The sequence below is a fragment of the Toxotes jaculatrix genome, chromosome 2 (genome assembly GCF_017976425.1).
Source record: "Toxotes jaculatrix isolate fToxJac2 chromosome 2, fToxJac2.pri, whole genome shotgun sequence".
Taxonomy (NCBI): Eukaryota; Metazoa; Chordata; class Actinopteri; family Toxotidae; genus Toxotes; species Toxotes jaculatrix.
The window spans coordinates 17,434,806-17,682,833 of record NC_054395.1 but is presented as its reverse complement, the minus strand read 5'-3'; the positions used below and the strand labels follow the sequence as shown (position 1 = coordinate 17,682,833).

The following is a 248,028-nucleotide window of genomic DNA, read 5'->3' as shown; positions in this document are numbered from 1 at the left end:
ATCCACATTGGATGAAGTATATGGGAGATACAGGTACAAATTGATCCATTTCCTGTGTGTTGGCGAAGAGTCAATTTTGTGGCGGCGCCACGGCCAGACTGTGTAACCCAGACCAGAGCTTTTTACAACTTTTAGTCATAAAGGCCTTAAGAGCAAACGGAGCAATTTTCAGTATGAACGGACTATTCTCCTAGGACAAGTTTGTTAAAGTACAAGCTGTGCGAAATGCAGAATGGCGGCATTTATCCAAAATAACGGACTTCCTGTACATTGTAGAACTTTACTCAAATAGACTTTTTTTCCTGTATGGGCATGATACATCTGTGTACCAAATTTCAAGTCCGTGGGTCTTACTTGGAATATTGGAATATATTTTCACACTCTGGGGGGGCGCTACAGAACAGTTTGGCCACGCTCGGTCGCACGGAAAATGTCAAACAAGAACTTTCGTCAAGCGAAAGTTTTGGGAAAGTTTGGTGAGTTTTTGAGCACGTTCAGTGGGTCAAATTAGCCGACAAAGCGGTGGGAGAAAAATAAAAGATGAGGAGAGTAATAATAATCCCATCAGTTACAAAAGGGCTTCGCGCGAATTTCATGCTGGGGCCCTCAAAATGTCATAAAACACGTCATAGTATACTGTCAAACTATGCCAAAAAAGTCATATTTTTGTGAGACCTCAAAATGTCATAAAAAATGTCGTACGGCCGTAAGGCGTCAAAAAATGCCAAAAAAAGTCATATTTTTGTGAGACCTGAAAATGTCATAAAAAATGTTGTACGGCTGTAAGGCGTCAAAAAATGCCAAAAAATGTCAAATTTTTCTAAGACCTCAAAATGTCATAAAAAATGTCATACGGCCGTAAGGCGTCAAAAAATGGCAAAAAAAGTCCCATTTTTGTAAGACCTCAAAATGTCATACAAAACGTCATACTATAGTAAGGCGTCACAAAATGCCAAAAAAAAGTCATATTTTTGAAAAACCTCAAAATGTCATAAAAAACATCATACTATAGTAAAGCGTGAAAAAAAGTCATATTTTTGTAAGACCTCAAAATGTCATAAAAAATGTTATACAGCCGTAAGGCATCAGAAAACGCCAAAAAAAAAGTCATATTTTTGTAAGACCTCAAAATGTCATAAAAAAATGTCATACGGCCGTAAGGCGTCAAAAAATGCCAAAAAAAGTCAAATTTTTGTAAGACCTCAAAATGTCATAAAAAATGTCATACGGCCGTAAGGCGTCAAAAAATGCCAAAAAAAGTCAAATTTTTCTAAGACCTCAAAATGTTATAAAAAATGTCGTACGGCCTTAATCCGTCAAAAAAAAATGCAAAAAAAAAGTCAACATTTTTATAAGACCTCAAAATGTCATACAAAACGTCATACTATAGTAAGGCGTCACAAAATGCCAAAAAAAGTCATATTTTTGAAAGACCTCAAAATGTCATAAAAAACGTCATACTATAGTAAGGCGTCAAAAAAAGTCAAATTTTTCTAAGACCTCAAAATGTCATAAAAAACGTCATACGGCCTTAATCCATCAAAAAAAATGCAAAAAAAAAGTCAACATTTTTGTAAGACCTCAAAATGTCATAAAAAATGTCATACGGCCGTAAGGCGTCAAAAAATGCCAAAAAAAGTCATATTTTTGTAAGACCTCAAAATGTAATAAAATATGTCACACTATAGTAAGGCGTCAAAAAATTCCAAAAAAGTCAAATTTTTCTAAGATCTCAAAATGTCATAAAAAACATCATATGGCCGTAAGGCGTCAAAAAATGCCAAAAAAAGTCATGTTTTTTTTTACCTCAAAATGTCATGAAAAACGTCATAGTATAGTATGGCGTCAAAATCGGACAAAAAAGCCAAATTTTTTTTTTACCTCAAAATGTCATGAAAAACGTCATAGTATAGTATGGCGTCAAAATCGGACAAAAAAGTCAAAATTTTTTTTGACCTCAAAATGTCATGAAAAACGTCATAGTATAGTATGGCGTCAAAATCGGCCAAAAAAAGTCAAAATTTTTTTTGACCTCAAAATGTCATGAAAAACGTAATAGTATAGTATGGCGTCAAAATCGGACAAAAAAAGTCCAAATTTTTTTTGACCTCAAAATGTCATGAAAAACGTCATAGTATAGTATGGCGTCAAAATCGGACAAAAAAAGTCAAAAAAATTTTTGACCTCAAAATTTCCTTAAAAACATCATAGTATAGTATGGCGTCAAAATCGGACAAAAAATGTCAAAAATTTTTTGACCTCAAAATGTCATAAAATACATCATATGGCCGTAAGGCATCAAAAAATGCCAAAAAAAAGTCAAAATTTTTTTTGACCTCAAAATGTCATGAAAAACGTCATAGTATAGTATGGCGTCAAAATCGGACCAAAAAAGTCAAATTTTTTTTTGACCTCAAAATGTCATGAAAAGCGTCATAGTATAGTATGGCGTCAAAATCGGACAAAAAAAGTCAAAATTTTTTTTGACCTCAAAATGTCATGAAAAACGTCATAGTATAGTATGGCGTCAAAATCGGACAAAAAAAGTCAAAAATTTTTTTGACCTCAAAATGTCATGAAAAACGTCATAGTATAGTATGGCGTCAAAATCGGACAAAAAAAGTCAAAATTTTTTTTGACCTCAAAATGTCATGAAAAACGTCATAGTATAGTATGGCGACAAAATCGGACAAAAAAAGTCAAAAATTTTTTTGACCTCAAAATGTCATGAAAAACGTCATAGTATAGTATGGCGTCAAAATCGGACAAAAAAAGTCAAAAAATTTTTTGACCTCAAAATGTCAGAAAAAACGTCATAGTATAGTATGGCGTCAAAATCGGACAAAAAAAGTCAAAAAATTTTTTGACCTCAAAATGTCATGAAAAACGTCATAGTATAGTATGGCGTCAAAATCGGACAAAAAAAGTCCAAATTTTTTTTGACCTCAAAATGTCATGAAAAACGTCATAGTATAGTATGGCGTCAAAATCGGACCAAAAAAGTCAAAAATTTTTTTGACCTCAAAATGTCATGAAAAACGTCATAGTATAGTATGGCGTCAAAATCGGACCAAAAAAGTCAAATTTTTTTTTGACCTCAAAATTTCCTAAAAAACGTCATAGTATAGTATGGCCTCAAAATCGGACAAAAAAAGTCAAAATTTTTTTTGACCTCAAAATGTCATGAAAAACGTCATAGTATAGTATGGCGTCAAAATCGGACCAAAAAAGTCAAAAAATTTTTTGACCTCAAAATGTCAGAAAAAACGTCATAGTATAGTATGGCGTCAAAATCGGACAAAAAAAGTCAAATTTTTTTTTGACCTCAAAATGTCATGAAAAACGTCATAGTATAGTATGGCGTCAAAATCGGACCAAAAAAGTCAAAAAATTTTTTTGACCTCAAAATGTCATGAAAAACGTCATAGTATAGTATGGCGTCAAAATCGGACAAAAAAAGTCAAATTTTTTTTTGACCTCAAAATTTCCTAAAAAACGTCATAGTATAGTATGGCGTCAAAATCGGACCAAAAAAGTCCAAATTTTTTTTGACCTCAAAATGTCATGAAAAACGTCATAGTATAGTATGGCGTCAAAATCGGACCAAAAAAGTCGAAAATTTTTTTTGACCTCAAAATGTCATGAAAAACGTCATAGTATAGTATGGCGTCAAAATCGGACCAAAAAAGTCAAAATTTTTTTTGACCTCAAAATGTCATGAAAAACGTCATAGTATAGTATGGCGTCAAAATCGGACAAAAAAAGTCCAAATTTTTTTTGACCTCAAAATGTCATGAAAAACGTCATAGTATAATGTGGCGTCAAAATCGGACAAAAAAAGTCAAAAAATTTTTTGACCTCAAAATTTCCTAAAAAACGTCATAGTATAGTATGGCGTCAAAATCGGACCAAAAAAGTCCAAATTTTTTTTGACCTCAAAATGTCATGAAAAACATCATAGTATAGTATGGCGTCAAAATCGGACCAAAAAAGTCCAAATTTTTTTTTACCTCAAAATGTCATGAAAAACGTCATAGTATAGTATGGCGTCAAAATCGGACAAAAAAAGTCAAAATTTTTTTTGACCTCAAAATGTCATGAAAAACGTCATAGTATAGTATGGCGTCAAAATCGGACAAAAAAAGTCAAAAATTTTTTTGACCTCAAAATGTCATGAAAAACGTCATAGTATAGTATGGCGTCAAAATCGGACCAAAAAAGTCAAAAATTTTTTTGACCTCAAAATGTCAGAAAAAACGTCATAGTATAGTATGGCGTCAAAATCGGACCAAAAAAGTCAAAAAATTTTTTGACCTCAAAATGTCATGAAAAACGTCATAGTATAGTATGGCGTCAAAATCGGACCAAAAAAGTCCAATTTTTTTTTGACCTCAAAATGTCATGAAAAACGTCATAGTATAGTATGGCGTCAAAATCGGACAAAAAAAGTCAAATTTTTTTTTGACCTCAAAATTTCCTAAAAAACGTCATAGTATAGTATGGCGTCAAAATCGGACCAAAAAAGTCCAAATTTTTTTTGACCTCAAAATGTCATGAAAAACGTCATAGTATAGTATGGCGTCAAAATCGGACCAAAAAAGTCGAAAATTTTTTTTGACCTCAAAATGTCATGAAAAACGTCATAGTATAGTATGGCGTCAAAATCGGACCAAAAAAGTCAAAATTTTTTTTGACCTCAAAATGTCATGAAAAACGTCATAGTATAGTATGGCGTCAAAATCGGACAAAAAAAGTCCAAATTTTTTTTGACCTCAAAATGTCATGAAAAACGTCATAGTATAATGTGGCGTCAAAATCGGACAAAAAAAGTCAAAAAATTTTTTGACCTCAAAATTTCCTAAAAAACGTCATAGTATAGTATGGCGTCAAAATCGGACCAAAAAAGTCCAAATTTTTTTTGACCTCAAAATGTCATGAAAAACATCATAGTATAGTATGGCGTCAAAATCGGACCAAAAAAGTCCAAATTTTTTTTGACCTCAAAATGTCATGAAAAACGTCATAGTATAGTATGGCGTCAAAATCGGACAAAAAAAGTCAAAATTTTTTTTGACCTCAAAATGTCATGAAAAACGTCATAGTATAGTATGGCGTCAAAATCGGACAAAAAAAGTCAAAAATTTTTTTGACCTCAAAATGTCATGAAAAACGTCATAGTATAGTATGGCGTCAAAATCGGACCAAAAAAGTCAAAAATTTTTTTGACCTCAAAATGTCAGAAAAAACGTCATAGTATAGTATGGCGTCAAAATCGGACCAAAAAAGTCAAAAAATTTTTTGACCTCAAAATGTCATGAAAAACGTCATAGTATAGTATGGCGTCAAAATCGGACCAAAAAAGTCCAATTTTTTTTTTACCTCAAAATGTCATGAAAAACGTCATAGTATAGTATGGCGTCAAAATCGGACATAAAATGTCAAATTTTTTTTTGACCTCAAAATGTCATGAAAAGCGTCATAGTATAGTATGGCCTCAAAATCGGACAAAAAAAGTCCAAATTTTTTTTTACCTCAAAATGTCATGAAAAACGTCATAGTATAGTATGGCGTCAAAATCGGACCAAAAAAGTCAAAAATTTTTTTGACCTCAAAATGTCATTAAAAACGTCATAGTATAGTATGGCGTCAAAATCGGACCAAAAAAGTCCAAATTTTTTTTTACCTCAAAATGTCATGAAAAACGTCATAGTATAGTATGGCGTCAAAATCGGACAAAAAAAGTCCAAATTTTTTTTTACCTCAAAATGTCATGAAAAACGTCATAGTATAGTATGGCGTCAAAATCGGACCAAAAAAGTCAAAAATTTTTTTGACCTCAAAATGTCATTAAAAACGTCATAGTATAGTATGGCGTCAAAATCGGACCAAAAAAGTCCAAATTTTTTTTTACCTCAAAATGTCATTAAAAACGTCATAGTATAGTATGGCGTCAAAATCGGACCAAAAAAGTCCAAATTTTTTTTTACCTCAAAATGTCATGAAAAACGTCATAGTATAGTATGGCGTCAAAATCGGACAAAAAAAGTCCAAATTTTTTTTTACCTCAAAATGTCATGAAAAACGTCATAGTATAGTATGGCGTCAAAATCGGACCAAAAAAGTCAAAAATTTTTTTGACCTCAAAATGTCATTAAAAACGTCATAGTATAGTATGGCGTCAAAATCGGACCAAAAAAGTCCAAATTTTTTTTTACCTCAAAATGTCATGAAAAACGTCATAGTATAGTATGGCGTCAAAATCGGACCAAAAAAGTCAAAAATTTTTTTGACCTCAAAATGTCATGAAAAACATCATAGTATAGTATGGCGTCAAAATCGGACAAACGAAGTCAAATTTTTTTTTGACCTCAAAATGTCATGAAAAACGTCATAGTATAGTATGGCGTCAAAATCGGACCAAAAAAGTCCAAATTTTTTTTGACCTCAAAATGTCCTAAAAAACGTCATAGTATAGTATGGCGTCAAAATCGGACAAAAAAAGTCAAAATTTTTTTTTTCCTCAAAATTTCCTAAAAAACGTCATAGTATAGTATGGCGTCAAAATCGGACAAAAAAAGTCCAAATTTTTTTTGACCTCAAAATGTCATGAAAAACCTCATAGTATAGTATGGCGTCAAAATCGGACCAAAAAAGTCCAAATTTTTTTTGACCTCAAAATGTCATGAAAAACGTCATAGTATAGTATGGCGTCAAAATCAGACAAAAAAAGTCCAAATTTTTTTTGACCTCAAAATGTCATGAAAAACGTCATAGTATAGTATGGCGTCAAAATCGGACAAAAAAAGTCAAAAATTTTTTTGACCTCAAAATGTCATGAAAAACGTCATAGTATAGTATGGCGTCAAAATCGGACCAAAAAAGTCAAAAAATTTTTTGACCTCAAAATGTCATGAAAAACGTTATAGTATAGTATGGCGTCAAAATCGGACAAAAAAATTCCAAATTTTTTTTGACCTCAAAATGTCATGAAAAACGTCATAGTATAATGTGGCGTCAAAATCGGACAAAAAAAGTCAAAAAATTTTTTGACCTCAAAATTTCCTAAAAAACGTCATAGTATAGTATGGCGTCAAAATCGGACCAAAAAAGTCAAAATTTTTTTTGACCTCAAAATGTCATGAAAAACGTCATAGTATAGTATGGCGTCAAAATCGGACAAAAAAAGTCCAAATTTTTTTTGACCTCAAAATGTCATGAAAAACGTCATAGTATAATGTGGCGTCAAAATCGGACAAAAAAAGTCAAAAAATTTTTTGACCTCAAAATTTCCTAAAAAACGTCATAGTATAGTATGGCGTCAAAATCGGACAAAAAAAGTCCAAATTTTTTTTGACCTCAAAATGTCATGAAAAACATCATAGTATAGTATGGCGTCAAAATCGGACCAAAAAAGTCCAAATTTTTTTTGACCTCAAAATGTCATGAAAAACGTCATAGTATAGTATGGCGTCAAAATCGGACAAAAAAAGTCAAAATTTTTTTTGACCTCAAAATGTCATGAAAAACGTCATAGTATAGTATGGCGTCAAAATCGGACAAAAAAAGTCAAAAATTTTTTTGACCTCAAAATGTCATGAAAAACGTCATAGTATAGTATGGCGTCAAAATCGGACCAAAAAAGTCAAAAATTTTTTTGACCTCAAAATGTCATGAAAAACGTCATAGTATAGTATGGCGTCAAAATCGGACCAAAAAAGTCAAAAAATTTTTTGACCTCAAAATGTCATGAAAAACGTCATAGTATAGTATGGCGTCAAAATCGGACCAAAAAAGTCCAATTTTTTTTTGACCTCAAAATGTCATGAAAAACGTCATAGTATAGTATGGCGTCAAAATCGGACAAAAAATGTCAAATTTTTTTTTGACCTCAAAATGTCATGAAAAACATCATAGTATAGTATGGCGTCAAAATCGGACCAAAAAAGTCAAAATTTTTTTTGACCTCAAAATGTCATGAAAAACGTCATAGTATAGTATGGCGTCAAAATCGGACAAAAAAAGTCAAAAATTTTTTTGACCTCAAAATGTCATGAAAAACGTCATAGTATAGTATGGCGTCAAAATCGGACAAAAAAAGTCAAAATTTTTTTTGACCTCAAAATGTCATGAAAAACGTCATAGTATAGTATGGCGTCAAAATCGGACAAACGAAGTCAATTTTTTTTTTGACCTCAAAATGTCATGAAAAACGTCATAGTATAGTATGGCGTCAAAATCGGACCAAAAAAGTCCAAATTTTTTTTGACCTCAAAATGTCCTAAAAAAACGTCATAGTATAGTATGGCGTCAAAATCGGACCAAAAAAGTCAAATTTTTTTTTGACCTCAAAATTTCCTGAAAAACGTCATAGTATAGTATGGCGTCAAAATCGGACAAAAAAAGTCAAAATTTTTTTTGACCTCAAAATGTCATGAAAAACATCATAGTATAGTATGGCGTCAAAATCGGACCAAAAAAGTCCAAATTTTTTTTGACCTCAAAATGTCATGAAAAACGTCATAGTATAATGTGGTGTCAAAATCGGACAAAAAAAGTCAAAAAATTTTTTGACCTCAAAATTTCCTAAAAAACGTCATAGTATAGTATGGCGTCAAAATCGGACCAAAAAAGTCAAAATTTTTTTTGACCTCAAAATGTCATGAAAAACGTCATAGTATAGTATGGCGTCAAAATCGGACAAAAAAAGTCCAAATTTTTTTTGACCTCAAAATGTCATGAAAAACGTCATAGTATAATGTGGCGTCAAAATCGGACAAAAAAAGTCAAAAAATTTTTTGACCTCAAAATTTCCTAAAAAACGTCATAGTATAGTATGGCGTCAAAATCGGACAAAAAAAGTCCAAATTTTTTTTGACCTCAAAATGTCATGAAAAACATCATAGTATAGTATGGCGTCAAAATCGGACCAAAAAAGTCCAAATTTTTTTTGACCTCAAAATGTCATGAAAAACGTCATAGTATAGTATGGCGTCAAAATCGGACAAAAAAAGTCAAAATTTTTTTTGACCTCAAAATGTCATGAAAAACGTCATAGTATAGTATGGCGTCAAAATCGGACAAAAAAAGTCAAAAATTTTTTTGACCTCAAAATGTCATGAAAAACGTCATAGTATAGTATGGCGTCAAAATCGGACCAAAAAAGTCAAAAATTTTTTTGACCTCAAAATGTCATGAAAAACGTCATAGTATAGTATGGCGTCAAAATCGGACCAAAAAAGTCAAAAAATTTTTTGACCTCAAAATGTCATGAAAAACGTCATAGTATAGTATGGCGTCAAAATCGGACCAAAAAAGTCCAATTTTTTTTTGACCTCAAAATGTCATGAAAAACGTCATAGTATAGTATGGCGTCAAAATCGGACAAAAAATGTCAAATTTTTTTTTGACCTCAAAATGTCATGAAAAACATCATAGTATAGTATGGCGTCAAAATCGGACCAAAAAAGTCAAAATTTTTTTTGACCTCAAAATGTCATGAAAAACGTCATAGTATAGTATGGCGTCAAAATCGGACAAAAAAAGTCAAAAATTTTTTTGACCTCAAAATGTCATGAAAAACGTCATAGTATAGTATGGCGTCAAAATCGGACAAAAAAAGTCAAAATTTTTTTTGACCTCAAAATGTCATGAAAAACGTCATAGTATAGTATGGCGTCAAAATCGGACAAACGAAGTCAATTTTTTTTTTGACCTCAAAATGTCATGAAAAACGTCATAGTATAGTATGGCGTCAAAATCGGACCAAAAAAGTCCAAATTTTTTTTGACCTCAAAATGTCCTAAAAAAACGTCATAGTATAGTATGGCGTCAAAATCGGACCAAAAAAGTCAAATTTTTTTTTGACCTCAAAATTTCCTGAAAAACGTCATAGTATAGTATGGCGTCAAAATCGGACAAAAAAAGTCAAAATTTTTTTTGACCTCAAAATGTCATGAAAAACATCATAGTATAGTATGGCGTCAAAATCGGACCAAAAAAGTCCAAATTTTTTTTGACCTCAAAATGTCATGAAAAACGTCATAGTATAATGTGGTGTCAAAATCGGACCAAAAAAGTCAAAAAATTTTTTGACCTCAAACTGTCATGAAAAACGTCATAGTATAGTATGGCGTCAAAATCGGACAAAAAAAGTCAAAAAATTTTTTGACCTCAAAATGTCATGAAAAACGTCATAGTATAATGTGGCGTCAAAATCGGACAAAAAAAGTCAAAAAATTTTTTGACCTCAAAATTTCCTGAAAAACGTCATAGTATAGTATGGCGTCAAAATCGGACAAAAAAAGTCCAAATTTTTTTTGACCTCAAAATGTCATGAAAAACATCATAGTATAGTATGGCGTCAAAATCGGACCAAAAAAGTCCAAATTTTTTTTGACCTCAAAATGTCATGAAAAACGTCATAGTATAGTATGGCGTCAAAATCGGACCAAAAAAGTCCAAATTTTTTTTGACCTCAAAATGTCATGAAAAACGTCATAGTATAGTATGGCGTCAAAATCGGACCAAAAAAGTCAAAATTTTTTTTGACCTCAAAATTTCCTAAAAAACGTCATAGTATAGTATGGCCTCAAAATCGGACAAACGAAGTCAAATTTTTTTTTGACCTCAAAATGTCATGAAAAACGTCATAGTATAGTATGGCGTCAAAATCGGACCAAATAAGTCCAAATTTTTTTTGACCTCAAAATGTCCTAAAAAACGTCATAGTATAGTATGGCGTCAAAATCGGACAAAAAAAGTCAAAATTTTTTTTGACCTCAAAATGTCATAAAAAACGTCATAGTATAGTATGGCGTCAAAATCGGACAAAAAAAGTCAAAAATTTTTTTGACCTCAAAATGTCATGAAAAACGTCATAGTATAATGTGGCGTCAAAATCGGACAAAAAAAGTCAAAAAATTTTTTGACCTCAAAATGTCCTAAAAAACGTCATAGTATAGTATGGCGTCAAAATCGGACCAAAAAAGTCAAAAATTTTTTTTGACCTCAAAATGTCATGAAAAACATCATAGTATAGTATGGCGTCAAAATCGGACCAAAAAAGTCCAAATTTTTTTTGACCTCAAAATGTCATGAAAAACGTCATCGTATAATGTGGCGTCAAAATCGGACAAAAAAAGTCAAAAAATTTTTTGACCTCAAAATTTCATGAAAAACGTCATAGTATAGTGTGGCGTCAAAATCGGACAAAAAAAGTCAAAATTTTTTTTGACCTCAAAATGTCCTAAAAAACGTCATAGTATAGTATGGCGTCAAAATCGGACCAAAAAAGTCCAAATTTTTTTTGACCTCAAAATGTCATGAAAAACGTCATAGTATAATGTGGCGTCAAAATCGGACAAAAAAAGTCAAAAAATTTTTTGACCTCAAAATGTCCTAAAAAACGTCATAGTATAGTATGGCGTCAAAATCGGACCAAAAAAGTCCAAATTTTTTTTTACCTCAAAATGTCATGAAAAACATCATAGTATAGTATGGCGTCAAAATCGGACCAAAAAAGTCCAAATTTTTTTTGACCTCAAAATGTCATGAAAAACGTCATCGTATAATGTGGCGTCAAAATCGGACAAAAAAAGTCAAAAAATTTTTTGACCTCAAAATTTCCTAAAAAACGTCATAGTATAGTATGGCGTCAAAATCGGACAAAAAAAGTCAAAATTTTTTTTGACCTCAAAATGTCATGAAAAACATCATAGTATAGTATGGCGTCAAAATCGGACAAAAAAAGTCAAAAATTTTTTTGACCTCAAAATGTCATGAAAAACGTCATAGTATAGTATGGCGTCAAAATCGGACCAAAAAAGTCAAAAAATTTTTTGACCTCAAAATGTCATGAAAAACGTCATAGTATAGTATGGCGTCAAAATCGGACAAAAAAAGTCAAAATTTTTTTTGACCTCAAAATGTCATGAAAAACGTCATAGTATAGTATGGCGTCAAAATCGGACCAAAAAAGTCAAAAATTTTTTTGACCTCAAAATGTCATGAAAAACGTCATAGTATAGTATGGCGTCAAAATCGGACAAAAAAAGTCAAATTTTTTTTTGACCTCAAAATTTCCTGAAAAACGTCATAGTATAGTATGGCGTCAAAATCGGACCAAAAAAGTCCAAATTTTTTTTGACCTCAAAATGTCATGAAAAACGTCATAGTATAGTATGGCGTCAAAATCGGACCAAAAAAGTCGAAAATTTTTTTGACCTCAAAATGTCATGAAAAACGTCATAGTATAGTATGGCGTCAAAATCGGACCAAAAAAGTCGAAATTTTTTTTTGACCTCAAAATGTCATGAAAAACGTCATAGTATAGTATGGCGTCAAAATCGGACAAAAAAAGTCCAAATTTTTTTTGACCTCAAAATGTCATGAAAAACGTCATAGTATAGTATGGCGTCAAAATCGGACAAAAAAAGTCCAAATTTTTTTTGACCTCAAAATGTCATGAAAAACGTCATAGTATAATGTGGCGTCAAAATCGGACAAAAAAAGTCAAAAAATTTTTTGACCTCAAAATTTCCTAAAAAACGTCATAGTATAGTATGGCGTCAAAATCGGACCAAAAAAGTCAAAAATTTTTTTGACCTCAAAATGTCATGAAAAACGTCATAGTATAATGTGGCGTCAAAATCGGACAAAAAAAGTCAAAATTTTTTTTGACCTCAAAATGTCATAAAAAACGTCATAGTATAGTATGGCGTCAAAATCGGACAAAAAAAGTCAAAAATTTTTTTGACCTCAAAATGTCATGAAAAACGTCATAGTATAATGTGGCGTCAAAATCGGACAAAAAAAGTCAAAAAATTTTTTGACCTCAAAATGTCCTAAAAAACGTCATAGTATAGTATGGCGTCAAAATCGGACCAAAAAAGTCAAAAATTTTTTTTGACCTCAAAATGTCATGAAAAACATCATAGTATAGTATGGCGTCAAAATCGGACCAAAAAAGTCCAAATTTTTTTTGACCTCAAAATGTCATGAAAAACGTCATCGTATAATGTGGCGTCAAAATCGGACAAAAAAAGTCAAAAAATTTTTTGACCTCAAAATTTCATGAAAAACGTCATAGTATAGTGTGGCGTCAAAATCGGACAAAAAAAGTCAAAATTTTTTTTGACCTCAAAATGTCCTAAAAAACGTCATAGTATAGTATGGCGTCAAAATCGGACCAAAAAAGTCCAAATTTTTTTTGACCTCAAAATGTCATGAAAAACGTCATAGTATAATGTGGCGTCAAAATCGGACAAAAAAAGTCAAAAAATTTTTTGACCTCAAAATGTCCTAAAAAACGTCATAGTATAGTATGGCGTCAAAATCGGACCAAAAAAGTCCAAATTTTTTTTTACCTCAAAATGTCATGAAAAACGTCATAGTATAGTATGGCGTCAAAATCGGACCAAAAAAGTCAAAAATTTTTTTGACCTCAAAATGTCATGAAAAACGTCATAGTATAGTATGGCGTCAAAATCGGACCAAAAAAGTCAAAAAATTTTTTGACCTCAAAATGTCATGAAAAACGTCATAGTATAGTATGGCGTCAAAATCGGACAAAAAAAGTCAAAATTTTTTTTGACCTCAAAATGTCATGAAAAACGTCATAGTATAGTATGGCGTCAAAATTGGACCAAAAAAGTCAAAAATTTTTTTGACCTCAAAATGTCATGAAAAACGTCATAGTATAGTATGGCGTCAAAATCGGACAAAAAAAGTCAAATTTTTTTTTGACCTCAAAATTTCCTGAAAAACGTCATAGTATAGTATGGCGTCAAAATCGGACCAAAAAAGTCCAAATTTTTTTTGACCTCAAAATGTCATGAAAAACGTCATAGTATAGTATGGCGTCAAAATCGGACCAAAAAAGTCGAAAATTTTTTTGACCTCAAAATGTCATGAAAAACGTCATAGTATAGTATGGCGTCAAAATCGGACCAAAAAAGTCGAAATTTTTTTTTGACCTCAAAATGTCATGAAAAACGTCATAGTATAGTATGGCGTCAAAATCGGACAAAAAAAGTCCAAATTTTTTTTGACCTCAAAATGTCATGAAAAACGTCATAGTATAGTATGGCGTCAAAATCGGACAAAAAAAGTCAAAATTTTTTTTGACCTCAAAATGTCATGAAAAACGTCATAGTATAATGTGGCGTCAAAATCGGACAAAAAAAGTCAAAAAATTTTTTGACCTCAAAATTTCCTAAAAAACGTCATAGTATAGTATGGCGTCAAAATCGGACAAAAAAAGTCCAAATTTTTTTTGACCTCAAAATGTCATGAAAAACATCATAGTATAGTATGGCGTCAAAATCGGACCAAAAAAGTCCAAATTTTTTTTGACCTCAAAATGTCATGAAAAACGTCATAGTATAGTATGGCGTCAAAATCGGACCAAAAAAGTCCAAATTTTTTTTGACCTCAAAATGTCATGAAAAACGTCATAGTATAGTATGGCGTCAAAATCGGACCAAAAAAGTCAAAATTTTTTTTGACCTCAAAATTTCCTAAAAAACGTCATAGTATAGTATGGCCTCAAAATCGGACAAACGAAGTCAAATTTTTTTTTGACCTCAAAATGTCATGAAAAACGTCATAGTATAGTATGGCGTCAAAATCGGACCAAAAAAGTCCAAATTTTTTTTTGACCTCAAAATGTCATGAAAAACGTCATAGTATAATGTGGCGTCAAAATCGGACAAAAAAAGTCAAAAAATTTTTTGACCTCAAAATGTCATGAAAAACGTCATAGTATAGTATGGCGTCAAAATCGGACAAAAAAAGTCAAAATTTTTTTTGACCTCAAAATGTCATGAAAAACGTCATAGTATAGTATGGCGTCAAAATCGGACCAAAAAAGTCAAAAAATTTTTTGACCTCAAAATGTCATGAAAAACGTCATAGTATAGTATGGCGTCAAAATCGGACAAAAAAAGTCAAAAATTTTTTTGACCTCAAAATTTCCTAAAAAACGTCATAGTATAGTATGGCGTCAAAATCGGACCAAAAAAGTCCAAATTTTTTTTGACCTCAAAATGTCATGAAAAACGTCATAGTATAGTATGGCGTCAAAATCGGACCAAAAAAGTCGAAAATTTTTTTGACCTCAAAATGTCATGAAAAACGTCATAGTATAGTATGGCGTCAAAATCGGACCAAAAAAGTCGAAATTTTTTTTTGACCTCAAAATGTCATGAAAAACGTCATAGTATAGTATGGCGTCAAAATCGGACAAAAAAAGTCCAAATTTTTTTTGACCTCAAAATGTCATGAAAAACGTCATAGTATAGTATGGCGTCAAAATCGGACAAAAAAAGTCCAAATTTTTTTTGACCTCAAAATGTCATGAAAAACGTCATAGTATAATGTGGCGTCAAAATCGGACAAAAAAAGTCAAAAAATTTTTTGACCTCAAAATTTCCTAAAAAACGTCATAGTATAGTATGGCGTCAAAATCGGACAAAAAAAGTCCAAATTTTTTTTGACCTCAAAATGTCATGAAAAACATCATAGTATAGTATGGCGTCAAAATCGGACCAAAAAAGTCCAAATTTTTTTTGACCTCAAAATGTCATGAAAAACGTCATAGTATAGTATGGCGTCAAAATCGGACCAAAAAAGTCCAAATTTTTTTTGACCTCAAAATGTCATGAAAAACGTCATAGTATAGTATGGCGTCAAAATCGGACCAAAAAAGTCAAAATTTTTTTTGACCTCAAAATTTCCTAAAAAACGTCATAGTATAGTATGGCCTCAAAATCGGACAAACGAAGTCAAATTTTTTTTTGACCTCAAAATGTCATGAAAAACGTCATAGTATAGTATGGCGTCAAAATCGGACCAAATAAGTCCAAATTTTTTTTGACCTCAAAATGTCCTAAAAAACGTCATAGTATAGTATGGCGTCAAAATCGGACAAAAAAAGTCCAAATTTTTTTTGACCTCAAAATGTCATAAAAAACGTCATAGTATAGTATGGCGTCAAAATCGGACAAAAAAAGTCAAAAATTTTTTTGACCTCAAAATGTCATGAAAAACGTCATAGTATAATGTGGCGTCAAAATCGGACAAAAAAAGTCAAAAAATTTTTTGACCTCAAAATGTCCTAAAAAACGTCATAGTATAGTATGGCGTCAAAATCGGACCAAAAAAGTCAAAAATTTTTTTTGACCTCAAAATGTCATGAAAAACATCATAGTATAGTATGGCGTCAAAATCGGACCAAAAAAGTCCAAATTTTTTTTGACCTCAAAATGTCATGAAAAACGTCATCGTATAGTATGGCGTCAAAATCGGACCAAAAAAGTCAAAAAATTTTTTGACCTCAAAATGTCATGAAAAACGTCATAGTATAGTATGGCGTCAAAATCGGACAAAAAAAGTCAAAATTTTTTTTGACCTCAAAATGTCATGAAAAACGTCATAGTATAGTATGGCGTCAAAATCGGACCAAAAAAGTCAAAAATTTTTTTGACCTCAAAATGTCATGAAAAACGTCATAGTATAGTATGGCGTCAAAATCGGACCAAAAAAGTCCAAATTTTTTTTGACCTCAAAATGTCATGAAAAACGTCATAGTATAGTATGGCGTCAAAATCGGACCAAAAAAGTCGAAAATTTTTTTGACCTCAAAATGTCATGAAAAACGTCATAGTATAGTATGGCGTCAAAATCGGACCAAAAAAGTCGAAATTTTTTTTTGACCTCAAAATGTCATGAAAAACGTCATAGTATAGTATGGCGTCAAAATCGGACAAAAAAAGTCAAAAAATTTTTTGACCTCAAAATTTCCTAAAAAACGTCATAGTATAGTATGGCGTCAAAATCGGACCAAAAAAGTCCAAATTTTTTTTGACCTCAAAATGTCATGAAAAACGTCATCGTATAATGTGGCGTCAAAATCGGACAAAAAAAGTCAAAAAATTTTTTGACCTCAAAATTTCCTAAAAAACGTCATAGTATAGTGTGGCGTCAAAATCGGACAAAAAAAGTCAAAATTTTTTTTGACCTCAAAATGTCCTAAAAAACGTCATAGTATAGTATGGCGTCAAAATCGGACCAAAAAAGTCCAAATTTTTTTTGACCTCAAAATGTCATGAAAAACATCATAGTATAGTATGGCGTCAAAATCGGACCAAAAAAGTCCAAATTTTTTTTGACCTCAAAATGTCATGAAAAACGTCATAGTATAATGTGGCGTCAAAATCGGACAAAAAAAGTCAAAAAATTTTTTGACCTCAAAATTTCCTAAAAAACGTCATAGTATAGTATGGCGTCAAAATCGGACAAAAAAAGTCAAAATTTTTTTTGACCTCAAAATGTCATGAAAAACATCATAGTATAGTATGGCGTCAAAATCGGACAAAAAAAGTCAAAAATTTTTTTGACCTCAAAATGTCATGAAAAACGTCATAGTATAGTATGGCGTCAAAATCGGACCAAAAAAGTCAAAAAATTTTTTGACCTCAAAATGTCATGAAAAACGTCATAGTATAGTATGGCGTCAAAATCGGACAAAAAAAGTCAAAATTTTTTTTGACCTCAAAATGTCATGAAAAACGTCATAGTATAGTATGGCGTCAAAATCGGACCAAAAAAGTCAAAAATTTTTTTGACCTCAAAATGTCATGAAAAACGTCATAGTATAGTATGGCGTCAAAATCGGACAAAAAAAGTCAAATTTTTTTTTGACCTCAAAATTTCCTGAAAAACGTCATAGTATAGTATGGCGTCAAAATCGGACCAAAAAAGTCCAAATTTTTTTTGACCTCAAAATGTCATGAAAAACGTCATAGTATAGTATGGCGTCAAAATCGGACCAAAAAAGTCGAAAATTTTTTTGACCTCAAAATGTCATGAAAAACGTCATAGTATAGTATGGCGTCAAAATCGGACCAAAAAAGTCGAAATTTTTTTTTGACCTCAAAATGTCATGAAAAACGTCATAGTATAGTATGGCGTCAAAATCGGACAAAAAAAGTCCAAATTTTTTTTGACCTCAAAATGTCATGAAAAACGTCATAGTATAGTATGGCGTCAAAATCGGACAAAAAAAGTCCAAATTTTTTTTGACCTCAAAATGTCATGAAAAACGTCATAGTATAATGTGGCGTCAAAATCGGACAAAAAAAGTCAAAAAATTTTTTGACCTCAAAATTTCCTAAAAAACGTCATAGTATAGTATGGCGTCAAAATCGGACAAAAAAAGTCAAAATTTTTTTTGACCTCAAAATGTCATGAAAAACATCATAGTATAGTATGGCGTCAAAATCGGACCAAAAAAGTCCAAATTTTTTTTGACCTCAAAATGTCATGAAAAACGTCATAGTATAGTATGGCGTCAAAATCGGACCAAAAAAGTCCAAATTTTTTTTGACCTCAAAATGTCATGAAAAACGTCATAGTATAGTATGGCGTCAAAATCGGACCAAAAAAGTCAAAATTTTTTTTGACCTCAAAATTTCCTAAAAAACGTCATAGTATAGTATGGCCTCAAAATCGGACAAACGAAGTCAAATTTTTTTTTGACCTCAAAATGTCATGAAAAACGTCATAGTATAGTATGGCGTCAAAATCGGACCAAAAAAGTCCAAATTTTTTTTTGACCTCAAAATGTCATGAAAAACGTCATAGTATAATGTGGCGTCAAAATCGGACAAAAAAAGTCAAAAAATTTTTTGACCTCAAAATGTCATGAAAAACGTCATAGTATAGTATGGCGTCAAAATCGGACAAAAAAAGTCAAAATTTTTTTTGACCTCAAAATGTCATGAAAAACGTCATAGTATAGTATGGCGTCAAAATCGGACCAAAAAAGTCAAAAATTTTTTTGACCTCAAAATGTCATGAAAAACGTCATAGTATAGTATGGCGTCAAAATCGGACAAAAAAAGTCAAAAATTTTTTTGACCTCAAAATTTCCTAAAAAACGTCATAGTATAGTATGGCGTCAAAATCGGACCAAAAAAGTCCAAATTTTTTTTGACCTCAAAATGTCATGAAAAACGTCATAGTATAGTATGGCGTCAAAATCGGACCAAAAAAGTCGAAAATTTTTTTGACCTCAAAATGTCATGAAAAACGTCATAGTATAGTATGGCGTCAAAATCGGACCAAAAAAGTCGAAATTTTTTTTTGACCTCAAAATGTCATGAAAAACGTCATAGTATAGTATGGCGTCAAAATCGGACAAAAAAAGTCCAAATTTTTTTTGACCTCAAAATGTCATGAAAAACGTCATAGTATAGTATGGCGTCAAAATCGGACAAAAAAAGTCCAAATTTTTTTTGACCTCAAAATGTCATGAAAAACGTCATAGTATAATGTGGCGTCAAAATCGGACAAAAAAAGTCAAAAAATTTTTTGACCTCAAAATTTCCTAAAAAACGTCATAGTATAGTATGGCGTCAAAATCGGACAAAAAAAGTCCAAATTTTTTTTGACCTCAAAATGTCATGAAAAACATCATAGTATAGTATGGCGTCAAAATCGGACCAAAAAAGTCCAAATTTTTTTTGACCTCAAAATGTCATGAAAAACGTCATAGTATAGTATGGCGTCAAAATCGGACCAAAAAAGTCCAAATTTTTTTTGACCTCAAAATGTCATGAAAAACGTCATAGTATAGTATGGCGTCAAAATCGGACCAAAAAAGTCAAAATTTTTTTTGACCTCAAAATTTCCTAAAAAACGTCATAGTATAGTATGGCCTCAAAATCGGACAAACGAAGTCAAATTTTTTTTTGACCTCAAAATGTCATGAAAAACGTCATAGTATAGTATGGCGTCAAAATCGGACCAAAAAAGTCCAAATTTTTTTTTGACCTCAAAATGTCATGAAAAACGTCATAGTATAATGTGGCGTCAAAATCGGACAAAAAAAGTCCAAATTTTTTTTGACCTCAAAATGTCATGAAAAACGTCATAGTATAGTATGGCGTCAAAATCGGACAAAAAAAGTCAAAAATTTTTTTGACCTCAAAATGTCATGAAAAACGTCATAGTATAGTATGGCGTCAAAATCGGACCAAAAAAGTCAAAAATTTTTTTGACCTCAAAATGTCATGAAAAACGTCATAGTATAGTATGGCGTCAAAATCGGACCAAAAAAGTCAAAAAATTTTTTGACCTCAAAATTTCCTAAAAAACGTCATAGTATAGTATGGCCTCAAAATCGGACAAACGAAGTCAAAAATTTTTTTTGACCTCAAAATGTCATGAAAAACGTCATAGTATAGTATGGCGTCAAAATCGGACCAAAAAAGTCGAAAAATTTTTTGACCTCAAAATGTCATGAAAAACGTCATAGTATAGTATGGCGTCAAAATCGGACCAAAAAAGTCGAAATTTTTTTTTGACCTCAAAATGTCATGAAAAACGTCATAGTATAGTATGGCGTCAAAATCGGACAAAAAAAGTCAAAATTTTTTTTGACCTCAAAATGTCATGAAAAACGTCATAGTATAGTATGGCGTCAAAATCGGACAAAAAAAGTCAAAATTTTTTTTTACCTCAAAATGTCATGAAAAACGTCATAGTATAATGTGGCGTCAAAATCGGACAAAAAAAGTCAAAAAAATTTTTTTGACCTCAAAATTTCCTAAAAAACGTCATAGTATAGTATGGCGTCAAAATCGGACAAAAAAAGTCAAAATTTTTTTTGACCTCAAAATGTCATGAAAAACATCATAGTATAGTATGGCGTCAAAATCGGACCAAAAAAGTCCAAATTTTTTTTGACCTCAAAATGTCATGAAAAACGTCATAGTATAGTATGGCGTCAAAATCGGACCAAAAAAGTCAAAAAATTTTTTGACCTCAAAATGTCATGAAAAACGTCATAGTATAGTATGGCGTCAAAATCGGACCAAAAAAGTCAAATTTTTTTTTGACCTCAAAATGTCATGAAAAACGTCATAGTATAGTATGGCGTCAAAATCGGACAAAAAATGTCAAATTTTTTTTTGACCTCAAAATGTCATGAAAAACATCATAGTATAGTATGGCGTCAAAATCGGACCAAAAAAGTCAAAAAATTTTTTTGACCTCAAAATGTCATGAAAAACATCATAGTATAGTATGGCGTCAAAATCGGACCAAAAAAGTCCAAATTTTTTTTGACCTCAAAATGTCATGAAAAACGTCATCGTATAATGTGGCGTCAAAATCGGACAAAAAAAGTCAAAAAATTTTTTGACCTCAAAATTTCATGAAAAACGTCATAGTATAGTGTGGCGTCAAAATCGGACAAAAAAAGTCAAAATTTTTTTTGACCTCAAAATGTCCTAAAAAACGTCATAGTATAGTATGGCGTCAAAATCGGACCAAAAAAGTCCAAATTTTTTTTGACCTCAAAATGTCATGAAAAACGTCATAGTATAATGTGGCGTCAAAATCGGACAAAAAAAGTCAAAAAATTTTTTGACCTCAAAATGTCCTAAAAAACGTTATAGTATAGTATGGCGTCAAAATCGGACCAAAAAAGTCCAAATTTTTTTTTACCTCAAAATGTCATGAAAAACATCATAGTATAGTATGGCGTCAAAATCGGACCAAAAAAGTCCAAATTTTTTTTGACCTCAAAATGTCATGAAAAACGTCATCGTATAATGTGGCGTCAAAATCGGACAAAAAAAGTCAAAAAATTTTTTGACCTCAAAATTTCCTAAAAAACGTCATAGTATAGTATGGCGTCAAAATCGGACAAAAAAAGTCAAAATTTTTTTTGACCTCAAAATGTCATGAAAAACATCATAGTATAGTATGGCGTCAAAATCGGACAAAAAAAGTCAAAAATTTTTTTGACCTCAAAATGTCATGAAAAACGTCATAGTATAGTATGGCGTCAAAATCGGACCAAAAAAGTCAAAAAATTTTTTGACCTCAAAATGTCATGAAAAACGTCATAGTATAGTATGGCGTCAAAATCGGACAAAAAAAGTCAAAATTTTTTTTGACCTCAAAATGTCATGAAAAACGTCATAGTATAGTATGGCGTCAAAATCGGACCAAAAAAGTCAAAAATTTTTTTGACCTCAAAATGTCATGAAAAACGTCATAGTATAGTATGGCGTCAAAATCGGACAAAAAAAGTCAAATTTTTTTTTGACCTCAAAATTTCCTGAAAAACGTCATAGTATAGTATGGCGTCAAAATCGGACCAAAAAAGTCCAAATTTTTTTTGACCTCAAAATGTCATGAAAAACGTCATAGTATAGTATGGCGTCAAAATCGGACCAAAAAAGTCGAAATTTTTTTTTGACCTCAAAATGTCATGAAAAACGTCATAGTATAGTATGGCGTCAAAATCGGACAAAAAAAGTCCAAATTTTTTTTGACCTCAAAATGTCATGAAAAACGTCATAGTATAGTATGGCGTCAAAATCGGACAAAAAAAGTCCAAATTTTTTTTGACCTCAAAATGTCATGAAAAACGTCATAGTATAATGTGGCGTCAAAATCGGACAAAAAAAGTCAAAAAATTTTTTGACCTCAAAATTTCCTAAAAAACGTCATAGTATAGTATGGCGTCAAAATCGGACCAAAAAAGTCCAAATTTTTTTTGACCTCAAAATGTCATGAAAAACGTCATCGTATAATGTGGCGTCAAAATCGGACAAAAAAAGTCAAAAAATTTTTTGACCTCAAAATTTCCTAAAAAACGTCATAGTATAGTGTGGCGTCAAAATCGGACAAAAAAAGTCAAAATTTTTTTTGACCTCAAAATGTCCTAAAAAACGTCATAGTATAGTATGGCGTCAAAATCGGACCAAAAAAGTCCAAATTTTTTTTGACCTCAAAATGTCATGAAAAACATCATAGTATAGTATGGCGTCAAAATCGGACCAAAAAAGTCCAAATTTTTTTTGACCTCAAAATGTCATGAAAAACGTCATAGTATAATGTGGCGTCAAAATCGGACAAAAAAAGTCAAAAAATTTTTTGACCTCAAAATTTCCTAAAAAACGTCATAGTATAGTATGGCGTCAAAATCGGACAAAAAAAGTCAAAATTTTTTTTGACCTCAAAATGTCATGAAAAACATCATAGTATAGTATGGCGTCAAAATCGGACCAAAAAAGTCCAAATTTTTTTTGACCTCAAAATGTCATGAAAAACGTCATAGTATAGTATGGCGTCAAAATCGGACCAAAAAAGTCAAAAAATTTTTTGACCTCAAAATGTCATGAAAAACGTCATAGTATAGTATGGCGTCAAAATCGGACCAAAAAAGTCAAATTTTTTTTTGACCTCAAAATGTCATGAAAAACGTCATAGTATAGTATGGCGTCAAAATCGGACAAAAAATGTCAAATTTTTTTTTGACCTCAAAATGTCATGAAAAACATCATAGTATAGTATGGCGTCAAAATCGGACCAAAAAAGTCAAAATTTTTTTTGACCTCAAAATGTCATGAAAAACGTCATAGTATAGTATGGCGTCAAAATCGGACAAAAAAAGTCAAAAATTTTTTTGACCTCAAAATGTCATGAAAAACGTCATAGTATAGTATGGCGTCAAAATCGGACAAAAAAAGTCAAAATTTTTTTTGACCTCAAAATGTCATGAAAAACGTCATAGTATAGTATGGCGACAAAATCGGACAAAAAAAGTCCAAATTTTTTTTGACCTCAAAATGTCATGAAAAACGTCATAGTATAGTATGGCGTCAAAATCGGACAAAAAAAGTCAAAAATTTTTTTGACCTCAAAATGTCATGAAAAACGTCATAGTATAGTATGGCGTCAAAAAACTCCAAAAAAGTCCAAAAAAATTTTTTTGACCTCAAACTGTCATGAAAAACGTCATAGTATAGTATGGCGTCAAAATCGGACAAAAAAAGTCAAAATTTTTTTGACCTCAAAATGTCATGAAAAACGTCATAGTATAGTATGGCGTCAAAATCGGACCAAAAAAGTCAAAAATTTTTTTGACCTCAAAATTTCCTAAAAAACGTCATAGTATAGTATGGCCTCAAAATCGGACAAACGAAGTCAAAAATTTTTTTTGACCTCAAAATGTCATGAAAAACGTCATAGTATAGTATGGCGTCAAAATCGGACCAAAAAAGTCGAAAAATTTTTTGACCTCAAAATGTCATGAAAAACGTCATAGTATAGTATGGCGTCAAAATCGGACCAAAAAAGTCGAAATTTTTTTTTGACCTCAAAATGTCATGAAAAACGTCATAGTATAGTATGGCGTCAAAATCGGACAAAAAAAGTCAAAATTTTTTTTGACCTCAAAATGTCATGAAAAACGTCATAGTATAGTATGGCGTCAAAATCGGACAAAAAAAGTCCAAATTTTTTTTGACCTCAAAATGTCATGAAAAACGTCATAGTATAATGTGGCGTCAAAATCGGACAAAAAAAGTCAAAAATTTTTTTGACCTCAAAATGTCATGAAAAACGTCATAGTATAGTATGGCGTCAAAATCGGACCAAAAAAGTCAAAAAATTTTTTGACCTCAAAATGTCATGAAAAACGTCATAGTATAGTATGGCGTCAAAATCGGACCAAAAAAGTCAAAATTTTTTTTGACCTCAAAATGTCATGAAAAACGTCATAGTATAGTATGGCGTCAAAATCGGACCAAAAAAGTCAAAAATTTTTTTGACCTCAAAATGTCATGAAAAACGTCATAGTATAGTATGGCGTCAAAATCGGACCAAAAAAGTCAAAAATTTTTTTGACCTCAAAATGTCATGAAAAACGTCATAGTATAGTATGGCGTCAAAATCGGACCAAAAAAGTCGAAAAATTTTTTGACCTCAAAATGTCATGAAAAACGTCATAGTATAGTATGGCGTCAAAATCGGACCAAAAAAGTCCAAATTTTTTTTGACCTCAAAATGTCATGAAAAACGTCATAGTATAATGTGGCGTCAAAATCGGACAAAAAAAGTCAAAAAATTTTTTGACCTCAAAATTTCCTAAAAAACGTCATAGTATAGTATGGCGTCAAAATCGGACAAAAAAAGTCAAAAATTTTTTTGACCTCAAAATGTCATGAAAAACATCATAGTATAGTATGGCGTCAAAATCGGACCAAAAAAGTCCAAATTTTTTTTGACCTCAAAATGTCATGAAAAACGTCATAGTATAGTATGGCGTCAAAATCGGACAAAAAAAGTCCAAATTTTTTTTGACCTCAAAATGTCATGAAAAACGTCATAGTATAGTATGGCGTCAAAATCGGACAAAAAAAGTCAAAAATTTTTTTGACCTCAAAATGTCATGAAAAACGTCATAGTATAGTATGGCGTCAAAATCGGACAAAAAATGTCAAATTTTTTTTTGACCTCAAAATGTCATGAAAAACGTCATAGTATAGTATGGCGTCAAAATCGGACCAAAAAAGTCAAAATTTTTTTTGACCTCAAAATGTCATGAAAAACGTCATAGTATAGTATGGCGTCAAAATCGGACCAAAAAAGTCCAAATTTTTTTTGACCTCAAAATGTCATGAAAAACGTCATAGTATAGTATGGCGTCAAAATCGGACAAAAAAAGTCCAAATTTTTTTTGACCTCAAAATGTCATGAAAAACGTCATAGTATAGTATGGCGTCAAAATCGGACCAAAAAAGTCAAAAATTTTTTTGACCTCAAAATGTCATGAAAAACGTCATAGTATAGTATGGCGTCAAAATCGGACCAAAAAAGTCAAAAATTTTTTTGACCTCAAAATGTCATGAAAAACGTCATAGTATAGTATGGCGTCAAAATCGGACCAAAAAAGTCAAAAAATTTTTTGACCTCAAAATGTCATGAAAAACGTCATAGTATAGTATGGCGTCAAAATCGGACCAAAAAAGTCAAATTTTTTTTTGACCTCAAAATGTCATGAAAAACGTCATAGTATAGTATGGCGTCAAAATCGGACAAAAAATGTCAAATTTTTTTTTGACCTCAAAATGTCATGAAAAACATCATAGTATAGTATGGCGTCAAAATCGGACCAAAAAAGTCAAATTTTTTTTTGACCTCAAAATGTCATGAAAAGCGTCATAGTATAGTATGGCGTCAAAATCGGACAAAAAAAGTCAAAAAATTTTTTGACCTCAAAATGTCATGAAAAACGTCATAGTATAGTATGGCGTCAAAAAACTCCAAAAAAGTCCAAAAAAATTTTTGACCTCAAACTGTCATGAAAAACGTCATAGTATAGTATGGCGTCAAAATCGGACAAAAAAAGTCAAAATTTTTTTGACCTCAAAATGTCATGAGAAACATCATAGTATAGTATGGCGTCAAAATCGGACCAAAAAAGTCAAATTTTTTTTTGACCTCAAAATGTCATGAAAAACGTCATAGTATAGTATGGCGTCAAAATCGGACAAAAAAAGTCAAAAATTTTTTTGACCTCAAAATGTCATGAAAAACGTCATAGTATAGTATGGCGTCAAAATCGGACAAAAAAAGTCAAAATTTTTTTTGACCTCAAAATTTCCTAAAAAACGTCATAGTATAGTATGGCCTCAAAATCGGACAAAAAAAGTCAAAATTTTTTTTGACCTCAAAATGTCATGAAAAACGTCATAGTATAGTATGGCGTCAAAATCGGACAAAAAAAGTCAAATTTTTTTTTGACCTCAAAATGTCATGAAAAACGTCATAGTATAGTATGGCGTCAAAATCGGACCAAAAAAGTCAAAAAAATTTTTTGACCTCAAAATGTCATGAAAAACGTCATAGTATAGTATGGCGTCAAAATCGGACAAAAAAAGTCAAAATTTTTTTTGACCTCAAAATGTCATGAAAAACGTCATAGTATAGTATGGCGTCAAAATCGGACCAAAAAAGTCAAAAATTTTTTTGACCTCAAAATGTCATGAAAAACGTCATAGTATAGTATGGCGTCAAAATCGGACAAAAAAAGTCAAATTTTTTTTTGACCTCAAAATTTCCTAAAAAACGTCATAGTATAGTATGGCGTCAAAATCGGACCAAAAAAGTCAAAATTTTTTTTGACCTCAAAATGTCATGAAAAACGTCATAGTATAGTATGGCGTCAAAATCGGACAAAAAAAGTCAAAAATTTTTTTGACCTCAAAATGTCATGAAAAACGTCATAGTATAGTATGGCGTCAAAATCGGACAAAAAAAGTCAAATTTTTTTTTGACCTCAAAATGTCATGAAAAACGTCATAGTATAGTATGGCGACAAAATCGGACAAAAAAAGTCCAAATTTTTTTTGACCTCAAAATGTCATGAAAAACGTCATAGTATAGTATGGCGTCAAAATCGGACCAAAAATGTCAAATTTTTTTTTGACCTCAAAATGTCATGAAAAACATCATAGTATAGTATGGCGTCAAAATCGGACCAAAAAAGTCAAATTTTTTTTTGACCTCAAAATGTCATGAAAAGCGTCATAGTATAGTATGGCGTCAAAATCGGACAAAAAAAGTCAAAAATTTTTTTGACCTCAAAATGTCATGAAAAACGTCATAGTATAGTATGGCGTCAAAAAACTCCAAAAAAGTCCAAAAAAATTTTTGACCTCAAACTGTCATGAAAAACGTCATAGTATAGTATGGCGTCAAAATCGGACAAAAAAAGTCAAAATTTTTTTGACCTCAAAATGTCATGAAAAACGTCATAGTATAGTATGGCGTCAAAATCGGACAAAAAAAGTCAAATTTTTTTTTGACCTCAAAATTTCCTAAAAAACGTCATAGTATAGTATGGCCTCAAAATCGGACAAACGAAGTCAAAAATTTTTTTTGACCTCAAAATGTCATGAAAAACGTCATAGTATAGTATGGCGTCAAAATCGGACCAAAAAAGTCGAAAAATTTTTTGACCTCAAAATGTCATGAAAAACGTCATAGTATAGTATGGCGTCAAAATCGGACAAAAAAAGTCAAAAATTTTTTTGACCTCAAAATGTCATGAAAAACGTCATAGTATAGTATGGCGTCAAAATCGGACAAAAAAAGTCCAAATTTTTTTTGACCTCAAAATGTCATGAAAAACGTCATAGTATAGTATGGCGTCAAAATCGGACCAAAAAAGTCAAAATTTTTTTTGACCTCAAAATGTCATGAAAAACGTCATAGTATAGTATGGCGACAAAATCGGACAAAAAAAGTCCAAATTTTTTTTGACCTCAAAATGTCATGAAAAACGTCATAGTATAGTATGGCGTCAAAATCGGACAAAAAAAGTCAAAAATTTTTTTGACCTCAAAATGTCATGAAAAACGTCATAGTATAGTATGGCGTCAAAAAACTCCAAAAAAGTCCAAAAAAATTTTTTTGACCTCAAACTGTCATGAAAAACGTCATAGTATAGTATGGCGTCAAAATCGGACAAAAAAAGTCAAAATTTTTTTGACCTCAAAATGTCATGAAAAACGTCATAGTATAGTATGGCGTCAAAATCGGACCAAAAAAGTCAAAAATTTTTTTGACCTCAAAATTTCCTAAAAAACGTCATAGTATAGTATGGCCTCAAAATCGGACAAACGAAGTCAAAAATTTTTTTTGACCTCAAAATGTCATGAAAAACGTCATAGTATAGTATGGCGTCAAAATCGGACCAAAAAAGTCGAAAAATTTTTTGACCTCAAAATGTCATGAAAAACGTCATAGTATAGTATGGCGTCAAAATCGGACCAAAAAAGTCGAAATTTTTTTTTGACCTCAAAATGTCATGAAAAACGTCATAGTATAGTATGGCGTCAAAATCGGACAAAAAAAGTCAAAATTTTTTTTGACCTCAAAATGTCATGAAAAACGTCATAGTATAGTATGGCGTCAAAATCGGACAAAAAAAGTCCAAATTTTTTTTGACCTCAAAATGTCATGAAAAACGTCATAGTATAATGTGGCGTCAAAATCGGACAAAAAAAGTCAAAAATTTTTTTGACCTCAAAATGTCATGAAAAACGTCATAGTATAGTATGGCGTCAAAATCGGACCAAAAAAGTCAAAAAATTTTTTGACCTCAAAATGTCATGAAAAACGTCATAGTATAGTATGGCGTCAAAATCGGACCAAAAAAGTCAAAAATTTTTTTGACCTCAAAATGTCATGAAAAACGTCATAGTATAGTATGGCGTCAAAATCGGACCAAAAAAGTCAAAAATTTTTTTGACCTCAAAATGTCATGAAAAACGTCATAGTATAGTATGGCGTCAAAATCGGACCAAAAAAGTCGAAAAATTTTTTGACCTCAAAATGTCATGAAAAACGTCATAGTATAGTATGGCGTCAAAATCGGACCAAAAAAGTCCAAATTTTTTTTGACCTCAAAATGTCATGAAAAACGTCATAGTATAATGTGGCGTCAAAATCGGACAAAAAAAGTCAAAAAATTTTTTGACCTCAAAATTTCCTAAAAAACGTCATAGTATAGTATGGCGTCAAAATCGGACCAAAAAAGTCAAAAATTTTTTTGACCTCAAAATGTCATGAAAAACGTCATAGTATAGTATGGCGTCAAAATCGGACCAAAAAAGTCAAAAATTTTTTTGACCTCAAAATGTCATGAAAAACGTCATAGTATAGTATGGCGTCAAAATCGGACCAAAAAAGTCAAAAAATTTTTTGACCTCAAAATGTCATGAAAAACGTCATAGTATAGTATGGCGTCAAAATCGGACCAAAAAAGTCAAATTTTTTTTTGACCTCAAAATGTCATGAAAAACGTCATAGTATAGTATGGCGTCAAAATCGGACAAAAAATGTCAAATTTTTTTTTGACCTCAAAATGTCATGAAAAACATCATAGTATAGTATGGCGTCAAAATCGGACCAAAAAAGTCAAATTTTTTTTTGACCTCAAAATGTCATGAAAAGCGTCATAGTATAGTATGGCGTCAAAATCGGACAAAAAAAGTCAAAAAATTTTTTGACCTCAAAATGTCATGAAAAACGTCATAGTATAGTATGGCGTCAAAAAACTCCAAAAAAGTCCAAAAAAATTTTTGACCTCAAACTGTCATGAAAAACGTCATAGTATAGTATGGCGTCAAAATCGGACAAAAAAAGTCAAAATTTTTTTGACCTCAAAATGTCATGAGAAACATCATAGTATAGTATGGCGTCAAAATCGGACCAAAAAAGTCAAATTTTTTTTTGACCTCAAAATGTCATGAAAAACGTCATAGTATAGTATGGCGTCAAAATCGGACAAAAAAAGTCAAAAATTTTTTTGACCTCAAAATGTCATGAAAAACGTCATAGTATAGTATGGCGTCAAAATCGGACAAAAAAAGTCAAAATTTTTTTTGACCTCAAAATTTCCTAAAAAACGTCATAGTATAGTATGGCCTCAAAATCGGACAAAAAAAGTCAAAATTTTTTTTGACCTCAAAATGTCATGAAAAACGTCATAGTATAGTATGGCGTCAAAATCGGACAAAAAAAGTCAAATTTTTTTTTGACCTCAAAATGTCATGAAAAACGTCATAGTATAGTATGGCGTCAAAATCGGACCAAAAAAGTCAAAAAAATTTTTTGACCTCAAAATGTCATGAAAAACGTCATAGTATAGTATGGCGTCAAAATCGGACAAAAAAAGTCAAAATTTTTTTTGACCTCAAAATGTCATGAAAAACGTCATAGTATAGTATGGCGTCAAAATCGGACCAAAAAAGTCAAAAATTTTTTTGACCTCAAAATGTCATGAAAAACGTCATAGTATAGTATGGCGTCAAAATCGGACAAAAAAAGTCAAATTTTTTTTTGACCTCAAAATTTCCTAAAAAACGTCATAGTATAGTATGGCGTCAAAATCGGACCAAAAAAGTCAAAATTTTTTTTGACCTCAAAATGTCATGAAAAACGTCATAGTATAGTATGGCGTCAAAATCGGACAAAAAAAGTCAAAAATTTTTTTGACCTCAAAATGTCATGAAAAACGTCATAGTATAGTATGGCGTCAAAATCGGACAAAAAAAGTCAAATTTTTTTTTGACCTCAAAATGTCATGAAAAACGTCATAGTATAGTATGGCGACAAAATCGGACAAAAAAAGTCCAAATTTTTTTTGACCTCAAAATGTCATGAAAAACGTCATAGTATAGTATGGCGTCAAAATCGGACCAAAAATGTCAAATTTTTTTTTGACCTCAAAATGTCATGAAAAACATCATAGTATAGTATGGCGTCAAAATCGGACCAAAAAAGTCAAATTTTTTTTTGACCTCAAAATGTCATGAAAAGCGTCATAGTATAGTATGGCGTCAAAATCGGACAAAAAAAGTCAAAAATTTTTTTGACCTCAAAATGTCATGAAAAACGTCATAGTATAGTATGGCGTCAAAAAACTCCAAAAAAGTCCAAAAAAATTTTTGACCTCAAACTGTCATGAAAAACGTCATAGTATAGTATGGCGTCAAAATCGGACAAAAAAAGTCAAAATTTTTTTGACCTCAAAATGTCATGAAAAACGTCATAGTATAGTATGGCGTCAAAATCGGACAAAAAAAGTCAAATTTTTTTTTGACCTCAAAATTTCCTAAAAAACGTCATAGTATAGTATGGCCTCAAAATCGGACAAACGAAGTCAAAAATTTTTTTTGACCTCAAAATGTCATGAAAAACGTCATAGTATAGTATGGCGTCAAAATCGGACCAAAAAAGTCGAAAAATTTTTTGACCTCAAAATGTCATGAAAAACGTCATAGTATAGTATGGCGTCAAAATCGGACAAAAAAAGTCAAAAATTTTTTTGACCTCAAAATGTCATGAAAAACGTCATAGTATAGTATGGCGTCAAAATCGGACAAAAAATGTCAAATTTTTTTTTGACCTCAAAATGTCATGAAAAACATCATAGTATAGTATGGCGTCAAAATCGGACCAAAAAAGTCAAAATTTTTTTTGACCTCAAAATGTCATGAAAAACATCATAGTATAGTATGGCGTCAAAATCGGACCAAAAAAGTCCAAATTTTTTTTGACCTCAAAATGTCATGAAAAACGTCATAGTATAGTATGGCGTCAAAATCGGACAAAAAAAGTCCAAATTTTTTTTGACCTCAAAATGTCATGAAAAACGTCATAGTATAGTATGGCGTCAAAATCGGACCAAAAAAGTCAAAATTTTTTTTGACCTCAAAATGTCATGAAAAACGTCATAGTATAGTATGGCGACAAAATCGGACAAAAAAAGTCCAAATTTTTTTTGACCTCAAAATGTCATGAAAAACGTCATAGTATAGTATGGCGTCAAAATCGGACAAAAAAAGTCAAAAATTTTTTTGACCTCAAAATGTCATGAAAAACGTCATAGTATAGTATGGCGTCAAAAAACTCCAAAAAAGTCCAAAAAAATTTTTTTGACCTCAAACTGTCATGAAAAACGTCATAGTATAGTATGGCGTCAAAATCGGACAAAAAAAGTCAAAATTTTTTTGACCTCAAAATGTCATGAAAAACGTCATAGTATAGTATGGCGTCAAAATCGGACCAAAAAAGTCAAAAATTTTTTTGACCTCAAAATTTCCTAAAAAACGTCATAGTATAGTATGGCCTCAAAATCGGACAAACGAAGTCAAAAATTTTTTTTGACCTCAAAATGTCATGAAAAACGTCATAGTATAGTATGGCGTCAAAATCGGACCAAAAAAGTCGAAAAATTTTTTGACCTCAAAATGTCATGAAAAACGTCATAGTATAGTATGGCGTCAAAATCGGACCAAAAAAGTCGAAATTTTTTTTTGACCTCAAAATGTCATGAAAAACGTCATAGTATAGTATGGCGTCAAAATCGGACAAAAAAAGTCAAAATTTTTTTTGACCTCAAAATGTCATGAAAAACGTCATAGTATAGTATGGCGTCAAAATCGGACAAAAAAAGTCCAAATTTTTTTTGACCTCAAAATGTCATGAAAAACGTCATAGTATAATGTGGCGTCAAAATCGGACAAAAAAAGTCAAAAATTTTTTTGACCTCAAAATGTCATGAAAAACGTCATAGTATAGTATGGCGTCAAAATCGGACCAAAAAAGTCAAAAAATTTTTTGACCTCAAAATGTCATGAAAAACGTCATAGTATAGTATGGCGTCAAAATCGGACCAAAAAAGTCAAAAATTTTTTTGACCTCAAAATGTCATGAAAAACGTCATAGTATAGTATGGCGTCAAAATCGGACCAAAAAAGTCAAAAATTTTTTTGACCTCAAAATGTCATGAAAAACGTCATAGTATAGTATGGCGTCAAAATCGGACCAAAAAAGTCGAAAAATTTTTTGACCTCAAAATGTCATGAAAAACGTCATAGTATAGTATGGCGTCAAAATCGGACCAAAAAAGTCCAAATTTTTTTTGACCTCAAAATGTCATGAAAAACGTCATAGTATAATGTGGCGTCAAAATCGGACAAAAAAAGTCAAAAAATTTTTTGACCTCAAAATTTCCTAAAAAACGTCATAGTATAGTATGGCGTCAAAATCGGACAAAAAAAGTCAAAATTTTTTTTGACCTCAAAATGTCATGAAAAACATCATAGTATAGTATGGCGTCAAAATCGGACCAAAAAAGTCCAAATTTTTTTTGACCTCAAAATGTCATGAAAAACGTCATAGTATAGTATGGCGTCAAAATCGGACAAAAAAAGTCCAAATTTTTTTTGACCTCAAAATGTCATGAAAAACGTCATAGTATAGTATGGCGTCAAAATCGGACAAAAAAAGTCAAAAATTTTTTTGACCTCAAAATGTCATGAAAAACGTCATAGTATAGTATGGCGTCAAAATCGGACCAAAAAAGTCAAAAAATTTTTTGACCTCAAAATGTCATGAAAAACGTCATAGTATAGTATGGCGTCAAAATCGGACCAAAAAAGTCAAAAAATTTTTTGACCTCAAAATGTCATGAAAAACGTCATAGTATAGTATGGCGTCAAAATCGGACCAAAAAAGTCAAATTTTTTTTTGACCTCAAAATGTCATGAAAAACGTCATAGTATAGTATGGCGTCAAAATCGGACAAAAAATGTCAAATTTTTTTTTGACCTCAAAATGTCATGAAAAACGTCATAGTATAGTATGGCGTCAAAATCGGACCAAAAAAGTCAAAATTTTTTTTGACCTCAAAATGTCATGAAAAACGTCATAGTATAGTATGGCGTCAAAATCGGACAAAAAAAGTCAAAAATTTTTTTGACCTCAAAATGTCATGAAAAACGTCATAGTATAGTATGGCGTCAAAATCGGACAAAAAAAGTCAAAATTTTTTTGACCTCAAAATGTCATGAAAAACGTCATAGTATAGTATGGCGTCAAAATCGGACCAAAAAAGTCAAAATTTTTTTTGACCTCAAAATTTCCTAAAAAACGTCATAGTATAGTATGGCCTCAAAATCGGACAAACGAAGTCAAAAATTTTTTTTGACCTCAAAATGTCATGAAAAACGTCATAGTATAGTATGGCGTCAAAATCGGACCAAAAAAGTCGAAAAATTTTTTGACCTCAAAATGTCATGAAAAACGTCATAGTATAGTATGGCGTCAAAATCGGACCAAAAAAGTCGAAATTTTTTTTTGACCTCAAAATGTCATGAAAAACGTCATAGTATAGTATGGCGTCAAAATCGGACAAAAAAAGTCAAAATTTTTTTTGACCTCAAAATGTCATGAAAAACGTCATAGTATAGTATGGCGTCAAAATCGGACAAAAAAAGTCCAAATTTTTTTTTACCTCAAAATGTCATGAAAAACGTCATAGTATAATGTGGCGTCAAAATCGGACAAAAAAAGTCAAAAAATTTTTTTTGACCTCAAAATTTCCTAAAAAACGTCATAGTATAGTATGGCGTCAAAATCGGACAAAAAAAGTCAAAATTTTTTTTGACCTCAAAATGTCATGAAAAACGTCATAGTATAGTATGGCGTCAAAATCGGACAAAAAAAGTCCAAATTTTTTTTGACCTCAAAATGTCATGAAAAACGTCATAGTATAGTATGGCGTCAAAATCGGACAAAAAAAGTCAAAAATTTTTTTGACCTCAAAATGTCATGAAAAACGTCATAGTATAGTATGGCGTCAAAATCGGACCAAAAAAGTCGAAAAATTTTTTGACCTCAAAATGTCATGAAAAACGTCATAGTATAGTATGGCGTCAAAATCGGACAAAAAAAGTCAAAAATTTTTTTGACCTCAAAATGTCATGAAAAACGTCATAGTATAGTATGGCGTCAAAATCGGACAAAAAATGTCAAATTTTTTTTTGACCTCAAAATGTCATGAAAAACGTCATAGTATAGTATGGCGTCAAAATCGGACCAAAAAAGTCAAAATTTTTTTTGACCTCAAAATGTCATGAAAAACGTCATAGTATAGTATGGCGTCAAAATCGGACCAAAAAAGTCCAAATTTTTTTTGACCTCAAAATGTCATGAAAAACGTCATAGTATAGTATGGCGTCAAAATCGGACAAAAAAAGTCCAAATTTTTTTTGACCTCAAAATGTCATGAAAAACGTCATAGTATAGTATGGCGTCAAAATCGGACCAAAAAAGTCAAAAATTTTTTTGACCTCAAAATGTCATGAAAAACGTCATAGTATAGTATGGCGTCAAAATCGGACCAAAAAAGTCAAAAATTTTTTTGACCTCAAAATGTCATGAAAAACGTCATAGTATAGTATGGCGTCAAAATCGGACCAAAAAAGTCAAAAAATTTTTTGACCTCAAAATGTCATGAAAAACGTCATAGTATAGTATGGCGTCAAAATCGGACCAAAAAAGTCAAATTTTTTTTTGACCTCAAAATGTCATGAAAAACGTCATAGTATAGTATGGCGTCAAAATCGGACAAAAAATGTCAAATTTTTTTTTGACCTCAAAATGTCATGAAAAACATCATAGTATAGTATGGCGTCAAAATCGGACCAAAAAAGTCAAATTTTTTTTTGACCTCAAAATGTCATGAAAAGCGTCATAGTATAGTATGGCGTCAAAATCGGACAAAAAAAGTCAAAAAATTTTTTGACCTCAAAATGTCATGAAAAACGTCATAGTATAGTATGGCGTCAAAAAACTCCAAAAAAGTCCAAAAAAATTTTTGACCTCAAACTGTCATGAAAAACGTCATAGTATAGTATGGCGTCAAAATCGGACAAAAAAAGTCAAAATTTTTTTGACCTCAAAATGTCATGAGAAACATCATAGTATAGTATGGCGTCAAAATCGGACCAAAAAAGTCAAATTTTTTTTTGACCTCAAAATGTCATGAAAAACGTCATAGTATAGTATGGCGTCAAAATCGGACAAAAAAAGTCAAAAATTTTTTTGACCTCAAAATGTCATGAAAAACGTCATAGTATAGTATGGCGTCAAAATCGGACAAAAAAAGTCAAAATTTTTTTTGACCTCAAAATTTCCTAAAAAACGTCATAGTATAGTATGGCCTCAAAATCGGACAAAAAAAGTCAAAATTTTTTTTGACCTCAAAATGTCATGAAAAACGTCATAGTATAGTATGGCGTCAAAATCGGACAAAAAAAGTCAAATTTTTTTTTGACCTCAAAATGTCATGAAAAACGTCATAGTATAGTATGGCGTCAAAATCGGACCAAAAAAGTCAAAAAAATTTTTTGACCTCAAAATGTCATGAAAAACGTCATAGTATAGTATGGCGTCAAAATCGGACAAAAAAAGTCAAAATTTTTTTTGACCTCAAAATGTCATGAAAAACGTCATAGTATAGTATGGCGTCAAAATCGGACCAAAAAAGTCAAAAATTTTTTTGACCTCAAAATGTCATGAAAAACGTCATAGTATAGTATGGCGTCAAAATCGGACAAAAAAAGTCAAATTTTTTTTTGACCTCAAAATTTCCTAAAAAACGTCATAGTATAGTATGGCGTCAAAATCGGACCAAAAAAGTCAAAATTTTTTTTGACCTCAAAATGTCATGAAAAACGTCATAGTATAGTATGGCGTCAAAATCGGACAAAAAAAGTCAAAAATTTTTTTGACCTCAAAATGTCATGAAAAACGTCATAGTATAGTATGGCGTCAAAATCGGACAAAAAAAGTCAAATTTTTTTTTGACCTCAAAATGTCATGAAAAACGTCATAGTATAGTATGGCGACAAAATCGGACAAAAAAAGTCCAAATTTTTTTTGACCTCAAAATGTCATGAAAAACGTCATAGTATAGTATGGCGTCAAAATCGGACAAAAAATGTCAAATTTTTTTTTGACCTCAAAATGTCATGAAAAACATCATAGTATAGTATGGCGTCAAAATCGGACCAAAAAAGTCAAATTTTTTTTTGACCTCAAAATGTCATGAAAAGCGTCATAGTATAGTATGGCGTCAAAATCGGACAAAAAAAGTCAAAAATTTTTTTGACCTCAAAATGTCATGAAAAACGTCATAGTATAGTATGGCGTCAAAAAACTCCAAAAAAGTCCAAAAAAATTTTTGACCTCAAACTGTCATGAAAAACGTCATAGTATAGTATGGCGTCAAAATCGGACAAAAAAAGTCAAAATTTTTTTGACCTCAAAATGTCATGAAAAACGTCATAGTATAGTATGGCGTCAAAATCGGACAAAAAAAGTCAAATTTTTTTTTGACCTCAAAATTTCCTAAAAAACGTCATAGTATAGTATGGCCTCAAAATCGGACAAACGAAGTCAAAAATTTTTTTTGACCTCAAAATGTCATGAAAAACGTCATAGTATAGTATGGCGTCAAAATCGGACCAAAAAAGTCGAAAAATTTTTTGACCTCAAAATGTCATGAAAAACGTCATAGTATAGTATGGCGTCAAAATCGGACAAAAAAAGTCAAAAATTTTTTTGACCTCAAAATGTCATGAAAAACGTCATAGTATAGTATGGCGTCAAAAAACTCCAAAAAAGTCCAAAAAAATTTTTGACCTCAAACTGTCATGAAAAACGTCATAGTATAGTATGGCGTCAAAATCGGACAAAAAAAGTCCAAATTTTTTTGACCTCAAAATGTCATGAAAAACGTCATAGTATAGTATGGCGTCAAAATCGGACAAAAAAAGTCAAATTTTTTTTTGACCTCAAAATTTCCTAAAAAACGTCATAGTATAGTATGGCCTCAAAATCGGACAAACGAAGTCAAAAATTTTTTTTGACCTCAAAATGTCATGAAAAACGTCATAGTATAGTATGGCGTCAAAATCGGACCAAAAAAGTCGAAAAATTTTTTGACCTCAAAATGTCATGAAAAACGTCATAGTATAGTATGGCGTCAAAATCGGACAAAAAAAGTCAAAAATTTTTTTGACCTCAAAATGTCATGAAAAACGTCATAGTATAGTATGGCGTCAAAATCGGACAAAAAATGTCAAATTTTTTTTTGACCTCAAAATGTCATGAAAAACATCATAGTATAGTATGGCGTCAAAATCGGACCAAAAAAGTCAAAATTTTTTTTGACCTCAAAATGTCATGAAAAACATCATAGTATAGTATGGCGTCAAAATCGGACCAAAAAAGTCCAAATTTTTTTTGACCTCAAAATGTCATGAAAAACGTCATAGTATAGTATGGCGTCAAAATCGGACAAAAAAAGTCCAAATTTTTTTTGACCTCAAAATGTCATGAAAAACGTCATAGTATAGTATGGCGTCAAAATCGGACCAAAAAAGTCAAATTTTTTTTTGACCTCAAAATGTCATGAAAAACGTCATAGTATAGTATGGCGTCAAAATCGGACAAAAAAAGTCAAAAATTTTTTTGACCTCAAAATGTCATGAAAAACGTCATAGTATAGTATGGCGTCAAAATCGGACAAAAAAAGTCAAAATTTTTTTTGACCTCAAAATTTCCTAAAAAACGTCATAGTATAGTATGGCCTCAAAATCGGACAAAAAAAGTCAAAATTTTTTTTGACCTCAAAATGTCATGAAAAACGTCATAGTATAGTATGGCGTCAAAATCGGACAAAAAAAGTCAAATTTTTTTTTGACCTCAAAATGTCATGAAAAACGTCATAGTATAGTATGGCGTCAAAATCGGACAAAAAAAGTCAAAAATTTTTTTGACCTCAAAATGTCATGAAAAACGTCATAGTATAGTATGGCGTCAAAATCGGACAAAAAAAGTCAAAATTTTTTTTGACCTCAAAATTTCCTAAAAAACGTCATAGTATAGTATGGCGTCAAAATCGGACAAAAAAAGTCCAAATTTTTTTTGACCTCAAAATGTCATGAAAAACGTCATAGTATAGTATGGCGTCAAAATCGGACAAAAAAAGTCAAAAATTTTTTTGACCTCAAAATGTCATGAAAAACGTCATAGTATAGTATGGCGACAAAATCGGACAAAAAAAGTCCAAATTTTTTTTGACCTCAAAATGTCATGAAAAACGTCATAGTATAGTATGGCGTCAAAATCGGACAAAAAATGTCAAATTTTTTTTTGACCTCAAAATGTCATGAAAAGCGTCATAGTATAGTATGGCGTCAAAATCGGACAAAAAAAGTCAAAAATTTTTTTGACCTCAAAATGTCATGAAAAACGTCATAGTATAGTATGGCGTCAAAAAACTCCAAAAAAGTCCAAAAAAAATTTTGACCTCAAACTGTCATGAAAAACGTCATAGTATAGTATGGCGTCAAAATCGGACAAAAAAAGTCAAAATTTTTTTGACCTCAAAATGTCATGAAAAACGTCATAGTATAGTATGGCGTCAAAATCGGACCAAAAAAGTCAAAATTTTTTTTGACCTCAAAATTTCCTAAAAAACGTCATAGTATAGTATGGCCTCAAAATCGGACAAACGAAGTCAAAAATTTTTTTTGACCTCAAAATGTCATGAAAAACGTCATAGTATAGTATGGCGTCAAAATCGGACCAAAAAAGTCGAAAAATTTTTTGACCTCAAAATGTCATGAAAAACGTCATAGTATAGTATGGCGTCAAAATCGGACAAAAAAAGTCAAAAATTTTTTTGACCTCAAAATGTCATGAAAAACGTCATAGTATAGTATGGCGTCAAAATCGGACAAAAAATGTCAAATTTTTTTTTGACCTCAAAATGTCATGAAAAACATCATAGTATAGTATGGCGTCAAAATCGGACCAAAAAAGTCAAATTTTTTTTTGACCTCAAAATGTCATGAAAAACGTCATAGTATAGTATGGCGTCAAAATCGGACAAAAAAAGTCAAAAATTTTTTTGACCTCAAAATGTCATGAAAAACGTCATAGTATAGTATGGCGTCAAAATCGGACAAAAAAAGTCAAAATTTTTTTTGACCTCAAAATTTCCTAAAAAACGTCATAGTATAGTATGGCCTCAAAATCGGACAAAAAAAGTCAAAATTTTTTTTGACCTCAAAATGTCATGAAAAACGTCATAGTATAGTATGGCGTCAAAATCGGACAAAAAAAGTCAAATTTTTTTTTGACCTCAAAATGTCATGAAAAACGTCATAGTATAGTATGGCGTCAAAATCGGACAAAAAAAGTCAAAAATTTTTTTGACCTCAAAATGTCATGAAAAACGTCATAGTATAGTATGGCGTCAAAATCGGACAAAAAAAGTCAAAATTTTTTTTGACCTCAAAATTTCCTAAAAAACGTCATAGTATAGTATGGCCTCAAAATCGGACAAAAAAAGTCAAAATTTTTTTTGACCTCAAAATGTCATGAAAAACGTCATAGTATAGTATGGCGTCAAAATCGGACAAAAAAAGTCAAAATTTTTTTTTGACCTCAAAATGTCATGAAAAACGTCATAGTATAGTATGGCGTCAAAATCGGACCAAAAAAGTCAAAAAATTTTTTTGACCTCAAAATGTCATGAAAAACGTCATAGTATAGTATGGCGTCAAAATCGGACAAAAAAAGTCCAAATTTTTTTTGACCTCAAAATGTCATGAAAAACGTCATAGTATAGTATGGCGTCAAAATCGGACAAAAAAAGTCAAAAATTTTTTTGACCTCAAAATGTCATGAAAAACGTCATAGTATAGTATGGCGACAAAATCGGACAAAAAAAGTCCAAATTTTTTTTGACCTCAAAATGTCATGAAAAACGTCATAGTATAGTATGGCGTCAAAATCGGACAAAAAATGTCAAATTTTTTTTTGACCTCAAAATGTCATGAAAAACATCATAGTATAGTATGGCGTCAAAATCGGACCAAAAAAGTCAAATTTTTTTTTTACCTCAAAATGTCATGAAAAGCGTCATAGTATAGTATGGCGTCAAAATCGGACAAAAAAAGTCAAAAATTTTTTTGACCTCAAAATGTCATGAAAAACGTCATAGTATAGTATGGCGTCAAAAAACTCCAAAAAAGTCCAAAAAAATTTTTGACCTCAAACTGTCATGAAAAACGTCATAGTATAGTATGGCGTCAAAATCGGACAAAAAAAGTCAAAATTTTTTTGACCTCAAAATGTCATGAAAAACGTCATAGTATAGTATGGCGTCAAAATCGGACCAAAAAAGTCAAAATTTTTTTTGACCTCAAAATTTCCTAAAAAACGTCATAGTATAGTATGGCCTCAAAATCGGACAAACGAAGTCAAAAATTTTTTTTGACCTCAAAATGTCATGAAAAACGTCATAGTATAGTATGGCGTCAAAATCGGACCAAAAAAGTCGAAAAATTTTTTGACCTCAAAATGTCATGAAAAGCGTCATAGTATAGTATGGCGTCAAAATCGGACAAAAAAAGTCAAAAATTTTTTTGACCTCAAAATGTCATGAAAAACGTCATAGTATAGTATGGCGTCAAAAAACTCCAAAAAAGTCCAAAAAAATTTTTGACCTCAAACTGTCATGAAAAACGTCATAGTATAGTATGGCGTCAAAATCGGACAAAAAAAGTCCAAATTTTTTTGACCTCAAAATGTCATGAAAAACGTCATAGTATAGTATGGCGTCAAAATCGGACAAAAAAAGTCAAATTTTTTTTTGACCTCAAAATTTCCTAAAAAACGTCATAGTATAGTATGGCCTCAAAATCGGACAAACGAAGTCAAAAATTTTTTTTGACCTCAAAATGTCATGAAAAACGTCATAGTATAGTATGGCGTCAAAATCGGACCAAAAAAGTCGAAAAATTTTTTGACCTCAAAATGTCATGAAAAACGTCATAGTATAGTATGGCGTCAAAATCGGACAAAAAAAGTCAAAAATTTTTTTGACCTCAAAATGTCATGAAAAACGTCATAGTATAGTATGGCGTCAAAATCGGACAAAAAATGTCAAATTTTTTTTTGACCTCAAAATGTCATGAAAAACATCATAGTATAGTATGGCGTCAAAATCGGACCAAAAAAGTCAAAATTTTTTTTGACCTCAAAATGTCATGAAAAACATCATAGTATAGTATGGCGTCAAAATCGGACCAAAAAAGTCCAAATTTTTTTTGACCTCAAAATGTCATGAAAAACGTCATAGTATAGTATGGCGTCAAAATCGGACAAAAAAAGTCCAAATTTTTTTTGACCTCAAAATGTCATGAAAAACGTCATAGTATAGTATGGCGTCAAAATCGGACCAAAAAAGTCAAATTTTTTTTTGACCTCAAAATGTCATGAAAAACGTCATAGTATAGTATGGCGTCAAAATCGGACAAAAAAAGTCAAAAATTTTTTTGACCTCAAAATGTCATGAAAAACGTCATAGTATAGTATGGCGTCAAAATCGGACAAAAAAAGTCAAAATTTTTTTTGACCTCAAAATTTCCTAAAAAACGTCATAGTATAGTATGGCCTCAAAATCGGACAAAAAAAGTCAAAATTTTTTTTGACCTCAAAATGTCATGAAAAACGTCATAGTATAGTATGGCGTCAAAATCGGACAAAAAAAGTCAAATTTTTTTTTGACCTCAAAATGTCATGAAAAACGTCATAGTATAGTATGGCGTCAAAATCGGACAAAAAAAGTCAAAAATTTTTTTGACCTCAAAATGTCATGAAAAACGTCATAGTATAGTATGGCGTCAAAATCGGACAAAAAAAGTCAAAATTTTTTTTGACCTCAAAATTTCCTAAAAAACGTCATAGTATAGTATGGCGTCAAAATCGGACAAAAAAAGTCCAAATTTTTTTTGACCTCAAAATGTCATGAAAAACGTCATAGTATAGTATGGCGTCAAAATCGGACAAAAAAAGTCAAAAATTTTTTTGACCTCAAAATGTCATGAAAAACGTCATAGTATAGTATGGCGACAAAATCGGACAAAAAAAGTCCAAATTTTTTTTGACCTCAAAATGTCATGAAAAACGTCATAGTATAGTATGGCGTCAAAATCGGACAAAAAATGTCAAATTTTTTTTTGACCTCAAAATGTCATGAAAAGCGTCATAGTATAGTATGGCGTCAAAATCGGACAAAAAAAGTCAAAAATTTTTTTGACCTCAAAATGTCATGAAAAACGTCATAGTATAGTATGGCGTCAAAAAACTCCAAAAAAGTCCAAAAAAAATTTTGACCTCAAACTGTCATGAAAAACGTCATAGTATAGTATGGCGTCAAAATCGGACAAAAAAAGTCAAAATTTTTTTGACCTCAAAATGTCATGAAAAACGTCATAGTATAGTATGGCGTCAAAATCGGACCAAAAAAGTCAAAATTTTTTTTGACCTCAAAATTTCCTAAAAAACGTCATAGTATAGTATGGCCTCAAAATCGGACAAACGAAGTCAAAAATTTTTTTTGACCTCAAAATGTCATGAAAAACGTCATAGTATAGTATGGCGTCAAAATCGGACCAAAAAAGTCGAAAAATTTTTTGACCTCAAAATGTCATGAAAAACGTCATAGTATAGTATGGCGTCAAAATCGGACAAAAAAAGTCAAAAATTTTTTTGACCTCAAAATGTCATGAAAAACGTCATAGTATAGTATGGCGTCAAAATCGGACAAAAAATGTCAAATTTTTTTTTGACCTCAAAATGTCATGAAAAACATCATAGTATAGTATGGCGTCAAAATCGGACCAAAAAAGTCAAATTTTTTTTTGACCTCAAAATGTCATGAAAAACGTCATAGTATAGTATGGCGTCAAAATCGGACAAAAAAAGTCAAAAATTTTTTTGACCTCAAAATGTCATGAAAAACGTCATAGTATAGTATGGCGTCAAAATCGGACAAAAAAAGTCAAAATTTTTTTTGACCTCAAAATTTCCTAAAAAACGTCATAGTATAGTATGGCCTCAAAATCGGACAAAAAAAGTCAAAATTTTTTTTGACCTCAAAATGTCATGAAAAACGTCATAGTATAGTATGGCGTCAAAATCGGACAAAAAAAGTCAAATTTTTTTTTGACCTCAAAATGTCATGAAAAACGTCATAGTATAGTATGGCGTCAAAATCGGACAAAAAAAGTCAAAAATTTTTTTGACCTCAAAATGTCATGAAAAACGTCATAGTATAGTATGGCGTCAAAATCGGACAAAAAAAGTCAAAATTTTTTTTGACCTCAAAATTTCCTAAAAAACGTCATAGTATAGTATGGCCTCAAAATCGGACAAAAAAAGTCAAAATTTTTTTTGACCTCAAAATGTCATGAAAAACGTCATAGTATAGTATGGCGTCAAAATCGGACAAAAAAAGTCAAAATTTTTTTTTGACCTCAAAATGTCATGAAAAACGTCATAGTATAGTATGGCGTCAAAATCGGACCAAAAAAGTCAAAAAATTTTTTTGACCTCAAAATGTCATGAAAAACGTCATAGTATAGTATGGCGTCAAAATCGGACAAAAAAAGTCCAAATTTTTTTTGACCTCAAAATGTCATGAAAAACGTCATAGTATAGTATGGCGTCAAAATCGGACAAAAAAAGTCAAAAATTTTTTTGACCTCAAAATGTCATGAAAAACGTCATAGTATAGTATGGCGACAAAATCGGACAAAAAAAGTCCAAATTTTTTTTGACCTCAAAATGTCATGAAAAACGTCATAGTATAGTATGGCGTCAAAATCGGACAAAAAATGTCAAATTTTTTTTTGACCTCAAAATGTCATGAAAAACATCATAGTATAGTATGGCGTCAAAATCGGACCAAAAAAGTCAAATTTTTTTTTTACCTCAAAATGTCATGAAAAGCGTCATAGTATAGTATGGCGTCAAAATCGGACAAAAAAAGTCAAAAATTTTTTTGACCTCAAAATGTCATGAAAAACGTCATAGTATAGTATGGCGTCAAAAAACTCCAAAAAAGTCCAAAAAAATTTTTGACCTCAAACTGTCATGAAAAACGTCATAGTATAGTATGGCGTCAAAATCGGACAAAAAAAGTCAAAATTTTTTTGACCTCAAAATGTCATGAGAAACATCATAGTATAGTATGGCGTCAAAATCGGACCAAAAAAGTCAAATTTTTTTTTGACCTCAAAATGTCATGAAAAACGTCATAGTATAGTATGGCGTCAAAATCGGACAAAAAAAGTCAAAAATTTTTTTGACCTCAAAATGTCATGAAAAACGTCATAGTATAGTATGGCGTCAAAATCGGACAAAAAAAGTCAAAATTTTTTTTGACCTCAAAATTTCCTAAAAAACGTCATAGTATAGTATGGCCTCAAAATCGGACAAAAAAAGTCAAAATTTTTTTTGACCTCAAAATGTCATGAAAAACGTCATAGTATAGTATGGCGTCAAAATCGGACAAAAAAAGTCAAATTTTTTTTTGACCTCAAAATGTCATGAAAAACGTCATAGTATAGTATGGCGTCAAAATCGGACCAAAAAAGTCAAAAAAATTTTTTGACCTCAAAATGTCATGAAAAACGTCATAGTATAGTATGGCGTCAAAATCGGACAAAAAAAGTCAAAATTTTTTTTGACCTCAAAATGTCATGAAAAACGTCATAGTATAGTATGGCGTCAAAATCGGACCAAAAAAGTCAAAAATTTTTTTGACCTCAAAATGTCATGAAAAACGTCATAGTATAGTATGGCGTCAAAATCGGACAAAAAAAGTCAAATTTTTTTTTGACCTCAAAATTTCCTAAAAAACGTCATAGTATAGTATGGCGTCAAAATCGGACCAAAAAAGTCAAAATTTTTTTTGACCTCAAAATGTCATGAAAAACGTCATAGTATAGTATGGCGTCAAAATCGGACAAAAAAAGTCAAAAATTTTTTTGACCTCAAAATGTCATGAAAAACGTCATAGTATAGTATGGCGTCAAAATCGGACAAAAAAAGTCAAATTTTTTTTTGACCTCAAAATGTCATGAAAAACGTCATAGTATAGTATGGCGACAAAATCGGACAAAAAAAGTCCAAATTTTTTTTGACCTCAAAATGTCATGAAAAACGTCATAGTATAGTATGGCGTCAAAATCGGACCAAAAATGTCAAATTTTTTTTTGACCTCAAAATGTCATGAAAAACATCATAGTATAGTATGGCGTCAAAATCGGACCAAAAAAGTCAAATTTTTTTTTGACCTCAAAATGTCATGAAAAGCGTCATAGTATAGTATGGCGTCAAAATCGGACAAAAAAAGTCAAAAATTTTTTTGACCTCAAAATGTCATGAAAAACGTCATAGTATAGTATGGCGTCAAAAAACTCCAAAAAAGTCCAAAAAAATTTTTGACCTCAAACTGTCATGAAAAACGTCATAGTATAGTATGGCGTCAAAATCGGACAAAAAAAGTCAAAATTTTTTTGACCTCAAAATGTCATGAAAAACGTCATAGTATAGTATGGCGTCAAAATCGGACAAAAAAAGTCAAATTTTTTTTTGACCTCAAAATTTCCTAAAAAACGTCATAGTATAGTATGGCCTCAAAATCGGACAAACGAAGTCAAAAATTTTTTTTGACCTCAAAATGTCATGAAAAACGTCATAGTATAGTATGGCGTCAAAATCGGACCAAAAAAGTCGAAAAATTTTTTGACCTCAAAATGTCATGAAAAACGTCATAGTATAGTATGGCGTCAAAATCGGACAAAAAAAGTCAAAAATTTTTTTGACCTCAAAATGTCATGAAAAACGTCATAGTATAGTATGGCGTCAAAATCGGACAAAAAATGTCAAATTTTTTTTTGACCTCAAAATGTCATGAAAAACATCATAGTATAGTATGGCGTCAAAATCGGACCAAAAAAGTCAAAATTTTTTTTGACCTCAAAATGTCATGAAAAACATCATAGTATAGTATGGCGTCAAAATCGGACCAAAAAAGTCCAAATTTTTTTTGACCTCAAAATGTCATGAAAAACGTCATAGTATAGTATGGCGTCAAAATCGGACAAAAAAAGTCCAAATTTTTTTTGACCTCAAAATGTCATGAAAAACGTCATAGTATAGTATGGCGTCAAAATCGGACCAAAAAAGTCAAAATTTTTTTTGACCTCAAAATGTCATGAAAAACGTCATAGTATAGTATGGCGACAAAATCGGACAAAAAAAGTCCAAATTTTTTTTGACCTCAAAATGTCATGAAAAACGTCATAGTATAGTATGGCGTCAAAATCGGACAAAAAAAGTCAAAAATTTTTTTGACCTCAAAATGTCATGAAAAACGTCATAGTATAGTATGGCGTCAAAAAACTCCAAAAAAGTCCAAAAAAATTTTTTTGACCTCAAACTGTCATGAAAAACGTCATAGTATAGTATGGCGTCAAAATCGGACAAAAAAAGTCAAAATTTTTTTGACCTCAAAATGTCATGAAAAACGTCATAGTATAGTATGGCGTCAAAATCGGACCAAAAAAGTCAAAAATTTTTTTGACCTCAAAATTTCCTAAAAAACGTCATAGTATAGTATGGCCTCAAAATCGGACAAACGAAGTCAAAAATTTTTTTTGACCTCAAAATGTCATGAAAAACGTCATAGTATAGTATGGCGTCAAAATCGGACCAAAAAAGTCGAAAAATTTTTTGACCTCAAAATGTCATGAAAAACGTCATAGTATAGTATGGCGTCAAAATCGGACCAAAAAAGTCGAAATTTTTTTTTGACCTCAAAATGTCATGAAAAACGTCATAGTATAGTATGGCGTCAAAATCGGACAAAAAAAGTCAAAATTTTTTTTGACCTCAAAATGTCATGAAAAACGTCATAGTATAGTATGGCGTCAAAATCGGACAAAAAAAGTCCAAATTTTTTTTGACCTCAAAATGTCATGAAAAACGTCATAGTATAATGTGGCGTCAAAATCGGACAAAAAAAGTCAAAAATTTTTTTGACCTCAAAATGTCATGAAAAACGTCATAGTATAGTATGGCGTCAAAATCGGACCAAAAAAGTCAAAAAATTTTTTGACCTCAAAATGTCATGAAAAACGTCATAGTATAGTATGGCGTCAAAATCGGACCAAAAAAGTCAAAAATTTTTTTGACCTCAAAATGTCATGAAAAACGTCATAGTATAGTATGGCGTCAAAATCGGACCAAAAAAGTCAAAAATTTTTTTTGACCTCAAAATGTCATGAAAAACGTCATAGTATAGTATGGCGTCAAAATCGGACCAAAAAAGTCGAAAAATTTTTTGACCTCAAAATGTCATGAAAAACGTCATAGTATAGTATGGCGTCAAAATCGGACCAAAAAAGTCCAAATTTTTTTTGACCTCAAAATGTCATGAAAAACGTCATAGTATAATGTGGCGTCAAAATCGGACAAAAAAAGTCAAAAAATTTTTTGACCTCAAAATTTCCTAAAAAACGTCATAGTATAGTATGGCGTCAAAATCGGACAAAAAAAGTCAAAATTTTTTTTGACCTCAAAATGTCATGAAAAACATCATAGTATAGTATGGCGTCAAAATCGGACCAAAAAAGTCCAAATTTTTTTTGACCTCAAAATGTCATGAAAAACGTCATAGTATAGTATGGCGTCAAAATCGGACAAAAAAAGTCCAAATTTTTTTTGACCTCAAAATGTCATGAAAAACGTCATAGTATAGTATGGCGTCAAAATCGGACAAAAAAAGTCAAAAATTTTTTTGACCTCAAAATGTCATGAAAAACGTCATAGTATAGTATGGCGTCAAAATCGGACCAAAAAAGTCAAAAAATTTTTTGACCTCAAAATGTCATGAAAAACGTCATAGTATAGTATGGCGTCAAAATCGGACCAAAAAAGTCAAAAAATTTTTTGACCTCAAAATGTCATGAAAAACGTCATAGTATAGTATGGCGTCAAAATCGGACCAAAAAAGTCAAATTTTTTTTTGACCTCAAAATGTCATGAAAAACGTCATAGTATAGTATGGCGTCAAAATCGGACAAAAAATGTCAAATTTTTTTTTGACCTCAAAATGTCATGAAAAACGTCATAGTATAGTATGGCGTCAAAATCGGACCAAAAAAGTCAAAATTTTTTTTGACCTCAAAATGTCATGAAAAACGTCATAGTATAGTATGGCGTCAAAATCGGACAAAAAAAGTCAAAAATTTTTTTGACCTCAAAATGTCATGAAAAACGTCATAGTATAGTATGGCGTCAAAATCGGACAAAAAAAGTCAAAATTTTTTTGACCTCAAAATGTCATGAAAAACGTCATAGTATAGTATGGCGTCAAAATCGGACCAAAAAAGTCAAAATTTTTTTTGACCTCAAAATTTCCTAAAAAACGTCATAGTATAGTATGGCCTCAAAATCGGACAAACGAAGTCAAAAATTTTTTTTGACCTCAAAATGTCATGAAAAACGTCATAGTATAGTATGGCGTCAAAATCGGACCAAAAAAGTCGAAAAATTTTTTGACCTCAAAATGTCATGAAAAACGTCATAGTATAGTATGGCGTCAAAATCGGACCAAAAAAGTCGAAATTTTTTTTTGACCTCAAAATGTCATGAAAAACGTCATAGTATAGTATGGCGTCAAAATCGGACAAAAAAAGTCAAAATTTTTTTTGACCTCAAAATGTCATGAAAAACGTCATAGTATAGTATGGCGTCAAAATCGGACAAAAAAAGTCCAAATTTTTTTTTACCTCAAAATGTCATGAAAAACGTCATAGTATAATGTGGCGTCAAAATCGGACAAAAAAAGTCAAAAAATTTTTTTTGACCTCAAAATTTCCTAAAAAACGTCATAGTATAGTATGGCGTCAAAATCGGACAAAAAAAGTCAAAATTTTTTTTGACCTCAAAATGTCATGAAAAACGTCATAGTATAGTATGGCGTCAAAATCGGACAAAAAAAGTCCAAATTTTTTTTGACCTCAAAATGTCATGAAAAACGTCATAGTATAGTATGGCGTCAAAATCGGACAAAAAAAGTCAAAAATTTTTTTGACCTCAAAATGTCATGAAAAACGTCATAGTATAGTATGGCGTCAAAATCGGACCAAAAAAGTCGAAAAATTTTTTGACCTCAAAATGTCATGAAAAACGTCATAGTATAGTATGGCGTCAAAATCGGACAAAAAAAGTCAAAAATTTTTTTGACCTCAAAATGTCATGAAAAACGTCATAGTATAGTATGGCGTCAAAATCGGACAAAAAATGTCAAATTTTTTTTTGACCTCAAAATGTCATGAAAAACGTCATAGTATAGTATGGCGTCAAAATCGGACCAAAAAAGTCAAAATTTTTTTTGACCTCAAAATGTCATGAAAAACGTCATAGTATAGTATGGCGTCAAAATCGGACCAAAAAAGTCCAAATTTTTTTTGACCTCAAAATGTCATGAAAAACGTCATAGTATAGTATGGCGTCAAAATCGGACAAAAAAAGTCCAAATTTTTTTTGACCTCAAAATGTCATGAAAAACGTCATAGTATAGTATGGCGTCAAAATCGGACCAAAAAAGTCAAAAATTTTTTTGACCTCAAAATGTCATGAAAAACGTCATAGTATAGTATGGCGTCAAAATCGGACCAAAAAAGTCAAAAATTTTTTTGACCTCAAAATGTCATGAAAAACGTCATAGTATAGTATGGCGTCAAAATCGGACCAAAAAAGTCAAAAAATTTTTTGACCTCAAAATGTCATGAAAAACGTCATAGTATAGTATGGCGTCAAAATCGGACCAAAAAAGTCAAATTTTTTTTTGACCTCAAAATGTCATGAAAAACGTCATAGTATAGTATGGCGTCAAAATCGGACAAAAAATGTCAAATTTTTTTTTGACCTCAAAATGTCATGAAAAACATCATAGTATAGTATGGCGTCAAAATCGGACCAAAAAAGTCAAATTTTTTTTTGACCTCAAAATGTCATGAAAAGCGTCATAGTATAGTATGGCGTCAAAATCGGACAAAAAAAGTCAAAAAATTTTTTGACCTCAAAATGTCATGAAAAACGTCATAGTATAGTATGGCGTCAAAAAACTCCAAAAAAGTCCAAAAAAATTTTTGACCTCAAACTGTCATGAAAAACGTCATAGTATAGTATGGCGTCAAAATCGGACAAAAAAAGTCAAAATTTTTTTGACCTCAAAATGTCATGAGAAACATCATAGTATAGTATGGCGTCAAAATCGGACCAAAAAAGTCAAATTTTTTTTTGACCTCAAAATGTCATGAAAAACGTCATAGTATAGTATGGCGTCAAAATCGGACAAAAAAAGTCAAAAATTTTTTTGACCTCAAAATGTCATGAAAAACGTCATAGTATAGTATGGCGTCAAAATCGGACAAAAAAAGTCAAAATTTTTTTTGACCTCAAAATTTCCTAAAAAACGTCATAGTATAGTATGGCCTCAAAATCGGACAAAAAAAGTCAAAATTTTTTTTGACCTCAAAATGTCATGAAAAACGTCATAGTATAGTATGGCGTCAAAATCGGACAAAAAAAGTCAAATTTTTTTTTGACCTCAAAATGTCATGAAAAACGTCATAGTATAGTATGGCGTCAAAATCGGACCAAAAAAGTCAAAAAAATTTTTTGACCTCAAAATGTCATGAAAAACGTCATAGTATAGTATGGCGTCAAAATCGGACAAAAAAAGTCAAAATTTTTTTTGACCTCAAAATGTCATGAAAAACGTCATAGTATAGTATGGCGTCAAAATCGGACCAAAAAAGTCAAAAATTTTTTTGACCTCAAAATGTCATGAAAAACGTCATAGTATAGTATGGCGTCAAAATCGGACAAAAAAAGTCAAATTTTTTTTTGACCTCAAAATTTCCTAAAAAACGTCATAGTATAGTATGGCGTCAAAATCGGACCAAAAAAGTCAAAATTTTTTTTGACCTCAAAATGTCATGAAAAACGTCATAGTATAGTATGGCGTCAAAATCGGACAAAAAAAGTCAAAAATTTTTTTGACCTCAAAATGTCATGAAAAACGTCATAGTATAGTATGGCGTCAAAATCGGACAAAAAAAGTCAAATTTTTTTTTGACCTCAAAATGTCATGAAAAACGTCATAGTATAGTATGGCGACAAAATCGGACAAAAAAAGTCCAAATTTTTTTTGACCTCAAAATGTCATGAAAAACGTCATAGTATAGTATGGCGTCAAAATCGGACAAAAAATGTCAAATTTTTTTTTGACCTCAAAATGTCATGAAAAACATCATAGTATAGTATGGCGTCAAAATCGGACCAAAAAAGTCAAATTTTTTTTTGACCTCAAAATGTCATGAAAAGCGTCATAGTATAGTATGGCGTCAAAATCGGACAAAAAAAGTCAAAAATTTTTTTGACCTCAAAATGTCATGAAAAACGTCATAGTATAGTATGGCGTCAAAAAACTCCAAAAAAGTCCAAAAAAATTTTTGACCTCAAACTGTCATGAAAAACGTCATAGTATAGTATGGCGTCAAAATCGGACAAAAAAAGTCAAAATTTTTTTGACCTCAAAATGTCATGAAAAACGTCATAGTATAGTATGGCGTCAAAATCGGACAAAAAAAGTCAAATTTTTTTTTGACCTCAAAATTTCCTAAAAAACGTCATAGTATAGTATGGCCTCAAAATCGGACAAACGAAGTCAAAAATTTTTTTTGACCTCAAAATGTCATGAAAAACGTCATAGTATAGTATGGCGTCAAAATCGGACCAAAAAAGTCGAAAAATTTTTTGACCTCAAAATGTCATGAAAAACGTCATAGTATAGTATGGCGTCAAAATCGGACAAAAAAAGTCAAAAATTTTTTTGACCTCAAAATGTCATGAAAAACGTCATAGTATAGTATGGCGTCAAAAAACTCCAAAAAAGTCCAAAAAAATTTTTGACCTCAAACTGTCATGAAAAACGTCATAGTATAGTATGGCGTCAAAATCGGACAAAAAAAGTCCAAATTTTTTTGACCTCAAAATGTCATGAAAAACGTCATAGTATAGTATGGCGTCAAAATCGGACAAAAAAAGTCAAATTTTTTTTTGACCTCAAAATTTCCTAAAAAACGTCATAGTATAGTATGGCCTCAAAATCGGACAAACGAAGTCAAAAATTTTTTTTGACCTCAAAATGTCATGAAAAACGTCATAGTATAGTATGGCGTCAAAATCGGACCAAAAAAGTCGAAAAATTTTTTGACCTCAAAATGTCATGAAAAACGTCATAGTATAGTATGGCGTCAAAATCGGACAAAAAAAGTCAAAAATTTTTTTGACCTCAAAATGTCATGAAAAACGTCATAGTATAGTATGGCGTCAAAATCGGACAAAAAATGTCAAATTTTTTTTTGACCTCAAAATGTCATGAAAAACATCATAGTATAGTATGGCGTCAAAATCGGACCAAAAAAGTCAAAATTTTTTTTGACCTCAAAATGTCATGAAAAACATCATAGTATAGTATGGCGTCAAAATCGGACCAAAAAAGTCCAAATTTTTTTTGACCTCAAAATGTCATGAAAAACGTCATAGTATAGTATGGCGTCAAAATCGGACAAAAAAAGTCCAAATTTTTTTTGACCTCAAAATGTCATGAAAAACGTCATAGTATAGTATGGCGTCAAAATCGGACCAAAAAAGTCAAATTTTTTTTTGACCTCAAAATGTCATGAAAAACGTCATAGTATAGTATGGCGTCAAAATCGGACAAAAAAAGTCAAAAATTTTTTTGACCTCAAAATGTCATGAAAAACGTCATAGTATAGTATGGCGTCAAAATCGGACAAAAAAAGTCAAAATTTTTTTTGACCTCAAAATTTCCTAAAAAACGTCATAGTATAGTATGGCCTCAAAATCGGACAAAAAAAGTCAAAATTTTTTTTGACCTCAAAATGTCATGAAAAACGTCATAGTATAGTATGGCGTCAAAATCGGACAAAAAAAGTCAAATTTTTTTTTGACCTCAAAATGTCATGAAAAACGTCATAGTATAGTATGGCGTCAAAATCGGACAAAAAAAGTCAAAAATTTTTTTGACCTCAAAATGTCATGAAAAACGTCATAGTATAGTATGGCGTCAAAATCGGACAAAAAAAGTCAAAATTTTTTTTGACCTCAAAATTTCCTAAAAAACGTCATAGTATAGTATGGCGTCAAAATCGGACAAAAAAAGTCCAAATTTTTTTTGACCTCAAAATGTCATGAAAAACGTCATAGTATAGTATGGCGTCAAAATCGGACAAAAAAAGTCAAAAATTTTTTTGACCTCAAAATGTCATGAAAAACGTCATAGTATAGTATGGCGACAAAATCGGACAAAAAAAGTCCAAATTTTTTTTGACCTCAAAATGTCATGAAAAACGTCATAGTATAGTATGGCGTCAAAATCGGACAAAAAATGTCAAATTTTTTTTTGACCTCAAAATGTCATGAAAAGCGTCATAGTATAGTATGGCGTCAAAATCGGACAAAAAAAGTCAAAAATTTTTTTGACCTCAAAATGTCATGAAAAACGTCATAGTATAGTATGGCGTCAAAAAACTCCAAAAAAGTCCAAAAAAAATTTTGACCTCAAACTGTCATGAAAAACGTCATAGTATAGTATGGCGTCAAAATCGGACAAAAAAAGTCAAAATTTTTTTGACCTCAAAATGTCATGAAAAACGTCATAGTATAGTATGGCGTCAAAATCGGACCAAAAAAGTCAAAATTTTTTTTGACCTCAAAATTTCCTAAAAAACGTCATAGTATAGTATGGCCTCAAAATCGGACAAACGAAGTCAAAAATTTTTTTTGACCTCAAAATGTCATGAAAAACGTCATAGTATAGTATGGCGTCAAAATCGGACCAAAAAAGTCGAAAAATTTTTTGACCTCAAAATGTCATGAAAAACGTCATAGTATAGTATGGCGTCAAAATCGGACAAAAAAAGTCAAAAATTTTTTTGACCTCAAAATGTCATGAAAAACGTCATAGTATAGTATGGCGTCAAAATCGGACAAAAAATGTCAAATTTTTTTTTGACCTCAAAATGTCATGAAAAACATCATAGTATAGTATGGCGTCAAAATCGGACCAAAAAAGTCAAATTTTTTTTTGACCTCAAAATGTCATGAAAAACGTCATAGTATAGTATGGCGTCAAAATCGGACAAAAAAAGTCAAAAATTTTTTTGACCTCAAAATGTCATGAAAAACGTCATAGTATAGTATGGCGTCAAAATCGGACAAAAAAAGTCAAAATTTTTTTTGACCTCAAAATTTCCTAAAAAACGTCATAGTATAGTATGGCCTCAAAATCGGACAAAAAAAGTCAAAATTTTTTTTGACCTCAAAATGTCATGAAAAACGTCATAGTATAGTATGGCGTCAAAATCGGACAAAAAAAGTCAAATTTTTTTTTGACCTCAAAATGTCATGAAAAACGTCATAGTATAGTATGGCGTCAAAATCGGACAAAAAAAGTCAAAAATTTTTTTGACCTCAAAATGTCATGAAAAACGTCATAGTATAGTATGGCGTCAAAATCGGACAAAAAAAGTCAAAATTTTTTTTGACCTCAAAATTTCCTAAAAAACGTCATAGTATAGTATGGCCTCAAAATCGGACAAAAAAAGTCAAAATTTTTTTTGACCTCAAAATGTCATGAAAAACGTCATAGTATAGTATGGCGTCAAAATCGGACAAAAAAAGTCAAAATTTTTTTTTGACCTCAAAATGTCATGAAAAACGTCATAGTATAGTATGGCGTCAAAATCGGACCAAAAAAGTCAAAAAATTTTTTTGACCTCAAAATGTCATGAAAAACGTCATAGTATAGTATGGCGTCAAAATCGGACAAAAAAAGTCCAAATTTTTTTTGACCTCAAAATGTCATGAAAAACGTCATAGTATAGTATGGCGTCAAAATCGGACAAAAAAAGTCAAAAATTTTTTTGACCTCAAAATGTCATGAAAAACGTCATAGTATAGTATGGCGACAAAATCGGACAAAAAAAGTCCAAATTTTTTTTGACCTCAAAATGTCATGAAAAACGTCATAGTATAGTATGGCGTCAAAATCGGACAAAAAATGTCAAATTTTTTTTTGACCTCAAAATGTCATGAAAAACATCATAGTATAGTATGGCGTCAAAATCGGACCAAAAAAGTCAAATTTTTTTTTTACCTCAAAATGTCATGAAAAGCGTCATAGTATAGTATGGCGTCAAAATCGGACAAAAAAAGTCAAAAATTTTTTTGACCTCAAAATGTCATGAAAAACGTCATAGTATAGTATGGCGTCAAAAAACTCCAAAAAAGTCCAAAAAAATTTTTGACCTCAAACTGTCATGAAAAACGTCATAGTATAGTATGGCGTCAAAATCGGACAAAAAAAGTCAAAATTTTTTTGACCTCAAAATGTCATGAAAAACGTCATAGTATAGTATGGCGTCAAAATCGGACCAAAAAAGTCAAAATTTTTTTTGACCTCAAAATTTCCTAAAAAACGTCATAGTATAGTATGGCCTCAAAATCGGACAAACGAAGTCAAAAATTTTTTTTGACCTCAAAATGTCATGAAAAACGTCATAGTATAGTATGGCGTCAAAATCGGACCAAAAAAGTCGAAAAATTTTTTGACCTCAAAATGTCATGAAAAGCGTCATAGTATAGTATGGCGTCAAAATCGGACAAAAAAAGTCAAAAATTTTTTTGACCTCAAAATGTCATGAAAAACGTCATAGTATAGTATGGCGTCAAAAAACTCCAAAAAAGTCCAAAAAAATTTTTGACCTCAAACTGTCATGAAAAACGTCATAGTATAGTATGGCGTCAAAATCGGACAAAAAAAGTCCAAATTTTTTTGACCTCAAAATGTCATGAAAAACGTCATAGTATAGTATGGCGTCAAAATCGGACAAAAAAAGTCAAATTTTTTTTTGACCTCAAAATTTCCTAAAAAACGTCATAGTATAGTATGGCCTCAAAATCGGACAAACGAAGTCAAAAATTTTTTTTGACCTCAAAATGTCATGAAAAACGTCATAGTATAGTATGGCGTCAAAATCGGACCAAAAAAGTCGAAAAATTTTTTGACCTCAAAATGTCATGAAAAACGTCATAGTATAGTATGGCGTCAAAATCGGACAAAAAAAGTCAAAAATTTTTTTGACCTCAAAATGTCATGAAAAACGTCATAGTATAGTATGGCGTCAAAATCGGACAAAAAATGTCAAATTTTTTTTTGACCTCAAAATGTCATGAAAAACATCATAGTATAGTATGGCGTCAAAATCGGACCAAAAAAGTCAAAATTTTTTTTGACCTCAAAATGTCATGAAAAACATCATAGTATAGTATGGCGTCAAAATCGGACCAAAAAAGTCCAAATTTTTTTTGACCTCAAAATGTCATGAAAAACGTCATAGTATAGTATGGCGTCAAAATCGGACAAAAAAAGTCCAAATTTTTTTTGACCTCAAAATGTCATGAAAAACGTCATAGTATAGTATGGCGTCAAAATCGGACCAAAAAAGTCAAATTTTTTTTTGACCTCAAAATGTCATGAAAAACGTCATAGTATAGTATGGCGTCAAAATCGGACAAAAAAAGTCAAAAATTTTTTTGACCTCAAAATGTCATGAAAAACGTCATAGTATAGTATGGCGTCAAAATCGGACAAAAAAAGTCAAAATTTTTTTTGACCTCAAAATTTCCTAAAAAACGTCATAGTATAGTATGGCCTCAAAATCGGACAAAAAAAGTCAAAATTTTTTTTGACCTCAAAATGTCATGAAAAACGTCATAGTATAGTATGGCGTCAAAATCGGACAAAAAAAGTCAAATTTTTTTTTGACCTCAAAATGTCATGAAAAACGTCATAGTATAGTATGGCGTCAAAATCGGACAAAAAAAGTCAAAAATTTTTTTGACCTCAAAATGTCATGAAAAACGTCATAGTATAGTATGGCGTCAAAATCGGACAAAAAAAGTCAAAATTTTTTTTGACCTCAAAATTTCCTAAAAAACGTCATAGTATAGTATGGCGTCAAAATCGGACAAAAAAAGTCCAAATTTTTTTTGACCTCAAAATGTCATGAAAAACGTCATAGTATAGTATGGCGTCAAAATCGGACAAAAAAAGTCAAAAATTTTTTTGACCTCAAAATGTCATGAAAAACGTCATAGTATAGTATGGCGACAAAATCGGACAAAAAAAGTCCAAATTTTTTTTGACCTCAAAATGTCATGAAAAACGTCATAGTATAGTATGGCGTCAAAATCGGACAAAAAATGTCAAATTTTTTTTTGACCTCAAAATGTCATGAAAAGCGTCATAGTATAGTATGGCGTCAAAATCGGACAAAAAAAGTCAAAAATTTTTTTGACCTCAAAATGTCATGAAAAACGTCATAGTATAGTATGGCGTCAAAAAACTCCAAAAAAGTCCAAAAAAAATTTTGACCTCAAACTGTCATGAAAAACGTCATAGTATAGTATGGCGTCAAAATCGGACAAAAAAAGTCAAAATTTTTTTGACCTCAAAATGTCATGAAAAACGTCATAGTATAGTATGGCGTCAAAATCGGACCAAAAAAGTCAAAATTTTTTTTGACCTCAAAATTTCCTAAAAAACGTCATAGTATAGTATGGCCTCAAAATCGGACAAACGAAGTCAAAAATTTTTTTTGACCTCAAAATGTCATGAAAAACGTCATAGTATAGTATGGCGTCAAAATCGGACCAAAAAAGTCGAAAAATTTTTTGACCTCAAAATGTCATGAAAAACGTCATAGTATAGTATGGCGTCAAAATCGGACAAAAAAAGTCAAAAATTTTTTTGACCTCAAAATGTCATGAAAAACGTCATAGTATAGTATGGCGTCAAAATCGGACAAAAAATGTCAAATTTTTTTTTGACCTCAAAATGTCATGAAAAACATCATAGTATAGTATGGCGTCAAAATCGGACCAAAAAAGTCAAATTTTTTTTTGACCTCAAAATGTCATGAAAAACGTCATAGTATAGTATGGCGTCAAAATCGGACAAAAAAAGTCAAAAATTTTTTTGACCTCAAAATGTCATGAAAAACGTCATAGTATAGTATGGCGTCAAAATCGGACAAAAAAAGTCAAAATTTTTTTTGACCTCAAAATTTCCTAAAAAACGTCATAGTATAGTATGGCCTCAAAATCGGACAAAAAAAGTCAAAATTTTTTTTGACCTCAAAATGTCATGAAAAACGTCATAGTATAGTATGGCGTCAAAATCGGACAAAAAAAGTCAAATTTTTTTTTGACCTCAAAATGTCATGAAAAACGTCATAGTATAGTATGGCGTCAAAATCGGACAAAAAAAGTCAAAAATTTTTTTGACCTCAAAATGTCATGAAAAACGTCATAGTATAGTATGGCGTCAAAATCGGACAAAAAAAGTCAAAATTTTTTTTGACCTCAAAATTTCCTAAAAAACGTCATAGTATAGTATGGCCTCAAAATCGGACAAAAAAAGTCAAAATTTTTTTTGACCTCAAAATGTCATGAAAAACGTCATAGTATAGTATGGCGTCAAAATCGGACAAAAAAAGTCAAAATTTTTTTTTGACCTCAAAATGTCATGAAAAACGTCATAGTATAGTATGGCGTCAAAATCGGACCAAAAAAGTCAAAAAATTTTTTTGACCTCAAAATGTCATGAAAAACGTCATAGTATAGTATGGCGTCAAAATCGGACAAAAAAAGTCCAAATTTTTTTTGACCTCAAAATGTCATGAAAAACGTCATAGTATAGTATGGCGTCAAAATCGGACAAAAAAAGTCAAAAATTTTTTTGACCTCAAAATGTCATGAAAAACGTCATAGTATAGTATGGCGACAAAATCGGACAAAAAAAGTCCAAATTTTTTTTGACCTCAAAATGTCATGAAAAACGTCATAGTATAGTATGGCGTCAAAATCGGACCAAAAAATGTCAAATTTTTTTTTGACCTCAAAATGTCATGAAAAGCGTCATAGTATAGTATGGCGTCAAAATCGGACAAAAAAAGTCAAAAATTTTTTTGACCTCAAAATGTCATGAAAAACGTCATAGTATAGTATGGCGTCAAAAAACTCCAAAAAAGTCCAAAAAAATTTTTGACCTCAAACTGTCATGAAAAACGTCATAGTATAGTATGGCGTCAAAATCGGACAAAAAAAGTCAAAATTTTTTTGACCTCAAAATGTCATGAGAAACATCATAGTATAGTATGGCGTCAAAATCGGACCAAAAAAGTCAAATTTTTTTTTGACCTCAAAATGTCATGAAAAACGTCATAGTATAGTATGGCGTCAAAATCGGACAAAAAAAGTCAAAAATTTTTTTGACCTCAAAATGTCATGAAAAACGTCATAGTATAGTATGGCGTCAAAATCGGACAAAAAAAGTCAAAATTTTTTTTGACCTCAAAATTTCCTAAAAAACGTCATAGTATAGTATGGCCTCAAAATCGGACAAAAAAAGTCAAAATTTTTTTTGACCTCAAAATGTCATGAAAAACGTCATAGTATAGTATGGCGTCAAAATCGGACAAAAAAAGTCAAATTTTTTTTTGACCTCAAAATGTCATGAAAAACGTCATAGTATAGTATGGCGTCAAAATCGGACCAAAAAAGTCAAAAAAATTTTTTGACCTCAAAATGTCATGAAAAACGTCATAGTATAGTATGGCGTCAAAATCGGACAAAAAAAGTCAAAATTTTTTTTGACCTCAAAATGTCATGAAAAACGTCATAGTATAGTATGGCGTCAAAATCGGACCAAAAAAGTCAAAAATTTTTTTGACCTCAAAATGTCATGAAAAACGTCATAGTATAGTATGGCGTCAAAATCGGACAAAAAAAGTCAAATTTTTTTTTGACCTCAAAATTTCCTAAAAAACGTCATAGTATAGTATGGCGTCAAAATCGGACCAAAAAAGTCAAAATTTTTTTTGACCTCAAAATGTCATGAAAAACGTCATAGTATAGTATGGCGTCAAAATCGGACAAAAAAAGTCAAAAATTTTTTGACCTCAAAATGTCATGAAAAACGTCATAGTATAGTATGGCGTCAAAATCGGACAAAAAAAGTCAAATTTTTTTTTGACCTCAAAATGTCATGAAAAACGTCATAGTATAGTATGGCGACAAAATCGGACAAAAAAAGTCCAAATTTTTTTTGACCTCAAAATGTCATGAAAAACGTCATAGTATAGTATGGCGTCAAAATCGGACAAAAAATGTCAAATTTTTTTTTGACCTCAAAATGTCATGAAAAACATCATAGTATAGTATGGCGTCAAAATCGGACCAAAAAAGTCAAATTTTTTTTTGACCTCAAAATGTCATGAAAAGCGTCATAGTATAGTATGGCGTCAAAATCGGACAAAAAAAGTCAAAAATTTTTTTGACCTCAAAATGTCATGAAAAACGTCATAGTATAGTATGGCGTCAAAAAACTCCAAAAAAGTCCAAAAAAATTTTTGACCTCAAACTGTCATGAAAAACGTCATAGTATAGTATGGCGTCAAAATCGGACAAAAAAAGTCAAAATTTTTTTGACCTCAAAATGTCATGAAAAACGTCATAGTATAGTATGGCGTCAAAATCGGACAAAAAAAGTCAAATTTTTTTTTGACCTCAAAATTTCCTAAAAAACGTCATAGTATAGTATGGCCTCAAAATCGGACAAACGAAGTCAAAAATTTTTTTTGACCTCAAAATGTCATGAAAAACGTCATAGTATAGTATGGCGTCAAAATCGGACCAAAAAAGTCGAAAAATTTTTTGACCTCAAAATGTCATGAAAAACGTCATAGTATAGTATGGCGTCAAAATCGGACAAAAAAAGTCAAAAATTTTTTTGACCTCAAAATGTCATGAAAAACGTCATAGTATAGTATGGCGTCAAAATCGGACAAAAAATGTCAAATTTTTTTTTGACCTCAAAATGTCATGAAAAACATCATAGTATAGTATGGCGTCAAAATCGGACCAAAAAAGTCAAAATTTTTTTTGACCTCAAAATGTCATGAAAAACATCATAGTATAGTATGGCGTCAAAATCGGACCAAAAAAGTCCAAATTTTTTTTGACCTCAAAATGTCATGAAAAACGTCATAGTATAGTATGGCGTCAAAATCGGACAAAAAAAGTCCAAATTTTTTTTGACCTCAAAATGTCATGAAAAACGTCATAGTATAGTATGGCGTCAAAATCGGACCAAAAAAGTCAAAAATTTTTTTGACCTCAAAATGTCATGAAAAACGTCATAGTATAGTATGGCGTCAAAATCGGACCAAAAAAGTCAAAAAATTTTTTGACCTCAAAATGTCATGAAAAACGTCATAGTATAGTATGGCGTCAAAATCGGACCAAAAAAGTCAAATTTTTTTTTGACCTCAAAATGTCATGAAAAACGTCATAGTATAGTATGGCGTCAAAATCGGACAAAAAATGTCAAATTTTTTTTTGACCTCAAAATGTCATGAAAAACATCATAGTATAGTATGGCGTCAAAATCGGACCAAAAAAGTCAAATTTTTTTTTGACCTCAAAATGTCATGAAAAGCGTCATAGTATAGTATGGCGTCAAAATCGGACAAAAAAAGTCAAAAATTTTTTTGACCTCAAAATGTCATGAAAAACGTCATAGTATAGTATGGCGTCAAAAAACTCCAAAAAAGTCCAAAAAAATTTTTGACCTCAAACTGTCATGAAAAACGTCATAGTATAGTATGGCGTCAAAATCGGACAAAAAAAGTCAAAATTTTTTTGACCTCAAAATGTCATGAAAAACATCATAGTATAGTATGGCGTCAAAATCGGACCAAAAAAGTCAAATTTTTTTTTGACCTCAAAATGTCATGAAAAACGTCATAGTATAGTATGGCGTCAAAATCGGACAAAAAAAGTCAAAAATTTTTTTGACCTCAAAATGTCATGAAAAACGTCATAGTATAGTATGGCGTCAAAATCGGACAAAAAAAGTCAAAATTTTTTTTGACCTCAAAATTTCCTAAAAAACGTCATAGTATAGTATGGCCTCAAAATCGGACAAAAAAAGTCAAAATTTTTTTTGACCTCAAAATGTCATGAAAAACGTCATAGTATAGTATGGCGTCAAAATCGGACAAAAAAAGTCAAAATTTTTTTTGACCTCAAAATGTCATGAAAAACGTCATAGTATAGTATGGCGTCAAAATCGGACCAAAAAAGTCAAAAAATTTTTTTGACCTCAAAATGTCATGAAAAACGTCATAGTATAGTATGGCGTCAAAATCGGACAAAAAAAGTCAAATTTTTTTTTGACCTCAAAATTTCCTAAAAAACGTCATAGTATAGTATGGCGTCAAAATCGGACCAAAAAAGTCCAAATTTTTTTTGACCTCAAAATGTCATGAAAAACGTCATAGTATAGTATGGCGTCAAAATCGGACCAAAAAAGTCGAAAATTTTTTTGACCTCAAAATGTCATGAAAAACGTCATAGTATAGTATGGCGTCAAAATCGGACCAAAAAAGTCAAAAAATTTTTTGACCTCAAAATGTCAGAAAAAACGTCATAGTATAGTATGGCGTCAAAATCGGACAAAAAAAGTCAAATTTTTTTTTGACCTCAAAATGTCATGAAAAACGTCATAGTATAGTATGGTGTCAAAATCGGACCAAAAAAGTCAAAAATTTTTTTGACCTCAAAATGTCATGAAAAACGTCATAGTATAGTATGGCGTCAAAATCGGACAAAAAAAGTCAAAAAATTTTTTGACCTCAAACTGTCATGAAAAACGTCATAGTATAGTATGGCGTCAAAATCGGACAAAAAAAGTCAAAAAACTTTTTGACCTCAAAATGTCATGAAAAACGTCATAGTATAGTATGGCGTCAAAAACGGGCCAAAAAAGTCAAAAAAATTTTTGACCTCAAAATGTCAGAAAAAACGTCATAGTATAGTATGGCGTCAAAATCGGACCAAAAAAGTCAAAAAATTTTTTGACCTCAAAATGTCCTAAAAAACGTCATAGTATAGTATGGCGTCAAAATCGGACAAAAAAAGTCCAAATTTTTTTTGACCTCAAAATGTCATGAAAAACGTCATAGTATAGTATGGTGTCAAAATCGGACAAAAAAAGTCAAAAATTTTTTTGACCTCAAAATGTCATGAAAAACGTCATAGTATAGTATGGCGTCAAAATCGGACCAAAAAAGTCAAAATTTTTTTTGACCTCAAAATGTCATGAAAAACATCATAGTATAGTATGGCGTCAAAATCGGACCAAAAAAGTCGAACATTTTTTTGACCTCAAAATGTCCTAAAAAACGTCATAGTATAGTATGGCGTCAAAATCGGACAAAAAATGTCAAATTTTTTTTTGACCTCAAAATGTCATGAAAAACATCATAGTATAGTATGGCGTCAAAATCGGACCAAAAAAGTCAAATTTTTTTTTGACCTCAAAATGTCATGAAAAACGTCATAGTATAGTATGGCGTCAAAATCGGACAAAAAAAGTCAAATTTATTTTTTGACCTCAAAATGTCATGAAAAACGTCATAGTATAGTATGGCGTCAAAATCGGACAAAAAAAGTCAAAAAAATTTTTGACCTCAAAATGTCATGAAAAACGTCATAGTATAGTATGGCGTCAAAATCGGACAAAAAAAGTCAAAAAATTTTTTGACCTCAAAATGTCAGAAAAAACGTCATAGTATAGTATGGCGTCAAAATCGGACCAAAAAAGTCAAAAATTTTTTTGACCTCAAAATGTCCTAAAAAACGTCATAGTATAGTATGGCGTCAAAATCGGACAAAAAAAGTCAAAATTTTTTTTGACCTCAAAATGTCCTAAAAAACGTCATAGTATAGTATGGCGTCAAAATCGGACAAAAAAAGTCCAAATTTTTTTTGACCTCAAAATGTCATTAAAAACGTCATAGTATAGTATGGCGTCAAAATCGGACAAAAAAAGTCCAAATTTTTTTTGACCTCAAAATGTCATGAAAAACGTCATAGTATAGTATGGCGTCAAAATCGGACAAAAAAAGTCAAAATTTATTTTGACCTCAAAATGTCATGAAAAACGTCATAGTATAGTATGGCCTCAAAATCGGACCAAAAAAGTCAAAATTTTTTTTGACCTCAAAATGTCATGAAAAACGTCATAGTATAGTATGGCGTCAAAATCGGACAAAAAAAGTCAAAAAATCTTTTGACCTCAAAATGTCATAGTATAGTATGGCGTCAAAATCGGACAAAAAAAGTCAAAAATTTATTTTGACCTCAGAATGTCATGAAAAATGTCATAGTATAGTATGGCGTCAAAAAATGCCAAAAAAAGTCATATTTTTGTAAGACATCAAAATTTCATAAAAAACATCATACGGCCGTAAGACGTCAAAGCATGCCAAAAAAAGTCACATTTTTGTAAGACCTCAAAATGTCATAAAAAACGTCATACGGCCGTAAGGCGTCAAAAAATGCCAAATAAAGTCATATTTTTGTAAGACCTGAATATGTCATAAAAAAGGTCATACGGTCGTAAGGCGTCAAATTCCAATATGCCAATATTCGGCATTTTGACGCATATCGGCATCTGCGTTTTTTTAAAATCCCATGGCTGATGAGAACTACAAGTAACGTTACTGTGAGTCCAATAACTTTATTTAAACATAGCCGCAGCTATGCTCGCTCGCAGTCCCTACAGACGTGTCTTTTAATCACTGCAAACAAGGTTGCGGATAATATTGATATGGAAATAGTCCATGATAGTAAAAGTGTGTGTGTGAGCGAGTGAGAGAGTGAAAACCTAATGAACTCAATTCAGTCCAGTTCTATTGCAGGGAAGTATGTTGAGGTGAAGGCTGATTAGCTTTTAGCGTAACGTTAGCCCACCGGTCCGCTTTCTCCGCCTCTGGCTCTAGACACTCAGCAGACTGTAGTAATAGGGAGAATGTGTGTTATGGTAGAGAATAGAGTGTGTTTGTGTGGAAACTACATGAGAAACTACAACTTTCGACTACTAATGTTACTGTGAGGCTCAATACGTTAGCAGCAGCTGTCTGTTCCTATGATAAACATTGATAATTAAAGTGGAGATGCTGTAGGTTATTTAGTGTTTTTAACGGTTTAATCACTTGAAACAAGGTTGTTGATAACATTGATAGGGAAATAGTGATAATAGTAAGAACTGTGTGTGTGAGAGACGGAGTCAAATTCAGTTAGTTTTATTGCAGGGAAGCAAGTTGAGGGGATGGCTAGAGAGAGTGTGTGTGTGTGTGTGTGTAGGCCACATGAGAAGAAGCTGCTGAAACTGACAGCAAAGCATCTGTCTGAGAGAAAACTGTAGGGCAATAATGGCTGTTTAACTACCAAGTTATATTACTTTACCTTTTTCTGTGTTAATTGAGATCCCAGGCAGCAGAACATGACATATTGTTAGATAAAGTGTGTCCTGAAGCTGTCTTTGATAGTTTCTTTGATAGTTTCTTGTAGAGAGGAGCAGGATGTTGCTGTTCAAGACTTAAGACATCATGTAACTGCATCATAAAGCCTACATGAACTGCATGGTGGTCAGGGATGAACAGTTAACTATTGCAATAGTACTATTTTTTCACCTATAGTAACATTAATCGTTAGTAATGTAGCAGCCTAGTTTTGAATGACAGGGTCCCTGCTATCACCTGTCGTTAAAATATAACATTTACATAATAAAATCAACCACAGGCTTCACACATGCTGTAATAAATTAAGCACGAATCTCGTGCTCGGGCCCTAATAAAATATGAGCATGTAGTAAGCTCTTGTTTGAATGTTACTTCATCAAAGAAAGACCAGCCTTTGTTTAAATACTCCTGCATTGTAAGAAACAGTCTTAAATCTTGTAGTTACATAATTCATCTTATTTATTAAAAAGGAAGTGTCATCTTTCAGTCAATAGACAATATCATGGATCATTTCTTCTAAAAAGTAAATTTCTTGATTTCAATGTACATTAACGTAAATGTCCACTTAAAGAATAGTGTCTCATACAATCTAAGCCAAATTAAGTAGTGTAAAGACATATTGCTCCCTTTGTGCCAATGTCATATTAGAAAACAGTCTGTAAGTCTCAACAGCTGTTAGGAGGAAACCCATCTCTTTCAAGATGGAAGATAAAAAAAAGTTTCAAACATAAGACCTCATAAGAATGGAAACATCCTTCATCCATCACCTCATCTATAGCAGGTTAACATCATCTCAGCCCTTCTACAGCAGTCCATGTGGAATCTTCTTCATACATTTGTCACTTCCTAAATGTCACTTCAAATGTGACAGAAAGTGTTGTCAGGGCGTATAACATTCATGTTTTTTAACAATTACTTGGACAAGGCACAAAGACATAATGATTCATGTCAAATGTGATAAGCTTTAAGACACTTATGTACTAGAGAGGTAAGGAAAGGGTAATCTTAAAATCATTATTCCCCTTACCTTCTAGTTGTGTGCCTTTTCAAACTGGAAATTTCAACTTTTGCATATTGTTGTTATCATAAGATTAATGTCAAAGTACAAGGCAATAAAAAATACAATCTTTAACAAATGAAAGATGTAAAATAAACTTAAGTATGGCTGACTCATGAGAAATAACACTGTTTACACAAAAAAGGCACTTCTTAAGCAAAACATGAGACATTCAAGAAAGTTTGGTTTGGCTAGCTTGTCCAAAAGATCCGGTACTGTTGAATAGATGTTTTTTTCCTCGGAGATACATGCGATTTTAATCTAATAGACCACTGTCAGTATTGAGTCTTGATTGAATGTGTTGACTTGGCTTAATGTCAAGCAACAGTCTCCAAATGTCTAATGTTGAAGCTTCTTTGTTATTCGGAGGAAGGTTTTGCGAGTGTCTTTGAGGCAAACATCTCAGCAGCAGTGTTGGCATCTTCCCTTGGCTGCCTCCCAGTCTAAGTCCTGCTACGACTGCATAATCTGAGGAAATTAACGATCTTGGGAATAAGATCCACATGTTGGCAGGCACTTTTTCATGAAAGCACCATTCCTCCTGCTTTGTGGTCCACCAGTCCTCAACTCACCTCACCTGTATGTGTGTCGCCGTCCTCCGACCGGTCTAGCTCTCAGTGCCAACAGAGCAGGGTAAGTCTTTTGTTTACAGTGAGAAAGGAGTAACCCATTGTGGTTCTGTAATGATGCCTGCTCACTTAAAAGTGGCTGTTAAGGGCCTCCATAAATAAATAAATTACCCAGCTAAAACAAGGGCTCTGTCTTGTCCTCCCTTTTCAGTCTTTGTGTTCTGCAGCCTCAGGGTTGAGATGGACCATCGGGACACAGGGAGGAAAGTTATAAAGGGGAGGGGAGTATAAGTGATGAATAAGTGGTTTAGGGTCTCTTCCAACCGCTCCGGATCAACGCGTCAGCTCGCAGGAAAGGCTGGTTTCGGAGATCTGTGAGTTGGCATGGAGAAAGGGGTGAGAGACAAGGGGGTGGGGGGGGGGGGACACACATGTTAGAGGACCCAGAGGTCAAACCGCAAATTTGCTTCTACTTACTTTAACTTCTTTTTTCTTTTGCAGTTCTAAGAGTGTTTTTAAGCCATGAATATACTAGACATACACTCAGCTGCCAGTTCATTAGGTACACCTAGTCAGCTGGCATGTTTCTATTATTTTGTCCACCCCATTTATATCATTGAGGGTAAGCTAAAAAAACAGAAACACTTCTCTGCGGTTCAGCAGCACCACAAACTAAATCCTCCAAAATGATTGTAAAGCTGATTCAACATCACTCCAAAACTATTTCATTAAAAACTAAACATTAAAACCTTCATGAAAGGAGGATTTATTGCTGGACTGCATTGTATTAGATTGCATTTGTTTTAGCTAGGTGTACCTAATAAACTGCCAACTGAGTGTATACTGTAGTAAAATTCAGTCAATTATAAAAAATCTGCTGTAACTTCTGCAGTTTAGCTTTGTTAACTGTGTATTAGAAATTTAAAATGAGCAAATTAATAGCATAAACAATGCAGACTAAACACTCAATAACACATTCCCATAACCTTGCACTTCAACTGGTAGTAATGATATACAAAACAGTGACGTTCAAGGCTTTGGGAATGTAGTTATGGCAACTTTGTGACACTAATAATGCAGCAGTACAAAAAAACACCATAGCCATCATTATTACAGTTACAATACAATGGTCAACAAGCTCTTCAGTTTGTGGAGCAACAATCAAGATGCCTGTGCCACTAATGTAAAAGAAAACCTTTAACTCTAAAACAGGTTTGGATACAGGCTGTTTGTATATATCTGACTGAACGTGTCTTCTTCTTTTTTTTTTTTTTTTTTTTTTTTTTTTTTTTGTTCTAGAGCCTGTTGACCAAAAAGCTGTTGAGCACACAGCAGATGACAGTTAGCAAAGACAACACATGGCGGATGTTTTTAACAGGTGAGAGGTAAATGAACACTGGACAACATGCAACATGTAATAGGAGGGGGTGAGGATAATGATGATGATATTTAAGGTTACCGTTACACATCAAAACTGAACATTAATGTACTAAAAATATTGATTGTGATAGATGATTCGTGACTGAGACAATAACTTAGTGGAAAATTAAATCACTGATTTCCTGTTGGGGCAAGTTATACTGAATTTTTATAAAACCATAAACATATTGTAACTCGCTTCTTAATTTAAAAAAAAAAAACTTAATTCATCTTCATTATTATTATTTTCTGACTACTGTGTGGTAAAGCATATCTCAGTGCTGTAAAGCATCTTTTCTGTTTGCATCCGAAGCACTAGCTGAAGCAGCTGACATCACTGTAGCAGCACACAGGAGCCGGAAGGCCAAGCGGGCCGGGCTTTCAGCCGGGCTACCTTCCTTACCCTCTCTTAGGAGTGTGAAATACTGTCATTAATCTTCTTTTCAGCTGGAAGGGGTAGAATAGACAGTGGTGGTTGAGGAAAGAATAGTCACATGTTAGCCGGAAAACCAACACCAAACAAGTTAGTCTCATGGAACAAGGCATCGTTGATAAAACCAGTAAATTAGCCAAACCTCTTCATGGTTGAATTCAGCTTCATGAAAAGAATGCCTTAAAAGAAATATGCCATAGTAATGCACAGCCTTTAACAAATGACATGCATGATGCTCTTACTTGATAATTTAATCACAGTTATGTCTCATTGTACTGTGAGTGTATCAACATATTTTTCAAGCACTGAAATATGCTGACACTCTGTACAACTTTTCTTTTTTTTTCCATGTAGCTCTGCGCCAGGCAAAGAGGTTTGGCTGACTCCTATCACCAGATGCCTGATAGGAGTCTTCTAGTAGTAGAACACAAACAACCAATGATGGCCCAAGTTAGTTCATAGTAACTGAAGTGGTAGGGGTTGGAGAGGCGGGGGATCATGCTGCATGCACAGTGGTCAGGAGGCATACGAGAGACACCTGGACAACCTTGGCATTAGGGGGGGGGAGGGCTAGCAGTTGGCGTCGTCACAGAGGTTGGCTTCACAGAAGAACCGTGAGCCGCGTTTAGCAGTGCGGGCTGTGAAGGGCACGCTCTTCAGTACTGGGGGAGGAGGGGGAGGGAGAGAAAACATGTCACACCTGAGACACTGCCTTTCTGGTGGGGGAAAGCACTGGACCACCTTCTTATTTCATTCAGAAGACTATAATGAATCTGAGAAGAGTGGAGCTGTGCTGATTGTGCACAGATCTATGGAAGCAAATCTTGTAAAAGCCTCAGGAGATTTTTAATGAAATTAGGACTCACTGCATAATAAGCTGTTACAGCTCTGATAGTAGTGGTATAGAAGCATTATTAACATTTCTAAAAAAAAATGACATGAATGCAACATTTATATTATTTACAATTTAAGCACTGATCCCTGATCATTTCCAGAGGCTGTAGATACTGCTTGTTTTCTTTTCTCCTATAAAGCCCCAATAAGTAGAACATGTCTGCCTTTGGCAGCTCCTGGTGGTAGATTTAAGAAGGACAATTCCAATTCCTGGGACTTATCTTATTTTTCTTCAAACAAAAATGTCACCAGAATACTTTGAAAAACACTATAATCACATAAAAAAAATCTACACATGGTGGCTTTAAAGAAGGGTCCTCTAAATTCTACTGAATTTCATGTACACTTGGAATGAAACTGCCTGTCTGATTATCAACATGCTGAGGATCAACAGCTTTAGTGTTCTTCATTTCAGAACTAACGAGACAGCACGTCATGGAATAACTAGCGACTGCTGAGCTGCTATGTGCTGTGCTCCAGATGTGCTTGTGTCTGGACCACATAGCACAAGGTGCACTTCAAAGGAGCTGAGCAGTGAATGACCACAGTCATCCTCGGCCTGGGGCGACCGGGGCTGCTGACACCCACATGGGCTCTTGTTAGGGTGTTGTCTGGCCCACCTGTAATGATGTCCTCAATAGTGCCGTCCTTGCCCTCATACACGGGCCGGTGGTCCTTGGCTTGCCGCCTGCGCAGCTCTGCAATCAGCTCCTGCTGCTGCTGCTTCTTCTTTTGGGCCTGGACCTGAACCAGCGGAGAAAGAATATTTGTACCGTTCACTGTGCTTTTTGGCATACCACAAAGCTTTATTTAGAACTGAGTAAACATCTGATAGCTTTCGTTCAGCTTAGTCACTTGCACTTGGACCGTACCTTAGGGTCATGCTGTTTTGCCTCTTGAGCCAATAACTTTTCTCTCATTGCTTCCTCCTGCTTCTTCCTCTGTTCGTTTTCTTCCACTGCATCCTGTTGAGGAAAGAAAAAGGTAACCAGTCTGTGACAAGAAACTGTAGCTCAAATAAATCCAAGTCAACACACCCCTGTGTGGCCCTGTAAGAATAGAGAAAACAGGTCAAAAGTTGAACATAAACAGGGAACACACACTTTGATCAACATTGCCAATCTTTGCACACGTGTTCTTTCTCCCTCTGCCTCCTCCCTTTTCAACCTTCTGAACACACACACAACTACTCTATTCACACTCTAAATGTGTTTTAAAGCAACTGTTTGACATTTTGCAAAATACACTTATTTACTTTCTGGCTGAGTTAGACAAGAAGATTGATAACACTTGCATGTCTGTATGCTAAATATAAATCTTCAGCCAGCAGCCAATTAGCTTCGCTTGGCATAACGACCGGAAACAGGGTGAAACAGTTAGCCTGGTTCTGTTTTGTTGTTAACAAAACCAGCATCTCTGAAGTTCGTTTCATTACCTTTGCACAGAGTCAGGTTACCCCCCCCCTCTTTTTCAATCTTTATGCTAACCTAAACACATCATCTGCTGATTGTAGCTTCATATTAATTGCACAGCCACATTAGTATTGATCTTAGTGAATTAGTGTATTTGCTGAATGTTCTATCTGTTAATTTAAGAGACATATAACACTCAGACAGACACCCACATACACAGAAATCCTTGTGCTGCACATTTCCTTGAGCAGATCCCATAAATCCAAGCTGGGAACAATCTCAGGAAGTGTGCTGTGTGGTGGGGCAGGGTGAGGCTGTCCAGGGGTAAAAAGGGAGGAGGAGGGAAGGAGGGGAGGAGGGGGAAGAACCAGTCTAAACACCACAGCTGCAGCTCTAGAGTCAGACCCAGCTGGCCTTTCCTGTTATTTGGACTCGGACTACACGCCACGTCCTGTGGCACAGGGGCAGCCAAAGATCTGCCCTGCTCTGCCCTAAGTGAGACAAACCGGGGAACTTCCCAACTGACCAGCAGAGAAAGCTGCACCCTGTCAGAACAGACGTGAGGAGAGATACACAGATGCTGCCTCCGCTTGGTGCCCTCACCTTGTAGGCCTTGATAAAGCGCACAAACACAGGGAAGAACACCGAGGGTGGAGTCGTCTTGGCACTCTCTCCGAAGTAGTTCACCACATTGTTGAAGGCTTCCTAGAATTGGAAAGGAGGACAGTGCCAGAGAGGGAGCAATGTTTGTAAACACTGTTGAGTTAGGAGTCATGTTTTTTGTGTGTGTGTTAGAAGTGAGTGAGCTTCAAGTGGGATGTTTTGCTTCATGACTATTTTCAGTTTTTCTGGTGGCTACTTTGAGGTTTTTAGGAGGTGAAGACAGTGTTGGATACCTCTGCTGCCTTCGCGTCCTTCTGCAGCTTGTCCAGTTGTGCATCGCTGGCCTGGATGAAGCCTTTCAGGACTGAATGGTCGTGGAGGCTGCACTCTCTCCGGATCAGGTCCATGCCTTTCCCCAGCTCTCGAACATCCAGCAGCACATTTTCCAGAGATACTTCACACACAGTCAATAGAGTATATGTCTTATTTACAAAAGACATTTTATACAGAAATGCTCTCAAGTCAGGTACCTGACATTTCTTTAACATACTGTATCTTTGTATGGTAACTGACAAAACAACGGTTTCATGTTTAGTGCAAACTCACCTGCTGCAGCTTTATCCACAAAGTGCAATTCACTGTAGAAGTTGGCCAGTTCAGGGTATTTCTCTTTCACAATGAGAGCAATGTAGTGGAGCAATGTCATTTTCCTGTCTGTAGACTTAGTGTCCAACAGCTGTGTGACAAAAAAAATGAATAGCATTGGAAATATCAGCAAAAGCACTGCAATGTGCAACTGTTTGGAATATTTTTGCATTGATTATTATGGCGATTAACTGCGATTAAAGTGCTTGAACAATGTCTTCGAATTTTCTTAAGTATTACTCACCAGATCAAGACTTTGTAATTTGAAGCCATAAACACAGCCTCGCTTGCTGCTATTCATGTAGTTTCCCAAGGCTAGGATGATCTACAAGCAGACAAAAAGAATGAGTGAATGTGCAACACCAATGCTGTTCATATATAAACAGCAGAAATAAATAACGCTTCTCACCTCGAGCATTCTCTTCATCTTTGGTGAGGATTTGACTGAGCCTGAAGCAGCAATGATCGCATTGAGCTGTGGTGTGAGCATGTTGACATTGTCAGCAAAGTTCCCAACAAAAGTGATGATGTTCATCCTCTGTGTGAGTCTCTCAATCTTGCTGAATAATAACATGAAGCGATCTTCCTCCGCCAGCTGGTCCAGTGGACGGCGCTCACGCTCGTACTGACGCAGCACCTTCACCTCCGCCTCCGTGGGCAGGAAACGCATCAGGCACTCCACAAAGTCGACAGGTAAGGCCTTAAGGTCAAACCTGAGCAAACACAACTTGTATTAGTAACTTGTTCTGTCTTGTCTATGATTCAATAAAGTATTTCAAGTTCATAACAAGCACATACTTCTCTATTGCTTTGCAGATCTCCTCTGTGGTCTTGTTAGCCTTTCGCAGAGTGATGGCTAAGTTCTTGGAGCGATTGGCGTCCAGGAGGGTAACTTTGTTTACCGCCTTCTGGGCTACTTTGCTCTTTGTGCATGCAAGATCCACAATTGGACCCTGGGCTCTGGTCTTGAAGAGCTCCTCAAACCTCTCCAGATCAAGCTCCTGCAGATGGGTGACAGTTTACTTTCTTGTTCTGAATATTTTAAAGGACCTGAAAAATATCTTTTCAGCTTCTTACAAGCAGCAACCCATTGATGAAAGTTTACCTGAACTTTTGAGTGTTAAACTCTTAATTAATAACACAGGAATGTTTTTTTTGTCTTCAAAACTTTAACTTTGATTGTTGCCAATTTAGTCATGGAATAGAGATTTAAAAAAAAAAAGTTTTAATGGACTTAAAGGATATCAGAGCTAACTGTGGAAGTTTCATCTGCTTGATTTACCTCTAGCACACGTTCATCATCAATCTCGTTGAAGACTGTGCCATTGATCTGATTGGGCTTCAAGGCCGTCCAGTTAAACACAGGCAGGCGGAACTTCGTCTTGATGGGCTTCTTGATTCTGATAGCTGTAAAATATATGAATGTATTAACGTATGCTCCACTACCGGCAGTGGAACAGAGGGTAGAGATGCTCAAGCTCAAAAGGGTGTGACTATGAGAACATGTCATTTAGTGTCAGCTCTCACCTGAGAGACCCACACTAAGGATAACTGACGGAGAAGCTTCTGGCAGAGGTGGAGCGAGAGGAGGTGGTGGTGGTGGGACTGGTGCACTCAGGCCTGTAATTAATAGAAGAAATTAGTCAAACTTTTTCTTACTAGAACACCAGAACAAAAGTGTTTTAACATTTCATTTCTTTACCAGTCTTACATTATTTTGATCTTATGTGTTTTGGCATCCTGCCTATTTCATTATAAGATTTTTAATCTTTGAAGCCCTTTCCTGGTTGAATAAAGTTATTATAAAGAGCTGAAAGCTGCTGTAAGAGACAAAGATAATCTGCCTGCACACACACACACAGGAAACAAGTCTTGTTTCCCTTTCCTGTCTGGGGTAAAAGAACATCGCTGTGGCTCATCACCTGGCTTGGCACGAATGAACAAAAAAGGGGAACTGAAAATAGAACTCCGCTGAGAGTCTATAATCAAATTAAGCAAACTTTCACATGTATATAACAGCAGACATTAACCCTGAGTCATGGTCTATCACCTGAGGCAGAAGGCAGGGGAGGTGGAGGTGGTGGTGGTGGGGGAGGCGGTGGGGGAGCTTCACTGGCTGGTGGTAAACTAGCATCTGGTCCTCCTGGTTCTGTTAACCCTGCTGTTGAACCCAGAGACAGCTGCCCAATGTCACCCAGAGGGATCCCAATACCACCCACACCAAGCGGCTCGATTGAAATGTCTCCATCAGGTTTCTTGTGCAAACGGATGGTGCCCTGCTGTTCGAGCTCCAGCAGCCGCCTCTCGATGTTGAAGTGCCTCTGGAAGGCGGCATCCTTCTCCTTGATCATCCTCCTTAGGGTGTTGACCTGGGTGTTGGTCGACTCGTACGTCTCCTGAGCGGTCACCAGGGGGGGATAAAGAGCACAACACAATGACTCTACAAGCCAAAGAAACATCCTGTTTCCTGCTGACCTAATTTGCTATCACAGCAATTTAGCGGCAAGCATCTGAATCTGATCTTTGCTAGAACACACAGATTAACTGAAGACGTCTGATACAAGGCTTGCGAGCAATAATACATCATTAGGACTGCCAGCTTACCCGTATTGCTTGCAGATCCTTATCTTTCTGAAGGAGCAGCTTCTCCAGATCAGCTACTTTCATCATTGTTTCATTCTCAACCTCCAGCAGCTTCTCCGTCACCTGGGAAAGAAGATGGACAGAGCAGCAGAGAGATGAGAGGAGGTGAATTCAGAAACTGATCCACAGACTGGGCATCTCTCCCAGATGCCCTCCCTCCCACTCTCTCCCCATATTACACCGTGCATCATCAATAAGACATTAGATATATCCAGCGGCATGACGCAGCAAGAGCATGACATAGCTTTCAGTTTTTATTTTGAACAGATTTCACGTGTAGTACAAGAATTCACAGGGAATCTTCACCCTCATCCTCCCCCATCATTCATGACCCCTGAGAACACAGTTTGTTATGAAATTCCTCGAGTGATGTCAGGGCTGCCTACGACCTTTCCATGTGAAGAAGGTCTTTGCGAAGCAGTGTGGGATACAAAGGCTACTGCCCAGAAAGAATGAGCCAACACAAGAACAATATTAAGATTGTTTCATACACAGTATTTTCCAGTGTTCTCCACCCCATCATTATCCTGAACCACTTGTGAAATGCAAACACTGAGTAGATTTCTAATTACCATGTAGAAACAGCCAAGTTAAGTACATAGTTGGTGAACCACAACAATCTCTTAAATGGGCCCAGAGAGCAGTGTTGGTGGTCCAGATTGGGCGGTGCACTTACATGGGACAGGTGCTCCTCCAGTTCCTCCACCTTCTCCAGTGCTGCATTCTTGGTCTCTGCATCTTCCAGCAGACCACCCACGTCAAACACGTTATCCAGGTAGGCCTGGATCTGCACCGACAGCTTGTCACTCTCCGTGTGTTTACATTTCTGAGAGGAGGAGAGAATGAATGAGTTTTGTCGTACACACACTATTTTTTTTTTAAATAATCTCTGTGAGAGGATATTTTGCCCATGTTTACCACAATGTTGTCTCCTTACCTCCAGGTAGTCATCCAGTCCCAGCTTGGTGAATTCATACTGCAGATGGACCCTAAAGTTCATGTCCTCAACTGAGTGGACCACGATGTTGATGAACTGCATGCAAGCAACCTGGATCACAGATAGATTTAGATCCAAAAGTATTTAATTGCATGGATAAAGGGACACACATTCACATCAAAAAGAATACATCTACATCTAACAAAAAACTCGACATACCATGAAATCGATGTTTCCCTCCTCGCTGCGGAAGTAATCCATCAGTCTCTCAAAGCGATGCTTCTCCTTACACACCTAAAACGCAAAAGATGCAGCGATACATCCATGGTAGTCAATTACAAGTATAAAAGAATAATTAAAAGACGAAATGTGGGAAGAAACATTCAAAAACCACATAGAGACAGCAAGACGCTCACCCTGGAGAGGAACAGGTTGGAATGTCAAAATGAGATATTTTAAACTTCTCATCTCTTGTCAAAATATATTAATGTATCCTATGTTGAAGTGGTGGTGGTATGGTAGGAGACTTTACCCATATATTTTAAAATACTGTTAAAAAAAGAGATTACATGGATTTTGGGCAATTTGACATACCACCACTTTGTGCCTATGGACTATGCCATACTATCCAGTTATGAATAGTCACATGAAATAACAGGAAGACACTAAATAGTTATGGCACAGTAGACACTTAATAACTTAATATAGCATGTTATGAGTAAACGCATTCCAGGATCAAACATAATCCATTAAAAGATCTTAGCTGAACATAGGGCAGCTTACTCTATTTGCAACGACAAGCTCTTCTAATTATCATAACTCATGGGAAAGGAAGCCATGAAAAGATTAAGACATTAGACAGATTTTTGAGCCAAATTCCTACACAGAAATACACTGGAAGAAGAGAGGCAAACAAACAGTGCTCACTTAATTCTTCTCATTTTTTAGTACTGCAAAAAAAAACAAAAAAAATCACAAATATTTCTGATAATTCTAACTAGACACAGTAGTGGTTGTGTACTTGATCTTTGACTACTGGTCCAGATGCACCTGACTACCACAGATGGATTTCTTGTAAAATTTCAAAGATCTGTCACCTTGTATTAATGTATAATCTTAAAAAAATACCACCATAGTAATACCATCTTGATTTGACTAGAGGGTTGATTAGCTCTTGTGTCTCTCTGGGGATTTTCACTGTGAGGTAATTGTCTTGTTCCGGTGTTTAGATGACTGTGCAGACGGAAACCAAGAGGCTAAGCAAACCTTTGTGGTCCACTGGCTCCCATCAGGGAGTTGATCTTTATCATTGTTCAAGGTTGGCTCACATCTGGTGTCGTAATGAGACTAATAACCTCAGACAGGCCCACTGTAGGGCTTTGCTTACACCCTCAGTAGACATGAAAACTCCCAGAGCTCCTCCGCTTTCATCCTTCTACACTGGCCCTTTATGCCTTTATGCACACCAGTGATGTGGGAAATTATGGCAATTTAATTAATGCAAGTTAGATTTTCTTAGTATATTAAATCCTCACAGGGTTAATACAGCATTACCACTGAATTGTAAACAGCGTAACTTTAGATGATAATGGTTCACATTTCATTTAAAAGTTGCTTTGGGCACCTCTTTGAAGTTGTCAAATGCTGAAAGGATGATCTCATGACCTCCTCGGACTAGACAGACGGCAGCCAGCAGCTCAAGGACTAAAGCTTTTGTCCTAGAAGTACAGGAGACACTCATCAGGACAACATACCTGGATAAACTTCAACTGCAAAAACTAAAACTAACAGTTTCTGTACTATTTACACGACCAGATTCTTTTGTCTATGCCTGCAGTTCTCAAAACTAGAACAAATACATCAAAATACAGGGGCTAAAATATATAATCCATACTCAAGTCTGATGCAAGGGCAGATCTTTCTAGCTTTTTAAGTGTTTACCCTCCTAGACTTCATTATTAAGTGATCAGCCCAAGCGGTTTACCACTAATCTCCCTTTAGTAAACATTCCTTTAGCAGCCTGCATGTATGCCTCTGAGCCCCAACTTCAGAGAGCAGCCGGGCCCCATGGTGAAAGGAAGGAATATCATATGAACTGGCTGCAGGGTTTCCCCTATTGTGTGACCCAGCCCTGTGGAGATGAGGGGGGGGACTCAGTTCTTACCGTGAGTTCTTATTGTTCAAGCTGAGAGCAATTTCGTTGACTGCGTGTGCATGAGACATGACCATATTGAAGCCATACTGCATGAAGAAGACACAGAGAGAGTGAGAGAAAGAGAGCACAGGATGTGGTCAGAAAAACGTGCGTGTATGTAGATATATATATTTACAGCTCTTAAGTGCACAGGAAATGCATAATTCTCACATTTGTAAGAATCAAAGAAACATTAGCTATGTCAGCTTTTGCGTGTGTGTGCCTTGTGTGTTCCCTTCAAGTGCAGTGTGTTGGTATTTGTTACCTGGTAGTTCATGATTGCTCTCAAGCACATGATGCACACATGCACATCATCTTTTTGGCTCACGAGGCGGGAGTTTTTGATGGTTTTGCTGTTCGAGACTGAGCCATAGCTGCAACAGATGGCAGAAGTTAATATCTGGTAGAGATTCAGTGATCAAATTCAGTTTCTCACTTTTGATTTGTTATTAATAGCTAGTTTCATTTATTTCTGATGTTTATCTGCTTTTCATATGGCTTTTGTTTTAAGTGTGTCACATAGAGAGAAACAGAGAGAGAAAATTACAGAGAAGGAAGCCTAACAGAAAAAACTTAGATGGCTTTTGAGGTTACAGATGCATTATGGGAGCCTGGTTTCCTTGCTGCAGACAGAGGCCTATGCACACAGGCTGCTATTATGTAATTGTGCTGCACAGTCATCATCTGCTTATAATATCGCTTCTTGTGCTGTTCATAAATGGCTTTAACAACGTCTCATGATCCAGCATTTTTCAATCATATACAACAGTTTCTAAAGGAACAATACATGATACATAGAGTTTTTCTAATACAGATTCAGTGTTGGTCTACTTCTATATGTTGGCCACAAGCTATTCTTATGGACTATTTCCTTCTGAAGTCCCTGACAATACTTAATTTCATCTAATCTCTCTGTCTCCTGTCTGTGTGTAGCTCAGTGATGAAGAAGAGAATCACAACTGTCCAACATGTGCTGCTGCTCACAGCTGGCTCTCATCTGAAGACAGTGCAGACGCACATCTGGACAGATGAGGGAGAATGATGAACAAAATGGGACACATAGCGCAAAAGGTCAGAGACTTCCAGTTTTTATCGCTGATACAGATCATCATCCGATTGAGTTTGTGCAGAGCTTCGAGGTCAAGAGAGAGGTCAGCAGACCAGTAACTTATGAACAATTCAGGCATTTTACAAAAACAAAACATCACCAAGACAACTGGTTTGCATGTTAATACATGTTTACAGCATTCAGGCTTAGCAGAGCAAGGGAACAGGGATAGGTAATAGCAGGGAAGCTAGCTTAGCAATACGTACCGGAAGACAGACTGGCGAGCAGAGCGCACCAGTGTGTTGCAGAAGGGTTGGCTGCTTGTATGGTGCAGATCCTCTATAGACCTGCTCCAAGATTTAGCCTTGTCCAAGAAGCCATCCTCCCCATTCTCCAGGCCCTCAAAATCCAACCTGGGCCACATACAGACAGACAGACAAGCCAACACAGAGGCACGGGGGTATAGATGAGAGGCATGGGGGGGGGGGGGGGGGGGGGGGGGGGTGTTAGGTTAGCGAGGAAGCCTGGTAGAGAGCCAGGGGTTATCACAGGAACTGTCATCAAGCTGCATGATAAAGCTCAGCACACAGATTCTGACCAATTCAAGCAAGGTATAGCTCAAGACTACACCACATAGCACTTGTCCAGAAAAACATTCAGTTTGCCAACTGTGCAACAAGGCATACAAACAAATCAGAAGAATGCAATGTGCCAAGAGCACATTTTAGATGCACAAGCAGTTTATTACAGGCTCTACAGGACACAAAGTGTTAACTCAGCAGCTGGATTCACTGCCCAACCCAGTTCCTTAGGAAAGGTTTTGCCTATAGTCAGGAGGTGTGTGTGTGTGTATGTGTATGTGTGTGTGTTTGTGTATAAAGTGTACTTGTGCAAAAGTACTCACATGACAGCACACTGGGCAAAGGAGAGGTACTCCACCAGAACGTCAAGACCTCTGTTCTCATCATTGAGGAACTCCCTGACCCACCTGTGACGCATGAGAACGGAGAGGGGTTAGCAGGGCACCAAACCAGGAACACACCCTTATCCTTTAGGACTGGATTTTACCCATTAATGGAGAAAAGTACAGCAATAAAGAGAGCAAAGCATAGAGAAAATGGAGACTGCTGTGATTCATGGAGTAAATCCTTCATAAGGGACTTTTTGTTTGATAGTTCCAGGTTCCCAGATGTGAGAATTAGCTGTTTTTCTTTGCCTTACATGATAGTAATTTGAATATCTTTGGGTTATGGACTCATGGTCAGACAAAACTGATCATGAAAATAACAGTTGCACTCCTTCTTCACTGTATTAAGCACAAATCTCTAAAAGGGGGTCTCCCCTCCCATGACTGAATGAAAATGGCAAGAATGCAGTGGAAAGAAAACTAGAGCAAGGCTTCAGATTTCCTCTCCATTGAGCTCCAGTTTTCTGGACAGAGAAACAAATCCAAACAAAGGAATTCCCATTGCGATGAGAGAAGGAATGTGAAGGGCATAAGGCTGAAGGAGCTGGGCTCAGGTCGAATCTCTGACAGCCAACAGTATTTAGTCTGCCTCCCCCAGTTCTTCAGGGAACTCCAGGGGGGGACAGGATTGGGGTAAAAGGTTCTTAAAATAGTCTTGAAGTGCTGGTTATGATGACAAACTGCTAGACAGCCAATGGCAGGAAAGCAATCAAGAGTCTCAAAGTAGTGGAGGGAGGGAGGGGAAAAGGGAAGAGAGGTGAGCAGAGGAACAGAGGAAAGCGAACAAAGCAGTAAGATTGGGTGCAGGAGGGAAGAGGAGGAGGGGGGTAGACAAGGAGGCGGGCTTGATCATCAGCTTCCTGTCTAACACCCCCCCCCAACCCCTCCCCCCCTCTCTCCCTCCTTGCCTCTGACCCCTCACTCCTTCCTCTCTTGCTCCTTCTCCCTCCCTCTCCTTCTCTCCAACCAGTTGCTATTTCAGATTTTCTTGGCAATCTCAGGAATAACACATCAGAAAGGGCCCAGGATTCAGACACACACAATAAACCAGCATCTGTTTCACTTAATCCCACCCACAAAAGTCTTCTGAAAATAGCTCCCCTTTTTTCTTTGCCTGTGAGTCTTTCTGGGAAATGCATTGAAACAGACCTTTATTGGTGAGGCCTAATAGAATATGAGTTATTCTTGGAGCTCAGTGAATGCTATGGAAAATCAAAGTCTTTTTACAGGCTCCGTTTTGGTTTGGTAATTCAGCGGCAAGTCACTGCAGCACATTTTTATGAAAAAGTATCAGTGTGACATGAGATTATAAAGACAGAATTCATGTCTGCAATGCTGAAGACAAAGGCTAAAAAGGCCTAACATAACATCCACGTACACAGTGGGTGTATAGTGAACTAGTATTGAATCCTATAGCAAATTATGGAAGAGTAAAATAAAAAGTTATTTGCTTTAATATGTGAGAAATGTGTAAACATAAAAGTATCCCATCCTGTGTGTTTTTGTGCTTTTCACTGGGTTCAGCATTGGTCAGCCAGGCTTCCTGTCCCTCTGGCATACACAACAAAGCTTCCTGCTCAACACTATGGGGGAGTGGACGAGGCAGCACAATGGCTACCATCTGGGCATTATGAGGACCAGCTCTATGAAGTTGAGCTGCAGAGCTTGGCAAGTTAGAACAATAGGGGATATCAGGGCACCAGAGAGAGGTCTGGGTCCCTGCAGCAGCAAGAAGACAGAAAGGACTATTCTTTACAAGGGAAAACAATAGTGTGGTTTCCTTAAGCTTTGCGTGCCGATAAATAGATCTGTATAATTTGTTACAAAAATGGGAGATAGGAATTGATTACCCGATGTGGTTTGTCCTCAGCGATATCTCCAGCTCCCTCAAGACTTTTGTAGATTCCTGCACCCGCCTGCGAAACTTCTGTCAGATGTAATGAAAGTAGAGGGTTATCACTGTCCAAGTGTTACCTCATAAGCAGCGAGAGGTTCTTAAACAGGTTCACTTAAACAGACTTCTAAGTGTAAAATGTTGGACCTAAATGAAGGTCATTCGTACTGTCCCACCTTGCGTGTGACTCCAGGGTCTAAGTATCCTCTTAGCTTCTGGATGTAAGTGTGAGGTGGATTCTTGACTTGAAACCTCTCCTGAAGACAAACAACAAAATAAGCATTGTAATGTGTGCATGATAAAGTCATTGTTCTAGAGCAGAATGAGTTATAAGGACAGGTGTGTGTACATTCTCAGTGCAGGTTTGGCAATTGTTGAACTAAAGTTTATGAATGCACCTGGTCGCAGATCAGGTCCCATTTCTTCTCATTGTCGTACTGTCTGAGGAGCCGGGCTTTGTCTGGAGGCAGGTTCATAGAATTCTGAAAAAATATAAAACATAGGCATCAGTTTCATTCCTATCCACATACTTCCTTTTTCTGTTTATTTGATTATTTATAGTAGCTGCACATTTACAATAGTGTGTGTCACTGGGGCTTTATAGACCTCTGGCGCCAATAGCAGAGCACAGGACAAAATTTTGGGGACCTAAACCATGACCTCACTTCCTGTGTTGACTTTCAGCATCCGGCAGCAGGGGGTGATCTGCATCTCCTCTGAACTCACGAGTCTCAGTATCGTTCAGGAAATACTGTGCTTTTAAGCACAACAAGCCAGTATCAGAGCACAGGCCTGTTACCAGACCTGTCATCTAATCCAGCCATAAAAACACTTGAACGCTGCATGAGACGTCCTAAGGCAGCCAGTTTACTGTGGCTCAAATTGAATCCTAAATGCTCTAATTTGTGTTTGGAGACCAACCCACTTGAGCATTTTATGTCCTTGTGACCACTGTAATAAAAAAAAAGAAAACACACACAAACTATATGACACCAGCTTTTGACTAATTACTTCCTTGACCAAGCCAAGACCTTGTAAACAGGGGTTCACATGGAAATCTTAAAAATGAGGAAGTTCAACAATATGAGGGAGGGAGCTTGCCAGCCCCTGAAACTAATCGCCTCAGCGCTTCTCTTTGAAGAGACATGAGGAATTGTTTGCACTGGGAACCTTCATTTACACCCGTATCAACAGTACCCCATAAGCCCGGCCACAAACGGCCTGTCAGCTTGACTTTTAACCTGTAGCTGTAACTCAGCCTGCCGTCTACAACGCAACACCCTGCCCTGTTAACCCATCCCACGCCAGACATGATGTTCCCACTTGTATTTTGCCACTGGTGGAGTGTTTGACAGATGGAAAATAACACATACTTGTTCCTATGACAACCACTCTGTGACTGGTAGTGGTGGAATATCACATGCAAGTATTTTAAAATTAGTTTTCCACATCAGGACCACATTGCTCATTCCATCAGCACGAATCATGAATCATGTCATGATGGCGTTAGAGGCATGGTGCGTCTGAATTTTTTCCTACACATATATTTTATGGAGCTGACAAATATGTTCACATTAAATAGCATTTTATGATCACACATTACAAAATGCACTAAAAATAAATAAAGCGACATTAAACTGCCAATGGATGGCACCGAAAAGCTCTTTTAAAAAAACCTCAAAAATAAAATGCCTGACAAATCTTTAACAGGCAATAACTGTAGTGGAAAACAGTGTAAAGATGTTACCGTACATATGGGGCCTTTGATTTAACCTGCTTTATAAATCCCATGCAGGAGAGAAGCAAGAGACGCAACATGCATACCAGATGTCCAGAATTACAGGAGGAGTGTGTCTTGTTTATAGTAGTAGTTTGTAGTAGTAAATTTTCTCTCTTGTCTGACCCCCAAGCTGCTCTTTCCTCCTCTCTCTGTCCCAGGAGAAATTTTACCTATAACACAGACTCTAGGAAGGTCGTAATAGGAAGTGAAGAGAAACATTTCCCATCTGTATCTGTCTCTAATAAATTATCTGCCTTTAAGTATTTTTAACAACGGCTGGACACAACCAACAATTTTCACGTAAAACAAACTTTAAAAAAAACAACAAAAAAAAACAAAACTATTAGTGATCATCATAAGAAAACAGAAATGTTTTATTCAAAGAGCTTTCACTTATTGATTGCGGCGTATCAATTTCTTAGTAATTAATGCAATCTATGAATAATAATCATTAGAATTTACTGTAGAGCGGAAAAAAATATTTGAATAATTTATTAGTCAATTGCCAGAAAATCAAACGGCAACGTTTCAGTCATTTTTTCAGTGTAAAAACATTTGGTGGTTTCAGCTTTTGTGGATGTAATGATTTTGACCTTGGGCTCTTGAAAACCATCACGGGACTCTTATCATTACTTCTGGACGTTTTATAGATGAAACAGCTAATTGATTACTCAATGAAATAATCAGAAGATTGATGAAAATTATTTAGTTTGTTGCCAGCCCTAATTTACTGTTTGTGAGACTGAAAGGTTTGGACCTGAGCCCACTTCAGTTTAAATGAATTGATTCTTGGTCAAATTCATATTGAAATAGTGAACAAACAGCATTGTTTGCAGTAAGAGGATACTTTTAATAAACTCCAGATTATGTTCAATAGAATTGGTTTCAACACAAAACATCCAAAATGGTGAATGAAAAAATAAGTCCTAATCCGGTCCAACATCTGTCCAAGCCCAAAGCTTAGTTCCCTTTGTTTTCTTGGTCAGTCATGCATACTAAAGTGGATGTGGAGCAAACAGGCAAAGAGCAAGATCCCCCTTTAGTAGTAATTTGATTCTGAATTACTGAAAAACATGCAGACTAGACACACACACACACAGATGTTCATCCATTTAGTAGAGACAAAAGAGTAAAATAAAGTTCATGGTTACTGGATTTGAAAATGATTTCAGTTAAAGAAATATTCATTAGAATCAAAGAACTGTATAGAATTTCAATTAACCCTGTTCCTGCCCCACAGAAGACATAATCATATTCTTTATAAGAAATTAACACACACTGGTCTTTGATGTTTTAATGTTCTCCTCCTTGTCAGTTAGAGCCTCGGGTACTGTAAACAAATACAGGTGGAACTGTGCGGAGCTCTGACTGTTACAAAAACAAGTGTAAAAGCTCCTGCTCAAATGAACACAGGGGTATATAGAAGAGGTTTCTCCTGACACAAGGCAAAAAGCAGAGAGGATGTTTCCTTTCGGACCAGATTTAGGTAATTTGAGCCAAGTAACCCAATTTAGCTAATTTCATTTCACTTTCTCCCACAGTGATACAATCTTGCACTTCCTGTGTTTATAAGAAGCTAAAAGAAGTTTTACGGAGGTGAGGGGGCTGTGGATCTTTATAGTTTCAGATTCACTGGCTCGTTTTAGGCATAACATACTACAGAAATGCCAAAAATGTTTGGTGCTTGTTATGTTGCCATGTTGCCCACATATTTTCTCCTTCAGCAAGGCCTTTCTTGTTTGACCTGAGACTGGCTTGACAAAGGATTCAATGTGGAGCTTTGTTTTGATTTGGTGCTGTGCCATTCCCATCCTTTGACATTTGAGCTATTTTTTTTTCCTCATAGAAAATTGTTAACAATGGCTGGTGGGCAGGGTCAGTGTATGCCCCCTGGTGCTGTGCAGAGCAAAATCCAGCTAAAACACAACACCAGTACACTGCAGAACCAGATGAACTGGTTGTTTTATCACCACTATCTCTCTGATCACTAGGACCCCATTGTGAGCCAGGACAAGAGCGTGAGTTACCAAACAGGGCCTCTGAGCAGACAGAATGAAAACTCCACTGTATTAAACTCTAATACAGTTAAACTTGTTAAAAGATCAAAATACTATCAATCTTTTTGAGACATAAAGAGAGACATAAAGTGGGACAAGCATTAAAAGGTATGTTGTAGAACAGCAAAGGGCAACTGAGAGGGTATAAACTCTAAACCAGAATGACATTTGAGCCATCGACAAAGGAAGGCTGAGGTTTTAAAGACTCAACAGTTAAAGTAGTTGATGGGGTCAGGTTGCTGGTTAAGGAGGCATGGAGAGTCCAGGAGAGCCATCAGGGACTCAGTAGAGCGGTCAAGTCACGCACAGACCCCCACAACCAAGGGGGGGGGGGGGGGTGCTGAAGAGCCCATGGTCACCTCAGACATCAGAGTCGACAGGGCAACCCCATCTGCCCTCCGCTGGACAGCTTCCTAATCCGAGCTGATTTACAATTAGCCTTGAGTGAAGTTTATGACCTGAAGCTCCAGCCGGTGGCTCCAAGAGAAACAAATGGAAAAGAGTGACAGGATGTTTCCTCCCTGATCTTTCTCACAGCTTCACACTTTCAGTCAGGATGAGATATAACACCACCATACTCCAAACTAAATTACTCTACCTGCAGAATTCCCTCCGCCTATCTGTTTTTGTAGAGGACATTGCGTTGTCAAATTTACTCCCCAAGTTGCTACCAGGCATGCAACAGAGGTTTATTCTGCAAGATCTCTGTGGCAAAGATCTTGCAGAAACAGGAAAAACAATGCATTTGCATCTTAAAGCCATTTAATATTCTGGTGTACAGATGATTAAAAAAAATTGGGAAAGTTGTCTCATTTTGATGTAAATGAAGTTTGACAACTTATGTCTCAAAAGCCTGGAAAATAAGACATTCTGGATCTCGCTTGTCTGAAATGTGTCTTGTAAGTGGGCTAGGCAAAGTTGTATGCATGACATAATAATAAATGGGTGATGTGCTTTGTCTTATCCCATGTAAATCGAATTTTCCAACTGAAATAAACTAAAAGTGGCCCACAAAGCAAACATATTCAATGTGATTCTCTCTTTTGTGCCGTTTCAGTGGGTTGGAAACACAGAGTCTGCGTTTTTTATCTACTCTGATAGGTTTACACAGGCCAGACTTAGTTGTCATCAGTTCAGAGGGAAAGGAGTGGGTGGCTAAAGAGCTAACAGTACTGCACAGAGCCTGTGGCAGTTTAGACACAGAGGCCCAGACAGCCGTCTTTAACCCCAACAAGTCTGAGAGTCTGCTCATCAGGGTGGAGTCCAGGAGTAAAGGACCTATGGCACTACTCAAATGGAAGCTGTCCCGCCAACATAATCAAGGGTCACACACAGCAGTGCACGGAGTTTAATACACACATTCAAGACAGGGTTAGTTGTTTGTTCACTGATGCCACATTTCACATTGACAATTTGAAGTAATTTACTGGTTGTGTGTTATAGAGCCAATACAGGATAAACAGATAAACAGTAAAAATAAAAAAATTGAAAATTAAAGGAATTTTGGGAAACATGATTATTTGCTGTCTCACTTACCATAGGTGATATTTAACATGGCATTTAGCATTCAGACATGTAAGTAGTACTAATCATCAAATTCAAGAAGGTGAATAAAGAGATTTCCTATAAATAATAAAATCAGTAGCAACAAACCTTATGAATTAATTATGGTAGTCTTGATTCATCAATCGATTTTCAGACAAGTAGAATCATTCTCTTCAATCAATACTCTGATGTTTTAGTTGCCAGTTAAGAGAGCAACACGTTTCAGAAAAGACTTCAGTGACTTGATAACAAATGAAAGCACTGATCCAGCCGATGAAGGGGAAGATAAGACCTGTAGCTCTTTAACAAAGCGTACCGTCTGAAGAGGGTAGAAAAAGCCAGACCACTGATCCCTGTCAGGAAGTGGAGCCAACAAGGAGGCAAAGAAAACACAATGAATATGGGGCCTGGCATGACAATGTTTTCTTTCAGCATATTAACTGAGCATATTTTAGAAAAAGTAAGTCCCTACTATGCCAGAGGTGGCTGGATATAGTTCAAAATAAATGTCTTCCTCAGAAAAAAAAAGAAGGGAACTAAATAACTCCCTACATTGCTGCTAGGAAGGAAGGGAAGGGGAAATACAGGACAGACTTCTGACGTCTGTCGTACCGTAATGTCACGTACACTTACAGTAGACTATGAGTACATGAGGCGGGGCTGATCAAGCCAGATGACCTAACAGAATGAGATTATTCATAGTGAATCAGACTCAGCCTATGACGGCACCTAAACATATCACACTAGCTTTTTATTAATGAACGTGGCTGTCACTGCTATTGTAGGATTCCTCCTTGAAACACAATGAGAGGAGACAGGATGTGAGGCTCAACTGTTGCCGTCATGGGGCTGCAGGGACTTCCTAAACTCTTCAGGAAATCAAAAACTGCCCCCGAGTAATGTTAGGTTTGTTCCGATGCTGTTATGTGTAATACGAGCTTGTGTGTGCGCATGGGTGTGTTTTTGTAAATACACTCCTTCAGCGTGTTTATGTATGGATGAATGAATGAATTTGTGTTTTTCCAGCTCCAAGGTAAACCTCACTGAATTGAAAGCAACAGAGCAAAGTGTGAGAAAACGCTGCCCCCTTTTCTCTGAGCAGACATCTGATCACCCTATCACTCTTTTGTGAAGTAATCCGAACCAGGCAATCACAACAAAGCATGAGTCCTGCACAAAGATGCTGGAAGACCGGGAGGTAGACGCTACCAGCCCTGCTAAAGACAGACTGAAGGTAGGACGGACAGAGAGCAGAGAGAAGAAGATGTTTTTCTAAAAGGTGGAGAAGTTAAATCTTCAGTATCCCTCTCTGTCCTCTCCCCCTGATGCTGGCCCTTGTTTACAAAGCAAATATAAACAGGCTCCGTTAAGAGCTCATTTATTGAGGTATTAACATAACAGGTAAGGGCATGCAACTCATTTACATGCAAACGTAGCGTCGGTGGGGAAACCACATTTTTGACATGTGAAACCTAAAGCATGTAGTAAATGAAAACACTGTAAAACAAGCAATCGTAAAACAACTGTTAAATTAATCCGTTTTCTATTTTCTGTCAAAAAAATAAAGGTGAAAAAGTCTCTATATTCTGCACAAACAAAACTCTTCTCAAGTGTAAGCTACAAATAGAGATATTATTATTACCAATAAATCTGTCAATAACTGATTCCAATTAAATCATGGAGTGTTTAAATGGCTAGTGTTGTCAGTCCAAGAGACTAAAACTCAAATATATTAAATTAACAGTGTTATTTGAGTGAAAATCTGCTCATCTTCATTTTTGAGAAGGTGAAACCACTTTCAGCCTTTCTACAGGTAAGAGCAGACAACACTCAAAGTTGTTCTAAGGGCTGAAACCTTCCCTAAGTGGCGTTACAGCTCAACTCATGAAGCGCTAATTCCCGGCTAAATCAGGAATCAAGGGAAACACAGCTTACAGCTGTGGTGTAAGGTTTTCAGGGGGAGAACCCTTATGCTAGTTCACTGCTTTCAGTTCTCCTGCCTGAATGCACTGTGAAACCTCCTTCTTCTCCCATGAACTCACATCTTCGAGTCTGTGACCTCTAAATCACTCTGTTGAGAGAAATTTCCCTCCAGTCCCCTTCTTTACGCATAATCAAATGGACATTCCACGGCCAGTCAAAGAAACAGGAAGTTGGTGAAATGCCATTTTCGGGTTGATAAATCAAGAACCACCCCCCACAACCCATTTGCTAATACATTTATTTACCCGGAGACACAGCTGTGATTGACAACAGTGATAGCTGGGTTCAAGCTAGAGACCATTATCATCACAGAGTTCTTTGAAGCCAAACTAACAACCACAGCCTGAGATAAAGATGAAAATATCCTGAGCTCAAGGTCCTTCTGAAACCAGATGTTCCTCAAGCCTCAAAAGTCAGCGAAACTTGAAATGCACACTTGTTTACATGAGCTTATCTAGGAAGTTTTTGTTTCAAAACAACAGTGACGTAAAACAATTCCAGCAATCCCACCTGACAACTATATTGTCTAGTTTATTTGTTTTTTTTAAAAAAACATACTGTATCTAGGAAATGTGGACATAAACAAAGATAGAAGTGAGGTTAAGAGTGAGTTATAAATAAATACAACAATTCGTCATGAATCAGAGGTATTCGTTCATTCCTGTGTGGTGAACATCCTGTTTGTTCTCCTCTGTGCGTCCGTGCAAGGGCCCAGGGAAGCCCCAGCCAACAGACGATATACACATGGAATGTCAGGAATGCAGGTACATGAATGCCTCAATAACTCATGCCGGCCAGAGCTTTTGACACACTGCCCAGTTAAAAAGATGAAGGTCGGCCAAAGAGAAAGGGCAACAAATCTGAGCCTGAGCTGTGCAGAAATAAAATTTGTGAATCAAATGAACTTTCCAAGGATTTATCTCCTTGGAGGAGGTTTGTGTTGGAGGCAGAAATGGTGATAATAAAATAAAGGGGAACAAAAACCAGAACCAAAAGAAAGTCAAGATATACGGAGTTCACATGAATGATGCTACCAGTCACACTTCTCTAAAAAAAAAAAAACTTCCGTTTGTTTCTCAATATGACTTCATTCATAGGAAGTGCAGCTGTGAAAAGGCAGCTGACGTCTTGAGAGATAAGATGAAGGGAACTATATGTCATTTAAGGGAAACAATCACACTATGTCACTACAGTGTGGGAAAGGTAGCATCGAGCATAGCAGCCCAATCCACTGGCTCTCAAAATTGGCTTATAGCAGTTCCTCTGAGTGTCCACGTAAAAGTGTAGAGGCACAAAAAGCACCAGGGGATGAGGCCCCCTTTCTAAAACAACACTGACTGACAGAGTCCCCATTGTATTGAGGAGGAAACCACTTCTCCATCCTACAGCCTCGGTGCAGCTGCATTAGAGCAGCATGCAAACCCCCACTGACATGCACAAGTGCACACACACACATGCACTTATTAAAAAAAAAAAAACACTTACATATGAATATAAAATGGCAACCACATGCATTTTCTGTGCAAAGATGAATAAATCCATATTCGCAGTGATGTTACTGAACAGGTTATGTCTCACTGCGTGCTGTTTCTAAGGCTAGAGAGGAAAAAAAGAACAAATCTACCCCAAAAACTACTCACACTACTGTCTTTACAGGGCCGTTTGGCTTAAAGGAGTTTGGCATTTTGGGAAAGACACTTATCATTAGTGAGCAAAGAGGTGCTGGTAGGCAGCTTTTTTTTAACTTGTTGCAGAGCCGGGCCAGTTGTTTCCCCCAGTTTCAAGAATTTTTGCTAAGCTAAGCTGGCTGTAGATTAATATTTCCAGTACAAGCATAAGAGTGACATCTTCTCATCTAACGTCAGCAAATATTTTCCAAAATGGTAAACTGTTCTTTTTAAGAAAATCAACCACTCAGGTGGATCTCATGAAGAAATATTCAGACACAATCTATACTGAATGTGGACATGTTGTATCTGCTCAGTCATGGTCTTTAACTTGACCTTTGCTTTCCAAAATAACTGCAAGGAGAGAAGCAGTAAAACTCGCCATAAAGCCCGGCCCAGATTGGGGAATTGTAGCCCGAGGGTGGAGAGAGCCAGGTGGACAGCCTTGTGCTGAACCCCCCCAGCCTGTACTGCTGCTCTAAAACCGAGTTAACTGTGTGCACTCAAGTCCCATAATCCTCCTCTTCCTGGGACATGGTGGTGGGTGGCTGAGCCAGATGTACACAACTCTTCCAACTCGGGTGACGTAACAAACACATTTTCTCTTTTTAGAAAATAGGAATGGCGGTGATGATGAGTGTGAGAAAGGGAGTGGTAGACATATTAGGCACATAAATAAGCTGAAACAGCCATTAAACAAATAAAAATGATTTAGGTTTTGTGTCTAATAAACACATTGCACAGCTTGACTCCATTAGTTCCAGTTGAGTGGCATCTATCAGACACGGCAGCTTTCTTTAGACTTCAGCCATCAAGTAACAGTGATGCCAGACAGGGCGCTGGAGTCACATTGTCAGCATGTCTCATTTTACTAACACTGACTTAAAGCAAACTTCTCCATCTGAAGTTTTCCCAACATTTGCTGCAACTTAATGGCGACACATCCCCCTTGAACAATCAAACCTCAAAAGAAAAGCTGCGACGGCACATCTCTGCATGACGCAACTTGATGTCAAGAGTATAAAAAGATGTGGGGAGTTGAGCAGAGTCAGACAAATCAGTTAGGATGGTTTCCAGTGCAATCAAGTGGTGAAAATAATCCCATGCTGCTCCCGTAACAGCCCTTAAATATGTGTGCGCTGTTTAAAAATGCTGGTAAAGTCATTACAACCAAGAACAGTGGCAGACCGCCAGTTGAAAGGGAATTTTCCCTCTCTGAGTTCTCCTGTGGCCTCAGCCTAGACTAGACCGCAGGAATCCAGCAGCGGATTGGTGCAGGGGCACTTTGAAAGAGGATCCAAGGCCAGGCGTACACCTTTGAAAATGCCAATCACTCATCTCACATCATTTTCATAAGGACCGAGTCATATGGGGAAAGTTACTTTATAGGCCAGACACACAGTGAGAATGAATTTAGGAAATGGGAAGGTAGGAGGAACAACGACTGAGTGACTGAATGAGAGGTTCCACTTCGATTTGGAATTGCACAAAAACCAAGAATGAGTAATAGTTACCATGGACAAAGGGAAGAGAAAAGAGCCAAAACAACCAAGAGAATGCAACCAATGACCAAGACATGATTTTATAGATATGGCTTCTGTGTTCTGCATGTACATTTGTCCACCTGTGAGGTCTAGGTAGATCTATATCTCTAGCTGAACTAATTGCATGTTATGCACCAGTAGCAGCCTGAGGGAACACAGTTCGTACTGTAAGGCGAACCAACCGCAAGGACCATTGGCTACAATGCAATTTCCTCTGTAAAACGAAGAAAAGAAAATGCCAGGCAGCTGTTTCCAGCCACAAACGACAGAGCTGAAGCTGTCTCTGACAATGCTGGACACAAAAAGAGGAGAAGAAGTGATACGATGCCTTTAGCACATGCTGCCGGTTAGACCTGACCCAGGCGTTTTATTTGAAGACCGCATGAAGTAGTCAAAGCTAACCCAGGGGTCTCGCCCCCCTACCACTGCCTTCGACCATCTACAGTAGAGCTGTCCTGTTAAAGTCATTAGCCTGGGGATATTACTACACTGGCGAAGGCTGCTGTACCCATGACATCATTATGGGCTGCTGTCATTCCAGTGGGACGTCTGGGAGCTGTGTATGTGAGAGAGGGAGAGAGAGAGAGAGAGGGCAGTCCCGCCGCACAGATGCAGACACATCCATTTACACCAGCATGCCATCATGAAGCAGGAAACACAGTGGTCCAGAGGAGAGGAAATTACCCATTTCAAAATATCCATTTATGGAGAGTGTTTTATTTGTTGAGGCTGTGACGCCAGTTATGTCTCTGCTTACAAATGCTGGAAAAAAAAAAGAATCTGCTCAGTTTAGCAGAGAGAGAAAGCAGTGTGAACTCAGACTATTTTTGGCACATATGATAGTTTGGAAGGAGCGCCCATAAGTATGGCCACTGCCAGACACCAAAGCCACAGCCTTGTCTTCCTGAAGAGCTCCAACCACAAAGACAGACGCTTTTGATGTACCTTTATCTCGCAGCAAGGGGGCAAGCAGGGCAGAGACGAAACCATTGTCCGATAAGAACACTAAAATATACAAGCATGTTGTTCTTTCCCACAAAGTAAAGGAAATCTGGAGCTGCTGTGGGGTAGGCTGGGGTGGGGTTAGAGAGCTTGAAAACTTTTTCCCAGTCAGAAACACAACCGAAATGTTGAGTCTACTGCCTCTTGCATAGAAATCATCTGCTCTGCACGGCTGAACATAATAACAGGGACTGACGCTGCGCTGAAGGGCAAACAACTGCAGACTGTTCCAGTCTCTAGGCAGAGTGAATGTAAAATGATTTCCAGTCTCTCTTTAAGGGAAATGTGACGGCTACAAATCTTTTTAGGACGGTTAACCTGTCAGTCACGTGGAAAAAAACTCAAATTCACCTAAACTTTCTTTTTATGACGACCTACTTACCGAAGCGGCGAATCATCTGAGAGAAACACACATCTCTTGAGCTGTCATAATAGTGCTTACTGAACAGCATAGTACAGTGTATAATTGCCATAATGGTTGAGATTTAGCACAGCAGTCAACAAGCAGGCCTTGAATGGCTTCTTGCTGTGCTAGTCTCTTCATATGAGGGCTTTACACTGTAGCTGCTGATAGCTCTGGCAAGAAAATACTGGCTTTCTTCCAGAAACATGGAGGGTCCACAAAGTATTCAAGGATGAGACTATCTGAGTACTCCTGAGAGGATCTCAGCTCTTTGCTGCTTGATACTGTAATTAAGGTCTTAAACAGCTGAAAATCAAGGCCAGGGTGTGGTTATGTTGAAATGTGGAGTAAGGAGCACAAAATAAGCACCTGTGAGAAACACTCATGCCACTGTTTAAAAAATAAATAAAAAACTAAAATAAAGAGAGGTGGTCTAATCTCTACTTTATGCATTTTATTTATCCCTGGCTCTGAGGTGTCGGAGTTTGGATTACTCACACTGTAAAAGAGCAACAAGTTGGAGTGATGTTATTGAGCTGTTTTCTGTACGTTTGTATGTTTCTGTATGTTTTCTGCATGGAGCAAAGGAAAAAATATGCAAATACACATCAAATATCACATAAAGGATATTCTACCAGTTATATAAGCTAGTATGCTTGTACATAGCCAGGGTAGATGTCTTCCCCTTTTTCCAGTCTCTTTGCAAACTGGCTGCCTGGTTGTAGTCTTATGTTTACAGAAATTAGTGGCACTAATCTTCTCAATAGCAAGAAAGCCAATAAGAGCATTTCTCAAATTTCCCAATTTATTTCTGAGACCTTCATCAGGCACACTTCTTAGTATTTACTATTAATTATACCTGATGAGGATCTGGGCAGCAAAGCACTGTGAATAAACCTCATGACCCCTCATATTTATGTTGGGAAGCCTGGAGGGACCACTGCCCCTGGAGATCATTCACCACTGCTATAGGCTACTTCCTATATAAAAATAGCTAAATATAATAACTGATCAAAAATATATTTAAGTGAAAAAGTGAATATATTAAGGCTGCAACTAACAATTGCTTTCACTATCTGGCAGTTATAGTCCTGCTCAATTGATAAAGTGTTTGGTCAGAAAACAGTAGAAAATGCCCACAATTTTCTAGATGCCTTTAAAAGTTTTGTCTGGTCCAAAACCTAGAAATATTCAATTTACTATCACATAAGACAAACAAAAGCAGCAGGTCCTCATACTGGAAGGGTTGGAACCTGAAAATGTTTGTCTGATTTAAACAAATAATCACTTACCAGCAGCCACTTTTCATTTTCTGTTCATCAGTTAAGTAACTAATAATTTCTGTTCCTGTAAAGTGACAGAATAGTTATTTCCCACCCCTGGAGATGACTGACTGCAGCATCCACTCCTTCAGGTTGAAACAGAGGTTTCTATTCTAAGAGAAACTCCACATGACTGTTCCTAAAAAACAGAAAAATTGTAAAGTCCCCTCACGTGATGCGCCAATAAATGAAATGTCCCCTTGACGTGGGATGACAGAGACACTTGACTGTGTTGATAGACGGTAAAAGTGGGTGTTGACTGTGTGCTCATTATTACAAAGCGCTCAGACAGCTCAGCTCCAGCCTGATGTAGAGTATGAGGGGGGGGGGGGGGTGTCCGTGGGAGTTTTGGGGGAATTCAGAAAATGTTGTTTTCAGATGGTTTGCCTGCAGCGACAACTTTTTTTTTCCAAACCCAGACGCAGAATACTGTGATGTGCTATGTCAAGGATATACGCTATCCTTTCTCTCTGTAAAACATCTCCCTCAACCCACCACAACCCCAGCACTTCCACACACACACACCCACCATACTCTCACCATGCTGCGCTCAGTGTTTGCTACTTCAGCCAAACGCTGACTTGTCTGACTTTAGAGGAGACAAAAGAACCGCAGGAGAGAGGGGGGCAGCAGGCAGAGAATGAGGGGCGGGACAGCACAGGTCGGTTCATTTAAAATATCAACAGCTCATAATGGACAATAAAGACAAGGAAGTGTAAATACCTACACACAAAAGCAAAACAAAAAACAAACAAAAACAAAACGAAACGAAACGAAAAAAAACAAACAAAAAACTTTTTTAAATTACAGAAACAACGCCGTCTACTATCAGTATTATTTATGTGAGCGCTATTTTGAAATCTGTATGGGGTATATAAGTTTATGAGGCAGTTTATGAGGTGAAGTCAAAACAACAGTGGTACAAGTTTTAAAATAAATAAAACCCATCACCAACCGGATGTAACACACTTGAAGGTTGTTGGCCACGCCACGCCATGATAAACTGAGGTAAATAAAAACTCACCAAAACAATGGCAAATTTCTCCTCCAGCTCGGTGGGGTCAGGCATGGGCACTTTCAGAGGCATGATGTGATGCTTCATCTCCGACTGGCCATCCACGCTTTCTATATTACCCATTTTCCAGCAGCACTACTGGATCCCCTTGTCAGCTTTGAAAACTCAGCAATCCTTCAGCTTCTTTCAGTGATAGTAATCCAAGTTAAAAAAAATCTCCAAAAAATATTCCAACAGTTTGATTAACGGATGAATCCAAATAATCCACTTCTCCACACCGAGATAAAACGCTGACAGTCCAGTCGTATCGTATCACCGTCCCAAAATGCCATTTAAGCGTATTCACGAGTTTACGTTTACAGTGTGTCCCACTGTACTTTCCCTTCAAAACTCTTTACTTTCAAAAGTCATGAAAGTACATCTGCTTTCTCTTCCATGAAGTAGTTTCTAATTCGCTTGGCCAATCCATTTCTTCCGACAGGTTCCCCCCCTGCGACAGATAAGTTTCAAACGCTGAACTAGTTACTTTTAGCTGCTGCACAACTTTCTTGGCTACGACGCGTTTCCATTCATTACTGTTGTGTGATCCTGATTAAGCTCTCTGCTGTTGCCTCCACGAAGAGGGTAGAGGTTTTCTTCTCTGGTCCTACCCCCAGCTGGCGCGGAGGGGAGGAGGTGGCGCTTCTGTTGGCTCGAATGCCTGTCAATCACTTTAGCTTTCTGTTTTTCACGCCCCTCACACATCTGTAGGCAATGAGCCCGCGTTCAGCCAGAGGGAAAAGTAGGGGCTTGTCAGCACTTTATCGCCACCAGGTGTTAAGATACGACTATAACATTTCAACAAAACACCTAAAAATTTTCAGAATTTAGTTGAATCATAATAAAAATAAAAAAAAATACTTTGACACAAAAAATGAAGCTACAAAATTGGTTTGATTCATGAGAGTGCAAACTTTAATCAAGAACTTCAGCAGCTACATGACAAAATGTTCAAATTATGTCAAAGCGCAGCAGTTTTCTTCTTCATGTGTGACACTTTAACACTATTTTCTTTTCCATTTCCACAAATCAGTGTCCATACTTCTGTGGTGCGGTGACAGTGGTGGTACATGGAAGCCGTGTCACCACTCGTGTACAATATTTGCATGTTTCTCATGATGAATTAGCTCAATAATCAAAATATAAACATGGTCAACAGCATCAGCCTGTTCCATTTAGCGATACCAACACACACAAACACAAAAAAAAGCTTTTGGGTGTAACATCACCAGCGATGTGTTTTCGGTATCTACAAAGTTTCATAAAAGCACAGTGATTTAGACTCTGCTTACAGTATCATACCTCTGTTTTCAGTGGTAATGTGAGGGTCTAGGTTTGTAACATTTTGATTTATAAAAGTAACTCTCAGAAAACTCTGGTTAAAACATATAAAACTTCATTTGGAACATAATTATTAAACACTGAAATTGTGCACAGTTTTGTAATACTTAAGGCAATGATATAAATGTATATAAACAAAGTAATCTCAGGAATTATTTGAAGATTGTAAAAAATAAAATTTAAAAGAATCATTCTCAGCTGTGTAGGATGCTATAAATCCATAAAACATTGTCACACCTCAGGATATTAACCACAGCATCAGCCCTTTTGTAAATAAAATTCAAAGAGGACATTTGCATGCTTTTAAACATACATAAACTTGGTAGGTTGTGCAACATGGTTGCATTTCTATCAAATATCTATTCAGCCAAAATATTTTACTGAAGAATCTGTCTGAGACAGTGTGGATTTAGCACAGTGAACACTTCATGGATGATAAGCTACATGTAAAGTGTCATAAATACTGATGGACTATGTTTTTCTGAAGCACATATGTCATCATTTTTTCCTTCAGTGACGGTGGAAATTTTTATTTAAGCTGAATATACAAACACACAAATCACAGATCACAGATCACAGAAGCAACACTTATTTTTATATAGTACCGAAGATCAAGCGTAGATTCTTCTAGTTGGTCTCTGCAACCAAATCGTACCTAGAGAAACAGAAAGGATGCAATTTGTTTTTTTTAAATATTATTTTATAAAGTAATATTTCCAAATACATTTGTTGATACAACTACAATGTTCTTTGCACAATATTGCTATAGCTGTTTAAAGCATTACCATTGTGTGACACCAGCCGTAAGGTCTATTTGGTCCAGGTCCAGCTGCAACTGAGAGCAACACAGAAGCAAAAAAGAGGATCACATTTCTGTATCTCTTGAATCTTGTGATAGTATCCTTATCAACACCAAGAAATTAAAGTGAGCCTGAGCAATGACTAAGATGAGACTGATGATATATACCTTGCCGATGAGCTCCCGCTCTCTGCTCATGAAGGAGACATTGTTCTTCACAGAGAGGTCCAGTCTTCTCTGCAAGGACTCCTCGAGCGAGAAGTCAAAGTCAAACCTACAGGAAGGGAGAGAAACGTGTGGGAGGTCAGCTGACATCGCTTCTTTCACTGTCACAAGTGTCTTATGTGTTTGACTTACCTTTCGTTGAATTCTGGGTTGAGGTCTCTCTTCTTGGTGGCCGTTCTCCTCTTGGTTGTAGCCTTCTTGTCAGGCAGCAGGATGAAGGTAACATAAGGATCTGCACCGTCCTTGGAGCAGGCTGCCAGAGCTCTGTGGGTACATAGCAGTCATTTTCACAGCATATGATGGTACTGGCTGCTCTGGGTTAAAAAAAATGTGATGATAAAAATAATGTGCCATGTAGATACCTGCAGGAATGCACAGTGATGAAAAGCCTGCTCTCCTCTGTGGAGTAGCCCACAGTGAGCTTCACCTGGCCTACTGCGTTTGCATTGTCACTGGCTCTAAAGACACAGAAGAGAAAATGTGATCATTATTTTGGCAATGCCTTTTTACATCAGCAAAACAAACACAAACCAAGAAAAACATTGGAAATCAGTGTTTTTACAGAATTAAATACACTGGAAAACAGCAGAGAAAAGGAAACTCTGACTACAAAATCTCTTTACAGTCGAGGCAGTGACTACACAATGGAGCATTGATGCTAGTGTATGTGACTCACATGGAGAATCCACCTCTGTGTCTGATGTCTAGGTGGGATGGAACCCATCTGGGGATGACGTCCTCTTCGCTGGCATCATTACCTGCTTCCCCTGGAGCCCTACGACACACTGCCTGCTGAGTGTCCAAGATCTGTAAGATACAGAAAGCTTTGCCAAATATGCTTCCTCCTTCATGAGGTTTAGATTGTTTGTATTGTGCTTGCTTCACAGAGGAGTTTCAACTATATGGCAGATGTAGTTTGTGGTGTGAGCCGTTATTGAATTATACGGAGAGGTGCTGCTGCTTTTTCAGCCTACCCTCGTTGATATAAATGGGGTGTACAAAATAACAGAAACACCTGCCTGTATAACAGAATACAAAGCAACAGCACCATAAACTGCAATAAAATGACCACATTGTTGAATTAACACCTCTCTAAAACAGTATGATAGTTTGCAGCACTGTACACCTAAAGTTGGACCAAGAGTAGATTATAGTAGTCAGTGCATTGCAATTTTGGTTCTAGACAAGGAAATACCTTTGAGCTACAAAAACATGAGAGATTCAGTACAGAATAAATCCCAATCAAGACATTGCTCACATGCACGCACACTGCAGTGCAGAGAAAATAACAGCATATTGTTTGTACCTTGAGTGTGGCCCTCAGTAGGATCTGGCTCTCTGGAAGAGCGCCATCCAGACTGAGCCAGCGGTCGAGCACCAAGCCCGGCTCAGCCAGCACCTCCCTGAGAGGAAGTGTCAAGGACCCAAGGGCCTGGCCCCAGCTGTGGGACAGCTAGATGCAAAAACACACATATACGAAAACATGTTTTAGGCTTTTATCAAGTCTGTATAAAAAAGAAGAAAATGTCTTGCACAATCTAACACATTAAATCATTTTAAAAGGCCTGAATACAGATACTATTAATGGTTCTCACCTTAACTGTGAGTGTTTCATCTCTGGGGTCACGAACCAAAAAATGAAAGGCTTCGTCCCATCGAGGAGATGTGGAGCGCTCGCAAATCTTTGGAAAGAATCAGCAGAAACATTTATGAATTAATGAAATGAAGAGTTGTTTTGTTGCACACAGCTCTGAGTAAAAGTGATCCTACCTTGGTTTTGTGTGAAATGCCTTTGAGGATAATCTCTGCTCCAGCTTTTGGCTCTTTTCCACTCTTCTTCAACTGAAATGTCACACAAATAATAATGTAATATGAAAAATGTAATTAAAAGCATCTATTAAAACTCACACACATTACATTACCAGTGATTTAATACACTGTGTGAATGAACAGTCAGCTGTATCGGCACACTACAGTGCTCCGTGCAATACAGTGCCACTAAAAGCAACTATTGTGCTTCTCTACTCTTTGGGACGGGGAAAAAACACATCATAATAAACAACAAATACAACCCCAAGGACTCATAGATATGATCTCACCGGAAGGCCATGGGCACGCTCCACATACACAAATAGCACAGCTGCTGATGGCACAACCTTGTTCTGGTACGATTGCTGGGACTGGTATTGCAGGATCTGTAGGAAGCAGGAAATTATGTTACACAGAGAGAGTTTAAGTAAGACTTCTAGTGCAATCAGAAAGTTGTGGTTAAAGTTCTTTTGCAACACCATCAACAAAGATACTGACATAAATAAACTAATCTACACAAAGCTTTTGCAAAGATAAGTTGTAACATCTTGCTTACACACATGAAGGACTCTCAAAACCCTCACAGCAAGAGTAGTGTTCTTTCCTGTTTATTAGTAACTGTGGCATCCGCCATAGCAACCAAACAACACTGCAAGAAAACAAGGGTACCGGGCTCTCAAAGTGGCATCATTTACAGGATAGGTTTTAATATTTTTAAGCTATTATCATTCCTCCTGTCCCAACTAAAGTAGTGCTCCTAGTACAACTCCACTTCAAACAATGGGGGGCAAAATCCACAATACTCGTTCTCTGCATAAATCCATTTCAAAGTTCAGCTAATGTTGATGTGAATGTTAATGTGAGGTTAGACAAAGAAAGTGGGCATATTATTATCATGTTATACCTGTAATTGTATTTCATAAATACAAAATTATTACTATTTAATAATTTATTGTTACTATTATTATTATCAGTCAATGCATCTAAGTTTCAATACAGTCACTATATCATTTACTACATGAAGCCTGTTGCCTTTGTATATCAATATAAAAGAGAATTAAAAAGTAAAATATCTAACCTGCTCCAGTCTGGGTAGGTCAGTGACTCTGGGCAGCCACTCCAGCACCAGGTGAACTCGGCCTGACTTCACATCATTCAGAGTGTACCACTGTAACAAGGGTGATACAGAAATGTTAAATTTGAAATATTATTTGTTAAATTATCTGCTGAAATCGTTTCAGTTCCATGTCACACACCGTATCGATGAATTGTGCGCTGATGATATCTCGTAGGTTAAGCTTGAATCTGTAAAGACAGGACTCAGTCAATACCAAATCCTCCTTTTCATTGACACATTTTCCATTAGTTAGAGGAGCCGCATAGCCTGCAGCTGTGAAACCTTTATCTGTAACGCCAGGACGCACCTTCCAAGGAAGTCATCCTGGTCGATGTCCTTGTCAAACAACTCAAATTGGATCTCCTGACCAGGAAGCTGGGTCAAAATCACCTGAATCACAGAAAAAACAAATATTAAATCTAATCTAAGACCTAATAATTTCATCAGATGAGTAGAAGAACAAACTACTTGAGTATTAAACAAAGGTGATACCTCATAGAGCTCATTCCAGGTGGGATTGAGGTTCTCTTTGATGGTGTGGCTGCGGAAGGTGATACCAGCAACACGTATCTTAACATAGGGGTCACTCTTTCCCTTCACCATCCCCCCCATGAAGTTGTCCTTGGCTATCAGGTTTTGGGCCTCTACCAGGTGAACACGCAGCACACCCTGTGGGCAGAACAAGGATGGGGAATGTTACAACAGTGCATGTTTGAGAGACTGAGTGGTGTCAGCCTCTGTTTGAGTCTAGGTGCCTACTGTTTACCTCAGTTGAGAACTCTGGGTCGGGTGTGGTGTGCTGCGGTTGCGCTGGTTGAGGTTTAGCTAACCCGCCTGGCCCAGCAGGGTTCAGTTCTGATGTGATTCCCCCCTGACCTATCCCAGATCCAGAGGATAAAGGCCGAGGAGATGGAGTTGTAGGAGTGGCATCATCGCTTAGCCACAAAATCTAGTAGGAGGCAAATAAGAGGTTATGCTGAGCAGTAAATTTCTGAATAACACTCTTTCATTTTCGGGTGCTAAGAATAAACTTCAGGATAAACAGAGAAGAGAAAATGTAGGTTTCTGTGTGAGAATTTTTCAGTACTTATGAGGACCACATGTTCTCACAAGAACAGAAAGATGAGGCAGGAAGGGGACATGCTGATGGTCTACTTCAAATTTCAATTTTTGTGTCAGGGTTAAGTCTGGGCATGTAAATTGGAGTAGTTAGGAATTAGAAATTCATATTGTGAAGATCATTATCTTAAGACTTGTTATGCATTTCTGTGTGTACGCGTGCTTAACTATAACCGTATATTCCATAATATCTATGCATTGTCCACATCTCTATGTTATGATCACAAGGATTTGATGTCACAAAAGGTAAGTTTAAATTTGATATCTCTGTTTTAATGGGGATTGTGAGTGTCACACTTAAACATGTGCTAAAGTGGTCCTTTGGGTTCTGGTTGGATTTCAAAGTTTTCCACAGAGACATTTCAGCCGGGTTATTTCCCAAAACAGAGCCTGAATCCACCTCTTACTTATTAACTTACTTTACTTTACTACACTGCCCAACACATATATGTCAAAGTCCATCAGTGGAGTACCAACCCTAAGCACAATTTTGGCGTAAATGCGACTGGCTGAACCAGAATTCTCCAGCTGGAACCACTGGTCCATGGTGAGTTCAGGGGTCGCCAGAATACGGGTCAGAGGGATGGTCAGGCTGCCCAGGGACAGAGCACGGTCGTCATCTTTGACCTGATTGAGAAACATGGAGACATGCAGTTAAAATGAAAACTAGCAGGAAAGGCAAAAATCATGAAGGGAAAAGAGCCATGAATAGGGTAAAAAGATAAGAGAGCAGTTTCTAAGAATAAGAGGAAAAATTGATTACAAACAGGGAAAATCAATAGGGTATTTACTGTACTAATCACTCTGACAATTTGGGAATAAATGTATGTAAATTATTTTCAAGCAGCACAGTTGTTGTATTTAATTATTACTCCTCTAATGACTGACTTGAATGTCAATGTCTTGTTTGCGAGGATCCTGAATGAAGAAGGTAAAAGCATCCTCCCACACAGGGCTGTTGGTTCCGTAACAAGTCTGCAGAAGAAAGGGAAAAACATTTATTATGATTAGTTTGGTTTAAGGTAGTGAGAAATAGTTAAAGTTTAGTTCTTACCTTGCTCTCTTTAGTTGAATCCTGAATGGACACCTGGACCATTGGGCTTGGGTCCTTATTGCCTTTTCTCATCTACAACACATTAAACACATACATGTGGGTTAACAAACACACATTTAAGGCACACCACATGACAGCATCTTAAATAGTAATAATCTTACAGGCAGTTGATGAGCTTGGTCAATATAGACGGCCAAGATGGCGGCAGATGGAGGTTCAGCTGTCTTGCTGGTCAAGTTCTCGTTCTTCTGGATCACCTGGTAGTAGAACAGTGTGTTATTGATTTATTATTGACAGTTTTACATTGGTCTTATTTATTTTGGCTGATGTTTTTTTTCATCCTCTTAGGTAGTCTTTAACTTTAAAGATGATGATGATGACTTGTCTTGCAGTGAGGTGAAATATAGAATACACACAGAGTTAAACACAAAATATATTATATATAATACAATACATCCAACATTGCATCAAAATATAAATATATTGCTAAAACCTTCCACGCAAACCCAATAGAGGCCATTTTAGATGGTTTTTGCAATGTAATCTTTCATATGACTCTTAGTGGCAACTAATTTTTCATGATTGATTATGAATTTACTAATGGTAGATTTTTTTAAGTGTTTTATGCTGTCAATCTGTATATAATGGTATAATATAATATAATGGTTAAATAAACAATACAATAAATAAACAATTATAATTAATATATAATCACATATAATATATATATATATAATAACACTGGATTCAATGGGAAAAATAGGACTTTACTATGACTTTAATATGACTTTACTTATTTCATAAACATCAAGGCACAGGGCGTCCTGAGAAATAAATGCCTTAATACATGTATCAGTATTCCAGGTTTTATTCCAGGAACCTTTGAAAAAAATAATTATCAGATAATTATCAGTGCATCAATTGTATCCAATTGTGTTGGGTAGTGTCCAAACTACTACCCAAAGAAGATCCACTGAGTACCATCAGGTTAATTAGCTGCACGCTCACCTCACTCAGTCTGTCAGCAGAGGACAGCAGAGAGAGCCACTCCAGCCGGAGGTGAACGCTGCCAGATGGCACATCCCTCAGATTGAACCACTGTGCACAAAAACAGAGGACTCATTAAGCACACATTTTTCTCATCTGGATGATTTCTTTGAGCCTGGAGAGGAAGCCAGAATTGAAAACAGTGAGATCAGAGTAGATCACGAGGTGGCACATGGGATCTGTAGCGTCACATGCTAACAGGATTGCTGCAGTCTTACTCAGATGTTTTCCTGGGCTAAACAGAGTAATAACTGTGTTCTCATATTTGCTGCTTATTATTTGATCTGAGAGACGAAAGTTAAATATAATGGTAAAATATGCTGGATCTTGGTTAAACATAAGGATTACTACTTACATCATCCACAACTCTGGCCTTCTTGACAATGTCAAGGTCCACCTTGGCCCTGAAAGAGAGAGAGACAAAGAGAGGTAGGGAGAGAATCAATGAAGCCACAAATCCAGGTGATCCAGGTGTTCAAATTTCAACAGAATCATGCCCTAATGTGTCAAGAGCAGAAATGGAGATGACATGAAAAGCACATAGAGACAGAGTAAATGAGCGAGAATGAATAAGCTACCTCCCCAGGAAGTCATCCTGGTCTGGGTCTTTGTCAAATACTTCCACTTCCAACTCCTGACCAGGTACTTCATGGACAATCACCTGACACACATACAAACACACACACACACACATAAATGGACAAATACGCAAAACACACAACAAACATACAAATATAGATACACCCACACATGACACAATAACACAAGGGCATGCAAACAAAATCACAATGGCAAAAAGTAGATTTAATACATTTATATCTATTTAGTGTTTGGCTCAAATTTCATAAACCACGAGCAAAGACAAACATATGTCTGAGTAAGCACTTTTTTGCAAAACCTGCTTATCTCAGAAACAGCAGCTTCCTGTTACAAGAGAAGTAGATAAAATCTCCACAAAACTTTTTATCTCTGAAGTGACAGTGGCATATTTACTACCAAAGACTTAATGCAATCCCTATGAAGCAAGGACACCAACACCAAGCTATAACTTTTGGCACACAAACTGGTGGAAAGTGCAGCACTTGAATCTCAAGGCAGAGCCACATATCTCTCTATCTTAGCTAATTTTCAGCTGTATTTTCTTCCCTCCCAGCCCCACTCACCTCATACATCTCCCTCCACTGTGGGTTCAAGTTGCTGTCTACGTGATGAGAGGTGAAGATCTGGGTTCCTACACGCAAAACGGCATACGGGTCTGATTTCCCGTCGATTAAGCCTTTGATGACTGTGTCCTTAGCAGTTAGGTCCTCCGCCTCCAACAGATGGATACGCACAACTCCCTAGCATGTTCAAAATCAGAAAATCTAAATGTTAGTCAACTAGTATCTTCACAAACCATGGTCTTTCTAACATTCACAATGTGAATTTCAGTCTGTGTGGGTCCATGTTTCTCCAGGCCATTCATTATTGAGACAGTTACCCTTGGGAGAGGGGAGCGGAGCTGCGCAACGTGCAGGTCGGCCACCAGGGGAATAGTGAGACGATTGGGGAGCACCAGGTGGGAGGCTATTGCATCCATTATCATAGTGTCCGACATGGCACTGCAAATGAATGCAAGGATGATGTTGGGGACACACAGGGGAAGGACACACAGACAAACAAACAAAGGCTATACACTGCTGGTGACCATGTGAATATGCATAAATAACATGATATCCACGTTCACAGCAACAGAACCAACAGGAAGCACCTACTGGATAAAGATGAGGACAGTTTTCGGTGAAATCATGTTGGCCAATGTCATTTAAAGGAGGAATACAGTTAAAAAATAATGACAAACTGCCACTGTAAATATTGCCAGAGGGGACTGATGAGTCAGCAAAAAATTTACACGTCTGGCAATGACTTACAAAGTACATTATATAAGGGTCTTTATGCACACAGTGTAGAATCAGCCACCATACAATTACCCTGAATATGAATTTTAAATAGGGTTGCATTATTCCCATTTGTCAGACCATTATTTGTATTCTATGTAATTGTACCGTAGTTGATTCTACATTGTCCACATTCTGATCTTACATAATGGACCTTTAAACTACCTGAATATAAATGTATGGAGTCATAGTATTGCTTGTTAAATACAAGAACACCAGCACAGCATAAGGTTTTAACAGCTTAAAGGATACGATCGGCATTGTTCAATGTTTTCCTTTCGCTCAATAAACCATATGAAAAGAACAGAACCAACACTGTGTTAGTCTGACCTCATGAGCCTATCTATAGTACTCAGCCCAAAGCTCCTTTGTTCCTATTGAAGAAGTAAAAAAAAGGTCCCAAATATATATTTTCATTTTAAAAAGGCTAAGGAAACTTCTTTAACAGCTGAGAAATGTGGTGTTTAGTAAATTTGACTTTAATTAGAGAAAATAATACATACAGTATTTTGTGTTCTACTGGGTATTTACCGAACCAGGAAGGATTAACTTAATAAACCACAGTACCCATGTTCATGGTAATGAAGGAACATGCCACTGTAAGGGTGAGGCTCACTGATGTAAATATTAATAGACTGGGAACAACAATTAAGGCACAGAGGAATAAGCGCCATCAGGCTTTGGCTCCAAGGACAAGACTGTGATGTTGGTTTTTGGCTTTTCATGCGATTTGTTGACATGAACAACAATGAAGGATATCCTTTAAGGATGTGACCACACAGATCTGTGACCGAACAGATAGACATTTAAGCACTATTGTCTGTCTCAGTTTGTCTCGCAACTCCTTTTAATTACAGGAAAAGCCTCTGTTGCTAAATAAATTATAAATCCTTTGTCAATGTCAGTTGCATCAGTTCCAGAAAGTGCAGCCCCCAAACTTCAAACTTTTCTGTGAGCTACAATAGCCCTACAACTGAAATGGACACTCATTCAAAAAATACATTTAAAAAAAAGAGCATAAAATATACTACTACCCACAGATTGGCCCAGCTGCACCCTATAAGAGATACACACAGAGCTCTATCATATCAACTCACTTCAGCCCAGGGATATCCAGCAGGTTGGTCAGCCCAGTCCAGTTGATGTCCAATTTCTACACATATGAAACATATGAAATAGATGCAAGTAATGGCATTTGAATATGTGTAGGCCTTAAGATAATAATACAGCGAAAAACAGAACACACTCACAGGCCTGCGGATGAAGAACATTGTGATGGCTCCAACCAGTGGAACATCTCCAATCAAAGGCTCCAGGATCACACGCAGCTTCCCGTGTAGCTACAAAGGGAAAATTTCATATCGAAACTATGTTTTTGGACAACTAAACTACAACTAATAATATGTAAATATCTCTGCAATTATGCTTGTACCTGGATTCCTTTCACACCAGCTTTGCAAAAGTACTTCTTGATTTCAACATTGACTTCAACATCACCAGCATAGCTGGAACAGAAGGGAAGTAACAAGTCTAGAGATAAATGTTTAACCATGCGAAGCAGTTGATATGAGTTATGATAAAGCAGATTTCTTTATTTTGCTAAGTAAACCATGATGTGCTCTGACAGAGAAGGGCAAACCTTGGTAAAGGACTTACAATACACAAACAACAAAATGAAGTAAAAAAATGAAGTAAGAAAAATTGTGATGCATTACCTCAGGTACAAATCCAACATAACTTGTCTCTTATCGTGTTCTGTGTGAGCCTTTACGCCAACCACCTTCAAAGCCTGTGAACAAAGCAGCTGCTATTAAACAAACCAAACAAGACTGGTAGAGACTTAATAAAATCACATTTGCAAAGATTCACATGAAGCTTATCACTCGCTGTAATGAAGTCATCATCTTTATGCATGTAATAAAGAGGATAGCGAGACTAGTCCTGCATTGCCAGACTTCAATAACCTGGGTTCTGCTGTATTTTCTTGGTCATGGCACATTTACCAGATAAATTGCTGCTTTTATGTCAGACCATTCTAATACCTTGTCTCCTATGTTGACCTTGGTGAAGCTGAGAGTCTGCAGATGAATACTGGAGGCACGGATGGCAGGAGCAATGGTTTCCACCAGCAACTTCTCCATATACTGGCCTACAAAAGGCCAAGCCTGCTGCAGGATCTACATGACAGAAAGTGACATGTCTATTTGTTATCTTTTTTTTAAGTTTTTAGAAACAGTAAAGTCATAACCCAATGGTTCATTACATAGAAGGCAAATAGGATAGTCATAAAATAGTTAATGTAATCAAATGTAGTTCATGTTTGCATCCATAGTAATATAATTCTGTGAGTAACTAAGTAAAGCTTAGAAATGGAAAATGTTTACCAGAACATGACAGCAAATAACAAAGCACCCTTAACACACATATACAGTGCAAATACACACCTCACAAAGCCGTGACCAGACATGACTGTTTGCCTTGTGATTAAAAGGCTTTTCATAGAAGGTTTTGCAAAAAACCCATGTGACACAGGATGGAACAAAAATGGAATCGAAATAGCTCAACCATCAATAATTCAGCAAGGATGGCTATTAAATAAATTAATAAAGTGCCCTCCAGTTGTTAATCATTTTGGAGAACATCATTCTGAAGTACAATTAAAAAGAGAAATTGTTCAGCAGTGCTTTAATTCATCCATCCATCCATTAGCTGTAACACTTATCCTTTGAGGGTCGCTGGGGGGCTGGAGCCAATCTTAACTGACACTGGGTGAGAGGCAGGGTACATCCTGAATAGACTGTCAGTCTATCACAGGGTGCTTTAATTAATGGATCCATAATTTCCTAGGTAATGTCCTATAAAGAACACTGTACTTTGGCACTAATTATATAGAAGACAGTGGTCCATCAGTATACTTCCAATGAATTTCAGTTAAATGCTCATGTAATCTTGTGCAGTCTTTCAGTGCACAGCTGAACAAGCAAGAATATGAAATTTGTCTAAAGAAAAGACAATAGTACAACACATATGGAGAATACATTTTCATTTGATATATTAACTTACACTGATTCTAAGAGATGAAGTGAATCAGTGTGTCCGTGTCACCAGTCCACACAGCCTCACACTTGTGTTAGCTTCAGCATTTCAGTGTGAGGTTTCAAAGTGAGGCAGCAAATCCTGTCAGCTACTGTTTACCAGTCCTCTGACCTCCACCTCCACCAGTCATGAGAGTCATGGTGATGCGAACAATCTGCAGCTACAGGCTGGTAAGTGCCCTATACATTATTTATGATTTATGACACAGTTATATACATGCAGTTAGAAATAATGCATCCTATAAAAGTGCAGCTCCTCTTCACAGTTTTTTTTTTATATATCTTGCTCACAGACACTTCCTTTTCTTTACAGGTACTAATTTTTTCAGTTTGTCAAATGTATAATGCAAGGTGAGAACATTTTGTGGCTCATGCATGTTTGTTTCACAGCTGCAAGTGAGGAGGGTAAGTGTGATCAGCTGTATCACGTGTCAGGAAGCCAGGAGGAGAGACGTGGACTGGTGAAAGATGAGACCTGCAAATTGCCAGCTCACAATCTGGGCTTCTGTCACTATGTTCATTGCATTTTTCCCTCCAGAAGGGCGCTTTGTATTATTAGTATTCAGATCCACACTTGCCCTGTGCTGATACGAGGTTACTGTACTGACAGAGACAGAAAGACTGCAATATGATCTGAGCTGCTCCCCCTCGCCTCTTAATTACACCAGTAGATTATCTGCTCTGATGGAGAGGCTGCATCAGAAGCTGGGTCATTTAAAGTCCAACATAAATGTTCTTCATCTTAACATTAAAAGTTGAAGCTGAAGCTACTGTTGGAGTTATTTGCAGGTAAATCATGAACACCTCATCTTGAAATCATTTGTTGTTTCTTTTGCTTTGTTAAGAGTTCAGCTAAATGACATAGAGAACTCCTCTACCATACAGGGTGCTGCATGTTGAAACTGGTTGTTTTTAATCGATTATAAATTCCTAATGTAAAAATCTACAGCTCCAAACACAGAAAGTCTGATGGGAAAAAAACATACCTTGTTCAGCCATTCCACTTTTTCCACATCAGGAAAGTTGACCTGTGGACAAGTAATATGTGTCAGGCATGAACTCAAATGTGACAGCGTAGTGTAAAATTACATTGAACTCTGAAAAGAGTCGTTAAAATACTTGAAATGACTCTTTTAGTAGGCCTAATGTTTTTTCTGGGCATATAGAGTATACAGTGATAGATGCTTCAGTAAAGTTGTACTTTTGTTTTAACCTAGTAATTTTCAGATCTTATATTCTTAGTTTTATATTACATGTTTAATTACAAGGTGGTAGTTCTACTTGATTAGGCAATCTGCCCAGCTTTCCACCTGTAAAATATTTACTTGTTTACAAACTAGAAGTAGAGAGAGATTAAAGACTAAATTGGCCACCACCAAAATTTCAGGAAACCATCAACCACATAGTGCAGATCAGCCTTTCCTCCAAGCCACAGAGTTTAGATCGCAGATTAGGCCTATCTGCCCAAAAAGGCACACACACAAGAGCACCCACTTACACACACACACACACACACACACACACACACACACACACACACACACACACACACACACACACACACACAAGAGCAACCACTTACACACACACAAACACACACACACACACACACACACACACACACACACACACACACACACACAAGAGCAACCACTTACACACACACAAACACACAGTTTATTCTCTCTCTCTTTCTATCCAGATATGGTGGTCCTGGTCACTGCCTCTGCTCTGCTCTGCTCTGAAAGATGTTTATGAGTCATCAAGCTTTTGGATCCAAACACACACACAGAATCTCTACTACTGTGCATTTTGATGTCTACTTAAGGTCTGTAAGGTCTCCTCAAAATTAGTTTCATTTTTTTCTCCACCTTTACACTACAAAGATCTCATCTGACATTTAAATTCACATTCCTCTGTGAGTGCAGCAGTTCAGACTAATTCCTCAGGCACTGCACACAAGGAATGTCTAAATATGGGGCTGGTCCGGAACAGAAGGACAATTCAGTGAACAAAAGGGATGCACATGGAACATATTCATTTACGTGAAGCTATAATCTGTGTGTATATGTTCATTTTAGATCATCTTAGCAAATAATAAGAGCCTGCTAACGAGTAATATGCATGTAAGAGCATATCACTGTGATGCAGAGTGGCTGAGATGCAGCTCAAGTTCAACCTGACAGATGTGGCAGATGTGACAGGTGAGACAAACTGCAGAGAATGAGCAGCGAGCCAGCTAAAAGCGTGGACAAGAGTCCTTACCCAGGGAGGCAAATCCCTTTTGGCTCTGAAAACCTTTTCAGTAGTCAGTTCCCTCTCGTTCTCCAGAAGGTACATGGCAGACTTGAGCCGAATCACTTTCTCCAGTCGACTGTGCTTCCATCCCATGTAGATCATCAGCCCGAACAGGACAACGCTGATGCTGAAACCGTAGTATCCGGCCAGGTACACCGGTAGAAGCGCACCCAGGCATTTTCCAAACGACCATAGCACACTGACAGCGCGTTCACTGGGGGGCTGGTTCGGTAAGGCCGAGGCTGCAGCCACCGTGTCTCCGCTCATGATGCCCGGCTCTGCATCCGCGGCTGGCATCGCAAGCTGCGTTTGACTTCACTGGATCGAACCTGGCCCTCTGCTTCTCCGTCTCTGCGACTGAGTAGCGAGTGCCAGTGTAGACTTACCACCGATTTATTACAGAAACCATCGAGCAATCACCAATAAACTGTGGGTTTCGATCGGTTAAATCACGAACATGGCTTCTCTTCGCTGTTCCCCTCAGTTCCGCAGGGCACTGAAAATTGGCTATTCCGTGTTTCATTTCACAGAATAGGACAAGTAGAGACCAAGACCACTGAAGGCGGGCTCAGCTTGAAACCCTCCTTCCCGTGACATCCTGTAGAAACATAAACCCCAGAATTAACTTGTAGCGTCACGCACGGACTCGGGCGGAGCGTATTGCAGCTTATGTGCAGAGTGAAAGCGTGTATGTTTTACTTCAGGACACCAGACAACACGTTTATAATCGGAGTAACATCACCGTCTCCGTGTAAACTAAAGGAAGCACTACGCCCTAATAAATCCTGTAATAACGTACAGCTTGCTCGACCCGTTATCTTTTTACATAACCGGTACAAATCCTCCTGCGTGCGCAAGCGCTCATCTCCTCTGCAGCTCTGCAGCTTTTACAACAGAGCGTGACAGCACCAACAGGTTGATTGACAGAAAGGTGTTTCAGCTTTGCTGCATTATCGAGTTACATACATCAGGTATCAGGGTTTTTCTTTTCTTTTAGAACCAAAGCGCAGAGCGAGTCGTGACACCACCAGGATATGCACCATTTGGCATTAACGCAATGTTTGCGCACCCCTAAAATGTAGGAACACTGAACACTTTCGGCCCAGCATAACCTAGACCTTTTTTTTTTTTTGCATGCTGCTATTTAATATCTTCATTTATGATTGGCAACTAAAAACAGACCGGGTTTAAATTGCTCCCCGGTTTCCAGGTAACAGGCGAATTAGCTGTCGGTCTGTTTGCTCAGAGGGTGAAAAGTTTGATCATCCTTTGTGTAAACAGATACATGAAGAGCATGCAGACATTCAAGCAACAGTAAATAGGTGCTTTTACTCTGCAACCAGAAAATGTGCAGCACAACAAATATGTAGGCTCCATTTATGCTCAATAATGTGCATAAATACTAAATAGAGGAAGTTTTCATTGGCCAACACTTGGCTTCCCAGTGTTTTTTATGAAGCAGCTGTCATATGGTATTTTTATATTGTACATTAACAGGCAGTTTATATATGTTTACACTGTTGTGCTTGAATGACTTGGCATTATATCCTAACTCAGAACTTTGTTGTCAGAAACAATGATAACATCATCACATGCCAGTTATGAAACTTAACTAATGCTTGCTGCTGTGTTGCCCTCCAACAGGGAGAAGCAGAAGTAGAAGTCACAGGATGATGAGTCTTATCTCAGATGTGGAAATGACACCACAAGAGGCCAAGTAATGTAGTAAGAATGCTGCACGCTGCCAGTCAGATGTCAGTTTGGTTTTGCCAAAACTTATTTACAAGGATTTATTGTCAAATGTAGTGCAAATGCATCTAAGGCACCAAGAAAAGCTGGAGGGAAATTCTAACTGGGGTCTTGTTTTTGTGTGATAATAGACAAATGTGTAACTATTTATTTGCAACAGTACGTTACTGTTTTCTTCTGATACTGATGACTTAGCAAAGAATGTTTGTCACTTCTATTGTCAATATTTTTACACTTAATTAAATGTCCCAATTACTATACACACATATTGGGGAGCTCTGTAGGTATTACAACATCTGTCTTCTGGGCATTTCTTAAATATGTCAACTACACCATCTACTGAATATTTTTGGTGGCTGCAGTTGCAATGTCAGCAGAGGCTAATTGGAGCAAGTTTATTTGGATTTCCCTCTTGTTAACACTGAGGTGCAAGTGCAACATTTAGCCTAAAGTTTGGGTCTGAAAAGCAAGACTAAGGCTTAGGATCACTGTGATCACCGACATTATTACCTTTACCAAGTATTTAAGTAAATAATATTTATTTGTTGTTTACTGGGTCGTTTTGTTATCTGTTGGATCCGTTTTTTCATCTATACCAAGTCACCAACCTTTGTGCTCAACCTGTTTCTCCCTCTGGACATATTCAGAATCTGAAAACTACATTCTGCTTTCACTGATCAGGGACAGAGTTTGCAGTGTTTGGTTGCTGCCCTTTAGGCCTCATCATCTATTTGATCTGGAAAACATCTTTCAGTTTGTCAGTGCTAAGAAACAGGACCTTAAAGCTCTGCCAGGACCCTTGAATGAACAAAAGGACCATAATTCAAGTTACAGATACAGATAATGTTACTGAACATGGACACATCAATTATTTCTTAATATTAGAATATATAATAGTTATATTACTGCCAGGATCAGGCAGTCTGGGAGTCATTTTTGTCCCCTGTTCATGAAATACAGCATTCTGTATTATTGTTCCATAATTCTTAACTGTGCATTGAATAGGAATGCATGATTTGTGGTTTATGCGTTACAATGCAATAAATATCCACTAATACTTACAGTAGAATTCTCTTCACAGCTTCAACTTGGGGTATAACTGGAAATGGAAAAGAAAATGACATTGTGAAAGGGACCAATGTGAACACTATCCATTTCAGTAGTGTTTTCCAGCAACAGCCTCATTGTAATTGACCTTAGGTAAGGACTGGATGAATTATTGGACTGCCTTCAAGGGTAAAAAACAAGATGTATTAGTGAGTTGTTTGTCTTGAGTGAGCTCTGCACAAAGGTTACAATATTCACACACTTACTCAAGTCATGGGATGTCGACAGAATCTGAAATGCTTTATAAGAGACATTTGGCCATAACTTACTGTCACAGACTGCAAATCAAGCAGGTACAAAAATTGACCAGGTTTACTGTTTGGGTCTTTGAATAGACCTGACAAAACAACTATTGTGCATTTGCCAGCACTCAGATTACATTTTACATTGTAAAAAAATGCAGATCTCTATTCAAGATCTAATTACATATGACACTTGCTTCCAAACATTTATTACTCCTGGGCATCCCAGTGTGATCACACCACCATTTCAGTAATTTAGAGCATGATAATTGTTCAACAGTGAAGTCTGCTCTGTTGCTTGCTAAATGAATGTCACTTTTAGGCAAAAATCTGGTGCCACACAGTTCACTCACAATGTGAAACCCAGTACGGCTCAGATTATACTGTTTCTTAACTAAACTAAGAAACCACTGTGTGTGTCAGCTGCAGTAGAGGATCAGTGTTCATTTAAGCACTACATTTAATACATTCTTCCACTCTCTGAAGGTGAAGATGACTCCTGCTCTAACAGTACCTTTCTCACATCAGAGATGTTGACTGTTGTAGTAGGATGATCACAGGTGTAACTAATAACTAACAATGTTATTAATTACACCTTCACTAAGTTTACTGTATACACCTGGGCTTTTACAACTGTTCCATTTTAGAATACATTGCATGAAAAAATGCATTTTGACTCAGGCTGCTTGACCAGGTCATGTGGACATGAAAGAGGACACAGATACACCACTACCCCAAAATGTTTTTAAAATCACCATTAGACCCATCAAGTGTTTCTATGATGGGTCCAGTGGTCTTAATGACAGAAAGATGAACCAGTTACTAGTAAATAAAAAAGAAAAAAACAAAAACACAGGATCTGATTTTTTTTAAACCAAAACCTTTAATCACAGTATTAACAAAAAGAAATGACAAAAGTTAAGGAATTAAGAACCAAGAGTCCAGAATGTCCCAGAGGAAAAGCCCGACATCCAGCAGGTTTTGAATGAGGTCTCCAGCATCAATCAGCTGCTGCTGCAGCTCCACTGCCTCAGGTTGATACGGATGGCACTGGCCTCAGACTTGGCTGGGAGGGGTCCTGGATCTCCAGATGTGCTCACCGGTCTTGGAGTTGGCAACATCTGATGTCACAGCCATGGTGGACAGGACAGTTTACTTGGACCTCTGCCTCATCTTTCTCCTTTTGCGCTTCAGTCTGAAACAATTGGCCACCACAAGTGCCGGTTAGATGGGAAAGCTTTTGCAACACAGTATGAAGGTGAATGTTATTACTCTGTGACTATAAGGACTTTATCCAGGGTTTACCAAGTTAAATTTGATTTTAATACCATAAAGAATGCACTTTAATACCCATTTAATACTACAGTATTAAAATATGATGGAAACCCAGTCTTAACAATATGACCTGAAGTTTGTTATTCACTCATCACATGTTTCCAATGCTTCCCAGCAACGCATAACAATAATTCCAAATGATATTGAATTAATATAATTTCACATTAAATATATGAAGTAACTAATTAAAGACAGCTTAAGTTGAAATAAGTTTTTACTAAATATGACATTCATCCAGCAGTACAGTTTGGTAAATTTAAAATGAGCTTCGATAATTTATTTCACATAGGAAACCGAAATATTTTATTAAGGCTTTAAGACATGCAGACTGCGGAAACGTGCATTATGCACGATCTTACCTGCGCATGCGCTTCTTTCTCCACTGCGAAAGAAAGACAACGTTAAATGACATTGTTTTATTTAAGCATTTCTGAAAACACTCAAACACACAAAATTATACTCAAATTGACTACACTTGGAAAAAGTAAGAGTTTTAGAGGCTAAAGTTCGTAGGCGTGATGTTTTAGCCCGTCTATCTGCTGACTAGCTAACAAATGTTAGCACTACTTGAAACTACGATTACTGGATAATACAGACATTAGACACAAACCTTGGCTCTCATGGCGAGAAGGGAAGGCTAAAATAAAAGAAGAAAATGTTGTGGATTAGTTCGATTGATTAAAACAGAAGATGATTAACTTGGATTCTGATACAAACAGCAAGCTCGAACTCACCGACCGCTAAGCAACCGTCTCCACGAAGAACGTCATATTCTAGCGACATCGTATTTATATGGCTTGCTACGTCACCATGCTTGGCTCGCAGTGACACATGGGAAATTGCGTTTTAAAGATAACGTGTTAATGAAAAAATCTTGAGCCTTAGCGCTAGCTTTTGAGGGCTTTTAGGTCCATTGTTCTGGATATTTAATATCCGTATCATGCAAATATACAGCAGATCTCACTGGTCTCCTAATAAATAAATTATATTCGAATAGACCATTTTTGCCCATAACTTCTATACATGTGATGTGTGATGTGGGATCCCTTGGCAGGAAGGCCCCGTTCGGTAATATAGCCATTTAGCAAGTCTCTCCTTGGATTTTCAGACTCAAAAGCTTTAAAATTACATTCACGTAGCCTCGTGTTGGAAAATTAAATTTACACAAAGCAAATTAAGTTACCTGAACAAACAAGTATGGATAATATGAAATACCCAAATAGTTAAAAAACAAATGAACTCATTCAAGCTACAAGCTTCTGCACCGAGCAGCTATTTTGTCAAATATAGTATATTAAGGATATGCTTATTTGCATTACTTCAAAACTGGTCTTTAAACCATGTTGGTGTGTGGTGATTCAAAACAACAGTAAAATAACTCAGGAATGGTGATTCATTAATGTTCAAAAACATAACACATAACAATAATTTGAATACACATAGCCCAAAAACAGAACCACACAAATGATGTCAGGTGGCTTTTTAATGTTTCCAAAAATAGTCTCTGAAAGTGGGATTTGTTTTACAAAAGTATCCATATATTTAACAGGTATGGAATTCTTATGTAAACACAGACTGTCAGACTCAGTGGTGGCACCAGAAGACTGAATGCTGAACCTTGGCAGAAGTTAGACCATCCACAGCTGAGAAAGGAAATTTCCTATTTTACTAGTTAAATTACTCAACTGGTAAAATGTCAGTTTAAGAAATTGTTAGCGGAGAAACCTACAGTAGATGCCTAGAAGTATACACAATGACTAGTAGGCTTAAGCGAGAGCAGTACAAATGCGGTAATTATGCTGAACTGATCAGTAATGATGACTAATGACTTCATGATCATAAATTGTGTGAATGCCATAGTTTATCAGGGTCCAAGATGGATGTTACACATTTCTGCCCACAAAAAGTTAACACTCATTTCAAAAGGCATGGCTTCAGGCTTATGACCTCAAGGAAGTTATCTAAATGCCACACAGTTACACTGACACAGTATTGTGCATTCATCATCCTTAGCCGCTCTAACTCATTTTATTTTCCATATCTTTCACTACAGTTATTGTGGAGAAAGGGACAAAGGCTCAAGATCAGTCAAATGGTTAAATGTTTCAGTGAGTATATGCCCTTGCACAAAATATCCTCTCTTGCAGCGGAACTGTGTCCACTACTAAAAGAATAAAGCTGTCTCAAGGACAGTGAGATTTACTAGGGACGTGTGTGTGTGTGTGTGTATGTGTCTGTGTCTTTGTTTTAGGTGGAGTGACAATTTAGGAGCAGCATCATCCCAGACTGACATCAGTTAGATTCGGAGGTATTCACAGCGGCTACACCGGCAAGTGCCTCAGACAGCTGGGACAGAAGGATTCGTGACGTCTGTTCTTTGGGTCATCAGGTCTGTCAGAATTTCTTGGAGAAAGAATCTACTCTGCTGCTTCAGTCTCCATCGCCTGTCCTGTTGCACTCTCAACAGTCTTTGAGGCCTTTTATAAGAGAAAAGTTTGAAGTTAATGGAAACATTTGGAGCCTGTATTCTTGTTTCATACAACACACTGCCCTATAACTCACCTTCTTTTTCTTCTTCTTCTGAGTCTTACGGCTGGCTGAACTTTGAAGCAAAGCCTTTATAGTAAAAAAAAAAAAAAAAAAATTTTTAATGGGATGACCTTGTGAGGTACAGCACACAATACATCAACACATAATGGCTCTGAATCTGCTAAGTCAGCCAACAGCATGCTATAGCAGTCCCATTAGTCTAACCCTTCCTTTTCAGGCAGAGGATGCAATATCCCATCCATCAAACACACTTTACCTTCAGCTCTGGGTCCTCCACCTCATGCTCAGACTTGTAGAGTTCTGGCTCAAAGAGGCTGTTGGTGATTCGCAGAGGTCCATTGGCCATGAGAAGCACGGTGAACTTGAACTGGGCAACAAATTCACCTGAGTACAGATAGGAGTGAAAGTTGTATTAAACAGTTCCACTTGGTACACAGTTTGGACATCAAATGTCTCAGGTAACGGGGGCGAGTGCCATGAGAGTCAATTAATCACTTTTGTCATTAATTGAATTAATTGACTTATTGAATTCTAGACATTTGTTGGTTTCTTCCCAAGTGTGAGACTTTTTTGGTCATATCAGATAACTAATGGTCACTGAAGTGCTTAAATTTCACCACTCATTGCCCAACTCACCTTCTTTCTCATGCAGCACATTGAATGGCTGCAGCAGCTCATGTTTGGCACACTCCACCACGCCCAACCTGGCCTTGCCTTCGTCCTCAAATGCTCTGAGGAGACGAACAAAGAGGAAAAGACAAATGAGGGGGCGAAACTTGGGAGGTGACTTTACTAAAGATAATATAAAAAGAAAAGAAAATGTAGCTATCTGCTGTTAAGATGAAAGATGCTACCTCAGAGTGAAAGGCATTGTATCGAAGCGTCTCTCCATCTCACTGAAGAATGTCCGAGATGTCTTCATCTTCAAGCCGTAAACCTTGTTGGGGTCTCGTTTGTAGACGGTGGTCCTCTGACCTCCGTCCTTTGCCTGAATCGGAAAACAGAGCATATATTCTTAAATCCTTGCCTTCATGAAATTTTCAAAATTAAGCGGAAAAATCAAATCTATACCAAAACTTTCTCTCACCTTCCCCTCTCCGGTGCTGACAAGCACATCCACTGCATATACCTCATGCACCTCAAACTCAGCCTTCTCATGGTCCTTTCTGCAAAAGCAAAGGTCATCCACTGGTTAAAGAGAACACTCATCAGGTCAGTGATAATAAGCACCTGCTGCGTGAACTTACTTTTGCTGGTCCGTTGGGTTTTGGATGATAGTTTTCTCCCCATCAATCACGTGCTGTTTGAGCTGATGGGACAGCATGCCTGTACACAGTGAAGGAATAAACTGAGTCAAGCATGTCAAATTACATTCTGCAAATGGGATCACAGAGCTTGAAGATGCCAAATGTTCGCAAACACTCACCCTCGATGGGAGAGCACTTGAATGACTTTGCAATCTTGTTCCAGGCTTCTGTGACCTGTGTGTTCTATGAGAAGAGACATAGTTATGATTATTCAATGAGGTGTGAACAGTGAAGCTGTTGGGCAGATCAGCAGACATGGTAGCAGAGTTTTACCTGGTTTCCCGGCTTGACAAGACGCAAGGCAGCCTCAGCACAGAGGTGAGCTGCTTTGATAACGTCAGCCTTCCTCCCTGTCAGTGGGTTGTCCTGAAGCAACACAGGAGGCAAAGTCAAAGAATAAGTATTATAAGCTGTTAATGGTGTGACCATCAGTGGTCGTCAAGTAAATCACGACTCATGACTATAGAGAATAAATGATTAAGCGCTACACATACCTTGGTCAGTCCAACAACAAAGCTGTGAGCCACATTTGAGATGAAGCCATCAACATGCACGCCCAGATCGCTGCAAACACAAACACAACAGGAAAACATGAGATAAAGGAAAGTGTGAACTTCAAATAAAATAGTGTGCACAGGAGTGCACATGATAGACAGGTATAAATTCAGCAGCTTACATCTTGACAAGGTCCCCATCCTTCAGTATGATGTCAGGGTCACTCTTCAGTGGGGAGCAGTGGCATACACAGTTGTTAACTGACACACAGGTAGGAAAAGCGATGCCTGAGAAAGAAAGAGAGAGTGAATGAGGGTGTGCTGAGTCAGAGACACTGATGGTGACTAACCATCAGACTAACAAAAGACTTACCTTTCTTCATGTCTTTCTCCTTCTTGAAGATTTTTCCAGTCTCTGCCATGATGAAGGCATCTCCTTTTTCACACAGGCTGAGTACCGAGACTCCAGCCGTAGCTGCTGCAACTACCGCCTTCAGAGCCTCTGCACGAGAAGAAATCAAAGGACCCATGATAATGTTGAAAATGGTATGTCAGTGACAGAGTGTCTACACTTTTAGGCTGCAACTAATGGTTACTTACATTATCTATTATTCTGTTTTGTGTTATTTTTCAGTGGGAATTTTATTTTCTTCATGATTAATTGTGGGGTACATAAAATGTCAGTAAAGAGCAAAAACATGTATCAGAATTTCCCCAAACATGGTCACATCCTTAAGTTTCTTGTTTTGTCTCACAAACAGTCCAAATCCCATCTGTGGGTAGATACGATGGATAATTTGGTCAACATTAACCTTAACAATGACTTTTGCTCACTTTTCAAGGTCAAATCAGTGACTGCTGACAGCAAACAATACTGAACAACCCATTTGATATTGATAAAGCTGATGTTACATTAGCTAGAAAATAATCATTTGACAGATTGTCTGACAGCTGTAGATCAGCATGAAATAGCATAATGCTAGTAGTAAATTAGGTGTCTTAAAATAAGTAGGTCAGCTGTGGTAAGCTACAGTATAAACCCCCAAGGACACACTGTAATTTATGTGAAGCACCACTACAGAATAGAACCTGAGTTCAGCATGTGGTCATTCTCATAACCTAAAGGGAATACAGGCAATGGCAATGCTAGAAAACACGACCAGTCACTGGAAAATTGAATAGAACTACAGCAATTAGTTAGTGAATCCATCTGTTGAGGAATCAAAAGGCAACCAGTTGTTGAGATTTTTCAAAGAAAAAGGCCAACCATTGTCTGATTCTAGCTTTTTTCTGCTTTGCTTTATCTTATATTTTAGTCACTTGAAATTTTTTGAGTTTTCTACAGGTTTGGATGTTTGATGACCTTATCCTGTGCTCCAATATATTGTAATAGGCCTTTCTTACTGTTTTTATATGTTTTATAGATCTAACAATTCATGCAAAGAGAAAATAATCAACAAGATTTTTTTAAGGATGAGGATAACTTAAAATTCAGATATTCTGAGGCAGCCTTTTACTAAGCAGTTGATAAACTGCTTCCCCACCACTTTTAATACACTACCTGAGATTCATCTACTTCAAATTAACAGCTGTAATTATTTTATGTTTTGTTGTTATGTTTTATCATATCTGTTTAAACTTTACATGGCAGGTTCAGCTGTTCCATCTCCAGACTGGGAGATAAATTATGACCAAACATGAGACTGTGGTGGACTGGGCAAATGCCAGGTGCAAGTGAGAGAGTAACCTGGAAGTGAAGAAGGCACTAATGTACTTGAATTGTTGTATATGTGCTTGAAATGCATTAATTCTGAAATACTAATATACATGAAGAACATCTGCAAGTATTGACTGTCCTATGCTCTTAGGTTTGATATATTTAGGTTAAACGTATGAATATGTATTACGACAACTCCCATTTATGACATCACATTAATGACACTGAGTGCAACATGTGGCCTTGCAAATAATATATTGCATAACATAATGGCTTCAACCACAAGTAATAAAACCATGTTAGGTTTGGAGTTTATGTTGGTAACTTTACAACATGAGCGACCTTTAATTTTTTTAAGCAGAGTAAATAATTTATTTTTGACGCAAGTTAACATTGTGCTGGGTGTGCTGACTTGCCTTCTCTTCTGCTTACTCTAATTAAGACCTGAAGTTACAACCAACTCTTCAATCAAGTCTCTAACGTGACACTTATATTTGTCTGGATTTGAATTAGCTGCAGGTATACGTTTATAGTGAATGTCAGATACACTGTTCGGAGCAACCAAATATTGTCATTCAGTTTTGTACTTGTCATTGTTATCTGTTACGTTAACAGTAACAGCTAGCTAACGCTTGCTAGTGAGGTAGCTGAGCCACATAGCCATTTAGCTCACCGTGCTAATGTGACAGCTACGTGACGTTAAACAAATATAGGCTACAATAAACAAAATATCTTCCTATTTATTTACAAGACCTGCGTTTAATCTGTTTTAAACAAAGGCCCGCTTTCAAATATGACCTGTGGCTGCTACTGCTGCGGCACATGGCACAGCTTCTGCTGCTGGGTATGACTAGCTGGCACAGCTAGCTAACATGAGACGGATCTTCATACTTGTGGACGACTGAGTCAAAACGGCTAGTTAACGCCGCGTTTCACTTACGATTGGCAATCTCGGCGCCCATCTTGTACTTGGTGACCACCAAGTCATCGGCGATGGTCTGCTCCTGCGTCTCGTCGTCTCCAGACATGTTGGCAGTGTGTCCGCGAACTCAGAGTAACTTTTTCTCCCGCGGCGAGTGACAGTCAGTCACAGGATGGACCACGCTGCTCTCTGCGCCGGCCCGCCCGACTTCTACCGGCAGCCTACGATCACTAGATCCCGCCTGCTGCCAGAGACACACTTCTCAGTCAAGATAGTTCACCACCTTGCCAAATGCGTTAGTTGCAGGCCCCGAGGTAAACGTAGGGTTGCAGCTAATGATTATTTACCGCTTATTTTCTCGATTCATGACAATAGATTCAATGACAGTATAATTTCATATTGAGTTCACATTGCTTTGCTGTGCAAAGTGCATCTCTCAAGTAAGGCCATTTCAAAAGCACTTGCTGAACGCTTTGGTAAACCCGTAGCCCATAAACTGAATTTGAACGACAACGGAAAAACGATGAAGTGAATCTCTCACTTCTCTCATCATCTTTGATCTGCCTCTGACCAAATCTCGCGTGAATGCGTCGCTGAGGCGTTCACATGCCTCCATCTCATTTTCTGCTGTTCAGCGTCACTATCGCTGGAGGCGTTGCGTTTGTGGTTTGTTTGCGTTAATCAGTGATTCACATCGCAAGAAAATACTACTACTACTACTACTGCTACTACTACTACTACTACTAATAATAATAATAATAGAGACGCTACAAGTTAAATAAAGGAGAAATTTTAAGAAAGATCAATATTTTATTGTTTTATAAACACTGCAAGACAATGTAAAAAAAGACTGCTCTACACAAATCAATCAATCAATCAATCAATGACTGGATAATTGCAAAAATAATCATATTCATTTGTCTGTTCAGTAATTCATGTTATAATAAATTGTACAAAAAAGGCTGCTCTACAAAAATGAGACTGGAACACCTCATCTTACTGCCACTACTTACACAGTTATTGTGAGGCATGTGATATAAAATAATCTTTATTTAGCTTATGGGCAAACACCACATTTTGCCTGCTATAACCTTTATTTTGTTGTTCTGTACCAATTTAAAGTTCACAAACATGTTTTTACTGTTCCATAAAACTGTTAAATGAGATTCAAGGGTGTATTTCTTTTATTACTTGTATCTGTCAAAGCTTGTTGGATGCTGGAAATTAAAGAAAAAAGCTGTAAAAAAAAATGACAAAACTACCAAAATTTATGATATGATCCAAAGTAACTGCAACATTTACTATGTCTCTGTCCCTGTCCACATTATTAGGTGCGTACAGCATCTGGCTTGAGGAACAGTCTGCTGTGCCAATAGTCTGGGTTGTCAAATGATGTGTTGCTGCCAGGCTCCCCCATGCCTGCACACACCTTGATGTATCCCCCGATCCCTGCACACCTGCCACTGCCCATCTCTTCAGAAACAGCTCTCCCCTTCACTGGGAGGTTCTGGTAGTCTGCCTGCTCCCACCCACTGGGCACTGCTCCAAATCTGATCATCTCCTCATACTCCTCCACCTCTTCTCCTCCATCTGTGAGCACATCTGGCCCGGGCATGACCATGTCGCTCACATTCCCCTGATGTGTGGGTTGTTTATTTGTGTTGTGGTACTTCTCCTCTTCTTCCTCCTCGTTCTCTTTTTTCAACACCTCCACTATTTGGTCTGTTTCTTGTGTCTCTGTTGCACTCTTTGCAGATGTCTGACTCCCACGTTTCTCCCATGCTGGATCTTCTCCCTCTGTAGAGTTAGAGCGCCTGATATCCATATATTCATACCTGCCTATACCTTGGGCTGCCTCTTCTTGGTCTTCCACAGCTCCTATCCCTCTATCAGACTCCTCAGGCAGCTGATGTTTCTCTGTGGAGTCACTTGGCTCCTCTACAGTCCCCTCACAATCCACATCTACTTGCTTACTCCTGACCACTGAGCTAGGTGTCAGTGTTTCCACATCTGCTGTGTCCTCTAGAGGAAGTGAAGCCTTGAAGGTCGGAGAAGGTAAAGGTGAGGTTTTACTGCAAAGTGCCACCAAAGGGGCAACTGCCTGAGATGAGATACCTCTAGCTGAGCAAGGAGGAGACTCTTTGCTCATGATTTCATACTCCTGGGAAGGATTTATAACAACAAGTGACAGATTACTCTTCAGCCTTGAGCTTCTTCTGCCAGAACGAGAGATTCTAGAGACTGTGAGTGGGAAGAAACCTTGATTAGATGTTGTTTCTATACAATACTGTACAAATAAAGGTGTATAAATAGCATGCAAATAAAAAGTCAGCATGTTCCCAATTTAGTGCTGATAATTTACCTCTCTGTGGAGTGCCAGGTGACCCAGGCAGGACATAGCCATAGCGGTCCACCTCTTCCTCTTCCTCTGCTGTCCACACCTTGTACGACGATGGACTTGATGCTGTTGAAAGCTTCCTGTGTCGGCTGATGGATATACGAGGATTACCCCTCTCAGAGCCAAATCTGGCTCTGTGAAGACTCCCAGTCTGCAAACCTTCCTCACGCATCTCTGCGTCTCTACCAGTGCCCCTGACCTCTGACCTCTCAGGCAGCGTCCGCACTGAGCTCAGGCGAGACCTCTGAAACCACAACTGAGAGCAAAAAGCAAAGACTTGGACTAATGCTGCAGCTCTTAGAAATCAATCCCACTAATTTCAAAATGAGACCAGTCAGATCCTGAATGATTCATTTTAATGTGTCTCACTTCCTGAGGTAATAACCTACTGGCAGTGCTGGGTATTAACACTGATTTTAATATGGCTATTGGCAAAGCGTAGTAATAATTCTGATTAAAGTGAAGCTGTTGAAAGTTACAGTTAAATATATCTATCACTTGTGCAATACAAGCATCAACTAATATTTGTTACAGCGAGTGGGAATGTGTTTGTTTGCATGCATGTGTGTGAATGTGTGAGTCAGTCACACCTGGCGGATGCTGTCCACAGGACTCGGGGTCATTGGCAGGTATCCAATGGGTCCAGCCTGAGAGGCGCCACTCTACAAATCAGGGAAGAAAAAGTGTTATGTACTCTTTTATTTGCTTCTGATCCTTTGACAATGATCCTAAAACACTCAAATTTAAGATGTATTTCATTACCCTGTAAGAATTAATCCGTGAACGAGACAGACTCCAAGATGGAGAGTGCTGCAGAGGAGGAGTAGCCAAACCATCCTCAAATCCCTCCTCATCATGGTCTTCTAAATCTGCACCCAGAAGCCCTCGCTCTGATTCTCTCCGATGGATATCTTCCGAGGCTGCTTCTTGTCCTTCCAACTACGGAATAACATGGAAGTACAGGGTTTAAGGTCTCAACAGCCAGTGGACTAGGCTGCAACATGAATGAGTGAAACCCTCACCTCAGTGGTGTAAGGTAACTACACACATATAACACAAGTATTTTGATTCCATACTAGTTTATACTACACTAAAATTCAGAGGGATATTTTTAATATACTTTTTACAGCACTGTATTTATTTGACAGCTTTAGTTAGACATTCAGTTCTGAGTTGAAGTAGCTTTTCAGATGAGATATGAAACGTCTTCAAAGCTTAAAACAAAAAATCCACTGGTTTCAAATCAATCCATAGGAACATATAATCAGTCACAAAGACCGTGCAATAATAGTGCTTTCTACTTAAATAAAGACACTTCCTCTACCACTGTCTCACCTTGATGACAAGGTATCTAGGTGGGTCTCTTGCCATACGAGTAAAGTCACTGGCCAGCTCTTTGAAGGTCGGCCTTATGTTTTCATCAATCATCCAACCTAAAGAGAAGAAATAAAATTGTCCAGATCAATTATGCACGTCTTTGTGCTAACTTGTGCATACAGGTACAGTGTTTTATCACACTCACATTTGACCATGACCATGTAGACATCTATGGTACAGATGTGGGGCTGTGACAGACGTTCGCCCTTCTCCAGCAGACTCGGCACTTCCTGTGGCTGCACGGAGGCATACGGCTCTGCCCCAAATGACATCATCTCCCACACTGTCACCCCTGTCCGGGAAGAGAGGTGACACATTTAAATTCTTCCTGCCAAAATTCACAGACAGCATCTTTCAAGAGGAACGTTTATTTATTAGTACACACTGTGTAATACTACACACACTCACACAGCCTCTTACCATAACTCCAAACATCACTTTGATGAGTGTATCTTCGAAACAAGATACTTTCAAGTGCCATCCATTTTATGGGTGTCTGGATCAGGAGACAAATTTTAGACAAGCCATGCAGACAGTGAAAACTTTTTAACAGTGACTGAACAATTTAAAGTGTATCTCACAATGAAAGAGTCAAAACAACCTTGGTGTCCGTGTAGACGTATTTCTTATCATCAGGATAAAGGAGGTCAGCTACACCGTAGTCAGAGATCTGGACCTGGTAGTCATTCTTCAGCAGGATGTTACGGGCTGCCAGGTTCCTGTGGACCATGCAGTGTTCCTCCAGGTAGTACATACCCTGAGACACAAACGCGTAGACTCTAAACATGCTCTGACAGATTTTACATAACAGTTGGTTGCACAAAAAAAATCTAAAATCACAGCTGCACTCACTTTAGCAATCTGCACACACCAGTTGAGCAGACGCTGGGGGTCCAGGCTGTTCTTGTGCTGCCTGATGTGCTCCAGTAAGGACCCCTGAGAACTGAGCTGGGTCACCAGTTGCAGACTGGCACCTGGACAGATGCCCAGCAGCCTAACAATGTAGGGGTGGTCCAGGCTGCCCATGGACAGCATATGCTACACAGAGAGTAAGACAGACAAAACACTATGTACTTTTTGTGAGACTCATGTTTTGTGGTGTGATTCTTGTCTGAAAAAGTCTCACAATTATTTGTTATAGGCATCATTTTAACATAAAACCTGTAGCTTCTCTTTCTCATCATATTCTAATATTAGACATCACATTAACTGCAGTTTCTGAGATGTTTTTTTTTTCAGGAGTTTAAGAAGGCCTCATTCTCACATCAGTGATCTCAGTGAAGGTCTGTCGACCAGAGCTATCCTGGATGGTCTTAATGGCCACAGGGATCTTCACTGTCTCTCCCTCTGGAGTCCAAAATCCCTTAAACACAAATTAGGTGTACAGCAGCAGTCACGTCAGTTCTCATGAGTCTGTGAAACCTGTATAAGGCTGAAACTAAAACAATAATAACACATAAATCTGTGGACAAACAGTGAATGTCTGACTAAAAAAAGACAGACTAATTACTACCTTGTGTACTGTGCCAAAAACTCCAGAGCCAAGGGCTTTGATTTTTTTCAGCTCTGAGGGCCTCAAGATGCGAGCGTGAACCTTGGTACCTTTCTCTCCGGGACCCAGTGGCTCAAAGCTCTGCCAAAAAAAACAAGTTATTCCCAGAAGATGTTTTTCTCCCTGAAATACTTATAGCAGACAAATCAAAAGCCACTCATGTCAGCTCGTGTGGCTGGATGGTCTCTAAAGTCTCACTTCTCCACTCTCAAGGTACCGCCGCATGGCTCTCTTGCGACGGATGGCCAGGCCTCTGTGGTACAGCACGCCCAAGAAAAACAACACCAGGCAGAACGTCAAGCCAGCCGGCACACCTAAAGCTATACCTGTGACCTGACCACTGTAGAGTGAAGCAGAGAGAGATCAAGGTCAAGGTCAAGGTCAGTGTACCAGGATGGACTTAGCCCTGTGGTTACACCACACCAAGACTGTGCACAGACAGCAGCAGGCTAATTCTATCATATTTTTTGTCTCACATGCAGAAAGTTTTGTGAATGTCTTCTACAGGATGAATCACTCTCTCAACAATAAAGTCAGAAGTAACAGGCATAGAAAAGCACATTAGTTTGTAGCAGTTAAATGGGATCCATGAACTGACATATGCAAAGGACAACTACATCCCACAGATCACAGTGAGTTGTGAGGGATCATACTCACGGCAGCGTAGTCTTTTATATTTACCAGCAGGGGGCAACACTCACCTGCTAACTGCCATTCTGGCTGTCTCTAGACAGTCATTTAATCCAGGGCCTGAGCATCTGAAAGAGACAAACACATCATTATCTTCAACATCTATAGATTCATTACTGTCATACATGGATGGAAACATATGAAAATACACACATGTACTTTAAGCCTAGTCTCACCCCTGAGTGCAGTTGGGGTGGCATGGCTCACAGTGACCCTCCCTGTTGGGGTATTTGTAGATTAGCCCCTTCTGTCCATCGTTTACTCCAGTGGGACATGAGGACATGCAGTAAGGACCATCTCGAAGATTGGCACATGCCACGCACTCATCCGCCCCCTACAAAACAAAGAGAAGTATGTATGCATATTATGAACAACTGTGCTGGGAGGCATCGTATCCTGCAACATGGTACAACAGACTATCTTTGTGTAGTATTTATAGTTTGATTCCAGTCCAAAATGAATGATTACTGTTGGCTATTATTGATTATAATTTTGCAATGTAAAGGGGAAAAAATGGCAGAAAGTCAATATCAAATTACTTAATGGAGGAAAGTAAACCAGCAGCAGTAAACCTCAGCATTTTGCAACAAACCCCAGCAAAATGCTGAGGTCTGTGGAAGATGTCACAAGGGCATCAAAGTTTTAAAATTGTTTGAGGGATTCCTATCAAATTAATTTCACTAATTTAGATGGGCATCATTGTGTGGTTAACAATTTTCTTCTAATGCAAGGCAAACAACAACTCATGTCTAAACAGTATTGACATCCCGATACACTGACAAAATTACCTAATCAGGAAAACATTAAGACAACATACCAGCATGGTAGGACATCCCATCCCTCCCCACAATATCATGAGCGGGTAAAAAACCAAATGCAAGCGGGAGTTTGTTATTACCGGTCCTGTACAGCTGGCTTTCCCATACTGAGGCTTACACTCCGGGTGACAGGCAACACACTCGCCATCAGGTCCTGCAAATTCCCTTGGAGCTCTGTGGGAACAATATTCAAAAAAATATACAGTTAGACAAAAAGGACTATATTCCCCACATGAGCATCAGGCACTAGAATATCAATTCATATCTACTGACCCTGTATAAAAGTTACAGCTGCCCACACATGTGCCGTCTCGGCTGTAGTCCCTACAGGAGAGACACTGATCGGGCCCCGGGCCCCAGCAACCTGAGTCTGAACACAGCGGGTCACATACGTGGCCTTCTGCAACTGCACACACAGCAATGTAAGAACAGCATCAGGTGCCTGCTGCAGCAAAACAACACTAAGTCACTCAAACTAATTTAACTGTAAGATACAAGGAGATAATGAAGAATTGTTTTATTGCCACAATATATGTAATATAGAGAGAATAGGAAAGTCATTGATTGCTTAATGACTGGCATGGCTATACAAGTTTTTAAGTTGAAAGGTCACCAAAATGTTTCATTTGATTTGGAATGTAGATTTTTTTTTTCTACCAGACCCTGAGCTCGCCTCACCACACTCTGCCAGCGGCCTGTTGTTGTTGAGGTTGTTGACTCGAACTCTGCGGCCTCTGAACAGCTGCGTCCAGTTTACAGTGTGGTGGTAACAGAGGTTGGCATTCTGACTGATGTACACGCTGCCATCACTGATCTCCCGAAGGGAGCGCAGACCCAGTGAGGTAAGAGTGGGGATGTACATCACCATCAGAGAAAAACGGCTTTGGTTTGAGGGTTGGAGGACAGAGACAAAAAGAAAACAGATTATGTTTTATTTTTAAGCCAAATGGTGTGCTGCAGTTTGGATGCTGGTGTTCTCAGGGATCACACACACACACACACACACACACACACACACACACACACACACACACACACACACACACACACACACACACACACACACACACACACACACACACACACACACACAGTCCACATCTCTTCACAACTGTTATACATAGAGAGAGAAGAGAGAGGTTAGAGAGTGTAAACACAATGTGCAGAGGGCTCTTCACGAGTTGTTAACATGGAGAACAGCTCAGAAAACCGAGCAGAGAGAAAGGAGGGTGTGGAGTGTGGACACACGGTTATCCAACACACTTAACATGTTATACAGATAGGTTTTAGTTTATGCAAGAACGCAAACATCAGACCCAGCCTGGGGCATAAAATAAGAGCTTCAAACAAGATTCTGTTGATTTTTCTTTTAAATTTAATATAATTAAATCATAATATTTTATAGATCGACATCCTCTGGGCCGGCTCTGACTGACAGACATACACAGCATTCGCAATCATTCGTAGTGTGTGAACAGGCCTTACTTGTAGAGCGACCTCCCTTGAATAGTAGTGAGACTCGAAAAAACGGACAGATCATTCAGCTCTTTGGGCCACGACTGGATGTTTAGAATATCTGAACATAAAACACAGCAATAATATTAAAACATGATGTAAGGACCATATGGTATAATACAAAGTCTACTGTGCATGACTGACAGTTTCTCACAGAAAAGCATTGGATGCTTTTCTTTCTTCACAAAACCATTATCAAGCAATGTGATTCATTATAAACTAACATCAGAAAACTTCAGGACATATACAAACCTGTTATCTCTCTGACGGTGCGGAACACTTCCAGCTTTTTGGCATCCAGGGGTGGGATCTTTTTAAAGTCATCCCTATGAAGAACAGATACACAATATGAACCTGGCGTCTGGGTGACACTGTGCTCTGAGATTCTGCAGGCAGGCCAGACAATTACCCAAGAATCCCTGTGACCAGAAAGTGCAGACTGCCCTGGATCTTGGTGCAGTTGATGAAGCTGTCAATGTTGCTGGAGTCCACGGTCTGTCTGTGTTCAGCACCCGTTCCCTCACACACTGCAGGGATCACCCAACAACTTCATTAGCTTTGATGGCTGACAACTAAACTCAGTGCTGAGTTCATAGAAAGTAATTACTAGTGTCAACCTTTCGGGCAGAGTCCACTGCAGAGCTCACACTGCCTCTGGCCTTCTCTCTCCACTTCCATCTTGTCTGGAGGACAGACACTGACACAGGAGCTACCGTCCACCACAAAATGAGCTACAAGGAAAAAGAAAAGAGAGAGACAGGAGATACATTTCAGACTGACGGAAGGACCACTAGAAACATTAAAAAAAACATCCTCATGTCAAGTCTGAAGCCATCTTTTCATGCATTATAGGACAAGAGTTTGCAGTTTTAGGAAGATTAGGTAAAGAATGTTTCAAGATGCACCAACAGTAACACGTGTGCTGAGCATACAAACACACCAACGCACAGGGCTTACTCACTGGGACACTGGGAGACACATATAGATCCGTACTGATATTTTGCATTAGGGTTGGTCTCCATTTGAAATGTCTGCTTGTTGTAGATCAGAGTCTGGGGACACTGAGGCACACAGGCTCCGGAATCGTTGAAATGACGACATGCCTGTACATACAAATGCACACATGAGATGTCCATTTGAAAACATGGCTACTACTGAAGTCCATTATGGGTTTTCAGTCCAATTATACAAATCTTTTCATTGTCTGTTGAATTTCTGTTGAATATGATTTATGACTGCTCTCCAAAATACCACTATATCAGCTTTTATGTTCATTTTTTGCATCTAAGTCTGTGAGGCAACCACTTTGGTCCAGATTGAAATATCTACTAATAAACATCTACAGAACAGATTGCCATTTATGGCCTTCAGAGGATCTTAAAGATTTTGGTGATCCCCTGAAGTTCTTGGTTTCGAATGAAATGGCACCCAGGATTTTAAAGTCCCCTGCCATGAACTGCTGTATTCACAAGCTACGTGGGCAGAAAATCAAACAGAAAAGACAAAAATAACCTCATGTCTCAAAAAGAATCATGTCGCTTTGTTGCTGTTTGAGAGCTGACATTTAAATATCAGATGCACCAACAAGAAAGAGAGAAAAGTTCATTTGCACACAGGTTGAAAATGTAGAAAAAAAGAAAAAGTGGGCTGAGAGTCCATAGTGAGCAAGTATCAAGTGTCTCGGGGATTTCCACATCACATTACTGTACAGTATTACTGTAACAAAAAACAATAGCTGCCTGGAAGAAGGGGAATAAATCCAAAGAGTGTGTGGGTTGTAATTGATAAAACATGGATGAAATCCACCAGTTTGATCCTTAAAGACTTTGACTTTTAAGTATGCATATTACAATAGAATCAAATGTGATTGGAAACATAGAAATTTAATTTAAAAAAGCAAGAGGCAAAGCAGTTTGGAAGGAAACCCTTGATGAACCTATACTGTATTGTCTGCAAAGACTGCCTTTCTCCTTATTTTATCAGCAGATTCCTGCAGTGAGGTGCAGACAGAGCACTTACAAAACAGTCTACATCCAGAGGGCCTTTACATCCTGCTGCACACTCTATGTGACAGCAGTCCCTGGGGCTTGTCCCGAAACAGCGGCCATTACACTGCGGAGCGCACACCGCCTTAGTCACTGTGACACACAGGAGAAAAACGGGTTGAGCAGAGGTCACCAATGTGCATGTATGTGTGTTGTGTCTTTATGTCTTCGTGTGTGCATCTCCCTCTGTCTCTGTGCATTTCTGTCTGTGAAGAGAGACATTCAGTAAAAGGAGAGAAGGAGGAGGAGGAGGAGGAGGAGAGAGAGAAACGCAGAGTAAAATGGTAAAATGGAAACAGAACAATTGGGCACTCACAGATCTGACATTGGTTCTCATTTGGCCCCCAGCAGTAATCTCCACAAGATTTGTGGCATGGGCCTGAGAGAGAGGAAGAGACAGAAAAACAGAGAGTACTCAGAAGAAAGAGACAATCTAAAGATAATTTGGGATATGTGAAACAGGGCAATCCCAATAGTGACCTCTCTCCCCGTTGTATTTGATTTCAATAGGAGCATTGTTGTCCCTGATGATATCTTGCCAGAAGATCCAGGGGCCATAACTCAGGTACTTGTTGTTGATAATCTGCACTCCTCCCTCCAGAATCTCTGTGAAGAAATGGGTCGCAACCCGCAGGTCACAGTTAAATATTTTGTGCATGCTGGATAAAATATGAAATATTTACTAGGTGCATACCAGAAAGTACTGGCAATAAGGGGATAATACATTTGTACTGAGGAGGGATCTCAGTAAATAAATTACCCTATATATACTTTTTTATTATAGCACTTATTAAATAATGACAAGATAAAATAGGATTAGCTTAAATGTTCTTTTATATTAGTTAAGTCATGAAAAATGACTTAACATAATTTTTCATCTTCAAATGGATATTACATCAGAGACCAAAACTGCACTATTCTCCACTATTTTATCACATTATAAACATGTCTGTGTTGTAGCAGTAACATACTTATTCCCAGGCTTAGCCCCATGTTTTGTTCTCCAGAAACACCAGCCTTCGTCAATAATAAGTGCTCTGTATTTAAAAACTTTTTACAATGTAATTTCCCCAATGTATTTTTTCCTACCAGTTTTCCTATCTTGTTGCCCAGTAACAAATATCACTGTACCCTGTAATTATAACCCAGGTCAGTAATTTAAAAGTACTTACAGAGGAATTTAGTCCCTCTTAAACATAAAATTTTTTACCCCCTTATTCCCTATCTTCTTGTACTTACAAGGGTTGGTAGGGTTTTTATTAAATTCCATATGTGCTGAGCAATTACACTGTATATGGGAGCTATAAACTAATATTACTGTTATCTTCCTTTCACTTCCAAGAAGCTGAGGTGCACTGGAAAAACCTTCCTGCCTTCAGTCCCTGAATGTAAAAATAAACATTCATTTTGTTGAAACACTAGAACACAGTTTAGTATTTATTTGTATGATACAGTTATATAGTGTAGGTGCCAATGTAACCAACCACCAACATAATGCAGGAACCTTTTTTTGGTGGGGGTAGGGATTAGGGTCTTAATTTTTTCTCATACCAGATTTACCTTTGATTTTCCATTTCACATTTGAGATTTATCAAAAAATTATTGGAAAAAAAAGTCAAATTCTTACATAAAATAACATCAAATAATTTATTTTTGTTATTTGGAGTCCACTAGTGGGGTGAAAACATTGCATTGCTCATGTCCATCATGTCATTGCCCAAAGAGCTGGCATCTGTGTCTCACTCACTGATTCTGTGGTGGTAATAACTGTATATTTAGCAGTTGTTGACTTAAAAAATTGAGAGTGGCTGAATTTTCACCATGTTGTCACATTTGCCCTAAACAGCCATGAATATAGAGCTAAGACCATGGCTGAAAAGATATTAATAATGATTGGCAAAATTTTGTTTTGATTATATTATGAAATATAAAATGCAGCCCCTTCAACACCCAAATAATTTTGTTTAGAGTTTGAAACAGGCTTGGATTAGATGGAGAGCACTGCAACGTCAGCTGTGGAAAAAGGGTGTTGGACAGTGTGTGGATAAGCTGCTATCCTGGGAGGTCAGAGCTTTGGGAATGAAGAAGGGAAACTTAGACTCCCAGCACCCCTTGCAATACATCACCACCTTTAGTTTTTATGCTGCTTGAGAAGATATCAAGAAATATCTGACAATGAGCAACAGCTCTAATGAAATGAATACATTTTCAGAGAGTGAACAACTATCAGATGTAATTGGTTTCTCAGACCACAAAATGGTCCATTTTATATTTCTTTCCACCACAAACCTTAAGATGAAGTTTACTTAAAGGATCTGTGTTTTGCTTTTTGGTGCCGTTGAGTTCATGGACCTTTGTTCTCACTGACTTAAGTGCCTTGTGTAAATCACATAAAAACATCCTTCACACCTTTACCTGTTCCCACTAACTCTTCCCCCATTATCCCTCCTCACCTGTCAGATTTGCGAGCCCCAGCTGCCGCAGGCCGTTGGAACCGTCCTTAGGGTAGTTCAAGAAGACGGAGAGGGCAAAGCGTCTTTCATACAGGCTGGTTCCTCTAATGATCCGCAGTTGCCCTAGAGGAATCTCCTGAAAGTGGTTCATAACAATGAGGATGTAGCCAGTCACCTCGCGGATTGTCTAGAGGGAAGAAAAAGAAAATCATCAATGTGAAATAAGAGGAAAACTTTATCTGCTCCACTTTAAGAGTGGGAGGACTGTCTTAAAAAGTCAATTAACAGAATCTGGCAAGGAGAGAAATGACAAGCAGTACTATTAAATACCTTGTACAATCAAAGCAGAGGAAAGAAAAGGGGAGCGAGGAAGGATGATGTTTACCTTGAGGAAGGAGAAGTCCCAGTTACTCTCAATCTGAGTGATCTCCAGGTTTCCCATGATGATCTCACAGCCATCATACCGGTCCTTGATCAGGTTGTACTGGTTCTCCTGAGAACCTGTGGAGCTCAGTCCATTCTGCGTACCGGGACACACCACTGGGACATACACACAGGTAAGAAAAGCACCTGTTACTCTCAGTTTGAGGAAAACAAGGTGACTTAAAGGATAAGATTTTTTTTTAATCTGTCTTAAAACAATACTCAAATGCCCACACAGTCTGTACAATGAAAGGGTTACTGGTCGCCATAATTCAATGGATGGATACATTTTTGGATGTAGTTGTGTTTGATGTTACTATGATGTGATTTTACCGTACGGATGTGAATGAAAACTAATGACAGGCTGGAGTGGTGGAAAAAATACATCCAATATTAAACTGTAGAGCATATATTAGAAGGATTGGGACACAATTAAACTATACATGATTGACATGACATACTGTACTACTGTATAAGTGTGATCCTTCAAAGCTGAAGAAATGGAGAGTGTCTGAGTGATAGGACTGCATTGTTTCTGCAGTGTTTATGACTTTGGTGAGCGTGTGTGCTGCTGTATTGGCTGCAGAGCTTGATGCGTCAAATCACAACTCTGTAAACAAGCTGGCTGTAAATCCACTACATGGAGCAGTATAGGCCTGGGGCTGACAGAGAGGAGGCCGAGGGTCAAGGGAACAGGGCTTTTTACAGACAAAGTGCCTCATTGTGATAAAACTATAAATGTGGTCAGTGTGTCCCAGTGAGTGAAGAGTGATGCAGTGACAGACAGTGCTTCTGTGTGTGTGCATGTGCGTATGTGTGCGTCTGAGGGGGTCTGCGTTGCTGAGATCATACCAAAAGACAATGGGCCATGTGTGAGTTGGACACTCTGGCAGAGAGAAGGGAAATATCGTGAACGGAAGGAGACATACACACCATCTCGTACTGACCAACAACAACTGTGCTGCTGGACCTTTATGTGCAACAGTTAGGCACCTGCAGTAAATGCGAGTTGTATTTCCTGTCTTTGTTGGGAACACACCGAAGTATAAACCAGAATCCTCCAGCTATGCTACAGTGAAGTTGATTACTTCCATGAACAACATTTGAGACTTGGTACATATATTTATTTGAACAACATTATAAACAATAGTATAACCCATATCCTCATGCACGAACTGTAACACTTTTCTCCCTGTTTAGCGTTGAATAGCAGTATACACACTACAATGTAGTTGTAATCAAGTTACCATCCTTGGAAACTTTTACACAAACAGATCCATTGCTGCGCAGGTAATTTCATCACTAGCAGTATAGACAGTGTTTTATTGCTACATTAAGGACCTTGATTACAGCCCAGTGTTAATTATAAAGGAAACCCAAAGGAGGAGAACACTGTAAATACTGTGTGATCTGAGACAAAGAAAAGGAGAGTTGAGGATCAGTAGTTAATAAAATGTTACCTTCTTAATACGTCTCCAAAACATTTATTCTATTCTGTTCTATTACACAGTATAATAGCATCCATACAACGTGAGCATTTGTGAACTTTAGGTGAATTCAAACAGGGAAAAATAGTAACATAGAAAAATTAACAACATCCCTATAATTAACCTATTTTTTTTTCTCTTAATTTAAGTGAAGTACGCCTTTAAACGGGCTGATATAAAAGTTTCCTACCTTCATGGGTTTGGGTTGATGCTGTTTGTAGCGTCCACGTCAATGTCACACACAGAAAAACGACTCGCCACTGGTTCATGTTGATGTTGATGAATCTATTTATTGAGATAATCTCATATCCTGCAAGTCTTAGCAGTGCTCCGAACAGCCAAAGCTGCGTAGGAAAGTACTGATGTATTTAAAAAACAAACAATAAAGATATATTGCCAAAAAATGGGGTTTCCACGCTATGTCTCTGTTAGATGAGATAGAGAGAAAAAAAATCCAAAATCAGTGGGTCAAAGTGAAGGAGAAATTCAACTCCCTCTTTAAAACTTCGCGCAAAACATCAGTAATTAAAGCACATAAATCGCGCCAATTGCGAAACTGGAAAAGGCGAACAAGTGGCAGTTTATTTTGATGCTGGGTTTTCCCTCCCAGAGAGGGACACGTCATTGGCCAGAAGCCCAATTTATTCACCAATCAGAGGTTGGTCCGTCATTTTTTTTTTTTTTTTTTTTGGAGCTGCAGCTTCAGTTCTTGCACTGAGCCTGCGGATGTGGCCGTACAGGAACAGATAAAGATTGTTTTTAATTCCTCTCTCACAAATACAAAACCTTACATTAAACACATTTGGTCTACACAGAAAATACAAAGCTGATAAAACATTTGAATCAATGAATCATCTGGCTGCTTTTGTGTGAACATGATATTGGCTCTGGAAAAGTTAATACTAGTGATAAAAATAGAAATTACGCAGCTTGTGATCTAAACCTTTTGCATAGGCACCAGTGTGAACACTACATGCCCTATATGTCTGTCTTTATGTGCAGTTATTTTGGTTTCAAGCTCTCAGCTGCTGCATGTGGAAGCACTGCTGTGGTCTCCCAGTCAGCACCAAGTGATGTGAGTGGCTGCACTGTTTTCCCTGTAAAGAGCAGTATTGTCCCCACAGCCCTGTCAACTGGTTAATCACCTCTTTGATGCGTATGTAGCAGCCTGTCACAATGGGCACATTGTCAGATGGTCAAGTGACTTCTGAACCCAAAACAAGAACATGCTTAATTTGAGAAAATGGCCTCGGAGCAGTCAAGATTCCTGAACATGAAGCTGTGAGTGAAACATGGACGACTCACGAATGGATGGATGTCTGTAACTGCTTCTGACAGATGTACTGTTAATCAGATTTTTGAATGAGAGAGCTGAACAGTTGCTGTTTGTTTGGAACGGTCCTGATGTGGAGATGTGAATAATAGTGAGGCTATTCAAACATCATTGGGATCAATTTTCAGTGGAAATTTGATTCTAATGTTGATTTCTTAATTTATCTGACGTGTTCACCAACAAAAGCCACCAAACAGAAAAATGCAAAATCTTAAACACAAAGCATTTTCTTCATCCCGACATGCTTTATTGACAAATTAATTATTGCCTTATTTGCGCATCAGCCTATTCTATTAAGCTGAACTCATATTTGTCCTCCATCAGCAGTTGTCTGTCCAGCAGGAGGAGACAGAGTCTGAGTATTGGTGCTTTGATAACGGAGTTGCTGCAGGGCCTGTGGGAGGTGGACTCTCCGCCAAAGTTTGCACTGAAATGTCTGTTTTTACATTATTAATCTTTGACCCAGAAGTTTTGGTGCAATCTCTAATGTGTACTAATAAAACGATCAGCTGCCATTAATCCATTAGCCTGCTGAATGGTGGGAAACTTCGCAGAACATCATTACTCGGTAAGTTGGAAGAGATTTTCACAACTTGATTCAGTTACACAAACAGCAGCCAGTGTGAATTTTTTCTCCCCCTCTTGCTCATTAAAACAGTGAAAAGTATTAAGTATCAAAGTGGAAACGAAACTCCAGTGATATCAGATGAATTTTTGTGGTTATTGTTCACATTCTCAGGAGGGGTTCCCCATTGTCAGGTCAAGAAAAGTGACTTCCATGAAGGCCTGACGATTCCATGGTTTCTGCAGAGTTTGGCACTTTCACAACGCCACCATGGTATTAGCCTCAGTGTCAGCCCTGGTGGCCCTGTCCCTTCCAAGGAGAGCTGTGGGGGTGACTGCTGTGGCCTTTTGCAGTTGCCACTCCCTTCAGAGATTGATGAATTGATTGTGGGGCTGCTGCCAGTGTGTCTGTGCCCTGGGCGAAGGCGTCCCGGTTACGGGTGGGAATCCCAGCTATGGCATCCGCCCTGGGGCTACTATTGTAGCCGTCCTGCAGGGGTCCCTGGGGGCTGGTGGCCCCGGGAGCAGCTCTGACCCACATACTGCTGTCACACCCCTGGAGACACAGCAGCACTCTCCCCTAAGTGGACCTCTGATTGGCTCAGATAAAATGACTCTCTGTGAAGTGCAGCTATTCCAGAGGGAAACTACCTGATTGTGCCAAACTTCTCTTGATGACAGCAGTTAGGAAAGGCCAAGAGAGAGAGGCGACATGTCGTTCCCACCTATTTGACCTGCTCTTTCACTCCCCCATGTCCACCGCTACATTTTCAATAATCAAACTTGTAATATGTGCTGTTAGTTATTCTGGCTTAGTCTGGGCTGGCAACTCATAAACGTAATCCTGAAATTACAATCTTGGCCAAGTTTAAAGACCCCCTCCACTAAAAAAAGGCGCCTTTCTTATTGTTATTTCAATGTTTGACCTTCACTGTGTGGAATGATGTATAGGCAGAATTTGACATTAAGAGACAGTTTGCATAGGCATCTGTTAAAGGGGGAGAGTTTTCTTTGTTTACCTTAAGTCTGAGCTTAAGGGATCTTTATCAAATGTGATTTTGTGGCATCACAACTACTTTGAAAGTCAATTATAGTTCAATATAAGTTAATTTACTCAAGTGTGACATGTAAACTTGAAACCTGCAGAGGAACTACACTGAGAATGGACTTTTCATTGAAGTAGAAACATCGTATGTGCACCAGTCGAACTTAAAGCATCCTTCATGGAAGGCATTAATCAGTAAAGGACGAGAAGCAGATATCACTTTAAGAATTTTTTGTGGCAAAAATGTATTGGACACAAATTTTTACTAGATGTTCTATCTTAAAACGTAACTGGGACTTTCAAATTATGTCTGAACAAAAGGTCGTGGAGAAGGCAGAGCTCTAAACTACAACACAACTTTGAGCTATAAAGTCTCCACTATGGAGTCAAATCATAACCAAAGTGTGCAACAGTAAATAATGTCAACAACAAAAACAAAACAGTGAGGCAAAGAAAATTTGTGTTTTGGTCTTTTTATTGACTCGTTGATGTAGTGCCAGGAATCATCAAATCATTGAACACTTTTGCACCAGTTTGTTTTGTTTTTATTTCCTCCACTTGATAATATTCCACTAAGTTGATTAAAATTCATTTTCAGTTGGTTCCTTTTTGAACACACGTTATCAGCTGGAATGTTGCACAGTCTTGCTTTTCTTCATTTTTCAAGTTATAGTCTGCCAATAGTCACTTAAAGAGGGATGTTTAGCCACAACAGTACTGCGAGTGCATCAGTGTTACAGATCGTAGGTGAGATACTTGAATGTCGGGACATTCCTACATACAAACCTGTTATCAAAGTGAAATTAACCACTGGCAATATAAGGCCACAAAAACAATTTTCACACCAAACTGAACGTAATAGAGGGCACATCACACACACACACACAAGCTGCTGTCAGTTATACGTATCTGCCAACACACCGAACCCGATATCTACAGGTGTTCTCAACAACACTTTCAATTTGACTGCGATTACCATGATATACTTTTCTTGTTACATAAACATATATACAATTGCGCTGACATAGAAAAGCATGCTTTTGCATATTAGAAGGTTGTTCAGTAAACTTTACACTAAATCCATGAACATTTATCAGTACAGCATTGTTCCAACCAGCAGCAGTAATTTAGACTAACAAATATAGTCTGAGGAAACAGGCTATTATAATTCACTTTTATTACAGATCTTTTACAGTATTAACATGCCTTATGATGCAGTATTACTATCATCCTCTCTCCTATTATTTTCAAATTATCTGATTTGTGAACACTCAAAAAGACAACTGATCTGATCTAGTTTAGCAAATTAAGAAAAAACACAACAACACTAAAATCAACGCTTGCCTTTTGATTCCAAAATAAATAAATACTCCATCCAAAAACACAAGAAAAAACCAGACATTACATTTTGTACAACAATAATGCATCTAGAGTTCTTTTGTGCAACATGGTACACAGAGATACGGTCAACACAAGAAACACATATAATGTCACGCCAATTAGGGATGAGTAAAATCAGGATGACAAGCAATGTGAGTTCTTTTGACAGATAGAGTAGCTGCTTGCACAAAAAATGACTTAAAAAATAAACATTCAAAACCATGTAAGCTCTCTAATATTGTCAATCACATGCTCTGCTGCATCACTCCGCCAATCACTCACAGGCCAATAGCAGCATGTTTTTTTTTTTTTTCTAAGCCACAGAGCTGGCACAGTATGCCTGTTCTGTCATCTGTATCAGTTCAGCTATGACACCTCGCTGATGCCAGACAAATTGTTTTAACCCTTACTGAGCCAGGCAAGTTGACTAAGAACAAATCTTTATTTACAGCAGCGGCCTGCAGTAGTTCACAGCTCTCACAAGCCCACGAGCCAGTACTGGGATATCTCCATGCAGATTGGGAAGCGGTAATATACAGAGATATGGAGGCTTCTTTTTTTTCACCAGCTGCCTTAGCAGTAAATGCATGTTGAAATAAAAGGAGAGAAAAAAATAGATGCACTTAGAAAATCAAATCAATAAATAAACTTATAAATAAATGTTGACAAAGATATAAATTGTTTAAGACTATGTAGTATGTCAGCAGATTTTGTGTTTCAGAAAATAAATTTAAAAAAATAATGCGTTTAAATAAAATTGGAACTAACCTATGTTTTTGATCAAATATAAATCAAGCTCTGGAGTGCACCATTTGGTGGTGGTAAAACATCTGTATGGACAGGAAATGACAACTTTACATTTATTTGAGCCTGTATGAGTATAATGTTTTCAGACAAAGCGACAGTATTCTGAGATAATAATAGTACTCCCACTATACTATTATGACATTCTTTATAATTTACATCAAGTATCTGAGGGAAGGTTGTTCTGCCATCATGAGTCTAGATTCATCACATTTTCATAGTAAATTAAACGGTGATGGAGGTCAGAAGTTATAGACTGCAAAGAAGGGGAAATACATAAGCCTTCACAGTAACATTATACTATTACATCCCGATATTTATGTATTCAGCTTATAGAATGTAAGTCAACTTCGACACCATTGTTTTCTAAATGATTAAATACGCTCACCGCAGATCCAAACAAATCAAATTAATCAAAGTAAAGAAATAAAATAGAAGTATTTGGGGTGGGGGGAGAAAGCCATTGAGAGTCACCCCCTGGGAACTTTTCAGCACTGCCTCTCCATGTAAACGCAATGGATCCACTATAACCACTACCTGGAGCTGGCACCCAGGCTTTTCCCCACTCTACTGACCGAACTGTTCACTTTTTGTTCTTCAGCTGATTGGCCAGCCAGTCCAGGCCCTCGTAGAGGCCGTCACCGCTGGTGGCGCAGGTGGCCTGAATGTACCAGTTACGGTGGCGTAGGGAGTGCAGGCCCAGCTTGTCCGTGATCTCTGCAGCGTTCATGGCATTGGGCAGGTCCTGAACACAACAACGTGGTAAAGCATCTCAATTAGAAGACAACAGTTGATGGGGACACGGGTGCAAATGGGCAGACAGTAGGCAATGCACAGGCGGAGATGGGAGGAAGCCCATACCTGTTTGTTAGCAAAGACGAGAAGAACGGCATCCCGCAGCTCGTCCTCTGCCAGCATCCTCATCAGTTCTTCCCGTGCTTCGTTCACTCGCTCACGGTCGTTGCTGTCCACCACAAAGATCAACCCTGCGGGGAGAGATGAGAGCTTGTGGCAGAGTCTTTTTACGGGTTACAAAACAAAACCATCAGATCTGCTACGCCAGAATCAATTCCATCCCACTTTCTAACAATACGAGGACATCACATTGTTGAAAAACACATTGCTCAATCATGTTTTTCATTGTCTAGGCTTTCAACATGACTAAGATGATAATAATTTGAAACAGTTGGAGGCTGTATGCAAATGACCTCATCTAAAGCATTAGTCAGATATGCCCTCAGGTGCTGGGGGCGAGTGTGTGCTACAGGATCTGCCACAGGACTGGAGAGGCCTTGTTAACTCGAACATGGCTGACTACTGCATCATCTAAGAGGCTGCTGGTCTGGCTCACCCTGGGTGTTCTGAAAGTAGTGCCTCCACAGGGGACGGATCTTGTCCTGGCCACCCACATCCCACACGGTGAAGCTGATGTTCTTGTACTCAACTGTCTCTACATTGAAACCTGAATCAAAAGCATATCAAAATTAGCCACAAAAGCTGGACAAATTCACAGACAGGTGTTTTATTTCATGCTATCAGTCATGAATTCTTTCCTCACACACCAATAGTAGGAATGGTGGTGACAATCTCCCCCAGCTTCAGCTTGTAGAGGATGGTGGTTTTCCCAGCAGCGTCCAGGCCCACCATGAGAATCCTCATCTCTTTTTTGCCTATCAGGCTCTTCAACAGGTTCCCGAAGATGTTCCCCATGGTGACTGGCGGCTCTCACCTCAACTGCAACAGAACTGTCACACAGCGCGCTGAAAAGACCACTTTCCATACATAGCAACAAAGCAGCCAAAACAAACCGTGAACCACATTTAGAGAGTGAAAACCACACACATGCGCACACACAAATAAAAAAAACATCACACAGTGAGACACAGTAGCTCTTCAAAAGCAGCTCTCAACATTAGCACCTCATTACAGCTTGAAGCCACCTCAGAAGAAAAGCCAGTAAAGGCATACTTCACACCTCGGCAGGCAGCTGACCTGACTTAAAGGCTGTTGCTTTACACTTTGACAGCTCACTGGGGAAACCGGCCGCCATACTGGATCTCTGTTATGTGGATCAGCTTTCATGTGGTGCAGAGTAACCACCTTTTATGCTGTTTGCTGGCAACTGAATAAATACTAGCGTAACAATCGGTTCACATTAAATTATATGACACATAACCTTAGATTGTGAGAATGTCTTGTGTGCACAGCCTGTAGCACTGATGTGAGAGGCTTTGAATTTTACTTTTCTGTGCTCTTTGTGGTGTTGGGCTCTGTGATAGGCCAACTCTGCAGTCAACTAGTGCAGAGTTGAGGTGCATTTCATATTTACAAGGATATTCAAAAATGATCCAAAAAAAAAAAAGCCTTCACAGCCTATTGTGCGACAGATGGACCATCCATCCATCCACCTATTTTTCTATTTTTTTTTAATGACTGACCTCTATCACCAGCGACTGTAACTCACTGACTAGCTACGTGTCCATTCATTTACATCAAATGCACAGGCTATAGCTGCTAGCATAGCCTGTTACAGCTGCAGTGGCCGTACATCCATGTACATCTGTCATAATGCGAGGGGAAGAGGGCTGCTGCTGCTGCTGCAGTCCAAACAGGCGATGAATTTGAATGAGCCAAATCACATATTTACACCTTGATAAGATAATTATTCGAGCGTAGTTATCTAGCAACAATATTAGCTAATGTTTTCAGTGTTCAATGGAAAAAAAAAAAATTCTCCGGGTCAATTTGTGTGCTGTAATCCCCCTCGTACAGTCACGACAAGCGCACCCGTCGGCCTGATGTCGTCGTTTCACGGCCGTTCATTTACCACGAAGCGGTACAAGGCGTTAAAAACAGCTACGCTGCGGCCACCTTTAATACTCGCACACATCTTTGAGCATTTTCACCATTTGCATCTCATTCACACTTACCCGTCAACGGCAGGCAGGCTACCAGCTGGATTCAGGCAGAGGACTGGATGGTAGTCTCGCGATGAACCACGGCTGTGACACTGTGTATTCTCGCGGTAGTTGGAATGTCAAGAACACCTCTCACATTAGTCATCCCGGATGACTTGTTAGAAGCCAGGAGCACTGCTGCAGGGCAACTGTAATTTGATTGTCTCTTTATAAAACATGAAAAATAATTACTGGGAACACCATCATCAACCTGCTTTGAGACTTAACCTGCTTTTGTGATATTCAAATACAGTCTACAAGCTTTTAAGACATGATTCCCACACAATATCCTTTTTGACAAACCGGCATTAAGTGTGTCTAAATTTTATATGTGCGCTATTACAGGGGCCCAACAACTAAACTAATATGAAATGTAACACAGAGTCTGCAGGCAAACATCCTTGAATAATTAAAACAGGAATCATCTTAATGAATAAGTAAATGGCTGACTGTAATAGGATGCCAAGTGATACTTCCTGGCAGCAGCCCCTCTGTGTGTCACAAATAATAAGGTGACAGGAGGCAACAAAACATAGACTGAATCAATATTCTAGCAGGTTACTAATTTTGAGTACTGATTTTAAAAAGGTAATACTAAATGTCTTGTCACCTGTAAAACCACATAAATGTACATTATGTGGTTTTACAGGTGACAAGACATTCAGGAGTTATGAGAACCCACACCCTCCTAGGTGTGGGTTTTTACCCATCCAAAAAAAAAAAAAATAATCCATTGTTCTTCAATACAGATATGCTGCAGGTGAATCCAACATTTGTCTCCCTCTTCCTCTCTATTGCGTGTCAGTCATTGGTCCGGTAATGGATGTGTTTATCAATTCAGTGGTGAAGGCAGAGGAATAAAGAGGGGAGCAGATGTTTGCAGCTGCAGACCAGATTATGGGGTGGAGTGGATTGGTGGGGGAGCTTGCCGAGTTTGTGTGCACGGCGAGTTTTGAGAGGGTTACAGCGGGCTCGGGTGGTGGCAGGAGAGGTGGGGTGGGGAGTTATGACTTAAAGGAGCCTTTCGTCTGAAGTGTCTGCCAGCGTGCACCCCAGCAAACACAATCACAAGTCTCGTTGGTTCTGCTAGCTGAACTAATGAGGGCCTGTGCGTTGAGGGCAGGGGCTTTGATGTTCTGGGTAGCTGGCTCCTTGTGTTTTCTCTCCCGCTCTCCTTCTCGGCCTGTCCCACATCAAAAATGAAAGGGGAGTTGAGAAGCAGATGTTTTGAGGCATGTATTTATACAGAGTACACTTTATTCACCCCCTTCTCCATACCCCATTTGTCCTTTGCCTCTGCATCTCTGCTGTACGTACAGCAAGGATCTATCTCTCTATCTTTATATCCAACTAAACACACTAAATCGCCTTACTTTATACATATAATCATCCTGTCAATCAAAGCGGGTAACTTTTATCTCTCCTAACTTCCTCTCTCGGCCTCTCTCTCTTTAATTTCAGCCCAGTCTGGTTGTCATTACTCGGGGGGTAGTCAATGTGTTGCTATGCATGTGTCTATGTCTGCAGCGATGAGGGGGAGACTGGGAAAGAGAGAAAAAAGAGTGCAGAGAGGGAGAGAAAGCAATCCCAGGCTGTCCACCAACCTCTGTCTCACACATGGGAGAAACAGTGACAGGAAATTCCCTTTTGCAGCAGCTCCAGGGTGAAATGATAAAGGAATAAAGAAATGCAAACCAGAAATCCAGTCCCTTATCATTCCCTACCAGTCGCTGTCTCCTTTTTATTCCCTCACTAAATACCAAACAGACAGAACAGTTGATTCAGCCACTGGCACTGCCATTCCTAAGGAGTCAAGGGATATTTACCTAAGTCCATACAAACAGGAATTAATTGGTATTAAATCCTATGTAGCAGGAGAGGTTTTCCCAGTAGACTGTGCATGGAGACAGTTTGGATCATCTAAGAAATCTCGGAATGCTGCTATCATAAATCCAGTCAGGTGTTGACATTAACGCTTTGCTAAATCTGCAGTGTAACTAGAATGAGAGTGCAAATCACTCGGGTCACCAGGAGTTCTGACAGTCCATGTGTGCGCACCAGCATGCATGTTTTTGATTGTGCATTGGTGCCAGTAGTTCTACATGTAAGTGTCTTTGTACATAAAACCATGCATGTGTTTATGTTTGTGTAGTCTGTCTCCCAGGTAACAGGGACACGGCGTCCCAGCAGCACGTGGTTCAGCGAGTCCCTTCCTTGGCTATGAACTCTGGACAGATGATCCCCTCAGATGCTCACACAGCAAAGACTGGTATAATCACCCCCACTCTCTGCTCTCTTGATGCTTCTCTCCAGTAATAAAAGTCATACTTTAAGGAAACAATATCCTGCGGCCATAAAAAGTCCTTCTCTCAGCATGAAGTGGCCATAAAAAAGGGTCTCACCTCCCAAATCTGTAGTGCGTAGAGCTTACCAACCATTTACACAGCAACAGACGCACACACATTCCAACATACACACACCCTTCAGAATCGGTTCTAGACTAAAGCAGGTCCATCTCTCACTTTGACATGTACTACATGTGGGAAGAATCAAAGGAGCGCTCAGACTGATGGAACAGACAAAAGAAAGCACAGAATAACAAGCTCTCGACCAAGATTTCATAGGAAAGTGACAAATATCACATCACAGTTATACCAAGCGGAAGCATATTTCTGTCATAATATTGACATGGATTCATAAAAACACATGACCACCAGTGACACACTGAGGTAACTAATATTGCTACAATGGTATAAATAAATTTAAACGATTAGTTATTTAGAGTGAGGGACTGAAGGACTGAATCTGTTTCCAAAACTGATGCTGTATCAACTTTACCATTTTGAGTTTTACAAGTGCATGAGCTTTGATTCTGCATGTGCTTTCTGTCATGTTGCTTCTGTGAGAAAGCTTTCTATCAAATATCTCAGTCCATCAAACACAACAAAAAACACTCCTGTATCTTGTCTTCTTCTATTTATAAAACCCATGTCTCCAAAGATTTTGAGACAGACTCCCAAATTAGTGTCGCTGCTCTGTCTGAGTCACGGGTGCAAAATACAGTAACACGTAAGATAAACTGCAATAAGACATTGTTACTCTAACAGCACTGGTTCCACTAAGTCAGCATCAGACTGAGATTTACTAGAACCAAAAAGACAGGCGCCAACACAATAATAATATTAATAATAATACATTTACAAATATACATGTACACATTAAAATACACAGCTATTGTACAATGTGATGTCATGAGTCAGCATGAAGACACTGACACAGAAATGCTTTTCTGCTGTTGCTCGTCTTTGTTTTGTGGGATAGAAACGATGGGGTATAGGCCATTTTCATGGCCGAGAGGGCAGCGTCTAAACAGACCATGGCAAGACAAATGACATGAGTCACCTCTTCAATCTCTGACTTGGCATTTTGAGAATAACAGCGGCTACAAAGAGAAAATAGATCCCAGATGATGGACCAAAAAAAGGAAAGGTGGGGGTGGGGGGGGGGGGGGGGGGGGGTAAACAGATTCTCTGGGAGAGTTACAAAAAGAGCAAAACAAACACTTGAACAACAGGAGTGGGCGAAGGGACAGGCTCGCCATCTTGAGTCCTGGATGGGTAAAGGCAGCTGGGGACGAGGAGAACTGGAATCTATTTGCAAACGTTGACCCACTCTGTGAGACGACACTCCTCACACAGCACGTAGCAACACCAGTGAAATCGGCAATTGCAGCGCTCGCTGTGTGTCTGTTTCAGGATGTTGTGTCCACGGCCGCAGCACAGTGAGCTGCAGCTGTCTGTGCTGTAGCTGGTTTTGTTGCAGATACGTCCTTGTGTACCCGGAGAGTCTACAGAGGCATCACGCTCACAGAAATCAGGAGACTTCTCAAAATACACCAGCTCTCTGGACATGCTGCGACGACGACCTCCGCTGAGTCCCCCTGGACTGCCGCTGGCGCCGTTTCCTGTTCGAGGGTTGAAAACCCCATTGTTCTTATTCTGCGAGTTAACAAAAATGGCTGACAGGTACTTTTCCTTGAGCAGAGAACCCACTAGCCGGAACTCTGGAGACACATGCCAGCAGGTCTTAAACTGACAGCTCCCTGATGTGCCATGACATTTGCACTTCCTCTTCATGTTGTCAGTCACTGTCTGTGTAGAGAAAGGTAAATGATGTAAACAAAAAAGAAATGCAGTGATGACCCTGATGATAATATATGCCAATGAGGAGCTAGACCGCTCTCTGAGGAACACTAAGAACACAGCAGCTAAGTAGATTATTCACCTGTCGTCCCACACGGTTGTTATGTATCCTCATGCGAGCGTGAATATCTCTTGGAGACCCACGGGAGTCAAGCCAGTCCCTGGAGAAACGTTCCCCAAAACGGACATCGTGACTGCAGCCCCCCCACTCCCAGGTCTCCTGCATGGAGCTAAGCTCATCTGGCAAAGGCTTGAGCAAGGCAGAGGGGTGGGTAGAGCGCAGGTTAGCAGGCAGGTCACCATGGCGACCATTTAACTCCAGGGGCAATGACCGTGTCATGCCGATGCCTACCCCACCCTTCTGCAAGGTCTGCAGCTGCAGCTGTGTGAGTTTCAGCCGGATCTTGTCATCGTCCTGGCGACGCTTGGCCTCACAGCCACACCCCTGCAGCTTGCCCATGCTGCAGGCCGAGGCCACAGAGTGAGCCACACCCGCTGCCAATAAGGCCAGGGAGAAGGCACTCTCACGGTAACCTGGGAGTAGGAGATAGACCAAAAGAGCTGAAAATGATGCGTCTCTGTGCAGAACAATCTCTACACTTATACCTACTCCTTCCTCCACCATAAACCCCAGGGCATATTATGACCAGTGCACATTATGACCAATAGCTTGCCTCAGGCTCTCACCCCTGTTGAGGATGGTGTTGTGGTGGGGCAGCTTGCCAAGGCCCTCCAGTGTGGAGCAGTTCCAGCGCTGGTCCCGGAACTGGTGCTGGCATTCGTGGATGGCCACCTGGATGCCCTGTAGAGCAGAGGCTGTCACATCGGGGCTCCGCACACACATTCGCATCTGGCGCTTACTGAGGCCTGCCACCCTCAGGCACACTGAGTTAGGGGTTAGCACTGGATCTCCTGCCACCTTCAGGCTGAGGATATCATTACACAGCACCCTGCAGAGAGAGAGACAGGGAGAGAGAGAGGGAAAGAAGGAGAGTTGGTGGTGGGTGGGTCATCAGAGCTGGTCAGGAGTTCATTAGTCAAATCCACAGCAGTATGAGGCAGTGGGGAGGTGTTTTGGAAAGTTCAGAAAATTTGAAAAATACAAAACCAGTAAAGCTTTAAGAAGGACATGCTGTATCTCATCTCAGAGGGATTTGCTGGATACACTTAGCAATAAAACGTGTTAATCAATTGCACAAGTATTTACTAGTGTTTCCACTGATGTTGCTTAAAGCAGGGAAAAATATAATTCTAAACAGATCATGAAGTTGAGCAGTCCCAAGAGCAGAGTGTAAAATGACCAACAACATCTTAAGGAAAAATAACAACACTGGGATTTACATTCAATTCTGTAAGGCATAGTTTAGATTTGTCAAAAGCTACAAAATTAATAAACATTGCTTTCAATGTTTCAGTGTTACACCAAATCAGTCTAAGAAATAAGAAATTTAACTGATTATGTTAAATATTCCTTTAAATCATACATAACAGTAACTTCGCTAACTCTTGCCGAATTCCATGGAGCCAGACCCCGCATGTACCATCAACTCTCCTGGCGCTCTCAAGTGCACTTACGTTAATGCAGGTGACATAAGTGCTGCTGCCAAAATCAGGAATTGGTCCCAACGGAGTTTGTTTGATAGCTCCATTTTGTTAAGAGTCTTTCGCGACGTGACATTAAACCACCCGTGATAACGTCCTGGTTTGAATAAGAATATGAAAAAAAGAAGAAGAGTGGAGTATTATCGATGCACCGCCAAACGACCGAAGAGTGAAGACGGAGAACAGAGGACCTCGGGGGAGAGAGTAAACGGGAGGGGGGGAGAGAGAAAGAGGGGAGGGGAGGAGATGCCTCTACAGGCGACTGTTTGCAAAATATTGGCCAATATGAAAGTCAGATCACCAGTTGATCATTTTAGTATTAGAGAATATGATCATTTGCCCAAGCGTAAAATGACGTCTCCAAATTTTTACGCACGGGCACCACTTTCCAAGTCGTGCGCACAACAGTCTCAAGTTCTGTAGGTGATATAAAGTACTGAATACTCTAAGCATATTTAATAGAGCGTTAAATATGAATGCATTTATTCCTGATTTTTGTTGGTAGGTCGGTAGATTAAGTGGCACAGACGTCCTTTTTGGGGACTAAGAAAAGAACAAAGAAACTCGGTAAAATGAAATATGGAAAGTCAAAAACAATTTTGTTCATAAAGGGGTGAGTTAAATGATGGGTGGGGGGAGGGTAGAGCTGCTGGTTCCACTGTACGACAGGGAGGCAGCAGCAGGCAGGCGGCTCCGCTAACAGACCCTCCAACAATACTGTTTTTAGTCATGTGCCCCCCCCCCCCCCCCCCCCTTCCCCTTCCTCCCACCTCCACCAGAGCGGCTGTTCTTCATTGTTGTGTTTGAAACAACTTCACTTTGTCACTCCAAAGTCTTTATTTCAGGGCATAAAATTATATGCATAAATTAGTGGAGTGACCGTTTTTTTGTGATTATTTATTACATGATGGCATCACATGCTGCCACAAAAATCGAATTGCAGTTGAAAATTATGGATTCATTAAAATAGCTAGGCTGTGTGATGCGTTTAAGGAAGCTGGGCCTAAATGACTTTAAAAAACATTTTATACATATTGAAAACTAGTATCTCAATTATATATTCAAATTCGTTTTTCATGTTCAGTAATGACTAGGCCCATGAAACCAGATGCTCGAGGCCTTCTGTGCGGACTTGGTTAGGGTGATGTGGCAGCTCGGCATCGAATCAATCAGCACACTCATCTCAATTTAATTCAAATACAGTGTAACAAACGCTGATACTGAATCAACAGGTCAATCACACAGTTAATGACACTGCTAATGATCCCACGAATTAAACAAAACAGAAGAGTTTTCTCGACCCGGATCTCAAACATAACAACAACAGACGCTGCTGCTGAAACCGATAAGGTACATGCGGGCTACTTTCATAAAATTAAGTTAAAACCCCCCTCAAACACGGTTCACATAGTGACACCAATTCATCTAATCTCCTTCCATTCCCTAAGCTGCAGCAATGAAAAGTGCATTAGCATTCTGGCTTGGCGTGTATATCTAAGTGGCTTAAAAAGTGATTTGAAGTTGATTTGTATATAAAAGGCCCCCCTTTATCCGGATTGAAGCTCTAATCTGCTCGGTGTCGCATGACTGCTCCAGGAAACCCGTTTGAGCACCTTCATATGAGGCTGGAGTATAAACGTAGGATGGCTGTCATTAAACCCTTTTTACAAAAGCCCACTTCCTTTTACTGTCATCTGAGGGAAAGAGAGAGAGAGAGAGCGAGGGAGAGAGAGAGAGGGATGGAGAGGAAGGGCGAGAGATTATTCAACCTACAACCGCTGCAGTGGCTAATGTGGAACATGCAAATTAGCAGATAAATGTCACATAATGAAACATTCGCCCGAGAACCGATATGGAGAAGTTTGGGGACATTTAAGCTTGCTCCTAGTCTGGGGTTAGATGGAGATGCCGCAAAGTGGCTCAAGCTGTGATTACACTGGGCTGCATGTGCGTCGAGGGAGGTCTGCAGGCCAGATGTTTGGAATGGTTTTTATTCTTACTCGTCCCCCTCTTTTCCCCGTTCATCATACATCAAACTTCTGATTGGAGCCGTATTAAGCCTTTCCCGCTTTCGAGAAAAAAAAAAAAAAAAAAAAAAAAAAAAAAAATTAAGTAGCCCAGCAGGCAGTTATAGGACGACTAAGAGTTTATTATTGCTTCTTTCTGCATTCAAGTTCCCACGTGCATGTGCGCGTGCGTCTTTGGCTATAAAGAGTGGCGATAATAGTTTTGTTTATTGGGCCTCAGTCTAAAATAGTATCACACATACGGAGAGACTCTAATAGAAGACACGTTTTAACACCTTATTGTTAATTGCATAGATGTAATAATGTAAAATAAGTGTATGCTTGTAAAAGGATTAGTGTAAAGAGGAAAGGAAATGTACAGAAATGTCCTTAGTCACAGCACATTTTGAGAGCGCGTTTGCAGAAAGGAGGAGGAGATGCGGTTAGGGAGTAGGCTAATCCAACCACCGGGTAAAAAAAGGGCAGTTTTAGATGGCTCGTATTCCGCTGTAACTGTATTGCAGCGTGACACCAGCTTTGAGCAGCGGCGGAGCACCAAACCGGGCGCGCCCACAGCATCTGTACCAACACACCACTGCTTCAGGGGCACGTCTGCCTTCTAAGCAAGACTGGATGTGGAAGCAAGCGCACGGCCAGTGGGAAAATACTTTCTCAGCTGCACACATTTACAGGGAATCGATTCTGTGATGACCGTGAGATTCCACAAGTAATATGCGCAACACTGTGGATTGCCCTGATTTTTTTTCTCTCTCTCTCTCTCTTCCATTCTCCTTTCTGCCCAGTTGTGTTTCCTTATTCATTGTGCGCCCTATGAAGAGCATTAACTATCCCTCCCTCCAATCCTATTGAAAAAGGCTCCGAAAAAAACAGAGGGAGATGAGAGCAGCAAATCCCTTTTTTATTCCCCTCGTAGCGCTCAATAAGAGAAGAATGTGTTGCCTATCAGTCACCGAGGGGATCAAGTCTTCGGGACTGTCCCACGCGTTCAATGCGCCGTGCAGAGCATCACTGAGAGAGACAGAGTGAAGAGGACTGCAGCAGCAGTAGCATCCTGCCTGGACACTTCACATCATTTAGCAACCTGTCTCCACTCAAGATCCATTTAAGTCAATTAGGGCTGCCTGCTTCTTTCACCTTTCAAGCCCTCTCACTGGACTGTGGCGTGGTGAGTATATCCACCTTGCAGCGTGGTCATTTTACTCATAATTCAACTTAAGATAAGACCAATCACCGAAGATCTAATTATGAGAAATATTCTGTAAGCTATCGCAGGATGCAGGAAAACATATACTGCCACGCTGTGTGTGTTTCTTGTTTTTTTTTTTTTTTTTAAGGCTGATTGATTATTTTAAAGTTATTTCTTTTAATTTATAATAAAAATTGAATAACTGTGGACGATATTTATAACTAGACGATAACTTTGTTTGGACAAAACTGTGACAAAAAACAACAATAAAAATAATAGGTTGGAATTTGACATTTTCCTCCTCACATTTGACCTGTAGACACGATGAGGAGTCTGGCGCTGCTGTTAGGGGTGAAAGCCGCTTGCATCCTGCTGGTGTCTTCGCTCTCTGGCACAGGGGCCGTCAACAACAGCGGCCGGTGGTGGTGAGTTCACCAGATGCTGTATGTGATGATGCGTTCAGCGGGTTATCAGCATCCAGATTTAACGCTGGTTGGAGCGGGGAAGACCCTTCGCTACCGTACCGACAGTGTTTCACTGGGCTTCCACATTCCGAGCTGCGTGCAAGAAATAATGTGTTAGTTTTGGCACCGTTCACAACTTCTGTTCAGCTCTTGAAAAAAAAGGCAACCGCATGATATTAAAGCTTGTGGGATTTTTGCTGTCCTTTCCAAATGACTCCCAATGAGCTCAACTAGCTTTTTTCTTTTTTTAATTTATTGTCCTTTCAGTGAAATTAGCTACAGTAGACTATCTATTTAACAATAAACGAATTACATTTGTAATAATTACAGTTTTAACCTTTTATTTGCGGTGGATTTAATTTACTCCCTCTCTCTCTCTGCTTCCCTGTCATTTGGACAGTGTGGTTTGAACACGAGACAACATTTTTCAGTCCAATGTGGGATAAATTAAATATGGATTTATTTCAGAGCTGAAAGGAATCCCATAGGAGGTTTTACCCATGGCCGTGTGGATCTTATACTGTACATTCCTCTTGTCTATACAGCGAGCTGAAACTAAAACATCCAGTTGCACAATATTTTGTTATAGAAAACAAAACTAAAATTGGATCTGTATGGTTTTGCGTCAGTGGGATTATTGTCTCGCTTGTTTAAAAATCTATAAACTGTGGGTTGGGTTTGTTGAGGTAATGATTTCACGAAAGTTTCTGTCTTTTTTGCGCTGTCATCAGATGGACAGTATTTGCGCACAGCGTCAGTGCGTTTTCAAATATTTAAAATGTCAGCTGAAATCCAAGAAAACAACTAGAGAAAGATACCGCGGAGTTTTGGAATGAAGAAAACACCCAAAAGACGAGATTATTATTAATGTTCCAAGGACTCACCACACAACCGTCTGGGTCAGCCCTCTAACAGGCCAAGGCTCGCCCGCTTCTACGGATAATAATGCTCAACAGGAAACACAGCCATTACACTACATATGAACCAAATAATGTCGACACAGAAAACTTACAGAAATTGCCAGCAGATAAAGTGGAAAATTAGACAGCCTATATACTGACACAAAAGAAATGTTCTGAAACCTGATAACCAACAAGAGCGCATTTAAGCCCTGTTCAGTTATCCCAAACTGTGTGTAAAACTAACGGAGCACAGGTGCCATATTTGGACACAAACATGGAGAGATTACAGAGGCTAATATCAGAATATTTTTTGATATGATGTGGCAGAGGGACATCATGTATTGAGCTATTGAGCTATTCTATTAATAGCTCAATACATCATGTATTGAGCTATTAATAGAATTAACCAATATGGTTAGCAGCAATTTTTTTATATGCTAGTTTTTAAATTTTTGGCAGAGCATTTTCAATCCTTTTGGATTGAAAATATCTACTGGTTAGTGACTTGTGATACTGTCTTTATCCTGATGAGTGGGGAACTGATACTGAATATTTTGATAATTAAATATAAACATGAAAATAAATATTCTGATAATTTGACAGATAATTCTAGCTTTTTCAGGGCCAAGTGATTTTTAACATGCCCAGAGGTGAAAACACTACAGTTATTTGCCAAGCCAGAAACCTGCATTTTGACTCAGAGACTCACTGTCTCCTCATGGTCTTGGAACAGCATGTGTCACTGTTTGTTACTGTAGAACATAATGAAAACGGTAATTTTAAAGGCACAACACTCATGAGATGCCAAGACACATCAGTTTTGAGAGTTTAGAGGGTCACAGAAAGAGCTACATGTATAAACTGCCAGCTCCTTCACTCTGATTTCCCTTGTCCTTGTGTTGTGCCAGGGGTATTGTCAATGTGGCCTCCTCATCCAATCTCCTCACCAATTCCAAGAACGTGCAGTTGGTCCTGGACCCCAGCCTGGCCCTACTGAGTCGTCGCCAGCGCCGGCTGATTCGGCAGAATCCTGGCATCTTGCATGCCATCGCCGCTGGGCTGCACACTGCCATAAAGGAGTGCAAGTGGCAGTTCCGCAACCGTCGCTGGAACTGCCCGACCACCCACAGCCCAGCAATTTTTGGCAAAATTGTCAATCGTGGTGAGCCTCTCTTGTCTTTCTCACCAGGCAATATTTGGACAATTTTGGGCAGGATGTAATGGAATCTCTTGTACACATTTAAATGGCTTTGTCTCTAAATATTTTCCAATTTTGGGCAAAAAAAAACTGGCAAATCCAAGTCTAAAAGGCTGGATCAAGTTCTGATGGGAAGATTTAATGTTGTTTCCTCAGGTTGCCGAGAGACAGCATTTGTATTTGCCATTACCAGTGCAGGGGTGACCCATGCTGTGGCTCGCTCCTGCTCGGAAGGGGCCATTGAATCGTGCACATGCGATTACCGCCGCCGAGGTCCTGGAGGGCCAGACTGGCACTGGGGGGGCTGTAGTGACAATGTGGATTTTGGCCGGATGTTCAGCCAGGAGTTTGTGGATTCCAGTGAGAGGGGCAGAGATCTCCGCTACCTCACCAACCTACACAATAATGAAGCCGGCAGAATGGTAAGGGTTTGATACTCAAACCTGCAACAATGGTCTGTTTTTGTCAGAGTTCCCAATGCAACATATTTGTGATTTCCTCTTTGTGTAAGCCTTTGGTCCTCCTCTGTGCAGACGGTGTCTTCAGAGATGCGTCAGGAGTGTAAGTGCCATGGCATGTCAGGCTCCTGCACTGTACGTACCTGCTGGATGCGCCTGCCCAGCTTCCGCACAGTGGGAGACTTCCTTAAGGACCGGTTTGATGGAGCATCCAGAGTTGTTTATGCCAACAAGGGAAGCAACCGTGCCTCTCACCGAGCTGACCCCCGCCATCTGGAACCCGAAAACCCGGCTCACAAACCCCCTTCTGCCATGGACCTGGTCTATTTTGAGAAATCGCCAAACTTCTGCTCTTATAATGGCAAAACTGGCACTTTGGGAACTTCTGGGAGAACATGCAATAGCTCTTCTCCAGGCCTAGATGGATGTGAGCTGCTATGTTGTGGACGTGGGTTTAAGACCCGGACTGAGACTGTGACTGAACGTTGCCATTGCACCTTCCACTGGTGCTGCCATGTCAGCTGCTTGAACTGCACCAGCACACGAACGTTACACCAGTGTTTATGATCACAGCTGGACAAGCAAGTGAATATTTAGGCATATATGAAAGGCAAAGAAGAACTTCTTAGCAAAACAGGTAGCTGGCCGAGAAAGCGACAAACAGGCAGGTGGTTTGAGATGTTAGGTAGAAGCTAGAGAAGCTTCAAGGCGGGTAAACTGATACAGGGAAAACTGTGGCACAAAAATTCAATCGGTGTTCTTGAAAGTAGGTGATGGAGAAAAGCACAAATAGATTAACAGGCCACAGAGGGAGTATAAGTGCTTGCTCCCTGCCTTTAATGCTTAACAGTATGAAGAGGGTATTTAAACACTACAACCATCCATGTAGAATGGAAATCACCCACATCCCTCAAGTGTTTACACTGTGGATAAATAGAAATGGAAGTAAGGGGACAAAAGGATGTGGAGAATTGGTTGCTGTAACCAGGTACTACTAGAACCTTCTTCTCCCTCATTGAGGGCAGAAACCGGACACAATGTTTCACAGATGCTTCTGTGGCCAGAGAGCCACAAACATGTTCTCTCATAAACTGGTGAAGACCTCTAACAAGAGGGACGTTATTTAAAAAAAAATTCTCTCTCTGTTTTGTTTTCTTTTGCTCAAGTTTGGCTTCTTTCACATGAAACTGTGTGAAGTTTATCTCCAGTGATGGGCTGTCTCTTTCCAACTTGTGTACTTAGGCCCTGGATGCAGCCCAACCACTTACAATTTCCTCACCACATTTGCCCTTTTTATTTAGATTTCTCTGGAGTTGAATACACCTCAACCGTGATTTGTCACTCTGACTCACCACAGGATGGTCCTGATGTTACATGACTGGGACCAGTGCTCGCCAAGAAAAACAGAAACGGACTGAACAAATCTTACTGAAAGTAATTTGAATGTATTATCAATACACTGAAAATCATGGTATGACTAGTTGTAGTTTGGCAAATCAGAGGGATCAATACTAAAAGTAAATAAATGAAATGTGACCCGCAGATTCTCACCAAAAATGAATGCCATTCCGAGATGTACATTGAAGTAACAAAAAGACACTAAATTCTTTGCTAATACATGAGTGTACTGAGCATTTAAGTGGCCCTGGTTTAAAGACGGCAAACGGTGTATTACATCAGGATAGGCTGTAAAAAGCTAAGTCTCAAAACATTTTATTCTGAAGAAGCCTCTGCAGAAGAAATCATACTGTATATCAGCTAAGAGAACCAAAATACTGTAAATATTAAAATATATGAATATATTTATAATAATGTCTCTTGTAAGTTTGCTGAATGACTTATGCACATGTCAGTGGCTGAAGAATATGCTATCATTAGTGTCAAGTCAGGATATTTTTTGATCTTATGCCTTTTTCTATTTTGGTTTGATGTAGCTGACAAAAAAAACAACAAAAAAAAACCCAATTACTCTTACTAGAAACAGAACATTATTGCTTCTTTGCTTGTTTCCTGTAAAAACACTTGTTTGGTCATGCACTGATTATTTACCTTTTTTTTATTACTGTAAATACAAAATATTTATTTCTGGGATTTTTTTTATACTGTTATAGAGAGATGTGAGAGAACACATTTTTAGATTTTAATCAAAAGATTTAGGTTCCAGTTGGTTTTGTATTGTATGATAGAACAATAAAGTCTATATTTTCAATTAAGTTGCCCTCCTGAATGTGTCAAAAGATGCTATTGTGCCTGTTGTAGTTTCTGTGTTTGAGATAGTTTTGACAATCAACCAAGTGAACATATAAGCCTGTCCCTGGGTGTCCTTTGCTTAATCCTATTACCACCACCAAAGCAGCCTCTTTCCCCAGCTCACAAAACATCCCTGCATCTGTGCTCCCATCCACAGAGACGGCCTCAGCTTATCCACCCGCATACCTTATTTTATACAGGACTTTACTGCAATGAATGTTTTGCTTCATTTGTTTAAGGTCGGAAAGAAATAAAGAAATAATATGAACAGTAATGAAAATGTAGGAGTCTACCCCAACCCCTGGCAACCTGACTAACCACGGGAGTTTGGAAAGCTTTGCACTTTCTCCTCAGCCCGCCACAGAACAGGAGCAGCCAGGGTCATCCAGACAGAACACAGTGGAGCCACAGTGAGGCCACCAACGCACACCCCAACATCCAAAGGTCACAACAGCAATACAACAAAGTTGTAGCTGTAAGGACAGATGGGGTGAGTACAGTAGGACCAAGGATAGGGATGAGAAATGTTCTGAATTATAGTCTTGACGTTACAGGGTGACTGAGCAGGATGACAACAGGCTGCTTTGCCTGTGGCATAAAATTAGGGGAAGAGGTTAAATAATAAATTGAGCAGAGGTTGCTCAACGTCTCAAAGAAAGTTTAGAGTTTAATTTTCTAGACTTGGGGGGATTAAGAGAAGATGAAGAACAAATGAGAGCAAACTGAACCACAATACTGCAAATTAAACAGCCCAGTGAGGTGGATGGCCAATGAGAGCAGAAAGATGAGAGCTAGAAAATGCACATTAATCACAGATTAATGCATGTGATCTCTACAAAACTTATAGTCTGTCTCTTGTCACAGGGAAACACGGGTAAACACCCTCTAAAACATGATATAGCTTACAGTGAAATGTGACAGAGAAAAAGTCAGGAGTAGGGACAGTGAAAGCAAAACCACAGCCTGGCTTGAAAGGGGAGTGGTGGGCAATCATGGATACATAGAAACAAACAAAAGAATGAGAGAGGGGAAGACAATTTAAAAAAGAAGAGGGAAGGCAGGGTTCAAATCCCAGGCGTGAGAGTGAGGTGGGAGAGTTGGTGGAGAGAGTGAGTGGAGGGGGTTCTGCCTGTGGGAGTGCTGAGGAGTCAGTGATAATTAGCTCAATTAGTGACAAAGGCAGTGTAATAAATACCGACTTAGTGTCTGGGTCCCTGCTGGCCTCTCCCTGCGCAGCCTGCGATGTGGCCCTGGCCTGACGGACAATTCATTAAACTGACAAAATACCCCACCGTCCAGGCGTGACGCAGCGAGTTAGCCCCCTACAGGCCCAGCTCATTGTTCTAATTGTCTGGGCTGGAGTCACTTTGTGGCCGCCTCCTCCTTCACCCACCCCGCCTTCACACTCTGCCTTCAGAAAACCCATGGAGTTAATGCCCCTACCTTACTCCGTAAGTAGGTGATCGGCAGGTTGGAAAAAAAAAAGCAGTAAGAGTTCCTTGGGGTGGGGCGGCTGGTGGGGGAGGCAGTGGGATTAGCGAATGGAGGTTGCCTGGGAGTGCTGGGAGCAGCACCGATCGGAATGTAGGAGAGATGAGTCCAGAAGCTCGGATGCGGGACAAAGCGAGAGTTAATAAGGAAAGATTGAAGGGGCTGGCGACAATGGGCCGCCACCCGAGTCGAGATGAAATTGCTTCCGAGGATTATTGGGAGACGGTGTGAGCGTTGTAGGCTTTTTGTGTGAGTGTGTGTTTGGTTGGGCATTTGTGTGTTTGTGCTCCAGTGTGTGTGCAGGGGCAGGGGGAGTGCTGGATTGATGGCTGCCCCTCTGGTTGGGGAGCAGGGGACCAGGGGAGGCTAACCGGCTGTTCCCACAGTCTGTTCTGCTGCAGCCACCTTTGACACACGGGGCTGCCAGGCGGCGAGCAGGCAGCCATGGTAAGAAGAGCACAAACAAAAACAACAGCTCCACTACACAAAAGTCACCTTCTGTGGAAGGCCGGTGGAGAAGCGCAAGAGGAGGTTAGGGTGTAAGGAGGGGGAAAAAAGGAAGGACGACAGGAAGGATAAAAAAACAAAAAAAAACAGAGATGGTACAAAATTGTACAGTTGAGTCCTGTTTTTGGTTTGGATCCTGCCAGCTACTGTATTGCCAACATCTCAAGATAATAACACATTGACATCCAGTTGTGGCTTGCTCATGATCAGAATGGGTACTGCATCACATTGTTAGAGCAACATTTATGCAGCAATATATACTTTGTTACTTCCTAAGCTGACATTTCAAAAACACTTTGGTCCTGGGGTTTACCAACTGTTACACGGTCAGTTTCCTTTCAGGATAAATCTATTTTCCATTTTATCAGCATATCGTCTTCAGTGAACCATTATCTAGTCTTTAAAGGACCCCTAACTTTGGGAGCAACATTACAGGAGGAAAGGGCCAAAGTTAATAGAACAATTTTGCGAGAGTGTTCATGATTTAAGCTTGAGCAAGGAAACCATTTTCGCGTGCCCAAATTGTCCTCCTTACAATAATGCAGCAATCTAGTCCATCTCCCGAGAACATGTAGAGAAGATGATATGGCATAATGAAGGCACCGCAGCTTCACATTAAAATTCCTACTAAATTGTGGAAAAATGTTTGCTTGTTGGGTGGAGCTGGCTTTAATTTGAAGGGCATATGATAAAGAATTTAGAATAGGGTTTGGGTCACCACACTGAATGATAGGCTGCTCACAGTGGTTGTGATGGACAATGCGGCATGGCTTGGATCTGGCACACAATACTGATTTGATTTCCGTGCTGCTCCAGCATGTCATTGTAATACTAGCATTCGATCATGGGCAAAGTTCCAATTAATTAGAGCACTGTTATGACAGGAACACCCTTTCGCTGCTCATGTAATAATCAGAAGTATTTGTTTTGGTGCCATTAAGTGACCACAGGGCTATTATGTAATAAGATATGCATTTATAGCCTCATCACACACATATTGCATAAAGAACTGTAATCAACTAAACTTCACCTAAAGTTACAGAAAACTACCAAGTGGATTAATAGTGGTCAAATCAATGGGTCACATTTACTCAAAATCAATTCAGATTTCGAAGAAACAATGAAAGGAACACGAGTGTGTGTATATGCACTTATGTGTGTGAGTTTGTGCGCATACTCAAGCCAGTGTGTGTGGGTGTGTGCATGGCAGCTGGGAGGCAGACACGGTCCAGGAGAATCATCCCCTAGCAACTGACCTTTTCAGCAGATGGCAGTTCCAGAGTAACAGCCACCCAGCATCACAATGGCCGTGGCCTCCTAACATCTCCATCACTTCATCATCTACCGGCCTGCCACAACCTGTCACACAGGAGAGAGGGAAGGTTACATTCATCCCAGCGAATGCATGCAAGCATATAAACACTGAAGTGTCCTGTCTTATTTTATCCTCTCGCTTCAAGTCAAAAACCCAGTTTGGGTCTGCGCTCGACTGTTCCCATGTTCCTGGGGTATGCAGCAGAGCAGTTGAAGAGATGCGAGGAGGATAGATTTAGGAGAGACACAGCGGACACTCGCTGCTGTCCGCAAACCTCCAGACACTCTCAAACCACTGTTTTCCGTTGTTGGGTTTTCTGCACATAGTGAATCAGGGTGGGAATGTGGACAGACCACTGGACCACGGTGAGCAATCAGTATGATGTCTGTGGTCAGGCTCTGTGCCCCTGTGGAGCGAGATGGAGAGCGAGCCCTGCAGTTAAGGTGGGAGGGATATAACTTTGCGGTGTTTGTGCGTGCATGCGTGTGTGTGTTTGTGACATGCCAGCACACTTCACACATGTATAAAGATGTTCTAAATTTTAGCCTCGTGCATGTGAACACAGTGAATCTGCATGGGGTAATAATATGTTTTGAGTTATCAACACCCCCCACCCCCCCTTCACACACACACACACACACACACACACACACACACACACACACACACACACACACACAGCGTGACCTCTTGGTTCTCTTGACTTGATGGGCCCCTCCTCTGTTGGCCTATTTTTTTTGTTGATATTAAATACTTTTCTTGACTGCAACACTGCTGAGACAAACACCCTATCACCAATCAAACGTCACCTCTGACTAAATGCATAAAGTGGTCTTCTGTTCATTGCGAACAATGAATGGTCAGCTTTTAGCACCATTTGACAAAAGACTTGGAAGGCACAGGCAATAAGAAATTGGAACTCCCCAATCACACATCTGTGAATGATTAACCTGGCAAGACCAGACAAGTGACAACAAACAGATAAGGCGACATGTCAAAATTCGTTCCACTGGGATTAAGTGTTTTAGTCGGAAAACTGTGCGTCAGAGTGCGACTTTAAACCACTGTATATTCTAGGGGAGATCTTGTGCTAGCAAACACTGTAAGTCATCCTGTAAACAGAGCTGTAATGACAGGGAAAGACTTTGGGCAAGGACAACCAACAGTAGAATATGTTTACAGACATCTGACAACGTATGGGTACAGCACAGCAACGTTTCAGCCCTGAGATCACATGAAATATGAGCACAAACTGGTGGAATCTATGCGACACAACCTAAGCCTGTGCATAATTTCACCTGTCAGCAGGGATGAAACCTGCATTTATTCAAATCCAACAGACTAGTCAGTGATGAATTGCAGCAATATGTGTCTGGCTGTATTGAATGTTAACACTTCTTTTCATTCAAACGTGTCTTAGTGAAACTAACACTGGATTTGAAAGTATAATGTTTTTTTGAATAGTAGGATCTATTGTTTTATTTGCCTAGATGTGAGATCATTTGTGCTACACAGTCAAAATGACTGCGCCTGTATTGCACTTCACCAATAAAGATGATTCTGATCATTTTTTTTTGCAGCTGGCCCACCTTGACGTTATCTGGCCCACAACATACCATCTTTGAGTAACTAAAGAGCACTGAGGAATGTCTGAAGGCATGGGGGCCATTATCTGTAATCTACAAATACTGCTGGAAACAAAAGGAGAAATGCTCAGTTTTTGGTTTTAATTACAAGCTGTGTTTTACAGCAACAGTGGGCGAAGGCTCAGCACTGACACAGCAGTAGAGGAATGTTTATTTGCTGCAGTTTAGGAGCTGAGTGGCTATGACACATTCCTGTGTCACTGGCTGTCCCGCTCACAGACACACTACTGCATTCACACACTGGCGCCCCATGTGTTGGTTCACAACTGCACAGACAACTATTCCCCTCTTTTGCATCCAGCACACGTCCACAAAATGTGGCACCTCTGGTATCTGTAACCATGCCCCAACCATGTGCTCATTCATGGCCACTTACCGAGTGACACGAGCTACTAGGCCTAATGCTTCCTGTGTGTCACAGCGTGTGTGTGGCAGTTGTACAGCACAGACCTGAAGATGAATTATTCTTGCCTTACGTTAGTATTATGGGGATCCCTGTCCACAAAGTGTGCAAATGTGAATGTGTGTGCGCGTGCTGTTATCAGTGTGTGTGCTCAGTTGCATGTCTGTGCGGCTGGCTGCACACACCTCTCCATCTTTCCTTTTGCAGTTCTATCCATTATCCCCAGCATCTGGCAGCCAAAGCCTGTAAAGAAGACATTTCTCTTGGCAACTGTTTTTTAAAGGCAGTGACACAGGGGACAGCCAACCACAGGAGCCACACATCTTCCAATCTACATGCATACTGAGAACTGCTTGCATAACAGAACCGCCCCAGTCTCCCTTCTCTCTCTCTGTCTCTCAAAACACACACACATTCTCTTTCTCTGTGTCCCACTCATACTGACACACACACATTCGATACTGCTCCCACCCACCCCTGTCTTTCTGCAATATACTCACCCAAGCTTTGAGGGCTAATCACTTCCAGAGCCAGAGCTATCCTACAAACTGTGCCAGCAGCCTTTCAATACGTTTTACACCCTAAAAAGTTCCTTCTGGGCCCTAAATGAATACTGTGTGAGTGTAATACATGGGGCTACATGGAACTACACTGCAGAAGCCACAAGAGCTGTGATTTTATGTACAAATGTGTTTAATTTAGTGACATTAAATACTGCATGTTGTTGACAAGAGCAATGTCCGAAGTGCAAAGTTAAATTACAAAAACTGCTCTGTAAATGTCATAATCTGCGATGCTACAACCATCAAATAAGGCTGAAGGGGGACTGAGCCCTCAACACTGTCTTGAAGAGGAGAACATCGAAAGATTAACTGCACCCTGAGTGCACCTGAACGCGTCCTTAGGTGACACACAGCAGCAGAAAAATAAACACATTCTCTTTATAACTGAAATGACACAATAAGAGCATTAACTGATATCACATGCACATCGTATCCCGTTCAGGGAACAGCTGCAGTGTGCAGCTTCTCTGAACAGCAAGCATGTGGGGAGACATATTTGTTTTGCTTGGCTGCCAGTCATAAAGTTTTCTGGCATTTGAATCATCTGAAAGACAAATGGGTGTGTTAGCTTGATAGAATAATTGCTCTTATTTTGATAGGCTACCAACTAAACATTTGTCTAGCAGCCAGAAGGTTTCTATCATAAATTATCTAGGATTTAAACAAGTCTGCCTGATGCACTTTTTGAAAGACAGGTGAATGAGCTGGCTTATGGAGAACTGTGGGGTGGAGGGAAGATGTAAGTCAGGTGAATTGTAAACTGACACATGTCATACTTGGACACATTAGTCCAGGTATGAATGTGTGCAAACACTCACTTGTGTTTGCACTGCCAGGGTATGGAGATTTTTGTTAAGGAAGTCCTCTGTCTTATTTATAGTGGGCATCTGTCCCCTGAGACGCTTCCCTCTGGGTCTTCATGTTCAAGGTTGTACAGCATTTGGCATGCTCCTCTAAGATCTTGGAAGAGAAATCATAAGGATAGCAGATATTTATCAGCTTGGGGAAATTCATCCTGTGCTTTGGACCTCTTTTAACTGTTTATGAATTAGTCCTCAGGAAAGGGTGCTCCATACAAACACACCAGACGGCCATGCTGGGATTTCAAGACAAAACCTGTGACTGCCTTCATTTTCCTAAATTACAGCAGCTGCAAAAATTTACCTTCATGTGGAGTAAGAGGAAACATGCAGCAAGAACCTGCACTGAGCTAAAAACATACAGTACCGTACTATGCAGAAGGTCTGGGCATTTTAGATGTTTAGATTCTTATCCATTACACAATACCATTCAGAGAGGCGTCTTGGTGCCTAATTCATACTGTCCTATGATGATGACCCCAACACACACAGCTAGAGCAGAACAAAGAACTATCTACAGCAACAAGACACATTTTGCACAGAGCCCTGATCTTAGCATCATGGAGTCAGCGTGGGATTACAGGAACAGGAACAACATACTGTACTAGCAAAGCAGCTTGAAAAACTGTGCATGAGTGCACCGAGGAAAACTGGTGTTGTGAAGGCAACAGGTGGTCACTTTGTATGAAGTTTATTGTTGAATAAAAACTACTCACGGCATTGTTTATGAAAGCATCCTGATTACTACCACTGTGTAGTCATAGGTTATCAGTGATGTTGAATAGCGCTGCCTTAAGACAGTACTGAGGGCACCAATGCATGAGGTGCCTAACAGCGAGAGCATCACTGAGCAGTGCTGACTTAGAAATAGTAAAAGGCTGCCATCTAGTGGCCTTAATTCAAATCACAACGTTTAAGGAGACTTAAGTTGACAAATAAAACAAAGTTGTGGATAAACGTATCCAACACTAACTCAATCTTACCAAACAGTTACATTTTGGGCAGGAAAAATAAATTTTAAGTTAGCGTTAGGTAACTAACTTTTAAATAGTGTTCAAACTGTTAGCTAAAATCGTAATAGCAGTGACCAGAACAGGCTTTAACATTAACGTTAGTCTACCGGAAAATACAAAATTACGTGAATGAATACTTATCTGGCAATAATACAATCATGTTAACATTTACAACTGATAAACAGTTATTGACAGAGCGGTAGCCTACCTGAAGCGTCGAGTCAACTCCTTTCTGTTGGCTGCTAACTAACCGCATCCGTATCGTGCTAGCTAGGTATGCTAAGGTAAGTTAAGCTAATAACATTAACGCATCCGTATGCTAGTTTTAGCAGGTAACAGTGACTGACTTTATAAAGTCTGCGAGTTTGTCAATTGTTGCTAGTTCGTTTATAATACAGTCACCCAGGGTATATGAGATTAAGAAAACAATCTTATGAAAGGTTAGACGTTTTAATTGAAATAACGGACACAACCTCAGGTAACTAATGGAGCAGGTGCGCTCCCCTTCTTCGGTCGTGGGCTGTACGAACAAAACAAGTGAGTTCCTCTAAGACCAATTAAAACTGAAATAGGCCGGATGCATTTTACTTAATATCAGCAAATTCTGTGTGCACAAATGTCCTGCAGCCAGTTAAGAACCTGAAACCGAAAAGAGGCTAGTTTACGCAACAGGACAACGATGCAACACGGGTCCCGGAATCCACCATGAACTACTTCAAGTAACACAACCTGAACCTTTTGGAACTACCCTCACTCTCCTGACCTAAGCATCACAGAAAAATCTGTGGGTAGATCTTAAACATGCTGTGCGTGCAAAACAACCTAAAAATATCTCAGAAGGTGATCTGCAGGAAGAGTGGGTGACAATTCCTAAACAACAGAAAGACTCGTAGCTTCTGAAAAAAGCCCTTGCAAGCTTTGATATTTCCCAAGGGTGGGGAGGGTGACTGTGCAAACATGTAACAGTTATTATTGTCCAAACATGTCACCGTTAGTTTTTGTGGCTATTTTTTTTAAGTTTATGAAATTTTTAAAAAGTAAGAGTAAAGTAACACTGATGGAAGAAATGTTAATTTTTAATGTCTGTTTGCCGCAGGGGTTGTATTTACTTGTTTTCACTTAAAAAAAGAATCAGAATATATATTTTACCCAAACCTTTGCATACAACTGTAGATCATAGACCACCTGTGAGTAAAATAAACCTCACCCTGTCCTGTGCTGGTTGTGAAACAGAAAGGGCACCTGCCGCAGTTCTTCAAAGTGAATGACACAGAAACTTGCCAGAGAAAAAGGTTAGCTTCCTTTATTCATGGTAATCTGTATAAGTAACCAATGAGAAATCAAGATATCAACTAAAGTAATCAGTTAATTTAATTTTTAAATAGTTCAGTTAGTAATTAATTAAATTGGTGCAGCATTCATTTGCTAGATCGGTAATCACAGATAATGTCCTTTAATCAAAAATAATTATCACTCTGTGGTATTGTTCTATAGCTGAGCCTTAGTATTGGTGTATTTAAGTGAAAAGTCTTGTCATTGCAATTTTAATGCAAATGAAAAAAAAACCCTGAAGATTTCCATTATCTGTTTCAACATGATTTCATGTTTTCCTTCTGAGTAAGATTTCCAAAAACACTGCCTTGGAAATCTGGAGAACAACTTGAATTCTTAGATGTCTGACATTCCCATTAGCACTTGAATGCACCGTGTGGAAGGCTTTTCAAAGTAGTTTTGTTGTTTTGTTTTTACTTTAAACTGCAGTATCAAAAACAGTTAAGAAGATTTGACACTAACACTAAAGATAATTTGTTGTTGTTCTCTGTGATCAGTGGAATGAAAGAAATGGAAAGCTGCGGTTAGAATGAAACTAGGAACAAATGTATTCAAAAATTTTAAAAAATAATAAAAATAAAACATGCCTGAAAAACAAGTCAGCTATAATGTATTTGTGGTGTGTAGCGGCTAAAAGATGTAAAACAATAAATGAGAGAATCAATAAAAGCTGCATGTTTTCTGAAAGCTTCCTGTTGATGACAGGTAGTAGGCAATAGGCAATGCTTTGTAAATTCATGTCTGCAGCTCAGTGTATTCACAAAGGGATTGCAAGCAGATTGTTTCCTCAGAAGTGTAAAAGCTGCGCATACCACAGGTATGCATGTTTCTCAAGTTGTGCCAAGTCCTATAAGTAGCCATATTGATCTTCTGTGCATTGCACTGGGTGTGGACGATCATGTGGTATTTTCATGAACTGTTGACATCAAGTCTGCAAAACAGAAAAAAAAGAAATATATATATATAGTGATAGTTGCACTAAGACATGGATTTGAATTCCACATGTGGTTATGGGTTAAATTGTCAGAATACCCTGTTGATCAAAATTAAAACACACTGTACAACTCCTCTTTAGTGTCCAATGCTTTATTCACCAGATGTTTTCTGCTTTCTTATCTTCACAAGGGTGGTGATGGGTGCACTGATGCTCACGCATGTCTGCAGCTCGCTTTCTTTGCAAGTAAGAAAGATTATTCTATCTAGACGTATCTGACTTTTATGTTGACAGGGATTTTTGCTTCTGATTTATTCATTGTGGATAATTAACTGTTGTCATTCACTGTAGGGTTTGGGTTAAATTTGTGCCTGGAATTTGTATGTAGGAGTAGCCAAAGCAGATTTTCCACTGCAGAGGAAAAAAAGGTCAAAACCTACCTGAAAGAGACAAAACAAAGGTCTGTCACACAAGCCCAAAGGTCACGTAAAAAATGAAGCAGTCTAACTTTCAGCTTTAACTTTAACTTTAGCTCTATTCATTGTTAACATGAACCCATTTCATGTGTTTGCAAAAGGAATACACAGATTATCTCTAACGGCTTAACCTTTGTTATCGACAGTGCACAAATATTATTTACAAATTTTGATTTATTACAGTGATGTTCTATGTTTTGTAGATACAGTATATATAGTTCTTTTAAAATTGAGACTTACAATGTACAATATGTTTTCTGTGACACTCATTTGAAAACTGCAATTTTCTTTATTAAAGAAAATGTGTGAAATTGTAAGTACTCCCTCTGTTTCATCAGACATTTACTTCACTGAAAAATATTTGATTAACATTTCTTATCTAATGAATTTAAATTCTGAAAACGTGAACATGATGCTGAATGAGAAGGTCATTTGTGGATCGCTCTGGTCTCTAGTTTGTTGAGGATTTTAGTGTTTTCATACATGTAATACATTTGATGTTTTTTTTAATGTTTTGTGTTCAAGTCTCTGTATGTCCTGTGTGCAACTTGGCTGTGAGACAGATTTCCCCGAGGGGCAATATCCTGCACGTTAAAGCCATCCGTAAGTGATCCTCACATGTGATTCTGCACGTAAACATTATTTAATCTTTCAATACTCTGTAATCAGTCTCTGTAACTTTAAATAGAATTACAAGGATTACACGCCGCTTCCCAAATCATGAATGTCAATTCTTTACATCCTAAAATCTGATATGGACGAATGAAAAATCTGAAAAAGTGGTGTTATTTTTTCTACTCAACTATAAATTGTTCATTTAAACGCAGTAAAGCACATTTAAAGGAATAGTGTCTTAACATTATATCTATAGGAATTTGTTACCTTAGTCCCTGTAAAGCCTGTATGATGTGGGATTTTAAAATTGCTATCTTTGTTAAATTAAAAATTTTATATAATAATTATAATCAATTTAATTTTTAATCTGCTTATTATTTGTATTTGTGTCACACAAGAGAAATGTACTAATGTATTTTCAGTGACTGAAAATCAAAAACTAGAGAAAATCACTTTTACAATAAACTTAACTTTATTGACAGTAAAAAGTTTTGAGAATATCGAGGGGCACGCATTTGTAACTGCAAGAACATCTCGGAAAGCAACATGACTTTTTGAAATAATGAGGCAGTTGTACATCTTTAACTTTGAGGTAAAGTGTTTTGTCATGTTACATCATTCACAAAATATTGTATAACATTGAAAAGTCCACACAAGGAGACAAAAACCCATGCCTCATTTTCACTTCTTGAAATTACTTCACATTTCAAAAATAATTCACGATTCAGGTAAAAGCAGAAAATGACAAGCACACATGCTATATTCCATTCACACACATTTCTCTACTTATCAAACCAAGTGCATTTTTAGATTACTTTTTTCCTCAGACAGTTTTCAAGTACATTTTTGCCTGCGATTAAAGGAAATCAAGTTAAACTATGAAGCAGCAAACCCACAATAACAAGTAAGAATACTGAGTTTGGTCTCATTCATGTTCCCAATATTAACATTATCAGATAACTCACCATACTGTAGCAATAAGGTATTTGGGTGCTATAAAGAAGCAGGAGGTAACATTTCATGGACTTGAGGAATATGCTGGATAAGATTTGGAATATAGCTGATTAAATACACCAAGGCTGAAACAAACAACACTAAATAGATAATCACAAGTGATAACTGAACAGATTCAAACCGATTTGTTACTTAATTTTTAAATAATTAATTTGTTAATTCACTGACATTATGGAAATTGTTTAAAATCTCAGCCTCGGCTGCTGAGAGCAAAACCACAAAAGAATTATTTTAGTTGAAATGATATTGAATTCTTAGTCACACATTGCAGCAAACTTGAGTGTAGACCACAGAACCAGTGCAGTGCTGTGGGATTCTGTAGAAGGCTGGCTCCGTTAAAAATACACTGGTGTTGCAAATTAGATGATCAGTTACTGTGAGTATTATGCGATTTATCAGTGCAGTAGAACAATCACAGAAAAAAAAAATGTGTAAAGCCGTCAAGTGCGTCGGCAAAGATGTTCATATATAAGCAGGGAACCTAAAAGTGCAATCCCGTATAGGTATAGCACCCTGGGCCATCTCAGTCAGGCTCTTGCTGTACACTACATGGCTCATGGTCTGATCTGCACCAGTTTTCTAAGGCTCACTTTAACATCCAAACACCAGTTTTACATCTGAGCCCTGAATGCCTCTTCCACTCCCAAGTGAATGTTTTCAAGTTCACTTCCTTCATGATTTTGCTTTGTCCTGATAGTCTTCTCACTGTGCGGCTGTGACTTCGCACACCGTTTAACCATGCTGTAAACAATATATATTCCTGCAGCAGCGTACTACTGTAGGAGTTAAGGCAGTCCACTTCTGTGCTTCGTCTGTGACAAAAGCTCCTCCCAAACCCAGAGGCACAAAGCTCTCAGTGCATATTAAGCTTACCTGACGCCCTACACAATATACCCTCCTTAACCAGAAAAAACAAAGGTCTCAGTGCACACTAAGCATAGCAAATATAATTCTTGAAATGTACATGCCATGCTTTTCTTAAATGCCTGTATGCATGACCTCTCAAAAGTGCTCACTAAATCACTTAGGAAAAGATGGCTAGTCAAAATTTTTGAGCACCAGTCCCCGACCCCCCCAACCCACTTTTTTTTTTTTTTTTTTAGTTAAGAGGAAATCCCCCAAGAAGGCACTTTTGAAGCAAAACCAGTAGTCTTGCCAGATGATTTGATATGGGAGTGCAATCAATCATAGAACGTAATCTGCCTCCACTAAACTTTAAATGGTGCTGTGAAAAGATTCTTCATTTGCGTCTGCTTAAGTATCATAAATAATCTCACCATAAAACCACAAATCTTTTTACTTACACTAGGGATTTAAAGCAACTTATCTGGTGCAGAACAAACATGAGCCCACAACTTTAGAGAGCAGCAGTCACCTCTCCTCAACCTGCCACGAGCCCCTCTCCTCAGCCCACCTGGTGCTCTCCACGGCTGATGTGAGACGAGAACTCGTAGCGGTCCTGGCTGCGGTGGCCACAGATGTTGCACTCGAAGGGTTGGCGGAACCCATGACAACCCATGTGGATGGTGAACATGACATGGTCCAGGAAGAGAATGCGGCAGTGCTGGCAGTGGAAGGAGCGCACAGGCCTGCCGTCCCTGCCTAACACCTGCACAGTCTCCCTGGAAGAAAGGGGTGAACTAGGGCTCCTCTTTACTATGGTGGGGGGCACAGGACACGCTCTATCCCACTCTGGGTCCACATCTTTGGCCTGGCTGGGGCTGGAAGTGGGATGGCTGCGGGGCAGTGCTGGGGTTTGGTAGTGGAGGTGGTGGTTGTTGGAGGTACTTGTCGGGGCTGTAGCCCTTGTGCTCTGCTCTTCTGCTGTGCTCTCTGTGTCTGTAGAGTCGGGACAGCCATTGGGCGAAGTGGTATGGCTATGGGCTGAGGGTTGGTCAACACGGCCTTCGCCTGCCTCCCGCCCAGCCAGGCCAAGAGACATTGCTGCTAGCCCACCTCCACCATGGGCTCGGGGGCCCTGAGGAGTCACGTTGCTGTTGATGGAGCCCATAACCGCGCGGAGCTCCGTCAGGAAGGCAGGATGGAGCTGAGACAGTGTAGGCGACTCATGGTTCTCACCTTTACCCCTGGCGCCTTGGAGGCATGAACCACCCAGCACAGTAGAGTCCCCAGCAGGCTGAGAGCTCATGAGGTCCCCCTCCTTCTCAGAACCAGAGGACAATTCATAAGGTGCGTCAGGTAGGTCAAGGCGCATGTGCTTTTCACCTATGAAAAGGATCAGTGATAAACAATGATTAAGTTATAGGATCTTCTGGACTGACTTCATCTGCTCCATCTGGTTCACTGTCCTGGTTCAACGTGAACCCGGTCTCTCCAAACTGGCAAAAGCATCCTGACATTTAGCTGATTTGAGCTGCAGGACAGCTGATGGTATTTGACAGTTCTTATGATGCCAGACCAGGTTCTTATTATTTCTGTACTTCAACAGTCCTTCATGAAGCTGAAAATACATCATTATTTATTATATAGTATTATTTATTATAAAAAAAAAACAAAAAAACAAACTCACCCAAAAACTTCTGTGGTGTTGACCTCTTGCGTTTGGTGATACTAATAGCCAGTCTATCCACAAACTGGATTTTTTCATTGGATGGCTGGAGCACAGGTTTAGTAATAATCTCCATATTTGCTGACTCTTCACCTGCAAAAAGAAAGCCCCCAGTTGTCAAAATAGAAAGTAACTTAAATATGTAAATATGTTAAACTTGCTTTATTCTGTATATTTCCATGTTCAATCATGTAGAAACCTACAGGCCAACACTCTAAAGAAGTTAGAGAGTTTTGTGTGTGTGGTGTGTTACCTGGTGCTGTTTGTGTGTTGACTGCTGTCTGGTGGTCCAGACTCTTCAAATAGTTATGGCAGCGGTCTAGATGTTCCTCAAGTGTGCTCTGTTGTTTGTAGCTGCGACTACAGTAGCTGCACTTAAAAGGTTTTCCCACCGTTGGAGAAGAGACTGCAATTCAAAGAAAAATATATTGAACTGATTTCTTCCAGTTCAATAAAAGAGCCAAAACTTCCCCCTAGTTAATGGATACTGCTGATGGAATATAAGGTAATTTTTGCCTAAAAACAGTGATTAAACTGAAATAGTGTTTATGGGAGTTGTTTTTTTTTTTTAATGAAAAAAATAACTTATTATTGGCTATTTAAGAGAATGGAATTCCCCACAGATGTGCAATTCCTGAAATTGTTCTATGTTGCTCACCAATGACGACAGAAAAACACGTATCTCTTGACCGCAACGTTCCATCTTAGTGAGCCGTCGGAAAGACTGACGTCAATTTGCTGTAATCCAGTTTGCAAGAATCTTTTCTTCGAAAATGAACCTGTGAGACCTATGGAGATCCACCAAGACCTAGACTGTATGTGAACACCTATTCAACATGCGTTCACAAATTGAAAGAACCCAACAGGATTTCCTGTTTTCAAAATCTTAAATGTCATATTTTGTGATGTGTTCTACAGTAAATTCTGGTAACGAAGACCTATTTCCTCTGAGCTTCACAGAATGGGGAAATGGACAGTTCTAATGAATCCGCTTCTACCGTAAGTTCTACCACTTACCAGTGTTTCACACTGTATACCTAATCACGTTAAGGAATGATATTATTATGCCACACCTACGTTCAATAATACACTGAGCAAGTACGCTGATGAAAAACCTCTTCATGGAATATGTCTTTATGTGTGAAGTTGTGTGTTATTGCACGTTAATCTCACTGAATTACCTGCATGTGTGCGCAGATGTCCAGCCAGGGCATCTCTCCGGCGACAAGCATAGTTGCAAGTGGGACATTTGAACGGCTTCTCTCCCGAATGCAACTTGATGTGGCGCAGCAAGTTCCCCTTTTGGGTGAAGGATGCCCCACACTGGTTACACTGGAACGGCCTCTCACCTATGAACACATGGATAGACTGAGGATTTTAGAGCTAAATCATTTAAAGTATTGCCTTTATATAGTGACATTTAGGTTAATAAATCATTGTGTCCATAAAATGTATTTGCATGTACTGGCATAATCACCACCTTGCCTGCTTGGTCTCACCTGTGTGGCTACGCTTGTGCACCATCAGCACGTTGGGCCCGATGCAGATCATCCCACAAACCTCACACTGGAGCTTCCCGCTGGGGAGCCGGATGGGTCCTGGCGAAGCAGCATTTGGACTGGCCATCTCACTGTAAATGCTCGCTCTGTCTCTTCCAGCTCCAGTGAACTCGGCGTTGCCTTCTTCCATGGGCTCCCCTCTGTCATCCCTCCTGCTATCGTCCCTCACAGTTTCTCTGTTCTCTGGCTGTGGAGCACCTGGTGACTCATCATCACTGCACAGCTCAACCTTGATGGAGTTTGCTGTGTAGAGAGAGGACGAGGTAAAAACACATTCACTCTCGCGCATAATTTTAAGGACGAATTTCATAGTGACCGACCAATGTGGCGACAATGCAAGAAAACAATGATAACTGACCACTAAGGGAGCGGTGTGGTGAGGACTGCTGACTGTTTGGAGATCTCGCTGAAGGGCCCTGCAGCGTGCCATAAAAATCCTGTTCTGTTGATGACTCTCCTCCATTACCTGAAACACAAATATGCCCATGTTATTAAAGTAAACATTAATGTCTGGAGACAGTGCACACAAACGTATAGTAGTCTCTTTCTTGTATGTATAAACTTACCTTGTGCATATGAGCGCCCATTGCAGTCATCAGCATTCATTATCTCACCAGATGCCTACAGAAATGTGATTTAAAAACAGATAAATATTACTTTCTTTCCATTCATAATCATCGTTGCCAAAACGTTACATGAAAATGTGATTTGCCTTTGATACTAACCATATAAAATATATTACTACACAGCTGTTTGTTGGTACAAGAAAAAGGCTAGAAAACAGATAGCGTTATGCTTTCAATCCAAGTGTCTAAGAATAAGTTCAAAGTAATAAACTAATCAAGTAAACTTTTGTTCTGCCCTGCTATTTCTGTATCAATGTAGACTCTTCTGCACCGTGGCCGGCAAATGAATCTGAGAGGCTCCTCATTTATAGAGCGCTAATGGCCAAGAGAGTTGAAGGAGGAGTTAAAACTTAAGGGGGTGGAAAAAAATAACTGGAACTCTTTACACTATAAAGCAATTTGATGCAACACCTCTAAAAACTACATCTTTGATTTGAAGCTTTGATGTGATCTCAACAAAAGTCAATTTTAAGATGTCAAAATAAGATAAGGTCAAACTTCCCAGGAGGGTAATTTAGCGTTACAGTTGCACAAAAAAAAGAGAGCAGAGATATCAAAAGAATAAACATAATTCTATCTATCTATCTATCTATCTAAATATATATAATTTTATATGTATATATTTTATTAATTGTTAATTATGCAATGTTATATAGCATATAACATTGCATTTTTGTTAAGATAAGGTTAGAGGTTATATTTATTTGCTGTAGTTTAAGTTTATTATGATATATGATGATTATTTGTTCCTGTTATTTTGTCCACCCCTGTGTATTCGTGCAATATATCACGGGAGAAATGTACTGTAGGATCCACAGAACATTGTTATTCCACAGCAGACAACAAAGTGAGGTATGTAGACTGCACTGGCGGTGCTGAGTTCCAGCATCTCCAGACATTAGGTATGTTGATTTTATGTGATCAGAGCAGATGATGTTTTATTTGATTTTATGTTGAACATAATGTTGAAAAAAAAAGAAAGAACCAAAAAACAAACAAAGAGTCAGAAGATCCAGATGTACAGTGCTGCACCTTTTGCTCAAATGGATGACAACAGTGGACACGGAGGAGACTGTGGAGCGAGCCGGAGGAAGGGGAGGGGGGCGGGGGGAGGCGGAGACAACACATCGCAGGGAAAATTAATATCCTCGCATTGGCCGCGCATGGGGAGCAACAGGCGCTGATGCAGCCGGGAGACGCACCAGTCTCACCAGGGCACGGCGATTAAAAAAAAGGGACGCGCACCAGCGCCGATCCTTTCCTGACAATCCTTCCTGCCCGAGATGGGCGATTGTGCCGTATAAAACATAGGCATTTCCAAATAACTATCACGCTTCTCCAAATATCCGCGGCTACTTGTTTTAGCTGCTCGGTTGTATTTGGTCCGTTTTTTGACACCAATCAGCTCACGCACGGGCGAGACAACGGCGAGACAGCAACGGCAATTTGTTGCAGGAGTTGCCGCTGTCCAGATTGTCCGCATGAACGCAGCTGTCATCCAACATCGAGCACGTCAAACTGGCCTGAGCTATACAATGTTTCTCATGAGCCGTTGCTATGGCACCCGACCACACGACGAATGGCATTCACCCTACCAACTCCTCAAAAACATGCCGTACTTCCAGATTAAAACCCGACGGATGGTCTAACCGAGTGCCGCGGTGAGGTCCGCAAGCCTCTTCCTTACCTGGCAACCGATCGGTGTTTTCCTTTTTAAATGTCTGGATAGCTGTTTGTTTTCCCAGGCGACGACAGCATCTCCGGGATTTTTTTTCTTTACCTGGGAATCCCAAACAACTTCCGGGCCCATGCTGGGATACAGACCAAATAATTGTACAACAGAGCTCTTGATTCAGTGATTGTCGAATGCATCGATGCATGTCAGCTCCGGGTGCAGGTGGCAAAAATGTGATGAAATTCGTGCCATTAGAAAAAAAACTGTACAGAGGCTGTACAGAAGACCAAAGACTGTTGCATATGAATGTCTATTTCGAGAGATACTGGACTACAAGATGGCCAGTAAACTGCTAGGTTTTGTAAAATTATTCTCTAAAAAAATCAGACACTGATGGTGATCAAGGCCTCTTCCGGAAATGCAAGTGGAGAATGGAGAGGGCGGGTTATTTTACAATATCTCTTTCTCTTTGTCGTCTGTCAATAAAGCGATATTAAACAATTATTACACCCTGTCGGCGTGTACTAATTAGTTTTCGCATTCACGCGAATAAAAATGAAAGGTTATGTGCATGGCAGTGGTAGTTCAGCTTTTAATAGCGAGCAAGCGGACATTAAAACACAAGTCAAATTGAGATTAAATAGTTTATGGTGACGTTACACGTGTAGTGCCACAAGGTGGCAGCAAACTGCCAAGTAACCAATCACACAGCTGTTAAAATGCTGTGTGACAAGTGGCTGTAAATTTTTAACAAGTGATAATGTCAACACACTGCAAATCTCTGTGCATGATCTTGATTTATGCTCCATGATTTGTGCTCCAATAGACTATGATGACTGAAAAAACAATGCAATCAAGAGTCTCACATCCCTTTGCCCTTGCAACTATTGAGGCTAGTCAACACAGAGAGAAAGAAAGAGCAGCTATTTGAATCGATGGGGTCTGTGCCGCCGTAGAAGGATCTCATAAGCCTCTTGGACCTTCACAAACATTGCCTCAGCGTCCTCCCTGGGGTTGTGGTCCGGATGCCATGTCTTGGCCAGCTCCCTATAGCTTCGAGTTATCTCTTCAAGAGAAGCTTCAGCTTCCAATGACAATACCTGCAATGTGAGTAAATACACAAGTAGTAAATGATCAATATGCCATAGCAATACATTTACTCACTAAAAATGTACAGACTGACATTGAGCATACACCTCAAACTATCATCGCTTATTTTCAGAAATATGCAAATGCTTACCTGCAGAGCCTCTTTCTCTCTCTCAGTGTACTCTTTGAGCAATATTTCTAGCACCTTCCTCCAAGTCTCTTCGTAGAATCCCCCTCCAGTAAAAACACACAAAATCCGATATGGCATTAAAAGAATGTACTCCAACACACTTCTGAGCCAAGGCAGAAACCAGAAAATATCCAACAATGCTGCCACACAGTCAGACAGGTAGTACAGTGTGGCTGTGGTGTTATGGAAAATACAGTAACCCAGCGGCGCAGAGAAGGCCAGCCAAGCTAGACCGAGCCTGTAAAGCCGAGGACCTGGAAAAAAGAGAGAGAGGAGAAAAAAAAAAGCTATTTTCGGAGGCCTTGAAAATTCAGAGAGAAGCAATGTTATCTGTGCGTAAAATGAAATCAGATGATATTGTTAAATTTGTGAGATCATCACCTAGTTCCTGTGTGCTCCGATGTGTCTGTTGTGGTTTGAACCTGCGGTGCTGGGTAGCAGTGACACTGGCAGCCAGGCTAATAGGAAGAGGGGACAAGGTGCTGCCATAGAAGATTGGGGAAGTTATGAGACAAGCAGTCAAGGTTTTTTGGAGGTCGGAGGTCTGTTGGCCAACACTGGAGACCAGATGTACCCCTGCACCCACACATAAAGGCAGAACGATCAAGTAGAAGAAGCTGAGGGAGTTCAGTCCTATCAGAGCCACGGTGCCAAAGTAGATCCCAACGCACACCTGACCAGCAAATCTGACAGGGCTTACAGGTGGAGGGACCACGATAGGGGGTCTTTTTCTCTCACTCTCTGCATCTCGATTGGCCTCACCAACATACGCAGGGATACGTATGAGCTCTCTAACCCAGCCAAACCCAAACCCTCCCAGGGTTAGCATCCATAAGAGAGCATGGCTGTCTCTTCTTAAATACAAGTGGTGAAGGCCCACAGGTCCACCTATTGCCCACAGGGCATAGGCTACTATTACACTTTTTCCCATCCTATGGCCACAGTAGATCAGTCTCTGCTCAGGTGAGTGTTAGTCATCCTTCATGAGTACCTGCAATGGAGCAACACAAGACTTTAGTCTCACCTCCAAATCCGAATTATGAATATAAGTCCATAATTATTATTAATGATTTAAATATGAACTAATTTAGCTGTGAATACTTCCAGGTTATGTTATTGGGTTGGAATTATCGGATGTGTTTTTTTATTATCAGTGTTATACATTTTAGTATTTTATCTATCCATTTTATGTTTTCACTTTAAGGAATGGAAACCTGATATATATTTTTGCATATCTGTTTTTAAATTATTCGTCATACTACATTGACTGCTATCTTAGAAATGTTACATCATGGTTTTTAATCCCATCTTTGATCACATCACGCTCTCTGATCCCATGTGCTCACATCACTTTCTAAATATCATTACAATTTCAGTACAAGGCTGTGCCATGTTTCCCCTATAATCTGCGTGCTGCTGGTATCTTGGCCAGGACACTCAGGGGGATTTTTAATCTCTGCGATCCTCTTCCCTGGTTAAATAATATATTATATAAGAGGGATTTATCTTAGCTCATGATAGGCATTGTCATTTTAACCTGATTCATTATGTGATCCAAAACACAGGCAGGCTGTAACAGTCCATGTTATTGCTGTGCTTTTAGACAGAACACATTTAACATGCTACATGAAACAGTGGCATGCTGTGAATTTTACACATACGCAAGCAGAGGGAGGCGAGACTGAAACATACACTGTCATGATAGTAGTAGTAACAAATCTCTCGTAAATTCAAGGCCTGTCCTGTTCCATGATTTTGTGCTTCCTTGTCTTTCCTGTGCTGAAAGTCTGTCTCCTGCATCTTGCTGCTCTCTGCCTGGACATCTTCACCTTTCTGCACTCCTCCCTGGCTGAAGAAGTATTAGGACTATTCCGCTGAACTGACAGTAACCATATCAAATGTGCTGTATAGAGGAAAAATATCTAAAAATCACTTCTACTGTAATCTTCAAAATATTTACCATTAACCGACAAAGACATTATTGACAGTGCAGAATTCTGTATTTACTTGGCTCAAAATGCCTCACACAAACTTACTCTCCTTACAAAAGGAGCCATTAAAAGCTGCTCTATAATACACCCTAATGCCTTGATGATGAATCACAGTGGAATTCATTGTTAACTTGCTGCAGTGCAGTGCACAGTTTTTTTTTTCTGATACAGATGTACACTTTCCACACGCATCTGCACATGTGTATAATAATGATGCAAATGTTTGAAAGCTTCTGGTGCCCCCTCTGCTTGACAAGCCCCAGCCTTTGTTGTCAGGGCCATGAAAAATGACAGACTGGTAGTCGACCTTGCTATCAGACAAAAGCCTGCTGCAGCCACGTGAGGGAGGTAAATTGCAAGATTAGTGCAAAAATATCAGGTCCTTTATGGAACAGAAAGCTGTTCTGGGATGTAAGGAGAGAGTTTGCTTACACTTCGATATCTTTCTTTCTCTCTTTTTCTAAATATCTATTTTAGCTTTAACTAGTAAGGCACAGCTTGCCTTGCCTGTCTTGATGGCATGCCATTTACAATTTTTGATGGTGTAGGCACCAGCCTTTCCCCGTAGGCCAGTCCTCACTTCAAAAAGCTACATCGGACTGAGCTTTTAATTATTTTACTTCTGTATACATTTAAGATATATTTGGTTTTGTCTAATAAAGATCAGGTTACTTACTGAGCCCATAATTTCAAATCCTTATCCCGATAAATCCTTTCCAGTCCTTTCCGTATTTGAAGTTGCTGCATGTTGCAACAGTTGGACTTTGGATCATGACAATGAAATTACACTGTGGCCTCAACACAGGATGCACCTCAACATATGGGCCCCTTGATCATTTTAGCTGATAAGGTGAAGAAAAGGTCTAAAGAGGGCATTTGTAACTACACTATGTAAATGCTTCACATAGTGCCATCATTTGTTCTGTAAAACCTTTAAGGTAGGATGCCTCGCAAACAGTGTTGTGAACACATTAAAAGCCTGGAACCTTAAACAAACGCCTTATATTTAATTCCTTTATGAGACAACAATGACAAAAAAAGTGTTATAAAACAATGAATCCTCTTTCTATTTCAAGTCTATTCCTGGAAAAAGTTGATGAATGAAAATTAGTGGTGGAAGAAGTGGGTTCTCTACATTCAATCAAGCAAAAGTAAAACCAGCAATGACCCAGTTCAAACTACTGCGTGACACTTCATTTTAAAACACACACACACACACACACACACACACACACACACACACACACACACACACACACACACACACACACACACACACACACACACACACACTATGATTTGCAAAGTTGAAATTGAAGTGATCTGCCTGGAAGAGTGGATGAAAAGTCCTAAATCAATTTTTAAGTTAATGAAATAAAAGCAGATTACCATCTGAAGAAAGTCAACTAATGTTTGTTTGCTGCAAGGGTTGTATTTACCTCTCTTTGCTTTCAGTAATCAACAAAACATACAATTTGCTCTGAGGTGGCCAAACTCTTGAAAACAAATGTAAACTAATAAATGAGTCTAGAGGAAGTAGCTATAAAAATAATAAAAAGGTTTTTAAGTGGAAAAAAACATTTGAGGTATAATTGGCCTCAGTGTTATGTTTAGTATGCACACACACCTTTGGATGAGAATAAAATAAAATGTGATGACGCTGAACTTTTAATTATAACGATGATTGACAGCTACCTGTGGCTCTCCAGGTTCCCTCCCCTCTGTGTAGCCCCGCCCCCCTTGACGACCCCTCCTTGTTTGGTTTTTAATCGGAGCTGAGTGTAGCAGCGGGCCAGCTCAGGCTTATGAATGCAGCCGGGCAAAGAAACCACACATCCGCGGCATTTCCGAAAAGATGCCCCGTCTTTTAACTTTTTAACAATCTTTCCCCCAGCGCCCTTTTTGAGCCTGCGAGGATACTGTAATGGTTTCGGAGAATGGAAACGGACGACGTGTCGGTTAGAGAGCAACTTTTCCACAACCGTGTCCGGGAGACCATTGTAAGTAACGCTGGGGCTTAAGGAGCCGTCGGTTAATATGCATATGAGGGGTCGCCACAAACAATACAATATGAACCACCTAATCACTACAAGGAAGCTACGTGGGTCAACTTGTTCAGTGTTGGTTTGGCGTGGCTTAGTGGTTGCACAACTCACAGATGAAAGTCGTACAGGTCTTATATTTCAGCAACGAGGAACAGAATCTGTTAAAAAATATACGTTTAAGGGGACTTTTTGGTTAGGTTTATGTTTGAGATCTGCTCGTCCTTGCAGTTATTTTGCTGAGCGTCTGCACAGACGGTAATTGGTGCACGGATGCAGCTGGTCTTTAAGCAGTGGTGTGGCACAGGAACATCCTGCTCAGCATCTGGAGGTCTTCTATCGTGTTGGTAACGACCCAGGTCTCTCAGGTCCAGTCTTCCTTTATCTGTTTGCCACGGGTCGAAACACCCTGCTTCACACTTTATGTTTTAATATATTGCCGACTTTTTTTTTTTGTTTGTTTTGTTTTTTTGTTTTAAACCATTGCCGTTCCTACTCTCTCAGTGCCTTGACTCTTGTTTTGTGTCACACCAGCAGTCCCTGTTGAACTTCAGACTTGCCAGATAGATCAGTACAGTTACAGCAAGGCACATGGATACTGACCTTTAACCCTGAAAGGTACAATCTGATCTCATAGGCAGTTAATTTCCAGAGATTGGAGATGTTTCTGATACAGTGTACCACAGGCAGGGACAATGCCAAACACTGTCTTTTCCGCAGCATGTTGTAGAATCAGCGGTTGACCTATCAATTTTGTACTGATTTGCTCAACTGTAAACAGATAAGAAGAAAGTCTAAGCCCAGAGTCAACTAGTACTGTATCTGAGCTACAACTGTGCAGCTGTAGAAGAGTTTAAATTTTGGATGAAATATATAATAATATAAAAATAATCATTTGGGGAGGTCAAGATAAGGACAAGGGTAGAAAAATTGAACTAGAAAAGCCAGATACCTTTCTCAGAGCAGACATTTACATGTCACCGCAGCAAAACCACACAAGTAGCTAATCCAATTAATAATGAATGCATTATGTTTAAGTGCCCCAGTTCTAGGGCTCAGATATGGTGTTGGACACGTCATGGGCCTGAGCCACCAGTGCTGTTTTTTGTGCTTTGACAAGTCAGAATGTCTGCTATGGAAAAGGTCTGTTGCTTTCAACTGTTAAAAAAACAAAAACAAACAAAAAAAAAACCATCAAAAGGAAAATAATATGTGGCAATTTAAGATGTTTTTTTTGAATCTAACTCTGGTTCCACAACACCAGAAGTGTTTTCTCCATTTTAGTTAACAAGTGGTAGGCTCAGATATTTTCACATTAAAGTAGTTTGTGACTTTAACAAGCAGAACCAGTAACATCCACTGGATTATACCAAAGTCTTTTTTACAGTCTTCAGGATGTCACATGAAGTAGTGCTTTTGGTAGCAAATGTGAACTTTAAATTGAGTAGGTGTTTGTAGAATTAACTTGACATGAGCAGCAAATGAAGTGTCCATATTTATTATAATGCCGTTTTGTCATTGTCCCTTTCACCTAAAGACCTAATGCTATTAGTCGTCACCCCCTTCTTAAGCCACTGGCAGGCCTCAATGTCTCCAGCTTACCACCTCTTCACAGTGCTGCCTCAGACCGGTCAGCTGCCCCTGCATCTCTGGTTATTAATGGCTTTAGGCAGAGCTTGTCATTGATCGTCTAATTTTAAAATGATCAATATTTGGCAGCGGTGTGAGCACCAGTTGTAGTATTTCACATACCAAAGCACCCAATTGACAGAGGCTTAACATATTGCAAGACCAGATAGATTGACAGATAGATGATAATGTTAGTACAGATGGTGCAAATACAAAAGACTGTAAAATTAAGCATCTTACACAGTCATGGACAGTTTCCTAGACACCACTAAAGCATGTCTCTAAATCAGGTGTATTTAAAACATTAGTCTCATTTAATCAAGCAACTTTTGAAAGAAGATATTGGTGATAACTGATCTAAACCTATGAGCTGCAAACACTCTCTCCACCAGTGCCTGTTCTCATATAGGGTAGATTTTTTTGTTGTTGTCTGAGCATCCAGAAACTGATCTGGCTTAAGGTCTTTCAAAGCATTTAAAAACTATTCAGATATTAATTTGGCGTATTTATACAGGGTATACATTGCTAAGGCCTGGCCTTGAGGCCAGAGGAGCTCCCTCAGTGATCTCTCTCAGTGCTCAGAAGACAGAAGGACTCATTTACATAATAATATATACGATGTGAAATGTTGTGCTTGACTGGCAGAAAAAAAGGTAAAATTTATGTGAAGTGTCAACTTTAAACAGGTTTTAGTCAAAAGCCCCTGCAGCAGTACTGGTTGGTGGCAGGTTCCTGCAAATCATCCTTTCTTAATCATAGAAAGATGAAATTGCTTTTCGTATTGTTTCTTGATTTGAAAGGAAACATACAGAGGAAACATGTTGGTCAGAATTCATACACTGACCAAGTGGTGACCACCAAAGTGTTCTTCAAATGGAGAATTAAGCAAAATAATAAGCAGCTAATCAGTAGTATAAAATGATTGCAGCCAGATGTCTGTCATGACATGAGCTCAACCAACCCTGTAAATCGTCTTATGTAAGAGACAAATGTCACAGGTGTAGATTTTAAAAACTGTCAACGTGAGATGTTGTAAACAGTAGAGCCAGGAGTACACATCCACAGCCCCACACCCTGAGCCCAGAGGGATCAAGAAGGATCAATGTTTAGCAGAATAAAAGGTCGCTATAACATCGCCCAGCATCTGCACATATTAAGATATCAGTTCACCCTAGGAAAAGTGTTATTTATAAAAGATTAAAACATACAGACAAGAGTCCACTACAAGTGTGCTTTGCTTTCTGTAGGACATTTTAGGAGGAAATAAAACAAAGCACATTGTCACTGTTGTCATTCATTATCCGCTCTCAAGGGCTTAATTGCCAAGCTGGAATATGAGCTTTTGCTTCTCTGAAATTTTACATCACTAAGCTATCAAATGTTGGATGACACATTGCAGTAAAATGATCAAAACAACAGACTGTAGCTGCCCACCTTCTTTTGGATTAGATGGCAATTCCCTTCAATATTTTAATTAATTCTGTCTTTTGAATAAATCTTGAATAGGAATAATCTCAGCCTAATATATATTGTCTTAAAAACAAAGGCTGTCTTGCTTTGGCTGAACGCGTTTAGCTGGTCAAGAGGTGCCCCTGAAACTGGACATGGAGTCCATTTGACATTTTGTAAGGACGTGCTGTGCCACTGCCAGCCTTCTGCTCCTCTGAATTTTTTTTTTTGTACAGGAACTTCAAGGTTAGGCAAGATGTGAAAACATTTGATCTTCATTGTGTTCTGCTTGAAGCAGGACAAAGATGTTTAGGTTGCTCTGTGAATTTTAAAATGCTGTGAGTGAACACTGAGCCCTGGGACTTTGTGTTCAACACAAAGATGCCCCTTTGGATGCTGAATTCCTTTTTAAACTCTCCTCTTAGAGGCCTGCAGTGTGGTGCCAGCTCTCGACACTGCCAATCAGCACGTGTCTCCACAAACGTGTGGTGTTTTTCTGCCCCCCCCCCCCCCCCCCCTTCTCACCCAATACCTCTTCCTTTGTTCCCTGCTTTTCTTTTTGTTGAATTAACTATAGCAAGCTCCTTGCCAAAGTATGCTGCATTATTGAACACTTTTGTAGACTGAGCTGATTAGTTACGCACAGTCCATTGTTTGCATGATGCAGCTAGCTAGTATGTTACCAGTGACCATTGTTAATTACACAGTTAACTCTTCGGATTTCTCACCAGATGAAATTTCATCTGGTAAATCTTGTTTGGCAGGTCCAAGGACCGTTTGACTACAGGATTAATTTGGCTACTTTAAAAATTTTGTGAGCTGCAGGATTGCTGTATTAGACTGTGTTAGTGTTCAAGTTGTCTGTTATGGTGTTTGTTAACATGGATATGCAGTGTTTTCTTTTACAAAATTGTGCCTCAGCCCTAAAGTGGGTCAACATGTTGCACCTCCTGGAACCCCAAGAGGAGGGTGCACGCCCAAACCCCAACCCTGTTTGATACTGCTCCATATGTCCTGGTCAACCATTGTAATATGCTCTTTGTCATGAATATAGAGCAATAGAAACACTCACATAAATGTAAACTGTGTCACCATGAATGGTTTTGTTGACTTTTTTTTATTGAAACCTGATTTTAAAAAAAAAAGTCATTTCTAACCTTGTTATCTTTCCAAGGAACTCATTATGCTTAATCTGCTTCCTTTAAAAAATGGTTTTACACCTGTGAACATGATGTCACATTTCTGTCATTCTCTAGAGAGCCCTTCTCTCTTTGTTTGTTTGCTGTTGTTGTTACCTTGGGGACAAACTCCAACAACTTGCTACCCATACTGAGCTCCCTCTAGGCGGCCAACTGTTTTGATCAATGTTTGTGGTCTGTTGATCCATTGTTGAATGGATCCCCATTAAAATTTATTCCAGACACCCTTGGCCCTCAAAGAATTAATCTTGTTTACACGATCTTGTGAGTTTTCGTCCAGCACTGCCAACAGGGCAAAACTTCGTGACAGGGACTGAATTCCTGTCAGCCTCACATGTACTTTGCTTATTAATGCAAAAATGCCACACGAGCACACTGGACCCCCGTGGGCATGTCTTACAAGCATGCAAATTTGTATTTATCTTTTCCTATCCAGTAGGGCTAATGATAGAATATTAAACTTGACTTGCTCACTTTTGTCTGAAGAACCACTTTGTTTTCTAGTGTGAAGTGAACAGTACAGCCTCCTTGGGCAGCGAGTGTGACTACAGACTTTTAGTCCTTTTTTGCATTTCATTCAAAATGCTGAAGGACATTGATTTGCTAAGAGAGGCACTGGAGTGGGATAGAGCTGTCAGGCCTGGACACTCACATGGTTAGTGTTAATTTCCACTTTTCCCAGGAACCTTGCTATTCCTAGTACCTAATGGAAGAGTGCATACACTCGCTGGAAACACGAGTTTTGCATTTTACAGAAATGTGTTTTCAATGTGTCTGTCAATCTAATGTCTGAAAATTTAATTTGTTTTCTGTGACAGTTTTTATCCACAGACGTCCACACAGTTGAGACATATTTATATTTACATTTGAGTGTGTGTCTGATCAATGACTTGGTGTTTGCAGACTGTTCTGCTCCAGTTAATCTGAAAGATGTGGAGATAAGCTTTTTGCTAAGAAGCGGTTGTGTGCATTTTACTAAAGCAGCTCTTCTTTCATGTTTTGTATAATGGTCTTTGGTCTTCGTGGCGAAATGTTGAGAGCTTTGCCAGACAGCAGATTGCTCGGTGAATATAGGTTTAGCCTAAATTTGTTGGTAGATTTAGTGTAATGTCAGACAAGGATCTCTACAGGCAGCATGGGGGTTATCTGTCACTGGAATTAACCCTTCTTTCTCTTACTCCCCTTAATCCTTCTTAGTTCATCACTGTCACCCATTTCACTCTCTTTGTTGCAATACAGGGGTAATCTTCAGGCTCCATCTGTCTCTCTTGGCAAAATGGGTGATGTTTTTGGGCTGTTTGCATTTATTTGCTGTTAATCATCACAAAACATAACAAAATATTCTATGAGGAACAAATGTGTTGTAGCTGTGTTGTAGCTTGCCATTTCTTCTTGTTTCCCTACATCTTATCTGACTCGTCCGGATGTTTGTGGTATCTGCAGCTCACTTCTAAGACTTATCAAAATATACAAAAGATATGAGCCAAGCTAAATGGACGTGTTGCTCATCAGTCCCGTGGAACTGAACATAACTGACAAACTGCACTGACAAGACTTAAAAGGCTGCACTGTCTTTAAGCGATTGGCTGCTTAAACAAGGAAAAACAACAAGAAAAAGAAATCAGACTCTCTTTTTTTAGGCATGTTCTCAAACTGTGCAAAGGGAAAATGACATAAATACAATTCCTTTGTGTCTCTTCTGCAGATCTGCGTGCTCCTGTTTACATGCCTTTACATAGTGTCCTACCTCATACTTACCCACTTCAAGAAGACTGCAGAGTTTGTCACAGGTGAGTTTTAAAGTTGCCCCGGGACTGGACTTTAATAAGCATAGCACATAAAGACTGCTTTGTGAGAAAGATTTCTATCAAAGGCTCATGGAGAATTGCTGGGAGGGAATTGATGGTGTTGACAAGCACACTGATTACATTCATGTTTTGGAATTTTTTTCTTTCCACAGAGTATGTAGGCCACACTTTTCAAGTAAGCACAGGTGTTGTTCAGAAACTACCCATTCTGTTTTGAGTAAACAGTCTCTTATTTGTAGTTGGTGGGAGGTAAGTGAATTCAGGAGGCAACAGGGTCTCTTTTTCTAGCCTTAGTTGATGATTTGTTGGAAAGCGTGACAACACAAACCTTACTCATGTGGTAACCATAGTTTTCTTATTTGTTTCCAGTAATTTATGTGTAGATATCTTTAGGTTTGAAGAATAACCTTTACCATGTTTGCGTACACGTAAATATAGTTTAAGTTAAGGACTGCACCTTCCAGGCCAAAGCTCAGGACCTTGGCTGGAGCAGCCCAAAGGTGAAGAAGCTGTGTTATATAACATGTAACCTCCTCTTCAAGCAATTTCCCTGTGGATCAGGATGGGGGGGGGGGCAGCAGGGTGAAGAATGTTGGTACAAGATAAACAGTGTTGTAATTTAAGGCCCCTCTACTTGGACAAAAACATCTCATAAGAGTACTTTTCTACAAACTTATACTATACAACCAAGATTATGAAACTAGCTTAATGAACCAACTTTCTGGCTCTTATTTTTCACAGTAAGGACAAAGTAGAAAAATATGTTTTGGTCAACACCGTGTGACCATTTGCAAAATGACCATTGCTTAAATTAAACCATTTGCTTAAATGCAACTTAACACATGCACTTAGATCTACAATATGTTCTCTGTTTTTAAAACTAAAAAAAGGTTTAACCTTCTGCAGTGTGACCGTGATGACAGTTACATAATAAATCCAATAACTTGCCACTATTGGAAGCAGATGTAGGATGTCCAACAAGCCAGGACTCTGCTCCACTGTGGCTAGGCTGGGTTGGATCCTGGGACATGGCCAGCTCATTTTTTCTCTTTTTTTTTTTTTTTTTTGTTCTTTGAAACCTGCTATGCATTATCCAACTGTTGTCAATGTTTTCTATGCATCACAAACAACAGAACAGTTGTGCCTTGCAGCTATATGATGATTGTGCAATTCCACTCTGCAGAGTTGTTTATGACATAAAGGAGCCGCAAACTGGTTTTTGCTCCTCAGGCTTTACATTATCATTTAACAGCTGTTGCCTGCATTTGGATTTCAAGAAACTGAAGTATCATGTACTGTTGTGTACATGACTTAACTAAGTACAGCACTTCTTATAGGGTGGTTATGCAGATCTATAACATATTGCAAAGGTACTTTTTTAGGGGGTTAAAAGCGTGTTTTGGGCATACAGTAACACTTACAGATGGGTCCCTTTGGTATTCTTAATTCACCACTTTTTTCAGTTCTTCTGTATATGTACTTCAGTTTTAACTAGAGACCCAGGGTTTTGCTTGAACAGAATGTTCCGTGTTCTAACCCCCCACTCACTCCTGCCTCTGAGGCTAGAGAGACTTTTGCTTTTTTTTTCATCCTCATGTGGACTTCTTCTGTTACAGCTTTCCCCTATACACCTATATGTACAATACACAGACACGGCCCCTGATAGATTTTATCACAAACTCGAAGCTATCTATTAACATTTCGACACTTTATTTGATTGGACTTTAGCCTTCCTCTGCAACAAATGTGAAAATAAGTTGGTTATGTGTTTGGCAACTTACCCCTGTTCAAACATAGATGTAAAAACAAACAGAAGATTTTAATTAGTAAGTTAGAATCAGTTTTGTAATAGATGTAATCCTCCTTATTTCTCTGCTCTCTTTCAGATGATATAGAAGATGCCACTGTCAACAAAATTGCGTAAGTGACAACCTCTAATGATTAACTGACCCTCAGCAATCTGTTCTCACTCACTTTGATTAGTGTCAGTGTGAATGATTGAGCAGATACCTTAGTCAACGTGATGTGTAGTGGCCTGAGGCCATTTGGCTGTAGATTTATTGCTCTGTCTTGTGTTGGCTTGTGTGTTTATGCGGTTGTGTTTGGCTTTGGGGAACTTCAGTGTCACTCCGCCCTTTGTCCCTACACGCTGTCACTGTATTACCTTATTCCAAGTCACTCTAGCCTTTCACCTTGTCTCTAGTTTTAGGCTGAGGCAAAACACAAACACAAATGAGACTTTACTGATGGCCTGTCTCTCTCCTTCTACCAGGCTGTGGTTGTGTACGTTCACCCTGTCTGTTGCGGTGTGTGCTGTACTCCTCCTCCCCATCTCCATTTTGTCCAACGAGGTGCTGCTCACCTTCCCACAGAGCTACTACATGCAGTGGCTCAATGGATCTCTTATCCACGGTACTTCCTATTGTTTTTACCAGTTGACAACACCAGCGCAACAGCTGATAATCGTAGAGGTCATTAGTGTTTGAAACTGGATCAGATTTAATGAGGATCAGTGGTAATAACCTCCGGATCAATACTACACAGGCCTGTGTACAAACAGAAAAAGATAATTATTATGGATAGACAGGTTGGGAAAAAAATGGTCCAGCTGGTCCAGCTGAGCACTCCTAAAGGCAAACCAGACACGAGGTGTTGGTTCATGTCACAAATGTTCTGCTGATAATCTTAGAACATAATGTCTCACATAATTGAATTTCTTTTTAATTGTTACATAGTTGTTTATTTGCACAATCAGCTGTCATGCTCCAGTGTTTGTAGGACTATGCCTCATGGTGGTTTTCAGTGGTACTGCTGAAATGCTTCACTGCAGTTTTAACCTTAATGAATGTTTACGCTGAAAACTAATATTAGGAAAATCTCTCTTCCTCTCTTGTCAGGCTTGTGGAACCTAGTTTTCCTTTTCTCCAATTTGTCCCTGGTGTTCCTCATGCCCTTTGCCTACTTCTTCACAGAGTCTGAGGGGTTTGCAGGGTCCAAAAAGGTACAAGTTTTGACATTCCTTTACAAATGGTGGCTCTAGACGCGGAAACCATTTAAGACAGCCTCAACTGTAGATTGACAGCATCTGTATTTGAACCTGATGATAACAGAGTGTCTGTTTTGTGTGTGTTAGGGGGTGATGGCACGGGTGTATGAAGCAGTTGTGCTGCTGTTGCTGCTGGCTCTGCTTGTGCTGGGCATTGTGTGGGTGGCATCAGCCCTCCTCCATGACAACATAGCCAGGAAGAGCCTTTATGGTGAGTCACCAGCACCATACCTGAAGATCCATCTGTGATAACTTGGTTTCCTGTTTTTAATATAGTTGCTTACACTCTCCTCCTCTGAATTTTAGACCTGTGGGAGTATTACCTTCCCTACCTGTACTCAGGCATCTCTCTGTTTGGAGTATTGCTGCTTTTGTGTAAGTATATGTCAGTCACAGTTACTTGAGTAGCTAAAAGCTGTAGCATATGACACTTTTGTATCACCATCTGTGTGTTTCTCTTCTCAGTGTGCACTCCTTTTGGGTTGTCCCGAATGTTCAGTGTAACTGGCAGCCTCCTGGTCAAACCAAGGGTGAGTTACTGGCCTAATGTTTAGAATTAAAAAAAAAAAAAAGACTAAAAGTTTACAGCCAATCGAGCAGCTGGGTGAGGCTGTACTAAATGTGAACACATCTTGAGCCTTTTTCAAAACTCATACTACATATGTTTTTAATACGAAGTGTGTTCACTTCTAGAAAAGCAACCAAATGAATTAAACTATGCATACTATGCATACTAAATCCAGACAGTTGCTGTGTGCTGTTAATACACACTGTTTTCTCCCAGTACAAAGCATAAAGGGAATAGACATCTTTCATCTTAGTCTATGTAATAGTTGTTGAGGTATTTCAGTCTGGACCAAAGTGGTAGACCAGAGAGAGAGACCAGTATTGTCATCCATAGAGCAATGCTGTCAGAGTGGCTAAAATGCCCACTTCACATAAAATAGCCTTTACATTAAAAGTGGTTTTGTGGCTCTGCACTATAATTTCCTAACTGGTTTGTTTGTTCCGTCCTCTTCAGCTGTTGGAAGATGTAGAAGATACACTGAGCTGCACCTCGTTTGAGGAAGACTCGCTCTCCAGGAAACTGAACTGTAAGAGCGTCACCGTGATCGCACTGCTCTGCCATTTTCTGATGATTCAGTTTAAAGCTGGCTGATTGACTTTTTGTCTCTGTCATGTGTTGCTGTCTGACTGAAGGTGGCAGTACGTCATGCTGGGTCAAGCTGAACATGGAAGCGATGAAAAAAGAGTACCAAACAGTCCGGAACAAGCGCATCGCCCTGGGTAAGACTGATTGAATAGACTGCTCTCTGTGGGGTTTATCCCACAGTGATTACATGGCACAGTCATTTTACGCTGCACACTCATTTGCTGCCGCTTTTGTCCATTTTTTCCCCACAGAGATGCGTAGGAAAGCGTCCCCATGGCAGCGAAACTTGGGCTATCCACTGGCCATGCTTGGGCTCCTCGCACTGACGGTACACACTTATTTATCAATAAAATCACTGCGTTCTGCTTTAACTTTCATTTATTGACACAGATGATCATTTTTAACCTGCTTCCGTCTCTTCAGGTGATGTGTGTGCTGATGGTCTGTGTCAATGTGCTGGAGCTTCTCCTGGATGAGACAGCTATGCCCAGAGGAATGGAGGTGAGGATTCTGCCAGAACGAAATTGTTTGATTTCTTGTTTGATGTGCAAGAGCTAGTCCTCTGTGCACACTGATGATCGTTATTTTTTTGTGCATTTTAGGACCCTCACCTGGGAATGGCCTCCTTCTCTATGTTCGGCTCACTGGGCGCTGCAGTTCAAGTAGTCCTTATCCTGTATCCTTTCATCCCCCATTCACCTATGAGTGTGTGCACACAGAAGTTAACTAGTCATGTCCATTTGGCTGTGACTCAGCCACCAACAGAGTGTCCTTCATGTTTTACCAGTGTGTGTGGTGTTGACTCATGCTGTTACATTCATACATTAAAAATCACTGATGTACTCTCTTGATGTTATTTACTGTCTATATGAGTGTACTACTCTTCTGTCCAGCAGTGTCCTTAAAATGATTGTCAGCTATCTAATGGTATCCTCAGTGGTGGGATTCTATAGTTCTCCTCTCTTCACTAGCCTCCTGCCTCGTGCACAGGACACTAACCTCACACAGGTACTTGACAGCCAACCTTAACATGTATCTAATCTCACAGTGAGATATAAGGAGAAACTGGTGATGTTCCGTGTTCACACCTTATTGTAACCTCTAAATATCTCTTCCTTTTTAGATCATTGCAAACTGTGTTTCACTGCTCATCCTGAGTTCTGCTCTGCCAGTCTTTTCACGCACACTTGGTAAGGATGTAGCATATTGTCATATAAATGATAAATGCAGTATTTATCCCGCTTCCATTCTACTCTCTAATGCTAAGTTTGAGTATGTAGTGTGCTCATTGTGGAAAAGTAACAGCAATAAGTATACTTAGAAAACATTAGCTTACATACCAAAAAAATGTTTGATTTGTTTTAAGTGTGTTATTGATGTAGATTATTTTCCCATGATGCAATGTGCAAACAAAAGTAGTAAGCTACATACAGCTGCAAAACATTTGACCAAATTGTTGATGTTGGTGAGACAGTTTAGAGGAGATCATGGAAAACATGAAAAACATTGTGCGCTTCCTTCTTTTTAATGTTACGTAGATTTCTTGTATAGGAACTGCACTGCAAGTGTAAGAGGGAATTTTGACAGCTGGTATATAGCTCACATTGTATACATTTACTATGTTGTATGGAACTGGGACACAACATCTAGTATGTGACATTGAGAGTAAATCAACATTTTACTTGTAGTTTTAGAAATGCCCACAAGAGGGCATTTGTAAGCCATGAATGCAGCAGCTGCAGGTGAGGCTTGGCTTGAGCAATTGGTTCATATGGGTAACATTTTCTTTGGCCTCCATTGTGTTAGGAATCACCCGCTTTGATCTGCTGGGAGACTTTGGTCGGTATAACTGGCTCGGGAACTTCTACACTGTCTTCTTGTACAACATGTTGTTTGCTGGTCTGACCTCTGCCTCCCTGATCAAGACGGTCACCTGGGCAGTTCAGAGAGAGCTCATCCGTGCCTTTGGTCAGTCTGCTTTCATTTTGAATTTATAAAGCAAGATGAAAGTACTTTATATCCATGTTTTTTTTTTCTGTCTGTCGGGATTGGGCTGTGCTGAAATTTGTTGCACTTGGATAGCTGTGTCATAAGTTTTCCCACATTTGGCCCCATTTCCCAGTGGGCTGGTCTCTCTTCCTCAGATAGAAAGAATACAATTCTTTCAGGAAAGTGTAAAGGGACAAGAGGAGAGTCAGGTCCCCTTGGGGACCTTTCAGGCACACCGCCCCAGACCCCTCGCAGCACACACACCCTCTAACCCTCCACCCAACACAAACAAGCGCTCAGAGCATGGACACGCCAAACACACACACACACACACACACACGCATACACGCAATCCCCTTCCTCACAGTACAGATAGCATCTCTGCACCATGGCAGCTCTCTTGCACTTTCCCATTGCCTCCCAACTTACTTTTGTTCTGTGATTAATAGACTTTGATTTCACCTAAATCATAGTTTTTCTTAGCGTTGCAAGTTTTGTGCTCCACCTTGAGATTGTGTGTGATGTTATGGGCCCTTTTTTTCCTCTCTCTTTCTCCACAGGTCTTCACAGACTGCCTTTAACTGTGTCACGCTCCACTGTCCCCTTCAGACTCCTCCTGGCCAGTGGACTCTCTAAAATCCAGTGACTTCTCCTCCTCACCACTGCCTTTGCTAACCTTAAGAAACTGAGCCACTTCAAATGCTCACCTATTGGATTAAACTCATTTTCAGTTCAGTCCTTTTGCCAGTTGGTACATAGGTCAGGACGGGAAAAGGCGACAGTTCTGTCTGCGTCTGTCCAGAAGGAGCTCTCCTTAAAGCTGTGTTTAATGACCAATTTATCAGGGTCCAAATGTGTGCAGTTATCTGACTGCGAGGACAAGAACTGGTGCAAGCTGTTAGCTCAGTCTTGGCTATGACTGGAACAAGGGGAAAAGGATTACAGCCATATTGGCAGTCCTGCTGTAGTGGAGAATAACAGAGCAATCCCCTCCACAAACCTGATGCCTTACGAAAGGAGGATTCATTGGACGGCCGTTGCTCTTTTGACACATGTGAAAGTCAGCAGAGTTATTTTGAAATATTACATTGTCGTTGTGACATAATTTCCTCTTCCTGCTTCAGGTCGATTGAGTGCTCTTTCGTTCTTCGTGGCTTCCCCACGCTTTCCTCTCTTAGGTTGTACCACTATTTTAAGATTGGGAATCTTACTTCCATGTGTTTGGTGACCCAATCTGCGCCAGTGTTATGTTAGTAAATGAGAGGAAGTTGTTATTGGGCACAAATAGGACACAGAGTACCTTGTCTATCTGTGGATCCACAGGTTACACAGGGAATGTGAGAATGAGGTAGTGCTCTCAGTGTCTGAGCTCTTTTACAAACCCAGCTTACTAATACGATTAAGAGCATCTTCTGTGATGATTTATTATCAAAGAGGGTTTTTATTTTTTGAAGATAAACGTGAGCTTACTGAGTCAGAGGACGAGTCTACGATTTACAAAAACACACTAAAAAGAAAGCTTTACTTTGTCTTATGCAAGACCTTTGAATGCCATGTGACACTCACGAGGAGAAACTTCTGCCTTAGTCCAATCAAACTGTGAGTAATTAAGAACGTGTGGGGAAGTGCAATATTTTACAAGTTAAAAAAAGCACACTTTTTAACTTAACCAAAAGTAATTTCTTAATTTTCTGTATGCTTTTTATTTCCTGTGAAGTGTTATTTTTTTCATCTCATTCTTCTGAATTTGACATCAGGTGAAAGCTTAGAATAGTTTCAGAATATTTTCAGATAACAAATGTGACTATCAATCCCTGCAATCCTTTCTGGTGTCAGTTTTTATATTTTGATAAACTAAATTCTGTTATGTCAATCAGATGTATCTCATCATACTCAATGTGTTGGTGATCCCGTGTCACCGTTTGCCATTGCTGCTGTATCAGCAGGTTAATAGCTGTTGGTTTGACCAGCAGGGGACAGTGTCTCTCAAACCCAACATCAGCCGCAGTATTGTGTGAGCTTCTCTCTCTCTGGTTGGTTATTATATGTTATATACGGAGCACTCTGAGGTTTACTCATTTCACTTTTTCTGGGAATATTCTTTTGGTTTTTGGGAACACAAAGTTTATAATGTGCTGTTTTTATAATTATTTATGGGCATTTTGGGATCTTCACGTGTTGAGTCACTACTCCCATTTTAACAGGTGTCAAAAATGTTGAATGTGATACAGTTGAGACAAAAAAATCTTTAGAGTTGTTCTCAAAGATGAAAAAAAGTGTTTACTGTTTACTTTTGAAATGCTCTGATGTTTCAGATTTTCTTAAAACTGAATATTTAACCATTGTTTTATGAGCAGAAAGCAATAAAAATGTCTGTGTTTTTAACTTCTTTGTGTCCTTTTGGATACACATCAAGATGACTTTTACTGTAAACGGTTTCTTTGATGCTGTTACGGGTTTGTTACATCTTTCGAAAAGTAACTACATCATGAGTGATCTGATGTGGCGTGTGGTGGGTGGGTGTGTGTGACTGGTGAGGGCGTCTGTCCTCTACATCCCTCCACCCTTTTGTTGCACTTCTTTAATCAGCAGCAGAAGAAAGCCATATTTTGGCCTGTCTGTCAGCAGTGTCCAGCCAGGACGCCACTACAGCCGTAGCCCACGCTTTCCCCGCTCCGATGCAACTGCCAGATAAAAACTCTGCAAATCAGGAGGAGAAGTAACATTCACTCACATTCACTCCTTCATCTCACCACCACCCACCCACCCACCTCCTTTCTTCCATCCCTTTTCCTTGCCTATTGTTAATTTCCTCACCTCATTTTTCTGAAGTCAGTTCAAGAAAACCCCGACTGATTAATTTCTCCCTCTTGATTTTTGTTTGCATTTCTTGTTTTGTTTTGTTGGATGTTTTAATTGAGCTTATTTGGTTTAGGTTTTGTTTTGCACTGTGTTTCCTTTGTTAAAAGGAAATGAACTCAAATGTCGCCGTAACATTACTTGCGCATCTGGAGACTGGTTACCCTCAGAGGAAGTGACACATAAGCCACATACAAGGTGTGTGTGCGTGTGTGTGTGTGTGTGTGTGTGTGTGTGTGTGTGTGTGTGTGTGTGAGAGAGAGAAAGAGAGAGGGAGAGGTTAGTGTGTTATCAGTGTATCTTGAAAGAGTTTGTTGAGTGTCAGTTTGAACAATCTCAGTCTGATCCTGTCAGTTGTGAGGTTAAGAGCTGGTGATTCAGAGAGCAAAAACAATTCAAGAAATGCAATTTGCAGTTGTGATTCACAATTTTCCTTCGGATATGACTTGGAAAGCACATTTAGAACAATACTTAGGCATTGCTGAGTGATGCTAAGTGAATATAAACCCTTCCTTTAGTAAAATATAAAAAGGGTTTAATCTGTGCCAGTGCAGCAAGTCCTATCGCCCACTCCCTGAACTGAAATTCTCCTTGAATTTAAAGACACAATGCCACAACTGTGCTGCTGAAAGTCTGTCAGGACACCACCACACTGAAAGTGTAACAGCGTGTGCACAGTTTGTGCCAATGGTGTATTAAGCTTTTTGGCTTATTAGAGCAACTAAAGCAAACCGGATTTGAGGATTTTTCTATGTAAAGGTACATTGTGCACACACAAAGACCATGAAGCAGTCAAACATATCACTCTTAACCTTGCATGGTGTTGGAGAAACATTAGCACCTCTCCCTGCAGCAAAATACTAAGGGTCGATAGCAGAGCAATCAAAGTGTCCCAGCAGTCCCATTGGGTAACACACTCTATTGGACTGGTCTTCGGGCATATCGGGGACAGGGCAGGAGGCGGGCAGCTTGTAATGGGATGAGATAGGCTATCTTTATTGTCAAAACATAAGAATGAAGGGGGGAAAAGACACAGATTAGCTTTCCTGACAGTCGTCCGTTTGAAGTTCATGCCAAAGTGCATTAGGGGCTGTTATTCCCTCGTTTGTACGCTCAAAAATACAGAACCACTCACAGGAAAAGGCGAGACTTGCCCGCTAATCAACTGATAATGGGTCATACTGTCCGTTTGCCGTAGCTGCCCGCCATCCTGCCTGCACACTCACGGCACACTTGCTTCACACAATTGACTGGCACAGTCATTGGGTCTGGGTGAATGGTGTGACGTGGGCTTTTAGAGAGAAACCTGTAATATCACATTTTTAATTCAGTTTAATAGAGAGCTCTTTAAGCATACAGTAACCAATCTATACAATGTACATTAATTATCTTTTTTTCCCCCACACAACAAGGTATAGCATCATATCTGACCTTTGACCTGCTTGTCTAGGGCCAGGAAGTTCCACCCTTCTCAGTCTATTGTCCACTTCAGTGCACCATCGCCCCAACTTCAGCTCACTGGTGTTCTTTTTCAAAGGCCATTTCTAGGCTGAGCAAAGCTACTTAAACCTGGACTCGGATTGTTTCTGTATACTTTTCACATCACTTTCTGTGGTACACCTGATTTCAACACATGACACATACAGTGTTAGGTGTATCATCCAAGGTTACAGCACAGAGTTATAATACATAAGCCAAGAATCATCCAGTGTTTGCAGCCACATCAGAATGCACCACCCTGCCTCTTCCTGCACTGATAACACGGTGAGAGACAGTGGAATGGGCGGTGCTGTGGTGGGCAGAGAGAAAGGACAAGTGTGTGTGTGTGAACAGGGAGGGAGGTGGTTAGGTGTCAGTTCCTTGACTTTCCTTTTCCCCCACAACCCTTCTAACGGCCTCCATCTGCGGAAGTGGATCCTGCAGAGTGTCTATTCAGCTGCAAGAGACAAGACAAACACTTGAGATGTCAAAGCCAGCATTGTTTCAAAACCTAATTTCTATTTTATGATAAATGTATCCTTAAAAAAAGAGCAGCTTTGGCTGCGCTTGTAGGTAACCAGTATTTGCCAGTTATGATCCAGTTTTTAGCATCTCCTTTTCACCAACAGCTTTACAGGGAAAGGAAAACCTGGTGTGCAGGTACATGCTGTATTTGACCACTAGCTCAGGTGTAAGCGCACTTCCATTTGGGAAGAACAAAGCAGGGTAGTCTAACCCAGGCAGGAAAGATCTCATTTTCTTGCAGGAAACCAAACCATTCATCTAGCCATGTACTCCCATCCTGAAATGGGGGAGTAAAATGCTAAGAGCCAGAAGGAGGCAGGGGGAGTGCTGGGGAAGGCAGGAGGATGGGGGCACCAAAATACAAACTAATAATAATGACTTTATTTCCATCTCCAACCCGCAGATGTTTGCTTCCTTCCTTTCCCTTTCATGTTAGATGGAAATCTCTTCTCTTCTATGGCTTTGGAAAGAAACATCGGTGTGGGTAATTGTAGATATGAAAGTGTTTGTTGCCTTTTTTTTGATTGAGTCATTCCCTGCATTTTCATGACGGCTGATATCTCTCATCTGTGCTGCTTGGGCCAGACTTGAACCTTCTTCCATGTTTATCATGAGGACAGGAAGATGCAGCTTCGCCTTGCCACCCCTCCCCACAACATCCTGGGAATCTACTGGAAACTTCCCTAACAAGGATGCCTTTCCATGGTCACTGTGGAGCTCAGTGACCTATTCCTCAAGCCTACGCAAGAGCAACATAAATTTTAAGCCCTTGTATAGGTCAGGCACACCATGAGAAATTCAAAGGTAGTTTTTAGATAAGAATTTTTTCTGTGTGAGATCAGTCTGTCTTAACAATGATTTAGTCTGGAAGCATCTTTAGCATGCAATCACAGCAAACCATCAAGATATGATCTGACACAAAAACTATAAACCACCAGAAAGAACTGAGCCACTCTGTTGTGAAGTAGGCCAAAGATTCTTTGAAACAAAGTCACTGTGAAGGAACTGGCCATGATGCATTGAGTCCTCAAGTGTTCCAGGAAGCTAGAGATAGGATGGTGACACACTACGACCTTTAATCTGCCATAAATTTAAGCTTCCGTATGTGATTACAGATGTCAGACCCCTGAGACACAATGATTCCTTTCTATTCTGCTCCCTCTTTGACATTATCTGACACATTTTATGACTCTCCCAGCTATTGTTCTGAGATGGATAAAAATAATTTGTTGATTTGGCCAGCGGGTGTTTCCAGTGGATGGGGTCTTGGGTGCACTAGGTTCAGGGGGTCAACCTAGCTCCCCAAACACAGGAAGGCAGCACTGTAAGTCACAGTCAGGGGTGTCAAGGCTGGACACTTGTGCTCCCTCTTAGACCCTCACCTTCAACTCTGCCTATTAATAACACATGCACAGAGTCATCAGAGTTGACCCATCCACTCTGATGGGTGGGATGAGCAAACAGAAGCAAGGGCATGTTGGTTCAAAGATATTCAGTTGTCATGATTTTTTTCCCCCAACTGTAAACATATTGTATGTTCTCTAAATGTGCCTCACAAAGTTGATGCCTCAAAAGTTTTAGAAAATTTAGGGTGAGGTGTTAAGTAGCATCGATTTAACTTTGCAGTTTGCGGTGGAAGAATTTTATTTACCCTTAAATTTCTGATGAGGTGGAGGGGGGTTGGAGGGGTCATTGTGTTAACATGAGTAGGCTAATCATATGTCCTTTGTAAGGTTGAATTGGAGGCGTGTGCTGTCGCAGTGGGAGCGCGCAGAGGAAGGGAGGGCAATCTTGTCCGGACGCTAATAAGACCCAATGGCTGGTGCAAGGTGGCCAGGAACGCTGAAACGCGACAGAAGACGGTGGACGAAAGAGAGAAGGAGGAAAAAAAAAAACTCACAACAGAGGCATTTCTGGATGGACAATGAGGATGAGAGCGCCACGGGAGCGTCCGTAGGAACCGCTGTTGAGTCAGGGAGCCGTCGCGCTTTAGGCGTGCGTCACTTTGTGTGTCTCGTCAAGGGAACTGCGTGGAGAGAGAAGCGGTAAGTGAGCAGAAACCCACAAAAACACCTGCGTCGAGACGGGTACCTGCGAAGGACGCGAGAAGATGACTTTCGGTTCTCGAGAGACTTAGAAGCAGCTGAAACTTGATGAAACATTTGGACAGAAACCTTATAGAGCCATTGTGTCCTCGTATTTTGAATAACTGATGTCAAACTTAAGAAACCTTTAGATCTCAGCCAGTCAGATCATTCCCTGGGCTGTAGCTTTTTGCTCAGGTCAATCATAAAAACAATCAACTTAGAACATCTATCTTAGTACTGTTAAGCTCATTTTTTTTTCTTATTTAAGGGTGAATACAGTAAAAAGAAGTACCAGCATATCCCAACATTTAGTAAGTTTTTGTAATAAAAAATATCAGCACTAATACTCCATGATTTGGAATGGACCAAAATTTGATCCTCATTCACATGCTATCACACACCTGGAACTGGGCTATCACTGTAGGCACTGTGAGCCACTGACTCCTGGGAGCCCCAACCCTCCCCAATGAAGCAATCCTGGTGGGCCCGCCTGGCACAGCCTGGCCTGCTTGCTGCCTGGACCTGTATATGGCTGGTGCAGGGATGCGGACCGGGCCCTGGGTACGGCATCCGCTCCAGGCCCAGGAAACTCACAGCCATGCACTACAAGCAGTTTTTCCCCAACTTCTCAGAAAACAACCTCGGGGCCAGCGGGAGAGCAGAGGGCAAGATCACACGCAACTCTGAGCGCTTCAACGAACTTGTGTGCAACTACAACCCAGACATTATCTTCAAAGATGAGGAGAACACCAATGCAGACCGCTTCATGACCAAGGTGAGACGGCGTAGGTCACGCTCAGTTACCAGCCTCAGTTTGTAAGATTTTATTGAAGGGGATGGTTTACCTGATCACTCATTTCCATCAGTCCCAGTGATACCTGGTGATTGTTAATGGTAAGTTCAATAAATGGACAAACAGAGCAGACAGTCATCTGCACATTGACTTTACATGTCATACTTGTGCAAATGCAGCATGGTACCTTCAAAACAAAACCTATAACCTCACTCATTGTTTGCTGTACTCTTCACCGCGAGACCTTGCCAGGCTCTTAACACACAAACAAGTGTTCAACACAGTGTGTAAGTTTTAACCAAACTTCCCCTCCCTTTTCTTGTGATAAGAAGATCAGGATGTAATTCAACACTACCCCTTAAGAGACCCAGTTCTCCTTCAGGAACACTTCCTTTTAATCTTTAACCATAGTCTTTGTTATTGGAAATAAAACTATTCTTATGGCAGGTTCTCAGTGTGCCAGGAGAAATATCCAGACACTTGAATTCCTGATTGTTTATTTTGGATAGGTATCCAAATTTAAAGATCATGCCTAGGGGAGGCAACTAGTGGCCAAGAGGATTTAAGATCTGGGCAGCGAGATGAACAACTTTTGGACAAAATATTTTGTATGGCACAGGGTTTCCTGACACTCACACATCGCTCTGTTTTGGATGCTGCGGATTTCTGTGATTGTTTAGGATATGAATCTGTGTTCCTTCCCCTCCCCGGCTGATTTTTTTGTGATGGAAATCTGCGGTTGTATATGTGTGCCCTTCTGATGCCCAGTGTGAGTGTGTGTATGTGTGCATGTGCCCCTCTTTTGCCCAGATGTGAAAGACGCTCTTTGTGCATCATTTGGAGACTCAGAGGGGTCGCCTATACAAAATTCCCGCCTGCTGAAGTAATGGCACCGTCGGAAAAGCGACTATTGTAGTTCTGACAATGAAACGCCTCTCTTCAATGGCATTGCGAGAAAAATGTACCCAGTTTGTTTTCTGTCTCTCTCGCTTTCTCACTCTTGCTGTCACATTCCCAAGTACATGCCCATACATTCTTCCCCTCTGCCCTCTGTCTTTAGTCCCAACCTCAGCTCTCTCCGCTACACTTCTTTCTTCTCAATCAAGTTTTTTCTCTCTCCATCTCACTCTCTCACAGTCCCACCACTTTCTCTCCCCCCACCCCCCCACACTCTTTTTTTGTTAATTCAGCTCCAAAATAAGCTTTATTCAGTCAATTATGGGCCACAGGACCTGCCACCTCACAAGTCACAAGTGAATTCACATTCAGGAGATGATGATGATGAGTGTATCACTTAGGATGCTGACTTCATCATTTTTTTCAGCTTGCTATTTTGTGACAATGCTGACCCAGTCTGCAATATTACGGCCCACGGGGATGTTAAGAGTCACTGTGCACTTTTCTGATCAAATGTCTCAGGGGCAAAAGCGAGAAACTCATGCCTGGAACAATCTGGAAAGGCAGAGAATGGCCTTGATTATTCTGTCACCCTGTCGAAAAGGCCAAGGAATGTGCCAAACTGGCTACAGTAGCTTTGTTCTTGTACTCTGATTGTTTGAGCAAGGTGGAGATGGACTTTAGCAGAGCAGAGGAGGAATTGTGTTATAATGCCAGCAGACAAACAATCATATCCTGGGAGCCAGAGCCAGCGCTGAAATACTGGGATCATTTCTTTTTCTGAGTTGTACTGAAGTCTGTCTGTACTGAGGTGTAGAGTCACATACTGCATCTACCTCTTGGCTTCTTAGGCGCCATTCCCCTTGTTAATAAATGATTACAAGTGTCTGTCACTTCAACTTGAGTTTAGTTGAGACATGTCTTTCACTGTGCATTACACATGCTGCAGACAGTGATGAAAAATATCATTATCTTAAAATTAACCTGAGAATCATTTTTCTTTATTCTCCCTTAATTTTTCAAGTTCTACAAGTTCTAAAATATCCAAAGATCCAAGTATAGCTCACAGTATAATGCACACAATATGGTATTTTTACTCCTCCCTGAATATAAACCCGCTGCCCAACTCAACCCTACCCTCCTCCCTCAACAGGCTACAATGATACATTTAAAAGACAAAATAATGGACTAATATAGGAATTATAATTTAGAAAAAAAGACTCATTCATCCAAAAGATTGTAGATCCTTACACATCAAGGGTGAAAAAACATTTTCCAGATATACTACACATTCAGGATTACGGTTAATTGCTACCTGAATGCTTTGCACATTAGTCTTTGATAATTTTTAAAAAAGTAAAAAAAGAATGATGATAAAATATTTACTAAAACGTTTGTTTGACTCTCGTTGTGATGAATCTGGGTATTTTTCCAAGTTATATCTTAAATGTACACATAAATGCAGTTTTCTTTTGAATTTTATACAAAAGATTTTTGAGCCTGATACCAAGTTTATAAATCAAGACCAAGATATGTGCTGGGCTGGATGTCTTTCATGTTGTAAGTGTTCTCTGGTAGACAAATAACTGCATGTCATGGAGACATCCTTCCTAAATTACCTCAAACACACCTGTGTGTACATTTCTTTACTGCAATTTCTTTTTTATTGTATATGTCCAATGTATTAGCTAAAACTGTTTCATACTGAAAACCCTCCCTCTGTCTCATTCTGTTCTAGCGATGCAAGGACTGTTTGAACAGGTTGGCTATTGCAGTGATGAACCAGTGGCCAGGGGTACACTTACGTGTGACAGAGGCCTGGGATGAGGACGGGCACCATCCTCCTGGCTCTCTGCACTATGAAGGCCGGGCCGTGGATATAACCACCGACGACAGAGAAACAGAGAAGTACGGTCTGCTCGCCCAGCTGGCTGTGGAGGCTGGCTTTGACTGGGTCCACTATGAGTCCAAATATCATATCCACTGCTCAGTAAAAGCAGGTAAGTTTAAAGAGGGAGCTGTCATGGAAGATCATGCTGTTAACTGTGTCAGATGGTGTATCAGGACATTTAAGACAGAAAAGGAACATAATCTGTGTTTAGTCATCTTGGCTTTTTCTGCTGACCTTCCTGCAGATCACTCTGTTGCAGTGGAAAAAGGTGGCTGCTTCCCAGGCTGGGCCCGGGTGACTGTAGCTGGAGGGGGACAGAAGACCCTGTCATCACTGGCTCCTGGGGACAGAGTCATGGCCCTGTCTGGGACAGGCCAAGTTGTGTTTAGCCAAGTCATTTTGTTTCTGCACCAGGACCAAGAAAGCTGGTCTACTTTTCTGTCTCTGGAGACAGAAGATGGCCATAGATTAACTCTTACTCCACATCACTTGGTCTTTTTATCCCCCCACTGCAGACTCGACAGCAGCGAGTACCAGGCTCAGTTTGCAAGCAGAGCCAAAACAGGACACTGCGTTCTCATCCATACAGCAGAGGGTCATGTACGTCCATCGCGAATCATCTCAGTTTCGGTAGAGGAGAGTATGGGAGTGTATGCGCCCTTGACAGAAGCTGGAACTTTGTTTGTTGATGGAGTGCTTGCATCCAACTATGCACTGGTGGAGCACCACAGCCTCGCACACTGGGCGTTTGGACCTGTGCGACTCCTGTCCTCGTTCATCCAGCTGCTTTGGGGGGAGACAATAAAAGAACAGCAGACCACTGACAGTGAAACAGCTTGCACTAAGACTCCATTTCATTGTAGCACTTCGGCCACAAAGGACAAAACAGGTGTATATGTGAATAGTGGCAATCTGAACAAGCAAGACAATGCGAGTGAACCTCTGATGATGGAAATTAAAGAGAAGCACTTCTTGCAAAGACAGACATCACATGTGCACTGGTATGCCAGATTACTGTACAGTTTTGGATGGATCTTTTTAGACTCCAACTCATTTCATCCCTAAAAGCCTAAACCCATAGACTTAACACATGCTGTACTGCGATTTACACTAACACTTCCTTTTCTTTTCTTCAATAAAAAATAAAAGCATTGAAATGGCTTGTTTTTTTCCCACTAGTTTTTATACTACAGTTTATCATAATGATATATATTCTACAACATAAATACAGGCACAGATTGTCTGAGCAGGTTGATGTAAAAATGGCAATACCAAGATGACTGTATCATAGTCTATTTGTACATCATGTTATTTCATTTAATTATTTCAGTTATATATGTAAAATATATATATATTATTCTAATGGGATTGCAACGAATTTTCCCACAATAGAATCTTTATTTTTGTACTTTCTGAATCATAATATATAAATATTTCATTTTATCATAATAATTCCACTACATGTACTGTATGTCCTCACGTGTTCATGTCATAAAACAAATTAAAATGTCATTTTATTAAGCAACACTCTTGCATGCTTTTTCTTCTGGTTTGCAATAAATTTTGTTTGTTAAGATGATCTACCATACGATTCGCTATGTAAAAGATCATTTCCAGGGCTCATAGTTGAGCATTAAGTACAGATGGGAGACAAATTAAAGGAAAAACCTGAATAATTGGGTGGAGAAACCTAACAAAAATGTACTGCATAGTACAGTTAAGCAATTAAATACATACAAAGGCAATCCATGTACCATTCAATTTACTCAGCATGCCTCATGCGTGCAGTTAAAGGATATTATCATCTAGTCCTACTTAAAAGATCAATTGTGCTCTGTGACATGTACACAAATGCTGAGTAGTTCTAGTTCATTCTGGTTTTGTATTAAGATGGCAAGAGGAAAAGATCTAAGTGACTTTGAAAGAGGGTTCATTGTTTGGGCACGGATGGCAGGAGCTTCAGTCACAAAGGCTGGCTAGTGTTTCAATAGGCACAGTGACTGAAGTGACATCTACATTCAGATCCAGTCAATAAGACATATTTGATGATTGTGATGCTCGTGCATTAGTGCGACAAGTAAGAAAAAATAAAAGAGCAACTCTTTCTCAGGTGACTAAGAATGTCAATGCAGGACATGATCAGACTGTGTCTGACTAAGGATGTCAATGCAGGACATGATCAGACTGTGTCAGCAAGAACAGTCCGTCGACAATTACACAGAGAGGGATATTATAGTAGGGTTGCAGAGCATAAACCCCTCATTACAAAGATGAATGCACATTTGAGAGCTCAGTGGTGCACAAACCATGGGAACTGGACTACAGAAATGTGGGAAAAAAGTGATATGGTCAGATGAATCATCCTTCACCATATTCTCAACAAGTGGGTGAGTGCAAGTGTGGCGTACACCAAGAGAACGGTACAGGCCTGAATGCTTGACCCCTACACTGAGGAGATCCAGTTGCTCTGTTATGCTGTGGGGGCATTTTTCTGGCATGGTTTGGGTCCTCTTGTCCCCTTAGAGGGAAGGGTCACTGCAAATCAACACAAAGTAATTTTAAGTAATCAAATTTATACTATGACTAAACATTTCTATCCTGATGGGAGTGGTCTATTCCAGGATGACAATGCCACCATCCATTGGGCGGGAGGGGTCACTGAATGGTTTGATAATTATGAAAATGATGTGAATCATATGTCATGGCCTCGGGTTACTGCAAAGGCCATGACCGCAAATATCATATGTCATGGCCTTTGCAGTCGCCAGATCTCAAACCAATTTAACACCTATAGGAGATTTTGGACCAACATGTTGGACTGTGCTTTCCACTACCATCATCAAAACACCCAGTGAGGGAATATCTTTTGGAAGAATGGTGTTCCATCTCTTCAGTAGAGTCCAGAGACTTGTAGAATCAATGCCAATATGCATTAAAGCTGTTCTGGCTGCATGGGGTGGCCTAGCACTTTACTACGACACTTAATGTTGGTTCTTCCTTTAATTTGTCACCTGTATGTATGTGACAGTGTTCGGTCCCTCTGGAAAGTCTAAGGGGCTGACTGGTTAATTAAAAGCTTAGACACACTTAATATTCCCCACGCTGTGCCACCACCTTGACTTTATCACAGGCACAGACTATCGCATAGCTACTTCAAGGGAGTTATCAGGTTGCTTAGAATCTTTCAGAAGACAGTTTCTACTGCATCTACTGATCAGTTAGGTTCACAAATATTATATCTATTAGTGGTGTAGTACTGTACATCGTGTCCACAGCTTTCTAATTTGTTACAGCCCATCTAATGCTCCATACTTGTATCAGTTTGTACCATAAATTTTACATGTAATGTATCAGTTACTTGTAAACAGCTAGTTTAGTTGTGTTATTTTGCTAAACAGCTTTTCAAAGATTCATAAGAATGTGCAGGACCATACTCGAGACAAGAAGTCCAGGGTTATACACCCCCTTGTGGAGGAACTGGTATAATCCCTGTGAATTTTATTCCATGTCATTTCCTAATTTTCTCCATCCACATAATTACTACTCTAAATAATAGACTCTAATTTAACAAACCTTGATTTGATTTATAATGCTTCTAGTTTGTCACCATCTATCAACAATGAGACATTACTGACTTGTAAATTTTTCAAGGCATCCATTTTACAGCACTGACACTGCAGAAAATAACAAACCCATGGACTTAAAACAGAAAACTAACTCCAAACAGACCAAAATACATCCAATAAAAGCAGCCTTCAGAGGTTTTGCCAGTTCTCTTTAAGTTATTTAACTGTGAGAAACTGCACATTGCAATCTCTTCTTCCGATTTATGTTCTGTTGCAAACATCTGTGGAGGTATTCTAGGGGATTATCCTTGAGATGCATGAGGCAGATGGGAAAGCACCGGCTCTGCTGACTGGCCAATGAGCGAGAACTGGTGTCCTAATACCACCCTCTATTTACATCCATTGGCCAATCAGCCCCTTCCAACCAGTCTCAGCCTCCCAAAATCTAATCCAATCTTGCTAAAGCTGAATGGGGAGTTAACTAATCCTGTCAGGGGGACCAGTAATAACCTGGTTTCAAAACGAAAATCTGTACACCCCACATTCAAACCCAGAGAAATTCACACATTACAAATATTTAGTTTGTTGGTAAAATGCAGACCACTGTCATTAGGCTTGAACAAAAATGACAAAACCTTAAACCCTAACCTATAATTTAGGAAGCAACTATCAAAAACTGTATGACTTAACTTGATATGAGACCTCTTATTTTTTAAATACTATTAACCATTGAAAGAGTACTGCTAAGTCAAAAAGTCATGATTTTAAAAGACTCATCCATCTAAAAAGCATGGTCACATCTGGTTTCCTTAGCAACTGCTGTGTTACTTTAGGTTTTGTGTATACAAATAGCTCATGATAGTAATGAAAAGAGTAATTGATCATGTCACAACCATAATGTATATAATTAAAGCTTCAAACTATCTAACTATCTTATTTGGGTGCATATCAGTTGTAGTTGTCATCATAACCAAAATATTTATAATTTCAGGTCACATTTAGAATATAATTCTTTATCTGCATGGCATTCTATAATACCAACTGCATTCATGCTTTTGATAAGAATTCTTAGAACATTTTTCTCTTCAGCAGGCTCATCTGAGACCTGAAGTGCACATTTTGCACACAGATGCCTCTACATGTATGCATTACCAAAGAAATTTCACACTGCCAGGTCAACTGCAGATCACTGCCCTGCAGCAGGTGTGTGCTCATTGCCTACAGAAGAGCACAACATATATTGCAGATGAGCTTGTAAGGCATTTGTGTGAAATCGCTACCTGCACATTCGAGACATTTAGCAGATGCTCTTTTCTACAGTTACTTCTAAGTGTTGAGTTATAGCCTAAGTAAGCTACTTACCTGTAACAGTTCAGTATTTTGCTCTAAGGCATGACAGGAGATATACAGTAGCTGACGTGGATTAAACCTGTGACCTTCTCACAATGGGACAGACTGTTACCCAACCTAATTTTCTGTAAGTTCATAGGATCATTCCATTGACAACCAAGCTCTACCGTGTGTACTGCTTCAGGCATTTGGTTCACAGTGTGGCCCATGAAAGGATGGCATGAGAAGAACAATACACATACAAGGGAAAGTGCAAGAACTGAAGGTGCAGCTTTATAGCCTACAGAATGAAATAAGTGATGTTGTTTTTCTTTTTTTTTCACCAAAAGTCCATTTGGGCTGGTACCACTCAAAATGAACAATTAAGAAACTCAGCTGTTCTCAGATCAGCTTTCTTGAACCTATCCTTCCTGGGTCATCAACGCCACAGTGATCAGTCATCCATCTCACAGTCATAAGGCAACCAAAAGAAGGCCAACAACTCAGTCCCGCCCCCAAAGAATCTGTGTTATGTTCACCAACTGTTACATTGTGATTGCTCCTTAACCTTAGTTGAAGATCAGATTTGAACGTCCATTACATGAAGAAACAATGAAAAAATGGAAAGATCATCCACCAATTAACTGTCAGGATTGTAAAGTGTAACCTTATCTGCTGCATATATCTCCGCTGGAAGGCTGAGCATGTTTTCAACACAATGTAGTATTATTTAAGGTCTGTACAGTTATTTTAGTTTTATTATTCAGCCCATTGTCGTTATACAGAATTTAACAAGCAGGACATGTGCCTGAGAAATAAGAAAAAACGTGTCCACGGCTATACAGCCTTAAAACATGTCAAAATGAGCAACATTACGTGCACTGGTTATTTCATACTATGAAAAATTCAAGCCATCGATGATTACATTTCTCGGTTGATCTCAGTTACTCCAGTCAAATGCGCAATTTATAGCAGTACGAAACACACGCGGAATAAGGAATTAACAACCATGATCAAGTCCTCAGCACATCTGTTATGTTAATTACGAAATGAATTTGCAGCACGAAATATGAACCTAATCGAACTCAATTAGATCGCCGCCGATCATTAATCAAAGCATTTATCAAAACGCATTCATCCGTAGGCATGTCATTGCTGCTTTGGTCTTACAATCATAACAATCTACTGAAAAATGGCTTCCCTGGATCCGAAAATCTAATGACCTAATATCTAATATCCACCATATTTCAGTGGCCCGCGCTCTTCCAGATTAAAACCTTGTACTGTGTGCTAAATGATCAACCTCGCACAAAGTTATTAATTGCTGAACTCGAGCTGTCAACATACTTTACCAGTATCTAAAACACGACTGTTGCCCGTTCGTTTGCATGAATTATTTTTTGACGTAGTTGTTATTAGCTAGCACAGCTAGCAGCAGTTAGCCACTTGGCGGAACAGCCGTGTGCAGACGCAACGCAGTTCAGCGAAGTGAAGAGATGCTAGTGACCCATACAAGGGTACCCATGCAAAGTTAAGCTGCAAATATAGGTAGATGAGTGTCTGCAGTCGACTGAAACTTAAAGAAAAACTATATTTACTAGTGTGTCAACAAAGTTTGGGGCTGTAATTTCCGGGCGCTCTATTTTGTGTAAACTTGCAGCAGCTTTAACGACCTCGCGAGCGAGATTCCAGAACAGAGCAGAAGCTAGCTAATGTTAGCTTGTTAGCCTACACCCACAAGCAAGAAGCAAAGCTGACAGTGTTTGGATTCATTGCATGAAGCTGGGGAACCTTTTCGGGACTGGTTGAAGACTTGTCTCGGTGCTTAGTAGTTCCCCGGCAGTGCAGGACCACGCGACACAACGCTGAAGTTGCTGGTTGGCTAGCTAACTATGGCATTATCCTACTAGTTGAAGAGCTAGCCAGCTAGCTAGCACCACCGCACAGCCTGCCTTCCGCCGACGTGCACTTCCCCCACTCTCCCTCCAGCCGGCTAGCCGCAGCGTTAGTCCGGTACATAAAATGAAGCGACCATCAGCACTTTGGGAAGCTGTGTGGCTGTTTGGATTTTGCTGATGTATGAGGAGACGATATTGTTTTTGTGAGGTGAGCTATTTTAATTATGTCTCTTTGAACTTCTTGAATAGACATACCTAAAGACACACCAACCCTGACCTTAGACCGGGTAATGTTAGCCCTGCTATCGGAATCGTTTAGCTGTTAGCCTCGACCAGATGGGATTGTCTACTTGCTGGAGAACTAGCTATGCTACCTGGATGCTAACCTCGGGTTGGGATATGTCTTACGATGGCTGCGTCCAGGGTATGGTCCACAGAGTGGCCGGTTGACGTTATTAAAAGTATATGTTCCTGTGCATTTCTCGTAGTTTTACCTTTTCGGGGCACTTTGCTGCTACGTCACCGTTGGCAGTTGTTAGCTTTTCCGTATCAGCTTGTCGCCAGTAACATGGACACGGCTATTTGCTGGACAGAACCAACCCTTTGAAGTCGGTGTTTACATTGAGAAATAGTGCTTAGCGCTGCAATTATTCAACTATCAAAATTTCAGTAGCTTTTACCGTGTCATTGCAGAAATTGCGTCGGCTGTGGGGAAACATTACAAAATAAGAACACGTTCGCCATGAAAGTTAATTTGCAAACGTGAACACTTTTAACGTTAACTTGGCTAGCCAGGGAGTTAAGACGTTAACTTAGCCATCATGTCATCACTTTGGACTGCACATTGCCAACTTCATTTTAGAGACAAAGCCTATTTAGCATCCCCATTAACTGTGATATATAGTTTCTGTAGGACTTTGACTTGATATTAGTTTGCTGTCGACAAGAGAGTACATCTCCGGTGTTGCTGCCACCGAATACGTTACACAGAGAATTTCATTTTGTCCGCCTCAATTACATTAAGCCGTTAACAGCTTTTGGTGCCATTTGCTTAACATGGTTTTATGTAGCTCCGCATATTGTGTAGGTCAGGTTAACAGTGCAGGTGCGTTGTGTATTATATTTTTAGAGTTTTATCTGTAACGTTCAGGTACCAAGTGGACATACATGCAAAGCAGTCCTAAATAATTTTGACAGAGATGCAGATGCACTGGTACTCCGTTTTAGTATTATAATTCATTATATGCTCATTTTAATTTGTGGTGAATTCTTCCGCTGTGCATTAAAAACGCTAGAAAAGCGCACCCGTCCTCGGACAGTGACCTGTTTCCAGCTGCCTTAGTGAGAACGAAAAGGAAATATTTCGAAATGTGTGCGTGTGTGTGTGATAACGTTAGCTCACAGGATGATTTTCTAAGTATCATGGCACAATTTTTGTTGTGTAACTGATGAAACACTGCAAGACTCTAAGCTCTAATCTATATTTCAAAGCCACTGCCTCGTTTATTGTCTTTTGAGCTCATTAGATCAGGGTACACGGCGTCACATCTTCTCTCGGTTGTCCATTTTCTAACAGAGATTCACGAGTATATTAACAAATATTGATAAGGCTGTTATGTACCATAAGTAAAAGCTGGGGATCGAAGCCGATCGACGCTTTTGCAGTATTATCTGGTACTGGACTTACTAAACATTAAAAATCTGATATTGTTTTCCATTATTAGCAGTGTGAGTGAAAATAGCGAGCCTGTCCTTTCCTGCATTGTTTGTTTTACTGAATTTTTTGTTTATGGCGTGAATCTCATAGCGGAACTATGATGCAGGCGACAAAGGTTCTGCACGAAAGGAGCCCCGCTGCAACAGGAAGTTCTACATACGGAAGTTGTGTTTTCTTTGTGTATCCCGATTTATGGTTGTTTTATTTAGGAAAACACCGTTTTAGTTTTTACAAATTGTGCTTTTTCGCGTAGCAGTTTCACGGATTTGGATTATGCATTGCTGGGTAAATAACAACTTGAATTGTTAAAGCGGTTTCCGATTGATGTGTCTACTGTAACAGTTGAGCTATTTTCATGGAGTTTGCGGGAAAGCTCGGTTGCATTAGTGCTAACGTCAGTCAGATTAACACAAGGAAATCAGCAAAAGTGAGGACATAACAGCCATATTCAATCGGTTTCATTGTTGGATATAGGTGTTTATGTGAAAATTGTTTTTCGGTGGGAAGGGAGGCTAGTGTGTAGTATGGTGTGCAAAGGAAGATGTATTTTAGGGACTCCTTTGTAAAATAATGATAAACATATGCTAGCTAATGAATAATGCCGTTTTCTTTTTTAGTAAGTGGACACCTGCATACCACTTTTGTTTCTTTTTTTTTTATGTGAGTAGCAGTAAATTTAATGTATTGAGTAATTTCTTTCATAATTTTATTGACATTGCCATTAGCTGGTTATCAGATCAAATTCCCACAGATTGTTTGCGTTCTGTGAATACTTTTATTAAATGATTACTCTTCTGATTAACATTCACAAGTTGATTATACTAATATTTCTGCATTGCAGATCTCTGTCAAGGAGGTCAAAATCAGTACAGGGGATGGAGGAGCAGAAATCAAACTGCGAAGAGAATGACTCTGAACCAACAGGTATTTTTTCTTTTCTAATTTTTCCCATGTCCTAATGTTATCTATATGGATGTACACTATACTGTATAATGATAAACAGTATCACAGTGTGTTGATGCTCTGAAGGAGAAATGGGCATTGTTGAAACAAAAACAAATTCTTAATTTTCCTTCAATAGATCTGTAATCCCCGTTGCAGATAAGTCAATATGGATTTGTTGAAATCCAGTAATTCCCACAGTTTCATGCACTGTTTACTTTAGTGTGAGATTTTCTTTATTTTTTCTTTAAACCTTTTTTTTTTTTCATTTTCTAGCTGATGACAATGGGCCTTCAAAGCAGCCTGTTTCTTCGGAGGAGGAGTCCAAAGCTCTCCCCAGTGCTGAGCACATGTCTGCTGTGACTGCAGCCTCTTCCAGCACACCTGTGTAAGTTCTTTGTTGAGATCATAAAGGCTGTTGTGCATACTGAAGCGGTCTTTATCCCAAGATAGCTAACTGTTGGCAACACCAAAAACTGAATCTCGGCTTGTGTTTTGAATAATTTTGCTTGTTGCTCTACAGAGAGAACGTTCGAGCCTGTGTGCTTTGTAACTGTGTGGAGCGGAGCCTGCATGGACAGCGGGAACTGAGACACTTTGGGCCATCTTCTGAGCGGCCGACCCTCATACCATCAGCTTCCCCACTGCCACAACCTGGGAATGATGACCTGTCTTCCATTGGATTTTCTGACTCCCCCTGTCTGTCGGCACTCTTTGATGACTCAGGTTGAACTCGAAACATCAAATTATTATTTTTTTTAGTGTACAACAGATTATTAATTTTACAAATTAATCATAGGTTCTGTGTACTAGACATACAGTGCACAGATGTAGTATTGAAGTTTGATCAGAGATTTTACTGATGTTGAGCTTTGTAATGAACAGGGGGTTGTTGGGTTCATCACTGGTGTGCGGTGTGGTCGGAGGGAGTAAAGCGGATGGAGAATGAGGAGCTGGAGAATGTGGATAAGGCCGTTATCTCAGGGACACAGCGGGTAAGTGCATTGTCCATAGACTTGGGTTAGATGGTGTTGGGTGAGAATGTAAGGATTAACAGAGGCTTCCTTCACAAAATCTTACTTGTTGCCCTTGATTTGTTTCAGCTTTGCGAATACTGCAAAAGGCTGGGTGCAACCATTCGATGCCATGCTGAGGGCTGCTCACGGTTCTACCACTTCCCCTGCTCAGCAGCCAGTGGATCCTTCCAGTCCATGAAGCAGTTGGTCCTCCTCTGTCCAGAACACATAGATAAGGCTGAAGAGTTGGGTAAGAGAATCAGACTTTGTCAAAATTTTGATATCATTACTTTGGGCATGCACTCAGTATAAGGCTTGCACATATTACAAAAGATGACCAGTGGCCAGTGCCATTACACAGCAATGAAATCCAAAACTGTAATACTTTTCTTAGAATTACTCTAAGACAACCAGTGTACTCCATTCCAGTTTTGGTTTATCAACTGTGGACTGTCTGCAAATGCTTTGAACATATTTTATGGTCTAAGTTGTTATAAAATGTCAGCTGCCTTCATGGCTCGGTAGTTGGAAAAAAGTAACCGGTGTTTCTCTGTGTTCTCTAAAATGTTTTTCTACTTTAAAATCTGCTTACTTTGCTTGACGAAATATATCTACCTTGTGGTTATTCCCTGTTGACTTTCATGTAGATTTAATAAGAGCAAAAAACCCCAAATCATGCCAATGTGATTTTATTTTTTTAATACTAATTTTATGTACTTTTTTTTTTTTTTTTTTTTACAGCAGGTGAAGAGGCTTGGTGCGCAGTGTGTGACTCAGCAGGTGAGCTCACAGACTTGCTGTTCTGTACGGGCTGTGGTCAGCATTATCATGCAGCTTGTCTTGAGATTGGTGCCACGCCCATCCAGCGGGCAGGATGGCAGTGCCCAGAGTGTAAAGTGTGCCAGACTTGCAGGTGAGTCCACCCTCAAACTCGACCGTGTACAAGAGATTAAGTTGTTGTGCTCAACATTTTTGCATGATCTGTACATTGTTTCTTTTAAGATACTTGTCCAGCTTTACCTAAGCTTTATTCCCTATTTCTATGAGAAATGTCTTTATTTTTCTCATTTTAACAGACAACCAGGAGAAGACTCCAAAATGTTGGTATGCGATGCCTGTGATAAGGGCTACCACACCTTCTGTCTCCAGCCAGCCATGGATTCTCTTCCCTCTGACCCATGGAAATGCAGAGTAAGTCAGATTTGCCCTTCACCTCTATGCAAAGAGATGCCCTTAACATGGAAACTTGCTTTAACGGGAAAATTACTTACTTTTTTGAGAGTGAATCTTGCAGTCAAAATGTGTTTTTATTGACCAGGGCATTGAAAAGACAAGTTAGCGTGCTCCTGTGGTTTACATTTTAACACTACGATCTATATTTTGTCAGAGGTGTCGTGTATGCACGGAGTGTGGTGTCCGTGGACTGGTGCTGCCTGGTTCTGCGCAGTGGTTTGACAACTACACAGTGTGTGAGGGGTGTCAGCGTCAGCGCAGCTCTATGTGTGGAGTGTGCAGCAAAGCCACCAATCCATCTGTTGCTCTGCAGTGCTGCAGCTTGTGCCACAGGTTAGCTCAACGCACAAGCACAATAGTATTCACTGGAGATAGCTATTGCCGTGCTTTTGCCGTTTATTCTGTTTTACAATATTTGATCTTGATAATCTCTTTATTGTCTTAGGTGGGTGCACAGAGAGTGTGCTTTACCAGGGGAGCTTCCAGAAGGCAAGTGCATTTGCCTGCTTTGCAAGGAGGCTCATCATCAGCGTGTCATTCAGCCACATACAACAGAGAAACAAACCAGAGAGGCATCTGAGGAGACTGAAGGACACATGGATTTGGTGGAAATGACAATCCAAACGGATTCAAATGTGGTGACAGAAAAGCAGATAGGCTTATCAGAGGTGACACCAGGACAGACAGGCACATCAGAGATGGGTCAGGCTGAAGTCACAACTGATAAAGAGGCAACCATGGACTTGGGTAAGTCACAGCATAAGACAAAGCTTACAGGGTATGCCAGGAGTGAGTTTTATTAGACTAGTAAAAGAATGTGTCATGTTTATGCCTGAGGTGGATTCATGTAAGTTAACTGCTTTTGGCTGTAGGGGTGGAGGCTGCAGTTGTTGAGACAACAGATGTTGAGGAGACAACCATGGAGGAGGAGCCGCTGGCTGCAGCACAAGAATTAACTTCTGAAGTGCCCGCTGCTCCACTTGAGTCTTCAGGTGAACTCAGAATACATTATAAACACACATATTTAAAATGAACACAAAGCTGTTCTTTATTATTTGTATGATGATGTGCCGTAACTAATGATAGATTTATAAATGATAACACCAATAACCTTGTGTCCCTTGATCTCAAATGTAGATTGTGCAACAACAGAACAGGAGGCCTCTTGTCTACCTGTTGATGAAGAAAGAGCAGAAGAGGCAGTCATCCAGGTGATCCAAGCCACCCCTTCCCAGGAACCCACAGCAGAGAGACAGTCCAGCAGCCCTAAAGTAGAACCAACACTGGTGTCACAGCAGGGTCCTGAAAATATGGAGGTGGAGAAGCAGGAGGCCACTCCCTCAGTGGAACAAGAAGTATCACCAGAGTTGACAAAGAGTGGCTCTGATAGCTCTCTCACAGAATCACTCAGTAAGGAGCCACCAAATTTACCTGCCTCTCCTGCCTCGGTGGACAAAACAGAGCATTTGCCCATGGCTGACCAGGAGGAAAGAAGTCCATGCCAGGACCACCCTTTTCCTTCTCCTCTTTCTGTATCAGTAGATACACAAGAGGGCCTCTCTGCTATGGACATGGAGGGGAGGTTACTACCTCACTCTGAGGAGGAGGAGGAAGAAGAGGATGATGAGCAAATGAAAGGGGAAGGACATCATGACATAAAACAGGAACTGCAGGAGCATGAGATTAAGCCGGAATTGCTGCTAGATGAGATGTCTAATATGAGCCACGGAGATGAGAGCAGCAGTGGCTTTCTGGGCTCTCCAGGAGAACCCGATCCTCAGCTCTCCATGGAGCTTGGCCTTGTCCCTGCTAGCCGCTCGCATGCAGATAACCTGCTCACTGAGACTGATGATTCACTTCCCTTTGAACCCCTCAGAAGTGACAGAGAGAAGGTGAAACGCAGGGGATCCCCAGGCCGTTCAAGGGTCAAACAGGTGAGGTCAATGTGTACAAGCTGGTTCATGATGATGCTTGAACAGCTAACATTTAACCTTAACTTCTGTTTTTGTTGTTAAGATGTTATTGTCACATTGTCACAACACAGCCTGGCATTGAAATGTTTTTTCTTTTTCTTTTTTTTTTTTTTTAGGGGAGAAGCAATAGTTTCCCTGGGAAGCGTAGACCCCGAGGGGGTGGTGGAGGGAGAGGGCGCGGTGGGAGGTCACGCCTCAAGGCCATGGCCTCTTGCATTGATGCTTTCTTGGTGAGCTGCGCTTTACACACCCTTCAGATATTCTTTCATGCTATTTCACTTTTTATACCATGGTCATAATCACACATAATTTGTCCCTTTGTCAACAGCTAAGCATGACCTCAGACACTGGAATAAGTAAGGACGAAGAAGAAGAGGAAGACGACACCATGCAGAACACAGTGGTTCTTTTCTCAAACACTGACAAATTTGTCCTGCTCCAGGTACGGTTCTTCTTGTTTTCAGTTCCCATGTGGCTTTTGCTGTGCCAAGAACCACAGTTGTCACGTTTAAATGCAGCACAGGCCGATTCATTGTTTCCTCCCTTTTATTTTTCCTTCTCACTTTCTCTGCTCTGTTTTAGGATATGTGCGTTGTGTGTGGCAGTTTTGGAAAGGGTGCGGAGGGGCAGTTGTTGGCTTGTGCTCAGTGTGCCCAGTGTTACCATCCTTACTGTGTGAACAGCAAAGTAAGAACAATGTTATCCCTGTTTTTTCATTACTATATGTTGCTAATCCAGATAGATTAATCCTCGTATCTTTTGTAGATCACCAAGACGATGCTCCTTAAGGGCTGGCGCTGTTTGGAATGTATTGTGTGTGAGATGTGTGGAAAGGCTTCGGACCCCTCCCGTCTGCTGCTGTGTGATGACTGTGATGTCAGCTATCACACCTACTGCTTGGACCCGCCCTTGCACACTGTTCCCAAGGGAGGTTGGAAGTGCAAATGGTAAAAAAAAGTTAAACTCTAAGACCACAATGCTTCGTTCAGCCTTGCAGCTTTGAATGGGGTCAAATGCAAATGAATACATGTAAATTTGCATATTATGTAAAACACTCAAGCCTCAGCGCTGCAATAGCAATTCAGAGGCCCATCCCTCTGCTTCTTGGTTCTGTAGCAGCAGAATAATTGTTACACCACTCAGATTGGCATCAATATGTTTTTTAATTCTTGCATATTAGTTGTATAATTGTTACTGAGTGCTTCACTGCTTCTGTGCAGGTGTGTGTGCTGTGTGCAGTGTGGTTCCAACACACCGGGTTTCCACTGTGAGTGGCAGAATAACTACACCCACTGTGGCCCCTGTGCCAGCCTCGTTTCCTGTCCAGTATGCAGAGAAAACTTCATGGAGGAGGAGCTGCTTCTGCAGTGTCAGTACTGTGATCGGTGGGTGCTGCTCATTAGAACACTCATTACACACACACACACACATGAGACACACAAACTAAGGTATTCATGAGACCACAGCTAATGAAGACAGGCTGGGAATGGATTATTTCATGTATTTTTCATATCATGAATTATTCCATAACATCTTTGATTTGGGGTGTGATTTGTGATGAAAAGTAAGCGTGTCATCAATGTATTTCTGTGTGCCTGTGCAGATGGGTCCATGCTGTCTGTGAGAGTCTGTACACAGAGGATGAAGTGGAACAAGCTTCTGATGAGGGCTTTGCATGCACATCCTGCACCCCATATGTTCCAAAACCTGTGGGTAAGTCTCAGGCCAACACTATTTAAAAAGTGAAGAGATGAAAATTGTGTTTTCAAAAATACACATGGGGTATCTCATCTGTACTGATGACATGATTTTCTTTTGCTTTCTCTACCTTCGCTTTGCCTTTGTTCACAGTAGTAGAGTCAGCCATTATGGCCTCAATAAAGATCAAAGAGCCAGGTTAGTGGATTTTGCTTATTCATTACTTATTATCTCAAGCACATTCTGCATAATTTTTTTGTGTGTTTTTTTGAAAATCATTCAGATTTGCAATTGTCACTTTACAGAACCCCAGTTCTACCGGTTGGAGGGTGTGTGGCTGACAGAGTCGGGTATGTCCCTGCTCCGCAGCATCTCCATGTCTCCCCTGCACAAGAGACGGCAGCGTCGTTCTCGTCTTGGCACTCTGTGTCTTGACGGAGGTCCTGATGGGATGGATTTGAGGGAGGTTGAAGGAGAAGGTGAGGATGGAAAAGGCTGGTGCACTCTGCACTCATTGATGGGGTGTATGAACGAGGTTTTCTCCTATTAAAGACTTGCAGCAAATTCTGTGTTATCCTGTATATCAAGGTTGTGGGGAGCCCATGGAATGTGAATCCAAGATGGAGAACCCTGGGAGCCCTGACAGAGAAGGTGGTGCTGAGAAGGATGCAGGCGCAGAAGGCATGGCTGACTGCGAGGGCCTCAAAGGAGGAGCAGAGGAGACAGATGAAAGTAAAAAAAGAAAGCGGAAACCTTACAGGCCTGGTAAGCCCCCCAGAATTTAAGAATTTAAGAAAGTAACTTGTAACATCCACATTTATGTCTGAGCATCCACAAAATATTTACAAATATTTTATTTATACTTTTTACCAGGAATTGGAGGCTTCATGGTGCGACAAAGGAAATGTCACACACGGATGAAGAAAGAATTTTTTGCCCAGCTGGCTGGAGAGACTACGTTAGATGGACAGCCAATAGAGAGAACCATTGAGGATGGTTAGTGACAACAGTCGACCGTTGAATTTCATTTTAGCCATTATTTAAATTTAATAATGAACTAATTCCATGGTTTATATATATACATATGTTTTTTTAAAATCTCAAAGTAGTAGTGACTAAATTAATAATAATTTTTTGCATTATTGAACATGGGACCTTCTACATATCGTCTCTTCCTAAGGCCATGACAAACATTAGCCTTGCGTGAAAAAAACTAACCCCCCTCATTCATTTCAATAAGCCAACACGCAATGGGTGGCCTGCATAAAGGGATTGGGTAAAAAAAAAAAAAAAAAAAAAAAAACTAGAGTGGCAGTGTCACTCTGTTTTTTTTTTTTTTTTTTTTTTAAATTTGGGAAACTGAAAACCATGGTTACATATACACAGGTCCCCACCCTGACACAGATAACATAATGGATCCTAAACCAGTGGAGGGCGAGGAACAGGCCAAGAAACGCCGAGGCCGAAAGAAGAGCAAACTCGAAGATATGTTTCCAGCTTATCTCCAGGTTTGTAATTTCTCTGCCCTATGCTTTGAACAGTTTTGAAACTTGAGGTGTTCAGTTATGTAATGTTCATATCTCAAATGTTTGTAATTCATTACAGGAGGCTTTCTTTGGGAAGACATTAATAGACCTGAGTAAGAAAGCTGTGATGACACCCCCAGTGCAGAAGCCAGGCGCATGCCTTGTCCGACCTTCATTACCAGCACCGTCAGGGGTCAGAACTGTTGCCCCAGAGAGTAAGAACACTAACTTGACCTGTGACACATGAAAACTCTGCAAAATTATTTGTGATGTGGGGTGTGGAAATGCTCAGTACAGGGTGTGTGACCTTTGTGCTTCTCTCACTAGCTGAGGCCAAGGATCATGTGGTGGAAGATAATTTTCCTCTCAAGCAAGAGGGGGGTGAGGCCCTCCAGGCTCAGGGAGAAGGTGCAGGTAAGTGTCTGCTTGGGCACTGATGGTACTGGTTTATTGTTACAGCCATGAGGTAATTCCAGGTTGGTTTAAAACGTACACTTTTTTTAGGAGTTTCTGCACCATCCTCATTGCTGAAGGACCAAGCATCAACTGATCCTCATGACTCTGATGCAGAAAAAACTGAAGGTATTCCCTTTGATATATGCAGTATACAAAACTAACCTAAGGAAAGATTAGTTAACTGACTGTTAACTGATGTTATCTTTCCTGTCCTAAATACTACTGTTCTTTTGTGGAAGGTCTTCCGCAAGGAGTGGAGAGTCAGGACTCTGAGCAGTTCTTCAGGAAGGTTCTGGGAGTGTCAGACGGTTCGTCTTTGGGGGGCATGAAGCCCATCTTGGAGGGCAGTAAGGGAGAACTCAATCGTAGTGCTCTACCACAGAGAGCTCTCCTCTCAGGTGTGTGCCTGCAGAACCTTTTTGTTCAAAATAATATTTGTTGTATGATGTAGGACTTTGTAAGGACTAAGCACACAAGTAAGGTTTAAGTGAAGTTCAGCTTGGGATTCAGACATGCAAAATCTCTTGCAGGGTCCCTGCCCTCAGCTGGAATGATGGATGCCTTTCCTGGCCTCTCTCAGTCACCGTTCTTTGACATGCGGTAGGGCCATTAGTGAATTACCTAGTACATTTTATTGTACTTTTTGTAGAATGTTGTTCTGCAGCATCTAGCGCTGTGGATAACAGTGTAAAAGCAGATGCTTAATTCTGTTTTATTGTTTACAGTTTAGAATACTTGACAATAGACATTTAAAATCTTTATTTTATAAAAGACAATACCCTCTTATGTGATGTACAGGGACCGAGGAGGGCTGTTCAGTCCAGATGGGGGTGAGGAGAGTCCTTGGGCCACTCCTTCTACCCCAGCAACACCCTCCTCCCCACCGACCCCCACAGAGGCAGAGGGTGATGGGCTGTCCTACAACCAGCGCAGTCTCCAGCGCTGGGAGAAAGATGAGGAGCTGGGAGAGCTCTCAACCATTTCCCCTGTGCTGTATGCCAATACCAACTTTCCCACTCTCAAACAGGACTACCCAGGTGAGTGTGGAACAAATACTGCACCAACATTTACAGCCTTTTATTAGACCAGTCGTGTGTTTTCAAAGTAAGGTTTATATCACTGTTGGATATTGAGCAGCTGTCAAATATTTCCCCTGTCACAGACTGGGCTAGTCGCTGTAAGCAAATCATGAAGATCTGGAGGAAGGTGTCAGCTGCGGACAAGGCTCCATATCTGGTAGGGTCTCTCTTTCTCTCTCTCTTTTTTCTTTGAAGGGTTGATTTATATTAACAATTGTTTCCTGAAAGTCTGTTTTAACACAAATTTCTATAATGTAGTGATTCTATCTAGTGGCTTGTGCTACCCTTAGTTTTATGCAGAAAGGCTCAAGGGAAGAATGACCAAACAGAAATACAGGAAACGGCTACTCAAATTTAAAATTACAATATCAATTACAGTGATATTATCTTGAGTGGGGCTCATTAGAACCCTGATGAGCCTGTGCAATGTATAATGTTTTTGTAGTTAAACAAAACCATTAATATCTTTTGTTTTGCAGAAGTAGAAATTTATATTTTTAATATTCCTATCTTAATATTTAATCATTTTCTGTAGCAAAAGGCCAAAGATAACCGAGCAGCTCAGAGGATCAACAAGGCACAGAAGGTGAGTTAAAGCATCAGCATCTTTATGTATTGTCAAGATGAATTAAAGGTTTGGTATCTTTCATTAGAGTTGTAGAACAGATTCACATTTTCTCCATACTGTTCTCACAGCAGGCAGAGAGTCAAGTGTGCAGGCCAGTCAAGACGGAGCCAGGGCGTTTGAAGGGAGAACGACCCAGTTTACACCTCCAGATTCCTCCACCTTCAGGCTCTACATCAATCTCTTCCCAGCCCAGCTCTGCAGAAAGCCCATTTCCCTTCCCTCCAGATTCAGGATCATCCTCTGTGTTTTTCTCAGATGGACCTGTTAAGACCCCAGGGTCAGCTGAAGTCCGGACAGATCCCTTGGCCAAGCTTCCCTCTCAGTCACCCCATTCTCACTCTCACCAAACCACACCCTTCTCACATGCTGGGGCCAGCCCCTTACAGGCCTCTTCCTCAGGTTATTCCGCTTCCGGCCCACAGGGTCCTCCTCAGGGACGGCCAGCCAGTCTTGGCCCCTTTGACATGCAACCAGGAACTCCTGGAACCCCCAGACGGGCTCAGCAGGTTGACCCCTACTTCAGATCACAGCTGCAGCAACAACAGGGTCATCTACCACAATCACAGCAAGGCTCTCAGGAGTCCCTAGGACCTCCAGAAAGTCCTCATTCAAGAGGTGCAGGGCTTGGAGAGTCACCCATCTTCTCGCCACCCCACAATACTCACTATGGAGACCCTTTCAGAACCCAGCAAGGGATGGGACGGCCAGAATATGGTTCATCCCCGTCACCCTCTGCAGTGGCTTCCTCACCTGCAAGCACAGGGCAGTACAGGGCTGATATAAGTGCACCTTCTCCACGTCCTTCTGCAGTTGGGAGACCTGACCTATCTACTGGTTCCCCTGCTGGGATGCTGGAGTCTGGGGATGGTTTATTCAAGGCACCTATGACACCACGAATGCACCAAGGGGAGGGTGGTGCAATTCATCCTGGAGTTTCCCCTAGCCACCACTCTGAAGGCTACAGGCAGTCTCCCTCTCACCCTTTCTCTGACCCCCACGCTCAGACACCTCTAACTCCCAGACCGCAGTCAGGCGACGGTTGTTCTCTTGGAGTCCAGAGACACCCTGTAGCTCAACAGGAACTATGCTCTAGAGTGCCCTCCAGCCCACAGTCCCAGGGCAGCTCTCAGTCTCCTCACACTCCTGGTGGCCTCTCCAATGATGCTTACAATGTCCAGTCTCCTGCTACACCACGTTTCCAATCCCCAGACCCTTGTTCTCAGCCACCTTCAAGGCCACAATCTAGAGACCATTTTGCTACTATTCACAAACCCCCTCGTCCACCCTCTGTTGCCCCAGAGGGATCCACAAGTTACAAAGGTTCACCTCATCCCAACCAGGCACCTCCAAACCATCCCACCAACAGTTCTGTAGGGGATCCTCTCTCTGGTAAACCGTCAGCAGGTCCTAATTTCAGCCGTAGCCCCAGCACAGGAGGCCTCCAAATAACCCAACATCAGAGTCAGATGGTCCAGGGTCAGCTCCAGCAACCACAGCCACAAACTCAGCAGACTATGGGGGCAGACAGCTTCAGCTCCCGGGTGCCACCTCCTTCTGGGTCTCAAGAACTACCAGCTGTTCGCCCTCCAGACACACCTCATCAGCCACCTTTGCCTGGCACTCAAGAAATGCCCGACATGTCAGCGGTGCAGGACCCTGCATTAGTAGGCCTTAGCCCCTCTGAGCTGGAGAAGCACAGACAGGTATCATAATAGTAGCCAGTGAACATTCTTTCTGTGCCCCTCCTAGGTATTTTTCTAATCAGTGCTTTGTGTGTGTGTTTTTGTTTTTATTTTCCTTTGTTTTTTAGCGTCAGAAATTGAGGGAATTTTTAATCAGACAACAAATGCAGAGAAATTCCATTAGACAAGAGAAGGAGGCTGCAGCTGCTGCTGGCAGTGTGTCCCCTGGCTGGTCTGGAGGAGAGATGGGGGTCTTTCAGCAAGACAACAAGGCCCACAGAGCACCACCACCTTATCCACAGGTACACACTTTGAGCAATATGCCATCAACATTACAAAAGCAACACCTAGCCAACAGTGTGATGTAACTTTTACGAAGATGTCTTCATATGACCAGGCTAAAACTTTGGTATCTGTCTGCTCTGCAGAGGACTTCATGTGAAAGAATCTGAATTGCTGAAGTTATAGATGTACCATTCATCTGTGATGTAAATTGACCTCTATGCAGAGCAGTGAAATCTAAATGACAAAGTGGCAAATAAAAGTAGCACATTTACTCATTTTTGCTGTTGTTACTTCTTCTAGGATCGTGCTGCTACTGCTGTTGGGGCTCAGGCTTCTGTGGCAGGGAAGATGCCCATGGCTGTTGGAGGTATGGAGGACAAGCTCATTCGCCCACCACCTACAGGAACCCCTGCCATTATGGATCCTAGTGCACTAAGGTAAGCACTTCATTGAAGTAAATACACAATTGGTATGTAACCATAAGACTTGACTTCCACCATTCCCTTACTTTTAGAATAATGTTTGGTTGGTTACAGTTATAGCAAGTTAGTAGCTATGTAAATTTCAAACTAAAAACATTCCTGAATTGTAATATTACTGACACTGATTTAGGAATGAAATGGAGCCAGGAGAGCAAAAGTGGTCACTGAAATAATTACTATCAATCAATCAATCAATCAATCAATCAATAAACAAATAAATAGCACCCTAATTTAGTCCCAGTCCATTCAGTGAACACTGTTTAAACTGCAGTATATTTCTTTTGTATGTTTCTGTCCTTCAGGCCACCAGGGCCGACCAGACCTCAGGGCATGTTTGCCCGTCCACCATTCCCTCCGCAGTGGCAAGGTCAGGCCCCAGGTCCTAGGAGGTTCCCCCAGCCTGGCATGGAGGCCGTTGGTATAAGGCACAACCTTAACCCTGCTGTCAACATCCAGGGCATGGATACTATAGGTAACCCTCACACCATGATGCCAGGACATGGAGGAGAGACAATGCAGCCCATGGGTCAAGGACCCCCACCACAGTTCATTGAATTGAGGCACAACTCACAGAGACTACCCTTGCGGCCTCAGTTTATGCCCCGTGGACCTCAGCCCAGACCACGTCTCTTTCCACAGCAAGAGATGGCAGCACCTTATGTTCAGCAACATCCCATAACTCAAGCTGGTGGCATTCAAACAGAGGGGGGCAATGAGTCACAGCTGGGGTTACAGCAGGGTGGCCTGTCAGTTTTACTGCCTCAGCAGTCTACAGGCCCAGTAACACAACAGCCCCACCTACAGCCCCAGGCTGCTTCCAATCCCAATACTCCTAGCACTGAGCAGCATCAGCTTCCACAGTCAGGCCTAGTCACAGAGCCCCAAACTGCCACAGTAGGAAACAGTGAGGAATTGCCAGAGCCTGATCTTGAGGGGCTTGGGGAGGCCCCAGGGGATGGAGGTGTGGAAGATGAGGATGATTTGGCTCTGGACTTGGACCCTGACAAAGGAGACGATGACTTAGGCAACCTGGACAACCTTGAAACCAATGATCCACATCTAGACGATTTGCTTAACAGTGATGAGTTTGACCTGCTGGCTTACACTGACCCTGAGCTGGACCAAGGAGACCCTAAAGATGTCTTCTCAGACCAGCTGCGGTTGGTGGAAGCAGAAAGTGAAGCACCTTCATCCTCCTCCGGATCTGTGCTTGCTAAAGTGGAAGAGAAAGCCAAAGTGGAGCCAGGGCAGAAGAGTCTCACAAAAGCCCCTGCAGGCCAGTCTACTACCCAACTTCCACCCTCTGCAAAAATTGCAGATGTCTCTAAAGTGAAAGTAGAAGACAGAGGTCTGACCCCTCAGCTGCAGCCAGGACAGACCGTGGTGAAAGATGAAATGGGAGAGGCTGTGTCAATGCTTCTTAGTGGGGCCGCATCATCAGCCAAGCCTGCGCAAACAGAAAACCAGCCAGCTTCACTCAGTTCTGTTCGACTAGGGGGTCTTCCGTACCCCCTACCAGGCCAAGCCGACCCATTGCCTTTTCCTCAATCTGCTCCACATGCAGATATTGGTGATGATCCACTGGGGCTGCCTGATGTAGGGGGACAGCACTCCCCTGCTGTAGATTTGGCAAAGGTAGAGAGCTCTTTAGATGGTGAACTGCCTCTTCTAATACAGGATCTCCTGGAGCATGAGAAGAAGGAGCTACAGAAGCAACAACAGCAGCAACAGCTCAGTTCCCTCCATCAGGGAGGCATGGCACCTCATTTTCCTGGTCTCCAAAATCAACCGCCAAACCCACAGGCACCTGGGCAGATAATGCTGCCACACCACCATCGTCCACCACCCCAAGGAATGATGGCTCAGCCGGGGATGGTACCCCGTGCCCCACACATGTTGCAGCAGCAACAGCAAAGGCTTATGGGAGCTGGAATGGCACCTCCACCACACATGGCCATGGCTCAGCAGCAAGCCATGATGAGGATGGGGCAGCCAGGGATCCATGCAGGTCTCAGCCATCAACAACAGCCACAGCCAGTGGTTAAACAGTCACCTCTGGCCAACAATTTCTTCCCAGATAAAGGTAAGGAGCATGTCTTGTCACTGTCATTACTTGATATAATGATTTTGTTTTCATATTGTATCAACAGATTTTTCTTTTATCACAGATTTAGAGAAATTTGCAACTGATGACATCATGGACCCCATTGCCAAGGCAAAGATGGTGGCACTGAAAGGTATCAAGAGAGTGTTGGCACAAGATCCGATGGTTGGTTCCCCTGGCATCAACAGGTACTTTTTTACATTAGTAAAAAAAAAAAAAAAAAAAAAAGCACCTTTTTTTTGGTTTTTATTTTGGTCACTGTGGTCGGCATGTTTTCAGCCATTTTAGTTTTTATATCCATATAAAAACCTAAATGGTAATAACAGAAATGTGTTTTATGTGTAGACACATATCGTCGTACTGCTGACACAGAGCAGAGCATGTGTCTCCCCCACAAGAAAGACCAGAAAATAGAAAGAGAGGCTGTCAAAAATGGCAATGCTGTTTGGACAGAGTGTACCAAGTCATTAATGAAAATAACTTCAGTGCCGTTTTTGTTGTGAAGCAGCAGTGAAATGTTAAGATATACCAGACAGACATGCATGGTCTTTCCTGCATATCCAGTATTTTTATATTAATATTGACAGTACAGAACCTGCCTGGCACTAAATGGCAAAATCTGCTACCAGCTGGTGAACTTCGTGGGGCATATACCACCTTAAGAGAGAGATAAGTCCCTTGGGAGTTGGTTGACACCAAACAGAGCTCAGAGGAGAGAGCATATTGTACTTACATGGCTCCAAATAACTTAATGTCTTTAATGTACTTACTTAGTGTAATTAATGTTGCTGTGTGTCTGCTGGATCTGTAAATAGACAACTGTCAGTGCAGTCTTTTACTGCTTGCTTCTGCTGCCCCCAAGTGGCCAAAAAAAGAGCTTTCTTGATTAGAAACTACATACCCTGACAACCCATTGTTTGGTGCACTACAGGTATAGTTATACATTTTTTGTTTTGCTTTCTATTCAGGCAACAGGTTTCTCTGCTTGCTCAGAGGCTGGCCTCTACCCCAGGCACAGATCCAGGTCAACTTCCATCTGGGCCTCCAAAGGTATTCTGTCTTTTCAGGAGTGATTTGACTTGATATTTAGCTGATTTATTTAAACACTTTCATCTTGTGTTTAGGAGGGAGAAACAAGTGATCCCACCCAGTCAAGACCTAACCCTCCGCAGTTTGTGCAAGGAATCATCAGTATGTTCAACCAATACTCCCTCTTATTATTAGAAATGTATTTATTCATTTGGAAAGGTGGTATATTTCTGTCCCTGTACTCTTATAGCTTAAAAGTATCTGAAGTTATCCTCCTTTGTTACAGATGATGCAGAACAGCACCAATATGAAGAATGGCTCCTTCACACCCAGCAGTTACTCCAAATGCAGCTGAAACTTCTGGAGGAACAAATTGGAGTTCACCGTAAATCACGCAAGGCATTGTGTGCTAAGCAGCGCACTGCTAAGAAAGCTGGCAGGGAGTTTGCTGAGGCAGATGCAGAGAAGCTCAAGTTGGTTACGGAAGAGCAGAGCAAAATTCAGAAACAGCTTGACCAGGTGTGTAGATTTTAAAGAATCTGATAAAGATGCAAAAACCCTTATGACAAGTTTCCCAACTTGTCTGCAGAAAAGGCACCTGGCATCTTGATTTGCAATTTCATGTCTTTTCATAATTATTCTGTTCTAGGTACGCAAGCAGCAGAAGGAGCACACCAATCTTATTGCAGAGTACAGAAGCAAGCAACAACAGCATCAGCAAGGGTCGGGTCTTCTTACCCCAGGTCATTCTACACAGGGGGGACCCCCTCACATGTTTCCCAAGATGCCAGGCCAGATGATGATGGGCCAACAGGGCACGCCAGTAATGGGCCAGCACCCTGGTATGATGCCGCAAGGTGGAATGCCTGTCAGAATGCCCCAAGGACAACCCTTTATTGGAGGAGCCCAACCTCAGCTTCCTGCAGCACTTGGACCTGGTGGTGTCAGAGCCCCAGGTCCTCCTGGGGCTCCAGCAGGATTCTTTCCACAGGGGCCTGGAATGCAAGGTGCAGATCCCAGGCTTCTCCATGAAAGACAGCTTCAACATAGGATGCAGATGGCAAAGCTACAGCAACAGCAGCAGCAGCAGCAGGTGACAATGGGCCAGCAGTTGTTGCCACATCCAAATCAACAGTCTGGTTTAATCACTCAGCCACAGCCTACTATGATGGGGAACCCACTTATGGCCCAACAACAAGCAAGCACTCAACAGGGAATGCTAGCCAACCAGGCCAGTCAGCAGAATATGGTGCAGGTTCCACAAGGAATGGTTGGAGGCCAATCTGTGGCTCCTCCACCACAGAACCTTGCAGGAGGCCAGTCCATTAATCATGCCCAAGGAATGATGGCAGCTCAGCCAGGAATGATGGGGAACCAACCAATTGCACCATCACAGCAGCAGAGGTCTCAGCTGATAATGGGTCAGCAGGGAATGGTTGGATCTCCAGGTCACCCTGGCCTCAGGGGTCCCCAGGTCCAACTGACTCCACAACAGCAGAGCATTCTGGCCCAACGCATGATTGCATCTCAGCAGCAGCAGAATCTTGCAAAGAATTTGGCCCACCTCCAGCAGCAGCAGATGGCACAGCAAAGGCAACCAACACAGATGATCAATCAGTCTAGCCAAGAACAAGGAGGTCTCTCCCAACCCTCTACCCCACAGATGGGCTCTTCGCCTTCAGCAGGAAGCATCACACCCCAGCCACAGGGATCCATAGACAGCCAAAACTCAGGACCCAAAGAGGGTGGGATCCTGAGCCCTGATCCAAGAACACCACCACAGCAGAGTGGACCTTCCACTCCCAGTCAGATGACTCAACTAGGCTCTGCAAATGATCATCAAACTGACTTTGGGCGACAGCAGTTGCAACAACAGCAGCAGCAAAACCAGGTTTATATGGCCCAGCAGCAACAATCAAATTCTCAGTCTGTATCTGAGCAACAAACCGGTTTGGTTGGAAACCAACAAACTGGTGCGCTCCAGCAACAGCAGCAACAACTTGCACTCACTATCCAGAGGCAAGGTTCTTTGAATGCTGACAAGCCAAATTTGATTCCTGTTAAAGAAGAAGGGAAAACAATTGATTACTTAGCTCAGCAGCAACAACAACAAACAGTTCAAAATGCCATGCAGCAGCCACAAGATCCCAGCATCCAGCAGCAGATCATAGGCCAGAACCATCCTGGCCAGCCACAGCCTGGTGTGATGGGCCATAATCCACAGCAACAAGTCCTCATAGCCCAGCAGCAAAAACAACAGGCCATAATGGGCATGATGAGAGCCCAGCAGCAAGGAATGATGGCACAGAGGCCTGGGGTTCCCCCTGGACAGATACGCACCCCTATCAACATCCAGGCTAGTATTGCTCAGAATCCACAGCTCCGCAATCTTCCCCCAAACCAGCAGATACAGCACATTCAGGCCATGATTGCCCAGAGGCAGCTCCAACAGGGACAGATGCTGCGGATGTCAATGGGTCAAGGACAGCAAAGTCAGTTGAGGCCTCACATTCCGCCTGGACAGATGCCACAGGTTGGGCAGCAGATGCCAGGGATGGAAGGCCAGCAGATGCCATATGGAGCGATGGGGAAGCCAGGAGCAGTGGGCCCTCAACAACAGTTGGGCCAACAACCTGGTGTTGCTTCTCAGATACAGCATGGAATGATGGTCCCTGGGCAACAGCAGCCACAAGTAGGGGAAATGATGCAGCAACATATGATGAGAGGCCAGGCACCAGTGCCACGCTCCCCCCTGAACCAGGGCTGTATGATAAGACCAACATCTCCACGTCAGCCGTTAGCTAACTCTCCTGGGGATGCACAACGGCATGCATTTAATCAAGCTATGGGTATGCGTCCACCCACTCCTAATCAGAACCAGCAACAAGCACTAATGGCAGCTGCAGCAGGGCGCATGCAGGGCTCTCCATCCCATGCATATTCTCCAAGAGGTCCCTTTGGAATGAGCCCAGCCCACCCCGCCTCACCGCACTCATCCCATGTCTCTTCACCTTCTGTTGGTGATTGTAGGGCTGGCAGGGGGAGTCCATACAACCAAATCAAGGCGTCCCCACTCAGGTCACCTGGAGCCAAGAGTCCACTTGATTGTCCAGGACTGAAAGTAGAAGCTCAGACATCAAGCAATGAAACATTTCAGACAGCCTCAATTATTCCCAACGGGCCACAAAAAAGCATGAATACTCAGCAGCAGTCACAGCAGGTTACAGAGAGCCATCGTCTTCATACACAACACAGCTCTAAAGAAGAGGGGGTGTGTAAGATGACCCTAGACAACATTAAACAGGAGCCAAAGGAGGTTCAGTGTGATGGTGCAGCAGAGGTGCATCCCGGGGTTATAAAGCGAGAAGCAACAGGTGAGGCGGTTACTTCTGGGAACAACACTAGCTTTGTTAATGCTGGAAACATGGCTGGAGACCCTGGAACTCAAGGTCCTAGATCTGAGACTGGGCAGCAGCTACTACAGAAACTCCTGAGAACAAAGAACCTTCAGCTTGGTGCTCAGAGGCCTTCTGAAGGTATCCACAATGAGATCAATGGCCACATCAACAGCAAACTGGCAATGCTGGAGCAAAAACTTCAAGGGACTCCTCGAAATATGGAGGTATGTTTTTCTTTTGTACATTCATTCAGTTTTCCCTCATCATGCTGTTGTTTGTGGGTAAAAAATCTTTAATTCATTTTATTGATCCTTTACAGGACTTACAGTCTATAACAAAAAGGGCTCCTGTACAAAAGCCAAAGCGCACTAACAAAGCAAGTGGAGACAGAGGACCTAACGCACGGAAGAAGAATAAGAAGGAAGAAGTTGGAAAAAGTGCTGAAGCCCTAATAAAGCAACTCAAACAGGTAAAGGGATGATAACAATGGAGTTCCTTATTGTTCTTTGCTGTTAATGTTTTGAAGAGTGGTTCTTCATTATATCGACTAATGAACATGAAACTCTCAGGGTCTCTCTCTGCTGCCCCTTATGGAGCCTTCAATCACCGCCAGTCTGGATCTGTTTGCCCCTTTTGGAAGCAGCCCAGCCAACGGCAAAGCCCAGCTCAAAGGATCCTTTGGAAATGCAGTGCTGGACAATATCCCAGACTACTATTCTCAGTTACTCACTAAGGTATAACTAAGCTGTAGCATGTGCCAGTGGTCAGCTGTTGCAGGCTGTTAGAACATTTGGTTGATGATTAATTATTCTTAAGAACAAAGCCCTCAAAAGCAAAATAGTTTTCAAAGCATATTGTTTTGTGCCTTTACAGAGTAACCTCAGCAACCCACCAACACCCCCATCCTCCCTGCCACCTACTCCTCCGCCCTCAGTGCAGCACAAGCTGCTAAATGGAGTGACTTCTGGGGAGGAGCTGTCTGAGGGTCAGAAAGACACAGAGCCAGCAGAAGAGCCAATGGGTAAACAATGAGTGCTTTGGCATAAAATTGATGTGTTTTTTAATCAATATTCAGTCTGCAGTTGTCCAGTAACTGGGTTCTAAATTCTCAATAATTTTCCCTGCAGATTCTGTTACAGAGGAGGTAAAGAGTGTAGATATTCTAGCAGCTCTCCCCACCCCACCACATAACCAGAATGAGGACATCAGGTACAATAGGATGATTGTTTTGAGACCTTTGTCAACCAGAATATATGAATTTCTTCTTGTTGAGTGGCTATAAATCTAGGATTTGTTTCTTAACAGGATGGAGAGTGATGACGAAGATGCCTCAGAAAGTATCATCCCGGCATCATCCCCTGAGAGTAATGTAGGAGATGAAATGCCACGTTTTCCTCACCTACGGGAGCCTAAAGAGGAGGAGATGGAGAGAGCAATATCCCCCATCATCCCCCTCATACCTCGCACTGCCATACCAGGTACTGGCATATCCCAAGTGCTAAATGTGACTCCCAAAAACAACAGCAACATTGCTCGTATATATATCAACATGTTATGGAGAAATCCAGTCTGAAAGTGTTGCATTACATTTTAGAGTTGCTGAGATACAAACTAAAAAGCAAACTCTTAATGTACACATTTACTTCTCTTTTAGCATTCCCAGAAAACAAACCATTTGAAGCGACTGATAGCAAGGCAGTTTCCACATCCAACCACTGGGATAAGGCCAAAAGCAACGAGGTGTCTGTTACCTTCACATTGTCCTCTGCTGCAGCCAAGGTACTAAGCGGTGATATCATTGCACCCTTTTAACCTTTCTTTATCTTCATGCATTGTGAACGAAAACTTGGACTGAGGTTTTTTGCCCCCCTTAGAAACTGAACCACGTGATGATGGCCATGGCCCAGTTGCTGAACATTAGAATGCCAGGTTCTTATGAGGTGACTTTCCCTCCCCAAAATCCTGACATGCCTGGAGTGGATGGGCTTGGGAAAGGACCCAGCCAGTCAGGTATGCATTTAGAGACTGTCTTGTTCATTTGAATTGTCCTGTTTTCTCACTGAGTTTAGGAAGTTTATCATATACATCACAACAACTGGTTAGACATTCCTCGTGCCACAACAAGTCATATGATAAATGTCCTAAATCATTTCCTTCCATTTTAAAATATCTATTAAAGGGTACACAAAGTCATAGTCTTTGTGTTTTTTGGCCTCTTGTGATGCCTGTTGTTTGCAGCAGTCTCTTATTTGTATAACAAGCATTTGAGTTGAACAGAGTTGCTGTTCAGAACGTTTTTGTCACTGTAGTCAAGTGACGACACTGCTAGGGAAACACTCATACGCTTATATTGCTCTCAAACACAAATGCACAACTTTAAGTTTAATAATCCATAGATAAGTATGTATGTGTCCAATGATAAGTACTTTTTTCTTTTTCCTCTATATTGTGTGCATATATTCATAAACGTATCTGTATAGTATGATCATAATACTTATTTAACTGTACATACTTATCTGTATATCATGTTTATTGTATATATCTACTGTGAATACTGTATATCTTGCACTTGTTTTTTTGCCATATCCTGCACTTGCTGCTTTTGCACTTCTGGTTAGATGCTAAACTGCATTTCGTTACCCTGTCCCTGTACATGTGTAATGACAATAAAGTTTAATCTAATCTAATCTAATCTAATAAAGACTGATGTTAAGGTGGTGTTGTTTTCCAGGTGCTCTGTGTACAAAGGACGGTGCTTCACCTAGTCAGGATGAGTGGCTAAGGCAGTTTGATGTGTCTCTACCAGGCTGCACATTGAAGAAACAAGTGGACATTCTGGCACTTATTAAACAGGTCAGTCATTACAGGTTTCGTAAGAACTGTGTGAAATGTTTACCTTTTTTGATCATATTCCTTGGCTTATACATTTATTGAAAGCTCTAGATCTCATGTGTCATTTTCCTTCCAGGAATTCCCCGAAAAGGAAGACAAACCAGTCCAGCACTGTTACACAACCAACGTAAATGACTTGGACGTGCGCCACCTTCCTATTGTACCAGTGGAAGAATCTCCACCCCCATCACCATCTCCCCCACAGCCTCCTCCATCAGTCCCAGTTCCAATTAGTGAAGCTGAGCCTTCCAAAAAATCCGCTTCTCCATCCCCCTCTCCCTCCAGTCCCACCAGTGTTCAGGTGAAGTCTGAGCCTGAACAGGATGTTGGTCCTCCTATTGATGCTGCTCAACCAACTGATGTCACAGAGTTTGAAGCTGCTGCTCCAAACTCAGTCACTGATCCAGCCACTGCGACTGCAGTTTCTGACTCCACTGCTCCTACTGAAGATCAGCAGGTTGTGAGTCCTGCTGCCAAGGAAGAGGAGGACTCGGCTACTGATCCAGCTCAACCTCCTAAAGATTCTCCCAACACCATGGCCATGGAGTCTTCCCCTAAGGCTACCAAGCAGCGCAGGCCTCTCTCCCCTGATGAGGAGATGATACACCCCAAAGTGAAGAAATGGAAGGGGATTCGCTGGAAGCGTCTTCAGATTGTCATCTCAATACGCAAGGGTGGGTCTAAGAGAGAGAGCAGCCGTGAGGTGTCTGAGCTGATGGAGCGCTTGCGCATCACTCTTCGACCAGACAGGCTGCCTCGGGATAAACGCAAGTGCTGTTTCTGCCACGAGGAAGGTGATGGAGCCACAGACGGGCCTGCCCGCTTGCTTAACATTGATGTGGACCTGTGGGTGCACCTTAATTGTGCCCTGTGGTCCACAGAGGTGTATGAGACACAGGGGGGTGCCCTTATCAATGTGGAGGTAGCCCTGCGTCGCGGATTGCGGACTCTATGTGCATACTGCCAGAAAACAGGTGCCACCAACAGCTGCAACAGACTGCGCTGCCCGAATGTCTACCACTTCGCCTGTGCCATCCGGGCACGCTGCATGTTCTTCAAGGACAAAACCATGTTGTGCACTCAGCATAAGCTGAAGGGCCCCAGTGAAGATGAACTAAGCATGTTTGCTGTTTTACGCCGTGTCTACATTGAGCGTGATGAAGTGAAGCAGATTGCCAGCATCTTACAGCGGGGTGACCGTATTCACCTGTTCCGTGTGGGTGGACTCATCTTTCACGCTGTCGGTCAGTTGCTACCCTCCCAAATGCCCATCTTCCACTCACGCACTGCTATCTTCCCCGTTGGCTATGAGGCCACACGCATCTACTGGAGCACCCGTGTGCCCAACAAGCGTTGTCGTTACCGCTGCCGCATCAGCGAGGATGAGGGTCGCCCCCTGTTCGAGGTGCGTGTTCTGGAGCACGGCATGGAAGATTTGCAGTACCGTGAGACTACTCCAGAGGGTAAGAACATATATACTGCTTCTACTTGCTTCCTTCTTGTTATATGATGTCTCTCAGTGTTGTATTTTACCAGTTAAAATAAATCTCTTGATCACTGACTGAATTTAATTCACTGTCTTTGTTTCTAGGAATCTGGGACCGGGTAGTTCAGCAGGTGGCCAAACTCAGAGAAGAATCATCCATGTTGAAGCTGTTCACCGAGCATGTGAAAGGAGAGGAAATGTATGGCCTCACAGTTCACGCTGTCATGCGAATCACTGAGTCGGTAAGAACGTGCAGCAGGAAGGAATATCACTTTATGTCCCATTTATTTTGTCTCCGTCTCCCAGTTAAAAAATTTGAAATGGAGGCCTTTATGAGTGCACGATTAACACAATTTGTATTACTCTGTTGTGTTTTAGTTGCCTGGAGTGGAGAACTGCCAGAACTATCAGTTCCGATATGGCCGTCACCCTCTGATGGAGCTCCCTCTCATGATCAATCCCACTGGCTGCGCTCGCTCTGAGCCCAAGGTCCCCACACATTGCAAGAGGTAAAGCAGCATAACTTTAGCAATAAGCCGCAACTTTACAGCTGGTAGGCACATTATCAAGCAGAATAAAGCCTGTGTGGTTGGTCTAAAATCATTTGAAGCATGGTGTCTTGTTGGAGAAGTTAATGACTTAAATATTAATGCTTTTGTGCAGTGATACATTAGTAAAGAATGCTTTTTTGGGGGGGGGATTATCTTAATTATAAAGTTTGTATTCCAAAAGGTAACATTATTTTACAGTAGATGAAAAAAGTTAGTTTCTTAATATGTAACCCAACAAATATGCAAAGCTTTTTAAAAGTCCTTATTTTAGATACAGTTCTAGATATTTTCCCAAAAAACGTTTCATTTCTAAATGTGTCTTGGAAAAAATTGGGGTGCCCACTCACTTTTTGTTTTCTGTTTGTCTCAAGGCCTCACACTCTAAACAGCACCAGCATGTCAAAGGCCTACCAGAGCACCTTTACTGGAGAGCTCAACACACCATACAGCAAGCAGTTCGTCCACTCCAAGTCCTCCCAGTATCGGCGCCTGAAGACTGAGTGGAAGAACAACGTGTATCTGGCACGATCCCGCATTCAGGGCTTGGGCCTGTACGCTGCCAAGGATCTGGAGAAGCACACCATGGTCATTGAATACATTGGGACCGTCATACGCAACGAGGTGGCCAATCGCCGCGAGAAGATCTACGAGGCACAGGTACATCAATAAAACATTGGCATTTGAATCCAAAGAACACAAAAATAATACCTTAGGGTTATAATTTATGGAATGCGAAAACACCCCAGAGCCTACAAAAAATAAGATCTGTAAAAAGATTTAAATTTGAATTGAGGGGTGAGTATCAATCTTTTTCTGTTTTCTTCATCTAACTTAGAACCGTGGGATCTACATGTTCCGCATCAACAATGAGCAGGTGATTGATGCCACTCTGACCGGCGGCCCGGCTCGGTAAGCGTTGATTTGTTACCCGTTGCCTCATTGTAAACTCTTGAGTCTTTTACGTTTTTTTAACTGACCTTTTTCTTTCTCCTTTGCAGCTACGTCAACCATTCTTGTGCCCCCAACTGTGTTGCAGAGGTTGTAACATTTGACAAAGAAGACAAGATTATCATCATTTCCAGCCGCAGGATCCCCAAGGGAGAAGAGGTGCAGTGCATAAGAAAACTGACCCTTACTCACTCTTACATATTGCTGTAACTTTTACTACCATTTTGTATGTTTTTGAAGTTCATTTTGAAATCTCTGCCGCTGTTAACCGTATCTGTTTCTTAATTCCAGCTGACTTATGACTACCAGTTTGATTTTGAGGACGATCAGCACAAGATCCCTTGCCATTGTGGAGCTTGGAATTGCCGCAAGTGGATGAACTAATGAGAAGAGAGAAAAAAAAATGGAGAACTTCCTCATTGGTGCCAGAACACTCCTGCGCCAAAGCCTTTGAATCCTACATAGCCAGTGCATAAGCTGTTCTGAAACATGCAGATGGAGGAAAGCTGGCCTCCGTCATTGAAAAGACAAAAGCGGTGACACCTGTAGCCAAAGGTTTGAAGAGCATTAATCAATAAAAGCAACCCGATCACCTCCATCAGCAGCAGCTTGATGGCGGGACTGACTTTCATTTTTGGACTAGTGAATCACCCTTTCCTCAGCCAAAACCCTTTTTCCCCCTTCGACTGTTCTCAATAAGCTTACAATGGCTGGAAAACAATCCTCAACATCTACCAAATGATTCTGACCCTCTGATATCAATACTCGTAGTGCAGAGCTCACCTGGAGCTTCGACAAAAAGCCATTTTAAAATACTAAGAATGAACTAATGATGCATTTTTATGTTTTAAGTCGGACCTATTTCCTGTCCCACCTAACCACACCTCTCCCCCCTTACCTCCCAGAAAAGGCACTTTCCCATCAAGTCATCAATGAAGACAACACGGATATTGGCTAGCTAGACAATCTTGATGTGGCTCTGTGTAAGAACTGCATATGATCGATGGAGAGAAGAAAAAAAAAAAAAGATATAAGTTAATATAAAATTTGAGATGCTAATGATCTGTGGCTCCAGAGGCACCAGATGTTCTGACTGTGTGGAGTCCCAAGGTGGGTTAGTTGGACCCAGTCTACCTCATTGATTTAGCGGGAAGTGACTGCTTTGTATGAAAACTGTTAACTGCTACTGTGGAACCGGGGGGGAAAGGGGGAATGTTTTTATGGGCTTAGCCTTCTCGGACAAGCAGGGAATCTAAAGCAGCAGGTTTGCTCTGTCTACTCTATGCTGATGATGATTTTCAAAAATGAGCCAACATAATTATTATTCATGAATTATTTATACAGAGGAAATATATGACAGTTTTGATAAGATATTGCATTAAAATCACAATCAGAAGCTTAGCGGGTGTCCTGTATGCCACCAAATCATCCTGGATATTGATGTAGCTTTTACTTTTTTTTTTGTACTTTTTATTTATGCGTCTCAAAACCATGCTATTAGCTGTGTGAAAGCACAATAACATCCACCTTTTAAGTTGCTTAAGACAGTAATGGTGTGAGTGAATGGCTCTAGGATCACAGGACACTTAGTCTCTGAAGAAGACTAGGAAGTCCAGAGTTAACCAAGTACACATTTGCGTTGCGTGTTGCTTCATACATTGAAGTTCCAACTTGTTGTTGAAACCCAGCCGGTGGATGCATGACTACTGTCCCATGTAATGCTTTTTATTCCCCAGCAACTCGAATCTTTTCACAACTCAACCTTAATCTTTAAATCATGCCTCTTCCTCTCTGTGTTATTTAGTGGACTGTTGTTAAACTTTACTGTAGTAAGTCTTCCTCTGCCTGAGTACAGCCTGCAGTGTTTCTACTTCCCCTGTAAGTGTGCTTTTCTAGTGCTGGTACTGTCCTCTCGAGGCTGAACTGATGGCAGGGAAAGACTTATTGGAAAAAAGGGCATTTGTTTAATTTCTATGTAAGATGAATGAAAATAAGTCTTTAAAGGGAGCTTTACTGAAACTCCACCTTCCCATACTACTTTGTTTTCCTCCTTCCCCTAACCTAAGACCTCACATGATTTAAAAATGCAAAGGTGTACAAACTGTATATACAGTATATGCATTAGGGGACAGCAACTCTTTATCCAGCCCCTTTGAATCAAATAAGTAAAAAAATGTAGAGAAATAAAATTGAAAAAAAAAAAAACATAAAAAAATCAACCACTGGATATCATTTTAACAAAGATAAAGCTGTATATAAATATAAATATATGTAAAATGGCAAACTAATATCTTTATGTATATGAACCAGAGTGTTTTGCATTTACCTGTTTTTCTATTAGTGTTTTTTGCTATAAGCTCTCAGAGACAAGTTTGTTAAAATAGATATGAGAAAATGTCTGGTCTTCTCCAATCAGTTGGGACGAGAAGCCGAGGTGATTACAAAACTGTTTGGGGTTCACGTGGAGAGTCGTTAATTATGAAAATCACTTCTTGCATAAAGCAGTACAATGGTGCATAGCATTTGTATTTATGTAATATTCTTCGTGTTTATTTTTCTTTTTCTTTTTCTTTTTTTTTTTATTTATGCTACTGCTTGTTGATTACCAAAACCTGTCCCTTAATTGGTTACAATTGGATTAATATACTCTTGAATGGAAAATCTTGAATTCCCTAGAATATTGTTAGTGTTTTGCTTTTTTATATCTTCCCTATAGAAGTGAATGTGTTGGTAAACCTTGTGAAATGGTTACTTGGCCTAATGTATGTTATGATGTATTACTCAAAGTTAATCCCATACTTAACCTGGTAATGAATTGCACTCTAATAGTATAACGGAGAACTTCTCTAAAGTGGTAGATATTGATCAAGTATCCGAAGCAGTGATATATATATTTTTTGGTATGTTTCTATTTCAAGGGAAGACCATGACGAGACATTATGCCGCTCACTGGATTTTAGCCTGAATAATTTTTAACTTCTCTGAATCTTAATTTAAGTTCTCTGCATATCTTATAATTTAATAAAGTTTGCTCAAATTGAAGGTTTTTTTTAACCTCACCTACTTTTTAAAAAGATGTTGCATCTGTACAGCAGAGATACTTTTAGGGAATATGAATAAATATAATGATCATTTTTATTGTATGTGGCATGTTTTGTATGGATATTATTTTGAATTGTACATATTTTTTTCAGGACGCCAGAGGTTGCATCTCTTTATATACAGCTTTCCCACTCCCTTTCCCCTTATCTCATCTTATTTCTTTGTCTGCTTTTGTTTGTAAAGGAAAATAAAATGCATTTTAAATATGTGCTCATTTTTCTTTTTTTTTTGGTGGGGGGGTTAAACTCAAAATCCAGGCAGCACTGACACTGAGCTTGAAGTTTCCTTCTATCCTTTTGAAATGGTCATTTAAAAAAAAAAAAAAAAACATCTGAACTCAGGTTCCACCAAGGGGCGAGTTGTAGGTTTCAGCAGTGAGGATCACTTCCGCGTTCAAAAAGCTGCAGTTCCTCGGCTGCCGCTGGGGCCTGGCTCCAGAAGTGAGCAATTCTCCATTGACCCCCATTTTAAAATGGGGGTCAACTTTACAGCCTAAAAAAACATGTTTACAGCCTGGTACATTTTTTGTTTTTTAGTTTCCACCTCTGTGAACACTGTGGGCGGGGTAAATTGTTTTGTACCACAACCGTTTTAGTATTATTTAGGCTTAAAATTCTTACATTAGGGTGTGGTTACGCTGAGTGACAGCCCCATAGACAGGCACTGGCAGTTAGCTCTTTGCTAAAGCATCGGCTGAGCTAGGCGGCTACATCCCGAGGCCTCCGTCTACCTCCAGCGGTTGACGGGGGCTGTAGTGTCCGTGTTTGTTTGCCAATGTTCGGATAGGTTTTTGTGACAATATGGCTTGTTGTAGTGTAGACTGTACTAACCGACCGTCGAAGGAGTCTGTGTTGCAGTTTTTTCCGTAAGTAAATTTCTCACTATTTTACCTGGATGTTTGCACTAATTAGCATGTATTAGCATATTAGCATAGCCGCTGGCTTATGACTTAATTGCCGATTTATGGTCGCTGCTGATACAGATAGGGGACCCGAGCAGCTAATGTTAGGAACGCTGTTGCGGTGTGTTTCGTGCTCTCAGAGTCCGTTTATTGCGGGAATACTAGGCTACAATTTTATTTCGTCTCATTTTTCTGTTTAAAGAGTCCGACATGGACAGGGCAGCTCCGTCAGTAAGTGGCTGCTGCTGTTTGTGTGCTGCTGTAACTGTAAGTGGATACTGGGTGGAGTCAGCGGTGAAAGCCGGTAAATATTAAATATTAAACATTTTATTATATTATTATTACTATCATTATTTTTATTGTTAGCATTAATAATAATGACAATAATAATAGTGTTTTTAACGTTTTAATGTATTTTATTAATATGAAATATTATGATTGTATGATTGTTTCATAGTTAAATAATAGGCTAGAAATAAACCCCCCCCCCCCCCCCCCCCAACAACTTCACCAAACCCTGCAGCTCCACCTAAAATCTCTCTATCTGAAACAGTCATGTTTAAAACACAGCAGCAACATGATCTCTGTTGTATGCTCTGTGTCGCGGTCGTACGGGGTCGAGCTAGTCTCGGGCACTGTCCTGTGGTAGGTGTAGCTGCGTGTAGCTGCCGCTTAGCTTGTTAGCCTAGCTGATTAGCTGATTAGCCGATTAGCCTTAGGCTAGTTCGGTTACTCCGAGCTAAGTGGCCGGGTTCTCGGCCGGCTGACCCCTGCTGACCCGTAGAGTAACCGCCTCTCCGCCAAATATGGATGTATGTTATGATGTATTACTCAAAGTTAATCCCATACTTAACCTGGTAATGAATTGCACTCTAATAGTATAACGGAGAACTTCTCTAAAGTGGTAGATATTGATCAAGTATCCGAAGCAGTGATATATATATTTTTTAGTATGTTTCTATTTCAAGGGAAGACCATGACGAGACATTATGCCGCTCACTGGATTTTAGCCTGAATAATTTTTAACTTCTCTGAATCTTAATTTAAGTTCTCTGCATATCTTATAATTTAATAAAGTTTGCTCAAATTGATCTCTGTTGTATGCTCTGTGTCGCGGTCGTACGGGGTCGAGCTAGTCTCGGGCACTGTCCTGTGGTAGGTGTAGCTGCGTGTAGCTGCCGCTTAGCTTGTTAGCCTAGCTGATTAGCTGATTAGCCGATTAGCCTTAGGCTAGTTCGGTTACTCCGAGCTAAGTGGCCGGGTTCTCGGCCGGCTGACCCCTGCTGACCCGTAGAGTAACCGCCTCT

The 248,028-nt window shown here is 39.1% G+C and overlaps 12 protein-coding genes and 1 long non-coding RNA gene across 26 annotated transcripts; 4 read left to right on the top strand and 9 right to left on the bottom strand.

Moving 5' to 3' along the window:
* Nucleotides 1–67,032: 67,032 nt before the first annotated feature.
* On the bottom strand, nucleotides 67,033–98,245 carry fmnl3 (formin-like 3). Of its 5 annotated transcripts, none has more exons than XM_041049330.1 (26): nucleotides 97,663–98,245; nucleotides 83,734–83,817; nucleotides 83,512–83,592; nucleotides 83,292–83,368; nucleotides 81,379–81,462; nucleotides 80,741–80,887; nucleotides 79,692–79,800; nucleotides 79,397–79,473; nucleotides 78,857–78,950; nucleotides 77,452–77,526; nucleotides 77,233–77,343; nucleotides 76,972–77,121; nucleotides 76,257–76,358; nucleotides 75,703–76,048; nucleotides 75,180–75,272; nucleotides 74,935–75,059; nucleotides 74,451–74,653; nucleotides 74,062–74,365; nucleotides 73,897–73,977; nucleotides 73,614–73,743; nucleotides 73,301–73,461; nucleotides 73,008–73,109; nucleotides 71,865–71,957; nucleotides 71,613–71,736; nucleotides 70,637–70,760; nucleotides 67,033–68,618 (listed from the first exon to the last, which is right to left on the bottom strand). In XM_041049330.1, exons 1-25 carry the CDS (start codon nucleotides 97,774–97,776, stop codon nucleotides 70,669–70,671), a joined length of 3,159 nt encoding a protein of 1,052 aa, XP_040905264.1. In that variant the 5' UTR covers nucleotides 97,777–98,245; the 3' UTR covers nucleotides 67,033–68,618; nucleotides 70,637–70,668. The 5 variants fall into 5 exon arrangements, with proteins under 5 accessions (XP_040905264.1, XP_040905255.1, XP_040905283.1 ...); XM_041049321.1 differs by having other exon boundaries at nucleotides 70,646–70,760; XM_041049349.1 differs by lacking the exon at nucleotides 70,637–70,760 and adding an exon at nucleotides 70,069–70,112.
* A 1,302-nt stretch (nucleotides 98,246–99,547) lies between these two features.
* Nucleotides 99,548–114,086, bottom strand: esyt1a (extended synaptotagmin-like protein 1a). The gene is made up of 31 exons (XM_041058918.1): nucleotides 113,501–114,086; nucleotides 112,222–112,263; nucleotides 110,183–110,317; nucleotides 109,856–109,929; nucleotides 109,573–109,645; nucleotides 109,391–109,480; nucleotides 109,238–109,293; nucleotides 107,684–107,804; nucleotides 107,367–107,543; nucleotides 106,782–106,864; nucleotides 106,559–106,607; nucleotides 106,165–106,254; nucleotides 105,318–105,413; nucleotides 105,157–105,228; nucleotides 104,991–105,077; nucleotides 104,580–104,729; nucleotides 103,750–103,932; nucleotides 103,476–103,652; nucleotides 103,291–103,373; nucleotides 103,123–103,171; nucleotides 102,945–103,034; nucleotides 102,157–102,252; nucleotides 101,828–101,899; nucleotides 101,653–101,739; nucleotides 101,364–101,510; nucleotides 100,734–100,864; nucleotides 100,420–100,515; nucleotides 100,190–100,321; nucleotides 100,001–100,106; nucleotides 99,819–99,868; nucleotides 99,548–99,688 (listed from the first exon to the last, which is right to left on the bottom strand). The coding sequence occupies exons 1-31, from the start codon at nucleotides 113,828–113,830 to the stop codon at nucleotides 99,661–99,663; spliced, it is 3,252 nt and encodes a 1,083-aa protein (XP_040914852.1). The 5' UTR covers nucleotides 113,831–114,086; the 3' UTR covers nucleotides 99,548–99,660.
* A 3,408-nt stretch (nucleotides 114,087–117,494) lies between these two features.
* Nucleotides 117,495–118,782, bottom strand: LOC121187414. Its single transcript, XR_005894588.1, has 4 exons — nucleotides 118,701–118,782; nucleotides 118,577–118,603; nucleotides 118,326–118,348; nucleotides 117,495–117,826 (listed from the first exon to the last, which is right to left on the bottom strand). It is a non-coding gene; the product is annotated as an uncharacterized LOC121187414 (long non-coding RNA).
* Nucleotides 118,783–119,431: 649 nt separating this feature from the next.
* Nucleotides 119,432–125,172, bottom strand: pa2g4b (proliferation-associated 2G4, b). The gene is made up of 13 exons (XM_041064690.1): nucleotides 124,975–125,172; nucleotides 122,691–122,819; nucleotides 122,500–122,605; nucleotides 122,318–122,387; nucleotides 122,097–122,189; nucleotides 121,943–122,006; nucleotides 121,764–121,842; nucleotides 121,604–121,682; nucleotides 121,371–121,504; nucleotides 121,153–121,247; nucleotides 120,773–120,900; nucleotides 120,529–120,582; nucleotides 119,432–120,443 (listed from the first exon to the last, which is right to left on the bottom strand). The coding sequence occupies exons 1-13, from the start codon at nucleotides 125,060–125,062 to the stop codon at nucleotides 120,384–120,386; spliced, it is 1,179 nt and encodes a 392-aa protein (XP_040920624.1). The 5' UTR covers nucleotides 125,063–125,172; the 3' UTR covers nucleotides 119,432–120,383.
* Nucleotides 125,173–125,806: 634 nt separating this feature from the next.
* On the bottom strand, nucleotides 125,807–140,249 carry erbb3b (erb-b2 receptor tyrosine kinase 3b). 2 transcript variants are annotated; one of them, XM_041055528.1, is made up of 28 exons: nucleotides 139,905–140,249; nucleotides 138,190–138,344; nucleotides 137,805–137,991; nucleotides 135,832–135,957; nucleotides 135,668–135,730; nucleotides 135,326–135,444; nucleotides 134,268–134,409; nucleotides 133,924–134,037; nucleotides 133,716–133,833; nucleotides 133,559–133,632; nucleotides 133,277–133,367; nucleotides 132,470–132,672; nucleotides 132,065–132,197; nucleotides 131,872–131,965; nucleotides 131,150–131,307; nucleotides 130,985–131,041; nucleotides 130,482–130,623; nucleotides 130,245–130,364; nucleotides 129,996–130,094; nucleotides 129,584–129,769; nucleotides 129,333–129,488; nucleotides 129,152–129,227; nucleotides 128,877–129,023; nucleotides 128,690–128,787; nucleotides 128,117–128,293; nucleotides 127,945–128,016; nucleotides 127,319–127,610; nucleotides 125,807–127,197 (listed from the first exon to the last, which is right to left on the bottom strand). In XM_041055528.1, exons 1-28 carry the CDS (start codon nucleotides 139,981–139,983, stop codon nucleotides 126,284–126,286), a joined length of 4,392 nt encoding a protein of 1,463 aa, XP_040911462.1. In that variant the 5' UTR covers nucleotides 139,984–140,249; the 3' UTR covers nucleotides 125,807–126,283. The 2 variants fall into 2 exon arrangements, with proteins under 2 accessions (XP_040911462.1, XP_040911454.1); XM_041055520.1 differs by lacking the exon at nucleotides 139,905–140,249 and having other exon boundaries at nucleotides 138,190–138,575.
* Nucleotides 140,250–143,214: 2,965 nt separating this feature from the next.
* Nucleotides 143,215–147,817, bottom strand: arf3a (ADP-ribosylation factor 3a). Its single transcript, XM_041064798.1, has 5 exons — nucleotides 147,771–147,817; nucleotides 146,403–146,585; nucleotides 146,192–146,302; nucleotides 145,702–145,826; nucleotides 143,215–145,585 (listed from the first exon to the last, which is right to left on the bottom strand). The coding sequence occupies exons 2-5, from the start codon at nucleotides 146,548–146,550 to the stop codon at nucleotides 145,424–145,426; spliced, it is 546 nt and encodes a 181-aa protein (XP_040920732.1). The 5' UTR covers nucleotides 146,551–146,585; nucleotides 147,771–147,817; the 3' UTR covers nucleotides 143,215–145,423.
* Nucleotides 147,818–150,901: 3,084 nt separating this feature from the next.
* wnt10b (wingless-type MMTV integration site family, member 10b) lies at nucleotides 150,902–153,652 on the bottom strand. Its single transcript, XM_041051956.1, has 4 exons — nucleotides 153,575–153,652; nucleotides 152,687–152,949; nucleotides 152,082–152,533; nucleotides 150,902–151,948 (listed from the first exon to the last, which is right to left on the bottom strand). The coding sequence occupies exons 1-4, from the start codon at nucleotides 153,646–153,648 to the stop codon at nucleotides 151,448–151,450; spliced, it is 1,290 nt and encodes a 429-aa protein (XP_040907890.1). The 5' UTR covers nucleotides 153,649–153,652; the 3' UTR covers nucleotides 150,902–151,447.
* Nucleotides 153,653–157,138: 3,486 nt separating this feature from the next.
* On the top strand, nucleotides 157,139–160,403 carry wnt1 (wingless-type MMTV integration site family, member 1). Its single transcript, XM_041051966.1, has 4 exons — nucleotides 157,139–157,239; nucleotides 159,089–159,342; nucleotides 159,535–159,800; nucleotides 159,912–160,403. Exons 1-4 carry the CDS (start codon nucleotides 157,139–157,141, stop codon nucleotides 160,401–160,403), a joined length of 1,113 nt encoding a protein of 370 aa, XP_040907900.1.
* A 13,327-nt stretch (nucleotides 160,404–173,730) lies between these two features.
* ikzf4 (IKAROS family zinc finger 4) lies at nucleotides 173,731–181,084 on the bottom strand. Of its 2 annotated transcripts, none has more exons than XM_041066688.1 (8): nucleotides 180,697–181,084; nucleotides 178,950–179,004; nucleotides 178,742–178,849; nucleotides 178,324–178,626; nucleotides 178,006–178,173; nucleotides 177,078–177,230; nucleotides 176,786–176,917; nucleotides 173,731–176,481 (listed from the first exon to the last, which is right to left on the bottom strand). In XM_041066688.1, the coding sequence occupies exons 1-8, from the start codon at nucleotides 180,817–180,819 to the stop codon at nucleotides 175,661–175,663; spliced, it is 1,863 nt and encodes a 620-aa protein (XP_040922622.1). In that variant the 5' UTR covers nucleotides 180,820–181,084; the 3' UTR covers nucleotides 173,731–175,660. The 2 variants fall into 2 exon arrangements, with proteins under 2 accessions (XP_040922622.1, XP_040922630.1); XM_041066696.1 differs by lacking the exon at nucleotides 180,697–181,084 and adding an exon at nucleotides 179,109–179,332.
* Nucleotides 181,085–181,259: 175 nt separating this feature from the next.
* On the bottom strand, nucleotides 181,260–184,710 carry dnajc22 (DnaJ (Hsp40) homolog, subfamily C, member 22). Its single transcript, XM_041058844.1, has 4 exons — nucleotides 184,631–184,710; nucleotides 182,345–182,954; nucleotides 181,925–182,217; nucleotides 181,260–181,784 (listed from the first exon to the last, which is right to left on the bottom strand). Exons 2-4 carry the CDS (start codon nucleotides 182,892–182,894, stop codon nucleotides 181,608–181,610), a joined length of 1,020 nt encoding a protein of 339 aa, XP_040914778.1. The 5' UTR covers nucleotides 182,895–182,954; nucleotides 184,631–184,710; the 3' UTR covers nucleotides 181,260–181,607.
* Nucleotides 184,711–185,741: 1,031 nt separating this feature from the next.
* lmbr1l (limb development membrane protein 1-like) lies at nucleotides 185,742–200,641 on the top strand. Its single transcript, XM_041049778.1, has 17 exons — nucleotides 185,742–185,954; nucleotides 191,979–192,063; nucleotides 193,968–194,001; nucleotides 194,354–194,493; nucleotides 194,979–195,082; nucleotides 195,215–195,338; nucleotides 195,434–195,502; nucleotides 195,593–195,657; nucleotides 196,149–196,221; nucleotides 196,328–196,414; nucleotides 196,532–196,608; nucleotides 196,704–196,781; nucleotides 196,883–196,956; nucleotides 197,198–197,288; nucleotides 197,404–197,470; nucleotides 198,087–198,248; nucleotides 198,830–200,641. Exons 1-17 carry the CDS (start codon nucleotides 185,892–185,894, stop codon nucleotides 198,913–198,915), a joined length of 1,479 nt encoding a protein of 492 aa, XP_040905712.1. The 5' UTR covers nucleotides 185,742–185,891; the 3' UTR covers nucleotides 198,916–200,641.
* A 4,303-nt stretch (nucleotides 200,642–204,944) lies between these two features.
* dhh (desert hedgehog signaling molecule) lies at nucleotides 204,945–210,319 on the top strand. 6 transcript variants are annotated; one of them, XM_041049746.1, is made up of 4 exons: nucleotides 204,945–205,177; nucleotides 205,488–205,530; nucleotides 205,644–205,994; nucleotides 208,648–210,319. In XM_041049746.1, exons 3-4 carry the CDS (start codon nucleotides 205,686–205,688, stop codon nucleotides 209,863–209,865), a joined length of 1,527 nt encoding a protein of 508 aa, XP_040905680.1. In that variant the 5' UTR covers nucleotides 204,945–205,177; nucleotides 205,488–205,530; nucleotides 205,644–205,685; the 3' UTR covers nucleotides 209,866–210,319. The 6 variants fall into 6 exon arrangements, with proteins under 6 accessions (XP_040905680.1, XP_040905690.1, XP_040905663.1 ...); XM_041049756.1 differs by lacking the exon at nucleotides 205,488–205,530; XM_041049729.1 differs by having other exon boundaries at nucleotides 205,488–205,994.
* Nucleotides 210,320–215,186: 4,867 nt separating this feature from the next.
* On the top strand, nucleotides 215,187–244,986 carry kmt2d (lysine (K)-specific methyltransferase 2D). 3 transcript variants are annotated; one of them, XM_041049697.1, is made up of 55 exons: nucleotides 215,187–215,801; nucleotides 218,152–218,234; nucleotides 218,529–218,640; nucleotides 218,776–218,978; nucleotides 219,138–219,247; nucleotides 219,356–219,518; nucleotides 220,010–220,181; nucleotides 220,345–220,459; nucleotides 220,656–220,834; nucleotides 220,947–221,248; nucleotides 221,374–221,493; nucleotides 221,639–222,435; nucleotides 222,591–222,704; nucleotides 222,803–222,916; nucleotides 223,057–223,161; nucleotides 223,240–223,421; nucleotides 223,695–223,859; nucleotides 224,078–224,187; nucleotides 224,329–224,370; nucleotides 224,478–224,651; nucleotides 224,761–224,937; nucleotides 225,046–225,168; nucleotides 225,559–225,680; nucleotides 225,778–225,913; nucleotides 226,026–226,112; nucleotides 226,203–226,280; nucleotides 226,394–226,552; nucleotides 226,685–226,754; nucleotides 226,953–227,191; nucleotides 227,317–227,390; nucleotides 227,769–227,819; nucleotides 227,930–229,564; nucleotides 229,672–229,845; nucleotides 230,129–230,265; nucleotides 230,613–232,393; nucleotides 232,479–232,602; nucleotides 233,383–233,464; nucleotides 233,539–233,605; nucleotides 233,730–233,962; nucleotides 234,093–237,065; nucleotides 237,161–237,310; nucleotides 237,411–237,575; nucleotides 237,715–237,862; nucleotides 237,969–238,050; nucleotides 238,147–238,319; nucleotides 238,496–238,620; nucleotides 238,716–238,851; nucleotides 239,573–239,694; nucleotides 239,810–241,196; nucleotides 241,325–241,461; nucleotides 241,598–241,728; nucleotides 242,142–242,427; nucleotides 242,606–242,679; nucleotides 242,769–242,877; nucleotides 243,010–244,986. In XM_041049697.1, the coding sequence occupies exons 2-55, from the start codon at nucleotides 218,186–218,188 to the stop codon at nucleotides 243,100–243,102; spliced, it is 15,168 nt and encodes a 5,055-aa protein (XP_040905631.1). In that variant the 5' UTR covers nucleotides 215,187–215,801; nucleotides 218,152–218,185; the 3' UTR covers nucleotides 243,103–244,986. The 3 variants fall into 3 exon arrangements, with proteins under 3 accessions (XP_040905631.1, XP_040905639.1, XP_040905622.1); XM_041049705.1 differs by having other exon boundaries at nucleotides 224,326–224,370; nucleotides 225,577–225,680; XM_041049688.1 differs by having other exon boundaries at nucleotides 224,326–224,370.
* The last annotated feature ends 3,042 nt before the right edge of the window (nucleotides 244,987–248,028 follow it).

Coding starts and splice junctions, on each gene's coding strand:
- dnajc22 (XM_041058844.1), bottom strand. CDS start 182,894: ATGGGAAAAAGTGTAATAGTAGCCTATGCCCTGTGGGCAATAGGTGGA. Junction 182,218..182,344: donor TCGGAGCACACAGGAACTAG/GTGATGATCTCA, acceptor TCTTTTTTCCAG/GTCCTCGGCTTTACAGGCTC. Junction 181,785..181,924: donor GAGAGAAAGAGGCTCTGCAG/GTAAGCATTTGC, acceptor CTCACATTGCAG/GTATTGTCATTGGAAGCTGA.
- lmbr1l (XM_041049778.1), top strand. CDS start 185,892: ATGGAAACGGACGACGTGTCGGTTAGAGAGCAACTTTTCCACAACCGT. Junction 196,415..196,531: donor GAACAAGCGCATCGCCCTGG/GTAAGACTGATT, acceptor TTTTCCCCACAG/AGATGCGTAGGAAAGCGTCC. Junction 196,957..197,197: donor GTTCAAGTAGTCCTTATCCT/GTATCCTTTCAT, acceptor AATGATTGTCAG/CTATCTAATGGTATCCTCAG.
- ikzf4 (XM_041066688.1), bottom strand. CDS start 180,819: ATGGGCCCGGAAGTTGTTTGGGATTCCCAGGTAAAGAAAAAAAATCCC. Junction 178,850..178,949: donor TGGGCGCTCATATGCACAAG/GTAAGTTTATAC, acceptor TTTGTGTTTCAG/GTAATGGAGGAGAGTCATCA. Junction 176,482..176,785: donor AACACCACAGAAGTTTTTGG/GTGAGTTTGTTT, acceptor TCCTTTTCATAG/GTGAAAAGCACATGCGCCTT.
- fmnl3 (XM_041049330.1), bottom strand. CDS start 97,776: ATGGGTAATATAGAAAGCGTGGATGGCCAGTCGGAGATGAAGCATCAC. Junction 81,463..83,291: donor CTGAGGACAAACCACATCGG/GTAATCAATTCC, acceptor CATGCGTCACAG/GTGGGTCAGGGAGTTCCTCA. Junction 77,122..77,232: donor GACTGGATGACTACCTGGAG/GTAAGGAGACAA, acceptor TCCTCCTCTCAG/AAATGTAAACACACGGAGAG.
- arf3a (XM_041064798.1), bottom strand. CDS start 146,550: ATGGGGAACATCTTCGGGAACCTGTTGAAGAGCCTGATAGGCAAAAAA. Junction 146,303..146,402: donor CACCACCATTCCTACTATTG/GTGTGTGAGGAA, acceptor CTTTTGATTCAG/GTTTCAATGTAGAGACAGTT. Junction 145,586..145,701: donor TCGTCTTTGCTAACAAACAG/GTATGGGCTTCC, acceptor TGTTGTGTTCAG/GACCTGCCCAATGCCATGAA.
- dhh (XM_041049756.1), top strand. CDS start 205,686: ATGAAGCAATCCTGGTGGGCCCGCCTGGCACAGCCTGGCCTGCTTGCT. Junction 205,995..208,647: donor CAGACCGCTTCATGACCAAG/GTGAGACGGCGT, acceptor ATTCTGTTCTAG/CGATGCAAGGACTGTTTGAA.
- wnt10b (XM_041051956.1), bottom strand. CDS start 153,648: ATGGAGCTATCAAACAAACTCCGTTGGGACCAATTCCTGATTTTGGCA. Junction 152,950..153,574: donor CTTATGTCACCTGCATTAAC/GTAAGTGCACTT, acceptor CTCTCTCTGCAG/GGTGCTGTGTAATGATATCC. Junction 152,534..152,686: donor CAACACCATCCTCAACAGGG/GTGAGAGCCTGA, acceptor TCCTACTCCCAG/GTTACCGTGAGAGTGCCTTC.
- erbb3b (XM_041055520.1), bottom strand. CDS start 138,516: ATGTATCCATCCATTGAATTATGGCGACCAGTAACCCTTTCATTGTAC. Junction 128,294..128,689: donor CTAGATACCTTGTCATCAAG/GTGAGACAGTGG, acceptor GTTATTCCGTAG/TTGGAAGGACAAGAAGCAGC. Junction 127,198..127,318: donor ACCTGGCACTCCACAGAGAG/GTAAATTATCAG, acceptor TCCCACTCACAG/TCTCTAGAATCTCTCGTTCT.
- pa2g4b (XM_041064690.1), bottom strand. CDS start 125,062: ATGTCTGGAGACGACGAGACGCAGGAGCAGACCATCGCCGATGACTTG. Junction 122,190..122,317: donor TTGTTGTTGGACTGACCAAG/GTATGTGTAGCG, acceptor GTGTTGCTTCAG/GACAACCCACTGACAGGGAG. Junction 120,901..121,152: donor TGTGCTGCATGAGAAAGAAG/GTGAGTTGGGCA, acceptor ATCTGTACTCAG/GTGAATTTGTTGCCCAGTTC.
- wnt1 (XM_041051966.1), top strand. CDS start 157,139: ATGAGGAGTCTGGCGCTGCTGTTAGGGGTGAAAGCCGCTTGCATCCTG. Junction 157,240..159,088: donor AACAACAGCGGCCGGTGGTG/GTGAGTTCACCA, acceptor GTGTTGTGCCAG/GGGTATTGTCAATGTGGCCT. Junction 159,343..159,534: donor TGGCAAAATTGTCAATCGTG/GTGAGCCTCTCT, acceptor TTGTTTCCTCAG/GTTGCCGAGAGACAGCATTT.
- esyt1a (XM_041058918.1), bottom strand. CDS start 113,830: ATGCCAGCCGCGGATGCAGAGCCGGGCATCATGAGCGGAGACACGGTG. Junction 100,107..100,189: donor AACCCAGAATTCAACGAAAG/GTAAGTCAAACA, acceptor CCCTTCCTGTAG/GTTTGACTTTGACTTCTCGC. Junction 99,869..100,000: donor AGCGGGAGCTCATCGGCAAG/GTATATATCATC, acceptor TGTTGCTCTCAG/TTGCAGCTGGACCTGGACCA.
- kmt2d (XM_041049688.1), top strand. CDS start 218,186: ATGGAGGAGCAGAAATCAAACTGCGAAGAGAATGACTCTGAACCAACA. Junction 224,938..225,045: donor GCGGAAACCTTACAGGCCTG/GTAAGCCCCCCA, acceptor ACTTTTTACCAG/GAATTGGAGGCTTCATGGTG. Junction 242,878..243,009: donor GGATCCCCAAGGGAGAAGAG/GTGCAGTGCATA, acceptor TCTTAATTCCAG/CTGACTTATGACTACCAGTT.